The 268,192-nt window shown below is 43.2% G+C and overlaps 2 protein-coding genes across 2 annotated transcripts; one reads left to right on the forward strand and one right to left on the reverse strand.

Moving 5' to 3' along the window:
- Positions 1-63,647: 63,647 nt before the first annotated feature.
- Positions 63,648-243,524, reverse strand: LOC115458852 (TOX high mobility group box family member 2-like; the record flags this gene model as incomplete). The annotated part of the gene is made up of 4 exons (XM_030188688.1): positions 243,463-243,524; positions 148,026-148,091; positions 86,583-86,672; positions 63,648-63,893 (listed from the first exon to the last, which is right to left on the reverse strand). Coding segments are annotated over exons 1-4 (420 nt in total), but the record flags the coding sequence as incomplete, so codon positions are not given.
- LOC115458853 (interleukin enhancer-binding factor 2) lies at positions 206,875-208,254 on the forward strand. The gene has a single exon (XM_030188690.1). The coding sequence runs from the start codon at positions 206,954-206,956 to the stop codon at positions 208,061-208,063; it is 1,110 nt and encodes a 369-aa protein (XP_030044550.1). The 5' UTR covers positions 206,875-206,953; the 3' UTR covers positions 208,064-208,254.
- Positions 243,525-268,192: the final 24,668 nt, after the last annotated feature.

The raw sequence follows: 268,192 nt of genomic DNA on the forward strand, positions 1-268,192 counted from the left end.
TGTCTTCAATATATTCCTAAGTGGTATTCTTCTTAGATATATTTAATCACTAAAGTAAACAATATATTGTAACTTAGCTTTTAGCGGCTTTAAGCAGCAATATTTCTCCAGATTCAAACCTCTGCCGACTTGGCCAGGTGAACAGCACCATCACTATATTGAAAAATGATTTTTTTTTTGGATGGTTTGCGCTGTTAAAAATTCTGAAGATCCCCGTCTACTCAGATTGATGGACTTATAAATGAGTACACTTTGAGAATATTATTCATATATATAAAAATGATTTGATATTAAGTGTTTGGGATAATCTGTATATTGGTGAACTAAAACAAAGAGCATAAGCACGAGGTTCTCCTTAAAAAAGCCGACACGGCGAAACGGGACCCCGTCAGATGGATAACAAAGATAAGTGCTTATACCGTGTTTCCCTGAAAATAAGACACTGTCTTATATTAATTTTTGCCCCCCAAAATGCGCTAGGTAGGTCTTATTTTCAGGGGCTGTCTTATTTTTCGGGGAAACATCGGGGTTGGCCCGCCCACCCTCCGTCGCTCCCGGAACTAACCTTAAATGCCTCCTTTCACCTTCGCAGCAAGCAGCAGCAGGGCAGGCTACTCCTTCCTTCCGTGTCCCGCCCTCGCCTTATGTAACGTCCGCAAGGGCGGGGCACGGAAGGAAGGAGAGGTCTGCCCTGCTGCTGCTTGCTGCGAAGGTGAAAGGAGGCATTTAAGGTTAGTTCCAGGAGCGACGGAGGGTGGGTGGAGGGGGGGGGGGGGCCCGGCGATCTCGGGTGGGGGGGGGGGGCGGCCCGGGGGCGGCCTTGTCCGGCTCTCGGCGGCCCTGCTTTCAAACAAAAATTTGCTAGGTCTTACTTTCGGGGGAGGCCTTATATCTACCAATTCAGGAAAACCTCTACTAGGTCTTATTTTCGGGGGATGTCTTACTTTCGGGGAAACAGGGTATGATGTAAAGGAATAATGATATTAGAAGTGAGAAATTGACAAAAGTTTAAAAAGTATTTAAAAATGATAAAACGGAGGTTTTTGAGCTAATGAAGAGTCCAATAAGACATTGGAACAGTGACCGGGGGGGGGGGGGGGGGGGGGGGGCGGCAAACAGAGGTTTTTCCCTCCATTAATTATAAAATTAGTGAACACCACGGTATAGCAACCACTTAAAAAGTGTTTTGAAGTAATTTTCTTGATTTTGTGCTTGAGTCCTTTCAATTTAAAAGGTATTTGTTATATTCACCAGTGCTTGCCACTGCGTCCTCAAACGCTCAGCATATGCCTGATACACAAGAGATGATCCATGAGAAACACCTCCACAAAGCAACTGTGAATTTCCTATCGCCACGACAACAATAAATATCAAATGCAAACCCCTTCGACCGTATTACAGAGAGGCAGTAAAATCAAATACCTCCCTTTAAAGAGTGAATTACAACTTTTACAGCAAAGGTGGGCAACCTCGGCTCAAGGGCCACAACCCAGTTGGGGTTTCAAGATTTCCACAATGAATATGCATGAGATTGACTTACATTTACTGCTTCCATTCTATGCAAACAGGTCTCGTGCATATTCATTGTGAGAATCTTGAAACCCTGACTGGGTTGTGGCCCTCAAGGACCATCAGTTGCCCATCCCTGGTTTAGAGTAATAAAACATGAGTAGTGTCAGAACGGCGGCCCACCTGCCCACCATCTCAACGCTATCAGTTAAGCAATTTCTGCTTCAAGTCTCCCAGATGACCTGGTGGTGGAAGTCCTGTATTTTCTACCCCTCCTCCCGCTCCGGCCCACACTCCCCTCCACTTGCAGTGATCTTTAACAGCATAAGTGATGCCCATTTTATTTAGCACTGCTGGGTGCTGTGCTTTACCCTTCAGCCAAGGAAAGAGAATTGATGGAGAGGGGCCAATGCAGAAGAGTAGCCTGGGTGGAAGTGCATGGTTAATGAGGCGTCTTCCCGCAGTTTTATGGCTGTGTGGTACAGAGAAGAGTTTTGCGCAGAGACATGATGAGTGAATCCACATGTAGGACACTGGCATCAACAATGGTGAAATTTACTCCTACCTGATAATTTCCATTCCTTGAGTCCTACTAGACCAGTTCAGCTAGTGGGTTATGCCCCCTCACCAGCAGATGGAGGCAGGGAAGCTGAAGGTTCAAAATTACACGATCAGTATAACAGGGGGTGCAGTCTGGACTCTCACTATGCCAATGGTAAAAGATTTCAGTAGAGATGAAACAATGAATAATACTTGACAAAACACAACTGTTTTCCTTAGTGGTTGACAAAGAAGTCAAAGACTTCCTGGATCTCTCAGTGTACCATGGTGGATTCTAGACTGATTTAGCAGAACTCAATGAAAGGAAATTATCAAGTAAGAGTAAATTTCACCGTCCTTATCACCCTGCCTGAACAGGCCAGACTAGTGGGATGTACGAAAACATATCCCTCAGGGTTGAAGGAAGACAAAGCTCACTCTAGACAGCCCTGCAAACATTACTGTCCCCTCTGGCCTATACATCACCTTTATAATGTCTGATGAAAGACTCCTGAGGAAATTAGAAAGTCAAGGGATAGGAGGTAATGTCCTATTGCGCATTAAAAACTGGTTAAAAGAAAACAGAGAGTAGGGTTAAATGGTCAGCATTCTCAATGGAGAAGGGTAGTAGATAGGGGGATTCCCCACAGGCCTGTGCTGGGACAGCTGCTTTTTAACACATTTATAAATGATCAAAAGATGGGAATAACTAGTGAGGTAATTAAATTTGCTGATGACACAAAATTATTCAAATTTGTTAAATCACAAGAATATTGTGAAAAATTGCAAGAGGACCTTACGAGACTGGGCATTCAAGTGGCAGATGACGTTTAATGTGAGCAAGTGCAAAGTGATGCATGTGGGAAAGAGGAACCCGAACTATAGCTGTGTAGTGCAAGGTTCCACACTAGGAATCACTGACCAGGAAAGGGATCTAGGTGTCATCGTTGACAATACTTCACACACCGAGCAGAGGGTTTCAAATAGAATGTTAGGAATTATTAGGAAAGGAATGTAAAACAAAAATGAGAATGTTATAATGCCTTTGTATCGCTCTATTATTTGACTACACCTCAAATATCGTGTGCGATATAACGGAATTAGAAAAGGTACAGAGAAGGGCAATGAAATTGATAAAGGGGTGGGACAACTTCCTAGGAGGAAAGGCTAAAGTGGCTAAGGCTGTTCAGCTTGGAGAAAAGATGTCTGAGGGGATATATGATAGAGGTCTACAAAAGAATGAGTTGAGTGGAATGGGTAGACGTGAATCACTTGTTTTACCTTTTCTAAAAATACTAGGACTAGGGGGCAAGCAATGAAGCTAATAAATAGTACATTTAAAACAAACCAGAGAAAATATTTCTTCACTCAACATGTAATTAAACTCTGGAATTCAATGCCAGAGAATGTGGTAAAAGCAGTTAGCTTTGCAGGGTTAAAAAAAAGGATTTGATAAAATTCTAAAAGAAAAGCCCATAAGCTATTATTAAGATGGACTTGGGAAGATCCACTCCTTATTTACTGTTTGGGGTCTTGTGATCTGGTTTGGCCACTGTTGAAACAGGATACTGGGCTTGAGGAACCTTTGGTGTGTCCAAGTATGGCAACGTTTATGTTCTTATGACCGAATGCAGCAATGACCAAGTCATCACCTTCTCTTCTTGAGTTCAGAACCCTTACTTTATCATCCTCACCTTAATTTTCCCTTAACTCTTGTTTGTCCTGTTTGTCTGTCTTAATTAGATTGTAAGCTCTGTCGAGCAGGGACTGTCTCTTCATGTTCAAGTGTACAGTGCTGCGTACGTCTAGTAGCACTATAGAAATGATAATTAGTAGTAGTAGAGTCAATGCTGTGAATGGTGCCAAAGAATTTGACTAAGACTCATCGAAGTGTGGAGACCTTGTGGGACTGCATAGTGGTCAAGAATGTACACCATTTCAATTGCTGCCTTAATCCAACATTGCAGTGATGACTTAGATGCTTCCAAATATCTTAACTCTATAGACAAATATATCTTCCACAGTCAATGTATATCAATGAACTTTTCTAAAAACGTTAATTAGTTTTCCAACGGGGATCATCAGAATCTTTGACATTAACATTTTTACAAAAGTTCATTGATGTACATTGACTGTGGAAGATATATTTGTCTATAAAGTTAAGATATTTGGAAGTGTCTGGGACATTACAATAATTATATACAGTCGTAGTCCCTACACTAGAACTGTAAGGTCTCTTTAATTAGAGTGATGACTTAGAGGCAGTTAGCTCCTTACATGGGCCACTAAAAAGTACAAACAAATAATCCGATTTTGAAACGGGGATGGGATGACTTCCTAGGAAAGAGTAGAATGGAACGGACTTACTGTTTCCTCAAATACAAGGAGGAAGGGGCATGCAATGAAGCTACTAAATAGAAAATTTAAGACAAACGGAAGAAAATATTTCTTCACTTAACATGTAATTAAACTCTAGAATTCAATGCCAGAGACTGTGGTAAAAGCAGCTAACTTAGCAGGGTTTAAAAAGGTAGGGACAAGTTTCGAGAAGAAAAGTTTGATAAACCATTACTAAGTTGGACTTCAGAAAATGAACTGCTTATTGCTCAGATAAGCGGTATAAAATCTGTTTTACTCTTTGGGATTCTGCCAGGTATTTGTGACCTGGATTGGCCATGGTTGGAAACGGGATACTGGCCTAGACAGACCATTGGTCTGTCCCAGTATGGCGATGCTTATGTACTTAATTAGGTGGCAATGGTATAAATTGGTGTCTCAGTTTAGGTGCCCAACGCTGTGCGTTTAGCGCCAATTCTAACACGGCATTCTGGTGCCAAGGTTCCATTATAGAATACCAGCTAAGTCGGCATTGGCAACTCTTACACCGTATCAATTGTGGGGTAAGCTGGAATGCTTAAGTGCACCAAGTGATGGGCATAATTTACAATCCTATATAATAATTTGCACCTCCAATGTTCCATGTCTGGTTGTCTGGGTTTGTAACATCTCCTGACGTCAGCCAGTCTCCAGCATTCCATTCCCCCTCACTGTCCCGCCCTCGTGTCAAGACATAATGACATCAGAGAGTGGAACAGTGAGAGGGAAGGGAACGCTGGAGGCAAGCTGACGACAGGACGGATGTTACGAATGGAACGGAAGACAGCGCCAGCCAGCCAGAGAACGTTCAGGTACAAATCGAGGGGAGGGAGGGAGGGAGGAAAGGAGGGGAGGGCAGGGCAGAGGAGAATTGATGGACATGGATGGGATGGGAAGACAGTAGAGGAGAGAATCGAGGGACACGGAAGGGAGGGCAGGGAAGAGGAGAATTACATGACATGGAGGGGTGGGGAGGGAAGAATTGCTGGACATGGAGGGGAGGGCAGGGGAGAGAGAAAAGAAAAGCTTACATGACAGCCTTCCTAGGGCCCGTTTCATTGTTGAGGAAACGGGCATGGTTCCACTAGTAGTCTATAAACTATGAGCTTAACTGGGAGTCGCCCATGGCCCGCCCACACATACCCCCCCCTTTGTCGCCAGGCACTACCTTAAATAGCACTTACTTCACATAGGCACCTGACAATTAATGACATCTAGGTGCCAATCTCTATAATTGCCTTCTTAGTGACCTCCAGAACCCAACAAATATCTAATTAATGTACAACCCCCTCTGGAAGGTCTCCAAAAGAAGAAAGGGAAACCAGCTGATTCCCAAAGGATGGACCCGTATGAATGAAAGCAGCATCTGCTGCAACCTCACCATTTTTCTAGCTGAATAGATGGCAACCAGAAAAACTACTACTATTTAACATTTCTAGAGCGCTACTGGGGTTACGCAGTGCTGTACAGTTTAACAAAGAAGGCCAGTCCCTGCTCAGAGGAGCTTACAATCTAAAGGACAAAATGTCAAGTTGGGGCAGTCTAGATTTCCTCAATGGAGGTATAATGGTTATGTGCCGAAGGCGACATCGAAGAGGTGGGCTTTGAGTAAGGATTTGAAGATGGGCAGGGAGGGGGCTTGACGTATGGGCTCTTGAGAGGCTCAAAAGGAGGCCTCGCCAAGACCAACCAACTAAATTCAGATACCACTGATAGGAGGCCAAATCAGCTCTACAGCCTACAAAAAAGATGAACCACATCTGGTTAAGCTCCTATGGACAATTTACCCATCTTGCCCTGAAATCCTTAAAATACCTGGTGCCTTAAATGTGGGCTTAGTCTGACACAGTAATGTCACACCCTAAAATGTGCTACGCCCATATTTTAGTGCGTTTTAGTAAAAGGGTCCCTAAATAATTCATGAGGTCCTTTTTCTCCTCATTAATTATTTAGAGCATTGTCGGTGAGATGCAACATTGAACATATTTTTTGGTGGCATCTAAATTCGTGTAAAGCTTATATTTTGCCATATTGTTTATGAAATTGCCTCCAGAGTGGCTTAGTTTGTACTTTACCTGAGCTTAAAAATAAAAAGGCAGCAGCAACTGGACAAGGTAAAAAAATAAAAATAAAAAAAAATAGTTTCACAGAAAGTAAAGCTCAGGAAGGAAACTATATAGTCACTCGTTTCATTTACTGCCCACAGCCCCAAAGTGTCAGATGGTAACCACAGTTCTAACTCCCAGGAGGTAAGCATGATTTCACAGTGAAATTCGAAGGTTAATCTCTTGTGTTGAGTCATCTGGGACCCACAGAAATCCGCAGGAGCGGACAACTCCTATGGTCTCACGAGGACACGCAAGCGAAGAAGAAGAAAAAGTCATCTGGGACCACAGAATTTGTACAAACATTTTTTTTAAATAACGATAAATGAGGAACTCTAGAATCGACTCAACAAATGTCATAAAATAACTTGTATAAAATGTTTGTACGTTTGGGTAGCTTGCCAGGTGCACTTGACCTGGATTGGCTGCTGTCGGAGACAGGATGCTAGGCTCGATGGACCTTTGGTCTTTTCCCAGTATGGCATTACTTATGTACTTATGAACACTGTAAACCTCTGTGGCAATGAAAGCTCAGCTTTACAATGCCATTGCATTTTGAAAAAGAAGGGGACGCAAGGCTTATACAGGGGCTTGACAAGGAAGAAGTTTAATATTGTATAGCTTGGAAAAATTCATCAGCGTAGTAAAAATCTGATAAGGGTAAGGAGGTCTGCTAATTACAATATATAATCTTCATCCCTTCCATCCTCATGGTGACCTACCTCACTTCGACCACAATATAACCTGTATTTGTTATCAATTGACTGGCAAACGCCTTTACGGTACTATGTAAGCCACACTGAGCCTGCAAATAGGTGGGAAAATGTGGGGTACAAATGTAACAAATAAATAAATAATTCCAATCCAAAAAAGGGAAAGTAATTACAACCAAGGCAAAGCAGATTAGGGATATCTACAGGTGGATGTTATTGCTTTCTTAGGCAACGCCTTGTTTTTACTACAGCGCTATTAGATGTACGTAGCACTGTACACATTATATGCAGGTACTTTCTCTGTCCTAAGAGGGCTCACAATCTAAGTTTCTGTACCTGGGGCAATGGAGGGTTAAGTGACTTGTCCAGGATCACAAGGAGCTGCAGTGGGAATTGAACCCAGTTCCCCAGGATCTCAGCTTACTGCACTAACCATTAGGCTACTCCTCCACTCTGACTAGGCTTCCACATAAAGGGGAAAAAAATTACTCATTCAAGGACACAGAGTGTCAGACAGGGGGTGAATTCCAAGGTGGTGGACTGGGTGACTTTCTATCTCAGTTGATAACACCCTCATCCTCCCCGTCTCATCTGCCCGCAACCTCGGAGTCATCTTTGACTCCTCTCTCTCCTTCTCTGCGCATATCCAGCAGATAGCCAAGACCTGTCGCTTCTTCCTCTTTAACATCAGCAAAATTCGCCCTTTCCTCTCTGAACACACCACCCGAACTCTCGTCCACACTCTCATTACCTCTCGCCTGGACTACTGCAACTTACTCCTCACCGGCCTCCCACTTAGCCATCTATCCCCCCTTCAATCTGTTCAGAACTCTGCTGCACGTCTCATTCCGCCAGAACCGATATACTCATATCACCCCTCTCCTCAGGTCACTTCACTGGCTTCCGATCAGATACCGCATTCAATTCAAGCTTCTCCTTCTTACCTACAAATGCACTCAGTGTGCTGCCCCTCATTATCTTTCTACCCTCATCTCCCCTTACGTTCCCGCCCGTAACCTCCGTTCACAGGATAAATCCCTCCTCTCATTACCCTTCTCCACCACCGCCAACTCCAGGCTCCGCTCATTCTGCCTCGCCTCACCCTATGCTTGGAACAACCTTCCTGAGCCCTTACGCCAAGCCCCTCCCTGCCCGTCTTCAAGTCTTTGCTTAAAGCCCACCTCTTCAATGCTGCGTTTGGCACCTAACCCTTACCGTTCAGTGAATCCAGACTGCCCCAATTTGACTGCCCCTATCGGACCGACCGTTCACTTGTCTATTAGATTGTAAGCTCTTTGAGCAGGGACTGTCTCTCTTTGTTAAATTGTACAGTGCTGCGTAACCCTAGTAGCGCTCTAGAAATGTTAAGTAGTAGTAGTAGTAGTAGTAGTGAACCACTTTGGTTGTTATCACAGAAAGGCGGCATGTCGCATTCATAACCCAGAACATGGAAGACCGGATGGACCATTCAGGTCTTTATCTGCCATCGCTCACTATGTTACACATGGATCTGGCCCTACGCCCTGTTCTAAATTTCATGGTGCACAACTCCAAAGGGAGCCCGGCCATGAGAGAAGAATGGGTGGGTCAGGGCATTCTCAGAATTTAGGCGGGATATGTTAGAATGTGTGCATTGGTGAGCCTAGCTAATTTGGTAGGGGGTAAGAGCTTGCACCCAAAGTTAGGTATGAAGTGCGGATCATCTCGGCAGCATCATTTATTGAATTCCTCCCTTTAGGGGCCCTCAACGCATGGTGTTAACGCCTACTGCAGTATTTTACTTGTTTCTGCACGAAAAACATCATGATATCTATTTTCTCAAAATATTTTTCATGGTGGGAATGTCATGGGTGGAGAGCGGGCGTTCCTGCGTTATCCAGCTACTGCTTTATGATTAGTGTATGCTAACTGTTAGACCTCATAGACCTGCCAGGAACACTAAAAGATCAGCACGCACATTCCTGAATCTACACTTCCCCAGCTGCAAAGGACTAAAATACAAATTAACACATGCATCTAGCTTTTCCTTGTAACCTTTAGATTGTAAGCTCTCCTGAGCAGGGACTGTCCTTCCCCATGTTAAACTTGTACAGCGCTGCGTAACCCTGGCAGTGCTATAGAAATGCTAAGTAGTAGTAGTAGTAGTAAGTACGCAGCTATGGAATGCATTACCACTTGACATGAAAAAATGAGTGACTTAACCAACTTTAGGAAATTACTGAAGACTTACCTTTTCAATAAGGCATATCGCATCGACCTATTTTTTGAACTTTAATGTATTATATGAACTGTAACGCATTACCACTGTATCTATTATTCCAAATTTGATCTCTTTATACCTGTTTGCTTAATTCTACTATATCACTTATGTTCTTTATGCAATACCACTTGTATCTTTCACTCTGGAATGCGATCGCCATGACGGATCAATGTAAGCCACATTGAGCCTGCAAATAGTTGGGAAAATGTGGGATACAAATGCAACAAATAAATAAATAAATTACTACTACTACTTGACATTTCTAAAGTGCTACTAGGGTTACGCAGCGCTGTACAATTTAACATAGAAGGACAGTCCCTGCTCAAAGGAACTTACAATCTAAAGGACAAATGTACAGTCAGTCAAATAGGGGCAAATAACTCAAACTTAGCTTGAGAACTCCGTGCACTTCGTAAATAGGAGGCAGTACGCATTCCCACATTAAGTCTATGCAGATGCTGCACAATAATGATATTACCGCACGACCAGCAATAAAATAGTTTCTTTTTTAAAAAACCCATAAGTGCTGTGTTGAATCTGGGCTTAGCGTGTGGGAAAGTTCTACCTTAATTAAGCCCAATTTTGACTACACTAGTAAAAGGCCCCCCCCCCCCCATAAGATGCATTATTTGCAGAAAAAGGTAATCAACTCATTTCTGACTATAAAATTTCTATCCTTGTGAGGATCTTGGCAATATACATCTGACAACCGTTGCCCGTTTTCTGACAGCACTTAGCAAACATCTTGGCAGCTTCACTTACTGACGAAACAATAATTACCCTTGGATCTGTCTCCTAATACCAAGCTAACAGATTTGCTCAAATTATGTAGTAATGGAGTAAATGACAGCAGTTAAAGACCAGCCTGGTCCAATTAGTTTTCTGGTAAGGTTTTTAGGGTTTGAACCGTCACTCCGTGCAGGTCACCGTACCCTCGCTTTTGTTTAGGATTGTAACTATCGTTCCATACAAGATACCTTTCCCTTCCATATTTTCATAAGGATTGTAACTGCCGCTCTGTGCAGGTTACCCCTTTCTCTGTCTTTTTTTTTTTTTGACGTGTGAAGTCATTTAAGTTTTGCATTGAACAGAAATGCTCTATACTTTGATTCCATCTTCTTGCTATAAAAGGATCCTCTGTGTTTATCTCACACCTTTTTAGTTTCGTCACTGGTTTTGCCTCTACCACCTCCACTGGGAAGGAATTTCCAGTTGTCCGTAATCCTTTCTAAGAAAAAGTATTTCCTGAGGTTGGTTTTTTTTGGTATCTCTTTGCAGCGTCACGTCATGTCCTCTACTTCTATAGCACCCCGTCTTTCTAAACGATTTGTTCTTTAATACTTTGAAAGTATTTAAACATTGGCATCATTTCTCCCCTGTCCCTCTGGTTCTCTAGGGTCTAGATATTCATGTCTTATTTATTTATTGCATTTGTACCCCACATTATCCCACCTTTTTGCAGGCTCAATGTGGCTTACAGAGTGTTGTTATGATGTAGTCATTACAAGATCTTAAATACAATCGATGATAGGCTGAGGGATCTTAAGTACAATCGATAATAGGCTGAAGGTAAATGGGGATTTAGATGTCTTCAAGTCTCTTCTCATATTTTCTTCTGACATAAAACCCAGACCACGTTTGTCACTTTCTTCTGAAAGAACTAGTGAGATGGGTCTTCCATGTGAGACCTCATAAGTGACGTGTACTCCTTTCTGCTGGTTACGCCTCTCTCTAGTTAGCCAAGCACCCTTCTGGCTTTGATCAACACCTTGTCACGTTGAGGAGCTGAAGATGGTGAAACAAACATCATCATCCCAAGATCTGTCTTCTGGTCTGTGCACATCGGCCTCTTGTCCCCTATCACATACAGCTCTGTTGGGTTTCTGCAACCCAACTGCATCACTCTGCATTTCTTCACATTTAGTCTTAGCTGACAAGCAGATTAGACCATTCTTTTAATTTATTTAAATCACTTCTCAGGTTGTCTACTTCCTCCAGACTACAAGATCCAAGGGAAAATCATGCTAAATGAATATGATAGATTTCTTTGACTGGATGACCAGAAAATTGGATCAAGGATATGCGCTAGATTTCAGCAAAGCCTTTGAGATGGTTCCTTATAAGATGCTCATCAATAAAACTTAGCAGACTGAAGTTATGACCCAAAGTGGTGAGCTGAATCAGAAATTGGTTGACAGAGGGTGGGTGCTAAATTGAATTTCCTTGGAGGAAATAAAGGTGAGTAGTGGAGTGCCTCAGCAATGATCCCTTTCCTGGGCTGTGCATGTGTCTTAAGATATCAAAGCTGCAAAACAATGCGACAGGGCCGTTGCTGTCGCCAGGAGGATCCTGGCTTGGAATCTTGTGTTCAGTTCTGGAGATCGTATGTTGCTAAGGATGTAAGACGATGAAGTCGTCCAGAAGAAGGCAACAAAAATGATATTGGGATTATGCCAGGAGTCATATGAGAAGAGACTTTTAGCGATAAAACTAGAGGACATAAACTGAGGTTGTGGGGTGGTAGACAGAAGTGGAAATGCTTTTTCACAGAGATGGTGGCGGATGCCTGGAATGTCCTTTTGGCAGAAGCGGTGGAGACAAAAACAGCGACAGAATTCAAAAAGGTGTGGGCTATACACAAAGGATAACAAAACTTAACACAAATCAATGGCTTTCAGTTCATTTATGATGGGCAGGAGTGGTGCTTCGATAGCAGCTCCAAAGCCGGATGGACTTCTACAGCCTGTGTCTCCTATATGGCAGGACAGATGGAACGGGTTGGGAAGTAGGGCCAATGCCAGCCAGATTTTACAGTCTGAGCCCTGAAAATGGAAAGGACGGATCAGGTGCATTCAGTCTGCCCAATGTTCACATTCATTATCAAATCGTTATTGAAAAATCTCAAAGTAGTATTACAACATTTTACTCGCTAAGTTCCATTTTACGATGCCTTCCCCTCACCCACTGAGATACACAGCACATGACCTGAATGTGATATAAAATATTCATTCTTGATCATCACATTCAGATCACATGCTGTATATCTCAGTGGGGGTAGGGGAAGGCATCGTAAAATGGAACTTAGTGAATTAAACCCCTTCGAGAAAAACTGCATTGGCTTCCAATCAAAGAACGCATTATCTTTAAAATCTGCACCCTGGTCCACAAAATTATCTATGGCGAAGTCCCAGGATGCATGACAGACCTTATAGACCTACCAACCAGGAACAGAACCGGATCTTCACGAACACACCTAAACCTCCATTACCCAAATTTCAAAAGTCTTAAATACAAAACAACCTATGCATCTAGTTTCTCCTATATAAGCACTCAACTATGGAAAGCTCTGCCAAAAGCCGTGAAAACAATCTCTGACCATCTAAACCAGGAAATCACTAAAAACCAACTTGTTCAAAAAAGCTTATCCTACAGACCCAACTGAAATCCCTACACCCCGCAACACAGCTAAACCAATTTATTTATTTATTGCATTTGTATCCCACATTTTCCCACCTCTTTGCAGGCTCAATGTGGCTTACAATATAACATGATTGGTGGAAATAGATTAGAAAATAGACACTTAGTGTTACAGAAAATTTTAGGTACATAGTGGAAATATAAACAAGCAGATATTAAAAGACAGTTCTGAATATATGTGGAGGGGATGTGCACATTTACGTTTGTTGATCTTTGTTGTATGCCTTATTAAAGAGATGGGTCTTCAGGAATTTACGGAAGTTGGTTAGTTCAGAAATCGTTTTTAAGTTGCGCGGCAGTGCGTTCCATAACTGTGTACTCAAGTAGGAAAAGTTTGACGTATGAGTTTGTTTGTATTTTAGACCTTTGCAGCTGGGGAAGTGAAGATTAAGGAATGTGCGGGATGATCTTTTAGCATTCCCTCTTTTTGACCCCCCCCCCCCCATTGTGCCTGAATCGCACCTACCTATTTGTCCTCAACATAACCTTGTACTTCTTTATCTACCGGACTTGGCAAACGCCTTTACGGGATTATGTAAGCCACATTGAGCCTGCAAATTGGTGGGAAAATGTGGGATATAAATGTAAAAATAAATAAATAAAATGTTGTAATGCTACTTTTGGATTGTTCAATAACGATTTGATAATGAATGTGAATGCATCATGCAGGTCTTTATCTGCCATCATTTACTAATGTTACTATAACTTATTCCAAGAGATGTATGAAACATAATTACATCCCTTAAGGCTAAGCAGATTAGGCGGTCCAATCGCATCCCTTGTCACTCAGAAACCCCACCCCCTGCCAAAGAAACCTGGTCCCCCTTGTCCTGCTGGGTATCCACAGAGTAGGGCATCTCCTCCAAAATGGAACTTGACCACCTGGTGGTTTTTCTCACAAGGTGGCTCAAATCTCTGGGCTAAGAAAGGCTTCACTCTACCTATGGATAGAGTGCCCAAACCACACTATAATCGCCCAGGCAAATTACCCTCTGGTAAAACAGATGCATAACGAGAGATTGTCACCTGCAGAAGTGTCGAGGTCTATGGCACATACACTAGAGCTGAGGCTCCCTTGTTGCAGGTCTTCTCCATCTTCAGGGCTACATAGATGCAACTGCCCAGCAGACATCTTGGGACCACCTTCCCCCCCCCCCCCACCTGTGTCTTCCCTTGGCCATGCCCCGCCCATAGCAAATGGCATCAGAGGAGGCAGGATGTGGCAGAGAGAAGAGGTAGCCCATCTTCATCCTGCAAGCAACTCACACACAGTTTACAGGACCATAGGCGAGAGGGAGGGAGGAGATAGAGTGATGCCAAACCCATGAGGAGTGGAGTGTGGAAGGGGGGAGAGCGAGAGACCAAGCCAGAGGAGGTGGTGGATAGAGATGCTGGACTGAAGGAGGGAGGGAGAGATACCAGACCTGTAGAGAGGAGGGGAAGAGAAGACTTAACCTTTAGACCAGGCTGGGGATTTTGGGACCTTTTATTGCTGGTGACTTAGCCAGTGCCTCACCTAGTCCAATGGTTTAAGCCGGCCCTGTGTCTCATTGTAACCTGCCTGGATAGCTATCCAGAGAACAGCGCTGAACAACTTCCGTCAGCCACAGACGACCCGGATATGGCCCAGCAGTGAATATCCACGGTGGGCAGAATATTGACCAGTGATATTATAAGCCCCCTAGAGATAGGGCGATACCTACCTCTGTATCTGAACGCAAGTTGCCTTAAGCCTACTACTGAAAAGGCCCGAGCTAAATCCAAATAAATAAATACATTTCTCTAAAAATAAGCCCATTAGGGATGGGAGGGTTCCTATCCACTCGTACAACTGCATTTGGTTCTAAATTAACATGTGAGCTAATTAAAACCATCTTTTGAATGAATTTATTACAGCATATCAAAAGCTAATTGTAAATTCTGCGTTGCTAATCCCTTGCTGAAATCTCTTTGGCCACACTTGTTTAAATTATTCATTGGGAACAGCAACAGTTGCGAACTGTAATTTAAATTGGCACCTCATGAATATTCAAGGAGTACAATAAACATTGAAATGTTTTACTGCACACTGCTCAATATTTTGTGCTCTATCTTGTGTTTACACATTTTTATTAACTCTTTATAAAGGTGTTACCTATTTATGTCACTGATTATGCGAGAACTCCAGCGTCTTACACATAAACATTTCTTGCTTTTCCTTAAAGAGATGCAATGCAATTAGGCACAGCTTCAAAATAATAATTAAGAGTATGCAGATATGATTCTTTTAGTTTTCATCTGAATATGTCGTTTGGCACTATTTCAAGCTGGATTTGAATTATATATATATAGTACAGGCACGACTGAAAATGTTCCCAAAGTCTAACCACTACGCTGCATGGCACACAGAGAAACCAGCAGGGTACTTACAATAAGGAAGCCAAGTTGTTTACCTGTAACAGGTGTTTTCTGAAGACAGCAGCTCTCCATGCTCAATAAGTAAAGGCCATCTGTTCTAGAGCTTTCTGGAAAGGACGAAAGCCTTTGCTCTGTGTGCATGGAAATTCTAGCACTGCTGTAGCCTGCTGTTCCGCTCAGTTGTGATTACACAGCTTTAATTGGGAGAGAAAATATCAAAAAAGAGAGCGTCTGTTTGACAGCTGAATTGTTGTCTTCAGAGAACTTCTGCTAAAGGTAAACAACTTTGCTTTCTGTAAAGACTAGTAAAAAAAAGCCCGTTTCTCATTGAAATGAAACGGGCGCTAGCAAGGTAATGACCTTCTGCCATTAGTTCTCCCCCCTCCTTGTCTCAGGACCCCCCCTCTCTCGTCTCAGGACCCCCCGCTCCTCCAATGTCTGTGCCCCCCTCCTCCCATTTCCGCTGGTCAGCCGCTTGTTTCAGCTGTTCCTCTGGTCCCGCCCTCATTTCCTGTTTGCAGATGGGCAGGACCCCAGGAACTGCAGAAACAGAAGCGAAACCACAGAGTTCCCTCGAGGGCAGGGCAGTGATCGGGAGTGCGATTACGAACCCTACGAACACTACGCGGCTTCACTGCCACGGAGTCAGCTTCAGAACATTGGAGGTGCGAATTATTATATTAGATAAGCTATTCAATGTAGACAAACAAGTGGGATTACCTAATCAAGTGGGACTTTTACAAAGACTTAGTGCATACTAAAAATAGGCGTGGGCTAAACGCTGGAGACTCCCATTAGCACATACTAAAAACACTACCCTGCCTTTGTAAAAGACCCCCCAAGAAAGGGACAACTAACACCAGCAGAACTGCCAATGAACAACAGTCCACATTTTTCTGGTTGCAAAAGTTGAAGCTGGATGAAACAAATTTGGTGAAGGATAATCTTCTTCTTCATAAGAAATTGGAAGCTGAAGAAAATATATCGAAATCTAGTAACTTAAGGTTTCTTAACGTCCCACAGCTATGTTCTCCATCTCCAATGGAAATGTTTTTAATAAGTACATGGTGGATGTATTAAACATGGCTCCTAACTCTTTCAGGGCAATTCTATAAAGTGTCGCCAAGATGGGGCATGCTTAGTGCCAAACCTATAACGGCTTCATGGCATACCTAAGCCATTATAGGAAACTAGCGCGAAGCCGCTGTGGCACGCTGAACGTTCTGGACACTGACTTACGTCATGTCAATGGCTGGTGCAAGTTAGCACACCTATGAGGTGGCTCTTTAATTAGATTTCTCTGTTCTTGTGTCAAACCCTTCTCATTTGTTCTTTTGGACATAGTTAGATATTTGCTCTGGTGTGGCTGTGTTTTCTGATGTAGCTGATTTGCTGTAATATTTTACAAAGCAATTTGCAATCTCTTTCTCCTCCTTCCTGTATTCTCCATCCTCATCTATCGTCTTGCATTTTGGGCTATTCTTTGTTTTAATTACTAATAGTTTATCTGTCTTTCTGTCTAATGAGTGCATCCTACTTTCCTGGCTTGAATTCTGCCTCATCTGCAAGATCTTTATTTCTGCTCTTAAATAATACATTCTTTCTATGAATTTTTTAGATTGGTTTAATTTGTGGGCTTGTTCTGGACCCCTGATGACATTTCTCTTTTCTGTTACGTGGTCTAAACTTATCTTGGTGTCTGTCGTGCAGTCTAGTATTTCTGATATCAGTTGGTGGTTTACCATGAAGTAGTGTATCTGGAAGTAGGTACTGTGTACATGAAAATCTTTTCTTGTCAGGTATAGTGATCTCTGGATGTCTATCAGTGCAAATTCCTGCATTAGCTTTGCTAAAGAGTTGCTTTTTTTCTCTCTCTCCCTTCCCAGTTCTGCCAAGTTTGGCTTGCATCACCAAGTTAAAGTCCCCGGCCAGGATAACTGGTAATATTGTCCACCTCCTTATATCCTTCAGGGTCTTCTGTAGAAGATCTAACTGTCCCTTGTTGGGGGCTGAAAGAGTGTACAACAGGCTTGTTAAAGGGTGTGCGTGTGGATGCAGGGAAAACCCAGAGAACACTGCATCAACAAAGCAAAATGAGTCACACAGGAAAAGCCAACCAAATAATACTTCAGGAAGGACAATTAACAGCACTCCCCGTGATAAGATCTAATTAGTCATTTTAGAAAAACTGCTATTTACACACGTAAGACCTTGGCACACATGGATTTGAAGGGGGCGTTCTGGGAATGGTTTTGGCAGATCTTAAAAGTATACATGCTCAGTCACCAACATTTCAAAATGATTGGGGGCACCAAATACGATATGAATTACCCTCCCTGGGCACAATGAAGGAGCCACTCAATGTTGGAGATGCTCGGCACCCGTAGAGCCGGCTCCTGTGTGTACATGTATTTCCTGTTTCGCAACTTCAAGGTTTTTCGCTAGCTGCCTGATAAGTTCTTGTTTGAACATCTCTGTTTTATAGTCAAATAAAATCATGGACCCTACCTCTCTTACTTCCAGATCAGAGACGCACATAGAACATACACACACACACAGAGAGAGTGGAAAGAATTCCATGAGCCATGCTCCACTTGTTTCGTCTGCAAAATGAGTTTGGTCCAAGAGATCTGGTAGGGGCCACAGTGAATGATCTACAGCTTTTTTCAGGGTGGCAGACATAACACCTTCCTTCAAAGAGACATTAATTATCAGTGTTAACTAATCAAGCAATTTGCTACTGGAGGAGTTAATTAACCATGAATGTCAATGATCCAGTAGACAGTTGGCTTCACGCTGGCAAAAATACTGTCAGTGTTCTCTGTATCAAACTGAAATGCTTAAGAAATCTGTGGGCTTTTCTAGATGCCACTAACTTTTTAGGCTTTTGTTTCTCCACTATTTGACTATTGCGATGCCTTGTTGCTAGGTTTACCAAAGAAGTTACTTCATGCACTGCAAGGATCTTGTTATGATGATATTATGTCAATATTGATGTAGTTTCATTGGCTTCCTATCATGTGTTGGATTCGTTTTAAGATCACGACTCTTGTTTTTAAAATACTTCAAGATGCCTTTCTACTGCCCTCAAAGTCTATGTTCCCATTTGCTTGTTGAGATCTCTGAGTCTCCTTCAAATCCCCTCTTTTAGGCAGGTAAGATAGAGAGAAACAGTTTTCATGGTTGCGGCTCCACAACCATGGAACTCTCTCTCTCTCTCTCTCACAACAGCTGCGACAAGTACAAGCAATACAGGAAACAGCTAAAAACCTTCTTTTTTGAACAGGTGTTTGGATGATTTTAGACTTCAGTTCAGAGTATGAAAGTTTACATTCTGTTGTCTTGATGTTTTGTGTGTTATATGTTTGTAAATTTTATTATGAATGTTTTGATGTAAGCCGCGGGATACATATTTTTTAAATAAAAGGAGATAAGGAACATTAAGAATGCCATTCATCATAAGATTCATTTACAAAAAAAATTCCAAGTTATAATAAGCCAAGGAATTAACCTCTGAATCTGATGACTGTGGAAATTCATTAGAATCTAATTCATCTCTAGTGAGGAAGACTTTGATCATTTTTCAAATTTCCAGTGTGACCAGTTTGCTAGACATTTCCTTTACACACACTTAACTCCAGGATAAGGAAAATAGTTCTCTAAAACCTTAAAAAAGCAGGGCACCATCAAGATGATAAAATAAAATATTTCTCTGCTTCTACCACTGCCAGGCTAAACGCTTTCCTGCAGTATGAACTGCACACTGGGTTTGATCATCTTTTGTTAATGAATTTGAAAACCTCCTTAGAGGGAAAGGGAAGGGAAATGGGACTTGATAAACTGCCTTTCTGAGGTTTTTGCAACTACATTCAAAGCGGTTTACATATATTCAGGTCCTTATTTTATACCAGGGGCAATGGAGGGTTAAGTGACTTCCCAGAGTCACAGGGAGCTGCAGTGGGAATCGAACCCAGTTCCCCAGGATCAAAGTCCACTGCACTAACCACTAGGCTACTCCTCCACTCAGTAGAGAGCTACTCCCTAGCCAGTAGAGAAGCCTATTGGCTAGGGAAAGCATCAGTGAATACAACAGGTCTTGAGTTTGGACTTGAATTTCCCAAAAGATGGTTCTAGTCTCAGATCAGGAGGAAAGGTGGTTCTTCATGTAGGACCCCTTATGCTGCAGATTGTTGAACGAATTAAGTTTGTAGCACAGTTGACAAAAAGGAGTCGCTAACAGTCCTTACTGGGCAGCTTCTCAATCACTCCAGCTATGTTTGAAAGCAAAGGGTCATCAGTGATGGGCCCATGGATGAAGCAGAGGGTCAAGAAGTGGCATCAGCGAGTTTGGAGCTAACAGAAACAAACACTACAGGGACAGGGCACAGTGGTACCAACAGATATTGCTGCTCTCTGTCTGCAACCATAATGATCGTTTGAGTCCCTTTGCAGTTGATATTTGCAATGTTCAAGATAGCTCTTCTGTACAAACAACTCATTTGCAGGGCTAGATGTTTCTTCTATGCTTGGTCATTTTCCTATATCTTTTATGGAGCTCTTTTCCTGTGGATAGATTTTATTTTTCTATATCACGGTGGTTGGGAGGCGGGACTGGTGGTTGGGAGGCGGGGATAGTGCTGGGCAGACTTATACAGTCTGTGCCCTGAAAAAGAAAAGGTACAAATCAAGGTAAGGTTTACACAAAAAAGTGGCACAGTGGGAGGTGGAGCTGGTGGTTGGGAGGCAGGGATAGTGCTGGGCAGACTTATACGGTCTGTGCCACAGCCGGTGGTGGGAGGCGGGACTGGAGGTTGGGAGGCAGGGATAGTGCTGGGCAGACTTATACGGTCTGTGCCAGAGCCGGTGGTGGGAGGAGGGGCTGGTGGTTGGGAGGCGGGGATAGTGCTGGGCAGACTTATAAGGTCTGTGCCAGAGCCGGTGGTGGGAGGAGGGGCTGGTGGTTGGGAGGCAGGGGATAGTGCTGGGTAGACTTATACGGTCTGTGCCACAGCCGGTGGTGGGAGGCGGGACTGGAGGTTGGGAGGCAGGGATAGTGCTGGGCAGACTTCTACGGTCTGTGCCAGAGCCGGTGGTGGGAGGAGGGGCTGGTGGTTGGGAGGCGGGGATAGTGCTGGGCAGACTTATAAGGTCTGTGCCAGAGCCGGTGGTGGGAGGCGGGACTGGAGGTTGAGAGGCAGGGATAGTGCTGGGTAGACTTCTACAGTCTGTGCCCTGAGAATGACAAGGACAAATCAAACTCGGGTATAAAGTATCACATACCATGTAAAATGAGTTTATCTTGTTGGGCAGACTGGATGGACCGTGCAGGTCTTTTTCTGCCGTCATCTACTATGTTATGTTACCTCAACTTACACAGGAAAAAAAGGCAATTTCAGCAAATTAAATAAACGATAAATGAGAAACAATGTTCTTGCATGATGCCAAAGTGATATACCGCGTGTTAAAATAAATAAATAAATGTGAGTCACTGGATTTAAGTTTTCATTTTATAGAAGAGAGAAAACACTGAAAAGCGAAGCAACATCTTGGTTCCCCCAGGCATTACTGTAATTGTGTATTTCTGGTGCTGTGAATAAGCAACACTGTTCCCAGGAATGGACAAATGCGTATTGTTACTGCTAAACTGCAGCATAAGAAACATTTTAGTGGTAGAGCCATCTGGTATGAGGGTACTGTCATTCCTTTACCTTTAAAACGATCTTCTTTGCATTGCCTAGAACTCATTCAGAATACAGCTATTAAATTGACTTTATAAGGTGTCAGAAAATGCCTAGCACCCACCTAGGGTTAACCCTACGACCACCTGGAGGGTTTGTTCTCAGCACTGCTCAGGCCCGCCTGCACCTGGGCATGTGCTCTATACTAGCACCCTCCTCCCACCGACTGGGTCCCACTAGCCTCTGGGCTACTCTTCCACTCTGAGGTAATTCCCCGGTGATTTCTAGGACATTGGGCCATACTCCAGGAGTCCCACAGTTCCTAGCAAGCACCCACATACCCAAAAACACAAACCAGGATTCTTAGTCAGTCCAGGACAGCAGAATCAATAAACTAATAATTTTTATTGTCACAGAACTTGAACAGAGAAAGGTGAAATCAGCAAACAATAACAGGAAACTGAATATGGATCAATTATAAAACTATCTAAATATTTGTTTACTACCTGAGCAGTACCTGGGGAGTTCAGGAAATATAACTGCTCACAGGGTCTCAGTAAAGAGATTTTTCTCTCTCTGCTCCGTGGCTGAGATTGGGGAAAATCCAGTTCCTCCTGGCTAGATTTGAACTCCAAGGCCAATCAAAGCCCTGAGCATCAACTTTGAAAGTAGCTGGCCAATGATACTTCAAATTGCCTTTCCACAAGCTTAAACAGGAAAAAAGAAAATCCTTTTCTGCAATAGCTTTAACACAAAAAACAATTGCCATCTGCTGGCCAATTAAGAGAAATACACTTCATGAAATAATTCAGTTCACAGGCTTAGAAACCCACTGTTTCGTCGCATAAGGCAAGTAGATTTGACCTGCGAATCCCCTTTTGGCAGCTCAATTCTGGCTTCCTGTTAATTTTAGGCTCTGTGTCAAAATTCTCATGTTGATCCATAGTTGCATTCTGATCCCCCTTTGTAAATATCTAAATCACTCGGCAGTCTGCCTTTCCCTACCTAGATGCTTCACTTCAAAATTCCCTGTCCCGTCTCTCTGTGTGGAATTATCCTACCCAGTGCGTGTTTTCTAGCAAAAAAGGTGCCGGAATTCAAATGCTAGGCCACCCTTCAGGGGTGGGGTGATCACTGAGGGACCCACCCCACAATAGCTAGGTCCCCTGCAACCAGTCACAGAATCTATGACAAGGCAGAATTGGTGAGCCTGAGCTCTTTTACTATAACTTGGGGACCATGAGTCAATTTTAGCAGACAATGAAAAAGGTGCCGGTACTCAGTACCCTCAAGACCCCCCTCAAAAAAAGCCCTGATCCTACCAAAGATTAAAGTCTGCTGTTAAACTTCTCTTTTATTGTCTTTGAACTCACCGGGAATGTGGGATTGAGTTTGGTAACTTAGGAAGTTGTTACTGCCCTGTCCTCATTCTTTCCTTTGGGTATTATTTCTGATCTATATGTTGTATGACAAGTGTCTATGTTTAACTTTTCTGTCTCAGATCCAAGTTATGTTTAACTTATAGCTACTTGGTGTAACCTAATGAAAAGGGATAAATAAATCTGAACTAATTAAACATTTACATACCCCTCCATACTAGAATGATTTTATAATGAATTGCATACAGTCCCTTTTCCCAAAGAGCTTACCCAGTGCCAGAGGACTGTGAACGAGAGAGTAGGATATGTACCTTAGCCCACTAGAGGTACTTGAACCTGTCCTGGGGTCCACAGGCCAGTCGGGTTTTCAGAATATCCCTAATGAATATTCATCAACCATCAAGTAACCACGTCACTCTTTACTGACAATTCCAAAAATTTCCTTATTGAAAATTCTCAACATTAAAATGGTATAAAAATCTCAACTAATACCTAAATAATATTAACCCAACACTCCAACACATACTCACCATTCATGAATATTCATGAGAGAGATCTGCACGCCTATCACCTCCATTATATAGAAATCTATCTCATGCATATTCATTACAAAAGAAAAATAGTGGGGCATATAAGATTTTAACAAGGAGGAGTGGGGCTAAGATTCTTCAACAGCAATGTGAAAGATTGATGTCAAATTATAGGGCGTGTTTGGTTGCTATTTTTTCTGCTAAAGGTGGTGCAACTAGTTATTAAGTTTAGGGGACAGTAATTTTTTCACATGGGTTGCATGGGTGTTAGAGAAAATTTTGTTCCTTAAATAAGTAGTAATTTAAAAACTATGGGGTCCTCTTTAACTAAGCCGCATAAGCGTCTACGCGCGCCCAAAGTGCGGCAAAATGGAGTTACTGCTCAACTACTGCGTGGCTCTCGCAGTAATTTCATTTTTATAGTGCGTCCGATACGTGCATCTGAAAAATATTTTTTATTTTCAGACATGCGTAACGGATGCACGCCAAGTGGCATTTGATGCATGTAGGTCATTACCGCCCGGATTCTTTACCGCTAGGTCAATGGCTGGCAGTAAGGTCTCAGACCCAAAATGGACGCGCGGCAATTTTGATTTTGCCACACGTCCATTTTCGGCAAAAAAAAAAAAAAAAAAAGCCTTTTTCACAGGCGTGCTGAAAAATAGATTGGCGTGCACCCAAAACCCGCGCCTACACTACCGCAAGCTATTTTTCAGCACGCCTTAGTAATAAGACCCCTATGTTATGTGTTTCCTCAGGTTCCCTTTGTCTAATATTATCTATTCATTTATTACATTTATATCCCACATTTTCCCACCTATTTGTAGGCTCAATGTGACTTGCATAGTTCCGGAGAGGCCTTTGCAGGCTTCGGTGTGAACAAATACAGGGTGATGTTGTGGTAAGATCAAGTTCATGTGGCACAGCCACATTAGGGAATCGGAGAACGGAAGAGTTGTGTTATGTCCATTACGTGGTTTAGTTGGGTTGTATTGCAGAGATCAGGCATTTAAGTTGGATCGGTAGGGTATGCCTTTTTAAACAGGTTGGGTTTTAGTGATTTCCGGAAGTTTAGGTGATCGTACATCGTTTTCAAGGCTTTTGGTAATGTGTTCCACAGTTGTGTGCTTATGTAGGAAAAACTAGATGTGTAAGTTGTTTTGTAAGTTGTTTAAAGATCAGAACCCAGTCAGTGTGGAATATTTTGCAATAATACAGAAATCGGGAGGGGGGGGGGGGGGGGAAGGAGGGATTTTTTCACATCGCAGTAAACCCTATGATTCATGACCATCACAAGGCTGAGGGATGTTACCATCTTTCACATCTACAGGATTCCTGAGGATTCTGGCACAGCTTATTGGATTCCAAGTGAAGAACCAGCATTGAGCTCAGAGTCCCTGTGTCTTAAGGCTATACTATCTTTTGAACTAGAACCCTAAAATGACCTGGATCATCTTGTCTGCCCCTAGCAGCAGGAAAGTATATTAAATCCCTGCAACCCCCTGTGGTGAGAATTGAGAGAGAAAGAAATTGAAACACTTGTTGATAAAGGGAGTGATGTATCTTAAAGACCGGGTAAATGCATGCTTTTTTAATGTTGCTATTCCCTCTGTCACACTGGACAATCTGATTGCATCAATTGATTAAGCAAACAGTTGATTCAGAACAAATTAGCTGGAGTGACCGAGTTATTGATTGAATGAATTATCTTATTCAGTCTCCTGGTGTAAACCAGTCCCGGCCTTGGTCCAAACAAAAAAGGAATTCTGTTTATCTACTGGGCTTATACCACTTAAACTCAGGGTTACACAAATTATTTGTATGGGTAGCTCTCTCGTTTACTGGAAAAGTTAGAAATTTTGCAGAAAATGTAGTGTTTTAGTCCACTGGCCACTTGCAGGCTTATTTTCGAAAGAGAAGGGCGCCCATCTTCCGACACAAATCGGGAGATGGGCGTCCTTCTCTCAGGGTTGCCCAAATTGGCATAATGAAAAATCGATTTTGGGCATCCTCAACTGCTTTCCGTCGCGGGGACGATCAAGTTCACAGGGGCGTGTCGACACTGTAGCGAAGGTGGGACTGGGGTGTGATTAAGAGATGGGTGTCCTTGGCTGATAATGGAAAAAAGAAGGGCATCCCTGACAAGCACTTGGCCAACTTTTCTTGGCCCATTTTTTTCTTGCAACAAAGCCATGAAAAGGTGCCCGAACTGACCAGATGACCACTGGAGGGAATCAGGGATGACCTCCCCTTACTCCCCCAGTGGTCACCAACCCCCTCCCACCCTAAAAAAAAAAAACTAAAAATTTTTTTTTGCCAGCCTCAAATGTCATACCCAGCTCCATGACAGCAGTATGCAGGTGCCTGGAGCAGTTTTAGTGGGTGCAATGCACTTCAGCCAGGCGGACCCAGGCCCATCCCCCCCTTACCTGTTACACTTGTGGTGGTAAATGTGAGCCCTCCAACGCCCACCCGAAACCCACTCTACCCACATGTAGGTGCCCCCCTTCACTCCTTAGGGCTATGGTAGTGGTGTACAGTTATGGGGAGTGGGTTTTGGGTTTTTTGGGGGAGGCTCAGCACACAAGGTAAGGGAGCTATGCACCTGGGAGCAATTTCTGAAGTCCACTGCAGTGCCCCCTAGGGTGCCCGGTTGGTGTCCTGACATGTCAGGGGGACCAGTGCACTACGAATGCTGGCTCCTCCCACGACTAAATGGCCTGGATATGGTCGTTTCTGAGATGGGCATCCTCGGTTTCCATTATTGCCAAAAACCAGGGACGATCATTTCTAAGGACGACCATCTCTAAGGTCGACCTAAATGTTGAGATTTGGGCATCCCCGACCGTATTATCAAAATGAAAGATGGACGCCCACCTTGTTTTGATAATACGGGTTTCCCCGCCCCTTCGTGGGGGCCGTCCTGCGAGGACGCCCTCATGAAAACGTGGGTGCCCCATTCGATTATGCCTCTCTTGGTCAGTTATCTAGCCAGCATAGTTGAGCTTTTGATAAGTGACCCAAATATGTTCTTTCCTGGGAAAGCAATTTCTATTCTTTGATATTCCCCATTGTTGAACATTGCACAGTTCCTTCATGAAATTTCCTATGAGATTAATTCATACTGTAAAGCACATCAGGAATCTTTTTATATCTGTCAACTTAAAGAAAACCTGCCATTGCCTCAATTACTTGATCTATCGTTTTATTACAGCAGTGATGAATATGGTCTCTTACCTTATTCTGCATTTTTAATCATTACATTATGTTATTAATAAAACCAATAAAAAGCTGAACATTGTTGTCTCAAGATTCTACTTTAAAGGCCTTAAACCATTGAGAGTATGTTATAATTATTATTATGGCATCTGTCTGCACTTGACAATCCACGTATTAACCTCCTTGACATTATAATAACAGTGTAATGGCAATGCGTTTCATTTTTTATCCTCTAAGAGTAAGCCAGCAGCCTTAATTGCTGAGACTGATATTTTTAACTAGGGAATAAATGTCTCATTTCAGCCCATGAACACTTCATTTTTTTTAAAACTAAATTGTATTGTCATATCTGTCATACATTGCAGATGCTCATATGTTGCAAATTGTTATAATTAAAAGATCCATTCTACATAGAATATTGATATCTAAACTGAGACGTCCAGGTCAAGATATGCTCACTTCTAATGGTATTTTACAAAAGGCTTTGCTCATTGCCAAGACTTTTGTAAGATCTGTTTAAGGACTCACAGGCGTCTGTGTTTATTAGTTGTTATATACAGTGAGAGCAGCCATTTTACATATCTACATGTGGAAAAAAATGTGTGGCTTGAACTAGGCAGCCATATGTAGCTGGCCCATTTTAGAAATCTATACATATGAGCAACACCAATTAAACAAAATAACAACAGATAAAGGACAATTTTTCCCTTAATCCTTCGTATATAGCTGTTATGACTCTGCCCCGGTATCATGCTCTCATTCATCTCGCCCCCTGGTGGTTAGTCCTGGTGGTCGCAATGGACTGTCTGTTGATGGTTTTCCCGGTTCCAGAGGTTATGCCGGTCCGGATTTTCTAGCCTGCCAGTTGGTCTTGAGACTTTTTGGAACTCGGCTGTTTCCGTACCTGGTGAACTCCCTGGCTGTTGGCCTTTATTTACCACCTGGAAGTGTTTCTAGTTTGCCTTGCAACAGAGGTCCTCAGAGGTGTGTCTTCTGCGGTTGTTTGTTGCTGTGCTTTCCCTGCTACTTTCAGTTTCTGCCTTTGAACCTTTGCCTGGACCTGGACTTTGACTTTGTGTGCCGCCTGCCTTTGAACCCTTGCCTGGATCTGGATTTTGACTTTGTTTGCTGCCTGCCTTTGAACCTTTGCCTGGACCTGGACTTGGGACTTTGTTTGCCTGGCCCTGGTTCTGCTGGGTTCGTGGACTGTCTTCCTGCTCCCTGCTGTGGCTTCTGTTCCGGTGGGTGTTCCTCCTGCCTCTGCCGCCCTCGGCAGTAGCCCAAGGGCTCACTATCCAGTGTTTCGTGTGAAGCATGACAATAGCCCTGACCAAGACAAGCACTTTTTCAATATCTGTGGCCTCTGAGCTGGTGTAAACCCAACAGTGAATTTAGTTTCCCATGTACATGTATTCTCTTTGTAAAATGGGGAATACACATATTGATGTTGTTCACCCAACACATGCTACCACTGTGCCTTCACAATTTAAAAAAACTGCCCTCAAGCCTATACTCTCCAATTCCACACTCCCCTTCTGAAGGCTCCCCTATCTGTTAGCCCACCTCCTGAAGCACCTCCCCCCAAGTTTGAGAACCCCCCTCCCCCAACATGGAAGCTCTCTCCAAACTTATGTCCTTCCCACCAGGAAATGCCTCATCAATTTCAAGGGCCACCACCAATAGGCTCCCCACCCAGCTGTAGACCCCTCCCCAGGCCTATCTTGTATTTTTTTTTTTTTGTTACATTTGTACCCCACGCTTTCCCACTCATTCCTTGTGGTTCCTCTTGTAATATAGACTCACTTGGATCACCAGAGGGCTTAGAAGGTATATATTTTATTTAAAGGCGGTATTGATTCCAGGGGAAACTTCAGAACGTCTAATAAATATTTTTTGAAGCAATCAACTGGTGAAATCCCAGGGGCTTTAGGGAAATTCAAGCTTCCCATGAGCCACATTCTTATCCTTAATTAAAGCAGAAGAGATACAGTGGGGGAAATAAGTATTTGATCCCTTGCTGATTTTGTAAGTTTGCCCACTGACAAAGACATGAGCAGCCCATAATTGAAGGGTAGGTTATTGGTAACAGTGAGAGATAGCACATCACAAATTAATTCCGGAAAATCACATTGTGGAAAGTATATGAATTTATTTGCATTCTGCAGAGGGAAATAAGTATTTGATCCCCCACCAACCAGTAAGAGATCTGGCCCCTACAGACCAGGTAGATGCTCCAAATCAACTCGTTATCTGCATGACAGACAGCTGTCGGCAATGGTCACCTGTATGAAAGACACCTGTCCACAGACTCAGTGAATCAGTCAGACTCTAACCTCTACAAAATGGCCAAGAGCAAGGAGCTGTCTAAGGATGTCAGGGACAAGATCATACACCTGCACAAGGCTGGAATGGGCTACAAAACCATCAGTAAGACGCTGGGCGAGAAGGAGACAACTGTTGGTGCCATAGTAAGAAAATGGAAGAAGTACAAAATGACTGTCAATCGACAAAGATCTGGGGCTCCACGCAAAATCTCACCTCGTGGGGTATCCTTGATCATGAGGAAGGTTAGAAATCAGCCTACAACTACAAGGGGGGAACTTGTCAATGATCTCAAGGCAGCTGGGACCACTGTCACCACGAAAACCATTGGTAACACATTACGACATAACGGATTGCAATCCTGCAGTGCCCGCAAGGTCCCCCTGCTCCGGAAGGCACATGTGACGGCCCATCTGAAGTTTGCCAGTGAACACCTGGATGATGCCGAGAGTGATTGGGAGAAGGTGCTGTGGTCAGATGAGACAAAAATTGAGCTCTTTGGCATGAACTCAACTCGCCGTGTTTGGAGGAAGAGAAATGCTGCCTATGACCCAAAGAACACCGTCCCCACTGTCAAGCATGGAGGTGGAAATGTTATGTTTTGGGGGTGTTTCTCTGCTAAGGGCACAGGACTACTTCACCGCATCAATGGGAGAATGGATGGGGCCATGTACCGTACAATTCTGAGTGACAACCTCCTTCCCTCCGCCAGGGCCTTAAAAATGGGTCGTGGCTGGGTCTTCCAGCACGACAATGACCCAAAACATACAGCCAAGGCAACAAAGGAGTGGCTCAGGAAGAAGCACATTAGGGTCATGGAGTGGCCTAGCCAGTCACCAGACCTTAATCCCATTGAAAACTTATGGAGGGAGCTGAAGCTGCGAGTTGCCAAGCGACAGCCCAGAACTCTTAATGATTTAGAAATGATCTGCAAAGAGGAGTGGACCAAAATTCCTCCTGACATGTGTGCAAACCTCATCATCAACTACAGAAGACGTCTGACCGCTGTGCTTGCCAACAAGGGTTTTGCCACCAAGTATTAGGTCTTGTTTGCCAGAGGGATCAAATACTTATTTCCCTCTGCAGAATGCAAATAAATTCATATACTTTCCACAATGTGATTTTCCGGATTTAATTTGTGATGTGCTATCTCTCACTGTTACCAATAACCTACCCTTCAATTATGGGCTGCTCATGTCTTTGTCAGTGGGCAAACTTACAAAATCAGCAAGGGATCAAATACTTATTTCCCCCACTGTATCTTGCAAGGCTTTAGCATCAGGTTTAATAGAGCATCTGGTCAGAAAACTCCTTTCTTATATCAACCACAGTCTTAAATAAGTCATCAAACTTACTCACTAGAGCAGATATTTCTTTCGTGCATTTCTCATCGGATACATTCAACTTGTGGAGAACTCTCCAGATGATCTCCAATGACAGCACCGCTAAGGACTCAGCCAATGCCTTCACAGACGGCCGAGCTCCGATGTTACTTGCTTCCTGAGTTAATCCATCAGCAAAACCACCCTCAGCACGGGGCTGCCCACAACAGCCTTCTGCAGGGCAGCATCTGTTGTCACTGTTGGGTCAGGGAGATGTGGTGGTTGAACAAACTGCGGAGGCGATAAGGTGACATCCAACAAGCTCAAGAGTAGGAGGTCTTCCTTCACCCTCCACCAATGCTGGGTCCTGCACTCCAGTTTGAAAAGTGGGGGGTCTTCGCTCCATACTGCGTAACCGGCTGTTGCACTGGAGAGGAGGTACGAGTGGCTGAGGGAATTTTCTGGACAGCACCCTTTCTTTTGAAATGAGGCAGTGGTACAAGAAGAAAAAGGGTTATCCCCCCGATTCTATATAGCATGCCTAGAGATTCGCACCGATTCTATCGTTTATTTGTTTACTATACCGTCACTTATTGCATCAGCAAATCAAAACAGTTTACATTATTAAAAATAAATATACATTTAAAAAACAAGAAATAAAAACTAAGAAATCCAATTTTTGATATGAAAGCACAAAACAAAAAACATCCACACTGAAGAAAACACTAAACAAATATGATACCATTCATACTAAAACAAAAAAAAAATTATAATGCTGCATTATAAAGTTGAACATTCTTTATATCTGTTTGAAAACACTCCGAAAAAAATATGTTTTTAAAGCTTTATGAAAGCAAGTATATGATTCTTCCATTCTAATTGCTTTTGGAAGGCAGTTCCACAGTGTAGGGGATAAAAAAAGAAAAGAAAGCTGAGGCTCGCGTAGATTCCCATCTAGCCCTTAAGGGTGACGGAATTACTAATCTGTTATCTGTAAGTGAACAAAGTGTACGCGTCGGTGAGTACGGTATAGTATGATTTGCTAGATACGATGGGGTTGATAAATGTAGTGCTTTGTGTGTCAAAATGAGGACCTTAAATTTTACCCTGACGTCAATCGGAAGCCAGGGAAGATAGTGTAAGAGGGGTGTGATCCTATCATATTTTGAGGCCCGACAAATAATACGCAAGTTAACAAGCTAATCAGTGCTGATAACAGCATTTGAAAAGCACTAATTGGCACTGATTAGAATTTAGGCGCAAGCGTATTTTGTAAAGATATGTGCCAAACTTCTAATGCGTGAAGGTAAAAAGGGGCATTTCATGGGCATTCCCAAATTTATGTGCTTAGTTATAGAATATGGCTCAGTGTGCCTAAATCTATGCGCTGGGATTTACGCCGTGTTTTCATTGGTGTAAGTGGATGCGCTTAGATTTAGGTGCTGAAATATCTAAGCGTATTCTATGCACCGATTATACAATACCTACCAAACAGAAACACAACAAGATCAACACGAACCTACCTAAATCTCCACCACCCAAGCTGCAAAGGACTCGAATACAAATCAACCTACGCATCCAGCTTCTCTTATATAAGCACGCAACTATGGAACGCACTATCAATAGCCGTGAAAACAACATACGACCACCTAAACTTCCAGAAACTCCTAAAGACTAACCTATTCGAAAAGGCATACCCTAACGATCCAACTTAAATGCCTTAACCCGGCGGCATGTCGAAACCAAAGCTAGAACTGGACGTAATTTAACTCTTCCTCCTTACGATTCCCAATGTGTCTATCACACATTGACCTTTACTCTATCACAACCTCGCTCTGTATTTGTTCAAACTGGTATTGGCGATCACTTCTACGGTACTATGTAAGCCACAATGAGCCTGCAAATAGGTGGGAAAATGTGGGATACAAATGTAACAAATAAATAAATACACTTAGGCGGCACTATATATACGTAGGTGGAACAGGTAAGAAACGCAGCTCCAGAGCTCGGAAACACGCTGCCATCTCAGCCACTCCCAGCTTTTTGTCCTGGAATTAAAATACAATTCTAAGCATGGTGTAGTTTGTTTCTTTTAAGTTTATTTGCAATAATCTTTCAGGCTTTCAGAAAGGTTTTTTTTAGAATGATTACGTTTACGGTGCACATCAGTCTGTAATTTGGTAACCTGTCAACACAGTGCAATTGATATTTTAATTACAACGGTTAATTCATACATGCTGTTGCATAGTGAACCACTCCGCAGGCATTACACAAAGAGTGTATTTACGGTACTAATTATTGTCAGGAGAATATTGTTACTCCAGGCATCGTGCTAAAGTTTTCATACAACTGAAAATGAAGCAACCGGTTCTGCAAAACCATAATCTAGTGAAACCCCGATACTTCATGCAGGGAAAGACAGAAAATTACGAGATCATCTTAATCTCAGTCAGCCTCCTTGGCATAAGAAATTGAGACTAAAGAGAGCTAGATAGAAACCAAATCAGGGATTCAGAAAACATTGGGCTACAAGTTTTCACCATTAGGTGATAAAGCTAATTAAACCAAAATTTAAAAACCCCTTCACACAGCTCAGAGGTCCCGTGTTACCTCAGAAAGGTCATGCACACCTCCTTTATGGCCCAACATGCAGGAAATCTCAGCACCCTTTCTACATGGAATAAGGCAGATAGTTCAAACTGAACATGCTCACATGTTAACTGTAATTAAGGGGAAGAAGGTAAAAGTGGAGTGGAGTGGCCTAGTGGTTAGGGTGGTGGACTTTGGTCCTGGGGAACTGAGGAACTGAGTTCAATTCCCGGCACAGGCAGCTCCTTGTGACTCTGGGCAAGTCACTTAACCTTCCATTGCCCCATGTAAGCCGCATTGAGCCTGCCATGAGTGGGAAAGTGCGGGGTAAAAAAAAAAAAGTATTTATCAATTCTTCTTCATATGCATTTGAGCTACATAGATGGTTGGTTGCCCATATAAATTAGGCAGTATGGTGATGGAAAAGCGGAAAAGTATAACCATCTTAAGCCATGATGGCAAAATCTGACAAATGTCTAATCAGGACCTAAAGTAAAATCAGTCATATCTGCAGACCTACACAGAAACAGAAAGTTATATTAAAGCAGGCAAGAAAAGAGCATCTTTATTTGATAACTGCATCCACTCTGGCAAAAAAAATATTTAGGAATCTCGAGGACAATGGACACAATAAGTGGCTAAACAGTAAGATAAAGGAAATCATTAGAGCCAAAAAACAATCCTTCAGAAAGTGGAGAAGAGAACCAACTGAAAGTAACAGGATAGATCATAAGGAATGCCAAGCCAAATGCAAAGCGGAGATAAGGAGGGCAAAAAAGGACTTTGAGAAGAAATTAGCGTTGGAAGCAAAAATACATAGTAAAAATTTTTTTAGATACATTAAAAGCAGGAAACCGGCCAAAGAGTCGGTTGGGCCGCTGGACGAAAATGGTGTTAAAGGGGCGATCAAGGAGGACAAAGCCGTAGCGGAGAAATTAAATGAATTCTTTGCTTCAGTCTTCACCGAGGAGGATTTGGGGGGGACACCGGTGCCGGAAAGAATATTTGAAGCGGGGGAGTCGGAGAAACTAAACAAATTCTCTGTAACCTTGGAGGATGTAATGGGTCAGTTCAGCAAGCTGAAGAGTAGTAAATCACCGGGACCTGATGGTATTCATCCCAGAGTATTAATAGAACTAAAAAATGAACTTGCGGAGCTACTGTTAGAAATATGCAATCTGTCCCTAAAATCGAGTGTAGTACCGGAAGACTAGAGGGTAGCCAATGTTACTCCGATTTTTAAGAAGGGTTCCAGAGGAGATCCGGGAAATTTAGACCGGTGAGTCTGACGTCGGTGCCGGGCAAGATGGTGGAGGCTATTATTAAGAATAAAATTGCAGAGCATATACAAAAACATGGACTGATGAGACAAAGTCAGCACGGATTTAGTGAAGGGAAGTCTTGCCTCACCAATCTAATGCATTTTTTTGAGGGGGTAAGCAAACATGTGGACAATGGGGAGCCGGTTGATATTGTATATCTGGATTTTCAGAAGGCGTTTGACAAAGTGCCGCACGAAAGACTCCTGAAGAAATTGCAGAGTCATGGAATCGGAGGTAGGGTATTATTATGGATTAAGAACTGGTTGAAAGATAGGAAGCAGAGAGTAGGATTGCGTGGCCAGTATTCTCAGTGGAGGAGGGTAGTTAGTGGGGTCCCGCAGGGGTCTGTGCTGGGTCCGTTGCTTTTTAATGTATTTATAAATGACCTAGAGATGGGAATAACTAGTGAGGTAATTAAATTCGCCGATGACACAAAATTATTCAGGGTCGTCAAGTCGCAGGAGGAATGTGAACGATTACAGGAGGACCTTGCGAGACTGGGAGAATGGGCGTGCAAGTGGCAGATGAAGTTCAATGTTGACAAGTGCAAAGTGATGCATGTGGGTAAGAGGAACCCGAATTATAGCTACGTCTTGCAAGGTTCCGCGTTAGGAGTTACGGATCAAGAAAGGGATCTGGGTGTCGTCGTCGATGATACGCTGAAACCTTCTGCTCAGTGTGCTGCTGCGGCTAGGAAAGCGAATAGAATGTTGGGTGTTATTAGGAAGGGTATGGAGTCCAGGTGTGCGGATGTTATAATGCCGTTGTATCGCTCCATGGTGCGACCGCACCTGGAGTATTGTGTTCAGTACTGGTCTCCGTATCTCAAAAAAGATATAGTAGAATTGGAAAAGGTACAGCGAAGGGCGACGAAAATGATAGTGGGGATGGGACGACTTTCCTATGAAGAGAGGCTGAGAAGGCTAGGGCTTTTCAGCTTGGAGAAGAGACGGCTGAGGGGAGATATGATAGAAGTGTATAAAATAATGAGTGGAATGGATCGGGTGGATGTGAAGCGACTGTTCACGCTATCCAAAAATACTAGGACTAGAGGGCATGAGTTGAAGCTACAGTGTGGTAAATTTAAAACGAATCGGAGAAAATCTTTCTTCACCCAACGTGTAATTAGACTCTGGAATTCATTACCGGAGAACGTGGTACGGGCGGTTAGCTTGACGGAGTTTAAAAAGGGGTTAGATAGATTCCTAAAGGACAAGTCCATAGACCGCTATTAAATGGACTTGGAAAAATTCCGCATTTTTAGGTATAACTTGTCTGGAATGTTTTTACGTTTGGGGAGCGTGCCAGGTGCCCTTGACCTGGATTGGCCACTGTCGGTGACAGGATGCTGGGCTAGATGGACCTTTGGTCTTTCCCAGTATGGCACTACTTATGTACTTATGTACTTATGAATGCAGAACATATACATAAAAATATCTTCAGCACAGGGACTGAATCCTACCAAACCTGCAGCTTGGTAAAAGGACCCCAAAGGAAATGACCTGGCATTGAATATCTAGGTCTAACTTAGCCAGTGATGGGCATCGCTTAAAAAAAAGGTTGATCACCTCTGAATGAATATTGACCTCTATATATTTAGTTTGGGTTTAATGTTGGTAAATACATCCCTGACCCACTTTGAGGGCCATTTACTGGATGTATTTTTTTTTCTTCTGCTAATGTTGCGAACAGCAGTAAAACCCCTTTAGTGTCCAATGTTCCCGTAATAAGTCATATGGGAACAGATTGATGGGAACATTGGACACTAAAGGGTTAAGAATCTTATTTCCCCTTTGATTTGGTTTGACCATTTTAAACTGGGATTTAATTTGTTTCTATACCCTAATTTTAAGGTTAGGAAATCAAAACTTTCAGGTAAATGTTTGAGAGGCAAGACTGACAAATATTCTTTTACAAACCTGCAAAGTTTTGACAGGTCAGAGATTGATAGCAGAGTATCTAACTGGAATCAAGAATTAACCAATATAGTATATATTCCTTTTCACCACTAAGATGGACAAGAGATTGGACAGTTCCATTTCCTTGCTGTACAGAGTAATAAATATGCTTGAAGAATGAAAGTAGGAAATTGGAAAGAATGTGGATTCATTCAGAACGTCCAGCAGATAAATTAATAAGCGAGAGAATATTAAACTTTTTTCAATGCATTATATTGGCTAAATGAGATTTTTATACAAAGAAGATCAGTCAGGGAGGTACTGAATCTCAATCTGTTTAAATTGCTAAACCTTTTGTCTAAATCACATACTATTGGAAATAAAGATGTATTTCCATCTGAAAGTGCTAGCTGATTATTTTACAGGGGAAACGTGGTACTATTGGGTGACAAGAAATGCTTGTATTGTTTACGATTCTGTGAAGAATGAGCTTCCATTAAAAAATCTGTTGATCAACTTTGGGAAGAATTTGGTCCAATCGCAATCTGCAATAGGATTAAATGAACAAGTTTGACAAGCGTCATTTAAAAAGAGCTACAGGACAAAAATCTAGATTACAATATTTTTTGAGAGCCAAAGTTCTTTGGCCGATTAAAATGGGAGAAGCCGGAAAGTTGTTCTTTTTATAAGACCAAATTCACAAAAGCAAAGTCAACGGAACAAAAGGGGAGTCTTCATATGAACCATGGACTTATTACCAGTATTCCTTTTTTTTTTTGGCCCAGATTGTGGAGGCGTTACTTGCAGTACAGTTGAGTGATTACTTCTGGCAACCTGGTTTCAGGAGTTGCTGTTGCACAGAACCACTTTTGCTTGCTTTGCTTTCAAAATTGAGAGGGATTGTTGGTAGAGATGGCGCTGCATTATTAATATATCCTGCATTTTTCTTTGCCGTTTGAATGTTGTGGGCCATGATTTTCCGTTATACAAGCAAAATACCGTGGGAATTATGAGTAAAATTTGGAAATAGTTTTCATTGTTTTTGAAAAATTCATGCTATTGAGTTAGTATGAATGGAGAGAGATTTGATTTTTTTTGTTTTTAGCAGCTTGGACGTGGAGTTCCAAAGTTTTTTTTCTTCACTTTTTTAAATGTCTTCCTGACCTCCCTTGGAAAAGAGATTTGGCCTTTGGGACGGTCTTGTTTTACTTACGCAGATAATATACAAATTGTGATTCCTGTTCAACTGTCATTGATGAGGACCTTTGATTTAGTAAACAGATATTTTCCGAGAGTTAATGATTGGATCAATGTCTGCCTTTTGAAACTGAATGTGGATAAAACTGTTTTGTTACGAGTGGATGGTAAGGGCCTTAGAAAGCCAATAAACTCCTCCTTTACAAATGTCTATTATAGTCTCGGGATAATCATTGATTCTAACAAATATGGACCTCCGATGAAGAATGTCTTTTGCTATCTGAGAATACTTGATTATATTCAAGATTTTTTTAAAATCTGATGGCTTATAAAGAGTAGTCCATACTATTGTTCTGTCCTGACTTGATTACTGTATCTTTGGCCTTCCAAAGAGAGTTTTAGTTCAGATGTTACAAAATACAGCAGCATAGATTATTTTACATACGGTGAAGTTCAACCCTACTGTGCAGCTTTTGAAATCTCTTCATTTGTTTCCGTAGCTGCTAGGGTAGAATTGGGGTTAACTCAAAAACACATTAGCTGGACAGGAAAATCTAGAGGGGATACTCTAAAGGCAATGAATCTTTTAATCAGGAACCTGAATAAAGGTAAGAGGAAAAAGAGCAGCCAAAAAAGTAAGGGGAAAAAGATTAACAATCATAAATTACAAGAGATCACGGAAAGAGGTCCAGGGCCGTTGTCCTGACGCAGCATTGGTGAAACTTGGCCACATTGACACAGGTCCTGATACTGTGATATGTGGCAATAAAATAGTCTTATGGAAAGTATATCCTGTACCTGAGTGTTTTATGGAATACTGGTTGTGCGCTGGGATGAGAGAAATTTGATTGACCGTCCTCGCCTATAAAGACAGACTGTTTGGGTTTTGGATTTATCCTACAAGAGAGGCAGGAAAGGGAGATATGATGGAGATATCTAAATATCTCCAAGGTCAACATGTACACACTGGAAGAGAGGCAGACGAGAGAGGATATGATAGAGACGTTTAAATGGTGGTGTTAACGTATAGGTGAGCCTTTTTCAATTGAAGGAAAACTCTGTAACGAGAGGGCATGGGATGAAGTTAAGAGGAAATTGGCTTAGGATGAATCTGAGGAAATACTCTTTCACGGAAAGGGTGGTGGATGTGTGAAATGGCCTCCCGGTGGAGGTCGTGAAGACGAAGACTGTGTCAGAATTTAAGAAAGCGTGGGACAGGCAAGTGGGATCTCTTAGAAAAAGGAGGAGTTAGGGATTACTGAGGATGGGCAGACTGGATGGGCAATACGGCCCTTATCTGTCATCATGTTTCTATGTAGTTAAGCCTTTTTCAATGGATCGGAGGCTCTGAAATGAGGGGTCATAAATGAATGTAAAAGAGGTAAAATGCGAGTTAAATAAGAAAGCCCCATTATTCTCAACAAGACATGTGCTGTGTTTAACATGCAAAAAATCAATCTGTGTTGCCTCATGGTAACAATTTAACGAACATTAATAAATGAAGCTAAAAATTTGAAGATTTTACTACTGTACCATGTAATTATGTTTGTAAAAAAATCATATTCTTTTTGAGATTTGGTTGTTCATTCAGTTATTGACTGTACTTTGGTATTTTTGGTCCCGGAAAACATAACCTCTTTTAGAATAGAGTCGGTGCTTAGTAATAACACAGACGTTCACCACACCAGGAAATGCTTTCAGTACAATGCAAACAAGAAGGGGAATTAATACATATTGGACATTTTCATGGATGCAAAATTCTATTTATATTCAGGATATAGCTTTTTTTGTTGACTAAGCTATGTCCTCTTGCCTCATTTTCTTATACAGATGCTTGGAGCCAAGGCATATTTCCAAATATTTACATCTGTACACAATTATTTTCCCTATGAATATTTGAAACGATAGGTCAAGTCATCAAGAATAGGTCTTTGAATTGGAATATTTTAGATCAAGGATGGGTAACTATTTATAGTGTCTTCAATAACACATTAAACTTAATGAGGAAAATATATTAAAGATATACATCCTTCTCCTCAAAGTGGTGATTCGCTCACTAAGGGGCTCTTTTATTAAGCTGTGTTGGGTGCTAAGGCACATCTAATGAGTGGAGGACTAGCCTAATGGTTAGTGAGAACCTGGGAAACTGGGTTCAATTCCCACTGCAGCTGCTTGTGACCAGGGGCAAGATACTTAACCCTCCATTGCCCCAGGTACAGAAATAGATTGTGAGCCCGGTAGGGACAGAGAATGTACTTGCATAGAATATGTAAACCATTTTGGTTGTACCACAGAAAGGTGGTATATCAAGTCCATGACTCTTTACCCCTAAAAATGGTCAATGCGGGATGTCCTAAAGCACTCTCATTAGTTGTGCCATCTGTGCTTGCTAAGCATGTTGTAGTTATTTTTTGTGAGGGCGTTGTGGCAGGGGTGGAGAATGAGTATGGATGCCCTAATCAGCTAGTGCGCCGTCACCATCGTGCTAACTGCGGAAGCCTTTAGTGCCTTCTAAATAGCACCTCCTCTGCAACAGTATCTAAAATCCTGTCTAAATGATATGTGAGATCCATCAACTTCACATCCTCAGCCACCCAGCTACTTACGCTTCTAATGACTAAATCACTGACTACAATGGGTGTCCAAACCCTTCCCTTCTGGGCTCATAACCCTGGAGACACATCCTTGGTCTTGAGAGGATACGTCATCATGTTGAGGGCAGGTCCTAGGCAGTGGCATAGCTATGGGTGGGACTGGGTGGGCACAGACCCACCCATTCTTGGCTCAGGCCCACCCAGCTGCACTGCCACATTGCTCTCTTCCCTCCTCTCCTCCGTGGCACCCCAGCATCTGCGTTCCGGTCTCTGCACCCCTTCCCTCCCCGGTGTCAGTACAGGTTTCTTCGGCACATGCAGCGATTCATTCTTGCAGTTTGCGCCTCTCCCGCAGGCTTCCATCTGCTGCGTTCTGTCAGACAGGAAACGGGCAATGATGTGAGCGAGGGCGGGACACAGCAGATGGAAGCCTGCGGGAGAGGTGCAAGCAGTGAGAATGAATTGTGAAGGCACCAAGGACACCTGTATTTATTTATTTATTTGTGGCATTTATACCCCGCTCTTTCCCGCTCAATAGCAGGTTCAATGCGGCTTACATAGCATGTTACAAAGTATCACAGAGATAATACAGGGATAGAAACAATGTATCAATGTATCAAAGAGATGACAAGGTACCATATAGATAATACAGGGATGGAAACAATGTATCAAAGAGATGACAAAGAACCATAGAGATAATACAGGGGTGGAAACAATATATCAGAGAAATGACATAATTACTTAGATTAGGTTCCGTATGGTACGATGTATCACAGAAATGATACAAAGTATAGAACAAAGTGTCGCAGGGATGGTATAATTTCATAGAGTAGGATAATTACATTGAGTGGGACATTGGTAAGGGATGTGAGGAGGGATTGGAGTGTGGGTGATATATAGGAGTGGAGTTGTGTTTGAAGTTATGACGGGTCGTAGGCTTGTTTGAAGAGGTAAGTCTTCAGCAGTTTTCGGAAGGGTAAATGCTCAGTGGTTTTTTGGATGTGTCGAGGTATGGCGTTCCAGAGTTGGCTGCCAATTACAGAGAAGTTGGATGCGTAGTAGGTTTTGTATTTAAGGTCTTTGCAGTTAGGGAGATGAAGATTGAGATATGTTCTAGACATCTGTACTGACATCGGGGAGGGACGGAGTTCAGGGACAGGAGCGCAGATGCTGGGATGCTGCAGAGGAGAGGGTAAAAAAAAAACCCTCTTATGTTCTTATATGTCCAGGAAGATATTTGTGGCGTGTGGGGGGGGGAGGGGGGGCAGGTGCGCATGGAAGGGCCCATCCAATTTACCTCTGGGCCCATCCAAAATACTGATTCTGGTTACACCTCTGGTCCTAGGTACTGGCTCCTATGTTCGCATGTTTGGTTCCATGAAGGCATGGAAACAAACAAACTTGATGGCAACTCCAGGAATTGGGAAACTAATCCAGTGCCGGGCAGACTTGTACAGTCTGTGCCCTGAAAATGGCAAGGAGAAATCAAGATTATACATATGTAGTATCACATTATACCTTATTTTTATTAATTAGGATTTATTTACCACCTTTTTGAAGGAATTCACTCAAGGCAGTGTACAGTAAGAATAGATCAAACATAAGCAATAAACAATTACAGCAGTAAAAATATTCAAATAACAAGACAAGGTATGGCATACTATACTACTTACAATGTCAACGCAATACATAATAGAACATTTTAATTGACAGCATAGGGTATAAGCAAAGATGGAACATATAGATAGGTAAGAGAGTTAAGAGGAGTTAGATAATAAGGTGACTAATTTAAAGAAAGTTGCACATGAGGTCAGAGAGATGGTTAAATATTATCTCAGCTAGGGTAGGAGTGGATAAACATGTCCCGCTGCAGTATGTGCAGCCCGAGTCACTCCTTCTGTGTGTGAGTGAGACTAACGTTAGTTACTTCTTCCATTAAAGGCTTGGTTGTAGAGCCAAGCTTTCACCTGCTTCCTGAAGTAGAGGTAAGTCTTGTGTTAAGTGGAGCCTTTCAGGCAATGCATTCCAGAGTGTGGGGGCTACTCCGGAGAAGATTTGCTTGCGGGTATCACATCATGTAATGTCTTTTGGAGAGGGTGTGGTTAGTGAAAGTCCTTGGGAGGACCTTAGTGTCCTTGGCAGTGTGTGCAGGATCATCCTATTCTTCAGATACTCTGGGCCATTTCCTTTCAGGGCCTTGAAGATCAGACATAGAGTTTTAAATTTAGCCCTGTATTGTACTGGTAGCCAATGAAGTTTTTGTAAAAATGTTATGATGTAATGTGGTCACGTCACTACAGCTCTCCAATCCTCCCCCCTTCCAATGCAGAGACTCTGGTACAATCCAGCCAATGGGAAGGCTGCTCGTCAAAGGAAAGAGAGGGTGAGGTGCAAGTACTGTGGGGGAGACTGAGCTCTCTGCATGGGGGTTCGGAGGGAGCTAGTGGAAGCAGTAAGGACCAGATTCAGTAAATCATTTCTTAGCGCTAAGCAATCTTTATAGAATAGCGTTTAGCATGGATTCCTACGCCCAAAGGGGAAGAGATTAATAGTGAGTTGGTGGAGACATAAGAGTTTGAAAGGGAAAGGCATAGATATGAGGGCTGATGTGGTGAGGGAGGAAGAGGAGTTCGCAGCGGAGGCAAGGAAAAGGAGTGAAGGTGAGGGAGATGAAATGGAGTGGAGGAGAAGGGAAGGCCTCGGGATCGCTGCCTGTCCACACACAGTTTTACTGATTTTGTGGACACGTACTGTGATGTTATGCTTTTCCCTTCGACCCTGTCAATCGGATGCTGTTCTTTTTTGCAAGTTCACAAAAACAAAAAAGCACCAAGGGCGTTCAAGATAAAGGGGAATTGAAGTCCTTAATCATATACGTTGATAAAACAATGCTTGAATGGACCCGACACGGTCCGTGTTTCGGCGCAGAGCGCCTGCGTCAGGGGTCGCAAGAAACAGCTGACAACATTCAGTAGTATTGTGAAAACCATACAATGTGCTGCAGCGCCGTGTGATCCCCCTTCACGCAAATTTGAAAAGATAAATTGATTGAGGAAACACAGTCCTTCAGTCGTGGATTCAATCAATTTATCTTTTCAAATTTGCGTGAAGGGGGATCACACGGCGCTGCAGCACATTGTATTGTTTTCACAATACTACTGAATGTTGTCAGCTGTTTCTTGCGACCCCTGATGCAGGCGCTCTGCGCCAAAACACGGACCGTGTCGGGTCCATTCATTGTTTTATCAACGTATATGATTAAAGACTTCAATTCCCCTTTATCTTGAACGACCTTGGTGCTTTTTTGTTTTTGTTTCTTGGCTTTCTGTCCTTTGCTCCCCCTCCCTCTGTTATTCTACTTTTTTGCAAGTTCATCACAATATTGTGCATCGCTTTGACCTGTCTGGCATTAAGGGAAATATTAAACAACTAGTAAAAAAGGCCCGTTTCTGCCTGTCATGAAACGGGCGCTAGCGGGCATGGGACTCCCTTCCCCTCCCCTTACGCTAGTATCCCTGGTGGTGTAGAGGTACCTGTTCGCTCGGGGCAGGAAAGAAAGAGCCCCCGCTTTCCTGCCCGTAGGGCTGCTGGTAGCTGCCCTGCTGCATCCTGTGCGAGTCCGGCTCTCGACGTTTCAAAATGGCCGCCGAGAGTTCAAGTCTCGCGAGGCTGCTTCAACTCTCAGTGGCCATTTTGAAACGCGGAGAGCCCGACTCACAGAGGATGCAGCAGGGCAGCTAGCAGTAGCGCTCCAGGCAGGAAAGCGGGGGCTCTTTCTTTCCTGCCCCGAGCGAACAGGTACCTGTAGACCACCAGGGATAGTAGCGTAAGGGGAGGGGAGGTGATGGGGGGGAAGAGGGGGTGACCAGGGGCGGGGTGCTAGCGTTAAAGGGGCGGGGCGATGGCGCAAAAGGGGCATGGTGATGGGCACGTCCTCAGCGGCTGCGATTCGTTGGAAGGAGAGGAGTGTTTCCCTACTCCTCCCCGTTCGTTCATTTGCGTGGTTGTGTACATGTTCCGCCCTCGACGTCATCACGTGTGACGCGAGGGCGGGGCATGGAGACATGGTGAATGTTCTGGCTTCACCACCATGAATTTACGAACCGGTGTCTGAGTGCCTGCAGTGACGTCAGTGTCCTCAGAACGTTGAGGGTGCGTTTTATATAGACAAGCAGAAGTAAGAGAGCTGCACCTGGAGAGGCTTCTAAAATAATGGTCAAAATTTTTATTTTATTTTTGTTACATTTGTATCCCGCGCTTTCCCACTCATGGCAGGCTCAATGCGGTAGGCAATGGAGGGTTAAGTGACTTGCCCAGAGTCACAAGGAGCTGCCTGTGCCGGGAATCGAACTCAGTTCCTCAGTTCCCCAGGACCAAAGTCCACCACCCTAACCACTAGGCCACTCCTCCACTACACATTACAGCATAGGGGCAATTTTCAAAACAATTCCTAATGGTAGAAGAGTGGTTTTTCTGCAGAAATAGTGCTGTTGAAAATTGCTACCTTTCACCGTGGGTAAAAATATCCAGACCTGCTGATATGAACACAGTACTGGCAGAAAGGAATGTGGTTAGATTGGGGGGAAGTGAAAGCTTTCATTTTAAAAGCCTCACACTTACTTTCTCTATGTACATTTACAAATCTTCGAAGCAGGTGCAAATAGATATGGGTCTCGAGTACCCGCTGTGTAATGCCAGTCAGATTTTAAAGGAAACCCCTACAGAGGGGCTTCTCTTGATAATTAGTCTGCAGGCTTGTGGGTATAATATATACATGGGTTTATAATCCCCTGTGGGCTACAGCACCATCTATGCCACGGTGGGGGAGATGGAGAGTTACTGAGGTGTGGCAAAAATATGGTATTTTACTGCGGCTTAGTTTACTGTGAGCGTCACTAACCAATGGACTCTTATAGTAAAGAAATAATGCAGACTTGCAATTAACCTCACAATCTGCATTATTTTGCTCCCTGGGAGCATTAGGAGCAGCTGAAACATTGTGACCCCTGACCACCAAAGATTATTTAAGGTAGGCCCGGGGGACGGCGGTGGGGCTTAACTTGCAAACTTATGTGTTTTCAGGGCTGAGAGTCCTGGGGTCTTTGCTGAGGGAGGGGAGACACCCCCTCCCCCCAGATTTCACCCAATATATTAAGTGCCCCATGCTTCCCATCAGGAAAAATAATACCAGCTTTGAGTGAATTTTCCCTGGAATTAATGCAGTTTGCACAAGCCGCAGTATTCAATATACATAATAAGGCGTTTTGCATGCATTTGCATCTCATTACTCATGCTACCTTAAACTGACAAGCATTATGGCATAACAACACATATGGGGGGGCCCTTTGGTTTGCGTGTGGCAAGTCGGCCCTAATGCTAGGCTCCCTCAGGATCCCGGCGGCAGTTCCTGGCCTGCCGTGCACCATTTCTGGCACTGGAAAATATTTTCTAGCGCTGGTGTGCGGGGAGCTGCCCCGTGACCGCCAGAGTCTCACCGCCTCTCTAAACAGGAGGCAGTAAGGGCTCCAGCAGTACATGCAATTTTTAAATGACCTTATGACCAATTATTGTCCCTTTTAAAATTTCACTTTTACTCGTGGCGGTAAAAGGTGGCCTTGGCGAGTGGCAATGACATGCACCGTTGCCACCGCAGGTCGCCTTTTACTGCTGTTTGGTAAAAGGGTCCCTTGATTTGCCATTTAACGTGTGATAAGGGGCAAAAATCATGGGTTTTTCCCTTAATACACATTAGTAACTTACCCCCTTTTATGTTCACAGACTCAGTAAAATATGCATTGACTACAATCATATTGGTATTGCCAGACTGCACCTACACCAAGGCATGATAAAACTTACAAGCACTTTTACTGGCCTTCGATGACAAATATTTGTTCCCTGTCATTTCCCTTTGTTCTAAAACAAGATAATCCACAAATGAAAATCACACAGTTTTTTAATTTTATTTTATTTTTTACGGTATGTGAAGTCATCTAGGAAAAAAGAAATAATCAAAAAATCCACAAGTAACATTTAATCCAATGATGAAAATAAATAAATTCCCTTCCAGTATCTTCCCTCTCTCTTTTTATGTTTTTATTAAAAATAATAAGTGCATAGGGAGGAAAAAAATCATTTGAAAGAGTTGGGGGAGGTAAAATTATGTGCATTTCAAATAGGAAAAAAAAAAAAGACCGCAAAAAAGTCTTTTCTATTCAACTTTCCAGTTGTACATCATAATGTATGAAGTTAAAAAAAATGCTGCTCCCTCGAGATAATAAAAGAATTGAATTTTTCCTTATCGGTCATCTATTTTTCTAGCTCAAGCTATTACTTCCTCTCTGCAGTTGCTAAGCAACAAGAAAATATTAATAGCAGCTTTTATTAGCTTAGCGTTAGCAGCGGAGTACTAGAATGAGAAAATGGAAAACATAAATGTGTTACATAAATCTTTCAACCTTTCAGGGTTTGTGTTAGTCTGTTTTCATAATGATTTATTGAAGTGATGGTTCATTTATGAGAAAAAGGAGTGTGAAATAAGGAAATGGTACATTACCCTGAAGGGCTACTTGCAAATAAATAATTGTGGGGGGTTGCAGAAGGGGAGATGGAGGAGGGAGGAAGACATTTAAAACCATTTTTCAGAGTTTTATAAAATTTAAAAAGGCATATTTCTTTCCTGTAAGCTCGACATAAAAAACACTAGAAGCCAACTTCAAACTGGGAGGATGAAATTAATACAAGGAAACCTTCCATATTTTCAAGGGGGTTTTGTGTTGAAGCTATAAATAAAAAAAAGAATTACATGGCAGACTGGAAAAATAACTCTGAAGATTAAAGTAATTGTATATTTCAGAGACAAGAGATAAACTCAAGGTGTTTTCAGGGCAATACAAAAAAATAGAATGGATTTTATATTTGTCAAGATGGTTTTTTTTAAATTTTGTATAGGTTTTTACTTATTTTCTTTTCTGTAGAGGTCAGGCAATCCAAACCTTTATTTCAATTTCTGTTTATTGTAGGTCGTGCAAGTAATAATAACAAAGTAATCATGGTGCAGCAAAATTAAGGTACAGGATTAAGAGTACACATCAGATAATATAACATGACCTGTAACTTCCTGTAACTTTCATATCCCTGCAGACTCACCCAAATATAGATATATATACATACAATTCCTTTCCCCCCCCCCCCAAACTCCCCCCCCTTCCCGTCCCCCCCTCCTCCCCCAAAAAAGGAGAAGATACACGATTGCCACTAGACACACTAAGTCCAACACGGGATGTCATATGTTCATGAGATGTCCTTTCCCGGCCGGGGTAAGGGTTTACCAAAATGGAGTCCAAACCCGGAAAAAAGCAGATTCTGAAAATTTCGGATCAGACCTAGTCATTCTCCATTCAAACTTCATAAATTCAATGATTTTGCTGCGCCATTGTTGGACTGTAGGCTTTTTAGGTGAAATCCATTCTTTCAAAATGACTGACGACTTAGCTATTATTGTGGCTCGGGCAATCCAAACCTTTAAAGGTCAACTTAAGTATTTACTTCTCTGTACATTTCACCAAAAGTCTTGCAAAATTGATGTTTTAAATTTTTTTTCTGACCTCCATTAATAAATCGATTTTCCTTAACTCTAAAGATAAGCTATTTCATAGTTTGGGTCCAGCAACTTGGGAAAACAGCAGAACAAAGTCCTAAGAGATCATGAATATGGAAAAACTTAACCAGAAATCCTAAGATGCCCCTTTCCCCTCTCGTCCATGTCCAGAGGAGCGATAGATGTCACCTTCTTGGATTCCAGTATCGCTTTTGACAAAGTTCTGTACAGGAAACTTATAAAGCAGATGCCCTCGATATAGGCCTTAAAGTGACTAACCGGATTGGAAACTGGTTGAGTGGGAGGTGACAAAAAGAATAATAACATTTCATTACGTTTGGTGCCATTTGGGTTTTTTTTTTTTTTTTAAATGACCCAAAGAGGCATATTTTCAAATCACTTAGACCCACAAAGTTACATAAAGGGGCATTTTCAATATGATGTCTAAGTCCGATTTTGGACGTATTGCACGAAATGTCCAAAATCCGAATAGGAAAGAAGATCATTTTTAAAAAAGAAAAATATCTATCTTTTTTTTTTTCCGAAAATACTGTATTGAACAAGGGTTTTGTGCTTTGGATGGGCTTTTTTTTTTTGTTCATTTCTGGGAAAAAAAACCCCCAAATAAGTGCAAATCTACAGATTAATGCCATTGGGATGTAGGAGGAGCCAGCATTTTTAGCAGACTGGTCCCCAGACATCCCAAGCGAGCAATGGGGCACCCTAGAGGGTACATCTGTGCACTTCAAGAAAATGCTCCCAGGTACACATCTCACCTTTGCTCCCTTATCTTGACCCTGAGCCTTCCAAAATCCACCCAAAACACACTGTCCTCCACTATACACCAATACAATAGCCATTATAGGTGACGGAGGCACTTATTTACATAGTAACATAGTAGATGACGGCAGAAAAAGACCTGCACGGTCCATCTAGTCTGCCCACGATAAACTCATATGTGTATACCTTACCTTGATTTGTACCTGTCTTTTCCAGGGCACAGACCGTATAAGTCTGTCCAGCAGTATTTCCCGCCTCCCAACCACCAGTCCCGCCTCCCATCACCGGCTCTGGCACAGACCCCGTATAAGTCTGCCCTCCCCTATCCTAGCCTCTCAACCACCAACCCCTCTTCCCCCCGCCACCCAATTTCAGCTAATTTATTTTTTATTTTATTTTTGTTACATTTGTACCCCGCACTTTCCCACTCATGGCAGGCTCAATGCGGCTTACATGGAGCAATGGAGCGTTAAGTGACTTGCCCAGAGTCACAAGGAGCTGCCTGTGCCGGGAATCGAACTCACTTCCTCAGTTCCCCAGGACCAAAGTCCACCACCCTAACCACTAGGCCACTTCTCCACTCTAAGCTTCTGTGGATCCATTCCTTAGAAGCTTAGCTGAAATTGGGTGTTTTTCTTTTTTAAAAATGATCTTTCCTATTCGGATTATTTGTGGGTACAGTAGGGTTTTGGTGACTTTGGGAGTGGTTACAGTTTCCACCACAAGTGTGACGGGTAGAAGAAGATACAGACCTGGGTCCCCTACTGTGCGCTGACCACTACACTACTCCAGGGACCTGAATGCTGCTCTAATAGACTTGCCATTAACATCTGAGGCTGTCATAGAGGCTGCTAAGTCATATTTTTATTCAATTTTTTGGGGAGGTGGATTGGGGTCAGTGACCACTGGGGGGGGGGGGGGGTTTGGGGGAATCATCCCTGATTCCCTCCAGTGGTCATCTGGTTATTTAGGGCACCTTTTGGTGCTTTATTTGTTCGGAAAACAGGTCTAGACCAAAATGTCTTGGTTTTAGTCCTGGACATTTTTGTTTCGTTCCTTTATGGCTGTAAAACATCCAAGTGTTAGGCAGGACCTAATCCCGCCTTCGAAATGCCCCAACACGCCTCCTTTTGACAGAAAGACATCTAAAATATGGTTTTGAAAATACCAATGTAGATGTTTATGCCACTTTTTGGACATTTTTCTCTTTTGAAAATGAGCCCCTTAGAGGCATATTTTCAAAGCACTTAACCTTCCAAAATTCCATAGGTTTCTATGGAACTTTGGAAGGCTAAGTGCTTTGAAAATAATAGTAGCCTATGGAACTTTGTAAATCTAATTACTTTGAAAATGAGCCCCAAAGTGACATAGGAAGCGTTGTTAAAATTACCTACATAAGTACATAAGTAATGCCACACTGGGAAAAGACCAAGGGTCCATCGAGCCCAGCATCCTATCCATGACAGCGGCCAATCCAGGCCAAGGGCACCTGGCAAGCTTCCCAAACGTACAAATATTCTATACATGTTATTCCTGGAATTGTAGATTTTTCCCAAGTCCATTTAGTAGTGGTTTATGGACTTGTCCTTTAGGAAACCGTCTAACCCCTTTTTGAACTCTGCTAAGCTAACCGCCTTCACCACATTCTCCGGCAACGAATTCCAGAGTTTAATTATGCGTTGGATGAAGAAACATTTTCTCCGATTTGTTTTAAATTTACTACACTGTAGTTTCATCGCATGCCCCCTAGTCCTAGTATTTTTGGAAAGCGTGAACAGACGCTTCACATCCACCTGTTCCACTCCACTCATTATTTTATATACCTCTATCATGTCTCCCCTCAGCCGTCTCTTCTCCAAGCTGAAAAGCCCTAGCCTCCTTAGTCTTTCTTCATAGGGAAGTCGTCCCATCCCCGCTATCATTTTAGTCGCCCTTCGCTGCACCTGTGCCATTTCGAATCACAGAACATCTTTATTACAAGAGAGATGCCAGACTAATGAAAGTAGGTCAGAGACTGTGACTTGTTAAGGATATAATAATTAGGACTGAGTCCAGTGAATGAAACATTTTCATGGGGATAAAACCAATTAATAATTTACCAATAACAATCACTCCAATACGAGGGTAATTTTTATAACAGGATGCCTAGGCTGTTAAGGCTCTTTTACCCATATCTTGTGCCTAATTTATGAAACTTGAAGTTCTGATTGGTTACATGAATAGTCAGCTGACTAATCACAAAGGATATTTAAGGGCTTCCTTATGATGACGCCATCTTGATTGTGGAGTGAACAGGAGACGGTTGGGTTTGGCAACACTGAACTACTTTATCTATTTCATTTGCATTTATGAAGTTTGTGAATGCATACATACCTATATACTTTTTTTTTGGGGGGGGGGGGGGGGGGAGGAGCGTTCCTTGAGACGGCATTTGTGAAACACGAGCCATGTCGGAGCATTGTCCCCGAGCTGACTTCTCTTCAAAAAGACTTGCAATGATCATATAAGGTTTTTAATAAGAGTTGTGAAATAACTCAAGATTGAAGATATATTTCTTTAGCAATGTTTTGAACCTTATTGACCTGTGACAAATTGAGGTGTACGAATTCTCCTCAGTGAAGATTAAGACTGTGTGACTGGCACCACCGAGGTCAAAAAATATATATAGACAGAAAACACAAGAACCACTTTCCACAAGAAACCATCAAGGAAATGCCACAGTGGAGGTGATGAAGAAAGCAAAGGTAGCTTTATTCAAAATCTTCAGTTGACTCAATGAGGTCGTGTTTCGGCTATAGGGCCTGCGGCAGGAGTCTCCACATATATTCTGATGTCACCACTGGTTAAATACACAATGCGATAATGAAACACCAGATTATAACAGCAAAACTGCCGTTCAATAGCAAAATACGCATAAGCAATATAACATCATCTCAACTTGGGATGACTGCCAAATCTGTGCTTCGCCAATAAACACCTACCTCAGCAGTTACAAGATCTAGCCAAGACTGTGTCTGACTTGTGTATCGGCAAATATTGTCGATGAATTGGCATGTGTTGACCAAAAAAGGCAGAACAATCTGCAATCACTTCAAGGGTTAAGAAACAGTCAAGCTTTGTCAAGTTTAGCGACATTTTTGTGTTTATTACAAACGTATTTTTGTACGTAATTGAATCATGCAGCCTGTTTTTGTTTTTTATTGGTCTTAGAAAATATTTTATCATTATTGTTTTTCGGTCTGTTCAAAAATACCACTTTATTTATGCTTATTTACCTCTGTAGTTCATTGAAATTTAATTGGTCCTCCCTACTCCCTTTCCCTTAGACTTGTATACCTTTGTTGGGGGGGGGGGGGGTCTCCTTTTTTTGCTTTTTCTCTGTAGCTAAAGACTGCAAGATCCATCCAACCTGACAATGTTCTCCTGTTCTTCCAATACTGCAAACCAGACCCTCCATATCTTCATCTTTCCTCTTGTGTCCCTGCAGATGCTGTTGGGCTCATCTTTATGTATTTATTTATTGATGTTAACTTTATCTCCTTACCCGAAAGCTCTAAGTAATGTACTAAGAAACTCAAATATATAAGGAAATAAATAAATAAATAAATAGTAAACTAATCATAAAATCCATTAAAAATAAAACACCTGAAGAAGGGGACTATATGGTATTGAAAGGTCATGTAGAGCATTATTTTTTGGGTAGCTATTACGTTGATCCAATGAAAATTACCACAAGCTGCAAATAAACCATTTTTTCTAGGATCGATGCACTGTGAATTTCCTAGACAAGGGCTGATGCTCACGTCTATGCCCTAAAGTCTACTGCTCCTGCTCTTTATCTTGCATTAATGATTTTGGGGGGAAAACATCACCTGCAAAATAGATCCACAAAGGTATAAACAGAACATTTCTCCAAGGACTGGTCAAAACTTGCCATTATTTCAGGCTCATGGAAGGAGCTTTAGTAAATCCCCCTTCTCGCCTTCCCCACCCCCACCTTCATTCAGTACTGGAGAAACTGATTTATGCATGCAATAACTCCTTTCCGAACGAGACAATCAACACGGGGTAGAATTATCATGTTATAAAAATAGGGGTCATACTAAGGTGCAACGTTTTTAAATTGAACTGGTAGTGGGGGTGGGAGAGAATCTCTTTTCACATTCCAAAATAAAAGGCTTTCTTTTTATGTTATCATCAGACCTTTAATCAAGCAAGAAGCAGAAATGCAAACACAAGGCTGGAGCGCATTTAATTACCATAATGCACAGGGAGACATTTTGAATGTATCTTTTAGCATCAATGGGTTTACGTTCAGCTACAGCCAGTTTCTGCTTCTGACACTATAACTATCCCAGGCGAACAGGTCCCTAGAAACATGATTACTATCACTTGGATCACAAAATATAACAGGCAATTCACGTGCTTTCATGGTTACCTTGCTCTGTCTGCAGAGTGTATATAAATGAGACCATATGCACATGTGCATTTATAGCTCATAACCATAAAAGCCTTTAATAGCACAATCATATTCACTTCCAGGAAGCAGTCTGTGAAAATTTTTATGTTGATGTTTGTGCTATCATTAGACAGACCCCCAGAAAATGAAATATATGTCCAAGGAAGCCTCACTTACATTTGTTGATTTGCTTTTTAAGAAAGTATTGTTGCTATGGTATTAGAGCTATCAGATAGGTAGATGTAAAGGTCAACAACTCTCCTTCTCTGCGCATATCCAGCAGATAGCCAAGACCTGTCGCTTCTTCCTCTTTAACATCAGCAAAATTCGCCCTTTCCTCTCTGAACACACCACCCGAACTCTCGTCCACGCTCTCATTACCTCTCGCCTGGACTACTGCAACTTACTCCTCACCGGCCTCCCACTTAGCCATCTATCCCCCCTTCAGTCTGTTCAGAACTCTGCTGCACGTCTCATATTCCGCCAGAACCGATATACTCATATCACCCCTCTCCTCAAATCACTTCACTGGCTTCCGATCAGGTACGACATACAGTTCAAGCTTCTCCTACTCACCTACAAATGCACTTGATCTGCAGCCCCTCCTTACCTCTCTACCCTCATCTCCCCTTACGTCCCTACCCGTAACCTCCACTCTCTAGATAAATCCCTCCTTTCAGTACCCTTCTCCACCACCGCCAACTCCAGGCTCCGCTCATTCTGCCTCGCCTCACCCTATGCTTGGAACAACCTTCCTGAACCCTTACGCCAAGCCCCCTCCCTGCCCGTCTTCAAGTCTTTGCTTAAAGCCCACCTCTTCAATGCTGCGTTCGGCACCTAACCCTTACCGTTCAGTGACTCCAGACTGCCCCAATTTGACTGCCCCTATCGGACCGACCGTTCACTTGTCTATTAGATTGTAAGCTCTTTGAGCAGGGACTGTCTCTCTTTGTTAAATTGTACAGCGCTGTGTAACCCTAGTAGCGCTCTAGAAATGTTAAGTAGTAGTAGTATTTTTCCTGGACTAAATTTACCACATCTGTGACAAGCTTTTGAGAACAAAGCTCCCTTCATCAGCACAGTGCAGAATCAGCTAAGAACATACTCCACATCATCCTCATTCTTCAAAATCTACAACTAGGCTTAAAGTCATGCGCATTGACACTCCAGCTCCTTCCCAGTCACTCGTGAATATCCCTCAACTAACCCAAATATTTTCCAACTTACCCAAGACTTTCTCTGGGAAAAGGTGACTAAAGTGATCAGAAACAACAACAACAACAAAAAAAAATGAGGTTTTAGTCCAAACCCCATTTTTTTAATGTGAAAAACAAATGATAAAGTTACAAAAGTTTAAGCATGTGACTGCCTTTGGACCCATGACAAGAAAATCAGTCAGTCACTCTCAACAATTTGGAACTGTGAATGTAGTCACAATTTATTTGTAAGTTCAGTCGCTTCCTCTTGTTCTTTGTGGTTATGGGACTGGACAATCGCTGCTCATCAAATAGGGTTCCTGACAGCAATCCAGTGCTAAAACTACATTGCTACAACGCCTTAAGAGAAATGCTGCCCTCCAGTGCTTTGACAGAGCAGCTCTTAATCTGCACCGTGTTGCCCATATTGATGCAAAAATCAGAGGGTAGTTTTTACGTGGAAATTATACACAGTTTTTCAAAGTTAAAGTGCACTTTGCGGGAACTTTGTCCGTGGCCAGTTTTCAGATAGTTGCACATACTTTTTCAGTCAAAACCACATATGCGATTGTCAAAAAGCCAAAACTGTAGTTCCGGCTCCTAGGATTAGCTCTGCTCAGTGCGGGCAAAAAACATGCCTATGGGATAATGCACATTATATTCTCCATTCCCATGGATAAAACAGAAGACTTTAAAAACTGCCTTCCCTAAAACCTCTGAGTAAAAAGCACATTTTTACTGCTATTCACCATCTGGAAAGAAGTTTTGGAATTGGAACTGAAGTGCTTCTTAACCTGGAAAACAAGAAACCTCTGAGCTGCTACAGTAAACCAAATCAGCAGCAAATCAGGTCCTGTGCCGTCTTCTAATTATTTATTAGGATTTATTTACCGCCTTTTTGAAGGACTTCACTCAAGGCGGTGCATAGTAAGAATAAATCAAACATGAGCAATAGACAATTACAGAAGTAAAAATATTCAAATAATAATACATAGCAATGCTACTTACAATGTCAAAACAATACATAATAGAACATTTTAATAGACAGCATAGGGTATAAGCAAAGATGGAACAAATAGATAGGTAAGAGAGTAAGAGGAGTTAGAACGTAAGGTGTCTAATTTAAAGAAAGTTGCACATGAGGTCAGAGAGATGGTTAAATATTATCTCAGTTAGGCTAGGAGTGGATAAACATGTCCTGCTGCAGTATGTGCAGCCCGAGTCAATCCTTGTGTGTGCGAATGAGACTAACAAGTTAGTTACTTCTTCCATTAAAGACTTGGTTGAAGAGCCAAGCCTTCACCTGCTTCCTGAAGTAGAGATAGTCTTGTGTTAAGTGAGTCTTTCAGGCAATGCATTCCAGAGTGTGGGGGCTACTCCGGAGAAGGCTCGCTTGCGGGTATCACATCGTGTAATGTCTTCATTTCCATCTTTGAATCTTAAGTAGTATTTTCATCTCAGAGTATGCTCAAGATCTACATTAACAGCATCAAAGAGCGACTAGGTGTGAAGGCAAATTTTAGGCAGAAAGGAAAAATCACAATTGAGATTTTGAGGTCAGGATGTGTCAAATCCCAGTGGTAATTTTAGAAAAGGATCTGCTAATGTAGAGATTCTTCTGAAATAGATACAGAAATGGATTTGTGTGTGTGTGTGTGTGTGTGTGTGTGTGCGTGCTGGCTATGTGTGATGAGAGTGGCAGCAGCCATTTTGCAGCTGTCAGTGCGTAAAACATGAACAGAAGCAACTTGAGCAAAACACACATACTATTATTATTAGTTGTTGCATTTGTATCCCACATTTTCCCACCTTTTTGCAGGCTCAATGTGGCTTACATAGTACCGTAAACGGCGTTAGCCGATTCCGGTATGAACAAATACAGGTTTGAACAATACAAGGTGAAATTGTGGTAGAATGGGTTGCATGTATGGTAAATACAATTGGGGAACTAGAGAGGGACAGGAAGAGTTGGGGTATGTACATTACGGTCTTTGGTTACGTTGTGTCGCAGGTATCCCGGTTTTTTTATGTTGGGTCGGTGGGGTATGCTTTTCTGAACAGGTCTGTCTTTAGTAGTTTCCGGAAATTTAGGTGATCGAACGTAGTTTTTACTACTTTTGGTAGTGCGTTCCATAGTTGTGCGCTTAAGTAGGAGAAGCTGGATGCATCCATGGATTTGTATTTGAGTCCTTTGATGCTTGGGCAGTGGAGGTTTAGGTATGATCGTGCTGATTTTATGGTGTTTCTGGTTGGCAGGTCGATGAGGTCTGTCATGTACCCCGGTGCTTCGCCATAGATGATTCTGTGAACTGTCGTGCAGATTTTGAAAGCGATATGTTCCTTAATTGGAAGCCAGTGCAATTTTTCTCAGAGTGGTTTGGTGCTGTCAAAATGCATTTTTCCAAATATAAGCCTAGCTGCTGTGTTTTGGGCGGTCTGAAGTTTCTTTATAATTTGTTACTTATAAGTGGTGGTGCTCACACATGTATGTCTGGTATTTGAGAAAACTCAGACATCTAGATTTGCAGAATGACAGTCGTGCACATCTATATTCTCCCAAATCTGCAACGCTATCAGTTTCTTGGGGAGAGGGAGGTGGGGAATTAAGAGGCAAACCACCCCAACCTCCTATACAACTCTGCTCAACCCCAGCATTGATCTTGGTGCTGATAGATGTGTATCTCCCTTCTGAAATAGGGAACATACGTCTAAATTGTGACCCCCCACCCTATCCATGCCCCCTTGCTATTTACATGTATTCGCACTTTGTATGTGTAAATCTCAATAACCAGATGTAAAGGACGGCTTTCAACAGCCTTGTTCATGCAAATCTGAATATTACCAAACTACATTTAGAGGAATTATTTTGATGGCTAAAGAATGTGCTTTCTTAACTTCATAGTAATCCAAAAAGTGTTAAGCAATCAGGATAGATTCACACAAGGGAGAGTACACCAGGTCCAGTTTAACATAAAACTTACAATTTTACTAACCTTGTAACAATAGTAAAGTGACTAAATATAAAAATAAATGAGGTAATCTTGGAAATATGATGTCAGTATATATCTAACCATGTCAGATCACAGAACTAGCAAGAATAACTTTGCATGCAAAGACATGTCATTAAATTTACTAGTTTGACTTGTCTCAAAAGTCCATACAGTTAGGCGAATACTTTACCTTCTTGTCCATCGACAGACCACTGAATATTGACCCAAATATGATTTTTTTATACATGATAACCATATATTTACACACTCCTATTTTATGTGTCTTTCCACCTTACTTCCATCCATTTATCACCCTGCAAGTAGTATACCTAACTATATATAAATTTATGACTGTTTATTATTACAGGTATCAATCCATTGAGGTTTCAGTGTCTCTACGTTGACACCTCAAATTTTGCCATCAGATTCAAGCTGCAGAATTCACTGAAAGAGCAGAGCAAGGTCCTGCACTTCTCATCGAACCAGACCCTGTCCAAAATGAACGTTTCGTACCTCATGAAAGACTAGATAAGCGAATGATCCATGAATTCAAACTAGGAAGATCCCAAGAAACCCCAGTTGTTTTCAAGGCAAATCTGTATTTGCAGAACCCTTTTCCGGGTATAGCCGTGAAGATCAGCAAGATTAAAAAGTCATACCAGCAGCGGCTACTGAAACACACTCCAGTAAAAGGGAGGCCAGTCAATAATATTCCGCCCTCAGTGAGCATCCACAAATAATGAGCAGTTAAGCTGCACACGGAACTACTATTTGCATTTAGAGCCCCTTGTGATAACACGTGTTAACCAGTTAATGAGCAAAATCCAAATAAATAAATGTGGGAATTAGTGGGCCCTGTTTGTGGCCATGCTAAAAGTTAATGCAGCCTCTCGACACGTAGGGGGCAGTATAACAACAGGCATCTATTTATTTATTACATTTGTATCCCGCACAATTCCCATTCATCGCAAGCTCTATGCGGCTTACATAGTAACAAATCACAAAATCATGAAGTTAACAAAATCACAAAATTATGAAGTTAACAATGATTTAAAGTATTATTTAAAAATAAAACATAATTAGACTAAGGTAGGTAATAAGTACATAAGTAATGCCATACTGGGAAAAGACCAAGGGTCCATCGAGCCCAGCATCTTGTCCACGACAGCGGCCAATCCAGGCCAAGGGCACCTGGCAAGCTTCCCAAAATGTACAAGCATTCTATACATGTTATTCCTGGAATTGTGGATGTTTCCCAAGTCCATTTAGTAGAGGTTTATGGACTTGTCCTTTAGGAAACCGTCCAACCCCTTTTTAAACTCTGCTAAGCTAACCGCCTTCACCACTTTCTCCGGCAACGAATTCCAGAGTTTAATTATACGTTGGGTGAAGAAAAAGTTTCTCCGATTTGTTTTACATTTACTACACTGTAGTTTCATCGCATGCCCCCTAGTCCTAGTATTTTTGGAAAGCGTGAACAGACGCTTCACATCCACCTGTTCCACTCCACTCATTTTATATACCTCTATCATGTCTCCCCTCAGCCGTCTCTTCTCCAAGCTGAATAGCCCTAGCCTCCTTAATCTTTCTTCATAGGGAGGTCATCCCATCCCCGCTATCATTTTAGTCGCTCTTCGCTGCACCTTTTCCAATTCTACTATATCTTTCTTGAGATGTGGCGACCAGAATTGAACACAATACTCAAGGTGCGGTCGCACCATGGAGCGATACAATGGCATTATAACATCCTCACACCTGTTTTCCATACCTTTCCTAATAATACCCAACATTCTATTCGCTTTCCCAGTCGCAGCAGCACACTGAGCAGAAGGCTTCAGCGTATTATCGACGACGACACCCAGATCCCTTTCTTGGTCCGTAACTCCTAACGTGGAACCTTGCATGACGTAGCTATAATTCGGGTTCTTTTTTCCCCACATGCATCACCTTGCACTTGCTCACATTAAACGTCATCTGCCATTTAGCCGCCCAGTCTCCCAGTCTCGTAAGGTCCTCTTGTAAGTTTTCACAATCCTGTCGCGATTTAACGACTTTGAATAACTTTGTGTTATAATCAAATTTAATTACCTCGCTAGTTACTCCCATCTCTAAATCATTTATAAATATATTAAAAAGCAGCGGTCCTAGCACAGACCCCTGAGGAACCCCACTAACTACCCTTCTCCATTGTGAATACTGCCCATTTAACCCCACTCTCTGTTTCTTATCCTTCAACCAGTTTTTAATCCACAATAGGACATTTCCTCCTATCCCATGACCCTCCAATTTCCTCTGTAGCCTTTCATGAAGTACCTTGTCAAACGCCTTTTGAAAATCCAGATACACAATATCAACCGGTTCCCCTTTCTCCACATGTTTGTTTACTCCTTCAAAGAATTGAAGTAAATTGGTCAGGCAAGATTTCCCCACACAAAAGCCGTGCTGACTCGGTCTCAGTAATCCATGTCCTCGGATGTGCTCTGTAATTTTGTTTTTAATAATAGCCTCTACCATTTTCCCCGGCACTGACGTCAGACTCACCGGTCTATAATTTCCCGGATCTCCCCTGGAGCCTTTTTTAAAAATCGACGTTACATTGGCCACCCTCCAATCTTCTGGTACCACGCTTGATTTTAAGGATAAGTTGCATATCACTAGCAATAGCTCCGCAAGCTCATTTTTCAGTTCTATCAGTACTCTAGGATGAATACCATCCGGTCCAGGAGATTTGCTACTCTTCAGTTTGCTGAACTGCCCCATTACGTCCTCCAGGTTTACCGTGAAGTCAGTAAGTTTCTCCGACTCGTGGAGAGATACTGGATAAGGAGTGGAGAGATAATGAGGCAGGGAAGAAGAGGGGAGAGAAGCAGGGAAAAGGGAAGGAGGGAGGGGAGTAGGAAAGGGTACAGGGAAGAAGAAAGGGAAAAGAAAAGTGGGGAAATGGTATGGAAGAAATCAGACGGTAAAGGATAAAGGGGACGTCAAAGGTAATTGACTATTAAGTGAGTGAATGTTTAAAGTAGAGAACTATTGAGTTGAACAAACTTGTTTAAATAAGTGGGTTTTCAATAATTTCCTGAAAGGAAGGTATTCACTTGTTGATCGGATATGTTTGGGTAGAGCATTCCAGAGACGACTTCCAAATAGCAAAAGTTAGATGAATAGGAGTCTATTCGATTAAGGAACATAGGTGTCTACTTTCCTTTATATAATATTTTATTTTTTAAAAATATTTCTATTCTACTCATTCCGCAGTTCATGGCAGATCACAGTTGTAAACATACATAATCAACATATGTATAATAGCAACATAATAAAACAATATAAAAGAATAATCTGAGAGCCAGTTCCCAGTATCATCATCAGAGCAATAAAATATATACCCCCAAAAATGGGCAAAATGAAGAAAACGTTTTCTGAAATAGACATTTCTATAAGTTGTTTTCTAAATGACATGAATGAATCTATTTTATGGAGTTCCGATGATAATGAGTTCCACAATTTAGGGCCAACCACTTGAAATGTGGATGACTGGAGACCAAGAAGGCTGATTACAGGGAAACCTGGGAACTCAAGCAAGTATTTTTCTGCAGCCCTTACTGGTTTGTAGAGTTTCAGGGTGCTTGACAAAGTAGACGGAGCTTCGTTTTTCAATACCTTGAAAACCAAGGTCAAGATTTTAAATTGGATTTGGATTTAAATCGGAAGCCAATGGAGAGATGCTAATACCAGAGAAATATGATTAAATTTTAAAAACTTGTGCCTAATCAAATGTGCTACAGACTTTTGAGTCATCTGCAATAATTTCAAAGTAGACGATGGAAGACCAACTAATAGAGCATTGAAATATTCAAAAATTTGGTAGGAGAAAATTCTGTAGTATCATATGAAAATTCGCTAATGACAGAAGATCTCTCATTTTACGAAGTATCCGCAGTTTAAAGAAAACAGTTTTGATGACATACTAGCATAGATGGGTATCTACACACACTTAACTTTTAGGCATGAGCAATTATGCCAGCCATGGAGCTGGTGTATTAGCAACTTACAGTATTCTAGAAGTTATGCACGTAAAGTTTGAGCACTATCTATGCTCTGCCCATATGAACATCCTCCCTGCCAATCTAAGCAGGTATTTACAGAATATTGTTCGTTATGTGAAAACTGTGCACACACATGCACGCAACTGCCATTCTTGTAATCATTTAAATGCGTAATGAGGATGTTGACGATAGAGGGTAAATCTATAACACAGGCCCTATCGGAGGATGCCTAGGATAAGAGGCTCAGCCAGTGCTTCATTCAAGCCTATTCCAAAATTAAAGTAGGCGTCAACTTTTCTATAGAGAACACTAGCAGAAGTGGCAGAAAAACGCACACTTAGGACCAGATTCAATAAATGAGGCCCAAATGTGGGTGCCGGAAAGAATTGGTGTCCGGACCTATTCCATAAACAGTGCTCCAAGTTAAGCGTCCTTCACAGAATAGCGTATAGCACCAATTCCTGTGTCCAAATCTGGGCCCCAGGACTTACGCTTGCTGATTCCAGGTATAATTCAATTTGGCCGTACATCCACAGTATTCTCTAACACTTAGCGCAAATTTCCAGAACACCCCTGACCTGCCCATATCCCTCCCATGACCTCACCCCCTTTTGGGTTGAACGCTATGGGATTTGGGCGTGTAGTTGTAAAGAACAGCGTGTAGCAAGAGTTATTTGCTACATTTATACCCCACATTTTCCCACCTATTTGCAGGCTCAATGTGGCTTACAAGTAACCGTAAAGGCATTTGCCATTACAGTTGATAACAAATACAAGATTGTGTTGCAGTCAGATGAGGTAGATGTGATTCAGGCGTCATTGGGTTGAGGAGAATGATGATAGTAGGTTGTCCAGTATGATCCTTGATTATGTTGTGTTGCTGGGTGTGGGGAGTTACGTTGGATCGGAGGGATAGGCTTTTTTGAAGAGGTGAGTATTTAATGATTTCCTGAAGTTTAGATGGTCATGTATTGTTCTCACAGAATGCCGGAGTCCATTCCATAGTTGCGCGCTCATGTAAGAGAAGCTAGATGCAAATGTTGTTTTGTATTTTAGACCTTGGAGTTGGGATAGTGTAGGTTTAGGTATGATCACGCTGATCTGGATCTGCTTCTTGTTGGTAGATCTATGAGGTCTATCTTGTATCCTGGGACTACGCCGTAGATGATTTTATGGACCAAGGTGCAGATTTTGAAGAAGATCCGTTCTTTGATTGGGAGCCAGTGCAGCTTTTCACAGAAGGGTTTAGCGCTTGCGAATCATGTATTACCATATATCAATCTGGCTGCTGTGTTTTGGGCGGTTTCGAGTTTTTTTGTGAGTTGTTCTTTGCAACCCGCGTAGATTCCGTTGCAGTAATCTGCGTGGTTTAGGGCCATAAATTGTATTAATTTGCAAAAGGTTTCCCTCAGGAAGAAAGGTTTTATTCGTTTGAGTTTCCACACTGAGTAAAACATTTTCTTTATTACGGTTTTTACTTGGCTCTTGAGGGTGCGATTGCGGTCAATTGTGACTCAGAGTATTTTTAGGCTGTCTGAGATCCGGAGTGTGTGTCCTGGGGTGTTTAAGGTTTTAAGATGTACGTACAAATCCAAATTGGTGCCAATTAACGTCAATAATAATAATATATGACACTTGTATCCCACACTTACCACAAAAGTTCAGTGTGGCCTCACAAAAGAGTAAACTGGACCAACTCCAGGAATATTACACATGATGGTCAACTAACCGTCAAGAAAAATAACACAGTCGCATTAAAAATTTCTTATACAACAAGGTTTTCAACAGTTTTCAAAAAATCCTAGAACCAGTTTGCTTTCTTAGCTCAATGGGTAATTCGACGATTGTTAACGCCCAATCGATGTTAATTGGCTCGTTAAACAATTTAATTGCATATGCATTCAGGATGCACTCAAATTTGAGCAGCTTTTATAGAATCCAGGGGTTAATGTGCAAACACCTACATCAGCCCACACCCGGACGTTCGCCAGAACGCATACATATTATACAATACTATAATTTATACACAGATTTGTTGCTGTGCTCAAACTCCACCCATGTGCACCCCCACTGGCAAAGTACATGCCTTCAAAACATGGCATGCTTTACTACTAGTCAGGATTTTATATGTGTAACTGATTAGAATACATGCATTCCTGATGACTAGAACCAGGCAGTAGCGTACCAAGGGTGGAGTGGTGGGGATGGTGCAGGCAGCAAGGGGCTACATGGAGTAGTTGTGTGGCTGTCGACTCTGCTGGTTCCATGCTCCTCAGAGGTCACTTCCTGTTCCGGGGCAGGGGACCGGCAGAGCTGACAACTCTTGCTACAAGGAAGGGTGGTGAAGGTGATGTGCTTGGGGGGGCAGCAGCAACTCGCCCCAGGTGCCAAGCAAGCTAGGTATGCCACTGAAACCAGGTGCCTCCTACTTAATATATGACGTCGGACGGTACCACACATTAATTGTCAGTGCAGCAGCTAATTTCACCTTAATAGAAGGCATTAACCTTCAGGTTCTACATAGGTAATTAAAATTCGGGCCCCCAGATTTGTATGTGGAGCCCAGATAGACGCATAAACTAATTAGTCAATTGGATGGTAACAACCAATTACTGATTTTAATTGGCACTAATTTGGATTTCACATGCATTTGCCTATCCACTATTCCATAATGCTGTCCACCCAATGTGTCACACATGACTCAAAAGTGGGCATGGCCTTGGGGGGGGGGGGGGGGACATAGGTGGTTCAGGGGCATTCCAATTACTTAGGCATAGTACTATAGAATATTGGGGTCACATGCCCAACGTTCACACCAGGATTTACAGGTTTCTGTTGGCATACGTGGTTGCGTCTACAGTTTGGCGTGTAACTGGGTACTTATGCGAATATTCTATGCCAGATTTGGCACAAATGTTCTGCCATAGAACATTATCTCAGCATCCAAAGTTTTAGCACCCTTTACTGAATTGACCCCTAACTGCATATGAAAATGCTGGGCAGAACCCCCAACAGAGGCTCTGCAACAAGCCCCCATTAATTTTAACTATTAATGCCACGTACCTGCAAAATGTTAATATTACTAAGGAGGGTCTTAAAACACAGTAAGTAACCAAACAACTGAATTCCAACATAATACAGAAACTTGTACTCACAGTAGGGAGCTGGCTGGAGAGAAGATGTCCTTCTTGACTCAACATATTGGACACCATGATAGCTGGAAGGTCCATGTTCTGATAGGAGTAGGCTGGTATCAGGCTGTTTGGTGGGAGGCTGTGGCACAGTGAGTGATACCCTGATTCATGGTCCACCAGGTGAAGGAGAGAAGGGTCTGGGAGGTTGGGAGGAGTTATAGGAGGAATTTCATAGTCTTCGTTACTCTCATTCTGACCATTATACGTCTAGAATATTAAAAGGACATTTTCACAATATATCTTGTTTTTTTTTTTCTTGGTATTTTAACTCTAAACCATATCAGAGGTACAAAGAAATATACCGCACCACAGCACTAAACATTTCAAGTTGTATCTCCATAGTATCTACTTCCAATGTCACATGTTACATCCAGTCCTGCCACACCATTGCCAAGTCACATCAGGGCTTTTCGTTAACACTACACACGCCTGGGTCACTGTCCGGAGTGGTAGAAAGGGAATAGGGCTGGCGTTTGCTTACAGAAGTGGTAACGCAGCAAAGATCTACGCATTCCAAGAAGCAGTACTGGCTCACACTGTCGAGCTGGAGTTGTTCCTAATGCTTCAACATGTGTATGTTTGTAACTGTATCGTGGATTGCAGAAGCTGACCCCAAAACGTTTCCACTTTCATTACAGAGGCAAATAAAACAGCCTAAAAAGTTAACTACTGGCTCTATTATTCTTTGTAAAACATCAATATGCTCTATAAAGGAATGTGTGTGCCTCCTTTCCTTTATGGAGTATTCAGCGTAACACTGAAAATATGAGAACGTAAGACTGCCATAGAGTGGGTACAAGTGTTGGAGTCAGACACATGAAGTATAGTCTTCTATAAGTTACTACTATTAATCTTTTGTATAGCGCTACTAGACATACGCAGCACTACGCATGCCATATGCAGGTACTTTGTCTGCCCCTAGAGGGCTCACAATCTAAGGTTGTTTTTTTTTAACCTGGGACAATGGAGGGTTAAGTGACTTGCCCAGAGTCATAGGGAGCTGCAGTGGGAATTGAACCCAGGATGCTGGCATCAAAGCCCACTGGACTAAGCATTAGGGCTACTCTTCTATGTCCACACCCCTTTAAAATACACACTACATGAGATACAGAATAGCACTTCGGTGGAATTACATGCATAATCGGCATGTGAACTGTTACTATATACCTTACAGACCTGACCCTCTATGTGGAAATAAGTAAGATGTACCCTGTCACCTGAACCTCTGAAGGAGGAGCTTGTGTGATCTGGAAAGCTTAGGTACTACAATACCTTAATTATTCTTGATGCTGTGCAATGAAGGGATTTGCCAATGATAAAGAATTCCGTGAAAATTCAAGAATTACAATTTACCAACCCTGAAGAATAATAAATAAATGTTCTAGTGACACTGTGGTGCTCATAACCAGGCTGTCTGACAGGCTATACAGGGGACCGAAAAGGCCAGAAGTCTGGACAACTGCTCTGCATGTATTGGTAACTACTGAGATTATTACAAAATCCTTCTGCCCAATATTCAGCCCGTGTTGGTAAGGGCTAAACTGAGGTCACTGAAAGTTAACCGGGTACCAGCCTACATTCAGTCTTTTTGCTGTTCCAGCTCTATGTGGTTACTTAGCCAATTAGCGGACTGAAAATCGCTTCTAGCCAGCTAAGTAGGTGCTCCATCCACATTCTGCCCTGGTCCACCCCTAACCTAACTGGTTCAGAGATGGCTGGTTAGTAGCGATATTCAGGGGCACTAATTGGTTAAGTACCGCTGAATACAGTTGCCTCTCCTGCCGGTTAAACCCTTTTGCATATTGGGCAGCCTGTGGTTAGATAGGAACGGAGATATATTGGGTGGAGGAACTTTTCAAGATGGTAGAGGAAAGTAAGAAAAACTATTCTGGATCAGAACGGATACCCCCGATATTCAGTGCTATTTAACCAATCAGCATTGGCCGCTGAGCGTTTAAATAGCTCTTAACCGGCTAACCACAAATATTCAGCGGGAGATAACTGGTTATCTTGCTGAATATTCGTGGTTAGCACAGCAGCTAACTAGATATAGCCAGGTACCGTTGATATTCAGCACTAGGTTTAGCGGTTAAATAGGTCTACGTAAATAGCCGTCCTATCTTTAACCGCTAGGAACTTAACCGGTTAGTGCTGACTATTAGCTTAAGAAATTCAATGCCAATTGCCGCATGCGGCGCAGCATTGAATTTCCAGGTTCAGCACCTTCTACTGGTTGAATATCGGTCCCATAAGGTTCAAAGGATCACACGATGTGACGAGCAATTGGAATACAGTGTGGACAGGAGTAACTGGATGGGTCAGTTTTCTTTTTCTGCCTTTACCTACTGTATTACTCTGAGCATTGGTTTTGATCATATAGAGATTTGATTAATCTCTTCATGTCGGTACAAAAAAAAAGCTTTGACTAATTTTAAACTAACAATACGTTGACTCAAGGGACTGGAGCTCTGCTCTTGAGCCATTGAGAAGAATTTTCAAAAGCCTGAAAAGTCTCCACCTGCACCACCCATCACTGATAACCAGGAAATTGATCCCTAGAGGGTCAAACTCCGAGAAGAACCCAGAAGATTCATAAGTACATAAGTACATAAGTAGTGCCATACTGGGAAAGACCAAAGGTCCATCTAGCCCAGCATCCTGTCACCGACAGTGGCCAATCCAGGTCAAGGGCACCTGGCACGCTCCCCAAACGTAAAAACATTCCAGACAAGTTATACCTAAAAATGAGGAATTTTTCCAGTCCATTTAATAGCGGTCTATGGACTTGTCCTTTAGGAATCTATCTAACACCTTTTTAAACTCCGTCAAGCTAACCGCCCGTACCACGTTCTCCGGCAATGAATTCCAGAGTCTAATTACACGTTGGGTGAAGAAAAATTTTCTCCGATTCGTTTTAAATTTACCACACTGTAGCTTCAACTCATGCCCTCTAGTCCTAGTATTTTTGGATAGCGTGAACAGTCGCTTCACATCCACCCGATCCATTCCACTCATTATTTTATACACTTCTATCATATCTCCCCTCAGCCGTCTCTTCTCCAAGCTGAAAAGCCCTAGCCTTCTCAGCCTCTCTTCATAGGAAAGTCGTCCCATCCCCACTATCATTTTCGTCGCCCTTCGCTGTACCTTTTCCAATTCTACTATATCTTTTTTGAGATACGGAGACCAGTACTGAACACAATACTCCAGGTGCGGTCGCACCATGGAGCGATACAACGGCATTATAACATCCGCACACCTGGACTCCATACCCTTCTTAATAACACCCAACATTCTATTCGCTTTCCTAGCCGCAGCAGCACACTGAGCAGAAGGTTTCAGCGTATCATCGACGACGACACCCAGATCCCTTTCTTGATCCGTAACTCCTAACGCGGAACCTTGCAAGACGTAGCTATAATTCGGGTTCCTCTTACCCACATGCATCACTTTGCACTTGTCAACATTGAACTTCATCTGCCACTTGCACGCCCATTCTCCCAGTCTCGCAAGGTCCTCCTGTAATCGTTCACATTCCTCCTGCGACTTGACGACCCTGAATAATTTTGTGTCATCGGCGAATTTAATTACCTCACTAGTTATTCCCATCTCTAGGTCATTTATAAATACATTAAAAAGCAACGGACCCAGCACAGACCCCTGCGGGACCCCACTAACTACCCTCCTCCACTGAGAATACTGGCCACGCAATCCTACTCTCTGCTTCCTATCTTTCAACCAGTTCTTAATCCATAATAATACCCTACCTCCGATTCCATGACTCTGCAATTTCTTCAGGAGTCTTTCGTGCGGCACTTTGTCAAACGCCTTCTGAAAATCCAGATATACAATATCAACCGGCTCCCCATTGTCCACATGTTTGCTTACCCCCTCAAAAAAATGCATTAGATTGGTGAGGCAAGACTTCCCTTCACTAAATCCGTGCTGACTTTGTCTCATCAGTCCATGTTTTTGTATATGCTCTGCAATTTTATTCTTAATAATAGCCTCCACCATCTTGCCCGGCACCGACGTCAGACTCACCGGTCTATAATTTCCCGGATCTCCTCTGGAACCTTTCTTAAAAATCGGAGTAACATTGGCTACCCTCCAGTCTTCCGGTATTACACTCGATTTTAGGGACAGATTGCATATTTCTAACAGTAGCTCCGCAAGTTCATTTTTTAGTTCTATTAATACTCTGGGATGAATACCATCAGGTCCCGGTGATTTACTACTCTTCAGCTTGCTGAACTGACCCATTACATCCTCCAAGGTTACAGAGAATTTGTTTAGTTTCTCCGACTCCCCCGCTTCAAATATTCTTTCCGGCACCGGTGTCCCCCCCAAATCCTCCTCGGTGAAGACCGAAGCAAAGAATTCATTTAATTTCTCCGCTACGGCTTTGTCCTCCTTGATCGCCCCTTTAACACCATTTTCGTCCAGCGGCCCAACCGACTCTTTGGCCGGTTTCCTGCTTTTAATGTATCTAAAAAAGTTTTTACTATGTATTTTTGCTTCCAACGCTAATTTCTTCTCAAAGTCCTTTTTTGCCCTCCTTATCTCCGCTTTGCATTTGGCTTGGCATTCCTTATGATCTATCCTGTTACTTTCAGTTGGTTCTCTTCTCCACTTTCTGAAGGATTGTTTTTTGGCTCTAATGATTTCCTTTATCTTACTGTTTAGCCACGCCGGCTGACGTTTAGTCTTTTTTCCCTTTTTCCTAATACGTGGAATATATTTGTCCTGAACCTCCAGGATGGTGTTTTTAAACAGCATCCACGCCTGATGCAAGTTTTTTACTCTGCGAGCTGCTCCTTTCAGTCTTTTTTTCACCATTTTTCTCATTTTGTCGTAATCACCTTTTCTATAGTTAAACGCTAGCGTACTTGATTTCCTAGTTTCACTTCCTTCAATGCCAATATCAAAACCGATCATATTATGATCACTGTTATCAAGCGGCCCTCGTATCGTTACCCCCTGCACTAGATCATGAGCACCACTAAGGACTAAGTCTAGTATTTTTCCTTCTCTTGTCGGCTCCTGAACTAGCTGTTCCATGAAGCTGTCCTTGATTTCATCAAGAAATCTTATGTCCCTTGCGTGTACAGATGTTACATTACCCCAGTCTATATGCGGGTAATTGAAATCCCCCATTATTATTGTGTTGCCCAGTTTGTTTGCGTCCCTGATTTCCTTTAACATTTCCGCATCCGTCTGTTCGTCCTGGCCAGGCGGACGGTAGTACACTCCTATCACTATCCTTTTCCCCTTTGCACATGGAATTTCAATCCACAGTGATTCCAAGGAGTGTTTTGCTTCCTGCAGAATTTTCAATCTATTTGATTCAAGGCTCTCGTTAATATACAATGCTACCCCTCCACCAATCCGATTCACCCTATCACTACGATATAATTTGTACCCCGGTATGACAGTGTCCCACTGGTTATCCTCCTTCCACCAGGTCTCAGAGATGCCTATTATATCTAATTTTTCATTTAGTGCAATATATTCTAACTCCCCCATCTTATTTCTTAGGCTCCTGGCATTCGCATATAGACATTTCAAACTATGTTTGTTGTTCCTAAGTACATCATGCTTAGTACTTGACAGTATTAATTGGCAATCTTTTGTCTGATTTTTATTGTTATTTAAAGATACCCGATCTACTACAATCTCTTTTGCAACCTCACTATCAGGATACTCTATCTTCCCTGTTATGGTGATATCTTTGAAAGATACCTTATCCCGAACCATGCTCTTTTGAGCGACTGTCGGCCTTCCCCCCATTTCTAGTTTAAAAGCTGCTCTATCTCCTTCTTAAACGCCGATGCCAGCAGCCTGGTCCCACTCTGGTTAAGATGGAGCCCATCCTTTCGGAATAGGCTCCCCCTTCCCCAGAATGTTGCCCAGTTCCTAACAAATCTAAAGCCCTCCTCCCTGCACCATCGTCTCATCCACGCATTGAGACTCTGGAGCTCTGCCTGTCTCTTGGGCCCTGCGCGTGGCACAGGTAGCATTTCAGAAAATGCTACCCTGGAGGATCTGGATTTCAGCTTTCTACCTAAGAGCCTAAATTTTGCTTCCAGAACCTCTCTCCCACATTTTCCTATGTCATTGGTACCCACATGTACCAAGACAGCGGACTCCTCCCCAGCACTATCTAGAATCCTATCTAGGTGACACGTGAGGTCCGCCACCTTCGCACCAGGCAGGCAAGTCACCAGGCGATCCTCACGTCCACCAGCCAACCAGCTATCTATATGCCTAATGATCGAATCACCAAGTACAACAGCTGTCCTAACCTTTCCCTCCCGGGCAACATTTGGAGATATATCCTCGGTGCGAAAGGATAATACATCCCCTGGTGGGCAGGTCCTGGCTACAGGAGTACTTCCTACTTCACCAGGGTGATGCTCTCCTTCTAGGAGACCTCCCTCCTCCAAGGTAGCACAGGGGCTACCTGACTGGAGGTGGGACTTCTCTACAACATCCCTGTAGGTCTCCTCTATGTACCTCTCTGTCTCCCTCAGCTCCATCAAGTCTGCTACTCTAGCCTCAAGGGAACGGACACGTTCTCTGAGAGCTAGGAGCTCTTTGCATCGGGCACACACATATGACACCTCACCAATTGGGAGATAATCATACATGTGACACTCAATGCAAAAGACTGGATAGCACCCCTCTCGCTGCTGGACTGCTGACTCCATCTTAGTGTTTTTTGAGTTTTTTCCGTAATTTAAAACTTGCTAAAGTATTAAGGATATCAGCCTATCACTAACTTACAGTTCCTCCTTTAAACCCCAATCTTCAAGTTCCGAAAGCACAAGCAAAATTTGTTCACTTACCAGAGAAATATCCTCTTCTCCCAGAACTTATTAGAAGGAAAGCTAAGAAGTACCTGGTAGCTCTGGGTAGGTGGAGCGAAAGCCCTGGGTAACTGTGGCGAAGGCCCTGGGAAGGTCGGGGTGGATTTGGGAGTCACCCCGGATGCAGCTGTGAGGATATGCAGAACGCTGCAAGTCCTCCACAGCACCTGGTAGGAGCACTGTGCACCTTGAGCAGAGGCCCCGAGTGGATCGGAACGGACCTGGGAGTCACTCTGGATACTTTGGATAAATCCTTCTTATCTGTTCCCTTCTCCACTACTGCCAACTCCAGACTTCGCGCCTTCTGTCTCGCTGCACCCTACGCCTGGATTAAACTTCCTGAGCCCCTACGTCTTGCCCCATCTTTGGCCACCTTTAAATCTAGACTGAAAGCCCACCTCTTTAACATTGCTTTTGACTCGTAACCACTTGTCTCCACCTACCCTCCTCTCTTCCTTCCTGTACACATTAATTGATTTGATTTGCTTACTTTATTTCTTGTCTATTAGATTGTAAGCTCTTTGAGCAGGGACTGTCTTTCTTCTATATTTGTGCAGCGCTGCGTATGCCTTGTAGCGCTATAGAAATGCTAAATAGTAGTAGTAGTACTTTGAAAAGATTTTTGTTTATGTCGGTAGGAGCACATTGATCAAGCCAAGGACTCTATTGACTGTAGGGACATGTATTCATTTGAAAGGACATGGGAAATGCTCAACACAACAGGAAAAAAAACGAAAATGTTGGTTTTTTAAGTCTTGTGGAAGAGTGTTCATTTGTTCATGGTAACAGTCATATGTGCATACTGGCAGGGAAGAGTACATTCTCTTCACAAAGAGTTGCACTGTTTATGTCATTGTCCCAAAATGAAAAATATAAAAATAAAATGAAAATTCCTGTAAGCAATGTGGAGAAACTAAACAAAACAAAGATATTTTGGCTGCAAAATCCCACAGCGCTACATAAATGAATGTGTAATGCAGTAAGAGGAAAGTGAGCTGTACATTTCTCTAACCACAGAAAGTGCTATGCACACAGTCTGCACACTTAACTCCATTCAGCTGCAAAATATGGACATGGATGTAGCACACGTTCTTCTATCAGCCACGGACAGTGCTAGCCACATCCACAGATGACAAGACAAACAGAATCATGCAAATTCTACTCCACTATTTTTCCACATTTTCTCCCCTAAATCCTTCTAGCCATTGGAGCCTTGTGGGTGCTGTGGGTGCTTGAGCACCCCCAATATTGAGAAAAATTCCTTGTGTGTGTTCAGGGAGGGGTCATTTCCATTGGGCTTAGCACCCCCAATAATTTTGAAAAGTTGGCTCCTATGCTTCTAGCTTCATCTCCCCCTCTTCTAGATGGAATGCCTGGGTAGACTGGTAAATCCTCATCCATCTAAGGACTGAAGGGGGTATCTCCTCCAAGACACACTCTCTGTGGCATCCACTGGCAAGCAGAAGCCACAAACGGAGTAGACACCACCCTCCTTCACTCATCCTCCTCACTAGACCCCCAACTCAAGCACACCCAAGCGTCCCTGAAGACCAGGGCGGATTTTTGTTTTACTGGTAAGAAGACAGAAGTGGTGACATGTTCTGAAAGTACCTCTGACTTGGCCACTTTCAGACTTATGAATATATGAAAGTCATGGTATCTCTCTGCTGATTTTTGTCTAAATCCTATGCAGGTATCACACGGTGCATCCATGGATACAGCATGAATGGGGTGGAGGTGGGGAAAAGGAAGAACAATGTGACTACAAGACAACACAAAAAAATAAAGCTTAGAATATATAAAATAAAATATGATAATAACCAGAGAAAGTATTCACATGTGAAGTACTAGAAAGATAACAAAAAAAGGAAAAAAACAGAATAATAAGAACTCAAAGACATGTATTAACCTAATCATATGAATGCGATGATTACAATATTTACCGTTTGATATCTTGAGATAGACAGTGAGCTTTTGTGGACTTCCAATGTATTAAAAGCTCTTATAACTCCATTTAAATGTTAGCCCAAATGGCTTTAATGTTCACCAGCAGCTGGAGATTTGCAGCACATCAAAAATGCGTGGGATAAACACAAGGAATCCTGTATAGAAGGCATGGAACCAAACCAACTTAGTGGTGATTAGATGCAACACCAGTAACTGGGAAACGAAACCAGTACTGGGCAGATTTCTATGGTCTGTGCCCTGATCGTGGCTGGACAGATTCAGCTTTAGTAACTGGGGAACAAGGCCGGTGCTGGGCAGACTTCTACGGTCTGTGCCCTGATCATGGTGGACAGATTCATCTTCAGTAACTGGAGAACAAGGCCGGTGCTGGGCAGACTTCTATGGCCTGTGCCCTGATCATGGTGGACAGATTCATCTTCAGTAACTGGAGAACAAGGCCGGTGCTGGGCAGACTTCTACGGTCTGTGCCCTGATCATGGTGGACAGATTCATCTTCAGTAGCTGGAGAACAAGGCCGGTGCTGGGCAGACTTCTACGGTCTGTGCCCTGATCATGGTGGACAGATTCATCTTCAGTAACTGGAGAACAAGGCCGGTGCTGGGCAGACTTCTACGGTCTGTGCCCTGATCATGGTGGACAGATTCATCTTCAGTAGCTGGAGAACAAGGCCGGTGCTGGGCAGACTTCTACGGTCTGTGCCCTGATCATGGTGGACAGATTCAGCTTCAGTAACTGGGGAACAAGGCCGGTGCTGGGCAGACCTCTAAGGTCTGTGCCCTGAAAATGGCAAGGACAAATCAAAATCAAGTACGAAGTACTGCATCATACCTTACACTATAAGTTTATCTTGTCGGGCAGACTGGTTGAACTCTACAGGTCTTTACCCGCCGTCTTCTACTATGGTATTATGTTACTATCTGCACTGAAACTTAGCCACAATTAGCTGCTGTGCTGCGTCATGAAGCACGCAGAACCAGCAGTATTCTATAAGTTGTGCGGATCACATGGCAACACGCCCATGATATGCCCATGCTCTACCCATGGGTACGGCCCAGTTACATGCTGTGCCAGTTGAGGACCAATTCTATAGAATAGCGCCAAGCACTTACGCACATGAACCAATTAATGGCGCCAATCCTGCGTGTAACTGCCAGAATTCTATACACAAATTCCCATTTCTATGTTTAGTTTAGACCGTTGAATACCAGGTGCCATATTACACACACAGTCAGCCTTGCTGATAAACTTCCAGTGGCGATGAATATAAGTATCAATTTAAATGTCAGTGCCAGTTGTTTACATTAATCTGTTTGCCGCCAGTACTGAATATTGATCTCATTATTTTTCAGTTGCATGTCTACCTTTATGAAATACTCTGGTGACCTACTGCGTTTCTGAGATTGGATATCAAAGAGAGGAAACCTTGAAAAAGAGCAAACAGCCAGGAAACAGCGAGGCTGTTATTTTCCTGACTCTTAACAGCAATGCCCCGTTCATGAACTTTGATCTCATTTGTGTTTGACACTGGGGTATTGTCTGCTTTTAAAGGAATGAAAAAGAATTTGGAAGCGTTTTAATAAACCCCAAAACAAAGATAATCAAAGCCCCTGCGTATGACACTAAAGACACTTATTTTCAGCATTCTGTTCAAGGCTGTCTTGAAGATTTAAATGAGCACGACATGGCTAACAGTCTAAAAAATGTTTTCATTGTTGTTGTAAGCACAAGAAACCTTTTTAAAATACAATTTTTGAACCGTTTAAAGTACTTTGCAGCTATGGCTAAATTCAGCTCAAAGCTGAGTCGAATGTGAATCAGATTAAACAATATCCAATCAACATAATGATATGTCTCTGCCTGTAAAGCATTTGCAAGTATCAGCTAATGCAGTGTTCTATCGATGGGCTGCAACAATTTCTTTTTTTTACTTATCGTCAACCTCTGTGTAACAATGTTGTTCCCACATCACACACAAAGGACAACAGAAAAGTCAAGCTATGCTGAATGCATCACCAGAATACATTTTAAAATAAGTTTTATAAAACGATGCCCAGAAAAGGCAGCCATTTTATCTTTATTAATAAAAGCATTATCATACCAAAGTCCAAAACTTGTTAATAAACTCAACATGATAATTAGCGGAGCATCACATAACCAGCCATGATCAAACTGAAGATCCACCAAACCCAACTTTTCTTAAGAATATAAGTGTTGCCAAATTGAGACAGACCGAAGGTCTATCAAGCCCGGTATCCTGTTTACAACAGGGGCCAATCCAGGTCACAAGTACCTGGCAAGATCCCAGAACAGTAAAAGAGATTTTCTGTTGCTTATCCTAGAAATTATGTAGAAGATATCCAGATGACAATTCAGCTTCAAAAGACCGCATAATACCAAATCTCAAAAAGTTGCAATTTGAAGGTTCACGGCCCCTGAAGGAACCCATCACAATTTCATATGTACAAAAGAGCCATCATCACTGCTAAGATTTTAAGAAAAATAAAATTTAAGTTGCCCACCTCTTTAACATTGCTTTTGACTCGTAACCACTCGCCTCCACCTACCCTCCTCTCCTCCTTCCTGTACACATTAATTGATTTGATTACTTTATTTTTTGTCTATTAGATTGTAAGCTCTTTGAGCAGGGACTGTCTTTCTTCTATGTTTGTGCAGTGCTGCGTATGCCTTGTAGTGCTATAGAAGTGATAAATAGTAGTAGTAGTAATTTTCTAAGAAATTGAAATCAAATACGGGAACGAAAGGGTATCTGGAGATCAGAACAAAGAAAAAACAAAGATTTGGCTAGAAGGATTCATTTTTGACAACTGAATAAAGGCAAGATAAGCACCTACTGCTTGTGCCGTCATAAAATAAGCAGAGGTCTAGATTCAGTAAATGGACCGGCAAAACCGGCAGGGGTGTTCTGGGATAAACATCTTTTATGGAACAGTGCATAGTGGCAACTCCTGTGACTAAAGTAAGGCGCCGGGACTGACACCTGCTGAAACCAGGTGTAAATCCTGCCGTGCATCCCCCCAATTCTGTCACACACACCTAACTCTTGGGAACGCCCATGGCCACACCCCCTTCTGGGTTGTGTGTGACAGAACTTAGGTGCAGTTCCTTAATAAAGCTGCACATAGTGACAATTAGCACCAATTATTGATGGTTAGCAGCCGACTGAGCGTTAATGGCTCATTAATTCAGTTGCAAATGCAACTCTTGACTGTGCCCAAATTTGGGTGATCTTATAAGAATCTGGGGGAGAAGGTCCTCCGAGGCAGGTGTACATACGTGAGTGTACTCTAGGTGTAGATACAATGTATTTTTTAAAAAACACATGTATACATTGCAACTCTAAAGGGTAAAGAGTCTATTCAAGAAATCTAGACTGCCCCAACTTGTCATTTCGTCCTTTAGATTGTAAGCTTCTTTGAGCAGGGACTGTCCTTTTTGTTAAACTGTACAGCGCTGCGTAACCCTAGTAGCGCTCTAGAAATGTCAAGTAGTAGTAGTAAGAGTCATGGATTTGATATAAACGAAGATCCTAAACTTGTCCTTGGGGGGGGGGGGGGGGGGGGGGAACCTCAGCCAGTCAGGTTTTCAAGATATCCACAATAGCTTAATGGTTAGAACAGTGGGCTGAGAACCAGGGGAGCCCAGTTCAAATCCTACTGATGCTCCTTGTGATCTTGGGCAAGTCACTTAACCCTCTAATGCCTCATGTACAAACCTAGATTGTGAACCCTCCAGGGAAAGAAAAATGCCTACTGTACCTAACTGAACATTGATTCAATAGCCTTCAAGCTTGCAGGCAGTACATAAGAAATTAAAATATAAGACACTCATTATTGTGAGCATGTCTACAGCTGCCACAGTTTCAGAAAAGCTCCTTTTCTAAACATGACCACTCTGTCACATGCTCTACCTATCCAACATTTCATGCTCTTCTGCCCTCTCAGGGCTTCCTGGTGGAAGTGGTGGAGACGAACTCAAGAGATGATTGTAAGCTCTTTTGAGCAGGGACTGTCCTTTTTGTTAAACTGTACAGCGCTGCGTAACCCTAGTAGCGCTCTAGAAATGTTAAGTAGTAGTAGTAGATCTTGGGCAAGTACATAAGATTTCTAAGGGACTGATGGGAAGAGTACATGGCATGGATGGGCAGACTGGCGAGGCCACATGGTCTTTATCTGCCTACATTTTTCTCTGTTTCTATGATACAGAAAGCCACACACTGATGGCTGAGCACAAAGTTTCGAACATAAAAGTTTACCAACAGGATGGATCAATGAGCATGCAAATTACTGCCATATTAAAAAGCGGGCGCTGTCAGAAAACAACAGGGCACACCTCAGCAGTAATCTGCAGCTCATTGCTAAAATGAACCTCTTCCTGTCAGTGTGTGGGCAGTGATTGGCAAATGCACTGCCCACACAAATGCCTTTTATCTGTCATATCCTCAATCTTTCACTTTCCACTGCGACTGTTCCTGATGCCTTCAAACATGCCATAGTCACACAACTCCTTAAGAAACCTTCATTGGACCCTACCTGTCCTTCCAACTATTGCCCCATCTCCCTCCTCCCTTTCCTATCCAAGATACTTGAACGTGCTGTTCACTGTCGTTGCCGATTTTCTTTCATCTCAAGCTATTCTTGATCCACTTCAATCTGGCTTTCAACCCCTTCATTCAACTGAAACAGCACTTGCAAAAGTCTCCAATGATCTTTTCCTGGCCAGATCCAAAGGTCTCTATTCTATCCTCATCCTTCTCGATCTATCTGCTGCTTTTGACACTGTTGATCACAGCCTACTCCTTGATACGCTGTCCTCACTTGGATTTCAGGGCTCTGTTCTTTCCTGGTTTTCTTCTTATCTCTCCCAGCGTACCTTTAGTGTATATTCTAGTGGATCCTCCTCTACTTCTATCCCATTGTCAGTTGGTGTACCTCAGGGATCTGTCCTGGGACCTCTTCTTCTCTCTATCTATACTTCTTCCCTTGGTACTCCGATCTCAACCCATGGTTTTCAGTATCATCTTTACGCTGATGACTCCCAGATCTACCTCTCCACACCAGAAGTCTCAGCCGAAATCCAGGCCAAAGTATCAGCCTGCCTGTCTGACATTGCTGCCTGGATGTCTCAGCGCCATCTGAAACTAAACATGACCAAGACTGAGCTTCTTATCTTTCCCCCTAAACCAACCTCTCCTCCTCCCCCATTCTCTATTTCTGTGGATAACACTCTCATCCTTCCTGTCTCATCAACTCGTAACCTTGGGGTCATCTTCGACTCCTCCCTCTCCTTCTCTGCACATATTCAGCAGACCGCTAAAACCTGTGGTTTCTTTCTCTATAATATCAGCAAAATTCGCCCTTTCCTTTCTGAGCACACTACCAGAACCCTCATCCACACTCTTATCACCTCTCGCTTAGATTATTGCAACTTGCTTCTCACAGGTCTCCCACTTAGCCATCTGTCTCTTCTTCAATCTGTTCAAACTTCTGCTGCATGACTAATATTCCGCCAGTGTCGTTATGCTCATATTAGCCCTCTCCTTAAGTCACTTCACTGGCTTCCTATCCGTTTCCGCATACAGTTCAAACTCCTCTTATTGACTTATAAGTGCATTCACTCTGCAGCTCCTCAGTATCTCTCCACTCTCATCTCTCCCTACATTCATCCCCGGGGACTCTGTTCACTGGGTAAATCTCTCTTATCTGCACCCTTCTCCTCCACTGCTATCTCCAGACTCCGTTCCTTTTATTTTGCTGCACCTTATGCCTGGAATAGACTTCCTGAGCTGGTACATCAAGCTCCATCTTTGGTCGTCTTCAAATCTAAGCTAAAAGCCCACCTTTTTGATGCTGCTTTTAACTCCTAACCCTTATTCACTTGTTCAGAACCCTTATTTTATCACCCTCACGTTAATATTCCCTTATCTCTTGTTTGTCCTGTTTGTCTGTCCTAATTAGATTGTAAGCTCTGTCGAGCAGGGACTGTCTCTTCATGTTCAAGTGTACAGCGCTGCGTACGTCTAGTAGCACTATAGAAATGATAAGTTGTAGTAGTAGTAGCACTGACGGGAAGGAGGACCTTTAAAAAATTAAATAAATAAAAAATAAAACACAGGTTCTGCATCCCCCCTACAACCACTAAATTACCAAAATGTCCTGGTGGTCTAGCAGGCCCCCCACCCCCCCTGACTCACAAAATGCCCTGGAATTCCAGCAACACCCCTCCCCCCCGTGACATTAAAAAAATAAATCCCCGGTAGTCTAGTGTACCCCCATCTAATTCCTGAACCCCTGACCATCCCCACGTACCTCAAATAGTCAAAAAAGCAAGCGGAAGGCCCACTCATTCCTGCGTCTGGTGCTGTTTTCAATCAAAATGGCAGCATCTGACCCTAGCAGTGCCTTATTTCATAGGATGGCCCATTAGGAGTGAGGTGCTAACATCTGGAATAACAGTGTCACCAGAGGTAGGAGTGATCTGGCATTGCTACTACTACTATTTATCATTTCTATAGTGCTACAAGGCATACGCAGTGCTGTACAGCATACACAAAAAGACAGTCCCTGCTCAAAGAGCTTACAATCTAGATAAGACAGGTAAACAGACAGAACCATTGCTCCAGCCTTTCAACTTTTTGTGGTGGATGGGTAGGTGGTCTGTGGGGGCTTGAGGGGAAAGGGGGTACACTAGAACCAGTGCCTCTCAATCCTGACGTTGCATGTCAGGTATTCAGGATCATCACAATGAATATGCAGGAGTTAGATTTGCATAGAATAGATCTCTGCAATATGCAAATTTCTCCCATGCACATTCATTGCAGTGATGCTGAAAACCTAATTGACTAGCCAGCTTATTTTTGAAAGAGATCGCCGGCCATCTTCCGACACAAATCGGGAGATGGCCAGCCATCTCCTGAACCCGGCCAAATCAGTATAATCGAAAGCTGATTTTGGCAGGCGCCGACTGCATTCCGTTGCGGAGCCGGCCAAACTTCAAGGAGGCATTTCGGCAGGGTAGCGAAGGCGGGATGGGGGCGGGACGGGGCGTGGTTACGAGATGGCCGGCTTCGCCTGATAATGGAAAAAAAATGGCCGGCTCTGACGAGCATTTCACCGGCGTCACTTGGTCCATTTATTTTTAGGACCAAGTGTCAAAAAAGTGCCCCAATTGACCAGATGACCACCGGAAGGAATCGGGGATGACCTCCCCTGACTCCCCCAGTGGTCACCAACTCCCTCCCACCCAAAAAAAAAAAAAACACTACTTTTTTCCAGCCTGTATGCCAGCCTCAAATGTCATACCCAGCTCCCTGACAGCAGTATGCAAGTCCTTGGAGCAGTTTTTAGTGGGTGCAGTGCACTTCAGGTAGGTGGACCCAGGCCCATCCCCCCCCCACCTGTTACACTTGTGGTGGTAAATGGGAGCCCTCCAACCTCCCCCCCCAAACCCACTGTACCCACATCTAGGTGCCCCTCTTCACCCATAAGGGCTATGGTAATGGTGTAGAGTTGTGGGGAGTGGGTTTGGGGGGGGGGATTGGGGGGGGCTCAGCACCCAAGGTAAGGGAGCTATTTTTTTTTTTATTTTTAGAAGTGCCCCCTAGGGTGCCCGGTTGGTGTCCTGGCATGCCAGGGGGACCAGTGCAGTACAAATGCTGGCTCCTCCCACGACCAAATGCCTTGGATTTGGCCGGGTTTGAGATCACCGGCATTAGTTTCCATTATGGGCAAAAACCGATGCCGGTCATCTCAAACCCGGCCATCTTTGACATTTGGCCACCCCAACCGTATTATTGAAACGAAAGATGGCCGGCCATCTTTTTCGATAATACGTTTCGGGACCGCTTTTTGCAGCGGCGGCCATCTAGATGGCCGGCACCATTCGATTATGCCCCTCTAGGTGTGCCTTCAGGAGAGGGTTGAGAAGCATTACAATTTACTACCAGGGATTTATTTTTTTTTTTTTATGTGAGGGGGGCTTGGGTTGGGGGCACTAGACTATCAGAGTTTTGTGTGTCAGCAGAGGGGGGGGTTCCGGTCAGGATGTAGAACAAGTAAAACACTGGCCATAAACATCACAAAAACTGGCATTAAATCCTATCATCTAACTTTTCTATCATTCCACGCCATTCCGGACCTTATAAACCTCTATCATGGAAGAGTTCGGGCCAGCCACTCTGAAAGGAGTGACTGGGGATTACTCTTGCTCCAACCTCACTGCTTTACCCCAAGGGCTTCTCAACTGGACCTGGGGGGGGTGGGGCTATGATTGAGAAGGTGAGTGGGGGGAGCAGTTCGGGAGCGGGGAAGCTGTTTCTGTGTAGAGTAAATTAGAAATAAAGTCTCATTGGGATTCAGGTACAGTAGATACTTCATTATCCAACAAAAATGGAACTTGACCCATTGCGGATAACCTGAAAAGTCAGATGATTATCTGACTTTTCAGGTTATCCGCAATGGGTCAAGTTCCATTTTTGTTGGATAATGAAGTATCTACTGTACCTGAATCCCAATGAGACTTTATTTCTAATTTACTGTACCTGTGATGTAACAAGGCTTCAGAATGTGTTAATAAAGTGTCTTGCTTCACTTTTGTAACTTTATCTAGTTGTATCTGTGAAGGTTCAAGTTCAACCATTGTCATGCTGCTCTTTTGCTACAAGTAGAAACCATGGTAGAGCATCCTGGCATTTACTCTCTGTCTCAAGCACACACTCGTTCACAATATTTATTTATGTATTTATTTGTTACATTTGTATCCCACATTTTCCCACCTATTTGCAGGCTCAATGTGGCTTACATAGTACCGTAAAGGCGTTCGCCCAGTCCGGTAAAGAACAAATACAGTGTGATGTGTGGTAGGATAATGTTCATGTGCTACAGACACATTTGGGAATCGTAGGATAAGGTTTATGTGTTACATTTGGAATCTTAGAGAGGGAGAGTTATGTCCATTGCGAGCTTTGGTTTGGTTGAGTAGCAGGATCCAGGCATTTACGTTGGGTCCATAGGGAATGCCTTATTGAACAGGTTGGTTTTTAGTGATTTCCGAAAGTTTAGGTGGTCGTACGTTGTTTTCACGGCTTTTGATGGCGCGTTCCACAATTGTGTGCTTATGTAGGAAAAGCTGGTTGCATAAGTTGATTTATACTTAAGTCCTTTGCTGCTTGCATTACATTAAATCATGGCAAGTAGACTCCAGTCCAGCTGAAAACGAAAATCATCTTCCAATACAAGAAGTGTTTGCTTAATGGAAAATAAAAAACAAACAGCATCTAATTCCAGGCACATTTGCTATTCATAAAATGCATCATCCTAACTGAATATATTATATGCTTTTTTTTGTTCCATATTACTATTCTGCTAGTAATTCAAGATCAAACAGAGGTCAAGAAAACTCAGGAGCTAGCAATTTTAATTATGGGTTCGATATTCAGCAGGTGGTGATCAGCATTTTGCCGACCACCACAGGTGGTTCAACACGGATATTCAATGCCAGCCCAAGTCCAGGTATCGGCACTGATGGCTAATGCTTAGTACTTAAGTCCAGTATTTAGCACTTTACCGCTATAACTGAAACCAGAACCAACCAGTCCCTCAAATGAGACAGCTACGTCTAGTCAGATCATTCCTCGACCAAACCGCCTTTGCACTACTAGGTCCACATTAGTCCTACCTCACTTGGATTACTGTAACGTTCTATTTCTTGGTATTAAGTGTTAATATCAGAAAAAAAAAATGCAAATCATACAGAATACAGCTGCTAGACTAATATAAAGATTGAATAAGATATACTAGTGTTTCAACTCATCTAAACAAACTGCACTGGCTTCCCATAGCAGAAAGACTCAGGTTCAAAGCTGCTTGTTTAGTTTTTCAAATCTTACAGGGTTTGACCTCTGAACTGCTAACTAAGACCACTTCGCTACGTATGGTCCAGTCTAACAGACAAAGAATAACTGATGCTAACACCACCGTTTCAAAAGACAATTCGTAATCAGAAGATTTTCAGTTCTATATTCCCTGTACTTGGAGGTAAAATATGGAAGTCTCTACCTACTACTACTTGACATTTCTAAAGCGCTACTAGGGTTACGCAGCGCTGTACAATTTAACATAGAAGGACAGTCCCTGCTCAAAGGAGCTTACAATCTAAAGGACAAATGTACAGTCAGTCAAATTGGGGCAGTCTAGATTTCCTGAAAGGTATAAAGGTTAGGTGCCGAAAGCAACATTGAAGAGGGATTTGAAGATGGGTAGGGAGGGGGCTTGGCGTAAGGGCTCAGGAAGTCTATTCCATACCTACTGCCATCAGAACAGAAAAGAAGCTACCTTAGCTTCAGGAAGTGGCTAAAAAGCTTTCTCTCTTCCAAAGACTGCTTCATAACAATCCATCGCCTTCTACCTCCTAGTATCCAGAAGCGGAGCCGGGTTGACGGTGCGGGGGGAGCGAAAGCGGCGTGAGAGCGGACTTCCGCCAGCGCACATTTTCAATGCAACACATTGAGAAAAAAATAGGCGTCAGCACCAGCAGAACTCCGTTTGGGGGAGCAGCTGCTCCCCCGGTGCCCCCCCTTAGCTACACCACTGCTAGTATCATCCCTTATCGTTCCCTATAACGTTTTTGGTCTCATGCATTACCCCAATGGTCTCTAATTGTTCTCATACCTCACACTAACATGATCAGCTTTTGTCTCACCTAGAATGTAAAAGTATGCAGGAGACACTTCATACAGGGTGAACAAGTGCGAGACAGGGTGGTGGTACTCTGCTTAGAAGCCCACTGTCAACTATACAATAAAAATAATGGAGCCAATATTTAGCTGAAAGGCATCTGGATAAAGATATGCAAACAACATATTCTCAATGCCTTAATCTGGATGCTTGAAAACATATTTGGATAAGTCAGTGCTCTTAGGCATGCTCTGCCTGCAACTAATTTACCAGATAACTTTAATTGGACAATGGTTGACTATCACTGCAATGTAACTAAAGTTTGAACCCACCCTGCCATGTCTCTGATTCCTTCTCTTTTTAAATGGATAGCCTCAAATCTCAATGTCTGGTCAAAGGTTAACTGGATAAATCCTTCCGAATACTGACCCCTTCTCTCCACCCTCCCCCACCCCCGACACACACATTTTAGACTACACTTGGCTATCTATTTTATAATAGGTGTCTTCAGACCTAGGTTACCTATTTTTAGCCTAAAGACATGAGGAACATTTTAGAAAAGATATTCAACTCAGAATAAGACCATCCAAGTCGGTATGTTGCTTATGGACATCCATTTCCCCATGTATTTAGAACAAAATGTACATCGGCAGATCCTGTTGAAAAATGAATGAGAAATGGATGTCCATGGGCTGGTTACATCCAGAATGAAGATCCATTTCACAAACTGAAAGGTCCAAACTATGAACGGGGCAAAAAAAGGGACGGGGACAGAGGAACGTCAATGTAATAAAATGGCTACATAGACGTCCGTGTGGAGGAGGAGCCTAATGGTTAGAGTAATGAGGTAAGGACTAGAGGACCCCAGTTCAAATTTCAGTGTGGCACTTTGTGTGTGTGGTTTTTATTTGCTTTTTTTTTTTTTTTTTTTTTTTTTTTAAATTGTGAGCCCTTCAGGATCAGAAAAATATCTACTGTGACTTCTTTAATCCTTCCAGTGGAGAACTGGTCAATCAGAGCACCTTTCTCTAACCTAGACGTGCCACGTACCAGGTCTAAATAACATCAACCATTTTTTTGGATATAGACATCCCTTTTCCTTCTGAAATCAGAGTTGGATGTCCATATTTTGGCTCCCTTCTAGTCCTGCCCAAAACACGTCCAATTTCCCCTTGCCATAAGGATGTACTGCGGTTTTAGACATTAATAAAGTAAGGGCCATAGGCACCTATATGTCTGTGTAAAACTAGGGGAAAAGTGGCAGAAATCATGCCTAGATTACGGTTGCAGACATATATCTGCTTGGGAGCATGCACATATTTTCACATATAAATTATACTTTAGAAAATACATTGTGAAGCAGCAAAACCCTAAACTACATCTCCCAGAATGCATTTTCAGTCCCAGCAGTGAGAGCCCAGGGGATAGGCAAGCTGGCCATATACCGTCTCTGACCACAAGAGGGAGGGAGAATGAAGGAGCCCAGTCCCCCTGGACCCACAATCAGTGTATCATGCTGCCCACCTGTAATAGGGAGGGGTGGGGTGAGAAGCAGGAGGAGGGATTGGAGGGATTGGATGGAAGAAGGGGGTTAATCAGGCAGCTGAGCAGGGAGAAAAAACCAGAAGGGAATGGGAGCTTGAGTGCCTGGGGAGAAAAGCACCTGAAGGTTTGAAACTATATTTTTTTGGAAGGTATTTTGAGTTAAACCCTGTTTAAAGAATGAAGCCTGTTTTCTTTTGGGAGACCTGTTTGCTGTGAGGAAACCCTGACTGTTGGGGGAGGTTGCTGGATGAGTTACAAGCCTGGTTCTCCCCCAAGCTGCACCCTGATTATTTTGGAAGGACTATGTGGAATCTGAAAGACTTGTTTGGGCAGGAGGGGGGAAACCCTGCTTGGAGGCAAGTACAGATTTTGCTACTGACTTTGAAAAGGAGGGATTTTCAAAGGACTATTGCAGCCCTTCAAGAAAGGGGCAGAGACTTTGTGTTTGCTGGCTTGTACACTAAGAGAGGCAGAACAGCCCTGCCGGGAAAGCCCTGACCCAGGGCTCTGGACTGAAGTGTTTGTCATTAACTTGAAAAATGAATATTTTAAAGTATCCACTGGTGGCAATTTGTGGAGATCTGTCTATTCGTGGGAGGCGGCTTCCTCCCCCCACATACTGGAACAGCGGGCCTGTTTACAACATGCATAAAATCATAAATGTAGTAGCTATGTACCAAATGAAGGAAAAAAAATGCTTTGTGGCTAGTACCAGTCTGGTAAAGAAAATGAGCCGATAAAGTAGCCTGAGCAAGACTGCCCTGTAGACTGTTCTTACATTGCTTCTAACAGAAGGACTGAAAAAAAGCTGTAATGATTTAACCAATAACCAAACAGACTCCACAAAGCTTAGAGTCGGATGGGAATAGCCTGTTTGTTGGGCTTATGAATATACAATGACATTGACAACACTTCTGAGAGCTCCTCAAACCAAACACACACTAGATCAAGCCAGATGAGACTGGACTTTTTATGATCAAATCAAATACTTGGGGTTCCTAAAATCTAACCAAAACAGCAGAGGTGGTCAAGGGAAGGAGCCACCAAAGAAATCAAACATCACATTTACAGAGGAAAGACCTGACTTGACCAAGTTTCAGCTTACAGCCTGAATCAAGGGTCATCCAGCTCTCAACAATTAATACATGTGGTCAACTTTATGGTCACTCCTTATGCACGTCTCAATAGGATACTAAAACAACCTTCTGCTACTGAGATGTGTACAAGTACTGACCATAAAGTTGACCATGTGTGTATTTATTGTTGAGGGCTGGATGACCCCTGATGCAGGCTGTAAGCCAAAACTTGGTCAAGTTGGGTCTCCCCTCAATAAATTTGATGTTTGATTTCTTTGGTGACTCCTCCTTCCTTTGACCACCTCCGCTGATTGTGGAGGTTGTCTTTCCTAAAACCTAACCTACAGTTCTCCACTAAATAAATAGATCAGTGACTGCCAGTAGCCGGACTCAGGATCCTCAGTAGCGGGCAGCTATGTCTTTTGCTCCCAGCCTCCAAGTGTTGCAATGGCTGAGCTGAGTTTGGGAGGGGGAGGGAATAAAGAGTGAGGGGGAAAGCCAGGGTACTTGCAAATTAAAGCACATGGTAACGTTGTCCAATATTAGTAAAGGTAGTGAGGGCTTTCTAACCAGCATTATTTATTACTGGAGTAGAAATGTGACTCCTGCACTGGCCGGGGAAAATTAGTATATACTTTTTTTGGTGTGGTCTTTGGGGGGAGGGAAGGGGGGAGTCATTTCAACTTCTACTGCTTCAGTGTAACAACCGTCATTCGATAAGAATAATACTTTCATTCATCTACTCACCCCTTTGGAAGTTTTCATGGAGTCCGGATGCCAGACGTGTGGTCCCAGGCCATCCACCCCAGAGGTGGATGCATGTATGTTTCTGAAATACTAAATTGTACAGTGGATTGGCATCCTGTTTGGATGTGCGCTACATAAATTAAAAGTATTCTTACAATTACACTTCTGCTCATGTTCCTATGAAAAGACTGAGGGATAAATATTCAGTTGGTGGCAGTCAGTGGGGGTTTTTTTTGTCCACCGCTGGGGTTACACGCCCAGATACTCAATCCCAACCCATTTCCGGGCTCCGGCTTGAATATCCAGGTTTATACGTCCGGCTCTCTCTTATACAGTTAAGTGCAATATTCAGCACTTAACCACCTGAGCGAAACTGGATAAAGATAGGACTGATTTGTCCGGTTAAAGTAGATGGTTAGGTGCAGAATATCAGCAACGTATCCGCATTAAGTGTGGACTCCATCCCTGGACCACCCACAAAATATCTGCTTTCCACTATAGTGATCTGTGGTCATATTCAGTAGCACTAACTTGTCAACGGACAGCCCCGTACAATCGATTTAACTGGCCAGGAGCCTCTCTTGGCTGCTTAAATGGCTTTGACTATCCACCCGTGAGCTGTCCTGCTTCTACGATGTGTGTACAAACCAGTCCTCACCTCGACAAATATTTGCTGTAGTAGCACCTAAGCATCTGGATAACCACATGTTCTGGGGCCCACGGCTTTCTCTGTAGCAACTGATAAATAATATGATATCACATTTCTGCTTAACAGTAAGTAAAACTGCTGACTACCCACCTAGAGAAACTACAAAGAAATATCCAGCAGCATCCTCAATGCTAATAAAAAAAATGTAAAAACGGTAATAGCAAACTCGTGGTAGTCACTTGCCGGCCAATGCAGGCTTTTCTATACCTGGAATAACATGTATAGAACGTTTGTACATTTGGGAAGCTCGCCAGGAGCCCTTGGCCTGGATTGTCCGCTGTCGTGGACAGGATGCTGGGCTCGATGGACCCTTGGTCTTTTCCCAGTGTGGCATTACTTATGTACTTATGCCCTAGGCAACCTCCTAGTCTTGCCTAAGGTTGGGCCAGCCCTGTATCCCTATGTGCGTCATGCTTGTAAATCTGAACTCTGCATTTGCAGAATGACACTTAGGCAGCCTGGTTCTATTTATGCGAACGAATGCTAGTATTCGAAACATTTACAAATGTGAGCATCTAGGTCAGTAATGGCGAACCTATGGCACGCGTGCCACAGATGGCACGAGCACTGGCCGTCGCCTCAGCTAGTTCCAGCCCTCCGTCGTCCCTCCCACCCACCCAGCACCAGGCCTTCCTCCCTCCCACCTGGCACCAGCCCACCCGGCCTCCATCCCTCCCTCCGAGCATGAAATTTGAAAGTCTTCCCTTGTCGGAGTTAAGGCGGCGTCAGCAGTAGCAGCGAAAAGCAAGCTGCTGGCTCAGCGCGCCTCCTTCAGCCTTCCGTCTCTCAAGCTCTGGTCTCGCCGCCTTAACTCCGACAAGGGAAGACTTTTAAATTTCGTGCTCGGAGGGAGGGATGGAGGCCGGGCGGGCTAGTGCCGGGTGGGAGGGAGGAATGCCTGGTGCCTACTGCTGGGTGGGTGGGTGGGAGGGAGGGAGGCAGGCCTGGTGCTGGGGTGGGTGGCCGGCCTGTCTGGTGCCTGGTGCTGGGTGAGTGGTCTGGTGCTGGGTGGGAGTGCTGGGTGGGTGGGTGGCCTGATGCCTGTTGCTGGGTGGGAGGGAGGGAGACCGGCCTGGTGCTGGGTGGGTGGTTGGGCAGGGGGGAGAGGAGGGTGGCTGGACATGGGTGGATAGAGGGGAGGGCAGGGAGGAGAAAAACTGCACATGGATGGAGGGCAAGAAATGAAGAAGAAAGGAGGAAAGTAAAGAAATAAATGGAAAGGAAGCCTGGAAACGGAGTTAAGAGAACAGGACCAATCACCAGACAACAAAGGTAGAAAAAAATCATTTTATTTTCATTTTAGTGTTTGGAATAGGTCGAATTGGAGAACTTACATCTGCTGTCTTATTTTGCACTGGGTATACTGGAGCTGTAACAGCTTACAGAAATGATTTATAATGAAAAAAATCATGTTATTTTTTTCTCCTATACTAGTATAATATTTTCAATGATGTCTGCTTATATGCGCCATGGCTGGAGTAAGGGGTGTGGCCATCATAGGGGTGGAGTCATGAGGTGACCCCGCCCATAATGAGTTAAATTGCCCTGTTGGCACTTTGCGATAAATAATTAGATTTTGGGTTGCTATTTGGGCACTCGGTCTCTGAAAGGTTCGCCATCACTGATCTAGGTTATACGATCGGGACCAAACCGAGCTGGAATGGCACCCTGTGTGACACACCCCCTTGTGGCTCCATCCCACCCACTGTGCTGTTGCCAAGACAATGGATGGGTAGAATTTTGATGCCCCCACCTCCCTGGGCCCTGTGCAGCTGGCCCTGCTTGCACAGCACTTGGTACAGTCCAGAACAGAATTAAGACGTACCAGTGCTGCTTCACCCTGCCTCAGTTTTAGCCTCTCTCTTTATACATATATATATAATCTGGACAGGTGTGGAGGGGTAATCATTAAGGTACACTAAAAGTTGGGCTTTTATCACATCTTAGTTCACCACGGAGTCGTTTGTTGTATGAGGGCTAGACCCATGAATCTACTGCTAGGGGTCTCTGGTACCATTTTGAACTCAGAGCTGGCAGGGGCAGAAGGAACTAGGAATTGCTCCTTCCTCAAACCCATGGACACCAGGGGTCCTATGGGAGCATGGGGTGGGGGTCTTTGTGGGAAAGGCAGTCCTCTTGTGGGGAGGGGGGTAAATGTGATAGAGGGGATATATTTTTGGAGTGGCTTTGGGGAGGGGGGATAAGGGGAAATTAAGCTTTTCTGCCTGGCCCTTTAAGATGTAGCCCAGGAGCATCAGGTTGTGTGTTAGCTGCCCGATGCTCCCGACTAATAATTCTATTTTTCCTGGAATAACACAAATTGTGGTGTTCACTGCAAGTTGCATTATCTAATTTTTTACATATTAATGAATTGTTTTGCATGGGTTTGTCTGCTTTGCACCTCATCGAATGTATCCTACAGCATCTTATATAAACACTAGTAAAACATGCCCACTTCTCACACAAATGAAACGGGCGCTAGCAAGGTTACCCTCCGAGTTCCAGCTTGGCCCCCCTCCCTCTCCTCTGAGTTCCAGGCTCCCCTCTCCTCCGAGTTCCAGGCAGGCCTCCCTCCCTCCCTCTCTCTCCTCCGAGTTCCAGGCCCCCCGGCCTGAATTTAAAAGTTCTTACCTCGGGGTCCGGCGGCAGCAGTGAAAGTTGAGCAGGCATGGCGCTTCAGCCTGCCTTCCCTTCTGTCTCAGCTCTGCCTCTGGTCTGGTCCTTCCAGAAACAGAAAATGAGGGTGAGACCAGAGGCAGAGCTGAGACAGAAGGGAAGGCAGGCTGAAGCACCGTGCCTGCTCAACTTTCACTACTGCCGCCGGACCACGAGGTAAGAACTTTTAAATTCAGGCCGGCAAGCAGGAAGGTGAGGGGCAGGCAGAGGACTGGGAGAAGAGGGCGGGCAACGCAGGTTGGGCTGCCACTCGGAGGGGAGAGAGAGAGAGAGAGGGAGAGGGAGGGAGGGCCTGAAACTCGGAGGACATGGGGGGAGGCAGGGGGGGCGATTCTCCCGCGATTGTATCCTCACCTCCAACGTTCTGTGGCTGGCTGGTGCTGGTTTCCCTTCCCTCTCATTGATCCGCCCTCTGATGTCATCACGTTCAGACGCGAGGGTGGACCAATGGGAATTGTGTTACGAACCCAGGCATCCAGACGTAGAACGTTGGAGGTGCAAATTATTATATAGGATGTGTTATGGTAATATTTCAATTTACTGGATTTATATCCCACAATCACCCGAGTTGGCAACTCAGTTTTATGTGGCTTACATGAGACAAGCAGATACACACAAGTACAGGTCAAGGATGCCATTCTACATATGTTAGGGGGCAAATAACATGTATTATAATAGCCGTAACACACCTTAATAACTACCTCCTCTCCCTTTGTGAGTTAAGGTGCCGAGAAGTAATGAATAAGCAATTATGCGTTCAATATTGGTTCCAATGTTAATTCTTCTCTTCGGAAAGCTTCAAGCAATTTGCAAAGCCAGTGCTCATCACAGATGGCCACTGAGTGCCCATTCCCAAACTGAACCACAGGACGATCGCTTTTCATCTTAACCTGCTAGTGCTGTTGCAAGTGAATTCAGCTGGGTATAAATTTAAACAGACTGGTGCCTGCCTTCAAGTACAGAAAAACAAAGTATATCTGTGGGAAGAAACTACAGAATCATGACCACCACCAGAGAGACCCGCTGGCAAAAAGTCACTAAAACTGACTATCAAGCTCATTTTCAAAGCACTTAGCCTCCCAAAGTGCTTTGAAAATATGCCTCTATATCTTCAATTATCTGAAGCTGCTTTAAACCAATGGTATAGCTCTGGGGGGCCATGCCCCCCGAAAAATCGGCTGTTCCATTAAAACGAGCATGCAGTGCATGGCGCACTGAAAACAGGAGAGGAAGCAAGTGCGAGACCAGCACGGAACAGATAAACGCTTCAGCTGGCGGGGGATGGGGACCCCCACCAGCAAAGGTATCTTGCGGTGGTGGCATCGAAAGCAGTGGGAGAGGGGCGGTGGCTGGGGGAGGTGGGCTAAAATGTGCCCCCCCACCACTTTGGGCTCTGGCCCCCCCTCCCGCCGAGGTCCGGCTATGCCCCTGCTTTAAACTATGTCTTGAGAAATATCTGGTCAAAGTTGCCAATTATTATTTCTGAAAATGCAGATGAAGAATTCCAATCACCTGTTGTACCAGGCTTTCCTGATGAAACAAGGATCACCACCAAAGAAGTGAGGAAGAGGTTGGGAACCAAAGGTGGCTACTCTGACCTCTGTGGGGAGTAAATTAATGGAGATGCTTCTCAATCACAGGACAGGGCGGCTTTTGGAGTCCAATGGACTACAGGACCCAAGACAGCATGGTTTTCCTAGAGGTAGGTCTTGTCATGTGAATCTGATTGATTTTTTTTTTTACTGAGTGAGCAGGGAGTTGGGTTTAGGGAGAGCACTGGATGTGGTGTACTTAGATTTTAGCAAAGCCTTTGACACAGTTCTGCTAAGGTGACTGTTAAATAAACTGAGTGCCCTTGGTATGTGTCCTAAAGTGACTGACTGGGTTAGAAACTGGTTGAATGGAAGGCGAAAAAGGATAGTGATAAACAGAGTTCACTCTGAGGAAAAGAGTGTTACCAGTGGTGTGCCACAGGGATTGGTTCTTGCTCTAGTTTTCTAAAAACATTTTTGTAAGCTATATCGTAGGAGGACTCTGTGGTAAAGTTTGTCTCTTTGCGGATGATACCAAAATCTGCAATAGGGTAAATACACCCCTGGTGGTGTGGATAACATGACGAGGGACCTAGCAAAGCTTACAGAATGGCCTAGAATTTGGCAGCTAAGATTTAATGCTAAAAAATGCAGGGTCATGCATTTCAGCTGGAAAAAACACAACAGAGTGATACAGAATTGGGGATGGAATACCTTTGTGATAATCTTCAGATGGACCAACAGGTAGAAAAAGTAATGGATAGATACTTGAAAGATGAGGACTCCATGGGCTCAAATGGAAGCTTCATTAGCGATGCAAGAACATTCCAGTTCACGAGGCACCTGTCAGACCACTGGTACATCAAAAATCCCCTTCATGAATCACAAAATTATTAGATGGTGCAAATCCCAAGCTCTGCCTAGGAGAACATAAGCTGTGGACTGTGCTGAGATGCAACTCTGAGAGATGTTTGCAACCTCAGTTGATAAGGAAGATGTAGGTAGTGTGGTGTTATCTGTTAGCAAAACACCGGACTGAAAATCATTTAAATGCATACGAACATCTGATGAAAGGTTTTGTTGCTGCCACCAAGATGTCTCGCATTGGAGGTTGTAGACCCAAGGTGACAACCAGGCACTGCTCAGGAAAAAAGCTGTCCTAAGTTGTACCACTCAGTTCCATGAGGAGTGGCTGAATATCACATTATCCGCATAGCCAGCAGCAGTCAGTGGTCTGTATATGTACTCAGCATTACCACTTTATTTATGTATTTATTTTATTGCATTTGTACCCCACACTATCCCACCTTTTTGCAGGCTCAATGTGGCTTACAGGATGTTAATATGATATAGTCATTACATAAACTTAGATACAATCGATAATAAGCTGAAGGTAGATGAGGGTTTAGATGGAAAGGTATTAGGTAAGGTCGTGTGAGAGGTGTTTTAAAGCACTTGGGTGGTAAAAGGAGTGATTTGTTCAATTAAGAATGTCTTTTGTAAGCCTTGTTGAAGAGATGTGTCTTCAAAGATTTACATAAGTACATAAGTAATGCCATACTGGGAAAAGACCAAGGGTCCATCGAGCCCAGCATCTTGTCCACGACAGCGGCCAATCCAGGCCAAGGGCACCTGGCAAGCTTCCCAAACGTACAAACATTCTATACATGTTATTCCTGGGATTTTGGATTTTTCCAAGTCCGTTTAGTAGCGGTTTATGGACTTGTCCTTTAGGAAACCGTCCAACCCCTTTTTAAACTCTGCTAAGCTAACCGCCTTCACCACATTTTCCGGCAATGAATTCCAGAGTTTAATTACGCGTTGGGTGAAGAAACATTTTCTCCGATTTGTTTTACATTTACTACACTGTAGTTTCATCGCATGCCCTCTAGTCCTAGTATTTTTGGAAAGCGTGAACAGACGCTTCACATCCACCTGTTCCACCCCACTCATTATTTTATATACCTCTATCATGTCTCCCCTCAGCCGTCTCTTCTCCAAGCTGAAAAGCCCTAGCCTCCTTAGTCTTTCTTCATAGGGAAGTCGTCCCATCCCCTCTATCATTTTAGTCGCCCTTCGCTGCGAAAGTTGGTTAAGTTGTCCGTGGTTTTTAAGGCCATGGGTAGTGCGTTCCATATCTGTGTGCTTTTATAAGCAAAGGTAGTAGCGTATGCCTGTTTGTATTTGATTCCTTTACAGCTGGGGTGGTTCAAATGGAGGAACTTGCGGGCTGATCTTCTGGCATTTCTGGGCGGTAAGTCTAATAAGTTTAGCATGTAGAGTGGGGCATCTGCGTGAATGATTTTGTGTACGGTCGTGCAGATCTTGAACTCAATTCGTTCCTTGAGCGGGAGCCAGTGCAGTTTCTCTCTTATGGGCTTCGCACTTTCGTATTTGGTTTTTCCAAAGATGAGTAGGGCTGCGGTGTTCTGGGCTGTTTGGAGTTTTTTAATGGTCTGTTCTTTACAGCCTGCGTACAGAGCGTTACAGTAGTCCAGGTGACTTATCACTAGTGATTGTACGAGGGTGCGGAAGATGTTTCTTGGGAAAAAAGGTTTTATTCTTTTGTGTTTCCACATCGAATAGAACATTTTTTTCTACAGGGAGAAGCACTGAATGTACGTAAAATATTGCCTGTAAGATTTAAATATTGACTCAGATATTATTGGCTCACATCTGGTACCTCAAGTTCCACAAAATATTTAAATAGAGCTATTTATGCCATGGTATATTTAGATTTGACGCGTCACTGAATCAGAGCTCCCTTACAGTGAAAGCTGTGGAAAAAGCCACACTAGCTTATCCACACCCAGTCCCGAGGTCCCTAAAGAGCCCCAACATATAACCCTTAATGCTTCTCAATTAAGAACAACAAACTCTGCATCCCGCCACATGGCGACCTCTGGGGGACCTGCAATGTCCTCATTAGTCATTTTCTTATTGAATACAGGCCAAAACTTGCAGACTGGACCCCCAGAGGAATCGGTTTTGCTGTATTTATTACATTAACCGGCATAATTATGTAGAAGGTTTACAAATGCAAAAGAATAAAATAGGGAACTTATTGCAACCTGTCACTTGTTCCAAATCATTTCCACTCATTTTTTTTTTTCGTAGCTTTGCAGATGAGCAGGTCCTGATTAAAGGTACAGTAGGATTAGCCATATTAAAATAATTCCAATGTCAAAAACAATTTTGGAACATTGTTGTATCGATCGAATAATAAGGATACTTCAAATGGGGGGTGGAGGGGGGGGGAGAGAGTTAAAGAACACAAGCAAGAAAAATATATCATTGAGAGGCCCCCACTGTTTCCTGGAATAACAGACCTGTTATTTGTAATTCATGGTTCTATGTGAACTGTTTTCATTAGTCTTAATAAAGGGCCACTTTGAATGGGCTCTGTCGGAATTGCCACGCGGGAACTGCTATCGCGGCCCGAAGAGATTGAAGCTGAAATAATTCCAGTAATGCCACGAGGTACACCTAGCATTACTTGGTGAGAAACAATAACTATTATCGTGGTTATTACTATTATTAACTACTGTGGTATTCCCTCTTTTTCTTTTACCAAACCAGCAACGGTGCGTTTTAAAGAATTTTAAGATATACAAGAGAAAGGAACGGAAAACATTCGAAGGCAGATTCCTCTCCTTCCTTCACATTCTCTTTCCCCCCCTTCTCCGTTTTGAAAATTGCCTTATCCAGTAGTGAAATCCTGTCAAGTATAACTTCTTATTATGGTGTACAGTAATTTTATGAATTCAGTGGGGAATGAAATGCAATTTTTTTCAGACCTGTCTCTATTCATAATGACCAAGTCAAATTAATCATCACAAATAATACTCGTGTGTCAGCCATTCAAGAGATTTTTTAATAGAATTTTTCTGATTCATGTCTTGCAGTAGATCAGATCAGTAGGGGCTACAGCACTTCTGAAAATCAGTGCAATTATGTTTTCCCCGCTGCTTGTTGTTTCCCCAAGAATAAAAAAAATGTCATTGTGAAAGGAAACATACATAAACCAGGCTGAAAAACAAGAATGCAGGTGCTATTAGATTTCATTCTTCTGCTGGGATCAGACTGGAAGCTGCTCTCTACAAGGAACAGATGGAGGCCACCCAGTCTCCTTGTTCTAGCGTTATCAGGGCACGCACAGCGCATTAGAGAGGTCTACTGTCCGAGACCCCAAACTGACACCCAGAAGAGGTGGCTTAAAACGGTACTTTGTGAGACTAAACGACCCACTAGAATTACAAGAACAAGGCAAAACGTTAAGTCTCAAATGTGGAGTAACAGCTGTGATTGAGGGGGTTTCTATCAAGCTGCATTAGGACAACTAACCTACATTACCTGCCCCTTAAATGAGTTGTAAAGGGCTGTAAATGCAGATTGTGGTACACTAATACAGTGTTATTTAGGTTACTCTGCATTACATAAATGCAAATGCATGTAAAGCAGCTCATTACTATGTAAACACTATAACGCGGCTTCACTGAAAGCCATGCTATGGCCACCCGGGACCATTGGGCCACCAAGCCAAGTCCCGATGCTCCCAGGCCACATTTTAAAGTGGCAGCACCTGAACAAAGGAATACTGCTCAGTGTGCCGTTCCCCAAGCCAAACCTCTCCTTGAGTCCCCCCTCCAACCTGAAGGCCCCCCTTAGTGGTAAACCCCCACCAGAAGATCCCCTCCCCAGGTCTACCTTAGTAGAATCCCTGATCCCTAGTGATACAGGCAGCACCAATCCTTAGTCACTCCTGCTCCTGCCAGTTCCCTTCTTCCAAAATGGCCTCGGTGACTCCTGGTAGTAGGTCTTGCAGTACTACAGCCAGGGGTCACGTTTCCATGTAGCCCTTACGTTAACAAGGCCATTGAGTCAAACAGAATAACAATTCTGAGAAACATGGAATCCTTACAGATAGAAATTCCATGTGTGAACAGACAAGAGAACAGTGTTGGAGGTAATACTACCATCTGCCTTATGTGACTAGGGATTTGCTCCTGCCTCCACTATTAGAGATTCTGGAGACTGGTCCAGGGGGTGGCTATGCAGAGAGTGGGGAAGTCCTTCTTGGGGGTTCCTCCTTTATGCACCAGCCCTTTATAAGAAGGTTCTCTGGAGCATCAGGTCGTGTCTTAGTGGCTTGATGCTCCAGGGGGGGAAAAAAAAAACCCAACAGCTTGTGAGTTTGAACACAAGTCGATTTATTCATTTACCATGGCATTTACTAATCTGCAGTACTGAGTTACCTCAGGTTAGTGACTCCTGTAGTAAATTAAGTGATAGAAAGCTGCAATATTTTCCACAGCTTAGTAACTCCCCCAGCCCCCCCCCCAAAAAAAACTGGGTGTCTGGCTACGCCCCTGGAGTGTAGGAAGAGAGAAGCAGATATAGAACAGCTCTTGTCAACTTGGGACATTGGGTTGCAGCCGTTGTAGAGTGAACGCATTTTATAGGTAAATAGCCAGCATGGAGACTTGAGATGAGGAGTTACATTTGAGGAAGATGCATCAAGCAGCTGAAGTCTGTAGTGGAGAAAGAGGAGCAATGAAGGGACAGATTTTGGCGATATTTACTACTACTACTACTACTACTATTTAACATTTCTATAGCGCTACAAGGCATACGCAGCGCTGCACAAACATAGAAGAAAAACAGTCCCTGCTCAAAGAGCTTACAATCTAATAGACAAAAAATAAATAAAGTAAGCAAATCAAATCAATTAATGTGGACGGGAAGGAAGAGAGGAGGGTAGGTGGAGGCGAGTGGTTACAAGTGGTTACGAGTCAAAAGCAATGTTAAAGAGGTGGGCTTTCAGTCTAGATTTAAAGGTGGCCAAGGATGGGGCAAGACGTAGGGGCTCAGGAAGTTTATTCCAGGCGTAGGGTGCAGTGAGACAGAAGGCGCGAAGTCTGGAGTTGGCAGTAGTGGAGAAGGGAACAGATAAGAAGGATTTATCCATGGAGCGGAGTGCACGGGAAGGGGTGTAGGGAAGGACGAGTGTGGAGAGATACTGGGGAGCAGCAGAGTGAGTACATTTATAGGTTAGTAGAAGAAGTTTGAACAGGATGCGAAAACGGATAGGGAGCCAGTGAAGGGTCTTGAGGAGAGGGGTAGTATGAGTAAAGCGACCCTGGCGGAAGATGAGACGGGCAGCAGAGTTTTGAACCGACTGGAGAGGGGAGAGGTGACTAAGTGGGAGGCCAGCAAGAAGCAGATTGCAGTAGTCTAAACGAAAGGTGACAAGGGTGTGGACGAGGGTTTTGGTAGAGTGCTCGGAAAGAAAGGGGCGGATTTTACGGATGTTGTAAAGAAAGAAACGACAGGTCTTGGCAATCTGCTGGATATGAGCAGAGAAGGAGAGAGAAGAGTCAAAGATGACCCCAAGGTTTCGAGCTGAGGAGACAGGGAGAATGAGAGAGCCATCAACAGAAATAGAAAACGGGGGGAGCGGGGAGGTGGGTTTGGGGGGGAAAATGAGAAGCTCGGTTTTGGTCATATTTAATTTCAGGTGGCGTTGAGACATCCAGACAGCAATGTCAGACAAGCACGCTGAAACTTTGGTTTGGATGCAAGGTGAGATATCAGGGGTAGAAAGGTAGATTTGGGAGTCATCAGCATAGAGATGGTAGGAAAAGCCGTGGGATGAGATTAATGAACCAAGGGAAGAAGTGTAGATAGAAAAGAGGAGGGGACCAAGAACAGAACCCTGAGGTACGAAATGTCTCATCAGTGTTTTGGTTGCACTCCGAAAGTCTGTGAAATGCAAGGCAGAGAAGGGTGTCATGAGCCAGAGAATTCATAAAATGGGTTCACAGCCCGTTCCGTCGTTTCCCTGTCTTTACAATGCTCTACCATTGTTTTACTAAAAGCTGCTGACACAATGCTCTAAGTGGGAGAACAATGTGATTACACACACCACATCCCAACATTTTTCAGTGGTTGCTTTGTTTATAACACTGCCAATCAAATAGCTTGTGACTTGTTTTTCAAGACGAAGGACCTGATGACCCCTGTGCCTGGATCCTTTCTCCTCTAGTTCTGAGCTTTATAAATCTGATGCACAGCAGAGGAGAATTTAATGTATTTCTCAAAAGGCATTCAGAAATGTGGTCTGTACAGCCATTGGAAGAAAGTGTTAATGGAGAACAGATGTGGAGCATCGATGCCACAACCAGCTATATCGGGCTACGAGTGACTGGTCAGCACAGTGAGAAACATAATGTAATATTTGAATTGAGCAGCAATATTTTTTAAAAGGTGTTTTTTTTAAAGTAATCTCCATGACCTAATATAGGAGCAGCAAAACTACATACTAAAAAGGTTTCCCAGGAAGTGGGAAAGAGTTGAGGGTGGGGATAGAGAGGGGGGGGGGGGGAGTTGGGGGAAGAGGGAGAAAAATTATAAGCTTGATGACATCTCCTATGTATTGTTCGAATTATTTGATGTATTGTGTTCAAGTGTTATCAATAAAAATTGATATATATATAAAAAAAAAGGGTTTCCCAGGATTCAAACCTGCAGCATCTTGAGCTAAAAACTGGAGACTGGGGCTGAGCCGCTGGGGTAACTTAACTGCAACCCGAGCTCTCAGAAATGTGATCAGGAAGGGGGCAGTAGGAGAAACTGTTCCCAGAGGGGTCCACTCAACAGAGAAAAAGGCTGCATATGATTCATCCTTATTGTGGGACTGACCTGCGCCTGCTGCTCTCCCAGCTCCCTATGTGATTTGCAGTGCAAACTTTTCCTGCTTGCTTCATGCTCGACTCCTGTCTCACATCTTATTCCTGCACCCTGGACCTTTCTCCTTCCACTTGTGTGGTTACTGCCTTGCGTGACTCTGGCCTCACAGTAGCCTCTCTATCCATGTTGTTGCCCAGGGGATGCCCTGACACATAACGCTTACAACGAAATCTACATCATCAAGTGAATTTGTTTCTAATATTGTGTGGTGATTTTTTTTAAAAACCTTTTGAGCTACAATCGGGTTGGTATTCAATTAGATTTAACCAGTCAGAAAAGAGCTCCTGGCCTGTTAAAATTGCCTCACTGGGGCTAACCATGAATTTTCAGCAGCAATTAACCGGTTAGTTGCTACAGAAAAGACCTGCTTAGTGCTGAACTGAAAACTGGCTATTTTGCGGTAGGCTTACCATATGTCTGGATTTACCCGGACATGTCCTCAAAGTGGGTTTTGCCAATCTGCCCGTTTGTCCGGATTTCTGGACAAATGGGCAGGCTGGCGGGTGGGCCATCCTATGCTAGCCTCCCGGCCCTCCCCTCCCCTTACTTACTACTCTACTGCCCTGGTGGTCTAGTGACCTCTTCCGCCTTCGGGGCAGGAAAGAGCCCCCTCTTTCCTGCCCGGAGCGCTGCCCTGCATCCTGTTGCTGATCTCAGCACTGATTCAAAATGGCTGCCGAGAGTTCAAGCGACCTCACGAGACTTCAACTCTCGGTGGCCATTTTGAATCGGCGCCAAGATCAGCAACAGGATGCAGGGCAGCGCTCCGGGCAGCAAAGAGGGGGCTCTTTCCTGCCCCGAAGAGGTCACTAGACCACCAGGGCAGTAGAGTAAGGTAAGGGAAGTGGGGTGACGGGGAGAGGAGTGGAGGGGGGGGGGGGTGACTGGGTGTGTGACAGGGGGGAGGGGAATATGTGACAGGGGCGGGGTTGGGTGTGGTGGAGTGGGGCATGTGTCCTCTTTTTGGGGGGACCAAATATGGTAACCCTATTTTGAGGTCATTTCGGGGGCAGAGTCAGTACTTCACTGGTTCAGTGTCAATGTTCAGCACTTAACCCACCTGGTTAACCGCATAACAATCAGTCCGGAAATTCAATGTCAAAGCCCAAGCAGGGCTCGGTGTTGAATTTCTGGGTTTAACGGTGGTGGTGGTCAGCAAACACCAACTGCCACCAGCTAAAGATCTGGCTCAATGCATTTTCCAGCAATATTACTTCCACTTTTTCCTATCATGAAAGGCAGGACTGAAAGCAGCAAAATACGGAATATTGGAGGGGGGGGGGGGGCGGGAAGCAGAAAATGGAAGAACTCCCCTCCTCCTAGGAATTGTGACAATCCCAATCACGTACAGCAGGACCTGGAGGCAAAACGTTTCAGTTCAGTTTTGTTTCATTTGGTCTTTTTGCTTCATGACACACATTGATTTTAATAAAATGTTTTAATGCACAACTTTACACGGTTTGCACGCAAATAAATTGGTTTAACTGGAAGTGTGTAATGGGGTGTTTACATTTGTGTGCTATTTGCATATGCAAATGTACAGAATATCGACACTTTTGCGGATAAGTAAATGGCAGCAGCTCATGCCATAATGAGTAATTGCAAAGAGATGTTCACATAGTGGAGCAGGGAAGGGACCTGGGCGGTGCCTGCCACGGGCACAGTAACGTACGTGTGTCCCTGCCACGTCCAGGCACCTGCAGTTAGCCAGGTCTATGGCTGCTGTAATGCCAGGTTATGATATCATTCTATAAAGGAATTGATGCGCAGCAGTGGCACAGCTATGGGGGCCACGGGGGCCTGGCCCCCTCAAATTGGCTCATGCTCAGTTTCATTAAAACGAGTGTGCACAGAGACTAAAAACAGAACAGGGTGCCAGGCAGTGTGAGACCAGTGCAGGTCAAATGCTTTCACTGGCGGGGGTTGGGGACCGCCAGCCAAGGTACCTTTGCGTGGCGATGGGGGTGGGGGGGTGGGAGAGAGGCTGCAGGGGGGCGGAAGTGGCGGCGGGGAGGTGGGCCAAACATGTGCCCCCCACCTTGGGCTCTGCCCCCCCCCTCGATGCGCAGATGCTGTTATAAAATAAACTTTCAGCCCTGAAGGAGGCACCACTTCTAGATGTGTCCCCTGGGATGGAGGGAGGGGGGGGGGGGATTCTAGAAATGGTGCCCAGAGTTAGATGCCAGGAAGCCTCCGCTTTAAGTGCTGTCATATAAAGCATGGGCCGGGCTGAGCTTAGCAGAGATTCCCACGCCCAACTCTGGGTGCTGCACTTTCGCCTGCTCAAACCTGTTACATAAGTATTGCCATACTGGGACAGACCAAAGGTCCATCAAGCCCAGCATCTTGTTTCCAACAGTGGCCAATCCAGGTCACAAGTACCTGTTGCTTATCCCAAAAATAAGCAGTGGATTTTCCCCAAGTCCACTTTAATAATGGTCTATGGAATTTTTCTTTAGGAAGCTATCCAAACCTTTTTTAAAAATCCGCTAAGCTGCCTTTACCACATTCTCTGGCAACGAATTCCAGAGTTTAATTACATGTTGAGTGAAGGAAAACCTTCTCTGATTCGTTCTAAATTTACTACATTGTAGCTTCATCGCATGCCCCCTAGTCCTAGTATTTTTGGAAAGCGTGAACAGACGCTTCACATCTACCCGTTCAACACCACTCATTATTTTATAGACCTCCATCATATCTCCCCTCAGCCGTCTTTTCTCCAAGCTGAAGAGCCCTAACCGCTTTAGCCTTTCCTCGTAGGGAAGTCGTCCCATCCCCTTTATCATTTTCGTTGCCCTTCTCTGTACCTTTTCTAATTCTACTATATCTTTTTTGAGATGTGGTGAGCAGAACTGAACACAATATTCGAGGCGCGGTCGCATTATACAAAAACAGGCCATTTTACGGCCGCAGTAAAACTGGCCATAGTGTGTGGGAAAGAGCAGCGTAAGAGCATGCTAAGGCCATTTTTTTAAATCACACCTTTGTGAAAAGACCCCTGAATAACTGCTCAGCATAAGTGCAGTGCCAGTAGTTTTTGCAAATGCAGAAAAATGTTTACCACCTATAGAGATGATAATGTACTTCTAAGCGTCTCTAAGACAAGTTCTTAAGGATCGGCTGCAATTCATTTTTTAGAATGCTATAAGCAAAGAAAAACACAAAGAGAAAGGCTGCTTTATAGTCGCTGAAATCGTGTCACTTCTTGTCTATTATATCTTGCCTGAGTTCCTGTTTTTATACAAAAGGTTTTTCCATTTCAGGACCTTGATATTTACAAAGGTGATGCAGCTGTGTAATAGCTTCAGAGCGTTGCCTGGTCTGCATCTTTTCTTTTTCATGATTAATGCATGGAAAGTCACAAAAGGCCAGGCCACTTTTCATAGAAATTGGAGAGTTTTTTTTAAAGCTGCAGGAATAATGGAAACCTCTCCCCCCCACCACCACCACCCCCCTGAAAAAAAGAATTTGCAGGTATTATTGAAATGCTTCAGTATGTTTTCTTACAAGGCTGGATTTTGGCAACACAAAGGCTCTTACTTTGGAATCTCTATTCATGATTTACATGTATAAATATCAACATTTAAACTTATAGCAGGAAAAAAACATGTAAATCTGCAAACACGTAAGAAAAGCTTAGCGTGGAACTCTGGGCATATATGTTACAGAATAAGGACATTTTATGCACAAATTACTTGGGGCCTCGTATCAAGCCACGCGATCAGCTCCCGTGTAGCAATACCCACGGAGACCATTCAAAGTGAATGGGTACCGCACCGGGAGCTGCTAGCGTAGCTTGATAAAAGAAGCCCTTAATTGACTTTAACAGGCAATAAAAACCAAGTATTACTGTTACTTGCCAATAATTAGCAGCAGGTGGCACTCGTGAGCATACATGCCCTTAGTCCTTATCCTATAAAGTGTGCCCACTACATCTGGTGGGAGGAGCAGTGGGAGGGGCATGCAGCATTTTCAAAGGCTCTTTTCTGAGGAGAAACACTCATTTACTCTGAGAAATTCCTGCTCCCAGGGCCATGGTTCAATCCTGATTTTACCTCAGCGCATGCAGGGAAATTGAATTCTACATCACCATAGGGGCAACGGGATACAAGGATGACAAGCTCACCAGGCCCCCTTGACAAGGAGTATGTGACGTGACGAGGTTTCTGACATATTCAAGAAGATTGCCTTTTATTAAAAATTGTTATCTTCTTAATGTTATACAATCATTTCAAGCCGGACAGGTTTATGTTTGCTTGTATTGAGATAAGGGGTTCTCATCTCTAATTTACAGTGTTAATTTAGAAATAATGGACTAGGATTTCAGTAAAAATTATGTTCTTTATTTTCTGTGATTTAACCTGTCCACCTCTGTATTAGGAAGTAACGTTTGGCCATTGCCACACATGTGAGCATTTAGGTGATTATTTCAGAAGATCTATTTGTGTTTTGGACATCTTAAAACTGGCATTTAGACGTCCATATTGTATGGACATCCAAACCCCCGTTATATAGAGTTATCTAACGCTGCAGTATGTCCATATCATAAGGGGGCAACAGCTGGGCTTGTTTTGGGTGGGACTAGGGAGGGGCTAAAATTTGGACATCCAACTCTGATCACAGAATGGGAAGGAGCATCCATATCTAAAAAGATGGCCATTTTACTTAGACCTTGTATTCAGCACGACCAGGTAAGAGAAAGATGCTCTGATTGAGCAGCTGTTCACTAGAGGGATTAAAACACAACACCTCATTAAACCCCCCAGTGGTTGCTGTCCCCCTCCCTCTCCATGAATATGAAACCAGCAAGAGCTACCAGACTTTATCCAGACCAAAGAACAGGATACAATCTTCCACAAAACAGCACAGCCGCAACACAACGGTGGAAGATATCACACATACAATGTCAACTGGAGCAAGCGAACACACATCCACGTCCTCTGTTTTGGACGATTCTGCTGAATTTTTCTAGTATACAGACATCCATCTCATGTGTATTTTACAACAGACTGTGTCCTTTTCTAAAATACATGTGAGGTGGACATCAGTTTGTGATGTACTAATTTGGACTAAGTTGGACGACCTTCCTAAAATGCTGCTCTTAGTCTTGTACATCCCTCAGTTTCACTCGCACTGAAGTTTTGATACGTAAACTGAGCAATCATGATAAATCCAACAACATTCCTCTCAGAACGATGATGATGGTCCCTCGAGGTTATATGGCTGTCATGACCCTACTGTTTGGCTTTCCCTGCACCTGCAGCCCTATGTACTTGGAAACCAACTGATGGGGAAATACTTTCAATTCGCTCTCTCCAAATGTCAGGATCAGCTGGAAAAGCCTTCTCCCTTTCTGACTGCTTCTTGCACCATACAGTACCTTTTGGTTTCCATCTTTCTGCGTTTTAGCTGCCTATTGCATTATTTTCAGCTTTTTTTTTTTCCTAGTGCTTATAGAGATCATGGTATGAATTATGTGCTATATTTTCAGGATGTTTAAAGTCAATATTTTTGGAAGTGCTTTAGTATAATTACAACTTGCAGGGGTATTCTATTTCCACAAGTGAAAACAAAACACAGAACCCTGGGCCTAATGATTCAGACACCGTCAGCCTGAGCTTAATGTGACATTCTTGTATTCACATTCTCAGTGGTTGTGACACTTTTATTAAAAGGGACCTCTGAGGTCTCATTATTTCTCGAATGAAACTTGCTTCCAACTACGTTCTGTGCCTCGCAAATATGAATTGTTAACTTGTCTTTTCTCTCCTTTTCCTTTTTATGTATAATTTGTGACAAACGCAGCACTTGTTTCTTAGGCTCTGCCTGAGGCACATGAAATTGCTCTCTTTGTTCTATTACCAAAAAAAAAGCATGTTAAAAATATAAGAACATAAGAATAGCCAAACTGGATCGGACCAAACAGTGGCCAATCCAAGCCACAAGACCTGGCAGAAACCCAATTAGTAGCAAGATTCCATGCTACCAGAATTGAATGTAATAGTCAAAGTGAGGTTGCGTCATGGAGCAATACAGAGGCATTATAACATTCTTGGTTTTAATTTATTTATTTATAGGCACTTGGTATACCTCCATTTACAAATCAATGTTGTTAAATGGTTTCCAAAAGCAAAAGGAAAGATAAACATAGGAAGACGAGGAAAAGAAGAAAACCCTAAGGAATAAGGTAGAATGTATAGAATGTTTGTACGTTTGGGAAGCTCGCCAGGTGCCCTTGGCCTGGATTGGCCGCTGTCGTGGACAGGATGCTGGGCTCGATGGACCCTTGGTCTTTTCCCAGTGTGGCATTACTTATGTACTTATGTCCTCTACTTGGCTCACTTTTATTACATAGAGCAGTGATTTAACCTATTGTGATGTCATAGTGGCTCATTCCACCAATAAGAGCCAACCTCATTAGTGATGTCACAATGGCTTGATTGTATAGAATGTTTGTACGTTTGGGAAGCTTGCCAGGTGCCCTTGGCCTGGATTGGCCGCTGTCGTGGACAGGATGCTGGGCTCGATGGACCCTTGGTCTTTTCCCAGTGTGGCATTACTTATGTACTTATGTCCTCTACTTGTCTCACTTTTATTACATAGAGCAGTGATTTAACCTATTGTGATGTCATAGTGGCTCATTCCACCAATAAGAGCCAACCTCATTTGTGATGTCACAATGGCTTGATTGTATAGAATGTTTGTACGTTTGGGAAGCTTGCCAGGTGCCCTTGGCCTGGATTGGCCGCTGTCGTGGACAGGATGCTGGGCTCGATGGACCCTTGGTCTTTTCCTAGTGTGGCATTACTTATGTACTTATGGACACGGTGAAACGGATTCAAGGGCTTCACAGTGAGGGGTGGGGATGTGGAAGCCATAGGTCTGTTCAAAAAGCTAGAGACAGGTTTTAATCATCTTTCTAAATTTTTGAGACAATGGTACTAGTCCGATACCTAATGGTAGGGAATTCCATATTTGAGGACTAGTGTAGTTTTTGTTTGGACGTTCTCTGGAAATGTTGGTTTTCTTTGTTCTTTTGGCTGGTGTAGCAGAAGGCAGAACTATGGGATACATCCAGATGAAGATGAGAATGGTGTGTGTGTGTGGGGGGGGGGGGGGTGGTAACTGGAGGAGGGCTTGGTGGGAAGAACGCAGTGTATGTGGTGGACTGTTGGAAAACAGAAGTTTAGATAAATAATTGAGGGCAGAGGAGGACAAACGTTTATGCACCAAAGTGAGTAATTTTGAAGTGATTTGAGACAGGTAACTAGTGTTCAGAAATTAGAAGTGGAACATGATCAAAGCGATGAGCATTATGGAGAAACTTGACAGCGGTGGATTGAGCTAACTGAAAGCATTTCAAGGCGCATAAGTGAAGGTCATTGCAGTAATCCAAATGGGTAATAACAAGACAGAGAATTAACGAACAGATAAGTGCAGAGGGAAGAAGGGACTTCAGGGAATGGATTCTGGGTAAAGCAAAAAATGCTAACTACAAAATTGAGTTGAACTGAAGAGAGGAGAACTAGAAATCCAAAATTACATCTATCACTTTGCTGCACTCATTGAAGGGGAGAACATGAGAATGAATCATGGAGGAAGAGGGTGTGGGAACATAAGGGTTAGCAAAATGAACAGCCTCACGCCTCACCCTTATGCTTTTTGGTCCTGTCTGTCTGTCCTGATTTAGATTGTAAGCTCTTTTGAGCAGGGACTGTCTTCTTCATGTTCAATTGTAAAGCGCTGCGTACGACTGGTAGCGCTATAGAAGTGATTTATATTATTTATTATATTATTATATTAGTAGAACTGAGACAGAGCTGATTGGCTTTGAGCCGTGAGGAGACCAGATAGATGAAGATGATAATCATTGTTTTTTGTGGCTCTACCGCTTACTATCATTCAGTCTCAGGGTTGAAGCCCCTTTCATTGTACCTTATCCATTTTCTCTAAGACTGGGGCACAAAAAAAGCCCTATGGCACCCACAGGATACCTGTTAGGACAAAGAGAAACACTGACAAGAGGTAACTCGAAAAGTACGATCTGTAAGACAGGATCCAAGCCAGGAAAGTAGAGTGCCAGAAAGATCTATACTTCGAAGATGAGATAGGAGAAAGTCATGGTTGATGAGGTCCAAGGCAGAGGAAAGATCCAGTGACACCACTGTAACAGACAAATGCTGATCCAGAGAAATTCTAATCTCAGACTCTCCTAGTCAAGATGAATAGGATCAATATTCAATATACGAATCCTCAAAAACAATTCTGAAACACACAAGGAAAGGACAAGAGAGAAACTGAAAGAGGTTTAGGGCTTCTAATTTAGCTGTTTAGGGGGGGAGGGACTAATCAATGTAGGCTACCGTTAAGATGTGTTATTTTACTGTTAACCTCAATGATGAGTAATTATTTCACTGCATAAAATGGAACCTGTGATAAGATATGAAAACCCACCTTTTCACTGCTGCTTTTTAGCTCCTAGCCACTACTCAATTGCCCTCCCCTTGTCCCTTCCTCCCTTCTCACCCATTACTTCCCTCACACGTAACTGTCTTGTCTGTCTGTATTATTTAGATTGTAAGCTCTTTTGAGCAGGGACTGTCTCTCTTTGTATCAGGTGTTCAGCGCTGCGTGCGTCTGGTAGCGCTATACAAATGCTAATAATAATAATAATAATAAGATAGCCTTAGTGGTAAAATAACTCATCTTAATGGTAGCCCTCATTAATTACTGAATTGATTATATCCATTATGTTACACTTGTTCTATATGTAATCAATTGTATATCTACTCTTGAATGGCGCTTCCCATGATGCAATATTGTACACCACATTGAGCCTGCAAAGAGGTGGGAAAATGTGGGATACAAATGCAACAAATAATCAATTTCCCCTAAGAGCCAACCTCACATAGAGCAGTGATTTTGATTTCTAGAGACAACTCTCTTTAATTAATGGGGGGAAGGTATCAACATGGGCTACCATAAATGTGGGTTATTTTACTGTTAATGCAAACTATTAGTAACTAGGTCTCATTGCTGGACCTGTACTAAAATTGCACAAATCAGTGGTAAAATAATGCGTCTTAATGGTAGCCCCACATTGGTAATTATACTTTAAAATACCCTAATGGAAAACATTTAAAACAGGTGCATAAACACCAGTCAAACATCACTGACAAATCTTAAGTGACACAAATGTATTTGTTTCCATGGGAAAAGTTACCCAGCAATAATACCTGTGGTGCAAAAACATCAATAAACATTGGGGGGGGGGGGGGGGGGGGGGGGTTCATCCTCAAAGAACCCTTAATTAACTGGAAAATAAACTGCTAAATTTGCAATTTATTAATTCATAAGAATAGATGCCTACACTTGTTCAACAATTAGGTGACAGAAAAATGGGTTGAACAAAGGCATTGGATTCATGACTCATCGTGCGATCCTTTAACACCTTTTATTCTGAGCTTTAATTAGGTGCCTGCATTAACATCCTGTTTTTACCACCTCTCGTGACTCAGTTTTTACAAACCCAACATCCATTTGCTATAAAGATCTCTACTACTGAAATTCCCATCTTGAAACTATTTCTATACATAAATGTTTACTTCTCTAGTCTTGGATTTGTGTCATGTCCAAAACTCAGGCTCGAAATCTTTTCTCCTGGTCCAATAAGAGGTATTATTATACCTAACAAAGGCCCCGGTTTTCCCCCAGTCTAATATTTTATTTATTTGTTGCATTTGTATCCCACACTTTCCCACCTCTTTGCTGGCTCAATGTGGCTTACAATACATCATGGATAGTGGAAATAAGAAAAGAATAGACATTTGGTGTTACAGAAGGACTTTGGTTTGTATGGTAGTGGAATACATGATAGTAATATAACAGAAGGCATTATTAAACATTTCTGGATATCTATGGGGAATTTCACTTGTGTTGATCTTTGTGGTATATTTTGTCAAAGAGATGGGTCTTCAGCAGTTTGCGGAAGTTGGTCAGTTCATGGATCGCTCTTAGGTTGTGTGGCAGCGCATTCCAGAATTGCGTACTCATGTAGGAAAAGGTTGATGCGTGCATCAATTTGTATTTTAGACCTTTATAGTTGGGGAAATGAAGATTAAGGAATGTACAAGATGATTTTTTGGCATTCCTGGGTGGTAGGTCGATCAGGTCTGACATGTAGGCTGGGGCGTCGCCATGGATGATTTTATGAATTAGAGTACATACTTTGAATGTAATGCGTTCTTTCAGTGGGAGCCAGTGTAGCTTCTCTCGTAGGGGTTTTGCACTTTCATATTTAGATTTTCCGAATACGAGTCTGGCTGCCGTATTCTGGGCTGTTTGGAGTTTTTTTGAGTATTTGCTCTTTGCAGCCAGCGTACTTTGAGTTACAATAGTCTAGATGACTGAGTACCAATGATTGTACCAGATTACAGAAGGCGTTCCTTGGGAAGAATGGTCTTACTCTTTTTAATTTCCACATTGAGTGGAACATCTTTTTGGCTTTATTTTTCGCGTGATTCTCAAATGTTAGGTGTTGATCAATAGTAACTCCAAGAATTTTTAGGGATTCCAAAATTGGTAAATTTAGTTTTGGTGTGTTGATAGTGGTAACTTTGTTCGTGTTGTATTGGGAATTAAGTATTAGGCATTGGGGTTTTTTCTGCGTTGACTTTCAACTGAAATGCATCTGCCCAGGAGTGCATATGTAGACTTTGGTTGATGTCGTTAGAAATTTCTGTTGTTCGAATGGGATGTAGATCGTTACATCATCAGCGTATATGTATGGGTTGAGTTTTTGGTTTGATAGTAGTTTGGCCAAGGGTATCATCATTAGGTTGAATATGGCCGATGAGAGGGGGGATCCTTGTGGAACTCCACATTCAGGTGTCCATGTGGCTGATGTAACCGAATTTGATGTCACTTGATATGAGTGTGTGGTTAGGAATCCCTTAAACCAATTAAGAACGTTGTCTCCGATGCCGAAGTATTCGAGGATGTGTAGTAGAATTCGATGATCAACCATGTCGAAGGCACTAGACATATCGAATTGTAGAAGTAGTATGTTTTTGCCGGTTGCAATTGTTTGTTTGAATTTGGTCATGAGCGTAACTAGTACTGTTTCAGTGCTGTGATTAGAGCGAAATCCTGACTGGGAATCATGTAGTATTGAGAACTTATTTAGATAGTCTGTGAGTTGTTTGGTCACCATCCCTTCTGTTATTTTGGTTATTAAAGGAATGGACACTACTGGTCTGTAGTTGGTTAATTCACTCGCATTTTTCTTTGCGTCTTTGGGTATGTGGGTGAGTAGAATGTTTCCTTTCTCCTTTGGGAAGAGTCCATTTTGTAGCATAAAATTCACATGTTTCGTTAGGTCTGTTATAAATTGTTGAGGGGCCGATTTCATGAGGTTATTTGGGCATATATCTAGTTTGAAGTGAGATTTGGCGAATCTTTTAAGCGTTTGGGAGATGAGATCTTCCGACAGTATCTCGAATTCAGTCCAAGTCCTATCTGCTGGGTATGCTCCAGGGCCTGGGTCTAAACAGTCTAGGAGTGCAGCGTATTCGAAGGGGCTGACAGGTATTTTTAAGTCGCAGTTGCACTATGGCTAATGGAGGACAGTAATGCATTTCTAAGCAATGCACTGTACAGTAAAGCATTACCAAAGGACTGGTTGCTACTACCTGATCACCTGAGTAAATTTTGAATAATTTGTCAAACTGAAAATAGGTCCTTGGAGAATTCAATTTCTATGAACAACCTGCCTAGTTAGTTGGTGAACCACAATCTAATCAGCAGATCAAACTTTCCTTTTAGTCCCAAAACACACAATGATCAAGTAACAAGCGAGCTGTTTATATTCTACTCTTTTTTATTTTTTAAAGTTGAATAATTGCTACAAATATTGATTAACAGTAATAAGGCCATTACACATGGGCCCAGATCTTCTTTCATTCTTTGCCTCTCAAGTAGGAAGTATCCACCAGATTCTATAAATGGCACACAAATTTCGAAGCATAACGTTGCGTGCGATCCCGAGATCTGCGTGCAACTAAATTGGCTAATGAGCCAATTAGGTAATTGGTGGATTTACACGTGCAACTTGCTAAGCATTATTCTATAAAGATCCACGTGCAAATCACGTAACTCAAAAGGGGATGTGGCCATGGGTGGGTCAGTGGCATTCACTAAAGATGGGCCCAGTATTGCTGAATACCCTAGATCTGGGCCTAAATTATACACCGGGTTTCAGTTGGTATAAATCTTCGTACTCACAGTTTGGCGCGGAAATTAGCTCTAAGCAGCAATCTATAGACAGTATCATTTATTGAATACAGTCCTTTATGTATTACATAAGTACATAAGTAGTGCCATACTGGGAAAGACCAAAGGTCCATCTAGCCCAGCATCCTGTCACCGACAGTGGCCAATCCAGGTCAAGGGCACCTGGCACGCTCCCCAAACGTAAAAACATTCCAGACAAGTTATACCTAAAAATGCGGAATTTTTCCAAGTCCATTTAATAGCGGTCTATGGACTTGTCCTTTAGGAATCTATCTAACCCCTTTTTAAACTCCGTCAAGCTAACCGCCCGTACCACGTTCTCCGGCAATGAATTCCAGAGTCTAATTACACGTTGGGTGAAGAAAAATTTTCTCCGATTCGTTTTAAATTTACCACACTGTAGCTTCAACTCATGCCCTCTAGTCCTAGTATTTTTGGATAGCGTGAACAGTCGCTTCACATCCACCCGATCCATTCCACTCATTATTTTATACACTTCTATCATATCTCCCCTCAGCCGTCTCTTCTCCAAGCTGAAAAGCCCTAGCCTTCTCAGCCTCTCTTCATAGGAAAGTCGTCCCATCCCCACTATCATTTTCGTCGCCCTTCGCTGTACCTTTTCCAATTCTACTATATCTTTTTTGAGATACGGAGATCAGTACTGAACACAATACTCCAGGTGCGGTCGCACCATGGAGCGATACAACGGCATTATAACATCCGCACACCTGGACTCCATACCCTTCCTAATAACACCCAACATTCTATTCGCTTTCCTAGCCGCAGCAGCACACTGAGCAGAAGGTTTCAGCGTATCATCGACGACGACACCCAGATCCCTTTCTTGATCCGTAACTCCTAACGCGGAACCTTGCAAGACGTAGCTATAATTCGGGTTCCTCTTACCCACATGCATCACTTTGCACTTGTCAACATTGAACTTCATCTGCCACTTGCACGCCCATTCTCCCAGTCTCGCAAGGTCCTCCTGTAATCGTTCACATTCCTCCTGCGACTTGACGACCCTGAATAATTTTGTGTCATCGGCGAATTTAATTACCTCACTAGTTATTCCCATCTCTAGGTCATTTATAAATACATTAAAAAGCAACGGACCCAGCACAGACCCCTGCGGGACCCCACTAACTACCCTCCTCCACTGAGAATACTGGCCACGCAATCCTACTCTCTGCTTCCTATCTTTCAACCAGTTCTTAATCCATAATAATACCCTACCTCCGATTCCATGACTCTGCAATTTCTTCAGGAGTCTTTCGTGCGGCACTTTGTCAAACGCCTTCTGAAAATCCAGATATACAATATCAACCGGCTCCCCATTGTCCACATGTTTGCTTACCCCCTCAAAAAAATGCATTAGATTGGTGAGGCAAGACTTCCCTTCACTAAATCCGTGCTGACTTTGTCTCATCAGTCCATGTTTTTGTATATGCTCTGCAATTTTATTCTTAATAATAGCCTCCACCATCTTGCCCGGCACCGACGTCAGACTCACCGGTCTATAATTTCCCGGATCTCCTCTGGAACCTTTCTTAAAAATCGGAGTAACATTGGCTACCCTCCAGTCTTCCGGTATTACACTCGATTTTAGGGACAGATTGCATATTTCTAACAGTAGCTCCGCAAGTTCATTTTTTAGTTCTATTAATACTCTGGGATGAATACCATCAGGTCCCGGTGATTTACTACTCTTCAGCTTGCTGAACTGACCCATTACATCCTCCAAGGTTACAGAGAATTTGTTTAGTTTCTCCGACTCCCCCGCTTCAAATATTGTATCCATTCACTTCTCTAATTACTGACTGGCAAAGTTAGGTTATTGTTTCCTTGGATTCATTTATGATCTATTTGAGATAATGTGGGTTATATAAATGAAATAATAATCTTATGTCGTTAATTGCTAATGTACCTGACAAATACCTGTTTGCTGCACAATGTCACATTACTATAATCTCATATGAAATATATTGAAACCTAGGGTATCAGATGCCCTCCGTAAACCTTAAGCTGTACCATGCCCTGCTACTCCCCCATGGTCAAACCTTCAGCCATGCTGAGCCTCCTCCTTCCTCTCCTAGGGAAGCATCTCCTTTCCCTTTCTCTAAACCTCCCGGTTAGCATATCTACTTCACCTCTAACCTCCCTAGTTGGCCAGCTTCTAATCTCCCCCTCCCTACCCCCACTCTGCATCCAATACCTTCCCATTTCCCTTCTCGTTGCCATGTCTGTCACTGCTGCCTCCTTAGCACCTCCTGGGCCAGCCCGATTAAACAAGCATTGCCTCTGTGCAAGCCTTGTAACCGCAGATTTATGCCGGAGCAACTCTTTGTCCTGCACCCTTCCAAGGCTGACTTCCTGTCTGAGGGAGGTGGAATGAAGCAGGGACGCAGCCAGATGGTCAAATTTGGGTGGGCCTGAGCCCAAGGTGGGTGGGCATGGAATTCACATCTCCCCCCCCCCCCCCCAATCCCCCTCTGGTTTGCTCCTCTCTCCACCCTTCCCTGCCCACAAACCCCAAATATTAAATACTTGAGCAGGTGGGGATCCCCAAACTCTGCTTCCTGAAGATTTCCTCCTCCTCCTCCTCGAGGCAGCTGGCAGCACTTGCCTCAAACTGATGCTGCTACCGGCTTGTCGTGCATGCTCAGTGCTTATGCATGTGCGAAAACTGAGCATGTGCAGAAGGGCCGGTCTCCAGGCAAATGCCGCTGGCTGACATTTGGAAGAGCGCTGGTGCCCAAGGAGAGAAAATCTTCAGCTGGCAAGGTTTGGGGATCCCCACCAGCCACAATTTTGGGTGGGCCTGAGTCCAAAGTGGGTGGGCCCTGGACCACCCAGGCCCACCTGTGGCTATGCCACTGGAATGAAGTCAAGTGAGAGAAGCCTCTGGACCGTGCCTGAGTTACACCACTGCCCCCCCCCCCCCCCCAATACTCCGCTGCCCCTATATGGCCAGAAATGCAAACACTTTAACAGTTTATTTGAATCTAGTCTGCAGTTACAATATCTCACTTTCTTGTTTTGAAGACACTTTTTTTTTTTCTGTGCTTTCATCTCATTCTTATTCCAGTTTTGATAGGTTCATCAGAGCTTGGGTTTCTGCCCAAATTTCCGAGTCAAAATGAAATGAGCGAGCAGGAAGGAAGTTGAGTAATTATGTTACTTAGTCTATGAGGTCGGACAGCAACAATGCTTTGGTCTGTTCTCATGCGAGTATCCAGTTCATGGTCACCTTTCACTTTATCTCAATTCTATGAGTATAATCCAAATTGTAATTTTATTTATTATTGATTTATTTACCACTGTTTTAAAGGGATCACTCAAGGTGGGGTACAGAAGGAATAAGTCAAACATAAGGAAGAGACAACTAGAGCAGTAAAAATATTCAAACAAACTATGGCATAGTATATGCTACATTACAATGTCAACGCAATGAAACATTTTAATAGACAGCACAGGGTGTAAGCAAAGAAGGAACATTGAAAAGACAGAGTAACAGGAGTTAGAAAATAAGGAGACTAATTTAAAGAAAAGTTGCACATGGGGTCAAAAAGGAGCCTGAAAATTACCATACTACTACTATGTTATGACCTGGTGAATGTGAGCCCTTGTGCCCCGACTGAGCATGGCGAAGATGAAGTGGCACCGCACTCGATCAGGCAGCCAGACAACCCCTAGCTTCACCTGGAGAGCGACCACCGTTCCCTGGGAGTTGAGCCCCCAGGTGCAGGCGGCCACCAGGACTTCTGGAACCGGCGAGGTTGCACAACCGCTGACCAGGCTGGCAGGCAGGCAGACACAGTCCAGGAGCAAAGAGTCAGTGAAGCAGCAAAACAGAGAGCAATCCGAAAGTCTGGGCAGGCAGCAACACAACGCGTGGTCAGTAAACAATCCAAGGTCAAGAACACAGGAAAACACTGGAACAGATGAAGACCACAACCTCTAAGCAAATAGAAGCCGAAGCATGGAAGGACTGGAAACAGGGCTTTAAATAGAGCAGGAATTAGGCTCAACCATAAGCAGCTGTTCCAAGATGGCTGCCCCCATCAGCAGAGGTGCCTACATCCAAAAATGGGCTTCCTTCCTGACCTCGTTACTCCAAGATGGCTGCCCCCTCCTGAGCTAGCCAAGATAGCTGCTGTCCATGATCCAACCCGGATGACGGCTGCTAGGTTAGGAAACAGAAACCAACCCACCCTGGAGAAGTGTAGCAGAGCGTAACATACTACTACTACTATTTAACATTTCTAAAGCGCTACAAGGGTTACGCAGCGCTGTACAATTTAAACATAGAGGGACGGTCCCTGCTCAAAGAGCTTACAATCTAAGAGACAAGTGAACGGTCAGTCCGATAGGGGCGGTCAAAATGGGGCAGTCTGGATTTACTGAACGGTAAGAGTTAGGTGTCGAATGCAGCATTGAAGAGGTGGGTTTTAAGCAAAGACTTGAAGATGGGCAGGGAGGGGGCTTGGCGTAAGGGCTCAGGAAGGTTGTTCCAAGCATAGGGTGAGGCGAGGCAGAATGAGGGGAGCCTGGAGTTGGCGGTGGTGGAGAAGGGTAATGAGAGGAGGGATTTATTCTGTGAACGGAGGTTACGGGCGGGAACGAATGGGGAGATGAGGGTAGAAAGATAGTAAGGGGCGGCAGACTGAGTGCATTTGTAGGTAAGAAGGAGAAGCTTGAATTGAATGCGGTATCTGATCGGAAGCCAGTGAAGTGACCTGAGGAGAGGGGTGATATGAGTATATCGGTTCTGGCGGAATATAAGACGTGCAGCAGAGTTCTGAACAGATTGAAGGGGGGATAGGTGGCTAAGTGGGTAGGAGTGAAAAAACATGTCCAGAGAGAGAGTATAGGACTAGATAGTTTTCCACATGGAAAAGGGACTGTACTGGGGACCTGTGTTTAAAATATTCATAAATGCTCTGGAGATAGAGTAACCAGTGAGAAGATCAACCTGGAGATGACAGAAAAGGGGCTTTTTACTAAAGGTCAGTGAACGTTATCTGCCGCAGGGTCCATTTTATTCCTAATCTTCAACAAAACATCCTAAAAATTATTCAAAGTCAATAAGGGATCCTTTTACTAAGGTGCACTGAAATATGGCCTGCTGTTGTGTAGACGTGTGTTTTCAGAGCACGCAGAATTATTTTTTTTAGCGCACCTACAAAAAAATGCCGCCTTAAAATTTTTGCCAAAAATGGATGTGCGGCAAAATGAAAATTGCCGCGCGCCCATTTTGGGTCTGAGACCTTACACGGTAACTGGGCAGTAATGGTCTACGCACATCATATTCCACTTGACACACGTAGCCTGCCATGCGTCAGAAAATAAGAAAAATAATTTTCAGATGCACATAGCAGGTGCGAGCCAAAATTGAAATTATCGCAAGGGCCACACGGTAACGGGGCGGTAACTCCAATTTGGTGATCGTTGGGCGTGCGTAGGCACCTGCACAGCTCAGTAAAAGGGCCCCTAAAATAGAAGAGTATTGCAAGGACTTGCAGAAGAATCTTGTGAGACACAGATGACATTTAGGGGTCCTTTTCTCACCCGATGGTAGGGATGCTGCTGGATTTGCGTGCGATAAATCGGCCCTACCACCAGGCTCGCCCAGAACCCAGTTGCAGTTCCAGGTCTGCCTTGTGCCATTTCTAATGCTAGAAAATATTTTTTTATTTTTTTTAGTGCCAGTACGCGAGGAGCGGGCGTGTCTGGCAGTAATCGGGCAGCAGCATGAACTGCCCAATTACGTTGAAGCCCTCACCGCCTCCTAAACAGAATTTTAAAATTACTGCACGGCCATTTATTTCCTCCTGATAAAAAAAACACTTTTACCCACGGCAGTAAAAGGTGGCTCAGCATTCAACAATCCCAGACGCCAATGCCACCACAGTCCAGCTTTTACCACCATTTGGTAAAAGGCCTCTTAAAGTGGATAAGTTCAAATTGATGTACGTGGGGAAAAAAAAAATTGGGTCCCATGTTAGGTGTTTTTTGTAGGTGCGTTAACAAATAACTCACAGAAAAATTAATTTTGGAGTCTCTGTGGACAATACTTTGAAATAGAAAAAGCAAATTGAAGGGATAGGTATTATTCAAAAAGGGATTGAAAGCAAAACGTAAAATGTTATTAAGCGTCTGTCTATAGGTCCCTGGTGCGACTGCATCTTGAATACTGTGCACAGTTCTGGTTTTCACCAGCTCAAACCGGATATAACGAACTAAAAGATCCAGAAAAGGGTGACAAAAATGATAAAGGGGATAAAACACCTTTACGAAAACATGATAAACAGATTAGAGCTTTCTAGCTTAGAGAAACGATGACAGAGGGTGATATGATAATTAATACAATGATGAGTGGGCTGGAATGGTGAACTAGGGAAACGGCTGTATAACCTGCCAAATAATATTAAAACAGGATGAAACTGTGCAACAGATTGGAAATAAATAGTAACGTATTTATTTTCATGCAGCCCGTAATTAAACTATGGAACCTGTAGCTGGTGATGTGGGAAAGGCAGAGTTCAAAAGAAGTTTGAACATGTTCCTGGAGGAACAGCTCATAAAAATATTAAGTCAGATGGAACACATGGGAAAGCCATTACTCCTACCTGGAAATGAGCTGAGAAACAAAACAAACATTTCGGCTAAGCTTCTGAATGGATCCTCAGAAGCTTAGCCGAAATTGGGTGGCAGAGCAGGTGGGGGAAGAGGGGTTGGTGGTTGGGAGGCGAGGATAGTGGAGGGCAGGCTTATACGGTCTGTGCCAGAGCCAGTGATGGGAGGCGGGACTGGTGGTTGGGAGGCGGGAAATACTGCTGGGCAGACTTGCCCGGTCTGTGCCCTGAAAAAGGCAGGTACAAATCAAGGTAAGGTATACACATATGAGTTTATTTTGTTGGGCAGACTGGATGGACCGTGCAGGTCTTTTTCTGCCGTCATCTACTATGTTACTATGTAGCTGGTGATGTGGGAAAGGCAGAGTTCAAAAGAAGTTTGAACATGTTCCTGGAGGAACAGCTCATAAAAATATTAAGTCAGATGGAACACATGGGACAGCCATTACTCCTACCTGGAAATGAGCTGAGAAACAAAAAACAAGAGGGTTAGGGTTAAAAGGTCAGTATTCCCAATGGAGAAGGGTGGATAGTGGGGTTCCACAGGAGTCTGTGCTGATCTAGAAATGGGAATAATGAGTGATGTGATCCAAGTTGTTAAATCACAAGAGGATTGTGAAAAATTGCAAGAGGAACTTAAGAAACTCAGAGACTAGGCATCCAAATGGCTGAAGATATTTAACGTGATTAAGTGCAAAATGATGCATCCCTAATGACAGCTACGTGATGCAAGATTCCACATTAGGAGTCACCACCCAGGAAAAGGGTTTATGTATCATCACTGGTGATACGTTGAAACCCTCTGCTCAGCATGGAGAAGCAACTAAGAAAGAAAACAAAATGTTAGGAATTATGAGGAAAGGAATGAAGAACAAAACTGTAAATATTATAATTTTTTTTTTGTATTGTTCCATGGTGCGACCGCACCTCAAATACTGTGTGCAATTCTGGTCACCAAATCTCAAAAAAGATATAGTGAAATTAGAAAAGGTACAGATAAGGGGATGGGATGACTTCCCTATGAGGAAAGGCTAAAGCGGCTAGGGCTCCTCAGCTTGAAAAGAGATGGCTTAAGGGGAGATAAGATAGAGATCTATAAAATACTGAGTGGAGTGGAATGGGTAGACATGAATTGTTTTTTTTCATTCCTTCCAAAAATACAATAAAGCTACGAAGTAGTAAATTGAAAACCAATCGGAGAAATTATTTTTTCACTCAATGTTTAATTAAACTTTGCTTTTACCAAATTCTCTAGCAACAAATTCCAGTTAGCTTAGCAGGGTTTAAAAAAAGGCCCCGAGTTTATTCAGTCCAAATCATACCAAGTCAATGACCAACAAGTTATAAACCATCTAGATAGGCTGAGAAAGTCCCGGTTTTCTCTGCTTGTAATACTGATTTCTTTGAAAAAAAATGGCCAATAAAAATCCATTGATGCAGCTGAGTAAAAGCAGGATTGACTCAGCCAGCCAGATAACAAAAGGTAGATGTTACCATGCATTAGACAGTCCAAAATTGAGTCCTAACACTTGAGACTCATGCGAACAACACAACCAAAAAAATGTTCTACTCCATGTGGAAACTGAAAAGAATAAGACCATTCTTTCCAAGATCTGTCTTCCGCAGCCTAGTGCAATCACTCGTACTCAGTCACTTGGATTATTGCAACTCACTATACGCGGGCTGCAAAGAACAAATACTGAGGAAACTACAAACAGCCCACAATACAGCAGCCAGACTCATCTTTGGAAAACCAAAATACGAAAGTGCAAGACCCTTACGGGAGAAACTACACTGGCTCCCACTCAAGGAACGTATCACTTTCAAAGTATGCACCTTAGTCCACAAAATCATTCACGGTGAAGCCCCTGCATACATGTCTGACTTAATAGACCTGCCACCCAGAAACGCTAGAAGATCGTCCCGAACCTTCCTCAATCTCCATTTCCCTAAGTGCAAAGGCATAAAATACAAAGTACTGCATGGATCAACCTTCGCTTACATGAGCACGCAATTCTGGAATACACTACCACGCAACCTGAAAACGATCTACGAACTAACCGACGTCCGCAAACTACTGAAGACGTATCTCTTTAAGAAAATCTACAGCAAGGATCAAAACACATGAAGTCCATACACACTAGATACGCATCAACACACTCTCTTCTGAATTCTCTTCCCCCGTATCCTCAACTCTCTTAAAACTCAACCCACAGATAAAATTGTTAGACCTTTATGTTCCCTTAATACTGTTTTATCGCCCCTCAACTCCCCATTGTTTTATTCCATTGTTCTATTCCCAAATGATATCCTGAGTTTACTCTGTCTTCCCACAACTCTTCACAATGTAACCCATAAGCGTACTGTAACAAATTGTATTTCCATCACTCATAATGTATTGTAAGCCACACTGAGCCCGCAAATAGGTGGGAAAATGTGGGATACAAATGCAAATAAATAAATAAATTTCACCTCTGTACTTTAGAAATTCGCTATTTAATCCGTACTGATACCAAATCATTCTACATTTTTAAAGCTGTTTGAATTTCCTTGCATTTTTCTCAAAATCAAGCTATAAAATGGAAGCTTTTATTTCCGAATGTGTCAAAATGACTGATGGAATATACATCAGATCTGAAGAGGACACGTTTTGCTTTCTTCAGTCTTTTACTCCCACTGTCCCACAGCTTTTGTGTTTCTTGTAATATTAATAATTATACCCAGTTAAAAAACCATTTAACACCAAGGGAAAGTAAAGGGATGCATGTCACTTACTAGCCTAATGGGTAGGACAGTGAGCTGAGGTCCTGGGTTCAATTCCCACTGCAGCTCCTTGTGACTCTGGGGAAAGTCTCTTAAACCTCCACTGCCTCAGGTATAAAAAAAAACACACCTTAGATTGTGATCCCAGTCAGAGCCGCCAAGAGACTGGGCCGGGCCCGGGGCAAGGCTGCCCCTGCCGCTCCGCCCCCCCCCTAGGTTGCCGCTGCCGCTCCCCCCTCCACCCCCCCCCCTTGAGGTCACCGCCGCTGCTCCCCCCTCCATCTGCCACCGGGCCGGGCCCCCTGCATTGAAATCGCAGCGCCTCTCACCTCCGTGAAAACAGCGCTGCAGGCAGCAGAACACCTCCCTTCGGGCCTCCTTGTGTCCCGCCCTCGCGGAAGTTACGTCAGACGAGGGCTGGACACAGGGAGGGAAGAAGGCCCGAAGGGAGGCGATCTCCTGCCCTGCTGCCTGCAGCGCTTTCACACGGAGGTCAGAGGCGCTGCGATTTCAATGCAGGGGGCAGACAGTTGACAACGGAGGGCGGGTGGGACTGTGGCGCCGGGCCCAGGAAATTTTGTCCCCTTTGTCCCCCCCTCTCAGCGGCTATGATCCCAGTAGGGACAGAGAAAGTACGTCTGACGTCAGACGCACGCAGAGGAACTTGAAGAAAAGATCATTGAATAAGCAATGCCACGAAGGCCAGCACAGGACTTCGGCTGACGGGGGTTGGGGTCCCCCGTCAGCACAGATACTGGACGGCGGCGGGGGAGGGTTTTCGCTGAGAGGGGGGGTCGTCAGTGTCGCGGAAGGGGGGCCAGTGGGCCATAACACGCGGGGGGGGGGGGGGTTTGTTGTAATCGGAGGGAGGGCGGAGTGTGGAACTCGGTGGGCAAGGGGGGGGGTCTGTGTTGCCCCGCCCCCTGCCACTTGCTCGAAGTGGCAGGGAGCGGCGCAATGACAGCTGATTCCCAGGCAGGGGGAGGAGTAGGAGTCCTCCTCTTGCTTTCGAATCAGCTGTCACTGACGTCACTGACATCAGTGCGTGCCTGCCTAGCAGACCACCTCCGAGGGAGGAACAGTCCCAGGCACATTCGAACATTGGAGGTGAGAATTATTGTATAATATGGCCCAGTGCGTCTCAATCTACACGCCGGGAGTTACGCCACATTTTCAATGGTGTAAATGGATGCACGTAGATTCAGGCGCTGAAATATCAACTAAGCATATATTACAATTAGCGCCAACATGTAGTTGCTGATTTTTTTAGGCACCATATAGAATCTCCCCCTTAATGTGTACAGTGCTGTGTACACCTAGTAGTGCTATAGAAATGGTTACTAGTAGCAGAGGAAAAAAAAAAGGTTTTCTTTACAAAAAATTCACCTGAAGTTTTCTCTATAAATTTACTAGACAAACGATTATTCTACCAACAGCTCCCCCTCCCCCATACAGTTACAACTAATTATAGTGAAGAGAAACATTTCCTGAGATTCAATTTCACTCATAATTGTTGGAAGGAAACTAAATTGTCTTTTGTAAACATTCTCTGTGGCTGTGCTCATGAGCTCTTCTATTCCATTCCACTGGGATCAGTAATAAAATTTAAAACCCAAGTCATTGCTAAATTTTTCAGCAAGCAACTCCTTCTAATGCATCCATTAATGTCAGCACTCACGCTTAGTAATGTTGATTTGAGAACTTAAAAATATAGTTCTCGGCAATCATGAAACAATGAAGACCTAGGTGGAGCAGTGCTCTTTCCCCGTTTTTCTGTCTCAGCAGTGTTCTATTACTGAAAATCTCAGTGTATCACATTTGTCTTTGGCTACGTGCTTTTGCGCTGATGAAAAAATTTTCATTACTTTAGTCTGACATATAGTCAATACGGTTTCACTCTGGGTTTTTTTTTTCTCCTCTCTTCACCCCAACTCTACAGCTGAACAATGGCACTAAATACTGCCAGAGTGGAATGAGAAATCGCAGCCTAGGAATAATTCTCTTTACGGATTTTCTACTTATTCCAAATTCATGAATCATTTTCAAGCAACACTGCTATAATTATTCTCTGAGTAAAGATGTCTAAGAGGCTGGAGCCGAAATGCTTGCAATGACAAAAAAAAGAAACCCTTTTTCACTTTTATAGTGAGCAATCTGCTGGGTAATAATATCAGTTAAGCGTCTTCACCAGGCAATGAAAATACATCTTCATGAAGGAATCTTTGCTTGTCTTTTAATTAAAATCGTAGGGCTTAATTTATAAAAGGTTTTGCCCAAAAGGCATAAAATGGGAAAAACCTTTTCTTAAATCAGGCCTGTAATACCGAAATTAGTTTTGCCATTAGAAACATATACAGACCCATAAAAATCTTGAAATAAAATGCTGTAACTTGGATGAACGACGAAGGGGTTTTCCAGTTTCCGACAGGATTTCATAAGCTCTTTTAATCATAGGAACAGACTTCAAGAACTATCAGGGATAGAAACCAAACTGAGATACAACCAAAGCGGGACATAAGAATGAGTAGTAAAACACAGCTATACACGCAAAGTACAATACTATACATAAAAAGCCGTTGGGTTCTTTGCATGATGTTTCTTGATTTCAGTTGGCTGCATGTCATGTATGTGAAGGTTATATGCAGAATGCAACACTACATACACTCATCCAGGAAAGAGTAAAACCACACAGGGGAGCCAGGAGGCCCTCAGAGAACATGTCTGACTCAGTACATCTAACCAGCATGGCTGGTGGGACCCCAGGCCTTGCTAGCCAGAGACTGAGTAGTGCCAATGGACCAGAGCTCCATGGATGGCAGGAAGCTCAGGTTTCACCAGCTGTAGACATAGTGACTCTAACGGACTAAGAAATGTGGCTAGTAGGGAGCACAGGCCTTGCCAGATGAAGTATAGGAGCTGGTGGTGACCAAGTTGGGGGCTGTCAAGGAGCTGAAGAGGACGTAAGGACCAGAAGCAGGAAAGGGAAATAATCTGACTCTTAGAGAAAGTAGAAGGAAGGACCCCCCCCCTCCCTCTTCCATGGTATACGTAGAGAAAAAGGGGAAGGGCAGCAAATATGAATAAATTATATGTACAGATACAGATATTCAGCCTCTAGTCATACTGGTCAATATTCAGCCGTTGGTAGTCAGCATTTCTTATACACTTGACTGCTGACAGCTAAATTAACCTCAGATATTCAATGTCAGGCCAGTCACCCAGATGTTAGCTGGGCGCTTAGCTTGTCACTCCCAAATTCTATATAAGGCATGGCAAGTAGATTGCGTTAAATTGTGCATGCGGCCAATTTACACACACTACACAATTTAGTAATGAGTCTATTAGTGATGATAATTGGCCGATAATATCACTCATTGGCAATAGTTGGAATTTACGTGCACTTCTTTGTAGGCGTATACTAAAAAGAGGCGTGTGTAAATTGCAATAAACTTAGCTGAAAAGGGGGCATAGCCATGAGAGGAGTGTAGGTGTGTCAGGGGTGTCAATAACATTTACACAGATTGTTATAGAATTCAGGGGGCTATGTGTACATTTAGGCACAGGTATTTACACCAGGTTTTCAGTGGCATAAGTGTACGCACGTTCCCCGGTCTATGCGCTATTCTATAAACCACGTCTACTGTACTATAAACCACGCTATTCTGTAAACCACGTTTACAGACTAACATTAGGCACGTTATTCCAATGCGCCTACATACTGGACACCATGTACAGAATCTCGCCCTAACTGTAGATTCTGGGGCAGAGGGGTGAAGACAGCAAGTTATAGCACAGGGGTTCTGAGGGGCTGATGAGATAGAGACAACAGCAGAACAGTCGCGTGTCGACGACTAAGAACATGGACATTGAAAAGATAAGTGTCCTTTTTTCAGTACCATAGCTCATCGTTGGATAGACTGGCTTGGATGTGTATGGAAGCCAGTGGAGTGAATTAACTCCTTGGGATTACTGATTATTTAAATTTTCTAATTTAAGTCTGAAGTGAGAAGCTTAGTAAAACAAGTAATAAAAAAACAACAAGAATAGAAAAGAAATAAATCAACATAGTTGAGCTCTGGAAGGTTTATTTGGCCGATGATGAAGACAGCATTGAATTGATCCATTTAGCTCTTTTAGATATTTAATATCTAAGAGCTCTTTGAGGCCTTTTTCCTTCCCAAACGGAGACCGAGAAGGTCAAGTAGATTCTAAGCTGGTGTCTACCTTGCATATTGGATTTTGTTACAGTTTCGTACTCCAGCGATTTATTAATCCCACCCCGAACTTTTTGAATGTTTAGAAGAGCCTATCTGGCACACTACGTGGGTTGAAGCCAGTAGGCAGAGCTTGTTGCCCAATTAATTTCATTTTTTGGGTGTACCAAGATGGCAGCAGAGAGGGTGGAGACCAGCTTCAGCCTTGTGACATCATACCGTTTCCCGTTATCAAACCTTCTTGGGCTGGCCAGCTCAGCACTGTGTAACTGGGCAGGAGTCACTGCTGCCTAGTCAAACCCCTTTGAATATCAGGCCCACGGAGACCAAAATAAACCTAAAATGGGCAGCTGCACTTCACTAGTTGCTACTTTCAAAAACCCTATCAAGGAACCTGAAAAGATGACACAAAAATAGGCAGAAGTAAAATGACCACCCTTGGACTATAGATTCTTTCTTAACAGAAGCTGAGAAACCCCACCCTCGCGTTCACTTCGAAAAGGGAGCAGCTGCTGATTTATTTTTCACGTGTCTCGCTAGAGGATGGGGGTTTGCTTCCTTTTGCTTTTCAGACCAATATGGAGTATGTTCTAAAGAAGCAGAGGGTTTTTGATGAGCTGGCAGACAGAAAGGTGCTTTAAATAATTCATGAAACAGAAGCCGGTCAGATTGGGACTAGTTCTCATTAAGATACGTTCGGAGCACGGAGTCTTCCTGTTTTGCTCAGGTTTGCATTCAAACACTGATGTAGAATATAACATTTCCCCCTTGGAACTAACAGTTAATCACACTGTCAGGACGGGAAAGCAAAACGCTCTCTTGGTCATGGTGCGTGTATATATAATGTGTAGTGATCACTCAAGGAAAAACAACCATTAAGGAAAATAATACCTCTTACGTGGCATAACAATCTAAAGGGCCTTTGTTTGCAAAGGAAAACAATACACTTTGTTTCTACCCACTAACTCCCTGCTTCTCTCAACCTGTGTGTAAATTTCACGCTTACACAAGTTATAGAATAGTATTTATTTCATAACTGGCTTCTACGTGACGCTAAGAACCAACTATTGGCTATAATTTGTTGGGAATCTACAAATTATACACACAAAAACTGCAGGAGGGGTGTGGGACATGGGCAGGTCAGGGTGTGCCTAGCCCAATTCCTAAAGCTCTCTTTCAAACAGACATAATGCATCCAGAGCCCAAATACTTATGATCAACCTCATAAATGTGGAGCAAGGAACGGGCATAGCAAACATGAAGAACCTCTATGTGTGTAGTACAGGAAGGAAGGAGTAGAGGTTGGCCAAAGGACAATTTAACACAGGAGGTGGTGCTTTTATTCGTTGCTTGGATACAAAGGATCCGACATGGCCCGTGTTTCAGTGTTAGAGAACACCTGCCTCAGGGGTCACAATAGTTTTTGGAAAAAATGCTGACCACACAACCCTGCTCGGGAGAATTCACGCAGGAGCAGAAGAGGACAGACCCGGAAACAGGCAGGAAGAAGCTTGCCAGTGGCAGGCTAGAGCCTGGTCCCCCCCCCCCCTTGGAGGCCGGGCCTGGGGAATTTTGACCCCCCTGTTCCTCTCTCAGCGGCCCTACCTTCCCAATGCTGCTCCTGATTCTACAACTCGTTCCAGCTTAAAGCTTACTATTCTGTGTCACTGAGGTAAATTAGCTTCTGTTTCTCTTTGAAAATACACATTTTTAATTTTTACCAACCCCTCCTACTGTTCTACCCACTCCCCAACCCTCCCTCTGTTAGATATTGTAATTTTTCTTTTTGCTGTATCCCTATCGTGGCCGAGTCTCGTCTTATTCTTGCCCTTCTGACATATTTTTCTCTTTTCACATTTTGCCGTTCTTTTAATTATTTCCTCCCCATTGCCATGAATACCTTTGTAAACCATTTAGATTCTGTACTTACAATAGATCTGTGGTTTATCAAATACGACTGAACTTGGACTTTATGTTTATTAAAGCTTGATATACCGTTAAGCTTTGACAGATCGCAGCAGTTTACAGAACAATATACCAGAAATCGAAATAAAAAGGAACTCCATTTTCACCAGGGAAACACACACATCAGAATCCCCCATCTTCTAAATGTTAAGAGCCCTTTCATCGCCTCCTCTCTTACAGGATCCAGTTTGCATGCGAGGTCCAGCCCTGTATCATCCTGGCCAAAGGCCTACCTATAATGTTTTCAACAATATCTTACACCGCTTCAGGGAAGCCTCCTCCCTAAGTCAGAAGGAGATTCTACAAAACAGGTACCAACCCTTGTTCACTTGTTCAGAACCCTTATTTTATCATCCTCACTTTAATATTCCCTTATCTCTTGTTTGTCCTGTTTGTCTGGCCTAATTAGATTGTAAGCTCTGTCGAGCAGGGACTGTCTCTTCATGTTCAAGTGTACAGCACTGCGTACGTCTAGTAGCGCTATAGAAATGATAAGTAGTAGTAGTAAAAATACTTTATTCCTAGTAATAGCCCTTCGAGCAGTAGCGACAGATGGAAGCTGCATACCATGATCATTTATAGATCACAAACTTCTTCTAGGTATAGCTTATATGGCCAAGTATGAGGAGGTTCCATCATATTGAAGCTTATTAAACAGCAACATCTTCTGGTCGATTGATTTAACCGACCGCTGACTGGTTAAATTTTTGTTTGGGGATATCTGCTAATTTTCAGCGGCATTTAACCAGTTATCACTGCTGTAAATTAGCGGTGAGCAGCCATGTGAAAACCAGAGGCATTCTGGAGCGGAGTTAAGTGCTGGTAGTCAGGGTAACTGCATGAATGGGACCATATAAAACACAGTCCTATCTTTATGTGGTAACCAATGGCCAGTTCAGTTCTGAATATTGACTTAACCAACTCCACATAAACCAGGATATTCAATGCTTGAGCCTGGACATCACCTGGCACTGCATATTTGGGAATAACGCCACTGGTAGTCAGCGACTGAAATAGTGACCCCAACATTCCCTGTGCGCCAGTACCAACAGCTTTTCTAGAGCAGAGCTTGTACCGAGAGAGAGTTTTGTCTATTTGATGCATTTGCGCTTTTGTCGGTGTGTTTATGATCCGAGATTTCGTATTCTCCTTTGAAGGGTTGCTATACTTGAACTTGCTCACATTTGCAAGACTCCTGACGAAGGCAGCTTGGCCGAAACATGGACTGTATCAGGTCTTAGCAATAGACATCCAAGTTGACGTCTGCAGCTTGGCCGAAACATGGACTGTATCGGGGCTTAGCAGTAGACGTCCAAGTTGACGTCTTTATCTTGAAGGACCTTTGTACTTTTTTTATGTCTGGAGTACCAACAGCTTAAAATGTGCTCTATATTTCACAGGCAACCGGTGGCAGTGTATCACAAGCAGGGTAACATGATAATACCTCTGAGAACCACCCTGTAGCCTAAAGTCTGCATTTTGAAGTGTTTGCAACGTCTTCATATTAGAAAAGGATATTTCCTTGTAAACTACATTCCCATAATCAATATGTGAAATTAAAAGCACATTATATTAGCATTAGGGGGGGGGGGGGGCTTGTTAGAGAGGTCATCCCGCCCTGACTACATCTATTAAAATCTTCTATGAATCAAGCTTCCACCACATTGGACTTAAAACTATGGTCAAATTTTAGAAATCTGTCTATGCAACACAATTCTCACTCATCTTGCATTGCCGTGCAGTCACTTCCATTGGATCAGACTCCATATTACATTACAACTGAAGTCCTCTTTTGGAAGACAAATTACATTTTGCATTTAACACATCCTAAGGGGCACAAATAAGCTCCTAATTTGTTAAAAGTGGTAGAAATGCCAGAATTCCAATCCCTTTCCCAAACAAAGAGAGAGCAATCAGTGTTGCTGTTAATAAGCTGAGAGGATCAGTGTTCTGCTGTCTTGCTGACTTACGGAAAATTAAATTCAAAAGTAGTGGGTCTGTTAATTGTTTCTCAGTTAGGGCTGCACAAGGTTGGTGAAAACAATAAAAAGCTGCTATACAGAGCTCCGGCTACCCGAAACAGCAGTTCTGATCACTGGGGTGGCAGCTAATACAATAAAGAGCAGATACGTCGATAAACAGGATGAGATCAATATTCAGCCACACCAACTGCATTTAACGTAATCCATACGTTCAAGTCACTGGCACTGAAAATACAGACCAGCCAGTGACTGCGCTGCCTCCAGCTCTTTCAAAAATTGATAAAAATATCATCGATAGTTTTTAGACTCACTCTTGCCCCACTCCACCCCAGCTCACGATTATATGGATAGCACTGGACCCACTCAGTGATTTAGAGGGGTAGGTACTACGCTGTGGAAAAAAAGGTTCCTTTTACCATAGCAATATTTACTGCAGGTTAGTGATGCTCATGATAAAATAGAAATTTTACATTGCTGCAGACCACTAAATTTTAAAGGAGCTGACTTTGATCCTGGGGAACTGAGTTCGATTCCCACTGCAGCTCCTTGTGACTCTGGGCAAGTCACTTAACCCTCCATTGCCCCTGGTACAAAATAAGTACCTGAATATATGTAAACCGCTTTGAATGTAGTTGCAAAAAAACCTCAGAAAGGCGGTATATCAAGTCCCATTTCCCTTTCCCCCTTTCCCTTATGACATCACAATATCAGAAGTGAGCCAAGTATCGGGCAATCAAGCCATTGTGACATCACTGATGAGGTTGGCTCTTATTGGTGGAATGAGTGAAGAAATTGCAGAGTCATGGAATCGGAGGTAGGGTATTATTATGGATTAAGAACTGGTTGAAAGATAGGAAGCAGAGAGTAGGATTGCGTGGCCAGTATTCTCAGTGGAGGAGGGTAGTTAGTGGGGTCCCGCAGGGGTCTGTGCTGGGTCCATTGCTTTTTAATGTATTTATAAATGACCTAGAGATGGGAATAACTAGTGAGGTAATTAAATTCGCCGATGACACAAAATTATTCAGGGTCGTCAAGTCGCAGGAGGAATGTGAACGATTACAGGAGGACCTTGCGAGACTGGGAGAATGGGCGTGCAAGTGGCAGATGAAGTTCAATGTTGACAAGTGCAAAGTGATGCATGTGGGTAAGAGGAACCCGAATTATAGCTACGTCTTGCAAGGTTCCGCGTTAGGAGTTACGGATCAAGAAAGGGATCTGGGTGTCGTCGTCGATGATACGCTGAAACCTTCTGCTCAGTGTGCTGCTGCGGCTAGGAAAGCGAATAGAATGTTGGGTGTTATTAGGAAGGGTATGGAGTCCAGGTGTGCGGATGTTATAATGCCGTTGTATCGCTCCATGGTGCGACCGCACCTGGAGTATTGTGTTCAGTACTGGTCTCCGTATCTCAAAAAAGATATAGTAGAATTGGAAAAGGTACAGCGAAGGGCGACGAAAATGATAGTGGGGATGGGACGACTTTCCTATGAAGAGAGGCTGAGAAGGCTAGGGCTTTTCAGCTTGGAGAAGAGACGGCTGAGGGGAGATATGATAGAAGTGTATAAAATAATGAGTGGAATGGATCGGGTGGATGTGAAGCGACTGTTCACGCTGTCCAAAAATACTAGGACTAGAGGGCATGAGTTGAAGCTACAGTGTGGTAAATTTAAAACGAATCGGAGAAAATTTTTCTTCACCCAACGTGTAATTAGACTCTGGAATTCGTTGCCGGAGAACGTGGTACGGGCGGTTAGCTTGACGGAGTTTAAAAAGGGGTTAGATAGATTCCTAAAGGACAAGTCCATAGACCGCTATTAAATGGACTTGGAAAAATTCCGCATTTTTAGGTATAACTTGTCTGGAATGTTTTTACGTTTGGGGAGCGTGCCAGGTGCCCTTGACCTGGATTGGCCACTGTCGGTGACAGGATGCTGGGCTAGATGGACCTTTGGTCTTTCCCAGTATGGCACTACTTATGTACTTATATGTAGGAGTAGCCTAGTGGTTAGTGCAGTGGACTTTGATCCTGGGGAACTGAGTTCAATTCCCACTGCAGCTCCTTGTGACTCTGGGCAAGTCACTTAACCCTCCATTGCCCCAGGTACAAAATAAGTACCTGAATATATGTAAACCGTTTTGAATGTAGTTGCAAAAAACCTCAGAAAGGCGGTTTATCAAGTCCCATTTCCCTTTCCCCCTTATGACATCACAATATCAGAAGTGAGCCAAGAATCGGACAATCAAGCCATTGTGACATCACTGATGAGGTTGGCTCTTATTGGTGGAATGAGTGGAGGAGTAGCCTATTTGTTAGTGCAGCGGACTTTGATCCTGGGGAACTGAGTTTGATTCCCACTGCAGCTCCTTGTGACTCTGGGCAAGTCACTTAACCCTCCATTGCCCCAGGTACAAAATAAGTACCTGAATATATGTAAACCGCTTTGAATGTAGTTGCAAAAAACCTCAGAAAGGCGGTATATCAAGTCCCATTTCCCTTCCCTTCTAATACTGTTATCTACCCCTTGATCCCCCCATCAGACTCATCCCTGACCAGAATACTCCCTCTCCAGTATCACCCACTCATCAGCACCATTACAGAGGTCCCTTCTTCAGATCCTGCCACCAATCCAGCCTCCCTCCAAATCAGACACCTTATTCCCCCTAGCCCCTATGTGTCATAGGAGACCACCAGCCAGTTGGGTTTTCAGGATATCCCTATTGAATATGAATGAGACAAATTTGCATGCCTGTCACCTCGATTATATGCAAATCTCTCTCATGCATATTGATTAGGGATATTTTGAAAACCCAATTGGTTGGAAAACCCACTGCAGTAGAGCAAATGATGGGTTTTGTACCATTTTCTAGCAGGGGAAAAATAAATTCCAGCTGTGAAGAAGGGAAAGAAATCCCCTGTTCTTAACATTTTACCTATTTCTCTGTTTAAGCCTCTATTTTTTCAGTTTTTTTTAAGAGCCCAAAGAGGAATAGATGAATACTTGCTGCAACTTAAGAAAATTCTAGAAAGCCGTGGATCCCTCGAGCCTTCATTAGTTGGAAGCTTTGTATGAGAAGTGAAGAGTTGAAGGTCTCTTCGTTCTTCAATTTTATTTATGTTTCTTGCTTGCATTTATTTATGAAATATTTTTTTAAATTATTTATGTCTATATTTGGCTACTGGCATCTAGATAATCACATCACTGAGGTAGATGTAAAGAAAATAAGAGAGGCATAGCAGTGACAAAACAAAAAACAGAAAGCAGACACTGGAGGTCCAAACAGTTCCTTTATTCGTATAGATCCGACATGGCCACGGTTCGCCAATTAATGCTCCATCAGGGGTAGTAATATAAAACGGCTAACCAGGCACTTAAATAGGCTTAGCCCGGATGGTACAACTGATCATCCAAGGTGGCTTCAGCAGTGATGTTCCTTCACAGAAGTGGAGCAGCAGCTTCAATCCTCTGAAGCCACCTTGGATGATCAGTTGTGCCATCCGGGCTAAGCCGTTTTATATTACTACCCCTGATGCAGCCTTAATTGGCGAAACGTGACCACGTCGGGTCTGTATGAATATGGGAACTGTTTGGACCACCAAGAAGAAAAGAGAGGTCTGCCCAAATGGAAACAAAAGAAGCAAAAGAAGCAAATGGGAGGTGTACAAAAAATTGTGTCAGTCAAGTCATATAATAAATCCAATCACACGTCCACAAACAAGCTGAAGTATAACTTTTAACAATAAAATAAATTCAAATGACAATGTGGAGGGGCATTTTTGAAATGACATCCAACTCCAATTTTGGACGTTTTGTGAAAAATGTCCAAAAATCCAGTAGTAAACATGGCCATTTTCAAACCACAAAAACATCCAACTTTTTGTTTTGAAAATGGCCATTTGCTAGATGTTTCTGTGCTCTGTGCATTTATCTTTTTGGTCCATTTTTGGAAAAAAAAATCATTCAAGTGAAAAATGCACAAAATCAAGCCACTGGGATGTAGGACGAGCCAGCATTCTTAGTAGACTGGCCACACAGACATCCCAGCAGAGCAGTGGGGTACCCTAGAGGGCGCCAAGGTGGACTTCACATAAAAGGTCCCAGGTACACACCTCATTAGCCCCTTATATTGTATGGTGAGCCTTTCAAAAAACACCAAAACCCTACTGTACCCAATTGTACACCACTACAATAGCCCTTATGCCTGCAGGTGTCACCTGTATGCATACTGTGTGTCCCCCCCCCCCCCCCCCCCCCAATATTCAGCCAGCGGCAGTCAACATTTTTTAAAATGCTGATTGTTGCTGGATAAGTTAGTCCCTGATATTCTGTGCCAGGTCATGTCCAGGAACCAGCACTGAATATTGAGGGCTAAACGTGGGTGGGCAGGCTGCCGGAGCTTAAGCGGGCCCAGCCAATATTCAGCTGAGGCCCACATAAGACAGTTATGCAGGTCCCAGCTGAATATTAGGCTGGTACCTGTATAACTGTGATCCCCCTCTTGGCCCTTTTTCTTCCTTCCCACACTCCCTCCCCCAGCCTATACCACGTTTAGCACCCCCCCCCCCACAACGTTGCAAACCCAACCCCAGAACTTTCGGAAGGCCTCCCCAGGCCTACCGTTTAATCTCTGGTGGTCCAGAGGGTTGTTGGGGGCTGGAGCACAGCCCCCTCGCTCCTGCTCCTAGTGGCTGTCCTTGCAAAATGGCTGCCACGACCTCCCAAGCAACCTTGCGGTACTACTGCTCCAGTCTAGTATCCACCTCAGGACTGGTTTCTTGGTGTGTTGCAGCCTCCACATTGAGCTGAAGAGACCCAACAAATCCAGGAGTTTCCATGACGAGTCATTCTTACTATAGTGCAAATAATGCAACCACCTGCTTGGGGGGAGGGGGGAAGGAGGGAGGATTAATGACTGTGCAGTGAATGCACCACATCAACCTAAAAACAACTTTGCCATCTTATTACACGGGTCTGTGGCAATCACAGTATAAAGTTCAGCAGCAAGGCTGACAAAACTGCTCTGCATTGTCAAGGAGGAGAGAATAAGTTACCGTTAACAAGACTTGCTGAGTATTTTCACACGGTGACCTTGCTCTCTAACATCATTTATCCTAAGTCTCTGCAAGGCAATTATTACAATTAAAGCATGCCAAGAGGGAAAAAGGAAAATGTATACTGGCCATGCCTCGCCCAAGACAAAAAGGTGCCCACCCTCAGCATAACTACCAGGATTAATGATGATGGCAATGTAGGTAATTCAGATGATGAAGGAATCCCTGCTGCAATAACAGGCCATGTCGAACGTGTTCATGGACCCACTGCAGGGGAGACAGTCCGCAGAATTTAATGAACTACAATTTGGCAGACCCCTGAAGATAAGGAGATGATATCCTGCTATTTGTATGCTATAAACTCTACTTTTAAATACAGAGAGTTATACATAGAAAGCATGACACAACTGGAATAATTATCAAGGGAAATGCTGCAAAAAGGGAAAGAGTACAAATTTAGGATCCCTAACTGGGAAAATGAAAACAAAGAAATATGCAAGTGATAACATTATAAAACAATTGAGGGCTGATGAACAAAGAGAAACAGAAAAAGACAGAGAACATGAGGTGAATGGCTGATGCGGAAAGAGAAAGGAAGATCTGGAAAGACAGACTAACAAAGTGAAAAGGGACCAGTAGAACGGTGGACGCCGAGAAAGATCTGGAATGGAACAAGGAGAAAACAGGAGATTCCGAAAGGAGCATCAGAATGGTTCTAGAACAACCAAGTCAACTGGAAGGGGTACAAGATGAACATAGGGTGAGAGTAATGTCGGATAGGTCAGCGGGCAAGGTAGGAAAGGTACCAGGAAATGGGGGAGTTGGACATGGATACAAATTCTGCGACCCAACTAATGCAACCATCTGCTGGGGAGGGGGGGGGGGGGTAGAAACTGTGCAGTGGATGCACCACATCATCCTAAAAACAGCCTGGCTTCTTATTGCACAAGTCTGTGGGGCAAATCACAGTACAAAGTTCAGTGTTGTCTCAGACTCATTTCGATTCCACTCGCCAGTCAGCGTTTTTCCGGTTAGAACCTCTACCCTTTAGGATTCTTCGCCGTGATCCCTATGGGCTGAACCTTTTAAGAAGCCACACTGAAAATGCATTTATTTAGTCTTGCATTTCTGATCTCATGAAAGAGTGAAGGCAGTAGCGTAGCCAGGTTGAGGACGCAGGGGGAGCGGAGAGCAAGCTGCCGAAGGCACATATTTAAATGTGACAGATCATGTGAAAGATAGGCGCCAGCTCCATCGGAAGTCCTTTTAGGGGAGCAGCTGACCCACCTAACTAAGCCTCTGAGTGGAGAGGCCTCTGGTAGCTCCCGGGCCTGTGCCTGACTGTCGATTCTTCTGTGTGTACGCATTGCCAGCAGTATGGTATGTGGATGGGACTTCGATTGTATATTTTGTCCTATACCAGAATATGTTTTTCCTTTCCAATCTTGATGATTATTTGCTTTACAAAAGGCAGTATATAAAGTATCAAACAAACATAAACAAACATATTGGAGAGTGAAGAAGTACTGAGGCACCTCCTCAGTACCTCTCCACTCTCATCTCTCCTACATTCCTCCCCGGGAACTCCGTTCACTGGGTAAATCTCTCTTATCTGCACCCTTCTCCTCCACCACTAACTCCAGACTCCGTTCCTTTTATCTTGCTGCACCTTATGCCTGGAATAGACTTCCTGAGCCGGTACGTCAAGCTCCATCTCTGGCCGTCTTCAAATCTAAGCTAAAAGCCCCCCTTTTTGATGCAGCTTTTAACTCCTAACCCTTATTTTATCATCCTCACTTTTAATATTCCCTTATCTCTTGTTTGTCCTGTTTGTCTGTCCTAATTAGATTGTAAGCTCTGTCGAGCAGGGACTGTCTCTTCATGTTCAAGCGTACAGCACTGCGTACATCTAGTAGCGCTATAGAAATGATAAGTAGTAGTATTGACCTGATATTGAATCGGAAGTGATCAGCATTTTGATTGCCGCTGGCGTTATCCCCAGAAAATCAACATCAGGCCACATCCAGGCTTCAGCATTCAATTTCCGGGTATGCGGGGCCAGAAAAAAACCATAGTGGTTAAGTGGGATATTCAGCATTTAACTGGCTAAGGGGCACAGCATAAAGGTAGGACTGAGTTTCCTGTGGTCCTGTTTATGCGGTTACTTTGGCTGAACCAAATGCTGACTTCAAATAGCCAGTTTCAGCTTGGGCGCTAACAGACATTTTCAGCAGAACCATCTGGCAATGAATATTTCTGGTTAGTCCTGGGCAGGCAAACTAGAAGGCCAGGAGCGTCTCTTGGCTGTTTAAGTCATTTAAAATATCTGGCCCGATCTGTATTTACACACTAAAATGACACAGAATGTACAAGCAATGGGGCAGGGCACGAGGACGTCATGGGCAGGGCTGACATTTGAACATAGGCCTGTGCGTTTTCAGCAGTCACAGACTCAGTGTAAGTGTGCAGTTTATCCTAGTATCCTACAAGAAAATTCTGCGGAGATGTACTTGAAGGCACTATCAGGATTTTAAGAAAATTAAAGCTAGAGGTTTGGCTCCCGAAGAAGCACATTGTGAAACGGAGGTGCTCTGTTGAGCAAACCAGATAAGCAAGAGACGGGCTGCTTTGAAAGAGATGAGTGCTCTTCAAGATGTGAATTGAAAATTACCGACTTGATGTTAGCAATAACATGCAATCAACTAATGTGACTGATCAATAATTAGAAAAACAGACAAACATTTTTTTCAAAAATAATTAGAGGAGGTTTTTCTGACCTATGAGGACGTTCGAATGGCTGTTCAGGTTGTAATAATATAGACAACAAGCCGAGCACCTGAGGTCTTTTTCTCTCACTACATTAATTGGCTTCAATTACAATGAACAACAAGTATAATTTATTATTCTTGCTTTTATTGATAATTTATCAAATTTATATTCCACCTATTCAATGTATCTAAGCGGGTTACAACTTACACTCATAAAAATTAATACATAATTCAAGACTAAAACACACCAGACAACAAAACAAAGGTGAGGTCTTACACACATTGGACGCTGTTATACGATTGCTTCCTTAAGGCTGGTCACACCCCCAACAAGTCTGGCACAGGCACTGCAGTTCCCATGCACTATTACACAGGAACTGCAAAACTTCCGTATAGCACCCTAAAGATAGTTAGCTCTTGACCTCGTTCCACTCCTTTATTATATGGAGAGTACAGGGCCAGTTAGAGGGATTTTCAGCCCAATGCTATTTTTGTTACATTTGTACCCCGTGCTTTCCCACTCATGGCAGGCTCAATGCGGCTTACATGGGGCAATGGAGGGTTAAGTGACTTGCCCAGAGTCACAAGGAGCTGCCTGTGCCTGAAGTGGGAATCGAACTCAGTTCCTCAGGACCAAAGTCCACCACCCTAACCACTAGGCCACTCCTCCCTATCACTGTAATTCCCATTTTCTGTAATGCACTGGACAACAAGGACACCCCTAAAATTATAGTTATGTTACACCAGCCACAGACCTGGCATAACGAGGCAGGAACATGTGTAACTTACATGTGGAATTTACAGAATGCTGTATGTGGGAGGCCTGCTCAAACCCCACCCATACTCCACCCATATCCTGCACATACCCTACCCATACTCCACCTATATCCCGCCCATATTCCACTCATATCCTGCCCATACTCCACCCATATCCTGCACATACCCCACCCATATTCCACTCATATCCTGCACATACCCCGCCCATACTTTACCTATATCCCGCCCATATTCCACTCATATCCTGCCCATACTCCACCCATATCCTGCACATACCCCACCCATATCCTGCACATACCCCACCCATATTCCACTCATATCCTGCACATACCCCGCCCATACTCCACCTATATCCCGCTCATATTCCACTCATATCCTGCACATACCCCACCCATACTCTACCTATATCCCGCCCATATTCCACTCATATCCTGCCCATACTCCACCCATATCCTGCACATACCCCACCCATATTCCACTCATATCCTGCACATACCCCGCCCATATTCTACCTATATCCCGCACATATTCCACTCATATCCTGCCCATACTCCGCCCATATTCCACTCATATCCCGCCCATGCAGACACCCCTTAAATCTATGCACTATTTGCTTATGTGTACAGCTACAGAATAGTGCTTAGTGCCCTGCTGGAACTTATGTGCATATGTGCTGGCTCCCAGCTCTAGACCTGCTCTTTATGCAGCTTAATTCAAATTAATATTTCTTAACCCCAAAGTCACTAGGAGTTTCCGTGAGAAAAATGTGGGACCTGAACCCTGGCAACCCCTGCTTCCAAATGTGCTATTCTAACCCCTCGTCCTCTGACGTGAATCTTCTGAACGGCCACTGTAGGATTGCTCATTACTTCCAGCACGATCATAATCTCTTCAGCCTATCCTTTATTACACTCTCTTCTACTCTTATCCATCTCTTCAGTCTCTGCCTTCAGGTTTTTGGAATAATGAAAGTTGCCATTCCCTCTTTTTCTTCATAATCTTGTGACCCTTTGATCTTGTTTTGGTGTTTCGGGATCACAGTCGTCATAAGCACTGCAGCAGCCTAAACTCTTTTGATCTGGAATTGTGGCAGAGAAGCTTTTCGTAACTTCAAACAATTCTCTCTTGAATCCTGAAAATGCAGTAGGAAATTCGTCCAGAAATTCTTCACGCGACTCAAGTAAAACACCAGACGACTACCTGATGAAAGGGAAATGTCTGCTATTAACAGGGGCCTTTAACTAAAGCGCATTAGCCAATTATAAAGGGAGCTCAAAACCCAAATTTGGACGTGATCCTGAGATGCGCGCAACTAAATTGGGTAATGAGCCAATTAACCACGCTAACAATTACTGATGTTAATTGCCACTAATTTGGCTTTGCGCACAGACCTTGCTACATGGTATTCTATAAAACTGTGCGCCCAATTTCCATGGTGCACAACTCAAAAGGGGCGTGGCCTCGGGAGGGGCATGAGCGGGTCAGGGGCATTTGCACGCAATGTTATAGAATACTAGGAATTATAACTGGTTTCAGCAGGTGTAAGCAGTGGCGTAGCTACGTGGGGCCCATGGGGGCCTGGGCCCCCATAGATTTGGCCCTGGACTCCCCTGCCGATGACCCTCTTGACCCCCCCTCCTGCTGCTAATCCGCCATCACCTACCTTTGCTGGCGGGGGACCCCAACCCCCACAAGCCGAGGTCCTCTTCTTCCGGCGCAAAGCTTCGTTCTGTTTCTGAGTCTGACGTCCTGCACGTGGTGGGGGTTGGGGTCCCCCGCCAGCAAACGTAGGCGATGGAGGCGGCAGGGGAGGGTTGGCGGTGGGAGGGGGGGCTAAAATGTGCCCCCTCACCTCAGGCTCTGGACCCCCCTCCCGCCAAAGTCTGGCTATGCCCCTGGGTGTAAGTGCCGCTGCCCAAATTTGGATACAAATTTACTGAACCCTGGTCCTTAATCTGCAAATTACTGCATGGTAATTGTTTCTACATTGGGTTAGCAATTAGTGTGTACAAGTTAGCTTAAGTGCATTTTGATTTCGGGGGCGATTAAGTAATTCAATTAAATCCAACTACAGTTAGAGCACAGTATTGTGTTCAGTTTTGGAGGCCGTATCTTGCTGTAAAAAGACTTCAAGCGGTGCAAAGAAAAGCTACAAAATCGTATGGGATTTGCATTACATGCCGTACGAGGAGAGACTTACTGACCTGAACATGTATACCCTAGAAGAAAGGAAAAACAGGGGTGATATAATACAAATGTTATATTTGAAAGGTATTAATCCGCAAACATAATTGGAATGCCCTCTTGCTGGAGGTGGTGGAGATGGGAAAAACACAAAGGAATCCTGCTCAGAAGGAATGGATCCACAGAAGCTTAGTGGAGATTGGGTGGCAACACCGGTAATTGGGAAGCAAAGCTAGTGCTTGGCAGACTTCTACAGCCCCCAGTTTTCTCTCTCTACTTCCCACTACTCCACCCTTCTCTCTGTTTTCCTGTAATCTCTCTACCCTCTGCAATTGTCTCTCCCTAACTCCCAATAAGACCTATCTTCAAGTTCTTCTCCCTGGCTCATACCCTCCTCTTATCCCTGGCTCATACCCTCCTCTTATCCCTCCCCCCCCCCCCCCAAGAACATACCCTCACCTCTTCTCCTTGCTCCAGCACCTCATCCATATTGCATAGCCCCTCCAACATGCTCCAGCTCCATAAGACCATGATACATTACCCAGCTTGTTCCTCAACTCCCCACCCCCATGACAACTCCCTCCTACCCCATATTGCTTTAGCTCCCTCCAATCACATGACAAGATGGGGAGGCAAGCAACTACGTATCAGGCTGGGTCCTCCTCTGGCATTTTGGGATAAACTGCTCTTTTGAACCAGCATGGAAAAAGGAGGTGAATGGATTTTCCCCACAGTTGACTTTGATTGACAGCTGAATCGAGATATATCTAAGAAACCCCTCAAATATAATCAGAGATCCTTTACAAAAAAAAAAAAAAGTCCCTTTCTGTAAAAGGGTCTCTTTGCTTATTTTTGAGGTTTTTCCAGATTCAGCTGTTAATCAAAGTCAACACCAGGAAAATGCTGATTGGAAAAGGCTAGATCAACGTCTATACTGAACTTTGGCTGTTTGGAAACATTTTCTTGGATTTAAGGTAACAAATAGCTTTATTAAACTTGTGTTTTACTTAATCTATGAGTTTAGTTTGGCTACAATAATAGCGAGAGGTATTATGGCTTTGTGCATGCCTTCTCCTTATAGTTTAGCCTGTGTATTTGTATGGTGTGAGGACTGGAGGAAGTTACTTCCGTAGTATGGATTTTTATAACAGCTATAATTGTACACAACCATTCAACAAGTTAAGATATGTTTATTTCACAGCCTGGTTCCAGTGTATCTACTTTTGGAAGTGGTGATCAGCTTGCTGATATGATCAACTGATTACTACTACTACTACTATTTAGCATTTCTATAGCGCTACAAGGCGTACGCAGCGCTGCACAAACATAGAAGAAAGACAGTCCCTGCTCAAAGAGCTTACAATCTAATAGACAAAAAAGTAAATAAAGTAAGCAAATCAAATCAATTAATGTGAACGGGAAGGAAGAGAGGAGGGTAGGTGGAGGCGAGTGGTTACAAGTGGTTACGAGTCAAAAGCAATGTTAAAGAGGTGGGCTTTCAGTCTAGATTTAAAGGTGGCCAAAGATGGGGCAAGACGTAGGGGCTCAGGAAGTTTATTCCAGGCGTAGGGTGCAGCGAGACAGAAGGCACGAAGTCTGGAGTTGGCAGTAGTGGAGAAGGGAACAGATAAGAAGGATTTATCCATGGAGCGGAGTGCACGGGAAGGGGTGTAGGGAAGGACGAGTGTGGAGAGATACTGGGGAGCAGCAGACTGAATACATTTATAGGTTAGTAGAAGAAGTTTGAACAGGATGCGAAAACGGATAGGGAGCCAGTGAAGGGTCTTGAGGAGAGGGGTAGTATGAGTAAAGCGACCCTGGCGGAAGACGAGACGGGCAGCAGAGTTTTGAACCGACTGGAGAGGGGAGAGGTGACTAAGTGGGAGGCCAGCAAGAAGCAGATTGCAGTAGTCTAAACGAGAGGTGACAAGGGTGTGGATGAGGGTTTTGGTAGAGTGCTCGGAAAGAAAGGGGCGGATTTTACGGATGTTGTAAAGAAAGAAACGACAAGTCTTGGCAGTCTGTTGGATATGAGCAGAGAAGGAGAGAGAAGAGTCAAATACTGATGTAGCAGTATTTCACCTTATCGGCCATGCTGTACCTTGGTGTCAAGAAATGGGCGTAGTGCTTGACCTTCCCACGTGCTAAACCCATTTGCTTAAAACAGGGCTTTTTTCTCTTTTATTTTTGCAGGTTCCCATGCTAATTTTTCCATTAAGCATGTGGGACTTGCAAAAAATAATGTGGAAGTACTTACCTGCTCCTATTTAGGAGGAACTAAGTGCTCCTCTGATAAGTCTGCGTAATCCACCGAGCATGTGCTCATGTGCATTCACTAGCTAGAAAACACTTCCATGCCCCCTCCTAAAAATAAATTGCATGTGCTATGGGGAAAACTACTGTAAAACACTTAACACATTTTCCCACAAATCCAATACATTGCGCCTTAATTTCCATGCGGAAATCGAAAAGTATTCTACAACAATGCGAGTAACAACTGGTTAACCAGCTAATCAGAGCTGTTAATTGGACGTTAACAAGGAATTAGCAGCACTAACTGGCATTAAGATTTACACGTGCAACTTGCTAAGTGTATTCTGTAACACGATGATGTGTGCAAATTCCAAGTTGCATTGTTGAAAAGGGGTGTGGTCATGGGCGGTTCAAAAATCTATGCATGTTATTATAGAATGTTCTGCGCCTAATTACATGACCATCTACAATTCAGGCGAACTTTGAAGACCTATCTGTTTTGTAAGGCCTACCCTGCTGTTTCTGATTAGCAGCCTCAACACTGCACTGATTTAAAAGACAAGGTTATTTCTTACTAGTATAAAAGGCCCGTTTCGGTAGGCAATGAAACGGGCGCTAGCAAGGTAATCCCCCCCCCCGCAGCGTCCTTCCTGTCTCCCCTGCCCCCCCTGCAGCCACCAATCTGGTCTCAGGACCCCCTCCCCACCAACCCTCCTCGGCCCCTGCAGCCACGCATGTGCAGCGGCCCTCCTCTCTCCCCTGCTCCCCCTGCAGCCACCCATGTCCAGCGACTCTCCTCTCCCCCTGCCCCCCCTGCAGCCACCCATGTCCACCAACCCTCCTCTCCCCCTGCAGCTACCCATGTCCAGTGACCCTCCTCTCCCTTGCCCCCCTGCAGCCACCCATGTCCAACAACCCTCCTCTCCTTTCCCCTTGCCCCCCCGTAGCCACCCATGTCCAGCGACCCACCTATCTCCCCTGCAGCCACCCATGTCCAGTGACCCTCCTCTCCTCCTGCCCCTCTGCAGCGTCCCTTCTGTCTCCCCTGCAGCCACCCATCTGGTCTCAGGACCCCTTCCCCACTTCCCTCTTCCCTGCCCCCCCCCACAGCCATCCACGTCCAGCGACCCTCCTCTCCCCCTGCAGCCACCCATATCCAGCGACCCTCCCCTCCCCCTGCCCCCCTCCAGCCACCCATGTCCAGCGACCCTCCCCTCCCCCCTCGGCGCATCACCCAAACCCCTACCCCCCCAGCGCATCACCCAAGCCCCTACCCCCCCTCGGGCACATCAACCCCCTCGCCACCCGCAGCCGCCAATACTAACGCTGTCCGGCCGCTGCTGCGTCTCCTGTTGAGCAGCAGCGGCCGGTACAAAAAGAAAAAAGCCAAAAAAAGATTTTAAACCTGAAACACGGCTCCGTAGACAGCCATCTGGCATTGGCTGTCATCTCTGCAGCCGCTCCTCCTCTCCCCTCTGACATCGCTGCGCTCCTCCGGGGTCTTCCTGCAGAGGCAGTGACGTGGAGGGGAGAGGAGGAGCGGCTGCAGTGACGACAGCCAATGCCAGATGGCTGTCTATGGAGCAGCGTTTCAGGTTAAAAATCTTTTTTTGGCTTTTTTCTTTTTGTACCGGCCGCTGCTGCTCCACAGGAGAAGCAGCAGCGGCCGGACAGCGTTAGCATTGGCGGCTGCGGGTGGCGAGAGAGTTGATGTGCCCGAGGGGGGGGGGTAGGGGCTTTGGTGATGCGCCAGGGGGAGGGTCTTGGGTGATGCGTTGAGGGGAGTAGGGACATGGGTGCTACGCCGGGGCGGAGGGGCTTGGGTGTTGCGCCGAGGGGGGGGGCACTGACAGCTGATTGGTAGGCAGGGGGAGGAGTAGGGAAACACGCTCCTCCCCCTGCCTGGCTCGTGGTTTTGCAAGGCAGGGGCTTGGGTGTTGCGCCGAGGGAGGGGCACTGACAGCTGTTTCCCAGGCAGGGGGAGGAGTAGGGAAACACCCCTTGCCTTGGAATCAGCTGTCAGTGACATCACTGACGTCAGTGCATTCTAAACTGCCAGCAGACCACCTCCAAGGGAGCCATGGTACCAGGCACATTAGAACGTTGGAGGTGAGAATTATTATATAGGATATCTTTGCCATTTAATGTCCCCATTTACCCCTACCTTCCCTTACCCTGATTCTATTTGTATTTTTTAATATCGACCGTATTGGAGCTCCCAACTACGGTGACTTGTAAGCCACATTGAGCCTGCTAACGTGTGGGAAAATGGGGGATACAAATGCTGCAAATAAATAAATAAATAAATTTAGGCATCAGAGCTTAGGCAAGGTAAAATATGGTCTAAATGGACATGACCAAATTTGGTCATGTGTAGAGGCACTCGGTGTATTCTATATACCATGCGGAAATTTAAGCCAATTCTATAAAATTTAGGCGTACTTTAAAGAATACGCCCAGGCATATTTTTAATTACCATGTGCATTTTTCAAGCACCATATACAGAATCTAACCCTTTGCGATAGGCCTTTTTCTCCATGTTAAGTGCGTGTCGGCGCTTAACAAGGTTTAGTAAAAGGGACCTTTTGCAACTGAAATATCTATTCTTAAGCCTATACATGTGGTTCCCAAACTTGGTCCTGGGGGCTTCCCAGCTAGTCAGGTTTAATGAATATTCATGAGAGACATTTGCATGAAGTAGAGGCAGTGCATGCAAATCTCTCATATGAATATTCATTGTGGATATCCTGAAAACCCGACTGGCTGGGGAGCCCCTGGGACCAAGTTTAGGAACCACTGACCTCCAGGTATTATTTTGCAAGCCTTGTGTTATCTTTTTCAGGGTAAGCTGTTACGAAGTTTTCATTTTTTATCCTTTTGACACCTAATATTCCTTCTGCTGATACCCTTCTTTCCCCCCCCCCCCCCCCCCCCCCCTTGATGGTCATCTGCTGTCATCAGCTGTCTCGCTAAAGCATTAACATCTTGTTTGGCTTAAGTCCCCTAAGACAGGCTATATGCCGAACCGTGTTGGGCAATTGATTCAGCCATGGATGTTACTTAAATGCTTTCAATACACCGTACCCACTGCTGCTGCTCTGTGCCTGCACAGGAAGTGTCACCCTGCTCCCCACAAAGTTGGTGGCAGCAGGATGAAGTCCTGATCAAGGTCCATTGACCCCAAGATCCTATCTCTGATAGCAGATCCCCCAAATGTTTATTTGTTTCTCTTAGCTCATTTTAGGGATGAGAAATGGCTTTCCTACGTCTACTTGGTTTGCAAGTTTTTATGGACTTTTCCTCCGATAGCTTGTACAAATATCTTTTAATCACATCCTCCAGCAACAGATTTCACTGCTAATTATATGCTGCATAGGAGAAAAAAAAACTCTCTACGATTTGTTTTCAATCTGCTGGTCAATAGTTTCATGGCGTGACCTCTTGTTTTTGTGTTGTTTGAAAGCTTAAACAACTGCTCCCCGGTGAACCATTCCACCCCATTCCCAATTCCTTTCTTTCTCATATATTTTCCTTATTTATTTATTTATATATTTGTTGCATTTGTATCCCACCTTATCCCACCTCTTTGCAGGCTCAAAGTGGCTTACAATACATCATGAGTAGTGGAAAAGTGTTAGTAATATAAACATTTTGTATTGCATGATCTCGGTTAGTATGATGGTAAAAAACAAAGTAGTAGGTATACAAGCAGATTTGAAGAAACAGTTCTGAGATTAAGTAGGCGAGTTGTGTAGTGTATGTTCACTTGGGTTGGTCTTTTTGGTATGCTCTTTCAAAGAGATGGGTCTTCAGTAGTATGCGGAAGTTCGTTCTTTCGTAGGTCGATTTCAAGTTGCGCGGCAGTGCGTTCCATAACTGTGTGCTCAAGTAGGTGAAGTTTGACGCGTGCATTAGTTTGTATTTCATTCCTTTACAACTGGGGAAGTGCAGATCGAGGAATGTGCGGGATGATCTTATGGCATTCCTAGGTGGTAAGTCTATTAGGTCAGACATGTAAGCTGGTGCGTCTCCATGGATAATTTTGTGAACTAGTGAACATATTTTGAACGTGTGTTGTAAACTGCTTTGATTATGTTATTGAAAGCCCACATAAACAGAAACCTAACTATTTTATAACCTTCTATCCTGTCCATTTCTCAGTCATCTCTTTCTTCAAACCGATAAACATTAACCTGTTTAGTTGCTCTTCATAAGGGAGGTGTCCGATCCCTTTATCATTTCTGTCAGTCCTCTATTATTTTAGTTGCGGGTGCCCAGAACTGTGTACCGTGCTCAGGGTATTAGGACTTACACAGAGGCATAATGACAGCATTGTCCTCCATTCCTTTTCAATGATCCCGACATTCTGTTTTAATTGCCTGCATTTTATAACATTGTCGTAAACTGCTTTGTTGCCTGCAGGGACAGGCAGTAGATAAGACTGAGGAATAAATAAATTGCTATTTGCTTTTCTTAGGAAGCTTCCCTGTCAGACTGTGTGCAGCCTGAGGTGCAGCATTCACGGTCCCTTGAGAAACGCTGAGTGTCCACACATGTGCATCTGATAGAGAACAAAGGTGCTAATTTTGCTTCTGCTGTCACAGCAGTTTAGGACATGTGGGCTGAAATCTCATGACAGCCAGAGTAGCACAAGAGTTCCTATACCATGCATCTCAAACTTAAGCCAAATCACATGGGGCTGGAATCAAAGGCACCGGAAAGATCCCTGCTGAAATCGCATTCTATAAAGTGTGCTCCGCGCCAAGCATAACACTTACTGTCGATTCTCATGACCAACTTTGGGCGCCCAGACTTACACCATGTGAAACCTGTTGAGAACACAACCCCGAAATTCTATAACATCCTGACTAAATTACGGGAATGCCCCTCCCATGACCATGCCACCTTTTGGCCTGCACACAAGACAATTTTGGAGCAGGTGGAAGCTTGCAAAAATCCACATAATTGCCAATAATTGATGTTAATTGGCTCATTAAGTAATTACTTTGTGCTCACATCTCAGGATCATGCCCAAAATTTGGCACACAAATTTCGGCAACCTTTATAGGATCCACGGGATGGTGTAGACTGAAGAGGAGTTGCTTGCTCAGCAGTGGTGGACAAGGGTGCAGTTTCTAGGTGCTGTGGTAATCTAGCACCCAGGATTTGTCCAACCTTGACGTACAGAAGAACTTTCACTCTCTAGTAATCATCTATGGGAATCACCTATTGTCAGTGGTTCCCAAACCTGTCCTAAGCTGCTCCCAGCCAGTTAAGTTTTAAGGATTTCCACAATGAATATGCATGTAATAGAGTTGAATGTTTTATCTTCACTGAATGTACATTTCACGCAGGTTTACTGTAGATATCTCAAATATCAAATTGCTGGTGATCCCCCAGGACAGGTTTGGGAAAGACTGATCTGAGTGACTTGTCAACCTAGACACCACAGAAACATAGAACACGATGGCAGACAACGAAAATATGGCCCATCCAGTCTTTCCATTCACACCTTCTGTTCAGCTTTAGAATCCCTTTCTCTCTTTCAGAAATCCTATAAGAATTTTTATCCCATGAACCATGCATGGGAATCTTTGTCCTAGGGATCACCTATGGGAATTGAATGGCTTGAGGATGACCTAAGGAATCTATTTCCCAAGACTTATAAAAGGAGAATCTATGTGTTCCATGAACCATGTCTACAACAAATTCATTATTTCTCAGCATTATAGTCATCTGAGATTTAACATCCAGTGCTTTCATGTTGTAAATAATTTGACACAGCTCTACAAAAAGTACAGGGATTGTCAGGTATCCTAGGGTGTAACTCTGTCATCTATCCCTTGATATTTAGCAATCCCTCCAAATTACCTTGATAAGAGACAAATCACCTACCTGACCCGGTGACATAAACTCTTGATTGTTGTCATTCATTCCCATATACATGTTCTCCCCATCAAACTGCAAGAGGAAAGAAAAATTCTGTTTATTACAACGAATGTAATGAAATGTACTGCAAGAAAGGCAATATCTACTGGTAGAAAGGACAGTTAATGGAACAAGCTTCACTGTGCATGTGATTATTTCAGATGCTCTTGGTAAGCTTATGGTAATCATTCTTAATCAGAATAAAATGCAAGGAATTCCAACATTAGCCACAGTGATTTCCAGCTCTCTATTCCCTGTACTTGGAGTTAAAATACGGAACTCTCTACGTACTGCCATCAGAACAGATAACAGCTACCTTAGCTTCAGGAAGAGGCTAAAAAACCTCTCTCTTCCCAAAGACTGCTTCATAACAAATCATTGACTTCTACCTCCCAGTATCATCCATTATCCTTTCCTATAATGTTTTTGGTCTCATGCATGACACTAATGGTCTCTAATTGTTCTCATACCTCACACTAACATTATCAGCTTTTGTCTCACCTAGAATGTAAGCTGCACTGAACCCTGGAGAGGGGATATTAGCGGTATACAAGAATTGATTTGATTAATATCAAGGAAGCCCTGATGAAGGTTGCATTGATTTTATGAATTCTGTATGTACTTTTTTTGCAAGTCCTGCATGCTAATGTTAAAATTACCATGGAATCTGCAAAATAAATAAATAACCCCTTTTAAAATACTGGCGCCTCACATATAGGCTTAGGGTGTGGGAAGTCCCGCGTTAAAACGTGCTAAGTTCATATTTTAGTGTGTTTTAGTAAAAGGGCCCCTTATTTCAACACTGGGTCACACTGGAAAAAAAAAAAGGATAGTAAATGGGCCGGGACAAAAATTTTCAATATATTGTCGTCTGAAAGCAAAAGTGTCATATATGCAATTTTTGCATGAGGTGAGACTGACATCCAAAAAGATTGCAGTCTCTTACTAAAATATATGCCTAACTGTTGTTACTTCTGAAAGGCTGTATGTGAAGTAGAAAATTAAAGTCTGATGCAGTGTTTATTGGTGATTTATAACAACCACATTAAACTTCACTTCCCATTTTCTCTGTTTTGCATCAAGTTCATATATGGTACTTTTGCTTTTAAGGAATAATATTTCCGTATGAAATTATATAAACTTTAATTTTACTTTATAAATGCTTTGATGTTCCCATGCATACCTCCTACCCACCCTGTTAGACTATCAATGAAATGCTTGGATGCTTTACTTATATATACTGTCATCTACCACATTTGCTTATTTCCGATCTGACGAAGAAGGGCAACCTTCGAAAGCTAATCAAGAAATGTATTAAGTTATGTCCAATAAAAAAGGTATCATCTTATTTTCTTTTCCATGTTTTATTTTGTTTGATTTCTATAGATTCTACATGGAATGTTGCTATTCCACTAGCAACATTCCATGTAGAAGTCGGCCCTTGCAGATCACCAATGTGGCCACGCAGGCTTCTGCTTCTGTGAGTCTGACGTCCTGCACGTACGTGCAGGACGTCAGACTCACAGAAACAGAAGCCTGCGCAGCCTTCTACATGAAATGTTGCTAGTGGAATAGCAACATTCCATGTAGAATCTCCAATGGTAGCAACATTCCATGTAGAATCTCCAATAGTAGCAACATTCCATGTAGAATCTCCAATAGTATCTATTTTACTGTCATAGTAATGCTTGAATGTTTTCACTTATATACACTGTCAGCTAGCACATTTGCTTATTTCCGATCTGAGGAAGAAGGGCAACCTTCGAAAGCTAATCAAGAAATGTATTAAGTTGTGTCCAATAAAAAAGGTATCATCTTATTTTCTTTTCCATGTTTTATTTTGTTTGATTTCTATTGATTAACTTTATAAAACGAAAGCCATTTTCTAAATTTCTCCTGTGTCCAAACATTTTTGGTTTGTTTGTTACTTAGGGGGAAAGGTTTCTTTGGAGTCCTTTTACTAAGCTGCATTAAGCATTAACACACATTTATCACACCAAAAATACCCTACGCGGGATGCGCTACGGTGTTCTGCATTAGGTATGGCCTTTGCACGCACTAACCATGCAGTGATTATTTTTTTATAATTATTTTTTGAGGGGGTGGAGAGTGGACACAATTAATGTGGGAGCCCCTGCCGCCTCCTGAATAGGTGATGGTAATAATTTACAACCGCTGCGGGCTAATGATTACCACCCTTTGTTAACGAAAATAATAGAAAAAAGACTCAAGTGAGGAGCAGAGCACAAGGAATCCTTTGTGATCAAAGCTGGGAAGTGAGGAGGGGAACGGAGAAGGAGGAAGGAAGGCACAGAGGGAGAAGAGGATAAGAGGTACCAGGAAGCAGAAAAAGAAGAGAGGGTCACAGACAGAGAAACGGGATGATCCCTTCGCACCCCACTCACCTCTCTGATCCCCTCACGACCCCTTTTGTCATGGCTGTATTTGCTTCCTTATTCAGTCTTATCACGTTTTTCTCTCTTTTGTGCCTCAATATATTTTACTAGCTGTCACACATGCAAATTCCTCAGAAGCAAATATAATATTTAAAAAATAAGCTTAGAGCCTTTCAGTCGTATTACTAATACAGCAGATCTAAAGGCTTTTTTCGTAATAGGATGTCTGTGCCAAAGGAGGGGACAGGAACATGGAATATTGCTTGGATTCTTCTAGCCATTGGTATGACGAGACAAAGGGAAGAGTGATGGGAGAGTCTGAAAAAATATCCCCCAGGCTGGTATTTTTCTACTATCTGCCCCTACCCCAGCACCTTGTCCAAAGGAAGTATTTCCACAATGGGGGTGCAGATTTACCCCACCAATCTGTGTGGTCTCATCTGGCCATACGTGTGTGTGTATTTGCCGATATGCTGACTCAGCCATCTATCAACAGACACGACTGCTAGTTAACAGCGTATTCCATTTATTTATTTAAGACATTTCTAGTCGGCCTCTCAGATATCTAAGCGGAGTACAATAAAACAAATACATAAATATCAACCTATAACATTACTTAAATTAAAAAAAAAAAAAGACATTACAAAGAGTGAAAATTGCACAACTGCCCATTAAAATAACAGAAGCATAGGTATCATTTAGATAAGGAACGAAGAAAAACAGTAATGATGACCAACTCAAGAGTTAAAAATACTACTAGGACATTTGTTATAGCTATTACATATAGATGTCCCTGAAAATAGGATCCTGCACCACAATGGGGGCCGTCCTGTTTCTAGCAGAGATGGTTGTCTCTTGGAGGACTAAGAGGATCTCATTCCAGTGCAGGCTGTGGCCCTTTTTACCTTAGTGGGTAAAAATGCCTAAAAATGGCCATGGCCATGTGGCAAGATTGCTCTTACCACGTGGCCATGAAAGGGGCAGCATTTAGCTCCACACATTGAGGTGGTGGTAAGGGCTCCTGTGCTAACCCAGAAGTAACCGTTTAGCAAATGGCACTGCCCAATTACCGCCAAGTTAGCGCTACACTAGAAAATAGCCAGCTACTTTCCCTAGTGGGGCAAATGGCGAACTGGGGCTGGCGGTAGTTCCAGATTAGAGTGCGGTAAGGCCGCTTTGTAAAAGGGCCCCCAAATAATAACCACCTGTATAGAAGCTGAATGTGTGAAAATCAGAAAATAAACAATGTAGGCAAGTAGCATAAAGTAAATTCAACAATGGTCCACACAATCCTAAAATATGATTTCACAAGAAAAGCATCTATCAGTACCTACTAGTACTGTACAGTAACATCTCTCAAGAAGAACCAAAGATCCAAACTGATCCAAAATTGTTTCCAAGGACTCCGGATGAATATCTTCCACATTTTCAGGAAGCCCCATTTTCCTTGATGGCAAGTAATAGATTTTTCTAATAGATGAAATAAGATTTTCAGGTTCCGTCAAGAGATCTCTAGGTGAAACATTCTGATCACAGAGGAAATTCAAAAGTCTTAAATCTGAGCTCCATAAAATTCTCCATTTTTTCCAATTTGAATCTCGTTGCAAACCAAGCTGGGCTAGACAACTTGATACTGCTACACCACTTCACTTTCTAAGTTAGAATCTATGGTTGGAAAGCTAGATATCTATGATAAAGTTCTCCGTCATGCATTAATATCATGATTTCCAAAGTGTTAATCTCAGTTGAAAGTGGCTTAACCACAGGATGCAAAAGTTTTAGCAAAGTCTGACATTGCTAACCAAACTGAATCCAAGTTCACTACTGGTGGTTTCTTCACAACTGTATCTGGAATAGTGATAAAAGTTTCCATAGATCATAACCTCTGCCACCCTCTTGGCAAGAGAGTCTGAGGAGTAGATCCTCCATTTTGGGACCATTCCTTTCCCTTTTCATGTGGAAGCCGTTCCATGTTTCCAACAGCCGCCAAAGCACTCTCACATTTTGGGGGGCTTTCCTTCCTGACCAACAGCCAGAGCCCCCTCTGACTCAGAAAGCTGCCAATGTGAGAAAGAGAGCTGGTCGCACAGGGCTATGAGGGTGAGGATCTTTGGACCAGACTCTAGGAAAGTTCCAGCACAAGGGGCTGAGCCGCTTCTCCTCCAGATTTCCCCATTGCTCACCAGTATGGAAAACAAAATTATCAACTGGGCCAACTGAAGGCGAACTTGCAGACTGGGAAGATCTATATGCCTGCTATCTCTTGTTTCCCCGTTGTGGAAATCAAAAGTGGGAGGATCTTTTTTTTTTAATTAGTTTCAATAACAAAACAACAAGTACATCAAACATGTATGGAAAATAGAATACAAAAAAATTATAAACAGAAGGATTACATATCCATCTTCAAAAAATAGAAATTCCTGACGTATATTTGTACCGAGAAAGGTGCCAGTATTCAAGTACCATACCACCCTTTAGAGGTGGGGTGATCACTGAGGGACTCACCCCACAATAACCAGGACCGCTAGAACCAGTCACAGAATCTATGACAAGGCAGAATTGGTATGTAGAGCCTGAGCTCTTTCATTAAAACTCGGGGACGATGGGTCACTTTTACCAGACAATAGAAAAGGTGCCGGTACTCAGTACCCCAAGTACCCCTCAAAAAAAGCCCTGGGCATAACCATTACATAACTCCAAGAAAATCTTTTTCCAAAGTAAATTTCAGGAGAACAAGTCCAGATATTAATTAAATATGTGGAACATCCATCCATCCATCCATTTCTATAGAGTGGATGTTGCTAGAAGTGGAGAAGTATGGGAAACAGCATGAAACTGAGTTAACTGTTGTGGCTCACAGAAAATAGAGCCGTCCGACCTAACACCACATGTCAATGGATAGTTTAAGCAACATTGTGCTCCTACTTGCAAAACACCAGGTCTCATCAGACCTGCCCAGAACACTGCAGCCAGACTTATCTTTGGCAAAATCAAGATTTGAAAGCGCTTCACCACTTCGAGAGAAGCTTCATTGGCTCCCCGTCCAAGAAAGAATAAACTTCAAAATCCAGACAATGATTCATAAGATCATATACGGAGAATCCCCTAGCTACATGAACGATTTGATAGACCTCCCAACCAGAAACAGTTCAAAGTCCTCACGTACTTACCTTAATCTACACCTTCCCAATTGCAAAGGAATTAAATACAAAACCTCCTATGCATCCAGTTTCTCATTTCTGGGTAGCCAGCTTTGGAACGCTTTACCAAGATCCATCCGAACAATTAACGATTATCTAAGTACATAAGTAATGCCACACTGGGAAAAGACCAAGGGTCCATCGAGCCCAGCATCCTGTCCACGACAGCGGCCAATCCAGGCCAAGGGCACCTGGCAAGCTTCCCAAACGTACAAACATTCTATACATGTTATTCCTGGAATTTTTGAGTTTTCCAAGTCCGTTTAGTAGCGGTTTATGGACTTGTCCTTTAGGAAACCGTCCAACCCCTTTTTAAACTCTGCTAAGCTAACCGCCTTCACCACTTTCTCCGGCAGATCCATCCGAACAATTAACGATTATCTACCCTTCAGAAAAATGTTAAAGACAAATCTCTTTAAGCAAGCCTACCCTAACGTCCCAACTTAACACTATATCCTACCCACTAAACTCCTGCTCCAAAGATGATTATACTCTAAACCATGTCTCCCAATTCCTTATACTCGTCCCCAGTCCTCTCGTCTACTTCTTCCCTACACCATACCCCTCCCAATTCTCTTTCCTTTGTCTATCTTGCCTTGTTTACCATTCTGTGTTTACTCACATACTCTTAAACCTTATTTTTACTATGTCTACATCAGTTATTATATTCTCCATATAATACTCCGTAATTCTATTTATTGTGTAAGCCGCATGGAACCTGCTGTTTGTGGGAAAGCGCGGGGTACAAGTGTAATAAATAAATAAATAAAAACGGCTTCCTTCTTGTTTTGTGTAATGTTTGCCATGTTAATAGTTCTGTCCATAAATGTATTGCTCCTTTCCCTAAAGAAGAGTTTCAGACTCATGACCACTTGTAACCACTCGCCTCCACCAACCCTCCTCTCCTCCTTCCTGTACAAATTAATTGATTTGATTACTTTATTTTTTGTCTATTAGATTGTAAGCTCTTTGAGCAGGGACTGTCTTTCTTATATGTATGTGCAGCGCTGCGTACGCCTTGTAGCGCTATAGAAATGCTAAATAGTAGTAGTAGTAGAATCCAGTCTCTGACTCTAATACAACGTCCCAGTCTGTACTGTAGGATCACCAGAAGTTTCCAACATATCTAATGGACTCAGAGAGTCTAAGGAAACGTCAGAAGGAGGATAATTTGTAACCAGCTGATTTCTACAAGTATACATTTCCTAATAACTTTGTCACTTATTTGAGCAGCCGGCAGCAAAAGCAAAATATACAGAGCAGGCTTGTCTGCTGGTTGCATACATTTACTTTTGCATTTTCTAAAGTACACTTATAAAAGCAAAACTTTAAATAGGTATAAAGTATGAACAGCATCACTCCCTCCGCATGCTTTTATACAAGTATGAAGATGCAAATGTTATAAAATCGGTTGTGTGTAAAACCTGATTTCATAAAACTACCTCTATGTTTGCTGGTTTATGTCCCAAAGTGTTACAGAAAATCATGAACATGAAAAGCTATTTTTTATTTCAATTGCATGCTTATGTTGTATGATTTTAGTTTGTCCCTAAAAAAAACCCAGAAATATTACTTGAGTTTAAAAAATGTGGTCTTACCAGCCAGATCGCTTTCACCTAGCTGAGCAATAAACCTAATTTAATTTGGAGAGCAGAGGTCTTCCCTAATGTAATTGCCTTGGTTGACAAGGGTTGATATCACTGTAGGGTCAAAGTTCACTGTTCCCTGGAAGAGTGAAACATCTGGTGCTTTTCAATCATACCTGCAGGATGCCTGGTTAGAAGAATTTAAGCCCTGGAAGTTTGTTCTGCTTTATAAATTTTCAGGAGATCAGCTCTCCTTTCCTTCCTCTATCTACCCAGGCAACAAAGGATTTAGCTCACCCATAGCTGTGTACGGTATAACACTAATATGTGGATCTGACATTACAGCAGAAATTAACTCGTAAGAACACAAGCATTGCTGTACTGGGACAGACCACTGAACCAGATCTACCCACAGCTTCGAGTAAATTGACTCCCTAACAGAAACTCGGAAATGGGCAAAAAACAAACGAACAATTCTGCCTGAATCTGAGCAAAACAAAGATTCCGTGGGTTCCAAACACAAGTGGACAGGTACCTGACTTCAAACTATCGGCTGGAAAGTATGACCTCCCCCTAAGATCACAGGTCAGAAATCTTGGGATACTGCTAAATTCATCATTTACTTAGATCCAGCAAATTTATACAACGTTTAAAAATGGTTTCAATCAGTCATAATTGGACTATTATAACGCCCTGTACATTGGTCAATCCAAAAATGAGTTTGCTCCAACTAATTCAGAATGCTGCATGACTACATTATAGCTTTCCTCCAAAACCAATAGTGGCTACCAGTACCTTAAAACTTTTCAAGGTCCTCAGATAAAACGGGCCAGCATACCTAAAGAATGTTAGTCTTTTACATACCTTTGAGGCTTCTAAGGCCCTCTCAAGAAAGATCACTATTTGTACCCTCAGCAAAAGAAATTGCACAATGTGAAACCTATCAAACCAAACAGAAGCTGAAAAGAGTCTTCCAAAGCAGAAAGCTGGAGTGACGAAACACAGCCTGTGTTGGGTTTGTCAGCACTTTCTTTGTAATTATTGGACAATAAAAGTCTTCTCGATCCATTGGAGATTGTGGTTGGCGTCTTCCACTCCTGTGCTACTTTTACAACAATGTGATACCTGCCAGCAAGCCTTCTCAGGAGTAGCTCTCACGCACTGGAACTCACCCTCAGAGGGGCTATGCCCAACTCAAGACTACCTCTACTTCAGGAAGCAGGTGAAAGCCTGTCTTTTCTCCCAACCTTTAATCCATGTGGTGACTTATCCACCCATTCCATATCTGGACTAGTTTGCTGCACGTCCTGTAACTTAGACCAGTTCCCCATATCTTGTTCAACTGTACAAATAAATTGCCTTCAGTTTAATGATCCATCTTTTTATCCCAATTAATTTCTACTATCCATCTTGTTCTGTCTATATATCTCAAATGCACTTGCCCTCTTGGCTACCAATTAAGATATTTCATTGCATTATAAGAACAACTTTAGAATCATACCTATGTTATTTCAGTATTCTAATGCATGCCTTTAAAGTGTTTCATTTGTAACATGCAGCCTATTAGTTCCCTTACAACTGGAACATACACAATAACAAATATAGGAGGCATAAAATCAAAGCAAAATACAATAAAACTGAAGTAAGATAGTCAATATATAAACTAAAGTAAAATACAAATGACATACAATAACCCTAACATAAAAACCAGCAATGTAGACAAATAAAAATGAAAAAAATATATATCAAACCTACTAAAAGTGACTGTGTCTGCCGCTTAGTTGCTGGAAATGGAAAGTTGCCTGATTAGATATGGTATTAATGGTTTTTATCTTTAGTCAAGCAAAGTTCAATGGGTAATGCATTCCACAAAGTATGTACGGCAACAGAAAAGATTTTGTTATATGAATGTTCTATCCATGCTGCCTATTATGGTATCATTCATATTCTGATGACAGTTATCAAATTTCACTTATAAACATTTAACAGCACCATAAAACAATCATATATTTCTCTTATTGTATCATGTTAAGCGAATTACTAGAACTCAATTTATGATATCCAAGTTTACCTTATTAATTGTAATTTGTGCTTCTATTTGGTCATTTTAGTGTTAAATAAAATTGTAAGTTTTATCTCAAGCTTCGTCAATGTCTTCATAAAGGTGGTTAATAATTCCCAAATAAATAGATAAATAATTTTATATTGGTGAGGTGATTTGTGTGAAGGGAGACCCCAATGGCCTCTCGCATCGAAGAAGACTGAACAGGAAAATCTTAGGATGCAAATGTATGCGGTTTACCATGGGAACAGAAATGTAACATCTAACCATGAGTGGCTTCTACGATGCAGCAACTCATGATTGAAATCTTTAGTGAATAAAGCAAGGTTCCTAGTGGGAGGCATGTGAAAGAGATCATGATTGTACCTTTTTCTTTGCTGTGCAGAAATCTTAGGGTAGAGGCTAGTGGGATGTGTGCAGTCTTATAGGATAGAAGAGATTAGTATTTTGGACCATGCCGCAGTTAATTTTCAACTGGAGAACCTGAAGGGTAGCACAGCTCAGAGGTGGTGGTCTTTTAACAGATGCCTATTAGATAACCCTCAATTTTTGGACAAATTATTTGCAGCATGAAAAATACACTCAGTTTAACTACAGCATAGATATATATATCCCTTTATTATTTAGGATATGGTCAAAGGCGACACATGACTTCAATCGCACCAGGTATTAAGAGATAAGGTCAAGCAGAAATCACAACTTTACATCTCCAATTAGAAAAGCGAGAGACGAACCACAAACAGAATGAAAATGTTAAATATCTCAAAATTCTATTTAAAGTGCAATAGAGAATCAGCTGCGCTTGGCTCTGCTCTGATGCAGCACCTACTTAACTTTAGCAACGGAAGAGAATGAAAATGATAAACAGGATCGATAAAATGAAGACAACAGTGGGTATCTAAACAACTGAGACAGAGAACACAGCTGGATGCTTTGTAGAACACTAGAAAGAGCTTTACACCTCTCAGCTTACAACCTCACAGAAGGCAATCATGGGCTGGTTACATAAACAGCCCATCCCATGAATTACTAAGGAGATAAGAGATTTTATTGACAGGTCTATTAAACTTGATAAGGTAAATAGGGTGATAACCTCATTTAAAAAAAAATCAACAAAGCTACAAGACTGGATCATCTACTGGCCGAACTAAACACTTGAGAAACCACCTTGCTCCAAAGTTAGTAAAGTTCTTTAATAAAGTTGTTGCAGAGATCTTTAATGAAGCTTCCATAATCAGTGGTTCTCCAGGAAAGGAAGGACCCAAACTTGCGATATCTACACACCAATCTCGCTATTATATACACGTTGATTATAAAGTATTTGCAACAATTCTGAGTATGAGAATTGAAAATTATATGACTGGTGTTGTTCATCCCAATCAAACAGGCTTCATAAAAGGGAGATATAGGTCAGCTAATTGATATTCTTTAAGCTTCTAGTGAATTGAAAGTTAACTCAGATGTTCTTTCATTGGGTGCTGAGAAAGCATTTGGCCATATCTGATGAAAGTGCTAAGCCAGTTTGCTTTTGATAATACTTTTATCAACTAGGTGAAGGCTCGGCTTTAGCTCGATTGAGGCACATGCTAAGGCCTCCCCTTATATTCAAGCTTTTTGAAGGGTCCAAGAAGTTCCTGGATGGTTAACCTCCATCAAGTTGGTCGTTTACTGATATTCAGTGGCAAAACCTTGGCAGTGCCACTGAATATAGTCCAAGAAGCGACGATCTGGGAGAGGACTTGCGAAAGAACCAGGAGTTAAGTACTGGCAATATTCAGTGCTGCTGCTTGCATAGCTGAGCGACAAGATAGGACCACACAAAAGGCTATCCTAAATTGGGTTGCAGCCATATGGGTACTAGCCCAGAATATCAGGCTGCACCTATATAACGTCCGGGTCATGGCTGGAATACTGCTCTGTTCTCCCCTTCCTGAACAACAGTGTAACCCTTTCCGAACCTCCCCTCCACAGCATAAGCCTCTTTTGGAATCACCCAAGAGCACCATACTGGATCCCCCCCTAATGATCTTTTCCTCCTTCTACCCACCTGTAAAACCTCTCAGACCTACCTTAAGGTCCTTGATGGTCTACAGACTAGGCCCTGGTTCTGGGTGCAAAATGGCTGCTGCGACTCTACCAGTAGTCTCACAGTACTACCGCTAAGGTCAGCCTTTCACTTAAGGGCAATTGGCTGAACAGCGCACCTACTCTTCTGTATTCCAGGTGGCGACAGAGGGCGGCCAGAGCTGGTACCTGCATAGGTGTTGGAACTGAATGTTGGGACCTAATTCATCCCGCAGCAGTACCGCAAATTGAATATTGACAGGGATGCTTTTTCCTCTGCGTTGTGTTTATTATTTCTGCTTAGATGAAGAATTAAAAAAAATAATAAAATTTGGGAAAATTCCAAATAGCTCTGCCCAGCTGGAGGCCCCCAAAAATCACGTGCAACTGACTTTTTCTAGTGTACACTGTGGCAAAATGTTAGGTCTCGCAACAAAGATATGAGATAGGAAACACAGTTTTAGACATGATCGAGCCACTAGCAGAAAGAATCTCTTTTCACATCTATTTCCTGAGGATTTGTTATAAGTACCAATTACCAAGTAAAGTTGCTGCTGGGAACTGAAATGGCCTACAAACGCGACACCAGTATTGAACTGCTAATGGACCTGTTACAATGTGACTTTCTGCAGATGAATTCTTGAAATAGTCCTGAATGGGGTAGGTCTAAGGTCCTTCTTGAAGCAATGCAAGCAGGCTGATCGGTGGATGAATGAAATGTGGTGAAATTCACCTTACAAACACCTGCGTAATCTGGAGAAGGCAACAGTTGTAGACTGGCGCTGACTTTACATTTTACAAGGCAGAGGGCCATGCCCTTTCTCTGATCAGCCAGAAGGTAGACTGGAGAACACTCTTCCCTTTTATCAGTCTGGTCTGCTCCCGGATATGTACTTTCAACAAGGCAAGAAAAGCAAGTGTTCAACAGCCAAAAAGGCAAAAGTTAAAGCTTTCTGTCTCCCACTAAAGGTCAAATTTTTAGTCGTTACCAGCGTTTTAGGTTCTACGCCAGCTAGGTAAGCCATTCTCTCTCTCTTTTGTTGACCCCACGGAATTGGATCATATTCATTTAAATTGAACTTTAGGGGTCATTTTACAGAGCGGCGAAAGAGCTACCACACTTTGTCACATGCCAATCTGGCACCACCGCTGGCTCACTGTGGGAGATGCCAGTACCATGTGCCATTTCTGTTGTGCTGGAAATTAGACATAAGCATCGCCACTCTGGGACAGACCAAAGGTCCATCTAGCCCACCACCCTGTCTCCGACAGTGGCCCATCCAGGTCACAATCACCCGCAAAGATCCACAGAGCAAAGCATTTTGTACTGCTTGTCCCAGGAATAGTGGAATTTCCCTACGTCCATTTAATAACGTTCTATGGCCTTTTCCTTCAGGAAGCCGTCCAAATCTTTCTTAAACTCTGCTAAGCTAATCGCTTTAACCGCATTCTCCGGAAATGAATTCCAGAGTCGAATTATGAGCTGAGTAAAGAAAATTTTCCTCTTATTTGTTTTAACCATACTGCACTCCCAGCTTCATCGCATGCCCCCTTGTCCTAGTATTTTTGGAAAGCGTAAACAGACGCTCCACATCTATCTTTTCCACTCCACTCATTATTTTATATACCTCTATCATATCACCCCTCAGCTGCCTTTTCTCTCAATTTTTTCCACGGCGAGGGGCTTACCTGGCAGTAATCAGTGCTGCCCAGTTACCACTGGGTTAGCATGGGAGCCCCTAACACCTCCTGATTAGGAGACAGTAAGGACTCCCTCAGGAAAATGGCTGCACGCACAGCCATTTCCTTTTCCTCACAAAAACCCTGCTGCAGTAAAAGGAGCTTCAGCACGTGACAAATCCTCAAATCCATGCGCCCAGGACACCGCGGGACCCCGGGACCCTTTTACCATAGTGTAGTACAAGGACCCCTAAGTTATTTGTTGACGTATTTATAGATTTATCTATTTGTTTTGACTAATTTATTCTTTGTATGTGTTTTATTGATTCATATGTGTTCCTTATATATGGTCTTCTGAAGTTCTTAAACATTTTATTTATTTGTTGCATTTGTATCCCGCATTTTCCCACCAATTTGCAGGCTTAATGTGGCTTACATTATGCCATAATGGTGATCGCCATTTCCGGGTAAGGAATTACAAGTGGTATTGCAATAGGCGTATAAATGGTACATTAAAATACAAAGTGGTGTTGCATTAAAGTACCTGAATTACAGCGTGAATTTTAAAATTAATTAGATAATCAACTATATAATGGTCATATTCGATACAAGAAATAATGTGGTAGTGGATAATACATTATTTTCATTAGTAGCAGCGAAGGTTATCAGTCTAGTATAAAGAGTTCGGTTGTGTTTAGTACATGTAAAGTCTGGTTATCTAGGATGGATTTTCATGTTATGCCTTCTTGAATAGGTTGGTTTTCAGTAGTTTTCGGAAGATTGTTAGGTCATGATTTGTTTTTATGGCCTTTGGTAGCGCATTCCATAGTTTCGCGCTAATGTAAGAGAAGCTGGAAGCATATGTAGATTTATATTTAAGTCCTTTGCAACTGGGGTAGTGGAGATTCAATAATGTGCGTGCTGATCTTTTTGGGTTTCTAGTTGGTAGGTCTATAAGGTCTGACATACAGATCGGGGCTTCCCCATGAACGATTTTGTGAACCAGGGTGCACACTTTGAACGCAATTTGTTCTTTTAGTGGGAGCCAGTGTAGTTTTTCTCTTAGGGGTTGGCTGCTGTGTTTTGGGCAGTTTGAAGTTTCCTGATAATTTGTTCTTTGCATCTGGCATAGATTGCATTGCAGTAATCTAGGTGGCTTAGTACCATTGATTGCACTAGACTGCGGAATATTTCCCTTGGGAAGAAAGGTTTTATTCTTTTGAGCTTCCACATTGAGTGGAACATTTTCTTTACTGTATTTTTTGCACGGCTTTCAAGTGTGAGATTTTGGTCAATTGTAACTCCTAGAATTTTCAGACTGTCTAATTCATGAAGGGTGTAGTCTGGGGTGTTTATGGTGGTGGGATTGTTCGTGTTATGTTGTGAGAAGAGAATTAGACATTGTGTCTTTTCTGCGTTGAGCTTTAGTTGGAATGCATCTGCCCATGCATTCATTATTTGGAGGCTGTGGTTGATTTCAGTTAGGTCATGTTTGAACGGGATGTAGATCGTGACATCGTCTGCGTAGATGTATGGGTTAAGTCCTTGGTTGGATAGCGATTTGGCTAAAGATATCATCATTAAATTAAAAAGGGTTGGTAAAAGCAGTGATCCTTGGGGTACTCCACATACAGGTTTCCATGGTGATTATGTTTTTGAGTTTGATATTACTTGATATGTTCTTGTGGTTAGGAAACCTTTTATCCATCTAAGTACATTTCCTCCAATTCCAAAGTACTCTAGGATGTTCGATAGTATTTGGTGGCTAACCATGTCGAACGCGCTGGACGTGTCAAATTGTAGGAGAAGTACATTATTACCAGTTGCAATTGTTTGTTTGAATTTGGTTAGGAGAGTGATTAGTACTGTTTTGGTGCTGTGGTTGGCTCGAAATCCTGACTGCGAATCGTGAATTTTGCTGTCCTTATTTATATTTTTGATTGATTTTGTATTTTATTGGTTTTATGTCCAATGTTGCAACTTTCTTTACCCCCTGACGCCAGTTTTTCTTGAAATGTAGCCATGTCAGGCACTTGTTTGTGAATCCAGGGAGCACTGATGAACCGATACTACTACTTATCTCTCCTCCCTTGGTGGTTTAGGGTAGGCCAGGTAGCAGTGCTGCTCTGGGTTCAAAATGAAAGCCACAACCTCCAACCTCTGAGTGAACTGTGATTAATCAACAGCACTAATTTGCATACAATTTGGTTGTTTTGCTGACCAGAAAAAAATTTGATATTATGCTTGCATTAAGAAGCTTTGTTCTAACTCTAATGCAAGTTTACTGTATCAGCCCAAGAGTAATTTACACCAGGATATAGCAGGCATAAGTCTGGAGCGGGATTGCTTTTCTATATAAGGCGCACGCCCTTAATAGTGCTTAGCGCTGAATTTTTGTGCTACCTAAGTTTGAGTGCAGTTTACTGAATCTGGACTTTACAGAGTTTATGTCCCTTCTTTGATCTGCTAACAGGTTTGACAATAATGATCAGAACCCCAACATTCACAGTCAAAACGCCACTTTTTGCGTGGAAAGGGCTTTGTTTATTGCCCTCTGCATCTCTTCATGTAGCTTCCAACTCATCTCTATTCAGTTTAGTGGCTAAAAATCACAGAAAAGGGAAAATAACCAGCTGAGAGGATGTGCATCTGTAGCCACCATCAGATAACAGCTGGCTTACTGCGCGGTGAGATCAGCTTCACAACACAACTCACAGCTTTACATTCAATTTCTTATCTATAGTGAGTAACAGAAGAAAAATCAAGCCTGAGGTAGTTTTTGCTGGTTCCTTCATTGATGCAGATCATGTGGGACGTAATATTAGAACAGGTCACTTATGGGTGAAGATCACATAGGCGCCTGCTTTTAGCCTATTTTGTGATGATACACAAACACTCGTGTGCTTAGAAAATACTAATTCCAATCATTCAGAAATCACACCCACATTGAAGCATAAATGTTAGCGTGTCGAGTATATGTGAATACACGTTGCAGTAACCTCCGCTCACAGGACAAATCCCTCCTCTCAGTACCCTTCTCCACCATCGCCAACTCCAGGCTCCGCCCTTTCTGCCTCGCCTCACCCTATGCTTGGAATAAACTTCCTGAGCCCTTACGCCAAGCCCCCTCCCTACCCATCTTCAAATCCTTGCTCAAAGCCCACCTCTTCAATGTTGCTTTTGGCACCTAACCTTTATACCTATTCAGGAAATCTAGACTGCCCCAATTTGACTGCCCCTATTTGATTGTCTGTACATTTGTCCTTTAGATTATAAGTTCCTTGAGCAGGGACTGTCCGTCTATGTTAAATTGTACAGCGCTGCGTAACTCTAGTAGCGCTTTAGAAATGTTAAGTAGTAGTAGCTCCACTTACTCCCTGCACAAACTTTCCCACTGAACACATCTACCCTAATGTCATATACAAGTTTGTATCCAATTGCACCATATGTACTTTTCAGCATAAGCCGAAGTGGTATACTTAGCTCATACAGCATACCGGGTCCACCATCTTACTTGGCATCATTAACGGTACCCTATACTCCTCCTCGTACTCTTGGGACTCTTCGCCTAGACCTCCCAAACCCCAAGCAAGCTCATTTCAAATCTACCACACATTCGGCTTTCTATTTTCCGGCCCCAAAGCTGTGGAATAACCTGCCCCATGATATCTGGTCAGAACAATGTTTTCAGAAATTCAAATCAGCCCTGAAGACTCATTTTTTTCTGTAAAGCTTTTGGTGATGTACCTGAGGGGGTGTAGGGTATGACAATCTGCCTGAGGGTGCACAACAGTTGAAAAGATATTTGTTACCTCATATGCATATATGATACCTAGCCTTTTATTAATACTGCTCCTTTGCTAAGATTTCTTATAGTAATTTTACATTTCTTAACTGCCTTGACCTGCTTTCTGCATTAGACGATATATCAAGTCATAAATAAATATAAACTTAAGAGGCCTTTTGTACACATAATGCAAAGAATCTTTGCTAACGTGATATGTGCATCAGGGCCGCTGAGAGGGGAGGTAAGGGGGGGGGGGCAAAATACCCCGGGACCGGTGCCAGCAAACTTCTTCCTGCCTGCTTCTGGGTCTGTCCTTTCCTGTTCCTGCGTGCCATCCAGGACCCAGATGATTACATTAACGCGATATCGCATTAATGGAATCATCCAGGACCGACTCACGGCACACAGGAGCACTGGAGCAGGAGAGGACAGAGCGAGGGAGGCCGCCGAGAGGGGGGGCAGGGGGGACAAAATTCCCCGGGCCCAGGCCTCCAATGGAGGCCCGGCGCCGCAGTCCCCTCCACCCGCCCCCCTCCGTCCACCACCGGGCCGGGCCCCTCTGAATTCAAATCATAGCGTCTCACCTTGACCTCGCTCTGTGTGAAAGAAGCGCAGCAGCAGCAGATTTCCTCCCTTCGGGCCTTCCCTCCCTGTGTCCCGCCCTCGTCTGACGTAACTTGCGAGAGGGCAGGACACAGGGAGGGAAGGCCCGAAGGGAGGAAATCTGCAGACTGTCACTGCTGCACTTCTTTCACACGGAGCGAGGTGAGGCGCTATGATTTAAATTCAGGGGGGCCCAGCCCAGTGGTGGACGGAGGGGGGCAGTGGCGACGATGACCTCGGGGGGGGGGGGGCCCGGGGGCAGGCTTGCCCCGAGCCCAGCCCAGTCTCTCGGTGGCCCTGTGAGGGAGCAACGCAACAGTGACTCAGAGAAAGAAAGGGGCGGCACAGCGGTCCAGTCCTAACCCGGGCCCAGCTGTGTCTCTCGGTGGCCCTGATGTGCATAGGTATAGAAGAGTTGCTTACTTGCCTATCCCTCATGTACATGCATATGTGCAGATGGGTGCACACATGCTAGCATTATAAACATGCCTGTTATTTGCAATCACCGCTAAACTCATACCGGTAAATCCTCTATCCATGAATCAGCAGCACTGTATGAAGAGTGCTGTCCAAAATGCCCTCAAAAACTCTGCTACTCTTTAGATATCACTACAGCCAGAAAGAAAGCCGTCCTAAATTAAGCCACATTACTATGGGAATACAGGCCAATATTTAAACTATTTAACCAGCCAAAAACAAAATAATACCCATTAAACATAATTTACATTAAATAAAGCTTTGAGATTTTTATGAAGTGATGAATATAAAACAGGAGAAAGAGGTGATCTGTAAGACTGGCAAGTAAAATAGAAAGATCTACAGTATCGAATGCCTCCAAGATGTCAAACTAGAGCAACAGCGACCGAGTTCCATGGCTTATGGATTCCCTAATCCTGGTGAACAAAACAAGAAGCAACGATTCCATGCTATGGTTGCTTCTAAAAGTAAACAGAGCCCTGAAGAGAAGAAACATTTATCAAAATAACTTGTTTGCCTCATTCCAACTATAGCTTCTATTAATTTCGCAAATAGAGGTGTCCCAGCAAATTGGGCAAAAACATGTCCAAGTTACTAGATATAAGATAAGAACATAAGAATAGCCACAGTGGGTCAGACCAATGGTCCATTTAGCCCAGTATCCTGCTTCCAAGAGTGGGTAGGGGCAGAGGAAGAAGAGTGACATTTTGTAAAATGTTGGGGAGTAGACACACGGTGGAGACTGGAGAAGACAGCCACTGTCTTACCCAAGCTGAACTAATCCAGTCGGATCCAGCACTCATTCATAGGGGCAGGTGCTATCCGGACCTGATCTTTAGGCAAATGGCATGACAGTAAAATAATATTAATTAACTAATCCATAATAGTTAGAGGAGAATGTTTCGATAAATATGAAGGACAATAATCTAATACACTTTATGCCGGCAAGCTGAGATGTTATGAACTGGAAGTTATGAAACAGCTAAGTAGTGAAAGTCTAAAAAGCTGATTTTCACAGAGAAGGTTCTAAGATGGGCCTTTATAATGTGTCACTAGTGTTTTTCGGAGAAGACATATTTGTGGTGTACCTAAGTGGATGTGTACAAAAGCTCTGTCGGAATTATGGGTCAGTTGTGTTGATCATCCCAAGGGCCTATGAGTACAGTCCTGTTCATGGCCTTCTCCTTCCAGTTAGCCAAGCATATGTTCAGTTTAACATGATAGTGATAGCTTGCACTTGGTAATATGGAGGCTCTCGTTACTAAATGAACAATAGTCTGAGGTAGGTATTGAATACAATTTAATTAGTAAGGATGTAGTAAATAGTGTAGTGAGTATACCACATTATTCACTAAGACCATACTGTTCCCCATAACATCTTTTGAGGCCCCCTGCCCAGCCTGCTATTTTTAGCATGCACAAGAGGGCCTTAGCATGCCCACTATGGTTTACCACATGGACCCCCATTAACTTTCTCAATTCAAGGGCATGGAAACATCTCAGAAACAGTTTGACCACAACACAGAAATTCATTATTTCTTTTCTTAGCTGGGCTCTAAGGTCCCCCTTTATCTCTGCTTCACTCTGTCTTCAAAGCAGGCCCAAAAGGCGTACATGCAACTGTAAATGAATTTTGGTTTTGTATGCAGTAAACATTGAGGGAAACCGTAAAGTCATTTAAAGAAAAATGCACAGTTAGAGTGAAACACACTGGCAATGTTTCCCCTTCCTCCAGTGGCAGACACAGAGGATTGATCAAAATGCTTTTTGCCATGGGTGTAGCAGGAGGTGTAAATTAGAGGATATCAAACATATAAACGGCGAGTGACCGTACTCACTGCAAATGCGCAGTAGAGACTTCCCTCTCTGTCCCGCCCCCGCGTCAATACGTGATGACGGGGGGGGGGCGGGACAGAGAGGGAAACTGCGCCGCCGACGTTGCTACCGCTCCCCCCCCCACTCGGAGTCGCCGCCGCCACCCCTCCACCCGGCCCGGGCCCTCTCTTCCCTTCTGAACTTACAGATCCATTCGCCGAACGCAGCAACGCACATCAGCTGAGCTGCAGTGAGCCCTTCCTTCTTTGCCTGTGGCCCCGCCCTCCTGTGACGTAACGTCAGCGAGGGCGGGACACACACAGGCAGAGAAGGAAGGGGCAGCTCAGCTGATGTGCGTTGCTGCGTTCGGCGAATGGATCTGTAAGTTCAGAAGTGAAGAGAGGGCCCGGACCAGGTGGAGGGGTGGCGGCGACGGCGACGACTTCGAGGGGGGGGGAGCGGTGGCGACTTCGCGGGGGGGAGGGGAGCGGTGGTGACCGCGGGGGGAGGAAAACCTCTATACCAGCCCGTTTTTACGGGCTCAACGGCTAGTATATTATAAATAACCCATGCATCCTCTAATAATTTATAATCCGCACCGGTGTGGGGTATATGTGTGTGTCAGGGGGGAGGGAGGGCATGTTTAATGTATGGCAGAATGTATAGGGTGTGTATGGGAGGTGTGGAGCGTGTGTTTATTTATTTATTTATTTATTTGGGGGGGGGGGGGGGTTACATTAGGAATGCTTTCTACCTTCTGCTCTCCACTCCATGTACTTTCTCTTTCCTTTCTACAACCTTTCTTCTTTGTCCCCCTCGAAACCTGGCTACTCTTACCTGCTTCTTTTGACCCTGGGTGACTGTTGGGCTCAGCTCTGCCAGTTCCTGCTGCCCCATCCTACATTTCCCTGCACTGCTCAAATCATGCATCTGCTTTTAAAGCATGTGCATAGAGAGAGAGAGACATGTGGACACACCTTCAATAACATACACTCTCGGCACAGCAAAATGGGACAAAAAAATCATACAGGCTTCAATGGGATCTGGCAATCTTAATCATGTTCACCTGAAAAACAAAAACAACAACACTTTAAGCATTGCCTGAGTTTGCAAGATGTGTCAGCAGGATTTGAACCCTGACTTCCTGCTTTAACCACTAGGCTTCTCCTTCACTTCACATACTTCAGAGCTACAGTCTTCCATGTTATTCTGGGCTTGTTAATTTGAGCTAAGGACTTTCTTCTATTCCGTGTGTAAGGGAAATGTTGAATCAGTCAGGTTCTCTCTCTCGCTGTGCCTCTTGGATCTCTCAAAAAGCACATTAGAACATAAGAGTAGCCAAACTGGGTCAAACCAATGGTCCATCTAGCCCAGTATCCTGTTTTCCACACAGTGGCGAAGCCAGTTCACAAGTACCTGGCAGAAACCCAAATCGTGGCAACACTCCATACTACAAATCCCAGGGCAAGAAGTTGCTTCCCCATGTCTATCTCAAAAGCAGACTATGGGCTTTTCCTGCAGGAATCTGTCCAAACCTTTTTTAAACCCGGATATGCTAACTGCTGTTAACACATCCTCTGGCAAAAAGATCCAGAACTTAACTATTCCTTGAGTGAAAAAATATTTCCTCCTATTTGTTTTAAAAGTATTTCCATGTAACTTCGAGTGTCCCCTAGTCTTTGTATTCTTGGAACAAGTAAAAAAAAATCGATTTACTTCTACTCATTCTACACCACTCAGAATTTTGTAGACCTCAATCATATCTCTGCTAGGATATCTCTTTTCTATGCTGAAGAGCCCTAACCTCTTTAGTCTTTCCTCATATGGGAAGAATTCCATCCCCATTATCATTTTGGTCGCTCTTCTTTGAACCTTTTCTAATTCCACTATACCTTTTTTGAGATACGGCAACCAGAACCGAATGCAATACTCAAGGTGCGGATAAACCATGGCGCAATACAAAGGCATTATAATATTTTTGGTCTTATTCACCATCCCTTTCCTAATAATTTCTAGCATCCTGTTTGCTTTTTTGGCCACCACCGCACACTGAGCAGAAGATTTCAGCGTATTATCTACAATGACACCTAGATCTTTTTCTTGAGTGCTGACCCCCAAGATGGACCCTAGCACCAGGTAATTATGATTTCGATTATTCTTTCCAATGTGCATCACCTTCTCTTGTCCACATTTAATTTCATCTGTCATTTGGATGCCCAATCTTCCAATTTCCTAAGGTTTTCCCCGCAATATTTCACAGTATGCACGTGTTTTAACAACTTTGAATAGTTTTGTATCATCTGCAAATTTAATCACCTCACTTGTTGTTCTGATTTCCAGATCATTTACATATATGTTAAATAGCACCGGTCCCAGTATAGATTCCTGCGACACTCCACTGTTCACCCTCCTTCATTGACAGAAATGACTATTTAACCCTACCTTCTGTTTTCTGTCCAACAACCAATTCCTATCCCATACCAGAACTTTGCCTCCTACCCCATGACTCTAATTTTCTTAGGAGTCTCTCATGAGAAACTTTATCAAAAGCTTTCCGAAAATCTACGATACACTACATCAACCGGCTCACCTTTATCCACATGTTTATTCACTGTCTAACCCAGTGGTTCTTAACTCAGTCCTTTGAAACACACCCACTCAATCTGAATTCAGGATACCCACAATAAACATACATGAGACAGATTTCCATACAACAGAAGCAGCGCATGCAAATCTTTCCGACACATGTTCTTGTGGAAATCCTGATAAACAAACTCTCTAGGACTGAGTTGAGAACCCCTAATCTAACCAATGAACATTCACAGCCTTTCACCACTCTAATACTAATCTCTTTTCTCAGGATTAATGCCACACTCCTCCCTTCTTATGTTTTCCAATGCTAAGAGAAAACAAGAAGTCCTTGACTACAGAGTCGTGATATCACCGTGGCTTCAATTTCATTTCACCGTGTTTCCATTAAACATAACCCCCCCCCCCCCTAATTGTATAACATTGGGTGCCGAACCTTATGCTTAGCGTGTAAAGTCAGGCACCCAACTTAATAATTGGCAGCAACTGGCAGTTACGTGTGTGACTTGACCTTAGTCGCTGTTCTAGAAGTTGTGCAATAATTCTGGCGTGTGGTGTGGGAGAGGCCATGATGAGTCGGGGCATGCCTAGGAGTTAAGTGTGCAGGCTCTATAGACTACTAGGGGTTACATGCCTAAATGCTAGCCTTTGACATGGTGTAAATGATCGCTCTTAAGGTTAGGCACAAAACTGTGGACTTACATTAATATTCTATAACAGCCGTTCTCAGCATGAGTCGTACATTGAATTTACCCCAAAATATCTTGGGCATTTTCTAAAATCCTGTCATTAATTGTAGCTGTCTTTCTTCTCATGAAATGAGCACAATTGTGCCCCAAAGATTGCCGTTTACCCCAATGCACCAATTTCAAATCTTGGTCATGGATATTTCCTATCCCTCATCTATCATGCCAATCCTATACCCCCTTCCATAAAAGGCACATTATGGAGGTAATTATATACAGGGTGCCCAAAATCTCAGCACCTGTTTAGAACTGAGCCGAAGTTGGAATTTACAGCCAAACCCTTATAGAATCCAATGCGCACGATGACTTCTACATAAGGATGTTACCCACCCACAAGATCCTCATGGTTCCCCCACTCAAACAGGGGGTAATAATCATAGGAATGGCATTACAAATCATCCCAGAGTGTGTCCAGCTCCTCTGCCAAAGCAGAGCAAGAAAAAGGCAAAATAATAGTTTTTGGCATGATTCTTGTGTACCTTACAGTATGTGTCAAAACAGATGAAAGGTGACAGTTGTTTTGTGGAACCTGAATGCAACAGTTTTGTGGTTAACACCATGTGTTTGGTTTGTGCTGTTAGGCAGAGTCATGCACATTGAAAGCAGCCATCAAAATCAATCTAACATCCTGGCCAGCATCACTGCCAATCAGTCTTTCTTGTCATGTAAATGTACGAATAAAGCACTTTTTTCTCCTACACTGTATTTTCGATCAAGATGATGACTTCATGCCAGAAACTGGTGATAAAAAGACAAGCGACATAATTCAAAACCATGCATAAAACAGAACTGAAATACAGTGGCCAAGCATTTTTCTGAACGGGAGGTCCCAGTTTCTTTCTGGGCTCAGGTTGCTGCTCCTCAGGACCGATAAAGACCAGGAACGCCGCTCCAGTGCTTACATGAAGATCTGGGCTAGACCACTCTCGTTCATGGCAAGGCCCGGGACCAGTGGCAGCCCCCAATGACTCTTTCTTCAGTACACAATCTCCCCCAGTCGCTTCCTCAAACTTGTTGCTGGCATACCTCCATAACAGTATCTCACAGCTCCGAGCACCACCTGAATGCCCCACCACCTTCTGAAGGAGAGAAGTAAGACTTCAAAACCCCAGTCCCAAAGGACCCCGAATCTCACCAAACTGAGACTGATTTTTACAGTCCAGTGGCAAAACGGCCACCATTGGCTCCATGGGGTCCATGGGGGCACCAATGTCACCAAGTTACTGTCTCCTCTGTCACAAACGGGGCAGTAGCAGCCAGCCATGCTACTTACGCATTGGCTTCCACATGCCCCACAGTACCTGCTTCCTGGCATGAACACCGCTGCAGCTGCCGCAAAGAAGAGATCCCTTGCTGCTAAAGTAATTACTATGGCCTCACTCAGGTCTCTGTTCAGGTCTGCCCTACACAGCAGCTGCCTCTCTGCTCAATTAAACTAATAAGCTAGGGAAAACCCCTACTGAATGACCTCAGCATTTTGTTTTGTTTTTTTTACTTTAAAGAGGCAGGCAATGCTAAAAGAAAGAAAAGACACCCTGCTCTCTTTATTTGTTAAGAGTCTGCAAGAGGAAGGCCTGGGGCTAAAAACTGGGGGGGGGACTACTCACGCCCTCCAGATGAGGCTTTTTGGGACCACTACCAGTTGGCCTTACAAGTAAAGCCTGTGGGCTAGAACTTGGGACTCTGGAGGGATGGACTCCTCCAAGCTCAACTAGGGGAAGATCTGTGAACCAGTCCCTGGGAGCGACACCAAGGCCAAGACTCGACCTCAAGGGCTAAAAGCCATGGACTAGACCCTGGAAAGGCAGGCCTACTCTGAAGAAATATGCTGCACCAGTCCAACCTCCACCATTTGCTGGAGACAGAGAAATACTGAGATATTCCAAGCTGCACCACTCCCTTTAATGGTGATGTCACTGAAACAGTTCCGGTTCTCTGCCTCTCATTTGCTGGCAAGATGGCATTTAACTCAAAAGTCTGGACTGGTCTAGCAGGTGACAAGGACAACCAGAACCACCACCACATCATCATCATGCCAAGGACCAGATATATGGTGGAACTGGCTCAATAGGTCTGAAGCACTTTCCATGCTAACAATTCTTAAGGAATGGAATAAAATTAGAATAAAAGGGTAAAGATAGATTTATCATTATTATTATTTTAACTGTACAACTATATTGTGTTCAATTCTGGTCGCCGCATCTCAAAAAAGATATAGTGGAATTAGAAAAGGTACAGAGAAGGGCGACGAAAATGATAAAGGGGATGGGACGACTTCCCTATGAGGAAAGGCTAAAGCGGTTAGGGCTCTTCAGCTTGGAGAAAAGGCGACTGAGGGGAGATATATAAAATAATGAGTGGAGTTGAACGGGTAGATGTGAAGCGTCTGTTCACGCTTTCCAAAAATACTAGGACTATGGGGCATGCGATGAAGCTACAATGTAGTAAATTTAAAACAAATCGGAGAACATTTTTCTTCACTTAACGTGTAATTAAACTCTGGAATTCGTTGCCAGAGAATGTGGTAAAGGCGGTTAGCTTAGTGGAGTTTAAAAAAGGTTTGGACGGCTTCCTAAAGGAAAAGTCCATAGACCGTTATTAAATGGACTTGGGGAAAATCCACTATTTCTGGGATAAGCAGTATAAAATGTTTTGTACATTTTTGGGATCTTGTCACGTATTTGTGACCTGGATTGGCCACTGTTGGAAACAGGATGCTGGGCTCGATGGACCTTTGGTCTTTCCCAGTATGGTAATACTTATGTACTTATGTACTTGGGATTCTGAATGGAATCTTGCTACTCTTTGTGGTTCTATATGGAATGTTGCTACACTTTGAAATTCTGCATGGAATCTTGTTATTCTTTAGAATTCTAGAATCTTGCTACTCTTTAGGGTTCTACATGGAATGTTGCTACTGTTTGGGTTTCTGCCAGGTACTTGTGACCTGGATTGTCCACTATTGGAAACAGGATGCTGGGCTCGGTGGACCTTTGGTCTTTCCCAGTATGGCAATACTTATGTACTTATGAATTCCTTTATTTTATATGTTACAAAGACAACCAGCAGAGGGATGCTTTGGTGTGTAGTGAGCGAAAACGTACAGCCAAAGATGCATCTTTACTCTTTATTCTTGGCCCCCTCCCCTTCCAGCTCATCACATTATCCAGGAGCTGGAGATTTACAGTGAAGAAGCCTCTTTTATCTCAGCTCCATTTAAAGCCGTTTGGCATTTACAACTATTTTCTATTATAAATCTAATTGCACATTCCAAACAGACAAGGACTCATTAAGCCTTAATTATGCACATGTTGTTTTCATCAAACATTTTCATTTGGGCTGCTGCTTGCTATAATTGTTCAGAAGGGACTGCAACCTGACAGAACCTTACCCTGGGTCCCTGGCAAGAAAGAAGTTAGTTTCAAGTGCATCAAGCCTCAGATAAAATCAACATTTTAAACCTGCAGTTTCAGCCTAACTGATGTGGGATTGAAATAGCAAAAGCCCCGGTTTGTTCAGCTTTAATCACGTATGTGATGCAAACCTAATTCAAGCAGCTGTGCAATCAGTTAAAGGTTACAAGAAAGTTGCTGCCTCTCTGTAGCTAGTTTACATTTGAAATTTGCAAGAAAAACAACAATTATACTCATCCAATACCACTTGAAACCCCAACAATTTATTGCTATTATTTTACATTTCTTTAAGCTACTTCCCTGCGATCTTGCTATCGACCAGGTTGGCCAAAGACACAAATTTGGCGGTAATTTGTAAGGATCTGCCTCAGCAAGAATACATGCAAATATTGTCACTTCAGTCGTATGTGTGTCAAATGGCCAATTACGGGTACAAATGACCTTTTATAGAATACTGACTAGCAGAAACGTAAACATGGTTGGAAGGCGCATACTTTGCCAGTGGGCAGAGTTTAGGCGGAGCATATTTTGCCAGTGGATGTGCCTATGGGCAGGACTTAGGCACAATATAACTTTGCCAGTGGGCGTGTTTATGGGCAGAGCTTAGGCGGAGCTTATTTTGCTGGTGGGCGTATGGACAGAGCTTAGGCGGAGCTTATTTTGCCAGTGGGCATGTGTATGGGCAGAGCTTAGGCGGAGCTTATTTTGCCAGTGGGCGTGTGTAAAGGGCAGAGCTTATTTTGCTGGTGGGCGTATGGACAGAGCTTAGGCGGAGCTTATTTTGCCAGTGGGCATGTGTATGGGCAGAGCTTAGGCGGAGCTTATTTTGCCAGTGGGCGTGTGTAAAGGGCAGAGCTTATTTTGCCGGTGGGCGAATGGACAGAGCTTAGGCGGAGCATATTTTGCCAATGGGTGTGTGCATGGGCAGAGCTTATTTTGCCGGTGGGCGTCTGCATGGGCAGAGCTTAGGCGGAGCTTATTTTGCTGGTGGGCGTGTGTATGGGCAGAGCTAAGGCGGAGCATATTTTGCCGGTGGTTGTGTGTATGGACAGAGCTTAGGCGGAGCTTATTTTGCTGGTGGGCGTATGGACAGAGCTTAGGCGGAGCTTATTTTGCCAGTGGGCGTGTGTAAAGGGCAGAGCTTATTTTGCCGGTGGGCGAATGGACAGAGCTTAGGCGGAGCATATTTTGCCAATGGGTGTGTGCATGGGCAGAGCTTATTTTGCCAGTGGGCGTCTGCATGGGCAGAGCTTAGGCGGAGCATGAGGAGAGTGAATAAATACATGTGTAAATTCTAGAATAGTATAATTTACCCACATTCTAGTTCAGACTAGGCAGAGACATTGAACACTAGCTAAGTGTTTGCTCCTTAAATCTAAGCACATTACCATTTGTTCTAGGCAGCCAGTGTAATCGGTACAGGACTGGAGTAGTATGATCAGACCTCTTAGACCCTGTTATTACACGGGCAGCCATATTTGTAGGTGCTGAAGGCTGGATTTACTCAGTCAAGAGAGAATTCCAGTAGTCAAGCCTACTCGTAATGAAAGCCTGTGCTAGCCACACGCTCAATGGTATTTTATAACTTAAGCCTACAACTGCCTTAGCACATAAATGAAAGGGGGCGTTCAGAAGGGGAGGGGCATGGGTGGGTGTAAGATGCTGCATTTCCGTGCCAGCTATTGACATGGCATAAGTGGGCACAGCTACAAGTAGGCTTGTAAGTGCCACTTCACGCTCAGAACTGCTCTTATGGAAACAGACTCACAACCTGTGTAATTTCAGCAAGTGCCCACTTGTACCATAGAGTTGCCACATCCTAACGGAGTATCAGGCAATTGGACAAGGAAACGAGCTTTCCTCTGGTTAGCACCATTTCTCTGCAATAACTTGCCCAGATCAATACATGAGGAAATGGATTTAAGAAAATTCAAGGTGCTTTTGAAAACTCATTGATGTCGCCTTGACTACTGCAACTTGCTCCTCACCGGCCTCCCACTTAGCCATCTATCCCCCCTTCAATCCGTCCAGAACGCTGCCGCACGTCTCATATTCCGCCAGAACCGATATACTCACATCACCCCTCTCCTCAAGTCACTTCACTGGCTTCCCATCAGATACCGCATACAATTCAAGATTCTCCTCCTTACCTACAAATGCACCCAGTCTACTGCTCCTCACTACCTCTCTACCCTCATCTCCCCCTATGATCCCGCCCGTAACCTCCGCTCCCACGACAAATCCCTCCTTTCAGTTCCCTTCTCCACCACTGCCAACTCCAGGCTCCGCTCATTCTGCCTTGCCTCACCCTATGCCTGGAACAATCTTCCTCAACCCCTACGCCAAGCCCCCTCCCTACCCATCTTCAAATCTCTGCTTAAAGCTCACCTCTTCAATGCTGCTTTCGGCACCTAACCTTCCGTGAAATATAGTATGCCCTATTATTCGGACTCTACACTTGTCTTTGACTGGACACTTGTCTACAGATTGTACACCTGTCTTTTAGATTGTAAGCTCCTTGAGCAGGGACTGTCCTTCTATGTTTGAATTGTACAGCGCTGCGTAACCCTGGTAGCGCTTTAGAAATGTTAAATAGTAGTAGTAGTAGTACTCAAGCATTTGAGGGAATTCAGTTATGAAACTGGGTACGGAAGAAATGCAACATGCGACAGACACTGTGAATGAACGGGGAGTAGGATTGAGGTTGTGTGGCTGTATTAGGCTGCCTTTTCCTATTTTATTTTGGTTTATTAGTTTGGTAATGTATTTGTTTTATGATATAAGTTGTATAATTTTAGACTGTAAACTGCTTTTGTTACAAGAAATTATTTATCTTGGGGAAAAGAGCTCGAGAGCACTCGCTACTGTTTATAATTTAAGAGCAGGCGCTGTATTTATAAGTTTTAGGATATTAATTTCTCCACCAATCACCAAAGGTGATAATTGCAATAAATTAAATAAATTAAGTATATATAAAAGATACCATATACTCAGAACACAAGGAGACCGTATTTTTAGGTTCAAAAAGGTTGATTTAATATACAATTGCACACGAGAGGTAGGTTTTAAGAGATCTTTACAGATAATCTGTGCATAAAATAGAACAAAGTAGCAGGTAGGTTAACTTACAAGTCCTTGTTACAAGCATGCTGTGGTCCAGCTGATTGATGAGCACATGGTTAGGACAGGAGGGCTTCTGCAGTGAATGGATCTGAGTTGCTTGCAGCTGAAGAGAATCTGACTCTTGGGAAACAGCTTGTCCTTTTATACTCTTATTTTGCATGGAAGCAGGCCATGTGCATCTGGTTGCTGGCTTCCTGGTTTTTTGCACACGACCCCTGAGTCCTGGTCTCATGTTTGCACACGACCCCTGAGTCTTGGTCTCATGTCTTATGACATCACGAGACTTGCTGTCTGGATTTTGCTGACAAATGGTCTTTTGATGTACAGGGCTTCCTGCTTGATTCTCTGTGATACATAAGATTTGTCTGGGGCAGCCAGCAGGTGCCCTTTGAATTTAAGTTTGATTTCACACCTTTCCCTGCCTGTCTCCTTGCATCCTCTGGTTAGGTCCAATCTTTGTTGTGTTGATCAGAGGAATAGAGTCAATTTAAAACTTTAAAGCAGTCTTAAGTCTTTTGTTTAAGGAATGAGAAAAGGCAAGGTGAGGTCCCTGCCACTGCAGCAGTACCTTTGTCTTGTAAATATTCCCCAAAGGGAGAGGGAAGAGGGCTTTTGGAATGAAAGCCAGTTCTGCTGCATTGTATTTTTAAGAGCTGCACAAATATATTGGTGTATATATATGTATCTGATCCAACACAACATCATGCTACACATTTAATTCTGATGATTGGCTTATACCATAACACTTTGATCTGTGTCGCAAATACAATGAAACATAAACAAGCAAGCAACTGCTACCAGAGTTTCTCCTGCCTCAGAAGAGATGTAATTTTGCACTATAGATAGTGCATCACTTTCCAGTTGAACACATTAGATTTCATCTGCCACTTTCAAGGTGCTCCTGCAACGCCTCGCAATCTGTTCATCTTTCAACAACCTTGAATAATTTCCTATCATATGCATATTTGATCACCTCATTCACTGTTCCTTTTCCAGATCATTTATGATTATGTTAAACAGGGCAGGTCCCAGTACACATTCCCGGGGACGCTACTATTTACCTTCTTCTACTGGGAAAATTCATTATTTAATCTTATTCTCTCTTTTCTATCTTTTAGCCAGTTAACAAACCACAGTTGGCAGATAAAGACCTGAGCAGGCCACCAACAAGGTGGTCAGAGTTGTACCTGGCACTCTCCAGAATTAAAAAGTGGCATCATAAAAGGCCAGTCGGCAACCTGCCAACCTGAAACAGAAGTTATGTGATGCAATCTTGGAATATAATACCATGATACCGTTGCTTTCAACTCTAAGAATGTCTTCCCCTTTCCCACTACATCATTTATTCATCAATATTAACTTCATGATTCTACCCCCCCCCCCCCCCACACACACACACACACAGATACGAAGTACCTGCAATCAGCTTTGAATGTGATATAATATACACATATGTAATCTCTAATCTCTCCTTGCCGTTTTTGGGCCAAGACCGTAGTGGTCTGTCAGGCACTGGTCCTACTTCCCAAATTACCATGACTTTTTAATTTCCTGAGGCATCTCTCATGAGGTACTTTGGTCAAATGCCTTTTCAAAATCCAGAAGCACTATATCAACCAGCTCACCGTGTTATTAAGACTTTCAAAAAAAATCTAATAGACTAGAATGAAAGACTTTCTTTTGCTAAACCCATGCTGGTTCTTTTCCATTAAGCTATGTCCATTCATACAGCGACTTCATTTTGTTTTTCAGAATTGTTTCTTTCCAGGGCTAGACCAACCAATAGGCACATTAGGCATCTGCCCAGGGTGGCTCAATTTAGGGAGCGAGGCAGGAGGTGCGGCAGTGATTCCAACAAAAGATTCATTACTGCCAGTATGAGGACTTGAGCATCCAAGCCCAAGGCCTGTTAGGTCCTGCTCTGTCTGAACTTCCTGTTTCAGAGGGGATGGAATCCAGCAGGCTTTAAGAATGCTTGGATGCCTAAGCCCTGTCTGAACTTCCTGTTTCAGAGGGAATGGAATCCGGCAGGCTTTAAGAATATGCCATGCTCAAGGCCTGCCAGGTCCTGCCCCCTCTGAATTACCAGTGAGGGAGAGGTCTTGGGGACACTTGTCACTACACCACTTACTCACACCACCCTACACACATTTCCAATGTACTCTCACACGCTCACTCCCATGCTTCATCTCTCAAAGTTCATTCTTCACCATTTGAGAACTTACTGCTCCATACACATTCACACGCTCTCTCCAATGTCTCCATGTCTCCGTACATGTAAAAGGTTTCCTTTCTGGGGCAATGTCGCCAAACGTGTTATTTTCACATATACCGTGACACTAATGAACCTTGCTCTTAAGCCAGAGAATGTGGAGTCTCTCATATTTGCTGCTGATGCTCATAAGTACATAAGCATTGCCACACTGGGACAGACCAAAGGTCCATCAAGCCCAGCATCCTGTTTCCAACAGTGGCCAATCCAGGTCACAAGTGCCTGGCAGAAACCCAAAGAGTAGCAACATTCCATGTAGAACCGCAAAGAATAGCAAGATTCTAGAATTCTAAAGAATAACAAGATTCCATGCAGAATTTGAAAGTGTAGCAACATTCCATGTAGAACCCCAAAGAGTAGTAAGATTCCATTCATAATCTCAAGTACATAAGTATTGCCACACTGGGACAGACCAAAGGTCCATCAAGCCCAGCATCCTGTTCCTAATAGTGGCCAATCCAGGTCACAAATACCTGGCAAGATCCAAAAAAAGTTCAACATATTTTATGCTGCTTATCCCCAAGTCATTTTAATAATGGTCTATGGACTTTTCCATTAGGAAGCCATCCAAACCTTTTTTAAACCCGGCTAAGCTCACCACTGTACTTGCATTTTGTCATACAGAGTTTCCTTCCGAACTTCATAGGATAGGTGTGCTTGGAAATTCTTCTTAATGAGGCCTGTTGAACTCAAAAGATGGGAAATATTTCCATATCCTTGGCCTGAGATTGCATTTCCTGGTATGCGAAGATCTTTTCTCTCCCCACATGATTCGCTGACTAATCACCTGGGCCTGACATCTCTATGATCAAACGTGTTCTAGTGTTTTTCTCTTTCACCACTATCTCCAGACTTCCGGCTCACTCTCTCCTAGAGTTTTGGGGTGTGGAAACAGCATGTGAGCTCCAAGACCTGTGCCTGGCTCAGACCTCTGATGATTAAGTGAAATGTAGAAAAATGGCGTTGGAGGCTAACAAAGCAACATTTTCATACCTTCCATTATTCCACTGTTTTCCATTCATGCTTCCAAATATCAGAATTGATGCAACAGAAATCTACTGTAATTCGGTGCACTATCATGCGAAAGTGCTGACAGATTTCCTTCTGTAAGTAATTCACTGAGTCGGGGTGAAGAAAACAGCCTCACGTTGTTCTTAACAAATGAAGGGTTAGGCTTATGCCCTTAATAAAATAGCCCTTTTGTTGCCATTAAAGTTTACAAAAGCAATACAGAGCATGTACTAATTTAGCATTAGAATAATTTTCGGGGACGAGATGTATGAGTGATTAATGAGTCAATTAATTCCTAAAATATGAGGTCTAATTCATCAACGAGTGGGAAAACAAATCCTGAAAGAATCAGGCCTTGTGTCCCTGCCCCCCAGTCACTAAACACGCTCATGAATAGGGAAAACACAAAGCGCCTTTTATATTTAGTCAAATTTGATTATATTGTCAATAAATTAAAGAAAAATCATGAGGAAAAAGAAACTGTTCTGCTTATATGGAGACTATAAAAACTAAGACAATAAGGGGGTAAGGGGTAGATATTCAAAAGGTTTAATCTTGCCTGGTTAAACCCCACTGATAGGTTAGGGGAAGGCCAGGGGCGGAGCGCAAACTTTAGCTGTTGGCAGTGAGGCACGTAAAAGCATGTAACTGCCTGGCACACCCTCGACCCGCCTCTGAACTTTCAGCACACAACGTATAAAATAGTGACTAACTCCCAAATTCTATATATGGCCTCTTAAGTTGTATGCCCTAATTTGGCCACATAGCCAAATTGTGCACACAACTTAATTAACAAGCTAAACAGCGCCGATAATTGGTATTAACCAATTAGCAGCACTAATTGGCTTTAATTATAATTTACGCACACAACTTTCTAGGCATATTCTATAAGGTGGTACACACAAATTCTAATGTGCACGGTTGAAAAGGGGGCATGGAATGGGTGGGTCATGGGCATTTCAAAAAAACTATGCGCCCTATTATAGAATACACCTGATCTGTGCTTAACTTAGGAGCAGGAATTTACATTGCGTTTTAGGTGGCCTAAATGGGTGTGCCTAAATTTTAGGCACAAGAACGGCATGTGAGCATATTCTATCAACTACGCCTAACTTTAGGCGTAGTTTATAGAATCGTACTAACTGCGTGGTTTTATGGTGTTATGTTTTCCACACTATGTGGAAGCTCAAACGTATAAAACCTTACTTTCTCAGGGATTCATTCCGCAGCATGATCCAAATCGTGGTGCTAACCCGTGTAGACTACTGCAATAATATTTACGTAGGCTGCAAAGATCAAATCATAAGAAAACTACAGACAGCACAAAACACGGCTGCCAGACTCATCTTTGGAAGAACACGCTTCGAAAGCACGAAACCCTTCCTAAGAAGCTTACATTGGCTTCCTATTAACGCTTGCATTAACATTCAAAATATGCACAATAGTCCACAGAATCATCTACGGACTCGCACCAGATTACATGACGGAACTTATCGATCTACCATTAAGAAACGTGACGAGAACAGCAAGAACCTACCTAACCCTTCAACTACCCCAATTGCCTCCTTTATAGGCACACAACTTTGGAACTCACGACCCAAAGACCTGAAACTCACAGAAAATTACCTACAATTCAGAAAAAGCCTGAAAACACAACTTTTCAAGAAGTTTCCCCCCCCCCCCCCCCAAAATCTGCCTAATCCCACACCACCATACATCACGAAAAGTTCAGAAATGGAAAACAATAACCTCTCTCACAATATGCTAATATATCAACCTAAGCGTTTATTGTACTTCTGTATTATGTACTAGAATTCTGTAACCACCTTTTTAGCAATACGTAAGCCACATTGAACCTGCCATACGGTGGGAAAATGTGGGATACAAATGCAATAAATAAATGGCAACGATTTTTAAGGTGCTATATATATAATTTCCCCTTAAGGGCAGTTCTGCATGGAACTGCTGATTGTTACCATTTAACTCTAATTACAGACTATTATTCTTTGCTAACACTAACAGCCTCATTATTAAATTAAGCTGCACCTTAGGGGTATGAGGTAATTCTGTAAAAGAAATGCAAAGATATGCTTCTTTACTATTTACGAGACATTTAATACGCCGCTAAACAAGGGGATACTCAAAGTGGTTTACAAGTAACAATGCCATCATTCGTAGGAAAGCGAAACCCCCACTGCTTTAAGTCAATTCGGTGTGCCGACACCTCCGTCGCCAGACTCAAGGAAAACACTTTTCATTGCAGACCTAAACCTAGGATATGAAGGTATCCTTTGCAGGTCCAATGGAAGAGAGTTCCACAGGAACGGAGCCACACAGAAAAAAAGCAGAACAGGTAAATTCAAAATCGGGAAATGAACACCGATGGCATACAAAGAGGAGATGCATATGCAGAACGCAAACAGTGGAGGAGCAGTTCCGAAAAGGATTTTGTGAGATAGAATGAGAATTTTTAAATGAATGCGATTCTTGATAGGAAGCCAATGCTGCTGAATCAATGTAAGCCGCATTGAGCCTGCCATGAGTGGGAAAGTGCGGGGTACAAATGTAACAAAACAAAAAAAAATAAAGAAAGAAGTTACATTGTCAAATTTACATGTGTGGGAAAAAATACGAACAGCAATATTCTGAACTGTAAACGTTTCAAGAGACCAGAGCTAAGACCCGCAAAAACCACATTGCAGTAATCTAGATGAGACAAAATGGTGGAATAGAGTATAGCCATTGAAGCTGGTGGATCAAAAAGCGTCCTAATCGAGCAGAACCTGCATTAAGCAAGGAAGCCTGACCTGGAAACGTGCAACTGTTGATCTAAATAGACACCAAGGTATCTGAAGGAGGTCACAAAATTATATGCAGATAAACAGTGAGAATACTGGCACATCCATACTGGATAGGCTACTTCTCAATTCAAACGAAAACAGTAACGGAATTCAAACATGCGTGGGATAAACATAAAGGAATCCTGTTGAGAAGGAATGGATCCCAAGGAGCTTAGCCGAGATTGGGTGGCAGAGCCGGTGGCAGGAGGCGGGGATGGTGCTGGCCAGACTTATACGGTCTGTGCCAGAACAGGTGGTGGGAGGCGGGGCTGGTGGTTGGGAGGCGGGGATGGTGCTGGGCAGACTTATACGGTCTGTGCCAGAGCCGGTGGTGGGAGGCGGGGCTGGTGGTTGGGAGGCGGGGATAGTGCTGGGCAGACTTATACGGTCTGTGCCCTGAAGAGGACAGGTACAAATCAAGGTAAGGTATACACAAAAAGTAGCACATGTGAGTTTATCTTGTGGGCAGACTGGATGGACAATGCAGGTCTTTTTCTGCCGTCATCTACTATGTTACTATGTTACTTCTCAATTTAAACTCATATACCATGCCATACTTTGTATTGTTGTTCGAATATTTTTACTGCTCTAATTGCCTCCTGCTCATGTTTGATCTATTCTTACTGTACACCGCCTTGAGTGAATTCCTTCAAAAAGGCAGTAAATAAATCCTAATAAATAAATATTATTTGTTGTATCTTTGTCCTTAAATGGTGTTATCTATTTTCTTGTTTATATTTTAATTATGTATGTTTATAATTGTCATTTGCCTTGAAATATGGACTGAATGGAAATATATAGTCAGTTTAACTAATTTTCCAAAACAGGCTCCTATTTTGCAGTTGATTATGACCTACTTGTGTAGCTTATTCGAGGAATGCAATAAGTCAGTCGTTCATAAGTACACAACAATTGCACAAGTCAGGTCCCATTATTCGCCGCTGCGTGATTAGAGACCGTGTTAGCCCAGGAAGGCACATGAAGATGATCAGGGGCTGTTCGTAACACTCTCCATGCCAGTGCAACAGAAACCCAGAGGTTATTTCACATGGTTCTTAGATACAAACTTAGGAACACAGTTATATTAGAACTACGGAAACTTGGAATGTAGACAAGATTTAATCTTCTCAGCTATTAATATTTCAGTGGGACGATTCAGCAGCTTTGTTTTCGGGAGGGGGCACAATTTTCCACAAGCAATTCAAATAGTAATTCTTTTTCAGTCTAAATGTACTGTGATTGGGTAAAAATATTTTTCATTGCTTTCGGTGTCTAAAAGACTTGGGAACAGCTGGATGTAAAACAAAAACAAAGAGGATCTACTGCTAGCACCTGTACTTGGAGGGGGGGGGGGGTTGTTTCTATTTTATAAAGTGTGTCCTGCACATAAAGACGGTTTTGCATGTGAAAAAGGACTCTTATACAATCACCCGATGGCTTATGTGTATTTATGTATGAACGTCAACAAGATGGCACAGCGGTTGATATTCAAAAGGGTTTAACCGGGTAGGAGAGGCATTTTGGGCTTCCGAGCACCTTCAGAGGACTGGAGGAGGGGTCTTCAGCTAGCGGGCCTTGCAGATCCCCACCAATCACAGTAAGGGTGAAGCCGCTGCTGGGTGGCCTTTAGCATACCCAGGCCCACCCCAGGCTATGATTCTGGGGAAAAAGTATATTCAGGATCTGCACCTGCCTTGTTTGTGGATGTTTTCCTCCCGGGGGGGGGGGGGGGGGGGGGGGGCTGACCATTGGCATAATAGGGCAATGCCCAAGGGTCCACAGCGGTAGGTGGCCCACTCTCCTAGTTTCCATTTAATCATATTTGATAAGTGGTCAGTCTGCCCGTTTCCTCCTGAAAGGCAATGCACGCATTTCTGAAAATGCTAAATGTATTCTTGCATCTCTCAAGCCCACCTTGTTTTCTCGTGAGAAAAGGTAAGTACGCTGTGGATAACCCCCATGTACTTTTATCCTTATATCAGGTGAGCTAAATAGCTTTGACATCTGGAGTATAATAGCGGAAGAATTATCGTCGAGGTCTATGTAGTCTGCACATTGCCTTCAGCAGGTAGTTTTCCGATTTTAAGTTTTAAGTGCATAACACAAAATAATTTAAAAAAAAATTCCTTACAATGTTCTCAAAAGCAGCACCTTTTAAGCAAGAGTTTAAGGTCTAGCAATTTAAGGAAGGGTAAAAGTTTACAGGAAAAATATAAATACGTAAAAGTTTGCAAAACAGCGATTCAAGGAAGTACCATTGGTTATTCGAAATCCTAGTTATCAAGCAGACCACTTTCCACCTGAGCTGCCAGTCCAGCCTCTAACACAAATTACGTTAGCAACTGCTACTTAGTGAGATGTAAATTAGATGCTGTGTTGCAACTTCGTTACTGCTGTGTTTGGCTAATGTAGCTGTCTAAATAACACCATTACTGTTGTCATCAAGGTCATTTACCAGTGTCTGGTTGCTCAAAAAGAATTTTAGCATGGTTGCAGGATCTTGTTTATTTTTAAAGTTATTAAGACCTTAATTGCAAAGAGTCATTAGCACCTTTTTAGTGTGTTAATCAGGAGCTGAAAAAAAATGTTCTGTGGGCCATCACAGAAACACAGAACATATCAACAGAGAAAGAGTTCCAGCCCATCAGACTAACGGAGCTGCAGACACCACCTCTACCTTTCCGCCTGCTTTGACTCATTTTGCTTCCACTGCTTCCAGTGGGAGTCTCTATGTTTTAATTAAAACTTGGCATACCGCTAAACTTACATAGGACACGGTGGTTTACAATTAAAAAATAATAATTCATAAAAAGAACTTAAGTATTTATAGACCATCATTAAAATGGACTTGGGGAAAATCCACTATTTCTGGGATAAGCAGTATAAAATGTTTTGTACTTTTTTGGGATCTTGTCAGGTATTTGTGACCTGGGTTGGCCACTGTTGGAAACAGGATGCTGGGCTTGATCGACCTTTGGTCTGTCCCAGTGTGGCAATACTTATGTACTTGGGATTCTGGATGGAATCTTGCTACTCTTTGGGGTTGTACATGGAATGTTGCTACACTTTGAACTTCTGCATGGAATCTTGTTATTCTTTAGAATTCTAGAATCTTGCTGTTCTTTGCAGTTCTACATGGAATGCTGCTACTCTTTGGGTTTCTGCCAGGTACTTGTGACCTGGATTGGCCACTGTTGGAAACAGGATACTGGGCTTGATGGACCTTTGGTCTGTCCCAGTATGGCAACACTTATGTACTTGGGATTCTGAATGGAATCTTGCTACTCTTTGGGGTTCTACATGGAATGTTGCTACACTTTGAACTTCTGCATGGAATCTTGTTATTCTTTAGAATTCTAGAATTTTTCTACTCTTTGGGGTTCTACATGGAATGTTGCTACACTTTGAACTTCTGCATGGAATCTTGTTATTCTTTAGAATTCTAGAATCTTGCTGTTCTTTGCAGTTCTACATGGAATGCTGCTACTCTTTGGGTTTCTGCCAGGTACTTGTGACCTGGATTGGCCACTGTTGGAAACAGGATACTGGGCTTGATGGACCTTTGGTCTGTCCCGGTATGGCAACACTTATGTACTTGGGATTCTGAATGGAATCTTGCTACTCTTTGGGGTTCTACATGGAATGTTGCTACACTTTGAACTTCTGCATGGAATCTTGTTATTCTTTAGAATTCTAGAATCTTGCTGTTCTTTGCAGTTCTGCATGGAATGTTGCTACTCTTTGGGTTTCTGCCAGGTACTTGTGACCTGGATTGGCCACTGTTGGAAACAGGATACTGGGCTTGATGGACCTTTGGTCTGTCCCAGTATGGCAACACTTATGTACTTATGTACTTGGGATTCTGAATGGAATCTTGCTACTCTTTGGGGTTCTACATGGAATGTTGCTACACTTTGAACTTCTGCATGGAATCTTGTTATTCTTTAGAATTCTAGAATTTTTCTACTCTTTGGGGTTCTACGTGGAATGTTGCTACACTTTGAAATTCTACATGGAATCTTGTTATTCTTTAGAATTCTAGAATCTTGCTGTTCTTTGCAGTTCTACATGGAATGTTGCTACTCTTTGGGTTTCTGCCAGGTACTTGTGACCTGGATTGGCCACTGTTGGAAACAGGATGCTTGGCTTGATGGACCTTTGGTCTGTCCCAGTATGGCAAAACTTATACTTATGTACTAACTCCATAAACTGAGATAGAAAAGGTGCTACACTCATGCAAGACACAAGCATACCATAACAATAAATTACGTCTAATCCGATCTAAACTGAACTCTGCAGAGCCACCAGTATGTCCTTCTGCCATTATCTAATCACCAAAACTTGTCTAAAATAATAAGTTTTCACTTATTAAAACTTTCTTCTGCTCTTATCTCCTTAGGAGCAGCTCAATTCCCATGTGCCTTGTGACAGGTTTTGCACAACTTATCTATTATCCTGTAAAGATCATAATATCTCTAGAGGGTGAATAAGGAATTACTTGAGAATGTAAATAGATTGGTTGATGAGTAGAATATGCACTGTGTGTCAGAATCAAAGCTTTTAAATATATCCTAAACTGAACTGGCAACCGATGGTATTTCAGAACCAGGGGAATAACATGGTCAAACCTCCATAAGTTCCCCAAATGCCTTATACCTGCATTCTGCCTAGTTGCAATCTTTTTAAATTCGAAGAATAAATTCCAGTATACTGTTTGGGGCCAATACTTTCAGCGATTTAAGCGGACTGGATATGCTCTGGCCCACTTAAATCACCTATCACTGCCCAACCACCAATATTCAGTGGCACTAAACTGGGGAGTGTCACTGAATATTGCTCTGAACAGCCCACGTAGGGGCGGGGCAGGGGGTGGTGCTGGAGAGGAGCTGGGGCTTATGCGGGTGCTGGTGATATTAAGCCAAGGCCCGCATAAGCTAAGCTTGAAATCTGTCCTAAATTCACCCACTTAGCATATGTTGGCCCTGGCTGAAAATCTGGCCAGGATCTGCATCAGATTTTTGTTTTTTTTTGAAAACTCTGAGCCCCTCCCAGCCTCCGATGAATCCTCCCTCCCCAAAACATCTCCCGCCCCAACCCCTCAGTAGTTCAGGTATGCTCCCCTGGGTCTACCTTGATCCTGGTGGTCCAGTGGAAGTCATTGGGGACAGGAGCAGAGACCCCTTGCTCCTGCCCCTTGTGGCACCTTTGCAAAATGGCTGCCACGACCTCTTGCAGCAGTTCGCAGTACTTCATGTAGAGCTATGACCTGCCACAAGAGGTCACGAGAGTCATTTTGGGAAGGTGCCGCAAGGGGCAGGAGCGAGGCGGTTGCACTCCTGCCCCCAATGACCACCAGGGATCAAGGTAGGCTCAGGGAGACCTACCTGAAGTACTGAGGGATTGGGGCAAAGGTAGTGGCTTGTGGCCACTGGCTGGGGAGAGAGATGCATCAAGGGCTTAGGGGGACTCAATAAAAAAACAAAAATAAAAAAAAGCGTATGCGGGTCCCGGCCCAATATTCAACTAGAACCCTCACTGCGGGCCCTGGCTAAATATTGGCTGGGCCTGCAGAAGCTCTGCTACCCAGCCCACCCACATGTATCCCCCAACATTCAGTGCCAGTGCCCAGGCATGGCTAATTTAGCCAGCGATTGTAAGCATTTAAAAAAACACTGACCATTGCCGGCTGAATATCGGGGGGGGGGGGGGCGGGATGTTACCATAATCTATGCATAAAATTAAAAGGATGTGAATTAAAGTATGAAAAGTCTTTTCATCAAAGTAACACCAGTGAGAGACTCTTCAATGCCTCCACCAGTCTTTCAATTAAGAAATGTTCCCTTATGCCGCTCCTGAGGCCAGTGTTCTTTCTAAGGTGCACAAGGGACTGCCGTCATCTTCTCCAGGTAGAGGATAGTTTCTGCCATCAGGACTGGCTCAAGTATACACCTTTGCAGAGAAATAGCAAGTCACATTCAGGTATGGTTGGTATCCTCCTGTCCCTGGAGGGCTTCCAATCTATGTTTGTACCTGAGGCAATGGAGGGTTTTGCCCTAGATCACGAGGAGCAGCAATGGGATTTGACCCTGACTTCCAGCTCACTACTTTTCTATTTTCAGTGGGGAAAAAGCTACAGATGAAAGAGGAATTTTTGCATCGGATGAAAAGCATAGAAAAGCTAGATACATCAGACCCCTTGGCTCCATTTCATCATGCAAGATGCAGAGCAAAGAACCGATGCAGAATAGGAAGCATGAACGACATGCACCATGCTTCCACCTGCACACCACCCACTGCCCAGACGTCACCAAAGCTCTGGTCCCCAACATGTTTACCAAAACAGACAGGTCAGAGTCATTTGCTTACATAACTTCCAGAGCAACATATTCCTGAGCTCTGCTGAGATGAGGTGGTGCTGCAGGAGAACCCTTGCAGTAGCAAATGAGGTTATTCTGGCGAGGAAGCAGATGGAGAAAACAACCACTTTAACTGAATCCGATAAACAGAGATAAGGCGATAACGCACATGGTGAATGTAATAGGGTTCTGAGTTACTTTGTGTTTCCTTTTCTGACCGCAGCATCTGATAACACCAGTGGAAACAAATGCTCTGGTTTCCTCTAACATACAATTGATTATCTTAATACAATCTACAGTTTTTCACACCTAAAATTGTCTTGAAAGTCGGTTATTTTGAGACACTATGCAGACACAAAAATGTATCAACCATGACAATGAAAAAGACAGATCTCATTGTGAATAATAATCAAGCAACATAAGAAGGCGATTTTTTTTTTTTTTAAACCCCCACAAACCTTAGGTCAGATTTATCACAAAATTTGGCTCAGGGTTTGCTTGAGGATTTTCCTACAGAAATACTGCACTGTTTTCACCGATAAATCTGGAGCCGTTCCTGCATCAGTTGCAAAACTGACAAATCCACCACACGGTGAGCCGCAACATTGCATTTATCCAGACTGCGTGTTTTTACCATGATTTTTTTTTAACAACAGTTCCAACAAAGAGCTTTTTAGAAAGCCACGCTAACGATTACCCTGTGGCAAATGAGAGGGAGCCCATAGAAACTGAATGGAATCCTCTCATTTGCCGCATGGGAATCGCTACAATATAAAATAGTTACTCTAAGCTCAATTAAGGCTCCTTTTGTCTATATTCTGCACTCCTGAAACTATTTGCTCTTTTCCTATATTGATTCAAGATGTTAACATTTGTATATGTTCTATTGTAAATCTGTTTAATGTAACATATTATGTAATGCTCAAATGTTATTGCTATGTTAGCCAGATTGAACCCGAGTAATCCCTCGGAAAAATGTGGGCTAGAAATGTCAAATAAATAAATAAATAATCAGCCCTTCCAAATGACACAATGATTATGATTTATGGCAAATTACTACTCTAACGGGTGAAAGGTTATTCCATTGTGCTAATTCCTCTGTGTACATCCGTATGCTGCACAAGCTCACACGTTTCTAAATATAACTGAGATAATACAACAATGAACACCGACAACACGGGTACAGTTGTTGATAGCCTCCTTGCATTGTTCTGGGTGTACCAATATGGTGGCAGTTGGGGGAGGGGAACGGCTTCAACTTTTTGATGTCATGCTATCTCATGTTCTTTTCCAACCTCTTTGGGGACAGCAACCACTGGGGGGATTAAGAAAGGGGTCATGCCTTAATCCCTCCAGTGGTCAGCTGCTCAATTAGAGCAACATTTTGCAACTTGGACGTGACTGAACCAGGTCTAGATAAAAACGTCCTTTTAGAATCCCATTTGAAAATCCCTGTTGGATGCCCTACTTTTGTGCACATTCTAGCCCCATGCAAAACACCCCCCCCCCCCCCTTGCTGTTTGCATGAACTGCCAAATTCTGGCTTTCCAAAATCAGGATTTGGACATTTTTAAAGTCGTTTTAAGACATCCATCTTCTTTGAAAATGATCGCCTTAGCTTGCTTTGCAGCCAGTACATTCACATCCTGAACCACATCTGGAGCGGTTGCTGCTGGCCAGTATTCAGGACACCTTCAACTCTCTTTCCTTCCTCCTAATTGCAATTAGTGATTTTTGATTTCACTAACAATCCAATTTTTAAAACACTTTATTTTGCCCATTACTAGTGCTTAAAGAAAAGCAGTATTGCAGACTGCAGTTCACACCCAGCTTTTAAAGCCAAGGATCCTGACAGCACATCTGGATGAGAGAGAGAGACTGTTTACATTTCTCCTCACTCTGGTTTTACTTGGGAAAGATGTTGCTCCCTCTGGACACAAAGAGGCAAAGAGTTGACTGTACTAACCAGAATTCTTCCTGACAGGAGGTACAGAATAGATAACTCATGATTGATAACCGAGTATACTGATATAATCATAATTAATGTTTATGTTTATTATTAGACTTAATATACTGACATTTCTAAGCATAGGTCACGGTGTTTTACAAAATAAAAGCCAATAAAACACAAATAGAAAGGAACGCCATATTAAAACTGGAGAAGAGGAACCATTCACACCATAAGACAAATAAAATCTATCACTATCTGCTTAGGGCTGGCCAGTGTCCACAGCTAAGACTCCCGAGGCAGAATGTCAAAAGCAAGATTAAAAAATGGGATTTCAATAGTGCCTTAAAATGCAGAAAAGAGAGTTCCGATATTAGAGAAGAAGGGAGGTCATTCCATAATTTCGGAGCCAGAAAGGAAAAAGCTGCCCGTCTTGCAGATTTCTAATGGGCCTGTTTCGGGGAAGGGAGAACAAGCCGATGGGAGTCAAGTGAGTGGAAGGAACGGGTAGGGCTATAAGGGATAACCGCAGGGGGTTTTATGGGTAATACAAAGGATTTTAAAACAAATACAAAACTTCACCGGAAGCCAATGTAATCTAACTACCAGTGGGGATGCCAAATCTTTTTTGTGGGCTTTACATAAAAACTGCCCGGGCAGCAGCATTCTGAAGGTTTGCAGCCTTCGGGACCGATACTGCTAAACCAGGGTTTAGAACATTACAATAATCCAAATGAGAAGTGACAAATGTGTTAACCAGAATGTGCAGTAATGGAAAAACGAGAACTTTAGAAAATTGCACAGAGGCGACGAGGAGAGAAAACGCCATGTTGAAGAACCTCAGAAACCTGAGCACCAAATGAGAGATTTGATTCCTGGATAACACCAAGATAACGAAATGAACCTACAGTGGGAATAGGAGTATTAAATAGAAGAGGGACCAATGGTAGGTTAGAGAATGAGCCAGTAATTCAACAGGTAACCATTTTAGAAGCATTGAGAACGAGCCTGTGGTCAGTCAACCATTGAGATAAAGCAACTAAACAAGACTGAAGACGACTCAAGTTAGGCTGGAAAGGGGAAGTGGGGGGAAATCAAAAGTATATCATCAGCATAAATAAATAATTTTATATTAAAATTCTGAATCAAGGTAGCTAGGGGGCTCAAAAAATACTAGAAAGTAAGGGAGATAGAATTGAGCCTTGTAGGACCCCACAATGAAGAGGGATATCCATGGACCAAGATGAAGAAGTGGAAACCGAGAATGAACAAGCAGTGAGGAAAGAAGAAAACCAGGAAGTACAGTACCAGAAAGCCCTACAGATTCAAAACGTAAAAGGAGAAAAGAGTGATCCATAAGATCAAAAGCAGAAGAGCGATGCAGGGAAACTAAGAGAGTGATATCACCAGCATCTAGCTTTTTCTGTACTACTGTGTATTTAAATAGGAATAAAAGACTTAGGCAGAGAGGAAGTGACGTCACGAGATTAGATGGCTGCCTAAAACTCTTGCTCCTGCACTTCCCCGCTGAATAGAGCTGTTTTCTGTGGTGCCCCATCACAAATCAAGTGCCAAATCGGGTGGACAAGGTTGGAATAACCCGCTCCACATAATGAGCAAAATCGCGACTTCGCAGACGCGGGAGGGAGAGCGCCACTCGACAAGACAGACGGCGAAAGGCCTGTCGCGCCATGCTTCTCCGGAGCAGCGGCAATCATCAGACTCTGACACTGCGTCTTCCCACGTGGACCGGCGAAGTTCGGCGCTTAAAAAGAAAAGTTACCCTAAAGATCTAGCGAAATGCCTTGAAGCAATACGCGAAGAAATTAAGGCATCCAGGGTGGAAATTCTGGAACACGTGGACTCCATTAGCATGGATCTACGGGAGCTGGGAGGCCGCGTGGTGACACTAGAAGAGAGAGCCGACGAGCAAGCAGAGGCTAACGCGGCCATGGACGCACGCATCGGTCAACTGGCTGACCAGGCTGAGGAGCTACAATATAAGCTGGATGATTTAGAAAATAGAGGGCGCAGACACAATTTGAGATTTCGGGGAGTACCTGAAAATGGCGGCGGCGAAGATATCCCAACTGTCGTGCGAACTCTCTGCGAGCACATCATGGGAGAGAGCTACACTCCTGGAGAGTTGGAGATAGATCGTGCACACAGGGCACTGGGTAAAACAATGGCAAACAGGCCTAGAGATATAATTGTGCGCTTTACATCATTCACATTTAAGGAACGGGTCTGGCAGCGGGCTCGCCAACTGACCACGCTAGAATACAAAGAAGCGCGGATTACAGTGTTTCAAGACCTTTCATTATACACGCTGGCTCAAAGGAGGGCAATGAAACCAGTCCTGGAGATCCTAAATAAAGAAAAAATTGCATATCGCTGGAGCTTTCCCTTTGCTGTATGTTTTGAATTAAAAGGCAAACAGCTCCGGCTTCGCCGGGTCTCTGAAGCATGGCAGATCTTACACGAAGCAGGCCTGACCCCGACACCTGCGCTGCCAACAGAGATAGCGCCTTCCACGAAAGCTCGCTTGCAGAAATGGAAGCGTGTGGGTCAGAAGAATCAGAAATAAAGGAACTGAATTGGTTTGTACACTGGTAAACTCTGTTATAAGTACTGATGTCTGCATAATGGGACTTATCAAAATACCTGGAAGTGGGAAAGTTTTCAAGTGATATATGCTCCTATAAGGGGTGGGTGTGCCACGGATGAATAGCATCATGAGTAATAAATCTAAAGAGAGGGGGAGCTGTGTTTTGTAGGGGAGGGGGAAGGGTAGCCAATCTGATCGGAGAGGTTTCTTTCTCTGATAACCCATTCGGTGCCTAAGGCACTGTCTGGTGGGGGGATGGAATCAGGTAGACCTGGTGGGAATGGGGGAACGAGGAGGGAATTTAAAGGTTGGGAACAAAAAGGGAGGGTAGGGAAGGGGGGAGAACAGTGGGAGGAGGGAGGGAAGCGATTACGAAAGGGATCTTGGGGCAAGGTTAAAGAAGGGGGGGATGGGGTGACTGAAAGGAACTTATGTATAGACTGTACTATCTGCTGGGAGACTGAAATGTTCTTACGCTTATATTGTGGTACAAACTGGACTGTAAAGCTGCTGTTAATATCAAAGTTGCATACTATCTACACCTTGAACAATGAGTACTGAATTAAAAATAGTATCCTATAATGTCAAAGGTTTGAATATGCCCCAAAAGAGGCAGAAGCTCTATAAAGAGCTACAACAATTGAAACCACATGTGGCTCTCCTGCAGGAGACGCACCTCCGAAGCAAGCATGAAAAACTTCTCTCCTGCTCGGGATACCCTGGGGTCTATTGTGCTTCATCTGAGGCCTCCAAAAAAAGAGGGGTGGCTGTAATGTTCCACTCAGCAGTAGCGGTAAAGGTGCTACGAATAAAAAAAGACCCGGGAGGGCGGTTTATATTCCTACATGTCCAAATAGACCAGGTTGACTTAACAATAGCATCTGTATATGCCCCCAACAGTGGGCAGGCAGAGTTCTTTACTAGAGTGAAGAATTTGCTAGCCTTATTTGTGCAGGGCCCTTTAATAATGGGGGGAGACTTTAACGCAGTCCTTAACCCAGAATTGGATAGAACGGGACCTACCAATACGGAGGGGAGAAGAGAGGCTTTAGCACTGGCGTCACTGGCACACTCCCTGGGTACACTAGATCTATGGAGACTGACACATGTGGCGGACAAAGACTATACATATCACTCCCCAGTGCACAATTCTTATTCTCGTATTGACCATATTTTTGTTGATGTTTCGCTGGTAGAGCAAGGTCCAACGGCTGGAATAGGTAACATAACGATCTCCGACCATGCACCTGTATGGGTCACCTTGCCGAATATAAAATTGGAAATAAAGGATAGGAGATGGACACTGAACACGAGCTTGTTGCTAGAACAGGAGGTGGAAGACGGCTATAGAAAGCTGTTGAAGGAATACTTAGAGTTCAACCTTAATTCAGGCCCATCCTTAGCTACTGTGTGGGATGCAATGAAGGCAGTCTCAAGGGGTTATTTTTTAAAACTAGCAAGCACGCGCTCGCGGGCACGTAAACTCCAAATAGCGGGATGTATGGACCGGATACAGGTGCTGGAGGACCAACACAAAGCTAATAAATCACCTCACATATTGACCCAACTGCGTGGAGAACGGATGAAGCTGGACTCCATTTACACAGAGCAGCTTAACATGGGCCGAGAGAGGTTAAGGGCTGGAGTATACGAATTTGCCAATAAGGCCGGCCGGCTCCTGGCTATTAAATTAAAGAGACAAAAAGTTGATCGTACAGTAAAGCAGGTACGTGATGGCACAGGATCCATAATATATAAATCAGACCTTATTCGTAAACGCTTTAGGGAATTCTATCAAACATTGTATACACAGGAGATCACACCCACCTCGGAATCCATCGATACCTACCTGGCTGAAAGTGAGATTTCAAGCCTAACACTTCAACACCGAGAGTTGTTAGATAAACCCGTTACTCCACTTGAGGTACAGAAGGCAATGCGCGGCATGCCCTCCTGTAAGTCGCCTGGATTGGATGGCCTTCCGAATGAATTTTATAAGAAATTTGCAAAAGAACTGGCCCCACTTCTCGCGGACCTGTTCAATCAGGTGGGAAGGGGGGGGAAGTTGCCTACCTCAATGCTGGAGGCATGGATTGCAGTATTACCTAAGCCAGATAAAGATCCGGTTGAATGTGGTTCTTATAGACCTATCTCAATCTTGAACTCAGATGTTAAAATACTGGCTAAAGTACTGACAAACAGACTGGCACCATTGATGCCGACACTCATACATCCCGACCAGGTTGGGTTTGTGTCGCATCGTAAAGCTACAGATAACATTAGGCGTACCCTGGACCTTATATACCTAGCAAAAAACACTAAACGGCCTCTGTGTCTACTTAGCTTGGACGCAGAAAAAGCTTTCGATAGGGTCCATTGGCCCTTCATGTATAAAGTTCTGGAGGCCATGGGATTTGGAGCCCAATTCAGGAAATGGATACAGGCACTATATGATTCTCCCCAAGCGTGTGTTCGGGTCAATGGGAGTAATTCAGATCTGTTTGGACTTCAAAGGGGAACTAGGCAGGGATGCCCTTTGTCCCCCCTTTTATTTGCAATGGTTATGGAGCCATTTGCTTCAAAACTAAGGTCAGATCCGGGAGTGTATGGGGCCCGTGTAGCGGACAGAGTACATAAGGCAGCTCTTTTCGCGGATGATATTTTATTATATATTACTCGTCCTGAGCCCACCTTCTCTAACCTTCTGTGTCTTATAGAGGAATATTCAGCAGTTTCTGGCTTCAAGGTCAATATGACAAAGTCGGAGGCTTTGAATGTTTCACTTCCAGAGGAAATAGTAGAGACACTGAAGGCACAACACCAGTTCCGGTGGGCTACAAAACACATCAAATATCTGGGGGTTAATATCACTTCCAATCTATCTGAACTAACCGAGGCCAATTATAAGGGGCTGACCCGCACCATCAAGCTAGACCTAGAGCGTTGGGGAGATCAGGAGGTTTCGTGGTTCGGAAGGATAGCCATTGTTAAGATGAACGTGCTACCCCGTCTGTTATATCTATTTCAAGCGCTACCTGTAATGCTGCCCAGGCGAGTCCTTGCATCCATGCAAGATTCTATTATGCGATTCGTCTGGGCGGGTAAACGTCCGCGTTTAGCGCGCCAGTTGCTCTACCAAGTTAGGAGAAAGGGAGGATTGGGTGTCCCAAATCTTCTATGGTACTACAGGGCCGCTCAGGGGAAAGCTGCGATTGAATGGCATCAGAATTACCCTGATAGACAATGGGTGCATATTGAACAACATTCCTTGGGGACGAGGCCTTTGGGATCGCTTGTGTGGCTTCCTAAGCCTTTCAGAGTGCTGAGGGAGGGTATGTGTCCGTCCATATGTGTCACTCTCCACTATTGGGATAGCATGTTTCCAAAAGGGCGTTGTATACTAACACGTATGGCCCCTATAGCATTTAATCCCATGTTTTTACCCGGGAACGAAACGGGGGTTTTTCAGCGGTGGCATATGGAGGGCCTGAGCAATTGGGGTCGGATGTTTGAGGAGGATTCTCTGATCCCGTTTGAAACCCTGAAGATCAAATACTCCATAGAGGATGGGGATGAATTTGCCTATTGTCAATTAGCACATTTCCTTAAAACTGAGGCTGTACGTAAGGTCATAAAAAGGGAACGGTTATGCCTAGAAGACATATGTGAGAAATTTGCCTTCTCACGGGGATTGATCAGTCGATTATATCACAGTATCGCTGCACAAGTACCTAGCTATACTCTACATAGGAAGAGTTGGGAAAAAGAGACTGGAATGGCCCTGGGGGAGACTGAGTGGGAGAGAATAGAGCGACATGTGGCCGGAGTGTATAGCCATGTCCCATTTAAAGAAAATGCAATGAAAGTATTATACAGATGGTACCTCACTCCGGACCGCCTTCAGCGCATATTTCCGGATTCTACCGGGCTGTGCTGGAGGGGATGCGGACAAAGAGGGAATATGGGTCATGTGTGGTGGAGATGTGTAAAAGTTCGGGCATTTTGGAAGTCAGTACATGCTCGGTTACAGCAGTGGGTGGGATGTTCAATTCCGTGGACTCCTGAGCTCTTTCTCTTTTCAGTAAAGCCACCAGGACTAAAGAAGCCCCAACAAATCTTGGTGCAACAGGCACTGGGGGCTGCCAGAGTCACCATAGCTTCCCATTGGAAACAGACAGGGGTTCCGCCAATCAAAAAATGGCATAACAAATTGAGCTATGTGTGTGAGATGGAGAGGTTGATAGCAGTTAGAAAACGCCAGATGAATAAATGGCAATCGATATGGAAACATTTCTCTGATCGCTATGCAAACTCTGTAGTGTGATGTTATCATGACAGCAGCCTGTACGGTTACATCGCTAAATTAAATGGGAGGGAGGGAAGGGGGGGAAAATGGGAAGGGGGGGGGGGGGGCGGGTAGGACACAGGGGGGATAATTAGCGAATATTGAAAAGTTTAAGAAAAATAACTTGAAGTCTACTAAGGTTTGTATTTGAATGTTACAGTTATATACGAAAAGTGTATTGGTTTTACCTATGTTTATGTAAGATTTGTGGACAGGTGCATCACTTTTATTGTATCGCAGCAAATCTGTATTTTTGAATTGCACAATAAAGACTTCTTATAAATAAAAAAAAAAAAAAAGACTTAGGCAAATTAAGGGATGGGATTGTTGCTCATGCCTTTTAAGGAGAAAGAAAAAAATTAGAGCCACAGACCTTCACTTGCAAGGCATTTAAACCGAGTCAACTCAAAGCACTAACAACCATGATTTGCAGAGTTTTTTTCTGAAGGCATATGGCAACCTCGAATTCCTCTGAAAGCCAGAGGCTCCTATGAACAGAACGGTGTCACAGATAGACAAGAGCAGACTTAGGCTCAAAAACAAATTCAACAAGTCCACATGAGAGTTTGTAGGTTTGTCAACACAGTTCAAAAAACATTTGTAATATATCTTGAAGTGAATCTGAGGAACTGAGTTCGATTCCCGGCACAGGCTGCTCCTTGTGACTCTGGGCAAGTCACTTAACTCTCCATTGCCCGCCGCATAGAGCCTGCCATGAGTGGGAAAGCGCGGGGTACAAATGTAACAAAAAAAAAATAGATACTATTGGAGATTCTACATGGAATGTTGCTACTATTGGAGATACTACATGGAATGTTGCTATTCCACTAGCAACATTCCATGCAGGACGTCAGACTCACAGAAGCAGAATCTGGTGAGATTTTCCTCCGATTTGCAGGGAAAGTGCCCCCAGCAAATGAAAGAAAAATTCTAACAATTCCATTGAATTTAAACCAAACAGACTCACCTTGCTTTGAGTTTTCTCACTCTCAAATTTTCTACACATTTCTAATCAGGCCAGCAAACGAATCTTAAACTTAAATGTGAACATGATAGTATCTTCTGCAGCCAGCCATGGTATAACATGGTCAGCTTGGCATTTTACAGTCATAATTAGGATTAACTGAAGATGTTGAAAGTGGTCCATGGGAGATGCAGAGGAATGAAAAATCTATCACTTTTTCCATGATTTTTGCATTTGTCCTTCACATGTTGAAAATTTCCAGAGGAGAAATAAAAATAGTGAAAGTAAACACACTACTTACTCTTGACAAGGTATCCAATAAGATACAGGGAATCAATTAGCCATGAAATGCTCACCAGACACAAGCAAAGCAGTTGAGGACGCCCAAAATCGCCTTTCAATTATGCTGATTTGGGCGACCTTGGGAGAAGAATGCCCATCTCCCGATTTGTGTCGAAAGATGGGCGCCCTTCTCTTTTGAAAATAAGCCTGATAGGCACCTACGCGGATTAGTAAAAGGCCCCCTAAATTCAAAAAGCAGCCTCAGAAATGAATGGAGGAGATTCTTCTAGCCCAGTAGTTCTCAATCTTTCTAATATTGTGACGCACCTGACAGACAACATCCATGTATGTGACACACTGAACACTAAAATTCACAGCTGAAGAAAGCATGCCTAAATATTTTCATTGTATGAATTTGCCTATTTCTGTATGCAGCACATCACTCCCAAATACTGGTCCAGCATATATTCAAATTCTAGTCTCACCTCAGAAGCAGAAACACAAAATCCCTCCAAGGCCAGATACTGTAAAGCAACACAAAACCTGTGAATATGCCACTCAGAAACTATATAGCAAACAGACGCTATTGACGGCAGACCTGCAACATTTTCAATTGGGGCTGGAGGCAGCTGTTATTATTGGGAGCAGTGGGGAAGAAGAACTAAGGGCCAGTTAGGGGGTTTCAAGAACCTGACTCCGATGGTTGTAAGGAAAACACAATCTTGCTGTCTACACCAAAATGTTTCGGACACATCTTCCACCTCTTGGGGACACACTGGTTGAGAACCACGGTTCTAGCCCATCAACTGGACATGAAGTTACTTTATGACCTGCCTTGTTTCTTTGGAACTATAGAACTCGCCACACATTACAGGCAGGAGCTTTTATCGGATAATCTCAGTTCTCTCTGTTTCTTGTGGAAAAAATAAAGCACATATCAGGAGATTTTTGTCTATTTTATTTGCTGCATTTGTACCCCACATTTTCCCACCTATTTGCAGGCTCAATGTGGGTTACATAGTACCGTCAAAGGCGTTTGTCCAGTCGGTGGATAACAAATACAAAGTTGTATAGTGATTGTAAGAGATATAAGTGGAGGGTCGAAATGGATGAAGATTGCGTGATGTCCTGTTCGATCATAGTCATGCTGTGTTGGTAGGTGAAGAGGGTTACGTGGGGTCGTTGGGGTAGGCCTTTTTGAGGAGGTTGATTTTTAGTGATTTCCTATCATCAATGACTCTCACTTGTATATAAGTTTCCTTCCAATTCTGGAAGAGAGCAAGATAGACTGGATCCCCTCTTCACTCCTCTTCTGTCAGGAACCAGTTTCTTTTTGTCTCGTACATTTTGGTGAAGAAAAAAACCCTCTCTTTCCTGTTATATCTTTCTAGATTAGAAATTTTTCTTATCCTTAGCACTCAATCTCAGTCAAGGCCAATGTTAGACATGCTGGGGTCCAGGGCAGAAGGTTTTAAGGGGCCCCAAAGCCCAAGGCTCCTACTGGTATGGGGGCTCAGGACAACTGCTTTGTTTGCACCCTCTAACAACAGCCGTGATCTCAGTCCACGATTGGGTTAAAGATCCTGAGAGACAGCAGCTATCTCAATGAGCACTGTTGCAGCTCAATTAACTTTATCCAAAGGGCCATTGTTTTTTTGTACACCCTGCAGAATTCTTTCAGTAGTGGATCTGGAAAGCCAACGGATAACACTACACGAGGTCGATGCTGTTGCCATTTTAGGTAAGGTTTACAGTAGTTTACTGACTTACAGGGGCTGAGTGTTTTAACTGCCCCCTCTACGAAGGGTTATCTGCAAGGCTCCCTAAAATGTAAGAGTCATGCACTGCTCAGATCAACTCTGAAAAACTTACTTGCCAAAACCGTTTGAAAGATACATGACTGACCTTAAAGAAATACCAAATTCATGTTTCGAATTTAGTCTTGTAGCCAACAAAACTACAGATGGTGGGTGAAGTCCATTATCTCAAGCCGAAACAGCCATTTTTATACAATTCACCTGCAGGATTATGCAGATTTTTCTGAGGGTGAGTGTGAGTAAACCTGTGATGCAGATGTGGTTAGCTTCATGTATATCAACAGAAGTTACAAGCAGATGTGTAGCAGCAGTTAGATAACACCTAATTCTCACTTTCTACAAAAAGACCAGAAGTGTGGTTATATGAACAAGTTGATCCTTCCAGTCTGACAAAGTAATTTAGTGGCCTGGTTGGTAGCATGCTAGCCAAAAGAGCCCTTTTAGAAAACAGTGCTGCAAATGAAGAACACATGACCATCTCTCAATGGTTCTCAATGTCAGCATGCAACTTATTTGACCCCAATCAAGTCAAACAGTTGAGCCTAGACTTGGTGAATGTGTACGAGTCTATTCCTGTGACTGAGGACAACACCTTGGCAAAAGTTGACTTTTCTAGTTACCGCAAACAAAGTGCATCGTTATTGTTGCACTACAGCAATACCTATCATGTTTGTAATACCGCTGGAAGTATACAGTGCAGTTCAGTGGCAACAAATATATTTATTTATTTATTTGTTGCATTTGTATCCCACATTTTCCCACCTATTTGCAGGCTCAATGTGGCTTGCATTGTACCGTGATGGCGATCGCCAGTTCCGGATCAAGAAATGCATAATGGTATTGTAGTAAAGTTCGTACAAGACAAAGTAAATTAAGCAGTCAAGTGTTAAAGATTTTTTTTACCGGGGTAAGAAATCAAGTGGTATTGCGTTAAAGTTCAGTAATTGACAGTGTAGGTGAAGTACGTGCGGGACATCAGACTCACAGAAACAGAAGCCTGCGCGGCCGCATTGCTGTTCTGCAAGGGCAGGCTTCTACATTGAATGTTGCTAGTGGAGGAGTAGCCTAGTGGTTAGTGCAGTGGAACATGGGATGTTGTTACTATTTGAGATTCTGGAATGTTGTTATTACTTGAGATTCTACATGGAATGTTGCTACTATTGGAGATTCTGTTGCTACTATTTGAGATTCTACAGGAATGTTGCTACTATTGGAGATTCTGTTGCTACTATTGGAGATTCTGTTGCTACTATTTGAGATTCTACATGGAATGTTGCTATTCCACTAGCAACATTCCATAGTTAGACTGTGAGCTCTTTGAGCAGGGACTGTCTTTTCATATATGGTGTACAGCGCTGCGTTTGCCTTGTGGCGCTATAGAAGTGATAAGTAGTAGTAGTAATGTTACCTCAGTGCACAAATCAGAACACTGGTTACCGATAGCCAAAATTTCATATAAAATTCTAACTCTAAATACAGAGCATCCTAAGCATAGGCATTCCATTATTTTTATTTCAGCTACTGATACCATATACTTCATGCCATACTTCACAATCTAATTCCATCTTTTTGTATCAGTTTGCCAATATCCATGCCTCAATATTCAGTGACACTGGGCTGACACTCTGGAACAAATTGCTACTGTAACTATGAATGAAGCCCTGTTATCAAATGTTCAAAACTGGATTTAAACATACTTTTTTGGAAATAAAACATCAGTAATTAACATTCCTGTATTATATTACGCTGCACATGGTCTGGACACTTGAGACAACAAAACTGGCTTTCCTCTCCTTTCCTTATTACAAATGCGCTTCCTTTTTCTTTTTTATAAAATAATTTTAATTGTAAATCATATAGATGGATTACAATATGCGGAATATCAAGCTTTAATAAACTTGAAAGGATTACTGATATGCAGACCTGGTACCCTGCACGTCCAGTTTACAAACATATGGTCCAATTGAGCAGTTCACCACTGGAGGGAAGTCACCCACTAAGGGGTCCTTTCACTAAGCTGGGGGGAAAAGGGTCCTGAGCTAGTGATGGGGAACGCTTTCTCACGCTCCAGGGCCTTCTTTACCACAGCGGGTAAAAAGCCCCCAGACACACACGGCCATGCGGCAGGGAGCCCTTCCCGCCACAAATTGAGGAGGTGATAAGGGCTCCACGCTAACCCAGTGGTAACCGGGCAGCACGTAGGTTACCGCCGTATAAGCCATTTCCAGGGCTTTTCTTTTTCCCCCGGAAATGGTACCGGCCGGCGGCCACGTTGGTCCGGTGTTAGTCCCAGAAGAGAGAGTGGTGCGTTCACATTGGGCTTACCGCTCCTCTGTAAAAGGACCCCTTAATACTTCCTCTTCCCTCCCAGAGGTGATCCTGGCAAAGGATACTGGGCTCTGTGACGGCTCCTGGAACTACAGATTTTCATGGTACTAAAACTTTTTATTTTAATACATTTATTACATACCACCTGCAAAGCAGCAAACACTCAAGAACAGTTGGTATTTTTCAGTCCCTGGAGGGCTCACAATCTAAGCGGTCTGTTTACTAAGCTTCATTAGAGGCTTTCAAACCCAGCACTGCTGACACAGCCCATTCAAAGTGAATAGGCTGTGTGGGAACTAGGGCACAGCCAGCCACGCTAGCGGCTTAGTAAACCCCAGCCTAAGTTTGTCCCTGAAGCCATGAAGGGCTAAATGGCTCACAAACGATCACTAGGAGCTGCTGAGGAATTTGAATTGGTGTCCTCTGGTTTTTAACTCACTAGTGGAGGAGTGGCCTAGTGGTTAAAGCACTGGTTTTGCAATCCAGAGGTGGCCAGTTCAAATCCTACTGCTGCTCCTTGTGATCTTGGGCAAGTCACTTAACCCTCCATTGCCCCAGGTACAAATGTAAATTGTGAGAGAAATATCCAGAGAACCTGAATGTAACTCACCTTGAGCTACTACTGAAAAAGGTGTGAGCAAAATCTAAATAAATAAAGATTCTACAATTCTAAAAAAAATAACCAGATTCCATGCAGAATTTCAAAGTGTAGCAACATTCCATGTAGAACCCCAAAGAGTAACAAGATTCTTTGGGGTGGAGGAGTGGCCTAGTGGTTAGAGCACCAGTCTTGCAATCCAGAGGTGGCCGGTTCAAATCCCACTGCTGCTCCTTGTGATCTTGGGCAAGTCACTTAACCCTCCATTGCCTCAGGTACAAACTTAGATTGTGAGCCCTCCTGGGACAGAGAAATACCCAGAGTACCTGAATGTAACTCACCTTGAGCTACTACTGAAAAAGGTGTGAGCAAAATCTAAATAAATATTTGAGATTCTACACGGAATGTTGCTAGTGGAGGAGTGGCCTAGTGGTTAGTACAGTGGACTTTGATCCTGGGGAACTGGGTTTGATTCCTACTCAGCTCCTTGTAACTCTGGGCAAGTCACTTAACCCTCCATTGCCCCAGGTACAAATGTAAATTGTGAGAGAAATATCCAGAGAACCTGAATGTAACTCACCTTGAGCTACTACTGAAAAAGGTGTGAGCAAAATCTAAATGAATAAAGATTCTAGAATTCTAAAAAATAACAAGATTCCATGTAGAATTTCAAAGTGTAGCAACATTCCATGTAGAACCCCAAAGAGTAACAAAATCCTTTGGGGTGGAGGGATGGCCTAGTGGTTAGAGCACCTGCTCCTTGTGATCTTGGGCAAGTCACTTAACCCTCCATTGCCTCAGGTACAAACTTAGATTGTGAGCCCTCCTGGGACAGAGAAATATCCAGAGTACCTGAATGTAACTCACCTTGAGCTACTACTGAAAAAGGTGTGAGCAAAATCTAAATGAATAAAGATTCTAGAATTCTAAAAAATAACAAGATTCCATGTAGAATTTCAAAGTGTAGCAACATTCCATGTAGAACCCCAAAGAGTAACAAAATCCTTTGGGGTGGAGGGATGGCCTAGTGGTTAGAGCACCTGCTCCTTGTGATCTTGGGCAAGTCACTTAACCCTCCATTGCCTCAGGTACAAACTTAGATTGTGAGCCCTCCTGGGACAGAGAAATATCCAGAGTACCTGAATGTAACTCACCTTGAGCTACTACTGAAAAAAGTGTGAGCAAAATGTAAATAAACAAATAAATACTCTAAGCATTAGGCTCCTCCTCCCTATGGAAGCCTAGGTGGTCATTTTATGACTTGGACAATTCTTCTGCTGCCACAATGATGTCCGTGTCCCTTGTTTTTCCCTGTTCGTAATTTGTACACTTCAATTTGTAAAATGGATTTTCCTACTGATGGTATCACTCTTCATGCACCAACCTAGCCGTCCTTATTGAGTCATATGTCCTTTCTATAATGCCGTTCCACGTCTCCAAAGGAAAGTCGTCAGCTCAGAATATTGTTCAAGGAGGACATTTATGCAGACGTTTACCAAAAAGAAGACATAAAACATAAGCATCGCCACACTGGGACAGACCAAAAGGTCCATCTAGCCCAGCACCCTGTCTCCGACAGTGGCCAATCCAGGTCACAATCACCCGACAAGATCCACAGAGCAAAGCATTTTGTACTGCTTGTCCCAGGAATAGTGGATTTTTCCCTAAGTCCATTTAATAACATTCTATGGCCTTTACCTTCAGGAAGCCGTCCAAACCTTTCTTAAACTCTGCTAAGCTAACCGCCTTAACCACATTCTCCGGCAACGAATTCCAGAGTCGAATTACACGCTGAGTAAAGAAACATTTTCTCTTATTTGTTTTAAACTTACTACGCTCCAGCTTCATCGCATGCCCCCTTGTCCTAGTATTTTTGGAAAGCGTAAACAGACGCTCCATATCTATCCTTTCTGTCGTTCCTGTGGTGAGGCCGGCGCTGCCATTGTTGTTTTCTGCTGGTCTTTGTGAGCGATTTTGGCGCCAAGATGAGGTTCAGGCCTTTTGTTCCACACATCCCATTTGACTTCTATGTGTGCGAGATGGCATTTCCTCGTGTGAAGACTGCTCCAGATGATACTACTTTTAGTGAAGCCTTGCTCAAAAGAAATCAGGACCTAGCACCAACTCCTGCAGAACAGGCATCCATCCTTTCCCTCGTGACTAAAATCAACAATGTTATTGATAATTTGATTGTGGCCCCAGGAACATTTGAAGTGCAAATTGAAGAAGTTCGTCAGGTAGGTTCTTACAAGAAGGGCACCATGACCGCAGGACATAATGTTGCTGACCTGGTGGTGATCCTGAAGATTCTGCCAACATTGGAAGCTGTTGCTGCATTGGGGAATAAAGTGGTGGAGACTTTACGAACCCAGGAACCATCAGAAGTTTTGACAATGCTAACTAATGAGACTGGCTTTGAGATTAGCTCAGCTGATGCCACAGTTAAGATCCTCATCACTACTGTGCCTCCCAATCTCCGCAAACTTGATCCTGAGCTTCACTTGGACATTAAAGTGCTGCAGAGTGCTTTGGCAGCCATCAGACATGCACGGTGGTTTGAAGAGAATGCATCCCAATCTACAGTGAAGGTGTTAATCCGGTTGCTGAAGGACTTAACCTGCAGATTTCCTGGTTTTGAGCCACTCACCCCCTGGATTCTGGACCTTCTGGGGCATTACGCGGTGATGAACAATCCTTCCAGACAGCCTCTTGCTCTCAATATCGCTTACAGACGTTGTCTGCAAATCCTTGCAGCTGGACTCTTCCTGCCAGGCTCTGTTGGCATCACAGACCCCTGTGAGAGTGGCAACTTCAGAGTTCATACCGTCATGACTCTGGAGCAGCAGGATATGGTTTGCTACACTGCTCAGACTCTAGTCCGAATCCTCTCCCATGGTGGCTTCAGAAAGATCCTTGGACAGGAAGGAGATGCAAGCTATCTGGCATCAGAAATGTCCACTTGGGATGGAGTAATTGTGACTCCATCTGAAAAAGCCTATGAGAAACCTCCAGAGAAGAAAGAGGGTGAAGAGGAGGAAGAGAATGTGGAGGAAGCTGCTGGAGAGGAGGAAGAGACCATGGAGACCCAGGAATAAATCTGGTGGTTTTACCTACTTGAACCTCTCGGATGTCCTGGGCACACAGGAGGATGAATCCTAATGTTGTCTTGGACCAAACTCAAGTTCAAAAAGTTACTTTAGTTTTTATTTTGAGCTGTTGTGGTTTAATGCTAGTGCTGTAGCTTTTCTAGTGAACAAAAAATAAATGTCCTTTTTGTTTTTGTGGATTTTCATACTACTACTCATACCATATTCATATTCATACATATTCATACCAGGCTCCGCTCATTCTGCCTCGCCTCACCCTATGCTTGGAACAACCTTCCTGAACCCTTACGCCAAGCCCCCTCCCTGCCCATCTTCAAGTCTTTGCTTAAAGCCCACCTCTTCAATGCTGCGTTCGGCACCTAACCCTTACCGTTCAGTGAATCCAGACTGCCCCGATCGGACCGACCGTTCACTTGTCTATTAGATTGTAAGCTCTTTGAGCAGGGACTGTCTCTCTTTGTTAAATTGTACAGCGCTGCGTAACCCTAGTAGCGCTCTAGAAATGTTAAGTAGTAGTAGTAGTATCCTTTCCACTCTACTCATCATTTTATATACCTCTATCATATCACCCCTCGGCCGCCTTTTAAATATAAGAATGGTCAGTAATATGAATATAAGTTACAACTGAATGAAAACAGCACATGTGGAATGAACACTACTACTACTACTATTACTATTTAGCATTTCTATAGCGCTACAAGGCGTACGCAGCGCTGCACAAACATAGAAGAAAGACAGTCCCTGCTCAAAGAGCTTACAATCTAATAGACAAAAAATAAATAAAGTAAGCAAATCAAATCAATTAATGTGAACGGGAAGGAAGAAAGGAGGGTAGGTGGAGGCGAGTGGTTACAAGTGGTTACGAGTCAAAAGCAATGTTAAAGAGGTGGGCTTTCAGTCTAGATTTAAAGGTGGCCAAGGATGGGGCAAGACGTAGGGGCTCAGGAAGTTTATTCCAGGCGTAGGGTGCAGCGAGACAGAAGGCGCGAAGTCTGGAGTTGGCAGTAGTGGAGAAGGGAACAGATAAGAAGGATTTATCCATGGAGCGGAGTGCACGGGAAGGGGTGTAGGGAAGGACGAGTGTGGACAGATACTGGGGAGCAGCAGAGTGAGTACATTTATAGGTTAGTAGAAGAAGTTTGAACAGGATGCGAAAACGGATAGGGAGCCAGTGAAGGGTCTTGAGGAGAGGGGTAGTATGAGTAAAGCGACCCTGGCGGAAGATGAGACGGGCAGCAGAGTTTTGAACCGACTGGAGAGGGGAGAGGTGACTAAGTGGGAGGCCAGCAAAAAGCAGATTGCAGTAGTCTAAACGAGAGGTGACAAGGGTGTGGATGAGGGTTTTGGTAGAGTGCTCGGAAAGAAAGGGGCGGATTTTACGGATGTTGTAAAGAAAGAAACGACAGGTCTTGGCAATCTGCTGGATATGAGCAGAGAAGGAGAGAGAAGAGTCAAAGATGACCCCAAGGTTTCGAGCTGAGGAGACAGGGAGAATGAGAGAGCCATCAACAGAAATAGAAAACGGGGGGAGTGGGGAGGTGGGTTTGGGGGGGAAAATGAGAAGCTCGGTTTTGGTCCTATTTAATTTCAGGTGGCGTTGAGACATCCAGACAGCAATGTCAGACAAGCACGCTGAAACTTTGGTTTGGATGCAAGGTGAGATATCAGGGGTAGAAAGGTAGATTTGGGAGTCATCAGCATAGAGATGGTAGGAAAAGCCATGGGATGAGATTAATGAACCAAGGGAAGAAGTGTAGATAGAAAAGAGGAGGGGACCAAGAACAGAACCCTGAGGTACGCCGACAGGCAGAGGGTTAGAAGTAGAAGAGGATCCACCTGAGTGAACACTAAAGGTGCGGAGGGAGAGGTAGGAAGAGAACCAGGAAAGGACAAAGCCCTGGAATCCAAGTGAGGACAGAGAAGTATGCTGTGATCGACAGTGTCAAAAGCAGCGGAAAGCACATACAACCCATCAAAAAACAAAAAAAACTCAATGTAGGGGCTGGTATGCAGCAGTTAAGCAGAAGAAACACGTGGCCATACAGACAAAAACAAAACAAGAGGAGACAGCCCACACGCAGCCACCACCACAAAGGAGCATATTAATAGCAAAATCCTTCTGCTATTTATAAAAGGAAAGATAGCTGCCCTTTTGATTGTTGAGATGAGAAGTTACTTTGCAAGGAATCATGGTTTCGCATGAATTTTAACTGGCACCAAGACTCTGTTATTTGTTTTCATTATAGTTTTATGGTCAAAGTTAAATAAACTTCTACAGTCACCATCCTGTCCGTGTGCTAGAAATGTGAAGTCTCCATGCTGTGCTGGGTACAGTCCACCACTGGAGATTTATCACGCTGCAGACACCATCTGACATTAATTAATAGCTTTCAGAGCTTTACAAGAGACTCTTGCTGGTTTTACAAGGAAAGCAGTAGAACAGCGGCCAGAAAAGTCATTTCTGTGCCTCAGCGCTGCACTGCCATGAGGACAGATGTACGACTTCAATGATTCAGTTGCAGGTCTGTTGCTTGGATGATAACAAAATGTGCCACCGCTTCTTCCTTGCCATGTATTTAACAAGTACCAGCTTTACAGCAAACGGAGTTCCTCAATCCAAGAGCGTATAATGAGTCTGAGAATTCATGAAGCTTATCAAAAATCTTTCCGAAACAACTCCGTACTTGGATAAAAATCCTCGTCTACAGACCTGTGGCTACTCTCACCGAGTATGTTACATAGAACATTTTAAGCATCTATTTACCATCTGATAATGAAAACATGCAAAACTCATGACATGCATTTTTCCAAGAAAATAATTATCTACATTAATAAATTTCACATGAAAGGAGCAGGACTACATATACCACAATGCACTGTGCTGATTAGTCTCCTCTGCTTGATACACATCAATCTACCGACAATTTTGGACACATCCACCCTTCCCTCCTCTACCACGGCTTCCCTGCTCCTTCCGTCCCTTCCCCATCTTCCCCATTATTTCTAATGTAGGTTTTCTGTTGTATTAGCTAGATTTTACTGCACTGGCGTCTGCCTCTGCGATGCGCTGTAAGCCACATTGAGCCTGACGCTGTTGGGAAAATGTGGGGTATAAATGAGATAATAAATAAATAAAAAGCATGGCTAGCAATAGGCACGGTCATACAGGTTTCCTGTCCCCACTCCAAAGGCCAGTGCCAAATTTCACTCCGCAGACAACAGTCCTCTGCCTCCTACTCCAGACCTTACCCTCTCAGGTAACAACTTGCACAAAGATGCCAAGTTACCCAGTTCCATACTGGAGATTGTTGTCCAGCCCTGGTTTTCAATCTTACATCCCAAAGCAGTATGGAACTTGCATGTAGAGCCAGATTCCGCCCACTGAAATCAGTGGTGTAAGTCCCATAATGCAACAGGATAGGGTGGTCAGAAATCCAGGGCCATCCCAAAATCTCCAGCCTGGAACCAAGTAACTTGGTATCTCTGCTTGCGTGAAACTGGAAGGGAAGGGACAGAGAAAAGAGTTGTCCCTCCTTTCTTGTGCTTCCCCAACCTAGAGAAGTTCCTGGCTGGAGAAAACACCAAGCAGAAAAGTGAGGTCCAAAAGAAAAAGTCTATATTTATTATTAACAGATCAGCCAACAAGTGGTGAACACTTACTCAATAAACATGCACGAATCAACACGGGCTGTGTTTTGACGATGGTGCCTGCCATCAGGTGTACAAGGGCACTAATATGTTGTCAAAGAGAACACAGACTTCAGAGCAAAACAACACTTGGCTTGTGGCCGACTAAAATTGCTTATTCTGGTGAATTCAAGGTCTGAAGTTACTCAGTGGAGAGAGCAGAGCAATAGAAAAAGGGGGGGGAAAAAAGACCAGGCCTAAATAAAAAAAAATATTCCAACCCAAAGATAGTAAAAAGCACTCTCCATAGGCTGAGATATCATCATCCTGGGATACTCCTTCTACCTGTGAGCATGAATGCTGTTTCTGAAAGGGAACTCTCTGTGAAGTCTCCTTGCAAACGCATATACTTTCCACAACGTGATTTTCCGGATTTAATTTGTGATGTGCTATCTCTCACTGTTACTAATAACCTACCCTTCAATTATGGGCTGCTCATGTCTTTGTCAGTGGGCAAACTTACAAAATCAGCAAGGGATCAAATACTTATTTCCACCACTGTAGGATGAGGTGCATTACATGGCTGCTGTTAAGGTTCACCTCTCACCGTTCGTGTCCTATAATCCGCGTGTATAACTGTCGCCCATGCCCCTCCCAGATCACACCCCCTTGCAGTTCTGCACTCTGGAATGTGAGCACGCAACTTATAGAACAGTGATTAAGAGTTTATGCGCATAACTTGCAACTGGTGGTAGTGGGGAGGGGAGGTACATTTGTCTCTGGGGGTGGAGAGGGAGTGTGGAGGAGAGGTACAGTTTTCTCTGGGGGTGGGGAGAGGGAGTGTGGAGGGGAGGTACATTTTTAAATGGGCCCACTCCACAAATACATTCTGATTTATCTATGGAGAATCCCTTTGAAACTTGTGCCCTAAACTTCAGAAGTTCTAAAAAGAATTGTGTTTTTGTACTTGAAATGTATGTGCTGGGGGAGGGAGGAGGGGAAGAGGGAGGAAAGGAGAAATGTTTCAAATGGCTTGCCTTTCAGTATCATTGTTACACTAATAATTCCCAGATCTATCTCTCTGTATCAGACATTTCATCAGGAACCCTATCCCACACCTCAGCTTGCGCATCTGCTACATTAAACTCAAAATGGCCCAAGACCAATCTCTCTTTCCCCCAAAGGCACTAGCATACACTAATTGACATAATGTGCATTAATTCATAGGCTAGCACTAAATGTTTTAGCACAGACTAATTAAATGAATGTGTACAAAGGAATATGCATCCCTATTAGGCAGCTGCCTAGGGCAACATCTTTTAGGGCATCAGGAAAGAGCACATGCAATCAAAGCAGAACAACAGACTCTGACAGTCACACGAACTCAAAGAATCACCAACACATTATAGCTTTCTGCAGGGAGGGTGAACGAGGCCACTTGACCCAAAGAAACAGCTTTAGGAAACTGCCTTCATCAGGTACACAGAGCATAATATTTATAAATATAATGCCCAATTTTGTATTTTCACAGGAGTGGTCTGGGAGTGAACATGATTGTTCAGCTTGATCTAAGATGCTGAAAGTTAATTAATTGCAATGGACACAAGCCTGAAGGTTTGAGTAAGGCACCCTTGTACCATTGCTGTATGTTTGTATAGAAATATAATGAAGATACATTCTTTTCATAAGTACATAAGTAATGCCACACTGGGAAAAGATCAAGAGTTCATCAAGCCCAGCATCTTGTCCACGACAGCGGCCAATCCGGGCCAAGGGCACCTGGCGAGCTTCCCAAATGTACAAACATTCTATACAATCAAGCCATTGTGACATCACTAATGAGGTTGGCTCTTATTGGTGGAATGAGCCACTATGACATCACAATAGGTTAAATCACTGCTCTATGTAATAAAAGTGAGACAAGTAGAGGACATAAGTACATAAGTAATGCCACACTGGGAAAAGACCAAGGGTCCATCGAGCCCAGCATCCTGTCCACGACAGCGGCCAATCCAAGCCAAGGGCACCTGGCGAGCTTCCCAAACGTACAAACATTCTATACAATCAAGCCATTGTGACATCACTAATGAGGTTGGCTCTTATTGGTGAAATGAGCCACTATGACATCACAATAGGTTAAATCACTGCTCTATGTAATAAAAGTGAGACAAGTAGAGGACATAAGTACATAAGTAATGCCACACTGGGAAAAGACCAAGGGTCCATCGAGCCCAGCATCCTGTCCACGACAGCGGCCAATCCAAGCCAAGGGCACCTGGCGAGCTTCCCAAATGTACAAACATTCTATACATGTTATTCCCGGAATTGTGGATTTTTCCCAAGTCCATTTAGTAGTGGTTTATGGGCTTGTCCTTTAGGAAACCGTCTAACCCCTTTTTAAACTCTGCTAAGCTAACCGCCTTCACCACGTTCTCCAGCAACGAATTCCAGAGTTTAATTACACGTTGGGTGAAGAAAAATTTTCTCCGATTTGTTTTAAATTTACTACACTGTAGTTTCATCGCATGCTCCCTAGTCCTAGTATTTTTGGAAAGCGTGAACAGACGCTTCACATCCACCTGTTCCACCCCACTCATTATTTTATATACCTCTATCATGTCTCCCCTCAGCCGTCTCTTCTCCAAACTGAAAAGCCCTAGCCTCCTTAGTCTTTCTTCATAGGGACACAACTAATGTATTCAGGGGAATCACGTCCGTTTGTCCAGTGCCAAGAAGTGAAAAGCATAGACAGAGCAGAACAGAACTGCAAATAAGCATTGCTGAGTTGACATATAACATTTTGGGATTCTGTGGATTCTTTCATTTTGGGTCTCCCCATGCTCCTCTTCGTTCTTTGAGCTTTCAGCTAAATTCAGGGCTTTTTTTTCAGGGGGTACTTGGGGTACTGAATACCAGCACCTTTTCCATTATCTGCTAAAATTGATCCATGGACCCCAAGTTTTAATGAAAGAGCTCAGGCTCTACACACCAATTCTGCCTTGTCATAGATTCTGAGACTGGTTGCAGGGGGCCTGGCTATTGTGGGGTGGGTCCATCAGTGATCACCCCACCCCTGAAGGGTGGCCTAGCATTTGAGTACCGGCACCTTTTTTGCTAGAAAACAAATGCACTGCCTAAATTAGAACTAGCTCCAGCCAGACATAGAATTTCAGCCTTTATTCCTCTTTTTGTCACATCAACTCCCTTGGACAGCTTAATGAAATAATTCTACCTGAGAAGTGCAGGGCTGTGGTTTCCTCTGCAACCCAACGGCACCCTTGAGGCAGCCATTGGCTTTGTCTCAGGCAGCGTTTAGGGGTCCCATGTCCGCAGGTCTGTACCTCCAGCAACCTCATTCTCTGCCAGCTTCTGCAGAAGAAACCGGGTCAGAAACTGAACCAGAATCTCCTCTAGAGATCTGCCATTGCTCCTTTCAAACGCAATCGTTCTCAATGATCAACCAGATGTCTTACACCATTTAACAGGAGAGGTAATCAATGATGAAAACTGCCATTTCATTTCAAAGAATGTCACAGATTTATTGATCACTTCCCACCAATTTGTGCAGAGCTCTCAAATCCAGTTTTTTCCATGCAGTGATAAGTGTCTACAAATGGGTTAGTTTTGTACATATCAGGATGGATGGAATTAGGGGCTGTTATTAACATGGGCTACTGCTAACAGGGCAATTTATTAATCAATGTTGGCTACCATTAAGATGGGTTATTTTGCCAGTAACTCATGCTATTTTACCACACATTTCATTTTATACGTGATAGAGGCATATAAAATAATGAGTGGAGTGGAATAGGTGGATGTGAAGCGTCTGTTCACGCTTTCCAAAAATACTAGGACTAGGGGGCATGCGATGAAACTACAGTGTAGTAAATTTAAAACAAATCGGAGAAAATATTTCTTCACCCAACGCGTAATTAAACTCTGGAATTCGTTGCCGGAGAACGTGGTGAAGGCGGTTGGCTTAGCAGAGTTTAAAAGGGGGGTTAGACGGTTTCCTAAAAGACAAGTCCACAAACCACTACTAAATGGACTTGGGAAAAATCCACAATTCCAGGAATAACATGTATAGAATGTTTGTACGTTTGGAAAGCTTGCCAGGTGCCCTTGGCCTGGATTGGCCGCTGTCGTGGACAGGATGCTGGGCTCGATGGACCCTTGGTCTTTTCCCAGTGTGGCATTACTTATGTACAATGAGATCTAGTTACTAATAACTGGGGCTAATAGTAAAAGATACTAGTGGAGGAGTGGCCTAGTGGTTAGGGTGGTGGACTTTGGTCCTGGGGAACTGAGTTTGATTCCCACTTCAGGCACAGGCAGCTCCTTGTGACTCTGGGCAAGTCACTTAACCCTCCATTGCCCCATGTAAGCCACATTGAGCCTGCCATGAGTGAGAAAGCGTGGGGTACAAATGTAACAAAAAAAAATACGTCTTAACAGTACACCACACTGATGATTTCTTCCCTAAACTTCACTTGTAAGCAGTACATTGGATATGATATATGGGGGGGAAGTTATAAACATGGGCTACTGTTAAGTTATTTTACCGCTGACTCATGCTATGTAGCACAGGTCCTATTTTATGCAATGAGACTGAGGGGGACATTATCAAAACGGGCTTCAGCTAAGCTAGGTTATTTTATTGTTAACCCCCAGTTATTAGTAACTGGGTCTCATCGCATAAAATGGGACCTTTAGGCAGTTAGATGTGCATTCTAGAACCTGTATACCTGACTGCTTGACCTCCCCCTCCCCCTGAACCACCCATGCCCCTCCCAGGTTCATGCCTCTTAAGTTGCACGCTCTAGAAGTTTGAGCACACAACTTACAGAATACCAACGAAAGGCAGTTCCAAGTGTAACTGTCAACTGGGGTCAATTAAGGCCAAGTGTAGGCTATTATTGCTCGTTAACACTAATCAGCTCATTATTAAATTAACCTACATGTGCGACTGATCTTATCCTATATCTTGCACTCACAAAATTTGTGTACGAGTCCCAGCGTTCTAGAATTAGAGGGTATTTGTTTTGAATGCCTACTTGTATTTATTTTATCATCATTTGATTAGTCACTATTCCAAAAAAGGTCATAGCGGTGGAGGAGTGGCCTAGCGGTTAGAGTGGTGGACTTTGGTCCTGGGGAACTGGGTTCGATTCCCACTGCAGGCACAGGCAGCTCCTTGTGACTCTGGGCAAGTCACTTAACCTTCCATTGCCCCAGGTACAAATAAGTACCTAAGCCGCATTGAGCCTGCCATGAGTGGGAAAGCGCGGGGTAAAAAAAAAAAAAAGTACATTCTTCAAAAAGCAAGTACATAAAAACACAAGACGTGGAGGGGCATTTTCGATATGACGTCCACAAATCTGAATAGCAAAGAAGGTAATTTTCAAAAAAGAAAAACGTCTATCTTTTGTTTTTGAAAATAGAAGGTTCTGTGATTTGGACATTTTACTTTTTTGGTACATTTTTGAAAAATAAAACATGTCCAATTGCAAAACGCACAAAATCGAGCCATTGGGATGTAGGAGGAGCCAGCATTTTTTAGTACACTGGTCCCCCTGACATCCCAGGAAAGCAATAGGGTACCCTAGGGGGCACTGCAGTGGACTTTATAAAATGTTCCCAGGTACACATTTGACCATTACTCCCTTACCTTGTCTGCTGAGCCCCCCAAAACCCACTACCCCCATCTGCACATCACTACTATAGCCCTTACGAGTGAAGGGGGCACCTATATGTGGGTACAGTGAGTTTTTGGAGGGCCCACAGTTTCCTCCATGAGTGTAACAGGTAGGGGGAGGTAGAAGCCTGGGACCACCTGTCTGCAGTGCACTGCACCCACCACTAGACTACTCCAGGGACCTGCATACTGTTCTAATGGACCTGAGTATAACATCTGAGGTTGGCATAGAGACTGGCAAGTAATGTTTTTCATCACATTTTTGGGGGTGGGAGGGGCTGAGTGACCCCTGGAGGAATAAGGGGAGGTCATCCCTGATTCCCTCCAGTGGTCATCTGGTTATTTAGGGCACCTTTTTGAGCCTTATTCAATATAAAAACAGGTCTAGCTCAAAATGTCTTAGTTTTTGTCCTGGACAGTTTTTTGTTCCATTATGGCTGAAAAACGTCTAAGTCTTAGGAACGCCCAAGTCCCAGCCTGAACACGCCCCTGATACGCCCCCTTGAGATTTGGACGCACTTCTGATGGACTTCAAAGAAAAACGTCTAAAAATAGGTTTTGAAAATACTGATTTGAATGTTTTTGTGAAAAAAATGTCCAAATGCCGTTTTATGCCACTTTTTTTTCTGTTTTGAAAATGAGCCCATTAGCCCAAGACAGCCTCCTTCTGGAATTCATACATTTATTTTATTTACAGGTCAGTCCCGATTATCCAACTTTCATTAATCTGATCATCCAAGCATATCCGACAGACCACGTCATCACGGTGTGCAGGTTCTCTTCCTGTTTTCCGGCTTCACACGCTGCAAGGAAGCCACGTTTGATCTGAGACCGGGCTGATTAGTGTTAATGAACAATACTGTATTTGAAATACAGATACCCTATGTCGGTTCTTTATGCATAAAGTATGCCTTTCATACATTCTTTATTACTGCACCGTTGCATTGTTGTTTTATACTTATAAAAATAATAAAAATTCGTGGAAAAAAATTATAAAATATTCCATTATAAGCTCCTGCATGGTCTGAACAAATTTCATTTCCTTCAAGGCTTGATTATTCATGTGCCAAAGGTTTTGGGGGGTTTTTTTTGTCCCATCCTGCTTCTGTCTCCCCCATCTCTAGGATAAGAACAACAGAATCCTGGACTGAACACATCACAGACTGTAAAATGCAATGATCAATCTTAGAATATAACTCAGGGATGGCTAAGAAATAATCTACAGCAACAGACTGTGCTGAAAAATATCTATAATATAATAAATATGTCTATTGCCTACGTCCAGGTCGATCTTATTGTACACTATCTTGGGTGAATTTTTCTAAAAAGGTTGTAAATAAATAAATAAATAACTGAAAACCAGCAGAGAATAAAACAGAACTAGGAAATATACACATTGATACTTCAGGGATGTAAAATGGTGGGAGAGAAAGGAGGGGGAGGGGGAAGTGATGATGTTTAAAGCTCCAGAAAATATAATCAATTCTTCATGTTTGGAAGACTCAATGATGGTATGAACTAGATTTTTACATTTTACTAAAACATGCAGTGGGGTTGTGAATTCATGATGCATCAGAGGGACACAAAGGAATCCTTCCACATATAAAGACCACAGTTGCATGATTGATGGTACAGTCGGGTTTTGAAATGGTGAAATCACTCCAACAGCAGGGGAAGTGAAGAACAATCCTGCCATAAAGCAGCACGTAACAGCTGTCAAAAGCTGAAAGGGTTAATGGTCTTATCTCCAGCCTCCAGAAGAAATTCCAAGTAAAACCCACAGTAAACACATTTCCTGCTTTCTTACCCACTGCCCTATTTTTACTTTTTTTTTTTTCTTTACAATACCAGTGACAGCTTTTTCCTCACTACAAACATGTTTCCTACGTTTCCTGTTTTTCTTTTTTCTTTGAGTTTGTGACATTTATTTCCAGAGTCTTTCAAATCATTCTCTCATTTGGGTATTAAAAAGGATTGAAATATCCCTCCATATCTTCATATGCCCGATTGTTTCAAGCAAATATTAAAAACCATACTGCTAGCAGTTAAACAAAAACAGTAAACCCACTGATTTTATTTTCTGCTCTGCATTTAACTCCTGAAGGGCTAATAGCTTTTTAACAATTTTCAAAGCTTTTTTTTTTTTTAGCACAAACTCTCCCAGGATTAGGGATAAGTAAATCAGGGAATTGCTTCTGAGAACTTCACACATGCATCACACTAAGGCATGTCAAACACGAAGATCACAGAAAAATATGAAGAATGCAGGTGGGGGGAAGAGGGGTTGGTGGTTGGGAGGCTAGGATAGGGGAGGGCAGACTTATACGGTCTGTACCAGAGCCGGTGATGGGAGACGGGACTGGTGGTTGGGAGGCGGGAAATACTGCTGGGCAGACTTATACGGTCTGTGCCCTGAAAGACAGGTACAAATTCAAGATATGAGTTTATCTTGGGCAGACTAGATGGACCATGCAGGTCTTTTTCTGCCGTCATCTACTATGTTACTATGAGGCTCATTTTCAAAGCACTTAGCCTCCCAAAGTTCCATAGAAACCTATGGAACTTAGCCTCCCAAAGTGCTTTGAAAATATGCCTCCATGTAACCTAGGACCTACGTAAAAATCAGGGCAGTGCTGGATACAAGGTGCATCTCTTTTATTCCAAGGAAAATAAAAATATAATAAAGCATTAGAGACAAATTAGAAATCAAATCTAAACAGAAAAACAGCAGAGCAATGAAATGAGTATGATGTTAATTTTGAGCACTGCAGTTAGTTCTAAAGTGTCCTACCATGAGCTTAACATGCAAAACACGCTTATCACAAGACGTGCAAAAGCATCCTATGGTAATTTCCCTCAATTAGGCGCACTGATCACGCATTATTTATTTTTTTGTATTTATTTTTGGGAAGGGGTTTGGCATACCTGGGGAAGCATTATCCAGCTAGTGGAGGAGCAGCCCAAAGGTTAGTGCTGTGGGTTTCAGACCCGGGGAACTGGGTTCAATTCCCACTGCTGCCTAACGGTTGGGGCAGTGGGTTGAGATCCTGGAGAACTGGGTTCAGTTTCCTTGTGACCCTGGGCAAGTCACTTAACCCTCCGTTTCCCCAGAGTACAAATAACCTTAGATTGTCAGCCCATTAGAGACAGAGAAAAGTACCTGCAAAACTAGTATATGCAAACCGCTTTGACTGTATCTACACAAAGGCAGTATATCAAAGCAGGGGCGTAGCTACGTAGAGCCATGGGGGCATGGGCCTCCACAGATTACGCCCTGGCCCCCTCTACATTTGACCCCCCCCCCCGCCGCCGCCTGCCCCCGCATCAGGTACCTTGTTTGCTGGCGGGGGTCCCCAATCCCCGCCAGCCGAAGAGTCTTCTTCAGCGCAGGTCGACTCCGGCGCCTTTGTGGCGTGATCATCTGTTTCTGACGCCTTACATCCTGCGGTGGCAGGGCAAGGGGTGGGCGAGCGGCAGTGGGGGGGGGGGGTTGCGGTTGCGGCACAAAGTGGCGGGGGGGTCAGCGGCGGGGGTTGGCAGCTAAACAGTGCCCCCCCACCTCAGGCTCTAGCCCCCCCTCCCGCCGAGGTCTGGCTACACCCCTGATATCAAGTGTGGATAACATGGACTTAACACGGGATCCTTAGTGCCTCCTAAACAAGAAGCAGAAAGAGTCACCATGTTATTTTTTGCAAGTCCCAGACAGTAATTGAAAAATTAGCATGGGACCAGCAAAACAAAAAATAAAAAGTGTTGTGTCCCGACAGGCGCAGGAGAGAGATAACTCCAGCGCCAGGCTCCCCTTAGAGGCTGGGGAGGCGCAGAAAAAGGCTTCAGGGCCTCTGATTTGACTGGCAGCCCCCCCCCCCCCCCCCAATTTTTATACTCTGGCTACGCAGTGGTCTGGGGTGCGGCAGCAGTGGTCCAAGGGGCGGAAGTGGCGGTCCTAGGGGGAGGGGGGCCAGCAGTGGTGGCCCTGCTCCGGCCCCAGCTCAATCTCTTGGCGGCCATGTTTAGACAGCCATTTATTGCAATTGGTCTGGACTTATCCATCTTGTCCTGTCTAAATATCTCAACTGCACTTGACCCTTCAGCTACCTATTGAAATGTTTCATTCTATCATACAAACAGCATTAGCATCACATCTATGTCATTTGGGTGGTCTATTACTGGGAGATACGATAGAGACATTTAAATACCTCTGAGACATAAATGGACAGGAGGTGAGTCTCTTTCAATTGAAAGGAAGCTCTGGGGTGAGAGGACATAGGATGAAGGTGAAGAAGGATAGACTCAAGAGTAAATTAAGGAAAATAATTCTTTACGGAAAAGGTGTTCGATGTGTCAATCAGCCTCCTGGTATCCGAATTCAAGAAATGTTGAGAGAAGCACAAAGGATCTCTAACAGAGGGGAAGGGAGAGTAGATGATATGGACGGGCCCCATAGCCTTGATCAGCCTTCATCTTTTACATTTCTGTGTTTTGTACCGACATCGTGAGTACCATATCTTTGTTATATAATTGTGTTTCCATGCTGCCTCTTAGGGTATCATATGTATTCTGCTGATATTTCTGTAACATGATTGTATTACACAGCTATTAAATGTTTGTGCTTCTGATACTATATCATATGTTAAACTGGACCTCCTGTACACCGCCATGGATGAATCTGTTCATAAAGGCAGTTTAATAAATCCCAATAAATAAATAAACGTTAGCTATATTACTAGAATTCAATTTGCCATCTGTAACAGCGGTTTGCAATCAATGGTTTTTTAGCAAAAGCAGGGATTAGTTCCTCTCTCAATCTAAAACACTCATTAGGGGACTGTTATACAAGTAGATGAACCACCTCAGACATGTTTCGTCCTTGTATAGTCCATTACTGAATTAGTGTAGGTAATAATCAGGAAACTGTATTCTAATCCAGATCACAGCTGGTGCCAGATACTGGAACATTAACACAGAGAGTTTCACGCAGAGCCGGTGGGAAGGGTCTGTTTCTCCTACAGTGTAAAATCCAGACACATCATATGTAGAAAAGAAAGCACGAGAGTACTCACTGCAGCTTTTATTTTTATGTCTAGTGGATTAGAAACTGGAGCAAATACCTCAGTGCCCCTGGGATGAGGAATATCCGTTATTTCCAGGTCGGGCTTGAGTTTACAGCATTTGCACTGTTTAGAAGTTGGGGCATTGGCTGTGGTTGGCTTTTTCCCTTCCCATATACAGAGTTAAACACGAAAAATAGCTTCATTTGGAGTTTGAATATTTTGGGGGTTTGAGTTAACCAACTCCAACGTTTCCAATACTGGATATGGTGTAGTTTTGTAAAAGTCATTTTCCCCTGGATTCTATATATGGCGCCTAAAAAATTCTGCGCCGAACCACACATATTCTATAATATTTAGGCGCGGTGTACAGAATACGCTTAGTCAATACCGTAGCTCATGCTACCCACACGCTAAAAATTAACATTCATTATTTCATTGGGGGGGGGGTAACGTCTGAGGGTGGAGAGTGAGCACGTTCTGTGCTAATCAGTAAGCGCAATGACACTGCCACGTTCGCAGATTAGCACGCAATTAGCGCATGAGACCTTACCAGCTACAAAATGGAAGACAGTAAGGGGCTGTTTTAATGGCCACCTGCTAATGGCAAAATTAGGGCTCCTCTTACAAAGCCATGGGTGCCAAATGTGAGAAATTGAATGGGCTTTCTGATATTTGGCATGTCGCTGATTGCTAGCGTGGCTTTGTAAAAAGGAGGCCTTAGTGAATAGTCATTAATACAAGAAATTGGAAGTTCCACCATTTTACCCCAACGGTAAAAATGGCTTTAGACACACAGGAAAGAGCCGCGTTAGGGCATGCAGACCACTTCTTATTGTTTGTTAAAGCAGCTCCATAATGCTATATTATATAATACTAGTAAAAAAAAGGCCCGTTTCTGGCTGAAATGAAACGGGCGCTAGCAAGGTTTTGCGCGGAGTGTGTATGTTTGAGAGAGTGACTGTGTGAGAGTGAGAATGTGCAAGTGTGAGTGTATGTGAGAATAAGTGTGCGCGAGTGCGTATGTGAGACAGTGAGTGTCCTCCCCTGTCCCCCCTGTCAGGTGTCAGGACTCCCTCCCCTGTGGTCTGAGGCCCCCCTTCCCCCCTCTCTGTGGTCTTAGGGACCCCCCTTCCCCCCCCTCTAAGTGGTCTTAGGGACCCCCCTCAGTGGTCTGAAGGCCCCCCCTCTCCACGTTGTACATAATTAACTTTGTATGAACTTGGTTGCTAATAGTGTGTTGAAGTGGACAATGCTGGCACATCTAGACTGACTGTGGACAGTCATGAAGGCAGCCCCTACCAAAATAATGAAAGCAAGACCATTTGTACTACTACTACTACTACTACTACTACTAAACATTTCTAGAGCGCTACTAGGGTTACGCAGCGCTGTACAAATTAACAATTAAGGACGGTCCCTGCTCGGAAGAGCTTACAATCTAAAGGACGATATGTCAAGTTGGGGTAGATAAGTTTTCTGAGAAGAGGTGTAGTGATTAGGAGCCGAAGGCGACATTGAAGAGGTGGGCTTTGAGCATTGATTTGAAGATGGGTAGGGAGGGGGCACGGCGTATGGGCTCAGGGAGTGTGTTCCAGGCATGGGGTGAGGCGAGATAGAAGGGACGGAGCCTGGAGTTGGAGGTGGTGGAGAAGGGTACTGAAAGGAGGGATTTGTCTTGAGAGCGGAGGTTACGGGTAGGGACGTAAGGGGAGATGAGGGTAGAGAGGTACGGAGGGGCCGCAGATCGAGTGCATTTGTAGGTGAGTAAGAGAAGCTTGAACTGTATGCGGTATCTGATTGGGAGCCAGTGAAGTGACTTGAGGAGAGGGGTGATATGAGTATAACGGTCCTGGCGGAAGATAAGACGTGCGGCAGAGTTCTGGATGGACTGAAGGGGGAGTAGATGGCTACGTGGGAGGCCGGTCAGGAGTAGGTTGCAGTAGTCAAGGCGAGAGGTAATGAGAGAGTGGATGATAGTTCGGGTGGTGTGCTCGGAGAGGAAGGGGCGAATTTTGCTGATGTTATAGAGGAAGAAGCGACAGGTCTTGGCTATCTGCTGGATGTGCGCAGAAAAGGAGAGGGAGGAGTCGAAGATGACACCAAGGTTGCGGGCAGATGAGACGGGGACGATGAGGGTGTTCCATTCCAGAGAACAAAATGGAGCAAGTTCCCACATGCTATCTTTTGCTTTCTGTATTCAGTAGCTGACAGGCTTGCTTGACTTACCTAAGTGGCTGCAGCTGCAAAACACTGAAAAGAAAGCAAGGAAACGTATGAGACGCTGCAAGGAGGAAGGCAAGTCGACGTCATGACGGGGTGGAGCGGCGACTCTGGAGGGGGGAGGGAGAGAGTAGCGGGTGCAGGGGCGAATGGGAGGGAGTGGAGAGAGCAGTCCATTGGGCATTTCGTGGAGGAGGGAGGGGGCGAGCGGTGACTCGGGAGGGGGGAGGGAGGGAGAGAAGAGGAGCGGGTCCAGTGGCGAGCAGGAGGGAGCGGGGACAGAGGGAAAACAAAGCAAGGAAACCTATGAGCGCCCGCGACGTCATCACGGGGGTGGGGCAGCGACTCTGGAGGGGGGAGGGAGAGAATAGCAGGTGCAGGGGCGAGTGGGAGGGAGTGGAGAGAGCGGTCCATTGGCCATTTCGTGGAGGAGGGTGGGGGAGGGGGAGGGGGCGAGCGGTGACTCGGGAGGGGGGAGGGAGAGAAGAGCAGCGGGTCCAGTGGCGACCGGGAGTGAGCGGGGACAGAGGGTGGTGTCGCTACGGCAAGGTAGGCTGCTGCAGTGTGTGCGCTTGGGTGGGCGGGCCTGGGATGAAATTGGCCCACCCGTAGATACGCCCCTGACCCCTTGGCCTCTGACGCTCCTCCCTTCTTCTATTTGACTTCCCTCTGATAGGTCCCTCATTCGGTGTGAGTCTCCTCCCTTTTCCTGTTTCAGTTCCCTTTGATAGGTCAGAGCGGTGCAGCTGTGACGCTCCTCCCTTCTCTGATAGGTCAGGGCGGGGCAGAGATGTAGTGTGCTTAAAAATGGTTACAGAGCTTCGAACATACGAACTGTTGAAGCCTCAGAGTGTGCTTTAGAAGGTTGAGGGTGCTTTTTATGTGCAGATGGGGCGTGGCCTAGGGCGCAGATGGGCGTGGCTGAGTGCGGGTCTATGACTGAGGGTGAGTAGTCCGAATAGCCTAGCCTACCAGGAGGACAGGAGTTCAGGGCTTCACTGGCACAGATGGAGTGAGCTTCAGAATGTCTGAGGGGGGATTTTATTTATATAGATATTGCCTATAGTCCGTAAACACCTGAACAGTTCGATTCGGATCACATAAAGAAAACTGGACCACAACCATCCAGGAAAATACATATTATAACCTAGCAAAAAAAATATCAATTGGCTCAGAAAATTTCCCAAATAACCAGGTTTTTAAATATTTGCAAAACGCCAACTGGTTAAAAACAATACGAATTTCCAAAGGTAACCGGTTCCATAGTGCAGCGGTTTTGATAGTATAGAGAAGAATTAAATATACATTTATATTTAACATGTCTAATTTAAATGCAGTAACGTCGAATTATGCCTATCATATGAAGACTTAAAATGAAACACACTAGCCAAATCAACACGAGAAAAAGGCCTGAGGCCATTTAGTATCTTATGAATAAAAGTACAGAACTTAAAACTGAGCCCTGGCCTCAACTGGAAGCCAATGTAATTTCTCCAAAAAGTGGAGCAGCTGACTCAAACCTAGAAACCGAAAATATCAATCGCGCTGCAGTATTTTGCAGTAACTGAATGTTAATCACCAACGTTTTTAAACAACCCACAAATACAACATCGCAAGTAATCCACTCTAGATAAGATTAGTGCTTGGTCCAACAATCTGAATTCTGCAAAACCAAAATAATTTACATATTGCTCTCAACTGCAGCATAGTATAAAATTATTTCTGGATGGGAGGATAATGAAACAGCAGATAAACTGAAGGGCCTTTGTAGTAAAATGAGATAATATTTGGCCCCTACCCCACATTAGTTGTCAAACTCGTCATGTAGGAAGCGCAAAGCCTGTGTGGCGAGTGTCGGGGGCCCTTCCCGCAAAGAGCAGAGACGTGGAGGGTAATTCTACAACGCATGCATGTAAATCAGTAGAATAATGGCATACATATGTGTATATGCGCACACACACAGAGACGCATTTTCGATATGACGTTTAAGTCCGACTTCAGACGTTTTGCGAAAAAAACATCCAAAATTTGAATAAGAAAGAATTTCATTTTCCAAAAAGAAAAACGTCCGTCTTTTGTTTTTGAAAATACTGTTTCTAACAAGGTTTTGTGCTTTGGACGTTTTGTTTTTTGGTCCATTTTCAAAAAAAAAAATGGATCTGACGAAGAAGGGCAACCTTCGAAAGCTAATCAAGAAATGTATCAAGTTATGTCCAATAAAAAAGGTATCATCTTATTTTCTTTTCCATTGTTTTATTTTGTTTGATTTCTATTGATTACCTAACAACAACAAAAGAAAAGTCCAAATGAAAAACAGAGAAAAATCAAGCCACTGGGATGTAGGAGGGGCCAGGATTTTTAGTAGACTGGTCTCCCAGACATCCCAGGAGATAAATGGGGCACCCTAGGGGGCACTGCAGTGGACTTCAAAAACATGCTCCCAGGTAACACATCTCACCATTGCTCCCTTATCTTGTCTGCTGAGCCCCCCCCCCCCCCCAAAACCCACTTCCCACAACTGTACACCACTACAATAGCCCTTATGGATGAAGGGGGTACCTATATGTGGGTACAGTGGGTTTCAGGTGAGTTTTGGAGGGCTTACAGTTTTCCCCAGAAATGTGACAGGTAGAGGGAGATAGGGACCAGAGTTCCCCACGCCATGGTGCACTGCACTGACCACTACATTACTCCAGGGACCTGCAGGCTGCTCTAACAGACCTAGCTCTACATCTGACACTGTCACAGAGGTTGCTAAATCACATTTGCATTCACATATGTGGGGAGTGGGAGGGGGTCAGTGACCACTGCTGGGGTATTGGGGTCACCCCTGATTCTCTGCAGCGGTCATCTGGTCATTTTGCCTTATTCATTAAAAAAAAATAGGTCTAGCTCAAAACATCTTAGTTTTGGCCCTGGATGGTTTTGTTTTGTTCCATTATGGCTGAAAAATATCCAGGTGTTAGGAACGCCCAGATCCCACCTTTAGCACGCCCCTGACATGCCCCCTTGTGATTTGAACGCACTTCTGACGGACTTCATAGAAAACCTTCTAAAAATTGGTTTTGAAAATACCAATTTGGATGTTTTTTGTGAGAAAGACATCCAAATGCAGATTTATGCCACTTTCTGGACGTTTTTCTCTTTTGAAAATGAGCTCCGTAGTAGCAAAGTAAATGCCGGCCGATAAAGAACTGCATGGTCCACCTAGTCTGACCAATAAAGCGGCCAGAGCCACACCTGCCACTTCATCATAATGATACAATGTCAACACAAAATAAGACAGTCACACAATCACGGAAAAGTTGGCTTTACAATTTTTCCAAACGTCAAAATTCCACCTAAGTGCGGTTCTCTATATGTGTGCACACAACTAAAATCTAAGAAGAGCATGGGCCGGACTCGCACTCATGTGTGCAATTTATAGAATACCACAATTTACACACATCTCCTGCATTTAGTGACATGTGCCTGTCTGACATTGCTGCCTGGATGTCTCAGAGCCATCTGAAACTAAACATGACCAAGACTGAGCTTCTCATCTTTCCCCCTAAACCAACCTCTCCTCCTCCCCCATTCTCTATTTCTGTGGATAACACTCTCATCCTTCCTGTCTCATCAGCTCGTAACCTTGGGGTCATCTTCAACTCCTCCCTCTCCTTCTCTGCACATATTCAACAGACTGCTAAAACCTTTCGTTTCTTTCTCTATCATATCAGCAAAATTCGCCCTTTCCTTTCTGAGCACACTACCAGAACCCTCATCCACGCTCTTATCACCTCTCGCTTAGACTATTGCAACTTGCTTCTCACAGGTCTCCCACTTAGCCATCTGTCTCCTCTTCAATCTGTTCAAAATTCTGCTGCACAACTAATATTCCGCCAGTGTCGTTATGCTCATATTAGCCTTCTCCTCAAGTCACTTCACTGGCTTCCTATCCATTTCCGCATAAAGTTCAAACTCCTCTTATTGACCTGTAAGTGCATTCACTCTGCAGCTCCTCAGTACCTCTCCACTCTCATCTCTCCTTACATTCCTCCCCGGGAACTCCGTTCACTGGGTAAATCTCTCTTATCTGCACCCTTCTCCTCCACTGCTAACTCCAGACTCAGTTCCTTTTATCTTGCTGCACCTTATGCCTGGAATAGACTTCCTGAGCTGGTACGTCAAGCTCCATCTCTAGCCGTCTTCAAATCTAAGCTAAAAGCCCACCTTTTTGATGCTGCTTTTAACTCCTAACCCTTATTCACTTGTTCAGAACCCTTATTTTATCACCCTCACGTTAATATTCCCTTATCTCTTGTTTGTCCTGTTTGTCTGTCCTAATTAGATTGTAAGCTCTGTCGAGCAGGGACTGTCTCTTCATGTTCAAGTGTACAGTGCTGCGTACGTCTAGTAGCGCTTTAGAAATGATAAGTAGTAGTAGTAGTAAGTGAATACCTCCCAATTATTCTGCTACCCTTTAGAGAAAAGTAGGCGCAGTGTGATTCAACTACCTCCCCACATGCCTCCTTCCAAAAAGGGGTTAGGTACACCCACCCTATTAGCAGCCTTGACAGACAGTGCATGATATCATGTGGACAGAGCTATCTGCAACTATAACCTGCCCCATTGCTGTCTGAAACCCTGTTACACAGTTAACACACGGTTTTAGCGAGAGCCTGTTCTAATGTTTATCGTGTACCAAACTCACCCTAACTACTCGGTGCACCTTAGCAAACTGGCCCCTAATTTAATTATTTGCCTGCGTCTTTACATAGGAGAAAGTTGGGGGTCATATCTACACTGGAAGGTTTCTTTGACAGGGATCATTTGGAACAACTGAATCAGAGAAAAATCTAGATAATGTAATACAGCAAACTGACAAAAGAGTAACAAATCACCTTAGAAAGAATGGGAAGAAATACAGCAAAACAGTTTTGTATTGAACCTGCCTGAAAACTGTGGCTAACGATCCTCAATCCTGCATGACCAGCAGTCAGTCAAAGTAATACGGCCCTTGAGCTGTACTACCAGGCATCCATAACTATATTTTAAATACCTTTCACTTTTCTATAATTCTTCAACATATGCTTACACTAGAAGTGAATTAATAATAAATGACTTATTTTAAACCCTATGATTACTGGGCTGATTTATATAGTACTTTTACTCCCCTACTCTGTGAATCACACAAGCAGTAATTGCCTAGTTCAATTTTAGCTCTGTCATATTATGGCTTAGGTTTTCATGCTTCAGCTCCTTTCCCCTCAGTGCCGGAGTCTAGGGGCGGGCTGATAATGCACCAGGTTTTACAATTTAATATCATAATATTATGATACTCTGTCAGATCCTCGCAAGCACAGCCGTGCCTCACGTCTCCTTTGAGTAAAATCTTTATACGTTAAATGTCTAAAAAGCCTATTCTTTGCAGTCTACCTAAGTACATAAGTAATGCCATACTGGGAAAAGACCAAGGGTCCATCGAGCCCAGCATCTTGTCCACGACAGCGGCCAATCCAGGCCAAGGGCACCTGGCAAGCTTCCCAAACGTACAAACATTCTATACATGTTATTCCTGGGATTTGGGATTTTTCCAAGTCCGTTTAATAGCGGTTTATGGACTTGTCCTTTAGGAAACCGTCCAACCCCTTTTTAAACTCTGCTAAGCTAACCGCCTTCACCACATTTTCCGGCAATGAATTCCAGAGTTTAATTACACGTTGGGTGAAGAAAAATTTTACCTGTTTAGAAGGTTTTCAATTTTGGGAAAGAAAGAGAAACTGTCACCTGGATGCTGGCAGAACCGTGACCTTTCCATCTTTCCCGTTTATTTGGAGATTGATGCAACTGTGGCACTCTGTGTAGAGGTGAGCCTGACCTGCTTATGTCATTCTAGTGAGCTGGAAGAACACTATTTAGGACTCAATGCTGCAGCACGGAGCCACAAGTATGCAACAGAAGGGGCACAGTCTAAGGGGGCATGCCCCTTTGGAGCCCAGAGGAGGCATGAAATCCTGCCAGTGAGACCTGACTGGGTAGTGTGAGAAGAGAAAGGGTAATTTAAGAACTCTGAACAAAGAAAAGCACACAAGGACCTTCACGAAAGGGACAATGGAAGAAATTTATTCAACAAATGATCCAACACGGTCCGTGTTTCGGAATGAATCCGCTTGTGTCGGGTTCTATAACAAATAACATAATGAACAATAAGTAGAAATGAAAATAATAATGATATGCCATACATTAATATGTTACAAAGTAAAAAAAAAAAAAATACACTGAATTCCCATCAAAATTTACATATAAAGTAGTAAACATTAAAATTTAGCCAAATAAATTAAAAGAAATTATATAGAGTGCAGGAGTGGCCTAGTGGTTAGGGTGGTGGACTTTGGTCCTGGGGAACTGAGGAACTGAGTTGGATTCCCACTTCAGGCACAGGCAGCTCCTTGTGACTCTGGGCAAGTCACTTAACCCTCCATTGCCGCATTGAGCCTGCTATGAGTGGGAAAGCGCAGGGTACAAATGTAACAAAAATAAAATATATACTATTGGAGATTCTACATGGAATGTTGCTACTATTGCAGATTCTACATGGAATGTTGCTACTATTGGAGATTCTGTTGCTACTATTGGAGATTCTACACGGAATGTTGCTATTCCACTAGCTAGCAACATTCCATGTAGAAGGCTGCGCAGGCTTCTGTTTCTGTGAGTCTGACATCCTGCACATAAGTGCAGGACGTCAGACTCGCAGAAGCCTGCGCGGCCACATTGGTGATCTGCAAGGGCCGACTTCTACATGGAATGTTGCTAGTGGAATAGCAACATTCCATGTAGAATCTCAAATAGTAGCAACAGTGGAGGAGTGGCCTAGTGGTTAGGGTGGTGGACTTTGGTCCTGGGGAACTGAGGAACTGAGTTTGATTCCCAGCACAGGCAGCTCCTTGTGACTCTGGGCAAGTCACTTAACCCTCCATTGCCCCATGTAAGCCGCATTGAGCCTGCCATGAGTGGGAAAGCACGGGGTACAAATGTAACAAAACTAAAATAGATACTATTGGAGATTCTACATGGAATGCTGCTACTATTGCAGATTCTACATGGAATGTTGCTACTATTGGAGATTCTGTTGCTACTATTGGAGATTCTACACGGAATGTTGCTATTCCACTAGCTAGCAACATTCCATGTAGAAGGCTGCGCAGGCTTCTGTTTCTGTGAGTCTGACATCCTGCACATAAGTGCAGGACGTCAGACTCGCAGAAGCCTGCGCGGCCACATTGGTGATCTGCAAGGGCCAACTTCTACATGGAATGATGCTAGTGGAATAGCAACATTCCATGTAGAATCTCAAATAGTAGCAACAGTGGAGGAGTGGCCTAGTGGTTAGGGTGGTGGACTTTGGTCCTGGGGAACTGAGGAACTGAGTTCGATTCCCAGCACAGGCAGCTCCTTGTGACTCTGGGCAAGTCACTTAACCCTCCATTGCCCCATGTAAGCCGCATTGAGCCTGCCATGAGTGGGAAAGCACGGGGTACAAATGTAACAAAAATAAAATAGATACTATTGGAGATTCTACATGGAATGTTGCTACTATTGCAGATTCTACATGGAATGTTGCTACTATTGGAGATTCTATTGCTACTATTGGAGATTCTACACGGAATGTTGCTATTCCACTAGCTAGCAACATTCCATGTAGAAGGCTGCGCAGGCTTCTGTTTCTGTGAGTCTGACATCCTGCACATAATTGCAGGACGTCAGACTCGCAGAAGCCTGCGCGGCCACATTGGTGATCTGCAAGGGCCGACTTCTACATGGAATGATGCTAGTGGAATAGCAACATTCCATGTAGAATCTCAAATAGTAGCAACAGTAGAGGAGTGGTCTAGTGTTTAGGGTGGAGGACTTTGGTCCTGGGGAACCGAGGAACTGAGTTCGATTCCCGGCACAGGCAGCTTCTTGTGACTCTGGGCAAGTCACTTAACCCTCCATTGCCCCATGTAAGCCGCATTGAGCCTGCCATGAGTGGGAAAGCGCGGGGTACAAATGTAACAAAAAAATAAAAATAAAATGTCATACTTTAAAAAAACATATCAAACAGAATAAAGGACAATGCTGCCAATCTTACCAGACATGTCCCAATGGTCTTGTTCATTTAAAATTTATTTTTATTTATTGCATTTGTATCCCACATTATCCCACCTATTTGCAGGCTCAATGTGGCTTACATGGTTTTGTTATGATATTGTCATTACGGAATATCAGCTACATTTAGTAGTGTGTAGAGATCAGTAGGGAAGAAAGAGGAAGTGATTAGGCAGGTGATAGTAGAGTGGATTTTCCTAACTGGTTCGGTTGGGAAAGCGAATTAGTGAATATTAAAAGAAATTGCATGAAAATGTGATACTGTAAAACAGAGATAAAAATATAGACCAGACAGTATAAAAGACAATGGTGAACCATCATATACAATGCTGCCAACCTTACCAGAAACATCCCGATGGTCTTGTTCTTTTCAAATAAATGGTGGAAAAATAAATTGAATGTATACAATAGGTGGCATAAACCAAAAATGTGAAGTGAAGGTAATGTACTACATAAAGACTGATTGCCAAGTCAACTATCGGAGGAAGGACCTATACATCCTTGAATGTATGCAGGCCAATGTGTCCTCTAAAAATGAAAATAAAGAGATAAAGTGCTTACTTTAGACGGTGGTGGATACATGGAATGCTCTCCCGCGGGAGGAGGTGGAGATGAAAACTGTAATGGAATTCAACCATGCGTGGGATAAACACAAAAGAAACCGGTTTGGAAGGAATGGATTCATGGAAGCTTAGCGGAGATTGGGTGGCAACGCCGGTAATTGGTAAGCAAAAGCAGTGCTGGGCAGACTTCTACAGTCTACGGCCTGATCGTGACTGAATAGATAGAGATTGGCTTGAGTGTAAATTTTAAGGGGCTTCGACGTTAGCTTCAGAATGTTTAGTCCAAGATGAGTGCTGGGCAGACTTCTACGGTCTGTGCCCTGAGAATGGCAAGGACAAATCAAACTCTGGTATAAAGTATCACATACCATGTAAAATGAGTTTATCTTGTTAGTCAGACTGGATGGACCATTCAGGTTTTTATCTGCCGTCATTTACTATGTTACTCTTTGGGGTCTACATGGAATGTTGCTGCTAATTGGGATTCCGGAATCTGGTAACACCTTAGGATTCCAGAATCTTCAGAACGTTTAGTCCAAGATGAGTGCTGGGCAGACTTCTACGGTCTGTGCCCTGAGAATGGCAAGGACAAATCAAACTCGGGTATAAAGTATCATTGGAGGCCGTATCTTGCTAAGGATGTAAAAAAAATCGAAGCGGTGCAAAGAAAAGCCACGAGAATGGTATGGGATTTGCGTAACAAGACGTATGAGGAGAGACTTGCTGACCTGAACATGTATACCCTGGAGGAAAGGAGAAACAGGGGTGATATGATACAGACATTCAAATATTTGAAAGATATTAATCCGCAAACGAACCTTTTCCGGAGATACGAAGGCGGTAGAACAAGAGGACATGAAATGAGATTGAAGGGGGGCAGACTCAAGAAAAATGTCAGGAAGTACTTCTTAACGGAGAGAGTGGTGGATGCTTGGAATGCCCTCCCGCGGGAGGTGGTGGAGATGAAAACGGTAACGGAATTCAAACATGCGTGGGATAAACATAAAGGAATCCTGTTCAGAAGGAATGGATCCTCAGGAGCTTAACCGAGATTGGATGGTGGGGCTGGAGGTTGGGAGGCGGGGATAGTGCGGGGCAGACTTATACGGTCTGTGCCAGAGCCGGTGGTGGGAGGCAGGGATAGTGCTGGGCAGACTTATACGGTCTGTGCCAGAGCCGGTGGTTAGGAAGCGAGGCTGGTGGTTGGGAGGCGGGGATAGTGCTGGACAGACTTATACGGTCTGTGCCCTGAAGAGGACAGGTACAAATCAAAGTAGGGTATACACAAAAAGTAGCACACATGAGTTGTCTTGTTGGGCAGACTGGATGGACCGTGCAGGTCTTTTTCTGCCGTCATCTACTATGTTACTATGTTACATACCATGTAAAATGAGTTTATCTTGTTAGTCAGACTGGATGGACCGTACAGGTCTTTATCTGCCGTCATTTACTATGTTACTTTAACTAAATTAGGTTAGTGAAGTGTAGCCCATTCTATGGAAAGCTGACATCAGTGCTTCCTTAAACTATAGCTCGCTTAGGAGACAAGCACCGGTGCGGTTTTTCGGTGCCACTTTTTAAAGGCGCCCTTTATAGAATTTGGCACATTCAGGCTTATTTTCGAAAGAGAAGAATGCCCATCTTTTGACACAAATCGGAATATGGGTGTCCTTCTCACAGGGTCGCCCAAATCGGCATAATCAAAAGCCGATTTTGGACGTCCCCAATTGCTTTCCGTTGTGGGGACGACCAAAGTTTCCAGGGGCGTGTCAGAGGCGTAGCGAAGGCAAGACTTGGGCGTGCCTAACACATGGACGTCCTCAACCCATAAAGGAAAAAAAGGGCATCCCTGACGAGCATTTGGACGACTTTACCGGGTCCATTTTTCTTACGACCAAGGCACATAAAGGTGCCCTAACTGACCAGATGACCATCAGAGGGAATCGGGGATGAGCTCCCCTTACTCCCCAGAGGTCACTAACCCCCTCCCACCCTCAAAAAAGAACTTTAAAAATATTTTGTGCCAGCCTCAAATGTCATACTCAGTTCCATCACAATAGTATGCAAGTCCCTGGAGCAGTTTTAGTGGGTGCAGTGCACTTCAGGCAGGTGGACCCAGGCCCATTCCCCCCCCCCCTCAACCACCTGTTACACTTGTGGTGGTAAATGTGAGCCCTCCAAAACCAACCACAAACCCACTGTACCCACATCTAGGTGCCCCCCTGCACCCATAAGGGCTATGGTAGTGGTGTACAGTTGTGGGTAGTGGGGTTTTTTTTTTTTTTTGGGGGGGGGGGGTTCAGGGACTCAGCACACAAGGTAAGGGAGCTATGCACCTGGGAGCTTTTTCTGAAGTCCACTGAAGTGCCCCCTAGGGTGCCCGGTTGGTGTCCCAGCATGTCAGGGGGACCAGTGCACTACAAATGCTGGCTCCTCCCATGACCAAAGGGCTTGGATTTCGTTGTTTCTGAGATGGGCGCCCTTAGTTTCCATTATCGCCAAAAATCAGAAACATCAAAGTCTAAGGACGACCATCTCTAGAGACAACCTGGGGAACTGAGTTTGATTCCCGGCACAGGCAGCTCCTTGTGACTCTGGGCAAGTCACTTAACCCTCCATTGCCTGCCGCATTGAGCCTGCCATGAGTGGGAAAGCGCGGGGTACAAATATAACAAAAATAAAAAATAAATGTCAAAATTTGGGCGTCCCCGACCGTATTATCGAAACGAAAGACGGACGGCCATCTTGTTTCAATAATACGGGTTTCCCCGCCCCTTCACCGGGACGTCCTGCGAGGACGTCCTCAGGAAAATTTGGGCGCCCCTTTCAATTATGCCCCTCCATGTGTTTGTATCTACACAAATGCCTACATGATCAAGTCGCTTATAATCTACTCCCTTATTTTCTGGAGTTTGTAATCTAGTCAAGAGAGAACCAAGAGCACATTACATTATCCCAGATAACCTCCCACATGTAAATGCTGTAAATACTTGTTACGTTAGCATTTTCCTACTCTGTAGTACTTCTGTATCTCTGCATACTGATCCAGGTAGTATTATTATTCTTGGAAATTTTCATTGGATTACACATATGATAAAGCGGAGACGTCAGAACACTGAGATAATCATAGTCATTCTCTTCTCTGTTGAATGCTGGCTGGGCTGTCAATCACCACTGTGAAACGTGAATACCGTATTAGTTATTAAACCAGTTTTCTGAGTTGGGGGAGTTTTTTTTTTTATTTATTCAGTTTTCCTTTGTATTTTCTCTCTAACATACATCAGACAGAATTGCAGCTTATGAGCCGGCAAGGTAAACCAATGCAGTGGTTTGCACACAGCGATGTGACATTTGAAATCCTTATTTTACTTACCATCTCTGCCACTCACTGTGTGATTTCAAGCTATACAATGTGATATGTTATTAAACTAGCCAACCTGTTGACTAAATACATTACATGTGCGAGAAGAAGGCATATATTATATTCAGAAGCATAATAGTACAGAACTGGCTAATATGATTGTCTCTCAGTCTCTCCCCCACCAAAGTTCGACTTCAATATGAAGATTCAGGGGGAAACCCCTTTTTCTAAAAGAAGGAATCCTCAGGAAGTTTGGACTCTGTGAGTTGGCATCTATCTTGCTCACAAGGCCATGCCACGCCTTGAACTTGGTAGGTGTAATATAGGTAGAGGACAAGCAGTGGGGGGGGGGGGGGCATTTTCTATATGACGTCTAAATCCAATTTTGAATGTTTTCTGAAAAAAGATGTCCAAAACTCCAGTAGCGAACACGGCCATTTTCAAAACCAGAAAATTATTCAACTTTTTGCTTTGAAAATGGCCATTTGCTAGACGTTTTTGTGGTCAGTGCGTCTCTTTTAGGACCATTTTCCAAAAAATAAAGTCCAAGGGGAAACCATACAAAAACAAGCCATTGGGACATATGGGGGGGGGGGGGACAGCATTCTTAGTAAACTGGCCACAAAGACATCCCAAAAGAGCAGTAGGGCACCCTAGGGGGCACTGCAGTGGACTTCACATAAACGGTCCCATTGTTACCCCCTCCCCCTTATGGCAAACCCTCCAAAACCCACCAAAAACCTACTGTACCCAACTATACACCACTACAATAGCCCTTATGGCTGCAGGTGTCACCTATATGTAGGTGCAGTAGGTTTTAGATCTTGAGGCTGTGATGGAAGAGGCTGGTTTGAATTTAGAGGCAATTACAAAGACATGGTTCGCAAAGAATCATGACTGGGATATAGATATATCAGGCAATAATCTGTTCAGGAAAGACAGGGTAGGAGGAAAGGGAATGGAAGTGGTATTATATGTTAAAGATACTATTAAAGCCACACAATTGCAGGGCCTACAGGGTAAGGAAGCAGAACCGTGGGTCAATCTGGAAACAGGGAGTAGCAAATGTATTCACACTGGTGCGATTTACAGGCCTCCTTCACAGACAGAAGAAGAAGTGGGCAGAGATTTCATTGAAGACATTCAAAATACAGCTGTGAAAGCGGAAGTACTACAAATAGGTGATTTTAATATGCCAGACATTGATTGGGGTATCCCTATTGTGGGGTCTTTCAGAAGCAGAGAGATCCTGGATTCTCTACAGGGGGAACTATTCCAGCAGTTGGTAATGGAACCCAAGTGGGATGGGGCCACACTGGACTTACTGCTTACTAATGGGGAGAGTGTTTCTGATGTTATATCATATGGCATCCACCAGATGGAATGGTTTAATATTAAGACAGGAATGCTAAAATAAATCATCTCGCACATTCCTTAATCTTCATTTCCCCAACTGTAAAAGTCTAAAATACAAATTAATGCACGCATCAACCTTTTCCTATATGAGCACGCAATTCTAGGAACGCATTGCCACGCAACCTAAAAGCGACCTATGAACTGACCAACTTCCGTAAACTACTAAAGACCCATCTCTTCGACAAGATATACCACAAAGACTAAATCATGTGAAACTCTTACATATTTCCAGAAATGTTACTAATGCCTTCTATTACATTACTATCATGTATTCCATTACCATGCAATCCAACATCCTTCTGCAACACCAAATATCTATTCTCTTCTCATTTCCATTATCCATGATGTTTTGTAAGCCACATTGCGCCTACAAAGAGGTGGGAAAATGTGGGATACAAATGCAATAAATAAATAAAATAAATAGGTGTGGAGAGGGTTCATTCAAAAGTGAAGGTTCTAGACTTCAAAAGAACTAACTTTATTCCGATGAGGGATTACCTCAAGGAATTGCTGTCTGGATGGGAACATCTCAAAGAAGGTGGAAAGCAGTGGGCAAAACTGAAAGGAGCTATTGTAAGGGCAACAAATTTTTTGTAAGGAAAGTAAATAAAAGTAAGAGGAAAAGGTGACGCTTTGCTTCTCAAAATTAGTAGCTGAAAAGGTAAGGAAAAAGAGGTTAGCCTTTATCAACTACAAGAGATCGCAGAACAAGGAAGACAGGCGACAATATCTGGAAAAGCTTAGAGAAGCTGGTAGAGTAGTCAGGAAAGCAAAGATGCAAATGGAAGAAAAAAATAGCTAATATGGTAAAATGGGAGGGACAAGATATTTTTTTTAGATACATTAGTGATAGGAGGAAGTGCAAAAGTGGCCTTTTGTAAAACTCAAACATGAAGGGGAGGAATATGTAGAAGCTGATATATAAGGCGGAATTGCTTAACAAATATTTCTGTTCTGTGTTCACAGCTGAAGGTTCGGGAGCAGGATATCAGACACAAATAGGAATGAAGGGTTGTAATCCCTGAATGATTTTCAGAGGACTGTGTTTGTGAAGAACTGGCTAAACCTAAACCTAAAGATGGACAAAGTGATGGGGCCAGATGGCATACATCCGAGGATACTGAAGGAACTTAGGGAAGTTCTAGAGGCTCCACCGGCTGACTTTTTCAATGCTTCTCTAGAGTCAGGAGTGGTCCCGGAGAACTGAAGAGATGTGGTCCCTCTCTACAAAAGCGGAAGTAAGGAAGAGGTTGGGAACTACAGGCAAGTAAGTCTGACTTCTGTGTACATTAAGATTTTAGAATGCAATGGATTACAGCTGTGGTTCCCAAACCTGGTCCTGGAGGCACCCCAGCCAATCAGGTTTTCAAGATAGCCACAATGAATATTCATGAGCGAGGTTTGCATGCACTGCCTCCGCTGCGTGCTACGTAATGGTGGCATTGCAAAACAAAAACATATCAGTGTTGTAGAGCACAATTTTCTCTTTCAGATGATACTGTTCACAAACTGATTCAGGCAGACTCTTTTTCAATAATTGGCTTTGAACTTTGGTACATTTTACCATATGCGTTGACAGTGCCAAATTTGAAGAGATCCTGCAGGGCGGTTATAGATGCTGGTTAGTTGCAAATCTGGCAGTATTATGTCCAGCACAAGCATAATGCTTGTTCAAAATTTCAAGTCCGTATCTTTGTTTGCATGGCAGTTGTTGCAGTCTGAATATTGGTCCAATATGTTCCGATGAGTCGCGACCAATTTTGATGCACACTTTGAGTCAACTTGTTTGACTGGATTTTGCATCCATAATGTTAAAATGTATTTCATCGGAATTAGCATCAAAAACTGTACAGGATTTGAATTTTTTAGCTATTCTTATAAATGTGTTTGGATTTTATTAGACCACAAAAATGGCATTTTGGTAAATGTCGCGCTCATGGACTGACAACCTTTCAGAAAAGGGGGTCTAGATCTGCAACTATTGCAGTTAGAGACCTCAAATTTTGGGAAACTTCGTTTAACACCTGACTCGCGCAACAGATAAAATTTGAACAAAATTGGAGAACATGATGGTGGGAACTTTTTTTTAATTTTAGACCACTTGGCATGGAATGGCCCATCCTATGAATTAATATCCTGAGCTTTAAGGGTTATTATATGGTTCTCCCCTTTATTTCTGGATTAAATAGCACATATTATTGCCTTGCATATGATTACTTAGATGTATAGCGTTACCAGAGTTCTGCTTTTCTTGTCAAGTATTTTGCTTGCATAATTATTCTTAAATGCAAATTTTAACAAAATGTTTGAGCTGCATTTTAATCATAAACATAATAGCCAAGTGCTTTCCTATATTCTATGTCCCCTTTGTTTGGAATATTTCAGGATCTCTGAGGAAGAGATAGTGGAAATTAGCAGTTGTTATGGACAGGCACATTGCATAAGCCATACAGTCCTGGTTTCCACATTTCTTTTCCTACTCCTGAGAAATTCATGACCATTTCTGGCATCTGTCCTCATCTTGCTTTAAGAACACTCAAGCAAAGAATTAATTGAATGTTTCAGCAATGTCTATCTCTTCTGCCAATTTATTGCTGCTTCCTACCTCTTAGACGCTCTGATGTTTACTTCACCGATGCCATGTTCATGTAAGGTGCCTGAAATTGTTTATTATTAATCATACCATCTTTTGAATTTTCTGTTTTCTACATCAGCTTCTCTTCGACTTTTCAATATCTTCTTATTCTTCAACCCTCTATTGACCCAGCTCAAAACACACCTTAGTTGGGAGCTGGAGCTGTAGACTAATGGTTAGTTCAGTGGGCTTTGATCCTGGTGACTTGGATTCAATTCCCACTGCAGCTACTTGTGACCCTGAGCAAGTCACCTAACCCTCCAAAAATGAACTTAAATTGTGAGCCCTCTAGGGACAGAGAAAGATACCTGCATATAGGAGTGAATTAAAGTGCTATTCTATAAACCAAGCTTAAAGTTAGGTGCAACTTACAGAGTAGCATTTATCCCTGGGAATCGTGGCTAACTTTAGTTGGAGCCATTTTCACCAACTGAAATGTGGTACAAATGCATGCGCCTAAATTAGATGCAAATTTCAATTAAATCCAATTGTGCTAATTAGCTTGTTAGTCAATTAAACTGCATGTGGCCAATTTTTAGTGGCTTTTATAGCATTAGGGGATTAACGTGTACAGTGCTGAGTACATCTAGGAGTGCTATAGAAATGATCAGTAGCAGTAACTCTACACTTAACGGTTTCTCTTTTTGCCTAGAACCCCTTGGGTTAACCCTCCTCTTTCATGTTTCCCAACGAGGACATAATGTTTAATGACCGTTTTCTCTTACTTGATCCAGTTGCTCAGAAGAACATACTGCAATATCAGACCGAGGTCTATCTGGGTTTCCTCTTCATCTCAAGGAAATGATACAAAAACCTTTAGTTCCTTCAACAATTGAGTCTAGTTGTATATGGTAAGTTTAACCACCACCATATCTACATCCCAGCTCCTACAGTCAGGTTCTAAAGCCAAAAACCTCTTCCATTTGGTTGCAAGTCTACGGATATCCACAATCTATTTGGGCTGCCTGGATAGTCTTTACGAGCTGTGGGTATCACAGAATTTTGAATATAAAATGGTTTGTTCCCCTCCAGGCAGTAATACAATGCGCATTTTATTGATCAATTTCAAAATAAACTGTTTGCTGATGGTTACCAGATCCTGACCCTCACAGCCCCCACATAGGCCAAATACATGCAAATTCTCATGACTGCTTCTGTTGTTCTCCATATTTCCTTCTTCAAACTGTCCACCATTATCATCTTTAGTGCTGCTTCCATTTTCCTCATTCGCTCTTCCTGCTTTGTTGCACCAAAAACTGGAGAATTTAAATGAGAAACTTCTCCACTTTAACCTCTTCTAGAGCAGAAGCACCGATTTCTTTCTTTAAGTTCCTCTAATAGCCCATAAAAGGCTTCACATGGTTGACTCGTCCTCCTTCTCCACTTAAGGGACTTGGGCTTCGGTTGCTTTGTTGCAGAAGTAATAGTGAAGGGGGGTCTCTTAGTGAAGTTACCCAGTGGCACATTTAAAACAGATAGGAGGAAATAAGTTTCTACTCAGCGTATGATTAAGCTGGAGCAAGTGGTAAAAGCAGTTAACGTAGCTTGATTTAAAAAGGTCTGGACAAATTCCTGGAGGAAAAGTCAATAAACTGGGGAAAGCCACTGCTTATCCCTGGGGTTAAGCAACATGGAATCTTGCCATTTTTTGGGTGGGGGGGAGGGGCTCTGCAAGGTAGTTATATCTGGACTGGCCACTGCTGGAAATAGGATACTAGGCCGGATGGACCCTTGATCTGACCCAGTAGGACAACTCGCATGTTTTCATACACTCTCAATTCGCTTAGGTGCTATTTAATCTTTCACTGTTGTTGTGTCTTGGAACCTCCACCTCAAGCTGCCATTCATGCAGGTCAGTAGCGATGCTGCTCCACTATTCCAGCACTTAGATAAACCCCAATTCAGTCTACAAGTCTGGCATCAGCTCAATTTAAGAATCATCTGGAAGAAATATTTTGTCACAGTTAGGTGGTAGATGTGTAGAAGAGGGTTTCCAAAGGAACAGAATGAGGCAAAAACTGTTGCAAGAATTCATAAGCACACCAAAGCACAAAAAATACAGATCGACACTGTGCATAGGAAAAGGCAACACATGCTCATATTAGATTTCATTTAAATAATCCCAGAATTCTTCCCTCTAAATTCATCCCTCAGTCACCTGCCTCTCAGTCTCCACTCTGTCTGCCCATCGCTTTCACATACTTTTCCACAGAAACCCAGGCTTACTTTGCCCTATAGCAGAAACCAAGGCCCCCCCCCCCCCCTCCTATTCTCCTGCACCCCACTGTGGATCTGGGACACCAGCGTGCAGAGTCCTGCCACCAAGCAGAGGAGCTTTCCTCAGACAATTCTGATTTAGGGTTTATCTTTGCCCCTAGTGTAATAAGCTCTAAGAACAGAGACAATATCAAATTACTGCAATTCTAGCAGCAAAAATTCCAGTTTCAGATTTAAAAAATGCCCCATTTTCCCCCTTTCCACTCCCATTTTGAAAAGCAAAGGAATGGATTGAAAACAATTTGCAGTGACCAACCTTCCACTGGATTTAAACTGACAATGCAAGTGCTGAACAGTGATAAAGCCCCCCTTTTTTTCACCAGATGGCCTCTCACAATTAATTCACCCAGCTTAACAAGGGAAACATAGGTTCTCTTAATTAATAACAAACACCTTGTAAGCATACCTTCAGTTTGCATTTCATTTGCAGCTTCAGGGGAAAGGCCCCTTGAGCTTAATTGCTCCTCTTGGCTTCCGGAGAGCACTGCTCTGTTTGCCTGGATTTCAATACCTGCTACTCTTTCTTCCCCCAGAACTGACAGGTCCTCCAAAGTACTGCCTGCCTGTCTGCTGCCTGTTGGCCTAACTGTGCGCACAAAACCGAGTTTTTAAATGTTTACGGACTGAATAGTGCTGACATTGTTCGGCCTCTTTTTGAAAAGTCTTCTCCAACTGGGCTATGAATTGTTTGAATTTCGGTCAACATTACTCAACTGAGATAAGATATGGCCAGCTGTTCCTTAACATTCTTTTAATTAATTAAACTTCACAGCTGCAGTAAGGCCATGAAGACAATGTGAGCCCTGCCTGCCACCCTGAGCAATATATTATCACAGAGCATTGCAAACATTGTTACAACTACTACTACTACTACTACTATTTAGCATTTCTATAGCGCTACAAGGCGTACGCAGCGCTGCACAAACATAGAAGAAAGACAGTCCCTGCTCAAAGAGCTTACAATCTAATAGACAAAAAATAAATAAAGTAAGCAAATCAAATCAATTAATGTGAACGGGAAGGAAGAGAGGAGGGTAGGTGGAGGCGAGTGGTTACAAGTGGTTACGAGTCAAAAGCAATGTTAAAGAGGTGGGCTTTCAGTCTAGATTTAAAGATGGCCAAGGATGGGGCAAGACGTAGGGGCTCAGGAAGTTTATTCCAGGCGTAGGGTGCAGCGAGACAGAAGGCGCGAAGTCTGGAGTTGGCAGTAGTGGAGAAGGGAACAGATAAGAAGGATTTATCCATGGAGCGGAGTGCACGGGAAGGGGTGTAGGGAAGGACGAGTGTGGAGAGATACTGGGGCGCAGCAGAGTGAGTACATTTATAGGTTAGTAGAAGAAGTTTGAACAGGATGCGAAAACGGATAGGGAGCCAGTGAAGGGTCTTGAGGAGAGGGGTAGTATGAGTAAAGCGACCCTGGCGGAAGACGAGACGGGCAGCAGAGTTTTGAACCGACTGGAGAGGGGAGAGGTGACTAAGTGGGAGGCCAGCAAGAAGCAGATTGCAGTAGTCTAAACGAGAGGTGACAAGGGTGTGGACGAGGGTTTTGGTAGAGTGCTCGGAAAGAAAGGGGCGGATTTTACAACAACTCCCCAAAGTGTTACATTATTGTGCAACATAGTACAGCATACTACAGTATAATCGAAACAGTAACTTGTTAATTTGTGTTCTGCTGTGCACAGTGTTTGTCAACTGCCTTTCAATAGCTGTTTTCTCTTCTCCCTTTCACACAAACAAACCCTATCCCGAGTATTCCTGCCTCCCCTTCCACTCCCCATCACCATCAGAATAATCCCCCTCCTCCCCTACACAAACATACCAAGGCCACCATCACAACACTTCAAACACCATCTCATATGAAACACCAAAAGCAGACCAGCCCAGCGGCTCAAAAGCAGTGTTACACACTGTCATACACAGGACCTGGGTTTGATTCCTGGGCCAGGGCTGAGGATGTTACAGAGGCAACATTCAGAGCCCCCCCCCCCTCCCCCCCAAGGAGGAGAAAGCATTGGTCATCGCTCAATATTGACATCTACCCCCTAAGTCAGCAAAAAAAGCGTGCATAATTTAATTGAAAAATGAGCTAATAATTGGCTTAACAAGCAATTAGCAAAACTAATTAGATTTAATTGGAATTTAAGCACCTAAAAAAAAAGGAGGATGGAAATGGGAGGGTCATGGGAAGAATGGGGGCATTCCTAGCATTTCCACGCATTGTTGTAGAATAAGGGGGGGGTACACGCCCAATTTAGGTGTGTGCACTTGCATGCGTTTCAGTTGGTGTAAACGACTGCTCCTAAAGTTTAGGCGCAATTCTGTAAAGTACCTAACTACGAGTGGCTTACAGAATTGCGCATTTTTCAGCACCGTATATAGAGCTCACATCCTAGTGGGCTTCGGTGAAAAGTCCAATAAGACACCTATGTGTCTTTATAAACCAGCTCCACTGTGTACAAATGCATACCTGTAACTCTACGCATGGAGACACGTCACAGATCTGCCTCTGCATCACCCACACGACACCTCAATTGGAACTTGCCCAAACCTTCTTTAAACCCAGCACCTAGGAAATGGGTGGCATTAATGGCTCAGGCACTGTTTGATTGGCCACGCGCAAATGGCAAAATTCAGTGCATGGCCATTAATACAAAAAATATAGGAAAGTCCATCTTTTTACCCCAGCAGTAAAAATGGCTTTAGTGTGCAGGAAAGACCCAATTAAGGGCAGGCGAAGGACACTTTTTACCACTGTTAGGTTAAAGGAGCCTAACTGCAAATAGTGCCAAGGTGCATTAATTATACATAAAGTCAATTAGCACCTAATTTAACAATTAAGGGGCCCTTTTACTAAGCTGCAGTAAAAAGTGGCCTGGGCAGTTTGGACGCGTGAAATTGGCAGTGAGCCATTTTTTTTTTACCGCAGCTGGGGAAAAAAGGCTTTAACGGGGCAGTAAACGGCTGTCCATAAAAATTAAAAGTAGCACGTGGCTATTTACTGCCTGAGCCCTCGCTGCCCCTCACTGACACAACAGTAAGGGCTCATGCACTACTTGCATGGTAATCATGCAGCGTGCGCAACTGTGGCCGTGCTGCCAATTACCGCCGGGAACACCCCGCAGTAGAAAATATAAAAATATTTGTACTACGGGAAACGGTGCATGTCAACTTCAAAATTATCCTCAGCTGCCTGCGCTACCTTGGCAGTAGTGTCGACTTGGCGCATCTACTGAAGCTTAGTAAAAGGGCTCCTAAATTTGGCAGACAATTGGCACTATCCTATAACTTAGATGTGCAATTTTGCATGCTGGTTACAACACTGTGTTATAGAATGAAGGGGTGATCTAAAATGAATGTTTTGGGGATCCCAGCACTCATTCCTTACACTACTTCACATTTTCACTTCTGCATTATGACCCGCTGAGCAAAAAAGTACCAAAAGTGGGATTACAAATAACAGAGATATGGATTACGCAGATACAGATGTTTTAAGTTTATTATTGTCTAAAAAAAAAAAAAGTACCTTTGTTTATTGATAAATGTTTCTCCTTTGATAAAGACGTAATTAGTCGATACCGTAGGCTGAGATTTTGCAGGATTATGCAGTCGATATCCCTCTATCCGTGGTAAAAATAAGTCACATTCCCCACTTTTGATACCTTTTTACTCAGTGGGTCACAATTGTCCTTGCTCGTTATACAAAAATGTCTCCTTTTAGTTGATACTGGCATCAACACAGACTCAACCATAATCAAATTATGTTTCAATTCTGCTCCTACCTGTGAGGTTTTTCCTCATATTGTTCAAAAAAGTATCATCGCTTCCATATCGTCAAACTCTTTCCCTGCAGATTAAGTGATCTTGAACGGCCTGGTTCTTCAAACTACCAGGCTTAAATATTTGAGACCGCAGCAGTAAATACAAGAATATGGTGTATATACAGATGAGATCATTATTTAACTTAGCAACAGCCAAGGTATTTTTAAGACATCTCAATTTATATGAATTTGAAACCTTGTTTATGCTCCTCAGTTCACTATTATAGTTGCCCGTGTCAACCCACTGAGAGTTGGAACTGTGAACCAGTCAGCTAACACTACGGCAGGGAAGCAAACCCCTCTCAACAGGGAGTGCAATGTGAAAAGCTATTTCTAAGGGTAGCAGAGGACAAAATAACCAGCATAGGGGGCCCTTTACCAAAGTGAGCTAAGCCCTAATATGTTAAAATATTTTGAAAATATTTATTTTTGGAGGAGGGGGTATGTCATGAGTAAGGAATGGTCATGGAAGTTTTCTCCAGCCAGTGTGTTGGTATTAGCGTGAGCTAACTGAATAACGCAGACTTAACCTGGAAGCGGTTAGAGCCTTCTAAACAGAGATCGGTAAGTGCTCCCATGTCAATATTTTTGCAGGTCTTGTGCATTCATGGAATAATTAGCTCAGGACCTGCAAAAATGCAAAACAGCCCTAGGAATGAATCAGAGAAAAAGTTTCTTCACTCAACATGTAATTAAACTCTGGAATTCATTGCCAGAGAACGTGGTAAAGGAGGTTAGCTTAGCGGGGTTTAGAAAAAGTTTTGGACGGCTTCCTAAAGGAAAAGTCCATAGACCATTATTAAATGGACTTGGGGAAAATCCACTATTTCTGGGATAAGAAGTATAAAATGTTTTTGGGGATCTTGCCAGGTATTTGTGACCTGGATTGCCCACTGTTGGAAACTGGGACAGACCAAAGGACCATCAAGCCCAGCGTCCTGTGTGGCAATACTTATGTACTTATGACTTGTTAAAATTGGGCTTAGCGCATGAAACAGTACCTCATTAAAAACACACTAAACCCATTCCGTAAAAGGGTGCCAATAGTATTGGATTTTTCAAAACCAAAAGGCTTTCTTTTGGTCATAACAAATACCCATAAAAAGCAGGTGCAAATTTATTATTATTACTATTTATTTGATTCTTTAAAGAGGTTTAAATATTGTAACAGGTACTTTTGCATTGAAAGCTGGTGCTAAGCGAGCCCTTGGACCTTGTGGCAATGAATTCTCAGCTTACAATTCATATCTGTAGACTTGGCTATTAAACTCCCAAACAGCAGGGACTCCCCGAGATGAAAGATCTACAGCCTCTAACAAGACAAGTTGACCAATGCCATCTATTAGAGTGGCACATTGAGGACAGATGTTTTCTCCCTTGCCTATGTCCCCATGAAAATACATTTACAGGACTGGTCTTAGATATGCAGGGCCCAGGGCAGAACATCTCTTTTGGGCTATGATTCCTTTACGCAGAGACAGGCTTAGGGCCCCCTATGGCACTGACCCAGGGCAATTGCACTGGTTGTCACCCTCTAATTGAGAGAAGAAAACCACAGAAGAGGTGGAGGTGCACCGATTCCCTATGTATCGCAATCGAAGCCAAAAAAAGGAGTAGAGGAAGATGGCTCTTCTCAAACAATGAAGGAGACATGTAGATAGATTAAAGGCTTTATTACAAAAACATCAAATTTGACTCGACACAGCAGCTGTGTTTTGGCTGCTTCAGGAGTCTACAAAATATATGTTAAACATCAAAAAGTAACATTAATAAAAAAACATAAAAAACAAGTTGCAGTAAAATACAATACATATAAAAAAAACTGCAAAGCATATGATGAAAATAAAAAAACAACAATCATCAAAAACATAGTGAAATTGTGTTCAATACATGTAAAATATGTGTCATATAAATTATAATAAAATTGCACAGGGTGGGCTTAAACTTAAAACCCGTGGAAAGTGTTTGCTGTAAAACCTCTCTCTAGAGGAGCGATTCAAGATGGCGGCGTGTTAAGACGCGCCGAGGGACGCTCGTAGAACTCGCTTTGGAGGAACAAACTCCCCAGCAAAATGCCGCATACCAAACATAAGGGGTCTGCGAGATTGATCCCCCCACCAACCTCGACTTCCTCTCCACTTCAGACGGGTCTCGAGCGATTCTTGGTGCTGGTCTCCGAGGCAGTACGAGACGGGGATCCCATTGCGGGGATTTCAAGGGAAGTTGAAACCCTGCCGGGAGATGAAGTGTCTCTTTTTCCACCTTCGACAGAGAGACCTCCAAACCCAGCATCAGCCTCGATCCCAGTGGGTGAACTTTGCCCTGCAGGAAGTGTATTGGGTAAGCTCATCAGTGAGGGGTTGGAATCGTCGCGAAAGACGCTGAGGACTGAGACAGGAGTCTCGGAGAAAATGCAGGAGGAAATAAGCCTAGGAATGATTTGGAGGAAGCTGAATGAAATGGACAGTACTCTACAACAGACATCAGGTGAAGTTTCTACTTTTAAAATTAAGTTTGAAGAATTAAATTTGAAAGTGGATAAACTACAAGGTGAATTAGCTGGAAAAATTCAAAATATTCAGAAGGAAGTAGATTCTATGCAAGAATTTAAGCAGGCTGTTAAAGATAATATGGATCTCAGAAGAAAAGTGGAACAGATTGAAAATTGTAATAGGAGATTAAATTTACGTCTGCTGAACTTTCCAAAAATATTTGGGATGAACCCGCATGATTTATTTAGAAGATATTTAAATGAAGTATTAAAAATACCCCAGGAATCGATGCCACCAGTAAATAAAATATATTATATTACTAACATATTAAAGGAAGATGCGGGGGGAAACCAAGAATTACAAGTAAATGGGAAAAGTTTGGGGGACATTTCAGCTATATTGGAACAAACCTTAGATGAAAACACGGAAAGATCCACTCTGCTTGTATCTCTAATATTTGAGCAAGACCTTAATAATATAATGAGACTTTATTTTAAAAATTTGAAGACATGTTTTGGAGGTATAAAGGTACAAATATTCCCTGATGTGACGAAAATTACCCAACAAAGGAGAAAAGCTTTTTTGGCTTTAAAATCAAGGACAATAGAAATCGGTGGAACATTTTTCTTAGTGTATCCCTGTAAGTGTAATGTTAAGTTGGGTGAGGTGAAATATACTTTTTATTCACCTGACCACCTGAAATAATTTCTGTACTTAGATAAAGCTTGGAATAGCACGCCATTATTTTCTTCCTTTTTATTTTTATATGTGGAATCTTCCCTAACTCTCTCTCAAAATGTAAATGTGGGCTACCAAGCAAAGAAAATTCATTTTGTTGATGTGAATTACTACTACTTAACATTTCTAGAGTGCTACTAGGGTTACGCAGCGCTGTACAATTTAACAAAAAGGACAGTCCCTGCTCAAAGGAGCTTACAATCTAAAGGACGAAATGTCAAGTTGGGTCAGTCAAGATTTCCTGAATAGAGGTGTAGTGGGTTAGGTGCCGAAGGCGACATTGAAGAGGTGGACTTTCAGCAAGGATTTGAAGATGGGCAGAGAGGGGGCCCGGCGTATGGGCTCAGAGAGATTATTCCAAGCGTGGGGTGAAGCAAGGCAGAAAGGGCGGAGTCTGGAGTTGGCGGTGGTGGAGAAGGGTACTGAAAGGAGGGATTTGTCTTGAGAGCGGAGGTTACGGGTAGGAACGTAAGGGGAGATGAGGGTAGAGAGGTAAGGAGGGGCTGCAGATCGAGTGCATTTGTAGGTGAGTAGGAGAAGCTTGAACTGTATGTCGTACCTGATCGGAAGCCAGTGAAGTGATTTGAGGAGAGGCGTGATATGAGTATATCGGTCTAGGCGGAAGATAAGACGTGCAGCAGAGTTCTGAACGGACTGAAGGGGGGATAGATGGCAAAGTGGGAGGCCAGTGAGGAGTAGGTTGCAGTAGGTTATGATAATGTTGATTTATGTCATTAATGTACTCTTATTTTTGAAACATTTGCGGCTGTATTGCAAATAAGTTGTCCTTGTTAAAATTTCAAATAAATAATAAAGAAAAAAAATTGCACAGAACATATAATCAATGCAAAAATGAAATACACATATATGTAAATTATGTATTAAAAAAGCTTTTTGCATAAGAAGGTGCTAGTGAGAATTATAATGTACTAACCTTATGATGTCAATTATAATGTCAATGTAGATGAGAAATGTAGATAAGAAATTTCCTTACCGAACTTTGTACACAAATGGGGCATCAAACATAACCCTGTAAAAGGGAACATACATAGCTGACGAGCAGGGGGATAAACTTAAAGAAAGGAGCTAGTGTCAACTTCTTAATGGATTAACCAAATTTAAGTGCCCATGATATGTACAAGTAAGACTTTGCCAAGAAGAATATTTCTTTGTTAAGGAAACAAAAGTGTGATTCTCCAGCTCTTCCCTTCCTTTTTTTTTTTTTTTTAATAATCCAAATGCTCCATAATCTACCACTTATTATAAAATTGTATCTGAATGAGTCAAAACACTTTTCATCAAGGAAGAAAAAAGCCTCAGACTTGCTGCTAATGACTGTTAAACAATGAAATGGTGGATGTTCACGTCACAGGCTCAAAAAAAACCTTCCAAACATCAAACTGAATTTTAATAAATATTTTTTTAAAATATACATATCAAGTGAATAATGTGAAAAACTAAATAGGATATATTTTCAAAAACAGTACTTAGCCTCAAAAACTTCTTGAAACAATCGTCATGATCCCACCAATAGCCAGCATTTCACAACCAATTGCTTCGGGGAGGAAGTGTGGCTGATGCCCCATCTCTAAAGAGTTCTACAATGAGACACATGAGCTGGCCTTCAAGTAAAATTATTTAGAAAGAGGAAGGTCTTCAGCCCATCCTTAAACCTTTCTACAGAGTTTTCTAGATGAAGTTGCAAACGGAGGGCTTTCTAGAGCAAGGGACCAGTTACACAGATTCAAAACAAATATGTCGAAAAGATGGAATTACTAGTTGATGGCGTTGCAAGGATCAGAGTGCATTCTGGGAAGTAGGGTATCAGAAAATGGGCACGATATACATGGAGTCCAGAATGATGGATTTTGTGTTCCATTGAGAGAATCTTGAAATGGTAGCCAATGTTTAGAACAAATAAGGAGGGGGGAGAGAGAGACATGACTGGGCCTTTTGGAACCAGTCACAAGCTTCACCGCTATAGCTTGGACTAGTTTCAGTCTATGAATATCTTCAATCCAAATACTGTGGAGAAAGGAGATGCCATAGTTCAAACTAGAGATGAATGAACCAGGATACGAAGCTGATGGAGCGGGGGGGGGGGGGGGGCGCTCCACTGGCCCCCTCAGGGGAGAAGAAATGGGCATGGAGGAGGGCAGGAGTAAATTCATGCAGGTTGCTAGAAGAGAAGGAAATGCTGACCTGTGGCTGTGTCATTGACACTTCTTGTGAACTGCATAAAATCAAAGCTATTTATGTCTGATTTTTACATTTTGGGGAGACACAAAAGATAAAGCTTTTATTTAGAGTAATTAAACTATTGAAAGTGTTGCAAGCTACAACACCACAATTCAGGTACTACAATGAAGTGGAAAAGGTACCCAGCATCATTGATAAATTCTGATTTTTTTTTAGCACCTTAAAAAAAAAAACATATAAAATTTTAATTTACAATATATCTACATCTAGAAAGAAAAGCCCTACTCATAACCCAGTGGCTCTTACACTTCCTCCAAATAACTTTATAGATATTAGCCCCACCATATGAAAGTTTTTGAAAATACTCAGAGACAGGTAATAAATCCCAATAAATAATACCATAAGATTACTGCTAGGTATAACAGCAGCCATAAAAGCAGGAATAAGTGAGGATCACTCCTCTCACTAGACCACTGGTTGTCAACCCAGCCAGACAGGTTTTCAGGATATTCACAATGAATATGCATAAGATAGATTTGCATTCCAAGGAGGTAATGCATGCAAATTTATGTCATGTATATTCATTGTGAATATCCTGAAAACCTGCCTGGCTGGGTATGCCCCAAGGAATGGGCTGAAAGCACTGCAGGAGATACCAGGGACCCCAGTAAGCCAGGGACAGTGATCAGCTGTCAGTGGGGGAAGTAGTGGGGTCAGTACGGGGGGGGGGGGGGGGGGGGGGGGGGGGGGGGGGGGAACTGGTGTTGCAGGTTGGGGTCAGGGTGGAGAAGCTACTCTCATGCACATGTGTGTGTGGGGGAGGGGGGAGTTTGCCGCATATGGTTTTCCTCACATGAAGCTTTATAATAATCACTGTTCCTGCTGGATATGGGGAGGCATCAACATTCAGACCTGCACCTGCTACACAATACACAAAAGGCTCTACATTTGGCTGAGCCTCTTGTAAAATACTGTGGGAATTCTCCACATTCCAACCTGGACATCTGAATTCCCCTCTCCGTTTTGAACAAGAAATGCATAAAGGTTAACGACTGGATTTCCTGGATACCTGGTACTATTTTAATAGTAATTCTGAAAGGAAACATTTTACATGACATATGGCATATAAACAAGGGACAAATTAGGTCATTTCTGTGACTTTCAACATAGGCAAACTGTTAAAATTACCCCATACTGAACGCTTTCTGTGAGGTATACTGGTATGAATTCAGTTGTATCTCCAAAATGTTCTCTCGATGTGCTTAAATTCTAAACATAATAAAAAATAAAGTGATTGGGTAATGAAATGGCATTATCAAAATTTGTAAAATGGAAAATTGCATTTGATTGCAGAGTTACAGTATCATTGTTTCGTACTGCACACTGATTACAGGCTGAAGAAAGGGCAGCTGTCTTAACTGCACTGTATCTGATTAGCTGCTACATGCATATGCATAGACCGTGCTGTGTAATCTAGCCAGACATCTGGAAAGCTACCTTTCCCTATCCTGCAAGAGATTTCAGTTGCAAAAGAAAACCAAGTGAGATCCATCCTGCATCCTATGTGCAAGGCTTGACACTGAGGGAGGGAAGGGGAGAATATGGCATTGTCCAATGCAAAAGTCTAGCTCACAGGCTCCATGCCAGTTCTACTGATTACAAAGGGAGGCATGGAGAAATCATTATGCAAAAAAAAAAAATTTCAAGGCATTTCAAATTCTAGAGAGCAACCAACAATCATCAGTTGTTCGGGTCATCTCAAGAACTGAAGACTCAGACATATGATTTTTTTGGAAACTGCGCCCTTTGCCATGGCATGGTCCTGAGGCAGCAGTTTCCAAACGTGAATTTCAATCAAAATAAGGAAATCAAGCAGAGGTTTAAACAAAATATATCTGAATATCATAAACATTCATATTCATTTTCCTGAAAATCAGAACTGGTTGTGTTTGATTGGGTGGCGACACCGGTAACTGGAGACTAAAACCAATGCTGGGCGGACTTCTAGGGTCTGCGCCCTGATCGTGGCTGAATAGATATGGATGGACTGGAGTGTAAAATTAAAGGGGCTTCGACGTTAGCTTCAGAACTTTTAGTACAGGAACAGTGCTGGGTAGACTTCTACAGTCTGTGCCCTGAGAATGGCAAGGACAAATCAAACTCGGGTATAAAATATCACATACCATTTAAAATGAGTTTATCTTGTTGGGCAGACTGGATGGACCGTTCAGGTCTTTATCTGCCATCATTTACTATGTTACTCTTTGGAGTTCTACATGGAATGTTGCTACTAATTGGGATTCCGGAATCTTGTAACTCTTTAGGATTCCAGAATCTTCAGAACTTAGTACAAGAACAGTGCTGGGCAGACTTCTAGGGTCTGTGCCCTGAGAAAGACAAGGACAGATCAAGCTCAGGTATAAAGTATCACATACCATATAAAATGAGTTTATCTTGTTGGGCAGACTGGATGGACCGTTCAGGTCTTTATCTGCCATCATTTACTATGTTAATATATGTTACTATGTTACTCTTTGGGGTTCTAAATGGAATGTTGCTACTAATTGGGATTCCAGAATCTTGTAACTCTTTAGGATTCCAGAATCATCAGAACGTTTAGTCCAGGAAGAGTGCTGGGACTTTTACTGTCTGTGCCCTGAGAATGGCAAGGACAAATCAAACTCGGATATACATTTAAAATATCACATACCATGTAAAATGAGTTGATCGTGTTGGGCAGACTGGATGGACCGTACAGGTCTTTATCTGCCGTCATTTACTATTACTATTTTGGGGGAGGGAGAGAGGGTTGAGATAAAATGGAGAACCTTAAGGACCCAAATAGGGAGATGTAAAAAATAAAATAAAATAAAAAGCTTATCACATCTACTGTTAGGATTTGCAGTCTTCCACATATGATCCATTGTGTCTCCCTTACCTGTCTTTTAACACATGTTACTAGTATGCATGTGGATAATTCTCACATTTCAAGGACAGTTGCTTCATATCCAGCTTCCCAACCACAGGAATCACAAGATATTCCTGTTTAGACAGTTAGGAACCAGAACCCATGAACCATAAGTATATAATAGATCACACACTGCACAGACAGAAAACAATTTACATCCTGAAAGAAAAGGTAAGTTTGCTAAATTGTTCCATTTCAACATTGTCTCATATATCACAACCCACATTCTGGCTTCCCTCTCCAGGAATCAATTTTTGTTTTTTTTACTTTGTTGCAATGCAAGAGTCTCGTTATAACAAAGTACCTTAGAACATCAGTAAACACAGCCCTGAGAGGCAGATTCCACTTTATAATGATACTTTACAATGTTTTCATTCATAGTAAGGTTGTAAGACAAAAAACTGTCCAACATCACTTTATAGTTTTGGTTGAGCAGCAGAGAATATTTTACGACTCCCTCTGACTAGTTCTTTGAGCCACTGCACCATATTCCATGGGCCTTTCCTTGAAATCCACATTGCAAATCACTACCTGGTTACCAAGGCAGAGGACAGTGGAAGGGATAGGCAGCCAGACCATTTCTCTGCCATTGTTTTCTAGCTTGTTTTTGCTTTTGGTTTTTTGTTTTTTTTGCACCATTATTTAAAAAATGAGCACTATCCCTGATTCCATAAATGGTGGCCAAATTTACATGTGATCCTGAGATCCGTACATGAATTAAATTAAATGAGCCATTATCAATTATTGACATTAATTGGAACTAATTTGGAACTGTGCACAGATCTAGCTGTGCCTGATTATATAACGATCATGTCATGCGTAACCCAAAAGGGGGCGTGACCACAGGAGGGGCACGGGCAGGTCTGGGCATTCCAATGAATTAACACGCAGTGGTACAGAGTTTGGGAGATGCACTGCCAAGTTGCACGCCAGGATTTACACAAGTTTCAGCTGCTGCAAGAATCCCCGTTTGTAGGCGTTATTCTATCAAAGATGCTCGTCCCAGTGCGCCCTTTATACAACAGCGCCCAGCACCATTTCCTGAATCTGGTCCTACGTGCAAAGAGCGTGGACTACATGTGCAGACTAGGAGACATGCACTAAGGGGTCCTTTTACTAAGCTGCTAGTGGGAGGGGTCATTGTTGCACTTTGGCCCTTTTTACCCTAGAGGGCAAAAATGCAAAAAAAAAAAACCATGGAAGATGACACAAGGATCAGCGGACGACGTTCCAGTCACTAAAAACAGTTTATTTCAGATTGTTCTGGACTCAACAGAACAATGTGTAGAGTCCAGAACTGTTTTTACTGACTGGAACGTCGTCCGCTCATCCTTGTGTCATCTTCGCTGTCTTTCTGCACGTTGTGTGCCTTGCAGAGATTTGTTTTTTTTCTGTGTATAAATCGAAAAAAAATGGCATGCCCAAGTAGTAAGATTGCTCTTACCTTATGGCCATGCAGGGGAGGGGCACTTACTACCACCCACTGAGGTGGCGGTAAGGGGTCCCGTGGTAACCCAGCGGTAACTGGGTCGCATGCGGTGCTGCGCATGCGGAAATTTTTTTTGAATATTTCCACTAGCGTCAGAAATGCCGCATTGGGGGTGGAACTACCACTGGCTCCAGATTGGCGCGTGGTAAGCCTGTGGTGGGCTTACCGCTGCTTAGTAAAAGGGCCCCCGAATATGTGCTTTTTTACACATGGGGTAATTCTCCATAGATTTCCTAAAGTTAGGCACCAGGGATGTCACCCACTAAGGGCAAATTCTATATCGCCATTAGGCCTGTAATTGCTGTTACAGAATGCCAGCATAGCTCTTTAAGGCATGTCAATGGCTGGTGTTACTGTCAGTATTCTACAATCCTAGCACACAAGTGCTGGGCACGACCTTGACCCAGTCATGCCTTCCCAGGTCTACAACCCCTTCCAGTTATGTGCTCCAGAACTTACGCACTAAGGTTACAAAATATTGACTAAGTGAAGTTAGAATGAGGGGGCGAGTATGCACTGTTTAATAAGAGTGCACGCTGTTATCAGCAAATGACAGCCCCTCAGTAGCGACTAACCCTGAATGTCACCAGTGCACACAGAGAAATGTGGCTCAGACCGCTCCCATGTGGCATGAGCCTCTGGAGAAGACATAAGAACATACAAGCCCAGCTGGGTCGGACCTCATCAAACCCAGCAAAATTAGATCCACTTGATGTCTATGCCCAGGGATAAGTGCTAAACTTATTCAAACCCCTTTAAAACCAAGCTATGCCACCAAGCTAAAGTTTCAGCTAACGGGTACCTAAGAAGGACAGAGGAGGAGGTGGGGGAAGGAAAAGGAAGAGGGAAAGGGCTTAAGGGGTCTTTTACTACAGATTAGCTTGAGTTATCAGCAGCAGGGCCCATAGGAATAATAGGGGCACTGCTGCAGATAACAAGCTAATCTTTAGTAACAGACCCCCTTAATGACGTCTTGGGAAGGGGTGACCATCTGATGGAGCGTTGGGCGACGAGAGGATTTTCACATAAACTTCATCTCAGTTATATTAAAAGGCTGAGGGCTACTACATCCTGTATGTATAGCAAAGTACACAGTCTGGACAGTTTCTCCCTGGCTCTTTACTGGCCGATAGACTTTGCTCTTGCTGATCCCCCGCAACTCCAAGGCAAGTCCTGCTTTGAAGGGCTTTCAAAGGGCTGTACTTTTAACAGGGGACCTGCACCATTGTTATCTTTTCATTTTGTCCCTTGTGTTTAGCCTCCTTCTAACTCGCTATTTACCCATCTTATTTCAGAGAAAAATGATGCAGAGAATATGCATCTCTGTAAGGGCAGCTGTATGCAAACATTTTGCAAACATTGACATGGGAACCAAAGCATCCTCAGCAGTCTGGGCAACACAGCAGGGCACGCAGCAATCTCAATAAAAAAAAAAAATACACTGAAAAAGGCAAACTACTGGAAATAAAAGTGTTTTAAAAAAGCAAACAAACAAAAGCCCAATCAGCACTTTTCAGGATAAGTCAGCGAGTGGAAAATTGTCTAGAGAAACACATTAGCACCATAAATAACTTATGTTTATTAGCAGACTGTTAGGAAAACACAATTATTTGCTCCATTTATGCTCAGAGATACAATCCAACATACTGATAGTTCGTGAAGGTAAAATATAGGAGCTGCACTTACAGAGCACAGAAAGGTAAAGGCTGCATGAAGAAGAACACAGTAAGGCTGAGACCTGTTCCACTGTAAAGCTTTTGTTCTAATTCACAGTAAAACCTTAGCAAGGAGCAGCTCACCTCAGTGGCAGTGCTAGGACCCTGCTTTGCAAATCAGGAAGTCAAGGATCAATGCTTCCCAGGACTGCTGCTGATCTTGTAAGGGGTCCTTTTACTAAGCCGCATAAGGTTCTACCAACTCCAAAAAGGAGTGGAGGAGTGGCCTAGTGGTTAGAGCACAGGTCTTGTAATCCAGAGGTGGCCAGTTCAATCCCACTGCTGCTCCATGTGATCTTGGGCAAGTCACTTAACCCTCCATTGCCTCAGGTACAAACTTAGATTGTGAGCCCTCCTGGGACAGAGAAATATCCAGAGTACCTGAATGTAACTCACCTTGAGCTACTACTGAAAAAGGTGTCAGCAAAATCTAAATAAATATATGGAATGTTGCTACTATTGAAGATTCTACATGGAATGTTGCCACTGTTTGAGATTCTGGAATGTTGTTACTATTTGAGATTCTACATGGAATGTTGCTAGTGGAGAAGTGGCCTAGTTTTTAGAGCACCAGTCTTGCAATCCAGAGGTTTCTGGTTCAAATCCCACTGCTGCTCCTTGTGATCTTGGGCAAGTCACTTAACCCTCCATTGCCTCAGGTACAAACTTAGATTGTGAGCCCTCCTGGGACAGAGAAATATCCAGAGTACCTGAATGTAACTCACCTTGAGCTACTACTGAAAAAGGTGGGAGCAAAATCTAAATAAATTATTTGAGATTCTGTTGCTACTATTTGAGATTCTACATGGACTGTTGCTATAGTGAATGAGTGGCCTAGTGGTTAGAGCACCAGTCTTGCAATCCAGATGTGTCTGGTTCAAATCCAACTGCTGCTCATTGTGATATTGGGCAAGTCACCTAACCCTCCATTGACTCAGGTACAAACTTAGATTGTGAGCCCTCCTGAGACAGAGAAATATCCAGAGTACCTGAATGTAACTCACCTTGAGCTACTACTGAAAAAGGTGTGAGCAAAATCTAAATAAATAAATAAATAAAGATTCTAGAATTCTAAAGAATAACAAGGTTCCAAGCAGAATTTCAAAGTGTAGCAACATTCCATGTAGAACCCCAAAGAGTAACAAGATTCTTTGGGGTGGAGGAGTGGCCTAGTGGTTAGAGCACTAGTCTTGTAATCCAGAGGTGGCTGGTTCAAACCCCACCACTGCTCCTTGTGATCTTGGGCAAGTCACTTAACCCTCCATCACCTCACGTACAAACTTAGATTGTGAGCCCTCCTGGGACAGAGAAATATCCAGAGTACCTGAATGTAACTCACCTTGAGCTACCACTGAAAAAGGTGTGAGCAAAATCTAAATAAATAAAATGGAATTACTGGCTCTTGCGGTAATTTCAATTTTGACAGCCATCCGATACGCACGCCCGAAAAATAATTTATTTTTGAATACACGTCAAGTGGCATTTGACACGCATGGGTCATTACCACCCGGTTACCACATGAGTCTTTACCGCTAGGTCAATGGCTGGCGGTAAGGTCGCAGACCCAAAATGGACGTACGATTTTGATTTTGTCGCACTTGCATTTTCAGCAAAAATTTTAAAATGGCCTTTTTTACAGGCGTGCTGAAAAATGGATTGGCGCACGCCCAAAATCCGCGCCTACACTACCACAAGGAATTTTTCAGCGCACCTTAGTAAAAGGACCCCTTAGTGAATAAATAAATTATTATTTAGCTCATACCTTCTCCTTCACAGCTCAAGGTGAGTTACATGCAGGTATTTTCCTGGTCTCAAAAGGTTTACGATCTAAGGGCTTCATTAACTGATGTGACTTAATGTGAGCTCCATTACTGTCACTGAGGCCTATATACTAACTACAGTGGAAAGTTCATAAAAGCTTATTTTCTGTTTAACTTGTTATTTATTCCGAATATATAGATTACAGACCAGGTAATAAACATACAGAAAGTTCCAATGGGTAAGGCGAAATCACAAAAATTCAAATCAAAAAAGAAATCTGAAAACCTCTCTCTTCAACAAGGCCTACCACGAGAATCAATAGCCTAATTACAACACTTCACCGCTCCACCCTTATTCAGAAAGTCATCTCTATAACTTAGATCTTTTTGTCATCCTTAATCTTTTTTGTAACACCAATTGTATCTGCTACCCTGGAATGGCGTTGCCATAACAGGTCTTTGTAAGCCACATTGAGCCTGCAAATAGGTGGGAAAATGTGGGATACAAGTGCAATAGATAAAATGCATCTGTCAAACAAAAGTCCAGATATAATTGAGAGGTCCAAGTCCATTATCACAAGCTACACTACGGAAAAGCAAAATGACCTAAACTGCTTAGGCTACCGACTAAATTAAACCCAGGTTAGTCCAACTGTGACAGAACAAGGAGACAAAGACATCAGAACTCCCCTCCCCTCCCCCCCCCAATACCTTCTTACCAGAAATAAAAGAAGTTGCCTGGGGGTGCTGAAAGAAAACATATTTCCGAGAATAAACTGCTTTGATGTACCCCAGAAAGGCGCTATATCAAATCCGTGTCCCTTACCCCCTTGCCCTTAATACATTTACAATGAAACTAGAGGAAGAACAAGTAAAGACACCTACTTCAAGCTTATTTTACACAGACACTTTTATATGGGTTTATAACATAGGATCCCAGAACCAGCTCCAATAAAGGTCATGGGATTCGATATACCGCCTTTTTGTAGTACAATCAAAAGTGGTTTACATGCAGGTACCTTCTCTGTCCCTAGTGGAAGCACACTCTAAGTTTTATACCTGGGACAATGGAGGGTTAAATGACTTGACCAGAGTCACAAGGAGCTGCAGTGGGAATTGAACCCAGTTCCCCAGGATCAAAGTCTACTGCACTAACCACTAGGCTACTCCTCCACTCATTCCACCAATAAGAGCCAACCTCATCAGTGATGTCACAATGGCTTGATTGCCCGATACAGTTCCCCAGGATCAAAGTCCACTGCACTAACCACTAGGCTACTCCTCCACTCATTCCACCAATAAGAGCCAACCTCATCAGTGATGTCACAATGGCTTGAATGCCCGATACTTGGCTCACTTCTGATATTGTGATGTCATAAGGGAAAGGGGGAAAGGGAAATGGGACTTGATATACCGCCTTTCTGAGGCGGTTTACATATATTCAGGTACTTATTTTGTACCAGGGGCAATGGAGGGTTAAGTGACTTGCCCAGAGTCACAAGGAGCTTCAGTGGGAATCAAACCCAGTTCCCCAGAATCAGAGTCCGCTGCACTAACCACTAGGCTACTCCTCCACTCATTCCACCAATAAGAGCCAACCTCATCAGTGATGTCACAATGGCTTAATTGCCCGATACTTGGCTCGCTTCTGATATTGTGATGTCATAAGGGAAAGGGAAATGGGACTTGATATACCACCTTTCTGAGGTTTTTGCAACTACATTCAAAGCGGTTTACACATATTCAGGTACTTATTTTGTACCAGGGGCAATGGAGGGTTAAGTGACTTGCCCAGAGTCACAAGGAGCTGCAGTGGGAATCGAACTCAGTTCCCCAGGATCAAAGTCCACTGCACTAACCACTAGGCTACTCCTCCACTCATTCCACCAATAAGAGCCAACCTCATCAGTGATGTCACAATGGCTTGATTGCCCGATACTTGGCTCACTTCTGATATTGTGATGTCATAAGGGAAAGGGGGAAAAAGAGCAATGGGACTTGATATACTGCTTTTCTGTGGTGTAAATGGTATATACAGGTACTTATTCATACCTGGGGCAATGGAGGGTTAAGTGACTTGCCCAGAGTCACAAGGAGCTGCACTGGGAATCGAACCCAGTTCTCCGTTAGGCTGACGCACAAAATGCCACCCACTCTATTACTGTAAATATGTACATGCACCATATGCATCTACCAACATTATATCCCCAGGACCACCTACTCACAGATCCCCTAATTCTATAAAAGTGGCCAAAAAGTGCATGTGCAAATTTGGGCATCTACGCAATTTAATTGAATGAGCTAATTAGCACAGTCTTTGGCTTCTTAACAATTATTGGCACTATTAGATTTAATTGGCATTTACATGCATAAATTTAGGCATGGGATCCACACCTCAAATTTACGTGTGATCTGAAAAAGGGGACACAGAAATGGGAGGGGCATTGGTGGAATGAGTTGCTCCTAAAATGAACATACATTGCTATAGAATAATGCTCCGTAAACTCAGGATTTTTAAAATAACACTATAATGAATATAAATTTTTCTAATAAATGGCTCCCTATCGGGGAATCGAACTCCACTCTCCTGTGTGACAGTGTCTAATTTAGGTGCCTACACTTGCATCACATTTCAGTTGGTGCAAATGGCCACACCTAAAGTTAGGCACAATTCCTGGGCATAAGCCCTATTCTATTAACCAGACCTAACTTTAAGTGTGTCTTATAGAATAGTGCTTTTTTGGTGCCATATATAGAACCTAACCCAGACTGTGTAGAAGAATAAATTTTGTATGGGGGAAACAACTGCCTCTTTAATGTTTAACCCGAATTAACACGCATCAGCAAATGAGGCAACGGAGGGTAATGCGACCGCCACTCTGACCACTATGCTACAGTATGAAGTACACCTAAAGCAAGATGTAGCTCGTGGTCTATGAAAAGAACAGATAGGAGGATTCCAAAACTCACAACTGGAAGGATAGTTCCTTCCTACAGCTACATGCCGGATTATTATAGTATATTTCACATACAAATATGAAACTGCTCCAGCCCAAAAATATCACCGATTTAGAATATTTCAGGATCAGTATTGTACCCTAGGCTCCAAAACTGCAACCACGTCTGTTGAATTATTAAACTATGTTATGCAGTTACGGGAATAGTATCTATATCCTCCCAGATGAGTTAATGTTACGTTTACTAAATGAAAACTATATGAAACACAAAAGAAGATTCTAGAAATCATGAGGAAAGCCAGAAGGCAAGGAGAGAAGGTTAGACAGATGGAATCTGCTTATCTACTGTCACCATCAACAGTAACGTTTTTCAAGAGGACATTTCACCCAATAATCCTTCTTCCTTGGTACTGCAAACCAATAAAACTTTCCAGGATTACTTCATGGTATTCTTTTTACTCGTTTATTATCCGCTTGTAACCTAAGCAGAGTATAATGATACATTCATAATCTCTGGTTTCTCTTCAGAGTTAGGTTGTAAGCTCTGTCGAGCAGGGACTGTGTTTTCACCAAAATACTTAAAAACAATTAATGAAATAACCAACTTTCGTAAATCGTTAAAAACCTCTCTCTCCACTAAAGCGTACCATGAGAATCCATAACTAACCACAATATACCATCACGACTCCTGATTATAACTGTTTCCTTTCTATAACTGTTGATTATATTGATATGTTAACTTTGTTATTCTTGACATCTTTGTAACAACAATTGTATTTCTTTAGCCTGAAATGGCAATGCCATGACGGGTATTTGTAAGCCACATTGAGCCTGCAAATAGGTGGGAAATCGTGGATACAAGTGCAATAAATAACTAAAATAAATGTTCAAGTGTACAGCGCTGCGTACATAGCGCTATAGAAATGATAAGTAGTAGTAGTAAGTAGCAATCATAAAAGCACAAATCACTATTTTAAGCCAGCAGGGACTCGCAGAATACAAAATCCAATAATTCAGATACTGATTTCACGAAATTCCAGAAGCTTGGTACAAAGCCTCATCCACTAGCCAACAACACCACTGTGCAAAATATCACTTCAAGAAGAGAAAGCATCAAAAATCCATTCAGATGAGGTCAATGCGTTGGAGACATCTCTGGAGGGGTTTCTTTTGTTTTATTGTTGTCGTCACACACTTAGATGATCAACTGGGGTCTTTGGCAAACCTGTGGATTCCGGCTGCCTGGCAGTTATACATAGCTTCAGTTCTACAAGCATTCATAAGGCATATGAGAATAGATCTGCAAAATGCCATGAAGTGGAAGTCTAATATTCAAGACCAGCTACCTTAAATGCTTAGCTGAGATTAGGTGGCAGAGCCGGTGGTGGGAGGCGGGTTGGTGGTGGGAGGCAAGGATAGTGCTGGGCAGACTTATACGGTCTGTGCCCTGAAAAGGACAGGTACAAATCAAGGTAAGGTATACACAAAAAGTAGCACATATGAGTTTATCTTGTTGGGCAGACTGGATGGACCGTGCAGGTCTTTTTCTGCCATCATCTACTATGTTACTATGTGCTCCCGTGAGTGGTGCCCAAGGTTTCATTTAACATCAATGCTTATTTTCTGTTCTTTCAATCACTGCCTTTTACTTTCAGGTTCAGTATTTCCCTGTCCCCGAAGAGCTTACACGCGTATTAAAGCCTGAAAACTACCCTGTCTTAACAGGTTTTATTGCAGTTTACCTGCTACCACGTGTTAAACCACGTATTACAGAAGGAAGTGATAACCAATAGTGTAATACGCTTACCATACTCTAACTGGCTAACGCTGAGTTAATGTGGGGTTCACTTGACACCTCCTAAGCATTAATTCACTGGGAGCATCTGAATGGTGATGCATGACCCTGCAATAAAAAAATAGTGGGGATGACCCTTATGGATGCAGCGTTAGGTCTGGGCTTGCCACGGATTAATGTCCAAAAAGAAAAGAGCAAAACATGATCCCTGATAGCCACACTACAAAATAATAAAACAGGGTATAGGGAGATCAATTAAATGAGTCCCACGGCATAGGGTCTCTTACAGCCCCAGGTATTTCAAAACTCTCTGCATATAAAGCTCCAAATAAACTTTTATTCATCTATTCAAGTAACGCAACGACGGGCATAGCAGAATAAAAAATGTGATGCCGAAGTGAATTATGCTACAACATTAAAATCCCACATTTTAGCGTGTTAAGCCCAAATCATAGTTCCCTGTTAGTAGACGGGTCCCTTAATAAATAACAGAAAATAAAAATAACCTATTACATGTTAATGTTTTTGATATATTATTTCTTTGGTATAATTGAGATGGACTCCTGACGCAGACGATACCACCCAATCATGGCTGCATTCGGTCCAATTCAATTCTGACTAGATTGTTTGCACTTTATAACTGGGTTTGCATCTTCTTTCAGGAGATATATAGGTCACCTGAAGTTGGGCATGGAGCCCGAAGCATGTACACATTAGTCAATAGGTGCTAACAACCAATTACTGATATTAATTGGAGTTAATTGGTACTAATTTGCATGCACATCTGCCTATGCACTATTGTTATAGAATGCCAAGATTTCACCAGGTTGTCATCTGGCTTAGTCCCTCCCACACACCGCTAAAAGTGCTATTCAATACAAGACACTCATCCTGGAAAGTCCTTACAGATAGCACTTAACGTGGATTTTCCCTAAATTTGCGTGCCATATTACTGATCTGGTCTTTTGTGACCGTGGCTTCTATCCTTCCAGGCCCCTTACCGTGCACTCTCTCTCTTTTAGGCATGAACCATGCAACGTCTGAATACTAATCTTTCTTTAAAGAATATACACATTCAACTGATGTATTATTACAACAACAAATCAATGGTAATTAGTAGAAATTCAGCAGTAACACACTGAACAAAAATGGAAATCTGTTTATTGTTGCATTTTATACACAAGGGGAAAATATGTAAAACACTCTTTGACTCCCACTCATGTCAAAAATAACATGTACTGTAAATAGGAAGCCGGTACTCACTGCAGTGAATGTGAAGAACCAACTGAGCTATAATTATACCTAAATCGCTCTTTTAGAAACAAACAAAGAATTTGACTGGAACCAAGGCTAGTGTTAAGTATGCTGGGGCCCAGGGCAGAAATGTAGTACGGACCCTCAAAGTCCACCACATCAGGCTGTATCTTGGTCAGCTTTAGGTAGGCTTGGGGCCTACCTTTAGCTTGGAGATCCATGGCAATTGCCCTGTTGCATCCCCTAACCGCAGCTCCGACTAGAACCAAGAGAAAGGCCAAAAGTTTCCTCTCCACCATCTCCTTCCCATCTCAACAGCTTCACTCCCCTTCTAGTTTTTCTTGTCATGCTTTTCACAACTGCTGGCTTGTGAGAGAACCAAGAACAACATGGAGAAAGGGGAGAGACAGAGAGGAAATGAAGGAAAGGAGAATGATGAGAGAAAGTTGGGAGGGAGAGCAGAAGAAGAGGTGGAAAATTAATTACTACTTTTATTAACAAGTACATTTAAAATAAAACAAGTTTAATCATTCTCATGCTTAGGATACATGACAAAGAGGCTGGAGGCATCTCATCATAAGAAAAGAACAGCCATACTGGGTCAGCCCAATGATCCAACTAGCCTAGTATCCTGCTTCCAACAGTGGCCAATCCAGGTCACAATAAGAACGTAAGAACAGCCATACTGGGTCAGCCCAAATGATTCATCTAGCCCAGTATCCTGCTTCCAACAGTGGCCAATCCAGGTCACAATAAGAACGTAAGAACAGCCATACTGGGTCAGACCAATGATTCACCTAGCCCAGTATCCTGCTTCAAACAGTGGCCAATCCAGGTCACAAGTACCTGGCAGAAACCCAATTAGTAGCAACATTCCATGCCACCAATCCTGGGACAAGCAAAATTCCATGCTACCAATCCTGGGGCAATCCCAAACAGCAGAAAGATTCTGGAATCCCAGAAAGTCCAAGACTCCGGAATCCCAAAGAGTCACAAGATTCCATGCTACCAATTCCAGAGACAGCAGCAGGCTTTCCCCATTTCTGAGTATGGACTTTTCCTTCAGGAACTTGTCCACCCCTTTTTTAAACCCAGGTATTCTGCCGTACCACATCCACCTCCGATAATCCCTATTTCTTGAGTGAAAAAATATTTCCTCCTATTCATTTTAAAAGTATTACCATGTAATTTCATCGACCAACCAATTTATTGAGGTATAAAGGGCAAGAGTTATATAACTGCTTACATATATTTTTTTTGATGGGCGGTATATATCAGATAAAAGTTGTCTTTATTATTGCATAATAGTGTATAATGAACAGGGAAACAATATACAAAGACTGCAATTTCTTGGTTAAGTAATAAACCTGAGTCAGACCACTGAAAGAAATTTTTTCAAACCATTCAGCAATATAAATTAGCCCAGCATTCTTCAAAATAGGTGTATTATTTAAAAAAAAAAGTCTCTCCAGAACAATCCATAAGAATAAATAGCATTTATTTAGCTTCAGATCAACGGGGTTTCAAGATTTCCACATGAATATGCAGGACATTGATTTCCATGTCCTGCTTCCATTATATGCAAATCAATCTCATGCATACTCATGTGGAAATCTTGAAACCCAACTGGGCTGCAGCCCTTGAGGATTATGGTTTTCCACCACATGCTATAATGCATCCCCACAACTCTCCTGCTTCCCTCTCTGGGCTGGCTCGTGTCGCTCCCATAGCACAGAAGCAGCCCTGCTCACACTGGTAAGAAAAGTAGTAGTCAGTGACCGTGTGTGATAAACCCAAGCTTCCCTCCTTGGCAAGTGTTTCCTGCCCAACAGGAAAGCTGTAGGAGGAACGGGGCCACTGTAGGGCCTGTGAACATGCAACGGCAAAGAGTCCCCTGCTCAGTCAGTGGCTGTTGCAGAACTGCTTCAGGAGAAAGGGAAGAAAGCAGAGA

This window comes from Microcaecilia unicolor, unplaced genomic scaffold (assembly GCF_901765095.1).
Source record: "Microcaecilia unicolor unplaced genomic scaffold, aMicUni1.1, whole genome shotgun sequence".
NCBI lineage: Eukaryota > Metazoa > Chordata > Amphibia > Gymnophiona > Siphonopidae > Microcaecilia > Microcaecilia unicolor.

Excerpts from the sequence above, each read along its gene's own strand:
- LOC115458853 (XM_030188690.1), top strand. The coding sequence starts at position 206,954 with ATGAGGTTCAGGCCTTTTGTTCCACACATCCCATTTGACTTCTATGTG.